At 41.5% G+C, this 263,964-nt stretch overlaps 45 protein-coding genes and 1 non-coding gene across 65 annotated transcripts in view; 25 read left to right on the top strand and 21 right to left on the bottom strand.

Annotated features, from left to right (window-relative positions):
• Positions 1 to 654: 654 nt before the first annotated feature.
• On the bottom strand, positions 655 to 8,192 carry LOC135944021 (titin-like). Its single transcript, XM_065490700.1, has 20 exons — positions 7,898 to 8,192; positions 7,026 to 7,148; positions 6,887 to 6,961; positions 6,707 to 6,829; positions 6,458 to 6,648; positions 5,880 to 6,063; positions 5,425 to 5,820; positions 5,272 to 5,367; positions 4,797 to 5,155; positions 4,660 to 4,737; positions 4,529 to 4,603; positions 4,337 to 4,473; positions 3,063 to 3,868; positions 2,192 to 2,242; positions 2,083 to 2,130; positions 1,868 to 2,026; positions 1,715 to 1,811; positions 1,501 to 1,657; positions 1,280 to 1,444; positions 655 to 1,220 (listed from the first exon to the last, which is right to left on the bottom strand). Exons 2-20 carry the CDS (start codon positions 7,143 to 7,145, stop codon positions 1,016 to 1,018), a joined length of 3,522 nt encoding a protein of 1,173 aa, XP_065346772.1. The 5' UTR covers positions 7,146 to 7,148; positions 7,898 to 8,192; the 3' UTR covers positions 655 to 1,015.
• An 874-nt stretch (positions 8,193 to 9,066) lies between these two features.
• On the bottom strand, positions 9,067 to 15,961 carry LOC135942923 (post-GPI attachment to proteins factor 2-like). 2 transcript variants are annotated; one of them, XM_065489270.1, is made up of 5 exons: positions 15,806 to 15,961; positions 14,992 to 15,292; positions 14,032 to 14,296; positions 11,699 to 11,911; positions 9,067 to 11,633 (listed from the first exon to the last, which is right to left on the bottom strand). In XM_065489270.1, the coding sequence occupies exons 2-5, from the start codon at positions 15,169 to 15,171 to the stop codon at positions 11,461 to 11,463; spliced, it is 831 nt and encodes a 276-aa protein (XP_065345342.1). In that variant the 5' UTR covers positions 15,172 to 15,292; positions 15,806 to 15,961; the 3' UTR covers positions 9,067 to 11,460. The 2 variants fall into 2 exon arrangements, with proteins under 2 accessions (XP_065345342.1, XP_065345343.1); XM_065489271.1 differs by lacking the exon at positions 15,806 to 15,961 and adding an exon at positions 15,516 to 15,538.
• A 539-nt stretch (positions 15,962 to 16,500) lies between these two features.
• LOC135944053 (F-box only protein 5-like) lies at positions 16,501 to 18,950 on the bottom strand. The gene is made up of 3 exons (XM_065490744.1): positions 18,774 to 18,950; positions 17,703 to 18,155; positions 16,501 to 17,646 (listed from the first exon to the last, which is right to left on the bottom strand). The coding sequence occupies exons 1-3, from the start codon at positions 18,786 to 18,788 to the stop codon at positions 17,230 to 17,232; spliced, it is 885 nt and encodes a 294-aa protein (XP_065346816.1). The 5' UTR covers positions 18,789 to 18,950; the 3' UTR covers positions 16,501 to 17,229.
• A 146-nt stretch (positions 18,951 to 19,096) lies between these two features.
• alphaCOP (coatomer subunit alpha) lies at positions 19,097 to 25,733 on the top strand. The gene is made up of 15 exons (XM_065491696.1): positions 19,097 to 19,195; positions 19,302 to 19,459; positions 19,519 to 19,934; positions 20,135 to 20,358; positions 20,660 to 20,899; positions 20,955 to 21,100; positions 21,233 to 21,577; positions 21,636 to 21,860; positions 21,919 to 22,081; positions 22,748 to 23,167; positions 23,230 to 23,620; positions 23,701 to 23,903; positions 23,959 to 24,153; positions 24,717 to 25,130; positions 25,376 to 25,733. The coding sequence occupies exons 2-15, from the start codon at positions 19,380 to 19,382 to the stop codon at positions 25,625 to 25,627; spliced, it is 3,714 nt and encodes a 1,237-aa protein (XP_065347768.1). The 5' UTR covers positions 19,097 to 19,195; positions 19,302 to 19,379; the 3' UTR covers positions 25,628 to 25,733.
• On the bottom strand, positions 25,299 to 26,877 carry l(2)k14505 (ATP synthase mitochondrial F1 complex assembly factor 2 homolog l(2)k14505). The gene is made up of 6 exons (XM_065491699.1): positions 26,720 to 26,877; positions 26,463 to 26,662; positions 26,300 to 26,410; positions 26,102 to 26,247; positions 25,739 to 26,049; positions 25,299 to 25,582 (listed from the first exon to the last, which is right to left on the bottom strand). Exons 1-5 carry the CDS (start codon positions 26,820 to 26,822, stop codon positions 25,752 to 25,754), a joined length of 858 nt encoding a protein of 285 aa, XP_065347771.1. The 5' UTR covers positions 26,823 to 26,877; the 3' UTR covers positions 25,299 to 25,582; positions 25,739 to 25,751.
• Positions 26,878 to 27,136: 259 nt separating this feature from the next.
• Positions 27,137 to 28,528, top strand: Fsn (F-box synaptic protein). Its single transcript, XM_065491700.1, has 5 exons — positions 27,137 to 27,531; positions 27,590 to 27,723; positions 27,788 to 27,911; positions 27,966 to 28,056; positions 28,120 to 28,528. Exons 1-5 carry the CDS (start codon positions 27,217 to 27,219, stop codon positions 28,212 to 28,214), a joined length of 759 nt encoding a protein of 252 aa, XP_065347772.1. The 5' UTR covers positions 27,137 to 27,216; the 3' UTR covers positions 28,215 to 28,528.
• Positions 28,529 to 28,720: 192 nt separating this feature from the next.
• LOC135944620 (eukaryotic initiation factor 4A-I-like) lies at positions 28,721 to 32,270 on the bottom strand. Of its 2 annotated transcripts, none has more exons than XM_065491697.1 (8): positions 32,117 to 32,270; positions 30,749 to 30,999; positions 30,008 to 30,126; positions 29,794 to 29,950; positions 29,620 to 29,732; positions 29,326 to 29,553; positions 29,048 to 29,271; positions 28,721 to 28,982 (listed from the first exon to the last, which is right to left on the bottom strand). In XM_065491697.1, the coding sequence occupies exons 1-8, from the start codon at positions 32,137 to 32,139 to the stop codon at positions 28,838 to 28,840; spliced, it is 1,260 nt and encodes a 419-aa protein (XP_065347769.1). In that variant the 5' UTR covers positions 32,140 to 32,270; the 3' UTR covers positions 28,721 to 28,837. The 2 variants fall into 2 exon arrangements, with proteins under 2 accessions (XP_065347769.1, XP_065347770.1); XM_065491698.1 differs by lacking the exon at positions 32,117 to 32,270 and adding an exon at positions 31,070 to 31,095.
• A 375-nt stretch (positions 32,271 to 32,645) lies between these two features.
• On the top strand, positions 32,646 to 33,986 carry LOC135944624 (ATPase inhibitor A, mitochondrial-like). The gene is made up of 4 exons (XM_065491701.1): positions 32,646 to 32,797; positions 33,254 to 33,395; positions 33,557 to 33,700; positions 33,761 to 33,986. The coding sequence occupies exons 1-3, from the start codon at positions 32,751 to 32,753 to the stop codon at positions 33,686 to 33,688; spliced, it is 321 nt and encodes a 106-aa protein (XP_065347773.1). The 5' UTR covers positions 32,646 to 32,750; the 3' UTR covers positions 33,689 to 33,700; positions 33,761 to 33,986.
• A 2,551-nt stretch (positions 33,987 to 36,537) lies between these two features.
• Positions 36,538 to 36,969, bottom strand: LOC135942507 (frizzled-2-like). Its single transcript, XM_065488642.1, has one exon. It carries the CDS (start codon positions 36,967 to 36,969, stop codon positions 36,538 to 36,540), a length of 432 nt encoding a protein of 143 aa, XP_065344714.1.
• Positions 36,970 to 38,192: 1,223 nt separating this feature from the next.
• LOC135942883 (sialate O-acetylesterase-like) lies at positions 38,193 to 40,889 on the top strand. The gene is made up of 10 exons (XM_065489224.1): positions 38,193 to 38,336; positions 38,386 to 38,456; positions 38,518 to 38,610; positions 38,679 to 38,820; positions 38,864 to 39,035; positions 39,360 to 39,588; positions 40,052 to 40,203; positions 40,255 to 40,354; positions 40,413 to 40,499; positions 40,562 to 40,889. The coding sequence occupies exons 1-10, from the start codon at positions 38,228 to 38,230 to the stop codon at positions 40,769 to 40,771; spliced, it is 1,365 nt and encodes a 454-aa protein (XP_065345296.1). The 5' UTR covers positions 38,193 to 38,227; the 3' UTR covers positions 40,772 to 40,889.
• Positions 40,890 to 41,959: 1,070 nt separating this feature from the next.
• On the top strand, positions 41,960 to 47,856 carry LOC135942885 (gastrula zinc finger protein XlCGF64.1-like). Its single transcript, XM_065489225.1, has 5 exons — positions 41,960 to 42,391; positions 44,551 to 45,028; positions 46,163 to 46,312; positions 46,372 to 46,493; positions 47,354 to 47,856. The coding sequence occupies exons 1-5, from the start codon at positions 42,263 to 42,265 to the stop codon at positions 47,621 to 47,623; spliced, it is 1,149 nt and encodes a 382-aa protein (XP_065345297.1). The 5' UTR covers positions 41,960 to 42,262; the 3' UTR covers positions 47,624 to 47,856.
• Positions 47,857 to 48,261: 405 nt separating this feature from the next.
• Positions 48,262 to 48,990, bottom strand: mago (mago, exon junction complex subunit). Its single transcript, XM_065489226.1, has 2 exons — positions 48,690 to 48,990; positions 48,262 to 48,632 (listed from the first exon to the last, which is right to left on the bottom strand). Exons 1-2 carry the CDS (start codon positions 48,900 to 48,902, stop codon positions 48,405 to 48,407), a joined length of 441 nt encoding a protein of 146 aa, XP_065345298.1. The 5' UTR covers positions 48,903 to 48,990; the 3' UTR covers positions 48,262 to 48,404.
• Positions 48,991 to 51,689: 2,699 nt separating this feature from the next.
• LOC135943145 (group 3 secretory phospholipase A2-like) lies at positions 51,690 to 75,300 on the top strand. Of its 2 annotated transcripts, none has more exons than XM_065489566.1 (4): positions 51,690 to 51,965; positions 64,155 to 64,514; positions 66,162 to 66,374; positions 74,501 to 75,300. In XM_065489566.1, exons 1-4 carry the CDS (start codon positions 51,793 to 51,795, stop codon positions 74,691 to 74,693), a joined length of 939 nt encoding a protein of 312 aa, XP_065345638.1. In that variant the 5' UTR covers positions 51,690 to 51,792; the 3' UTR covers positions 74,694 to 75,300. The 2 variants fall into 2 exon arrangements, with proteins under 2 accessions (XP_065345638.1, XP_065345637.1); XM_065489565.1 differs by lacking the exon at positions 66,162 to 66,374 and adding an exon at positions 67,360 to 67,584 and having other exon boundaries at positions 51,693 to 51,965.
• Positions 59,747 to 61,319, bottom strand: LOC135942940 (uncharacterized). The gene is made up of 8 exons (XM_065489299.1): positions 61,062 to 61,319; positions 60,859 to 61,002; positions 60,679 to 60,807; positions 60,523 to 60,618; positions 60,349 to 60,409; positions 60,233 to 60,291; positions 60,069 to 60,180; positions 59,747 to 60,005 (listed from the first exon to the last, which is right to left on the bottom strand). The coding sequence occupies exons 1-8, from the start codon at positions 61,164 to 61,166 to the stop codon at positions 59,770 to 59,772; spliced, it is 942 nt and encodes a 313-aa protein (XP_065345371.1). The 5' UTR covers positions 61,167 to 61,319; the 3' UTR covers positions 59,747 to 59,769.
• A 1,329-nt stretch (positions 75,301 to 76,629) lies between the features above and the next one.
• Positions 76,630 to 78,528, top strand: LOC135942682 (C-type lectin domain family 4 member M-like). Its single transcript, XM_065488942.1, has 9 exons — positions 76,630 to 76,738; positions 76,791 to 76,838; positions 76,894 to 76,971; positions 77,025 to 77,102; positions 77,157 to 77,333; positions 77,395 to 77,422; positions 77,481 to 77,536; positions 77,593 to 77,716; positions 78,217 to 78,528. The coding sequence occupies exons 1-9, from the start codon at positions 76,688 to 76,690 to the stop codon at positions 78,429 to 78,431; spliced, it is 855 nt and encodes a 284-aa protein (XP_065345014.1). The 5' UTR covers positions 76,630 to 76,687; the 3' UTR covers positions 78,432 to 78,528.
• Positions 78,529 to 80,307: 1,779 nt separating this feature from the next.
• On the top strand, positions 80,308 to 80,380 carry TRNAV-AAC (transfer RNA valine (anticodon AAC)). Its single transcript has one exon. It is a non-coding gene; the product is annotated as a tRNA-Val (tRNA).
• Positions 80,381 to 80,686: 306 nt separating this feature from the next.
• On the top strand, positions 80,687 to 84,090 carry LOC135942508 (uncharacterized). Its single transcript, XM_065488643.1, has 9 exons — positions 80,687 to 80,765; positions 81,279 to 81,329; positions 81,386 to 81,459; positions 81,528 to 81,573; positions 81,635 to 81,742; positions 82,361 to 82,391; positions 82,453 to 82,499; positions 83,310 to 83,421; positions 83,481 to 84,090. Exons 1-9 carry the CDS (start codon positions 80,703 to 80,705, stop codon positions 83,696 to 83,698), a joined length of 750 nt encoding a protein of 249 aa, XP_065344715.1. The 5' UTR covers positions 80,687 to 80,702; the 3' UTR covers positions 83,699 to 84,090.
• Positions 84,091 to 84,356: 266 nt separating this feature from the next.
• LOC135942513 (C-type lectin domain family 4 member K-like) lies at positions 84,357 to 85,600 on the top strand. Its single transcript, XM_065488656.1, has 8 exons — positions 84,357 to 84,419; positions 84,465 to 84,550; positions 84,609 to 84,654; positions 84,711 to 84,863; positions 84,915 to 84,981; positions 85,035 to 85,132; positions 85,190 to 85,298; positions 85,364 to 85,600. Exons 1-8 carry the CDS (start codon positions 84,357 to 84,359, stop codon positions 85,594 to 85,596), a joined length of 855 nt encoding a protein of 284 aa, XP_065344728.1. The 3' UTR covers positions 85,597 to 85,600.
• A 1,523-nt stretch (positions 85,601 to 87,123) lies between these two features.
• Positions 87,124 to 94,576, top strand: LOC135943459 (cytochrome P450 315a1, mitochondrial). The gene is made up of 8 exons (XM_065489994.1): positions 87,124 to 87,298; positions 87,977 to 88,285; positions 91,504 to 91,682; positions 91,740 to 91,952; positions 92,842 to 92,978; positions 93,032 to 93,223; positions 93,968 to 94,186; positions 94,248 to 94,576. The coding sequence occupies exons 1-8, from the start codon at positions 87,183 to 87,185 to the stop codon at positions 94,362 to 94,364; spliced, it is 1,482 nt and encodes a 493-aa protein (XP_065346066.1). The 5' UTR covers positions 87,124 to 87,182; the 3' UTR covers positions 94,365 to 94,576.
• Positions 94,577 to 99,818: 5,242 nt separating this feature from the next.
• LOC135942879 (uncharacterized) lies at positions 99,819 to 101,835 on the top strand. Its single transcript, XM_065489220.1, has 2 exons — positions 99,819 to 100,020; positions 100,160 to 101,835. Exons 1-2 carry the CDS (start codon positions 99,892 to 99,894, stop codon positions 101,210 to 101,212), a joined length of 1,182 nt encoding a protein of 393 aa, XP_065345292.1. The 5' UTR covers positions 99,819 to 99,891; the 3' UTR covers positions 101,213 to 101,835.
• A 975-nt stretch (positions 101,836 to 102,810) lies between these two features.
• Positions 102,811 to 106,166, top strand: LOC135943640 (uncharacterized). 2 transcript variants are annotated; one of them, XM_065490284.1, is made up of 5 exons: positions 102,811 to 102,912; positions 102,974 to 103,208; positions 104,276 to 104,409; positions 104,466 to 104,676; positions 105,003 to 106,166. In XM_065490284.1, exons 2-5 carry the CDS (start codon positions 102,993 to 102,995, stop codon positions 106,029 to 106,031), a joined length of 1,590 nt encoding a protein of 529 aa, XP_065346356.1. In that variant the 5' UTR covers positions 102,811 to 102,912; positions 102,974 to 102,992; the 3' UTR covers positions 106,032 to 106,166. The 2 variants fall into 2 exon arrangements, with proteins under 2 accessions (XP_065346356.1, XP_065346357.1); XM_065490285.1 differs by having other exon boundaries at positions 102,857 to 102,916.
• A 179-nt stretch (positions 106,167 to 106,345) lies between these two features.
• LOC135943641 (BTB/POZ domain-containing protein 2-like) lies at positions 106,346 to 110,199 on the top strand. 2 transcript variants are annotated; one of them, XM_065490287.1, is made up of 5 exons: positions 106,346 to 106,901; positions 106,969 to 107,208; positions 107,720 to 107,853; positions 107,915 to 108,125; positions 108,473 to 110,199. In XM_065490287.1, exons 2-5 carry the CDS (start codon positions 107,059 to 107,061, stop codon positions 109,493 to 109,495), a joined length of 1,518 nt encoding a protein of 505 aa, XP_065346359.1. In that variant the 5' UTR covers positions 106,346 to 106,901; positions 106,969 to 107,058; the 3' UTR covers positions 109,496 to 110,199. The 2 variants fall into 2 exon arrangements, with proteins under 2 accessions (XP_065346359.1, XP_065346358.1); XM_065490286.1 differs by having other exon boundaries at positions 106,346 to 107,208.
• A 101-nt stretch (positions 110,200 to 110,300) lies between these two features.
• Positions 110,301 to 113,296, top strand: LOC135942929 (uncharacterized). The gene is made up of 4 exons (XM_065489283.1): positions 110,301 to 110,697; positions 111,218 to 111,351; positions 111,406 to 111,616; positions 111,976 to 113,296. Exons 1-4 carry the CDS (start codon positions 110,548 to 110,550, stop codon positions 113,014 to 113,016), a joined length of 1,536 nt encoding a protein of 511 aa, XP_065345355.1. The 5' UTR covers positions 110,301 to 110,547; the 3' UTR covers positions 113,017 to 113,296.
• Positions 113,297 to 114,094: 798 nt separating this feature from the next.
• LOC135942741 (uncharacterized) lies at positions 114,095 to 116,773 on the top strand. Its single transcript, XM_065489021.1, has 5 exons — positions 114,095 to 114,125; positions 114,188 to 114,419; positions 114,943 to 115,076; positions 115,135 to 115,345; positions 115,659 to 116,773. The coding sequence occupies exons 2-5, from the start codon at positions 114,207 to 114,209 to the stop codon at positions 116,652 to 116,654; spliced, it is 1,554 nt and encodes a 517-aa protein (XP_065345093.1). The 5' UTR covers positions 114,095 to 114,125; positions 114,188 to 114,206; the 3' UTR covers positions 116,655 to 116,773.
• A 690-nt stretch (positions 116,774 to 117,463) lies between these two features.
• LOC135944722 (uncharacterized) lies at positions 117,464 to 118,860 on the top strand. Its single transcript, XM_065491865.1, has 9 exons — positions 117,464 to 117,565; positions 117,629 to 117,659; positions 117,716 to 117,867; positions 117,913 to 118,104; positions 118,276 to 118,317; positions 118,371 to 118,470; positions 118,521 to 118,612; positions 118,665 to 118,686; positions 118,740 to 118,860. Exons 1-9 carry the CDS (start codon positions 117,521 to 117,523, stop codon positions 118,796 to 118,798), a joined length of 735 nt encoding a protein of 244 aa, XP_065347937.1. The 5' UTR covers positions 117,464 to 117,520; the 3' UTR covers positions 118,799 to 118,860.
• On the top strand, positions 118,849 to 123,463 carry LOC135944718 (sodium-coupled monocarboxylate transporter 1-like). The gene is made up of 13 exons (XM_065491858.1): positions 118,849 to 118,981; positions 119,040 to 119,314; positions 120,095 to 120,188; positions 120,254 to 120,319; positions 120,373 to 120,424; positions 120,480 to 120,547; positions 120,599 to 120,753; positions 120,803 to 120,943; positions 120,999 to 121,217; positions 121,265 to 121,436; positions 122,624 to 122,710; positions 122,766 to 122,935; positions 122,997 to 123,463. The coding sequence occupies exons 1-13, from the start codon at positions 118,976 to 118,978 to the stop codon at positions 123,265 to 123,267; spliced, it is 1,776 nt and encodes a 591-aa protein (XP_065347930.1). The 5' UTR covers positions 118,849 to 118,975; the 3' UTR covers positions 123,268 to 123,463.
• A 1,054-nt stretch (positions 123,464 to 124,517) lies between these two features.
• On the top strand, positions 124,518 to 135,685 carry LOC135942514 (uncharacterized). Its single transcript, XM_065488657.1, has 6 exons — positions 124,518 to 124,633; positions 125,077 to 125,276; positions 126,004 to 127,825; positions 128,822 to 129,546; positions 129,642 to 130,206; positions 133,433 to 135,685. The coding sequence occupies exons 2-6, from the start codon at positions 125,085 to 125,087 to the stop codon at positions 135,535 to 135,537; spliced, it is 5,409 nt and encodes a 1,802-aa protein (XP_065344729.1). The 5' UTR covers positions 124,518 to 124,633; positions 125,077 to 125,084; the 3' UTR covers positions 135,538 to 135,685.
• LOC135944719 (titin-like) lies at positions 128,408 to 131,639 on the bottom strand. Of its 2 annotated transcripts, none has more exons than XM_065491860.1 (2): positions 131,436 to 131,639; positions 128,408 to 130,387 (listed from the first exon to the last, which is right to left on the bottom strand). In XM_065491860.1, exon 2 carries the CDS (start codon positions 130,380 to 130,382, stop codon positions 128,826 to 128,828), a length of 1,557 nt encoding a protein of 518 aa, XP_065347932.1. In that variant the 5' UTR covers positions 130,383 to 130,387; positions 131,436 to 131,639; the 3' UTR covers positions 128,408 to 128,825. The 2 variants fall into 2 exon arrangements, with proteins under 2 accessions (XP_065347932.1, XP_065347931.1); XM_065491859.1 differs by lacking the exon at positions 131,436 to 131,639 and adding an exon at positions 130,540 to 130,643.
• On the bottom strand, positions 135,653 to 140,152 carry RagC-D (Ras-related GTP binding C/D). 4 transcript variants are annotated; one of them, XM_065491862.1, is made up of 9 exons: positions 139,946 to 140,152; positions 139,388 to 139,530; positions 139,095 to 139,323; positions 138,859 to 139,036; positions 138,662 to 138,798; positions 137,382 to 137,524; positions 137,293 to 137,310; positions 137,088 to 137,236; positions 135,653 to 136,244 (listed from the first exon to the last, which is right to left on the bottom strand). In XM_065491862.1, exons 1-9 carry the CDS (start codon positions 139,946 to 139,948, stop codon positions 136,081 to 136,083), a joined length of 1,164 nt encoding a protein of 387 aa, XP_065347934.1. In that variant the 5' UTR covers positions 139,949 to 140,152; the 3' UTR covers positions 135,653 to 136,080. The 4 variants fall into 4 exon arrangements, with proteins under 4 accessions (XP_065347934.1, XP_065347933.1, XP_065347936.1 ...); XM_065491861.1 differs by having other exon boundaries at positions 138,662 to 138,804; XM_065491864.1 differs by lacking the exon at positions 137,293 to 137,310 and having other exon boundaries at positions 139,946 to 140,151.
• A 388-nt stretch (positions 140,153 to 140,540) lies between these two features.
• On the top strand, positions 140,541 to 152,223 carry LOC135942241 (uncharacterized). 5 transcript variants are annotated; one of them, XM_065488258.1, is made up of 6 exons: positions 140,541 to 140,738; positions 146,532 to 146,612; positions 148,795 to 149,181; positions 149,500 to 150,015; positions 150,532 to 150,755; positions 151,487 to 152,223. In XM_065488258.1, exons 2-6 carry the CDS (start codon positions 146,573 to 146,575, stop codon positions 151,595 to 151,597), a joined length of 1,278 nt encoding a protein of 425 aa, XP_065344330.1. In that variant the 5' UTR covers positions 140,541 to 140,738; positions 146,532 to 146,572; the 3' UTR covers positions 151,598 to 152,223. The 5 variants fall into 5 exon arrangements, with proteins under 5 accessions (XP_065344330.1, XP_065344329.1, XP_065344333.1 ...); XM_065488257.1 differs by having other exon boundaries at positions 146,535 to 146,612; XM_065488261.1 differs by having other exon boundaries at positions 140,542 to 140,738; positions 146,535 to 146,612; positions 150,532 to 150,644.
• A 44-nt stretch (positions 152,224 to 152,267) lies between these two features.
• On the bottom strand, positions 152,268 to 157,188 carry Nt5c (5' nucleotidase C). Of its 3 annotated transcripts, none has more exons than XM_065488253.1 (10): positions 156,905 to 157,188; positions 156,503 to 156,678; positions 156,199 to 156,426; positions 155,876 to 155,908; positions 154,946 to 155,080; positions 154,736 to 154,893; positions 154,494 to 154,680; positions 154,300 to 154,440; positions 152,706 to 152,857; positions 152,268 to 152,649 (listed from the first exon to the last, which is right to left on the bottom strand). In XM_065488253.1, exons 1-10 carry the CDS (start codon positions 157,053 to 157,055, stop codon positions 152,445 to 152,447), a joined length of 1,566 nt encoding a protein of 521 aa, XP_065344325.1. In that variant the 5' UTR covers positions 157,056 to 157,188; the 3' UTR covers positions 152,268 to 152,444. The 3 variants fall into 3 exon arrangements, with proteins under 3 accessions (XP_065344325.1, XP_065344327.1, XP_065344328.1); XM_065488255.1 differs by lacking the exon at positions 155,876 to 155,908 and adding an exon at positions 156,070 to 156,084 and having other exon boundaries at positions 156,905 to 157,187; XM_065488256.1 differs by lacking the exon at positions 155,876 to 155,908 and having other exon boundaries at positions 156,905 to 157,187.
• Positions 157,189 to 169,586: 12,398 nt separating this feature from the next.
• Positions 169,587 to 171,336, bottom strand: LOC135942519 (uncharacterized). Its single transcript, XM_065488661.1, has 3 exons — positions 171,017 to 171,336; positions 169,935 to 170,468; positions 169,587 to 169,876 (listed from the first exon to the last, which is right to left on the bottom strand). The coding sequence occupies exons 1-3, from the start codon at positions 171,334 to 171,336 to the stop codon at positions 169,588 to 169,590; spliced, it is 1,143 nt and encodes a 380-aa protein (XP_065344733.1). The 3' UTR covers position 169,587.
• A 1,198-nt stretch (positions 171,337 to 172,534) lies between these two features.
• Positions 172,535 to 174,826, bottom strand: LOC135942522 (uncharacterized). Its single transcript, XM_065488664.1, has 5 exons — positions 174,767 to 174,826; positions 174,582 to 174,709; positions 174,145 to 174,519; positions 172,890 to 173,432; positions 172,535 to 172,829 (listed from the first exon to the last, which is right to left on the bottom strand). The coding sequence occupies exons 1-5, from the start codon at positions 174,824 to 174,826 to the stop codon at positions 172,535 to 172,537; spliced, it is 1,401 nt and encodes a 466-aa protein (XP_065344736.1).
• A 6,357-nt stretch (positions 174,827 to 181,183) lies between these two features.
• Positions 181,184 to 186,879, top strand: Cc2d2a (Coiled-coil and C2 domain containing 2A). Its single transcript, XM_065490296.1, has 19 exons — positions 181,184 to 181,408; positions 181,470 to 181,614; positions 181,671 to 181,785; positions 181,845 to 182,113; positions 182,168 to 182,420; positions 182,472 to 182,620; positions 182,677 to 182,899; positions 182,959 to 183,243; positions 183,296 to 183,484; positions 183,541 to 183,743; positions 184,185 to 184,526; positions 184,582 to 184,750; positions 184,797 to 184,979; positions 185,030 to 185,198; positions 185,675 to 185,772; positions 185,824 to 186,081; positions 186,131 to 186,372; positions 186,422 to 186,542; positions 186,591 to 186,879. The coding sequence occupies exons 1-19, from the start codon at positions 181,210 to 181,212 to the stop codon at positions 186,777 to 186,779; spliced, it is 3,801 nt and encodes a 1,266-aa protein (XP_065346368.1). The 5' UTR covers positions 181,184 to 181,209; the 3' UTR covers positions 186,780 to 186,879.
• Positions 186,880 to 193,094: 6,215 nt separating this feature from the next.
• dyl (dusky-like) lies at positions 193,095 to 204,659 on the top strand. Of its 3 annotated transcripts, none has more exons than XM_065488489.1 (3): positions 193,095 to 193,254; positions 200,448 to 200,563; positions 201,748 to 204,659. In XM_065488489.1, exons 2-3 carry the CDS (start codon positions 200,507 to 200,509, stop codon positions 203,584 to 203,586), a joined length of 1,896 nt encoding a protein of 631 aa, XP_065344561.1. In that variant the 5' UTR covers positions 193,095 to 193,254; positions 200,448 to 200,506; the 3' UTR covers positions 203,587 to 204,659. The 3 variants fall into 3 exon arrangements, with proteins under 3 accessions (XP_065344561.1, XP_065344560.1, XP_065344558.1); XM_065488488.1 differs by lacking the exon at positions 193,095 to 193,254 and adding an exon at positions 194,102 to 194,240; XM_065488486.1 differs by lacking the exon at positions 193,095 to 193,254 and adding an exon at positions 199,769 to 199,904.
• Positions 204,660 to 206,725: 2,066 nt separating this feature from the next.
• On the bottom strand, positions 206,726 to 210,381 carry LOC135943631 (apolipoprotein D-like). Its single transcript, XM_065490273.1, has 6 exons — positions 210,261 to 210,381; positions 209,044 to 209,173; positions 207,730 to 207,860; positions 207,459 to 207,547; positions 207,162 to 207,254; positions 206,726 to 207,102 (listed from the first exon to the last, which is right to left on the bottom strand). Exons 2-6 carry the CDS (start codon positions 209,167 to 209,169, stop codon positions 206,972 to 206,974), a joined length of 570 nt encoding a protein of 189 aa, XP_065346345.1. The 5' UTR covers positions 209,170 to 209,173; positions 210,261 to 210,381; the 3' UTR covers positions 206,726 to 206,971.
• A 223-nt stretch (positions 210,382 to 210,604) lies between these two features.
• Positions 210,605 to 212,191, bottom strand: LOC135943630 (insecticyanin-B-like). The gene is made up of 6 exons (XM_065490271.1): positions 212,035 to 212,191; positions 211,847 to 211,983; positions 211,278 to 211,372; positions 211,122 to 211,217; positions 210,909 to 211,064; positions 210,605 to 210,785 (listed from the first exon to the last, which is right to left on the bottom strand). Exons 1-6 carry the CDS (start codon positions 212,155 to 212,157, stop codon positions 210,679 to 210,681), a joined length of 714 nt encoding a protein of 237 aa, XP_065346343.1. The 5' UTR covers positions 212,158 to 212,191; the 3' UTR covers positions 210,605 to 210,678.
• A 1,498-nt stretch (positions 212,192 to 213,689) lies between these two features.
• LOC135942907 (apolipoprotein D-like) lies at positions 213,690 to 214,854 on the bottom strand. Of its 2 annotated transcripts, none has more exons than XM_065489247.1 (6): positions 214,692 to 214,854; positions 214,480 to 214,610; positions 214,328 to 214,440; positions 214,172 to 214,264; positions 213,962 to 214,112; positions 213,690 to 213,908 (listed from the first exon to the last, which is right to left on the bottom strand). In XM_065489247.1, the coding sequence occupies exons 1-6, from the start codon at positions 214,806 to 214,808 to the stop codon at positions 213,872 to 213,874; spliced, it is 642 nt and encodes a 213-aa protein (XP_065345319.1). In that variant the 5' UTR covers positions 214,809 to 214,854; the 3' UTR covers positions 213,690 to 213,871. The 2 variants fall into 2 exon arrangements, with proteins under 2 accessions (XP_065345319.1, XP_065345321.1); XM_065489249.1 differs by having other exon boundaries at positions 213,708 to 213,908; positions 214,328 to 214,419; positions 214,692 to 214,851.
• A 336-nt stretch (positions 214,855 to 215,190) lies between these two features.
• LOC135943646 (apolipoprotein D-like) lies at positions 215,191 to 219,475 on the bottom strand. Of its 2 annotated transcripts, none has more exons than XM_065490291.1 (6): positions 219,317 to 219,475; positions 217,106 to 217,239; positions 216,894 to 217,024; positions 216,665 to 216,756; positions 216,506 to 216,598; positions 215,191 to 215,615 (listed from the first exon to the last, which is right to left on the bottom strand). In XM_065490291.1, the coding sequence occupies exons 2-6, from the start codon at positions 217,229 to 217,231 to the stop codon at positions 215,470 to 215,472; spliced, it is 588 nt and encodes a 195-aa protein (XP_065346363.1). In that variant the 5' UTR covers positions 217,232 to 217,239; positions 219,317 to 219,475; the 3' UTR covers positions 215,191 to 215,469. The 2 variants fall into 2 exon arrangements, with proteins under 2 accessions (XP_065346363.1, XP_065346364.1); XM_065490292.1 differs by having other exon boundaries at positions 217,106 to 217,242; positions 219,317 to 219,405.
• A 2,960-nt stretch (positions 219,476 to 222,435) lies between these two features.
• LOC135943388 (insecticyanin-A-like) lies at positions 222,436 to 225,285 on the bottom strand. Its single transcript, XM_065489889.1, has 7 exons — positions 225,131 to 225,285; positions 224,922 to 225,042; positions 224,394 to 224,521; positions 223,703 to 223,794; positions 223,527 to 223,628; positions 223,128 to 223,474; positions 222,436 to 223,073 (listed from the first exon to the last, which is right to left on the bottom strand). The coding sequence occupies exons 2-7, from the start codon at positions 225,036 to 225,038 to the stop codon at positions 222,948 to 222,950; spliced, it is 912 nt and encodes a 303-aa protein (XP_065345961.1). The 5' UTR covers positions 225,039 to 225,042; positions 225,131 to 225,285; the 3' UTR covers positions 222,436 to 222,947.
• Positions 225,286 to 234,986: 9,701 nt separating this feature from the next.
• Positions 234,987 to 238,148, top strand: LOC135943210 (trans-1,2-dihydrobenzene-1,2-diol dehydrogenase-like). Its single transcript, XM_065489667.1, has 6 exons — positions 234,987 to 235,126; positions 235,871 to 236,073; positions 236,131 to 236,294; positions 236,356 to 236,483; positions 236,845 to 237,248; positions 237,933 to 238,148. Exons 2-6 carry the CDS (start codon positions 235,872 to 235,874, stop codon positions 238,037 to 238,039), a joined length of 1,005 nt encoding a protein of 334 aa, XP_065345739.1. The 5' UTR covers positions 234,987 to 235,126; position 235,871; the 3' UTR covers positions 238,040 to 238,148.
• On the bottom strand, positions 238,065 to 239,235 carry LOC135943211 (mitochondrial import inner membrane translocase subunit Tim21). The gene is made up of 5 exons (XM_065489668.1): positions 239,109 to 239,235; positions 238,848 to 239,055; positions 238,550 to 238,784; positions 238,399 to 238,498; positions 238,065 to 238,338 (listed from the first exon to the last, which is right to left on the bottom strand). The coding sequence occupies exons 2-5, from the start codon at positions 239,050 to 239,052 to the stop codon at positions 238,162 to 238,164; spliced, it is 717 nt and encodes a 238-aa protein (XP_065345740.1). The 5' UTR covers positions 239,053 to 239,055; positions 239,109 to 239,235; the 3' UTR covers positions 238,065 to 238,161.
• A 406-nt stretch (positions 239,236 to 239,641) lies between these two features.
• LOC135942890 (isochorismatase domain-containing protein 2-like) lies at positions 239,642 to 240,581 on the bottom strand. Its single transcript, XM_065489230.1, has 4 exons — positions 240,398 to 240,581; positions 240,227 to 240,348; positions 240,033 to 240,163; positions 239,642 to 239,980 (listed from the first exon to the last, which is right to left on the bottom strand). Exons 1-4 carry the CDS (start codon positions 240,579 to 240,581, stop codon positions 239,824 to 239,826), a joined length of 594 nt encoding a protein of 197 aa, XP_065345302.1. The 3' UTR covers positions 239,642 to 239,823.
• A 187-nt stretch (positions 240,582 to 240,768) lies between these two features.
• LOC135942888 (folylpolyglutamate synthase, mitochondrial-like) lies at positions 240,769 to 243,809 on the bottom strand. Its single transcript, XM_065489227.1, has 10 exons — positions 243,491 to 243,809; positions 242,983 to 243,172; positions 242,752 to 242,930; positions 242,566 to 242,702; positions 242,327 to 242,510; positions 242,114 to 242,270; positions 241,881 to 242,058; positions 241,301 to 241,437; positions 241,051 to 241,236; positions 240,769 to 240,995 (listed from the first exon to the last, which is right to left on the bottom strand). The coding sequence occupies exons 1-10, from the start codon at positions 243,611 to 243,613 to the stop codon at positions 240,925 to 240,927; spliced, it is 1,542 nt and encodes a 513-aa protein (XP_065345299.1). The 5' UTR covers positions 243,614 to 243,809; the 3' UTR covers positions 240,769 to 240,924.
• Positions 243,810 to 244,162: 353 nt separating this feature from the next.
• On the top strand, positions 244,163 to 245,438 carry Sgt1 (suppressor-of-G2-allele-of-skp1). Its single transcript, XM_065489229.1, has 4 exons — positions 244,163 to 244,416; positions 244,471 to 244,578; positions 244,640 to 244,912; positions 244,973 to 245,438. Exons 1-4 carry the CDS (start codon positions 244,282 to 244,284, stop codon positions 245,075 to 245,077), a joined length of 621 nt encoding a protein of 206 aa, XP_065345301.1. The 5' UTR covers positions 244,163 to 244,281; the 3' UTR covers positions 245,078 to 245,438.
• Positions 245,439 to 246,062: 624 nt separating this feature from the next.
• LOC135941926 (ankyrin repeat domain-containing protein 50-like) overlaps positions 246,063 to 263,964 on the top strand; it is a 21,838-nt gene continuing 3,936 nt past the window's right edge. The window contains exons 1-9 of the mRNA XM_065487725.1: positions 246,063 to 246,332; positions 258,991 to 259,295; positions 259,900 to 260,321; positions 261,580 to 261,994; positions 262,546 to 262,998; positions 263,063 to 263,295; positions 263,352 to 263,471; positions 263,527 to 263,639; positions 263,698 to 263,924. Coding sequence (XP_065343797.1) covers positions 259,053 to 259,295; positions 259,900 to 260,321; positions 261,580 to 261,994; positions 262,546 to 262,998; positions 263,063 to 263,295; positions 263,352 to 263,471; positions 263,527 to 263,639; positions 263,698 to 263,924 — 2,226 coding nt within the window. The 5' untranslated portion in view covers positions 246,063 to 246,332; positions 258,991 to 259,052. The remainder of the gene's footprint in view (positions 246,333 to 258,990; positions 259,296 to 259,899; positions 260,322 to 261,579; positions 261,995 to 262,545; positions 262,999 to 263,062; positions 263,296 to 263,351; positions 263,472 to 263,526; positions 263,640 to 263,697; positions 263,925 to 263,964) is intronic.

Genomic DNA, 263,964 nt, shown 5'->3' on the forward strand with positions numbered 1-263,964 from the left:
AATAGATTTAAGGCTGACGCTTATGTGCCCGCAAGAGAATGCAGCAACTCTTCCTAAATCTCTTGGGGACAATTTAGTGTCCACTAATAGCTTATTCAACTGTGAACAAGCCGCCGCAGCCAGTAAAACGAGCAAGATGCACTTCTCGTAAACATGGGCCAAGATTTTTGCTGACGAAGCCCGAAAGTTGAGATTTCCAAAGGGAATCCAAAGGCCCAGCGCGAAGTTGACGCCGAGAATTAGTCGCAATGCGCGATCACTCTCCAACAGCGTCATGTTTAATGAGGGCAAATCGATTTTGTTTGCCAGTCTACAAAGGAAAAGGAAGAAGTGTATTATTAAAATTGCGTTAATGGAAATTATGTTTGGATTGTAATTATTATTGTTACTTTACGCGTCACGTGGTGTTATTTTAACTGGAAACAAATACAAAAAAAAAATACACCACCGACGTTTTCCGAAGCATTAATATTATTACCCAAGCAGTAAACCAAGTTTTTTATCTTCCCCGTGTTATAAAACGCCAAAACCCGTTGAATCAACGAGGATTTCTAAAAAAATGTGACGAATGAAAGTCCTGTTTGTACTTAATGAATTTTAAAACGCATGCCGATGGAGTCCAATAAATAATGATTAAAATTCAAATCGTTTCAAAGAATATCAACATAAACATTATATTTATTCAAATCCAGTATAGCCAAATGAAAGAGATTTTAAATTTGACTTTCATGTTTCATTATTTAGAGCATTTCGATAGCAAAGAAATTACAGAACATTCAAATGCGCGCACTAAACATAAACAACCAACCATGCTCAATGTCGGTTTTAAACAAAATCTTCCAACAAAACAAATTTGTTCATTAACAATCGATTTTAGGAGAAACGAAGCTTTGACCCCACTAAAGTTACAGTACATGCAAGCTGGGTACACAAAAATCAATTAGTTTTTTGTCTTACAGCAATCGGTGCAAGAAACACAGAAAAATGGCAAGAACTGTGTTTTCTGTTTCGCTTGCTACTTCTTGGCTGTTGTGAAAACACTCTGGATTTGGGTGGCAATTTTCTGCATTTGGTTTTTGATGATCTGAGCCAATCCAGTGTTAGCCTCTTCGACGATCTTCTCCCTCTCAGCCTCAATTTTCGCCTTGTCTTCTGCCAGGGCACTCGTCGTCGCTTGCTTCAAGTCAGCACCCAATTTTTTCAGTCTGAGCACTCTGTCTCTGCGCCGCCCGCAACAAAATTAATAAAGATCCAGCTTAATTGACAATTATTTACAAACCTTCTGTCGGGTTCCTGGGAGGCTTCTTGTGCCGCCAGGAGGCTCTCCATGCCGGCTTTAATGTTTGTAGCCAGAGAAATCACGTTGTCATACTCCTCTTGCCGCTTCTTTTCCTCCTCCATGGCCTTTTTCAATTCGGCCCTCATCTCTAACACCAGCTTGACCCTGCGTGTTGGCACACAGTTTAGAGACGCATTCCACAGATTTACCCTTTGATTTACCTCAGATCTTTCGGGGTTTCCTCTCGAGTGTACGTCGCGTACAGGTTCTCCAGACGACGAACCATTTTCTTCCTGTTTTCCTCAATTTCCCGCTCCATGGCTTCTTCACTTTCAAGATTCAACATTTTGAACATGGAAGCAAACGAATCCTCAGACACTATGGAGGGTTAAAAATTGAATTCTGGAATTTGATGATCATTTTAGCAGCACAAACCTGGCTTCTTGGCCTGAGGGGTCTTGCTCTTTTTGTCAGCAGTCATTCCTCCCTCTGCCACTTCCGGAGAGTCAAGATTTGGAGCAGGAAACTCATCCTGCAAATGCTGTACGTTAACTCAACTTTCATGAATACTAATTTCACCAAATTTACCTCATCAGACGCGTCATCAGGGCGGAAGAGTCCGTCAAACCTGTAGTCGCCTGCCATGTCCAGTTTTGACTGGCGGACTCGCTTTGTGCGGACAACTTTTGCCACATCGTCCTTGACCAGCGGCTTCTCATTTCTGGGCTTAGATGGTTTTGGTGGATCCTGCAATAAATAATAGTCATTGAAAATAACTTTAATTATTACGAATTAAAGTTTACCAAAACAACCACATCATCGTCGTCGCTCTCATCCAACTCCATCTGGACCTGTTATACAATGAGTAGAATTACAATCATTTTTTTTACCGAAATGGAAATCCCTAATTACCTGCTCAGAAGACAGGAAACTTGGCTCCAATTTCTTCTTACTAGCACCTCTCTGTCGAAAATGATGAGAGCATTTTATTAAGAATTGAAATAATGCGAATATGAGTTAACCAAAAAATGGCTTGAATTAATAAAAATCATGCAGCAATAATTAAATATCGAATTAGAAATAACTCTAATACAACCATTATTCGTTACTTTTAAACTTTATCTTTGCATTTAATAATTAAAATACATTTACTTGGATTTAAAGTCAAATGATTGTGATTTTTTAATTAAATAAATGATAAATCATATTATATCCCTAACCGACTAATTTTTATTCATTTACTTGTGACCTAAATTGCAAAAAATCCAACTTTTCGAACTGTTACGAGTTACACACCCTCTTTTTTGAGCAAAGGAAATAAATTGCTTCCGGGGTGTAAAAAAATTATGATTATTTTATAGCGAAGAAAAAAATTGTACTTTCGAGAGTTGGAAGTTATTATTTAGATTTTCGAAAAACAAAATTATTTTAAAATAAAATTTACAATAAAATTGACGTTTTGAAATATTTTTTTATGTAATTTAAATATTATTGAAATCTTTTTTTAGCAATATCATGAAAAATTTTACAAAAAATTTGGCCAGTCAAGGCAGTGCCTTCTTCACTGTAAAAAGAAAAACAGAGTATACTGACAATTGAGACTGACACCTTAATAATAAAATAATTAACTATATATGTTATAAATGTTCTCCATCTCTCTGAATTTTGGATTAATTTTCCTGACAATTTTGAATTTTCCGTTCTCAGTAAAATATCCATTCAACCCACTATTACTTTTCCAAAATATCATTTTTGAGTTTAATAGTTCAAAATTCAAGCATACCTCTTGGTTAGCACACGACTCTTTCTCATTGTTTGAGACCTGCTCTTCTTCTTGATCTCCATGATGAGTCACTTGACTCGTGCGAACAGGACGTTTGGGTGCTGGATTTCTACCTTTAGTCTGCCGTTTGTTCTGGTTCGGCACGCTCAGCTTCTTCTTCTTTGCTCCGGATGTTGGCTCTGCGTTCAGACTGCTCTGTCTCACTTCAACGCCGCTGAAATCTATGTCTTCAAACAGCTGGGGTTCAGCCGGCACCTCGGCTACTTCTTCACTTTTGGGCCGCTGAGGAGTGACAAACTGGACAGGTTTGATATCAGGCGCTGAAACTGAATTGACGAGCTCGTCAAAGACAGAGTCGCGGCTGCGGAAAGAGGCGGCTGCGTTGAACTTGGGGAACACAGGCTTCCTGCTGTACGTTTTCTGCTGTTCAGCGGTAGCAACTTTAAGCCGTTTATCCATCAAGGGATCTTCTTCTTCAGCTTTAGCCTTCTGGGGGACTTTCCTCTTCACAGGAGCGTTGACATGCAGCTGCTGGTCGACGTCCATGGCGGTCTCCTGCGGAGATTTGATTTCCACGTCCAGTTTAGAATACTTGGACTCGTCTTTGGGACTCCTGTTACGCAGGGGCGGCTTCCGAGTTCTCGGCTGTGCAGCCTTCTTCGGCTTGGCTGGAGGCTTTCTTGCCCTGGGCTTGCTGGCCGCCTTCTTCTTGGCGGGCACTCGCAGTGAAAGAGGAATTTCTTCCATCTCAGAGGCAGGTTCAACGGATGGAGCATTCAAACTCTGTCGAGGAACCTTTGGCTTGCCTGAGAAAATTTAATATTAGGATTTTTATTAAATGAAAAGATTTTACTTTCAATTCTTAGCAACATTCCGCACATAATATAATATCAATTCAAGACGGTTCCGAAAAAGCAAGGATTTATTTCATTTAGCCCTGGGTTTTATTAGGGGGGTTATTTGTTTTAAGGAATATTTAAAGAAATTGAGGCAGCAAATGGCAATTAAAAAATAAAAATCTGCATAGTAGAGGAAATTTAGACCAACCCAACTGAAAATTTCTATTTTTCTCACTGTCAAAGTAATGGAAAAAATTAATTTCTTGGCGCGAGAAATTGATAAAAATTGAGTAAAACCATGCAGGTGATAAGCAAATGCAACCCTGGGAAGTACTAAGAAATTTAACATTTAAAACTGGAAATTTAAAACTTGGTCTTAATTAAACTGCTATAAAAATATCTTTTTCTGGCAAAGAAGAGCAGATTTCACTGTACCAGCAGGGGTAGCGTTCCTTCTGATCGCAGGCCTTTCATTTTCCTCCTCATCAGAGAGATCATCAGCTTTGTTTGGAGCCGGAGTTGACTGCCTCTTAGGAATAGCACCAGAGGCAGCAGGAGTTGGAATCACGGCACTAAATAAATCATGGCAATTAAGAGTTGTTATATTAAAAGAACCTTTAAAAATACCTGATGTTGGGCTTTGGCAGAGGCGCTGGAGTGGAAATCCTCCTCGCAACAACAGCAGGAGTTTCATTATCAGATCTGGATAAAATAAATCGGTTAAACTCAATATGCAGAAATGACAATAACGAAGGTACCTGGTTTCAGCCTCCTGACTCTCCGCTGGAGTGGCCATCAAATTAGAATTAACATTAGCCGGAGTATGGCCAGCAAAGCTATATGAATTAACAAATCAAAAAATCACAAGTAAACAGTTTAAACAATTATCAAATACTGGACTTTGGGCTTGGAAAGAACAGCAGGTGTCGCTGCGACTTTCTGAGCCACCTTTTCAGCGACTGGAGTGGCCTGAAGCTCTTCCACTGCGCCGCTCTCTTCCGCCTCAAGAAATTCGTTCAGAGTCTCATCAGAGTCGGCAACAGTCATGTAGTCAGCGTAGGTCGACTTTCCTGGGGAATGGTCTCGCGGCGGCAGCTTGGCATTCACCGGCGTTGCCTGCCTCTTCACAGACTTGACTTTTTCTTCAGTTGGCGCAGATGGCTCTGAAGGAACCCACCAACTGGAACTTTGAGAGTAGTTTTCGGTCCAAGTAGGGGAGTCTGCTCTGTCTTTAATCATATAGCGGGACGCATCCTGACACAAAAATAGGAAAAACATATAATTATAATTAATTTTGCGGGGATTTCAATATTATTCCTCTTTAAATAAAATAAATATACGCTCAACACGCAAAAAGTAAAAACGCTTACATGATCTTCATGTTGTGTCAACATAGGAGTCTTGGTCTGGTCCAACAGAGTCTGGCTCAACCTCATCATTTCAGCCGTGATGTCACCCTTCTTGAACTAAAAGACCGCATTCATTAAAATCTCAATTAAGACAGATTAAAAGTTGTAGCATACTTTGAGTTTGTCCCCGAAGAGGTAGATCATGGTATCGTCATCAACTTCCCGCAACATCATCAGGACATGCACTTCCTGTCCTGGGGTAGCTTCGAATTTGAAGGACAGCGCCTTGTACATTTCATACTTTGCAGTGCCTATCCACGCAACCTCCTTCACGCTGGAGACGCTGATTTCAATGCGCCTCAGGGGGTTCCGCTCCTCATCCACGGGCTCCTTCTTCAGCACGGCCAAGAAAGAAATCATCTTGGTGCCCAGACTGAAATGGATGTACAGCTTCTCCTGAAACTCGCTCTTGTACATCTTGTCGCCGTTGAAAACCAGCCTGCTGCACACGAAGGGGTGCACCTGCGTGCAAAACTTGCTGTTGATCGGGTTCAGGAATGTTTGCAGCTCCTATTAGATACATTAGTTAGTCAAAATGATGATTCTGATCGAGTTTAGATAATAATTACGACTTCAAAGTGAACTTTTCCAAAGTTGATGAACGCCTCCTTAGCTTCCTTAGGGAAGTCACCAAACCAGCGATCTACTAGTTTTTCCCTCACGTCACCAGGAGCCAAACGCGTCAGAGTTTCCGCCACCACTTCTTGCACTGAGTAGTCACCACAGTTAATCAAGTAGTTCACCAGCGATTTACTGCAAATATATATGCAAAATTTAAATGAGGTCAACCACAAGCCCCTTTTGAAAAGACTCTTTTAAGTGTTTTTTTTATCTTCTCACAATTAAATTTTCATAATTTTTCTCACTCCGAAAGCAAGGTAAAATTCAAAACATTGGATTTTGGGGCACTTTTCTCAGCGATATAAATATGACAAAAATTGGTCGGGAAGGGATATTATTTCATGTATAAACCAAAAAAATCGCCATAAGCCCATCATTTAACATTCATAGTTATAATTTTCTGGAGCTCCTCAAAATTCAAAGGAATTTTATTAAAAATAATCATAATGGTCTCACAACAATCCAAATCACTAATTTAATAGTGGTTAAAAAAATCCTGCAATACTTGCAGAGACGGTAAACTTACGTTTCCTTTGGAAATCGCTCTCTGAGCGTGCTCCTCAGCTCACGGGTGGCACCTTGAAGAAGCATGTTGAGTACGTCGAGGGCCTCTTTCGCCTTCTCGCACTCGTGCTTGATGGAGCCATAGGACAGCAGCGACTTGATGCTCACTTCCAGCAGATAAGTGCGCGTTCTCATGTGTTTTTCATTGCACTCCTAAAACAGTTTAATCGTTTAATAACTCGGCAAATTCAAACAGAATCAATAAACATGCCCTGAAGATGTTCATTAAATTGGTGATGCTCAGAACTGGAATTTCAGAGTGACGCCTCACACTGTCCCATAAAAGTTTCACCAGTCGGTCTCTATCATTGCGAAGTTCCTTAACCCTACTGGACTAAAATCAGAGTTTTCAGGTTAACATAAAATAAACAACTAAGTAAAATTATATTACTTTTGCGATTAATCGCAGCAGTTTTACAGTCAAGTCGGGGACTATCTCCAGGGCGGTGCTCTTATTCATAGTAGCCTGATAAAAGAAGGGATTTCATAGGTGATTATGGCTATAATTAAAAGGTTTAAAAGATAAAAACCTCAGGAAATAACCAATCGGCCGCTTCCTCCAGTCTGCGCAGCAGAAGTACGTCATAGCTCTTGGCTCTGTCCACGTCAACTGCCAGTTTATGCAGATCTTCCAGAGTGGGAAACGCCATCCTCTGCAATTTATCAAAATTATTTAGGGTCTCACTAGAAAATATGACTAAAACAAGAAAAAACGCAATTTTTTGAATGCATCTCATAAAAAGAAGACAATAATTTGTATAATATTTTAACATTTTGCAATGCAAGAATGCCCTTTCATACACTCCGCATAATTGTTCAGGTACATACATTATTATACCTCGAAAAGAGAAAATTCGTGAGGTGAAAAATCACTCAAAGAAGGATTCGCTGGATGTGTAATGTATATACATAGCCATGAAAAAGTAACTAAAATTGCAGTTTGGGATATAAACACATAGCAATGTCCGATTTTCATTACACTTACTTAATTGTGCATGAAAATTCATAAATACGTAAGTAGTAAGTAGCATGCTACACATTATGTATGTATTAGCGATTATCCGTCTCCTAAATTATGTAACCAAGAATTTTTCGAATTTTCTTATGTTGATTTGGTGCAAAAAAGAGAAAAGTTTATGTACATAATATAACATGTGCATAAACTGTTGGTTACATATTACGCATACATATTATGTACATGATTATTTTGGTTAATTCGTTCGTGCCGCGGCATTTTAGCGAAAACAATATGACGAGATTATCTATTTTTATGATATTATACATCAATGTGACACTATGTAGTTACATTATTTATGTACTTACATTCACATTAAATTATGAGAATTTTATGTAGGAAATCTCTACAACACAATTTTAGCAATTTTAAGGCTCATACACGCACCAGCAGCCGAGATGAACTTCAATTCGGGTTTTCCGAAGATCCGAAGAATTTCGAATCCGAAGTATGTACGCAAAACGCAGACGCAGAGCATCCACGTCCGTACGACAGTTAAAAAAATGAATCTTCTAAATTTCAAATTATGTAGATGCCGTCTGGGCGGCCAACGAGTCACCGATCTGACCGATTGATGACGGCGTTTTTCGTTTGCTGCGTGCCGCGTTTTCCGTTTAGCAGGTCTATGGTGTGAGTGGTGCCGCCGCCGCCGTGGGGCATGCTGTGGGCTGTCACCAAGTAGTGTCTTTAGTTCACCTCTGTCCTCTGTCACTTTTAGTTTTCCATGGTCTGTCAAGTTGGTGTGAGAAATCCGAACAACTAACACATTCTTTTTCGTTTTGCTGGGGACGTAAAAGCGATGGAGCTTTTAGGTAAAAAAATCTTTAAAGAAAAATTAATAAATTAGAATGCTAAAAATCCTAAAAATAGTTTGACCGGATTTGCGGTCGAATTGGGATTTTAAAGAAAATCTACCGCAGGCCGTTGATGTTTATTAAAGGCCAAAAATAGTGGGTTTGGGGTGTTTTTTTAACCCATTTTGGTTTCCACCAGCAATATCTCCGGTTTAGGACAAAATATATTAAAAAAATTTCAACAAAAATAATTTAACCCCGCGACTTTTGACACCAAATTCGACTATTCTTATTTTTCTCGAAAATTGAGCGACTATAGATCTAGTCAAAACCTATCAATAGGTTTTGGAGCTCGAAAAACGTGGTTGTAAGAATAACACGGGTCATTTTTCCCGCCCGGCAGGGTTAACTGTTCCATCGAACAAGTAGGCCAGATGCCGGTCTGGACAACGATTTTAAGTTTATTCGCGCCCGTAAATCAGATTTTTTGTTTTTCGCCTTCACCAAATGCGAAAATGGTTTTCTTTTAGTTAAAATTCGACGCGTTGATGGATTCCAAGTCAAGAGGTCTCAAATGAATCGTCTCGAACAGCCCTACCACCTTATTCAATTTTTTTCAGGGTACCCCACCCTGAGATCGGTCCAGAAGCAACCTTTTTGCGGTTTTTCCAGCGCCGCGCGCCGCCGCCCTTTTGGCATATTTTTTCCTCTAAATTCAAACAGCAACACACACGTGTGAGATGTATAATAAAACTGAATCGATGCGATTTTAACAATATCAAGTTTATTTCAAAATCAGCTGCGAACATACATAACCTACAAACAAAAAGGTGTGTAAATGACTACCGGGTTTTTGGTGGAGACATTTCGGTCGGAGCGCGTATTGAATTCGTAATTATTCTTCAGTATATAGTACATTAAGGGCAGGTGTCATTAAAGAAACTTGTTGTAAAAATAGCTATCGCGGCTACGTTTAACACAATCGTAAATCCAAATAATGACGAACGCGTACGCTGCTCGTGTTTCAGTTCCACAACACTATAGTTTCAGCCTTTAGCGCGCAAACCAAAAAGCCATAAACGCGTTTGCTTTATTAATTCTTTCTGATTTTTGTAAGTATAACAATCCAGGAAATGACTATTGTTTGCCCTGATATGCACCGAGTGTTACACACGAGCGTCCGTCGTGTGTATTGAGCACTTCACTCTCACGGGTTCCACCTTTTACGAAAGAAAATAAAAAAATCAATCTAATTGGACCAGAAATATATATATATAATATAGTGTAAGTTCGTGCCGGAAAAGCAAACAACAGTAATAATTGCATGCCTATTTGCCTAAAAGAGAAAACGGTCTCGTAACATTCAGTTTTTGGTTAGATATGTTTTTAGCCAATAGAGAGATCATGAAAATGACTAAAGCGCAGAGAGTATTATTTTTTATAGTTAGTTGTGTAGAAAAGAGGGCGGTTCACTTTAGTCCCGTGTACGGCTTCATCAAACAGTTGGACTGAATTGAAAAAGTGCCCTCGCCAGGGCGGAAATTCGGATGCAGCAGCGTTTTAACGACACCTACAAAACGGATTTAGAGGCAGCAAGGGTCCAGCGAAGGAAATAATAATAATATCAGAAAGGTTTAGCCAAGGCAGAAATGATTATACAGTATATCGACTACAGCTACCGAGAGTTTTCATAAAGCATAGGAAAAAATGCGCGGTTCAATTGACTACAGATCCGAGTTAGAGCGTCCGTCGGGATTATTTTTTTGTCCCGAGTTTACGGCCTAGTCTCAGGAAAATGTCCGGATAAAATAACTTCCATGCAAATGTCTAAAAAATGTAAATACGGAGGAAAAGGTGCCAAATTTTATTTTTTAATTAAAAATAATCGTATTTTTCCCTGCGATGCATGTTATCTAATTTTACCATCAGGGAAGTTTCAGGCGAATTTGGAAATTTGAAGTTCGATTAGGCATTGCACGGGATTTTTAGCGATTAAAATTTTTGCTTTTGTTAGTAAAAATGGTGAAATTTCAGGTTTGAAACTCAGGAAAGGGAGCGTTCCCTATTTATATAAAAAATCCCCGAAAATTCTTCGGGTGAATAATTTCAAACCTGGAATTTAACAAGTTCTTTAACTGTCACCTAAAAAATCCCGTCCAATCGGCCTCCACAATTTGGAGGTCGAATTCGCGTGGAACTGCTCATTGGGTTTTTCCTGTCCTGAAAAAATAAACTTCTGCCCAGGATCCAAATTTTCCCGGTTATTTCCCGATCCCGATGGACGCTCTAATCCGAGTCGAGTGTGGAATTTGACCTACAAGCCGCAGTAGCAATGATTTTCGTAAATGCAAATTAAAAATAATATCAAGATAGAGAGAAATGCCAACGAGAAGCACTGCTTCATAAGAGAGTATTCAGGAAAACAATCCCGAAATTATGTGAGAGACTCTCCTTCCAGGGAGACAAAAACTGATTTGCAGATTCAATAGCTGCTGGTGGCTGAAGGAAATTCTTCAAAACTACAATATTCAGCTAGTTAAAAATAACGCTGCAGGTTACAGTTTGTTCAGCATGTCATTATAGTGTAGAGTAAGTAAGCAAACATTTTTCTGACATTGGAACATGCGAGATTAAGGGACTTTGTAAATTCCTTACTCTTCATAAAGGGGGCGGGGGGGAAATCTGCTCCTTTTGATCGAGAAAATTAACATTCCTTCTATACAAATGTACATCTGCGAGATAAACTATTCATTAAATTCCTGCTAAAACTAAAAAGAAACTGGAAGTTATTGCAGATCGTGTCCAGTTTTGCTTTTTATGAGACAATCGTCGCTTGAGAGACATGACCAGTTCAAATTTTATACAGATAACTCTTGACGCACACAAAAAAATTAAGTCTGCAATCGCCGATATAATTATTTAAGATTTTTCCTCCCAGTGATTAACTAAATTGAGGCTTCTCGCACTCAGGAATTTTGCAATTTGTTGCGAAAGTCAAGATCTAGCCATAAAAATAGAATATCCTCAAGTCTCCATGCCCGTTAGAGTCCATATATATCAGGCTGACGAATCAAAGTAGCCGACTAGAGTTGATGACTTATTTATGCAAGTCAAAACAAAATAGGAGCTGATAGGAGCAGGAGAGGGCTATGCTTTTTACGCAACTTTCTTGCTATTTGAGTCTCTCCTAAGTTCACAATTTGGTAATCTGCCTGGCAGTCCGTTGACCACCATCATTTCCTCGGTCGGGAAGTCAAGGACAACGGTGAAGTGGAACGCCATGTTGGCACAGGCGATGATGTACTCACAAAACGAAAACCAGCTGAATGCTGAAAATACAAAAATAAAATTTCATTATTACAATTTAGTGTTGGTTTGAAGTGGAAGTGTTTACCCATCACGTGACACATGAAGCGGTGCTTCACAAAGAAAATTAAAAGCCCTAGCGTGCTGACCAGAGATGTGACAAATAGGAAGCGTTTTAGGTCGTAGGACCGCTGCTCATTTTCGGTGAGTTGAGGCTTCAGGATGTTCAATGTCCGCAGCACAACCAGCATGTGGCTCAGCGAGCATATCATAAAGCATATGAACATCTTCTCATGGAGAGCTGCAAGTGCATTGAAAGATAATAAATAATTATTTACAGTTTAAAATCAAATGTAAGTAAATAGCAAGAGGTGGTTAATTTAATGACTCGCCATTTTAACTCGTGGACTCTAAGCGGCTTTAAGGACAAATGTCTGCTATTTCAATGAAATACCTCGGTGCGAGGAGGCGAAAAGATGGCCAAGATTGGGCCCAAGCTCTTCTTTGGCCACTCAGGCACCGTGTTATCCACTTTGTGAACGGAATTTCGTGCTAAGCAGTGGTTAAAAAAAACCCTGCTGCCATTTTCCAGTGTCACAATTATTTGTAATAATTAGGGCTGCTATTTTTAGACCATCGAATATTTTTATCAGAGCTTCTAATCGTCGCGAGAGTACAAAATACAAATAAGCACGAAGCATACGTTTTTAGCTATTTTAACAGTACATAATATAATTTAAAACTGTCAAATCCATCTAATGGCGTCTAAATATCTAAAATTGGCAAAGCACCAAAGAAAAATAAATATTTTCCTTTTAGCGCACTTATGGAATTTTTTTAATTCCGATCGATTTTAATTTTTTCAGTCTAAACGGTTTTTCACACACGAAATTATGTTTAACCTATTAAAAAGCAGCCAGAACTGGCCTAATGTTGGTTCTAACATTTTAATAAAGCTTTCATTTCCATTTCACGACAAGAAAAATTGTTTTGACATTTTGAAATCAGTCTCTGCAATGTGGAACAAAATCCCGTCTCGCTCTTCTTACATGTTAATTTGAGACGCTTAAATAAGTCCAAATAAGTTTCAGGTATGGTTAAAAAAGGGTTCAAATTAGTCTAAAAATTGAGTCAAAATCACTCTATGATTCCGTTATTAATATCTTTCAGTGTAGACGTGTAGCTCTTGCATTTGGTAAAGTTCTTTTTAACAATATGTTACAACCGTTGTTGTAAATTGCGATAAGGAAAATATTAGCGATTAAATATAAAATAAAAAAATATTTTTTCAATTTTTTTTAACAAACTTTGGTCGCTGTTTTAAACTATAAGCGATAAATTGATAATTTTAGTACAGCTGTGTAAAGATAAAAATCATGTGGTTTCGTCTGAGCTGGAAATCTCCAGGGGAGTTTCAAAAACTTGCTTTTAATTATTTATTTTTTTGCGGTTTTTACCAGTTTCGTGCGGTTTATTGCACTTAATATAAAGAACACGAAATTGAACCGTTTTACCCTTAAAACATAAGTTAAATAGTATCTGAAAAATTGGGATTCACTGGCGTTTAATATTTTTAATGATTTTTTCCATAAAAAAATTATTTGAAGAAAATTTTATTAAAATTTTGCCATGAAAAGTTGCTAGCTGCAAAATTTGCTCCCAAAAAACCTGCAAATAAGCGCAAAAAGTCGAATCTGCATAAAACAAAATTATTCCCATGCCGAGCCCTTTTAAAAATGAAAAAATCATCCTTTTTAAATTTTACATGTGTTTGCTATTTTTCTTATCGTAATCTGCAACTAGTTGTTACAAAGAGATGAATATTTTGACATAAAACACGTGATAATTGTGTTGAAATAATGTCTAGAAAAAACGTCAATAGCTGCAAAAAATAGTCAACTAATTTGGCGGAAAAGCCGTCTTAAAATACCAGTTTTTACTAATTTAATTATGTTTCTAATTTTGATTTCTAATATTTATTCTGAACGGTTGGTTATACAAAAATCATCAGAATTAGCCAAAATATTATTCCCTGATCGTATTAAAAAATAAAGATCTTAAATTTAAATGTATCAATTAGTCCAAACTGGAAAATCTTGCTGCTCAGCTTGCGCAAACTTGTCACGACATCGATTTTGTGAAAGTAGAACAGGCTTGTTTACACAGAAGATCTTCTACATCTTAATTAAATTTTCAGGAAAGGGCGAGTGCTAATTCGTCTACATTGTTTGCAAATGGATTTCATGCACGCTATAAGCTAAAATTTTTCCCTGATGGTGTTCGGAGCAGAGGTCTCAGCCACAAGATTTAAGGCGGCGAATTTTTTGGCATTTTTTCTCCTGCACTTTTTAATTTTTTACTCTTTTTCTCCGGCGGCTGGCTGAAACCTCTAAAATTGATATATTTTAAAGAGAAACTTACGATAATTTTCCCTGTTGGAGACATAAGTAACTCCGAGCAAAGAGGCTATCTCTATAAGATTGAGCCACAAGCAGATGCTGAGGAGGCGCTTGTATTTGGCCTGGTCCTCCGTCGAGATGCTCGGCAAGCGTGATAAGTAGTATGTGTTGTACACAATGGCGATCACAATCCTCGGCCCGATATGAAGGGCGACACAAATACGCCACAGGTAGCGCTGTGGGCTGATTCCAGTTATGGCACTGATGGAAGGTATGATGTTGTACACCTGAAATTCGAGCAAACGCGGCGTCAGTCTCTTGCGTGTGTGCGTGCGTGCGCGCCGCCGGCCTTGGCCACTTGGTCCAAAATTATTGCAATTACAAGCCACTTTTTAGATTTGACCGCGTGCCAAGAGCATTAAAGTAGAGCTTTACAGGCCGACAATTAAGAAAATTTAGTGTGGAAGTAGTGCATTGAGTTAGTAAAATAAGAAATTTAGGGCCGAGGATCAGTTTAATTTCAGATTTTTTTCCGAATTTCTAGTAAAAATTTCTTAAATCGTGATATTACAGTAGAGAGACAGTGCTTGAGGCAAATAAGATTTTTCTCAATTTTTCCGTTAAGCTTTTCTTTAATTTGAAACGCTGGAAATGATATTTTGTCCTTTAAAATTTACGGAATAATTAAGAAAATTTGATATTTATGCATTTTAAAGTGGCACAAACAATGAAGAAACCTTTCAATACATCTTTTATATGGAGGGAGGAGGGGAAAATATTATCTTGTACATTACAGTGGTATAAAATACTACTCCAGTTTCACGGCAACATTATTTATGGAATTTCTAGGCCGCGTAGGAGATAGAATAATCGAAATATTTTTTCAGTTTGTTATTCAAGACAAAAATTTCTTCAAATTCCTGTAGTTTTTGTATTTTTTAATCAAACCATCGGTCCTTTTTGAAAAAATTAAAGAACTTACTTTGCAGTGTGTTTCATGTATTTGATCCTGTTGAAAAATGTAGGCAGAGACAAAACAGATGAAGAGTCCAAAAATTGGAAGAGACACGGTGAGGACACAAAGCTGCTTAAAACTGACAGAGAAGTAGACAACTGCGTTTCCAGTCGAGGGTTTGCTCTGCTCCATCTCGCCCTTAAGCATTTTCAGAGTGGGTAGGATTAAAGCGACACTCACAGGGTCCAGAACCAGCGGAATAAGAAGAGTTGGTGCTGCTCCATGTCCACACTGCTCAAATAATCGAGTTGAATGCGACAAGAGCACACTGAAAGGAAGACAAAACAAGAGATATGCATCAGACTGGACACCAGAAAACACAAACAAAGCTGATCAAAACATTATACGAAAGTTCTCTCGATACAAACAGAACAGACCGAATCAATAATTTCATTTCGTGACTTAGCAATCAGCTTATTATATGGTCGGATTGTTCCCTTTCCGCTGGAATTGATAATGCACCCTTATAAACAAATACGCGGAATTCTCACGGTACGTCATAACCTGGCGCCGCATTATTTCCCGTTTTCCCAAGCAAGAATTAAAATTATACACTGTGTTTACGATTCTCTGTAAATAGAACTCTTTGCTAATCGGCGAAGAAAAATCGCATCTGCAAAGTGAATGTCCAAATCAGTGCAAATAATAAAAGAGGGTTGTTCGCGACGAGAGCCCATTAACACGGAAGGACGGAAGGATTGCGCGGCAGGTCCGTTTCCGGGCCAAGCAGCGCAGGGTACGCGTTTGCAACGTGTCAATATTAGGTTGGACACGAACGTACCTGTCGAAAGCGATCCCTTAGTGTTCTGGGAAAGACGATGGCCACAGCGGATCGGTCGAATTTCCGAGAGGAAATTTCACGATCGGCGGCGGATCATATGGGCCCTATGCCTGTGACGACCATGAACTTAGCCGCTCGCGTGTGCCGACTGCGAGAAGTTGGGCGCTTTTAAAACAATGCTGCCAACCGAACATTTCTAGCGTGGTTGCATGGTTGAGGGTTTGATCAACTCGTTATAAGGGATGGGGTGGTTCTGTGGTACAGAATTTTCTGTTGGCAGCTTTGCTTAAAAATTGGCTAACTTCTCCCGGTCGACAAACGCGAGCGGCCAAGTTCACATTCGTGATCCGATCCTGTTTGACCACGCCCCTTTTATCTTGTCGAAATTGTGTCAAATAGAGAGATCTTAAACAGAGTTAAACGCTCTCAGAAAAGTTATCGTGTAATTAGAACCCGTGTTAAATGGCTTTGTTCTGCTTCTGATGCACGTGCAACCGATTATTTGGCCTCTGTTTGTGTTTCTGCGATTGTAAATCGATAAACCAACTCTTTTTAGCTGCAAAAATACACCAAGCAATCGGTTGCATGGGCATTGGTAGCAGTACAAAAAGGCATTTTAACATTAGGCGACTTTTTCTGAGTGCACTCATCTCTGTTTAAATTATATTAAAATGTCAAAACGTTTGTTTATGTTTTTTTATTAGTTCATTTTCTTAACTGAACATTTTAATCCTAGTTTGAATATATTTACAAAATTTACAAGAATACAATTATTTACAGTCTTTTAATTTGATCTCATGGAAAGGCTTATAAAACTACTAAATTATTAATAAAGTATTGTAACGCACTCTTGTCGAGCTGATACTGACCAGTTTTCTTGAATCATTACTTATATAATAAGACACGTATGCCAGACAAAGAATTTGACTGATTGTACTGATTTAAAATATGCCAATTCAAGTACTGGTCTCATTTCATGCACGCATTCAATTTACTAATTAATTTAAGCACAATTCAGATCCTAATACTGATGAAACAAACTTAATACTAAACTAATTCTACTTAAAAATCAGAGATAGTGTTAGTTATTATATATTCACACCAATAAATGCACATCTGGTGAAAAATGAGATTCACAGGGCATTTCATAAATGCATCGTTTCGTATATATATAGAGAGAGAGTAAATGTAGGTAGGAAAAGCAACAAGAAGTCTGTTCCTGTGGCTCCACATTAAATGCTGAATGGAGGGCCGTATATATTCATTTGTGATGCACGGTTTTAAAAGCTATACAACAATACTTGTCATGGGACAGTTCAGAGAGCATCCTGATAAAAATGTTAATACAAAACAGAGGTACTCCTCGTCATTAAAAGTACATCAATTGGCAAGTGGAATTCGATTCAACAAGAGGCAAGTGGACGCTAACTCCAGTTCAGTCTCTTCATGTTCTTAACGTAGTGTTTTCTGGATGCGTGCCGAGCTCCTATCAGCTTCTCCGGAGTAAGCAGCAGGCGGCATTTCGACATCCTGTGCTCCGCGCCTCGGCAGTTTTGGCAGAAGCGAAACCGGCACTGGCAGTTGGTGCACACTCCCACGTTTTCGTTGCCTTCTTTCCTGGCCGGCAGGTCGCACAGTGGACACGCAAGTTGCGCCTCTCCACTGAGCAGACCGTTTCCCATCAGTCGAAAAGCCTCGAAACGGTCGATCCGGGTTATTATGGAGGGCGAGACCGGCAAGGGCGACGGCGAGGAGAAGTCGGGCTGCCTGAACGGAGCTCGGGAGTTCAGAGGGGTGCCAAAATGTCTGTGTTGACGTTTGATTTCTGCCACTTCCGAAGGCTGAAATTATAAATTATTAGATGATTTTATTTATGATTTTTTTTTTTATAATTTACCACCAATAAATTTTCGCTTCCGCGGGGAGTTGTTAGTTTCATTTTCTCCACTGCAATCCTGTTGTTCTTCAGAATGCGGTTCCAGCGCCATGAAACCCTCAAGCACTGAATGAGATCCACCGGTAACAGGTACTTGAGCAAATAATTGTCGAGCAAGCCTTCGCAGTTCAGCAGCTCCAAAGGGTCCGAATGTTTGTTGTTAGTAGCTTTGCAAGAAGGAAAAATGATTGATTCATGCGTGTTCCTGTTCCTTGCGCAACATGTCGAAGGTCGCTCTTCTGATGAAGAGGTATAGCTAAATGAGAGTCTGTAGCAGCAGCCTCCAAAGCTGGATGATGGAGTACACGATGAAGAGTAGCCGCTTTCATCTGCCGACCTGCAGCTATCTGATTTCGGCGTTTTACAAGAGTCGGTCAGATTTGCCATTTTCAGATTTTCAACTAACCGTGAGACCTGCAATTCAATATAAAAATTAAAAGCAGAATAACACTGATTTCTTTAAAATTATTATGGTATAACGATATGTGGTAAATTAAATAATGATTGTGATTCCCATATCCCCTGTCCCTATATTTTTTTTTAATAAATCGCGCCGCGCGTACGAGTGTAAAACAGTGCGTGCAGAAGTTTGCTAGAGTTTGTGAAAACATGAATCAAACAATAACATTAAAATTCTGTGAGTCTTGCGCAACAATCTGGTTTCTCGCGATCCTCAAGATACGGGGGAAAATAAACAAACCTGAGAGCGCGAGAAGCAATAAGAAAGAGGCCGATCTGGTCAGATCTTGGTACATTTAAAAGCGATTCTAGTGGCTACGGTACGTTTAAGCACGTGAATATTCGCCCGTGGTTCCAGTTTAAAGAGAAATGAGGCTAATTTAGCCAATTTGAATGAGAGAATCGAGAATCGCGCGTAGCAGTCATCCAGAAAAACTTTCCCCAATGCACACAATACAAGCATCGCTTAGAAATGGTGGCTCATGATTTGGTAAATTCTCTGAATTTATGACAGAAATACCCAACCAATTTGCTACGCATGCTTACAGAAATGTATAAGTAAGCGTTACATACCATCAAGGAATCCATACACTGGACGGGAATTCGCCCATAAAGGCTAAATAAATACCTCCCCGCTACACTAAAGCATGGCGGCTAGCTTGTAGCTGACATGACATGTGAGCTGGCTTTTGGCTTGGCTTGTTTGAGGGAAGCAGGCACGCAGGCAGCGGCAGGCAGGAAGAATTCGTTGACGTTTCAAATGCTTCGATCTTTCGGAACGAAAAATTCGAATTGTTGCACATGTGTTTTTGTGTACCAACTACAGCAACGTATTTCAAAATGACGCATGCGCACAGTTAAAATATAAAATTCATTTTTGCAGTTGGCAACACTGCAGCTCTTGACAGCAAGACGAACAAGCACGAATTCGGGCAACGCCTCCTTATTCGGTGATGATGTGTACTTTGCCAACACTAGGCTGTCACTAGATTTAGGTAAAATTTAAATAATTAAGATTCTATTATCACACGTATTGTTTTCGAAAAGAACATTGCTTTAAATAAAAAGATCGTACTAACTTCAACGTCTTTACATTCCCAGAGTTGGCACGAAAGGATAGCAAGAACCAGGAAGCTTTAAAATCTCAAGTCGCCGGCTCAGCTGTGACTGAAAATCAAAATGCTGACAAAGTTTGAGACGAAATCAGCCAGGGTAAAGGGTCTATCCTTCCACCCCAAGAGACCGTGGGTCCTTTCAAGGTTCGTAAAAGGTTAACAATATTTTACGAGTCTCATTTATTCAATTTGATTTTTATCAGTCTGCACAACGGTGTCATCCAGTTATGGGACTATCGTATGTGCACCCTGCTGGAGAAATTCGACGAGCACGACGGCCCGGTGCGAGGCATCTGCTTCCACAACCAGCAGCCGTTGTTTGTGTCCGGCGGCGACGACTACAAGATCAAGGTGTGGAACTACAAGCAGAAGCGGTGCATCTTCACCCTGCTGGGCCACCTCGACTACATCCGCACCACCTTCTTCCACCACGAGTACCCGTGGATTCTCAGCGCCTCCGACGACCAGACCATCAGGATCTGGAACTGGCAGAGCAGACAGTGCATCTGCGTCCTCACTGGACACAACCACTACGTCATGTGCGCCCAATTCCACCCTACTGAGGATATCGTCGTGTCTGCGTCCCTCGATCAGACTGTCCGCGTTTGGGACATCTCAGGTGATTAAAACAGGAGTCTTTCGTACTGTGATGTCAGAATCAAAAGAAAATCATGTTTGCGAAATGAATGTTGCTTTTTTACATTTTTAAACGCAGCAAACCAGCTGAAAATATTTTTTATCACATTTAATATTTTGTTTGTAGTCAACAGACACGTCAGTAGTAATTATAAAATAAACTAAATTAAATTACGGTTACAGGACTGAGGAAAAAGAATGTTGCGCCCGGCCCTGGTGGGCTTGAAGATCACCTGAAAAACCCTGGATCGACCGAAATTTTCGGTCAGGCTGATGCGGTCGTAAAGCACGTGTTAGAAGGCCACGATCGCGGCGTAAACTGGGCCAGTTTCCACCCGACGATGCCGCTGATTGTGTCTGGTGCTGACGACCGGCAAGTCAAATTGTGGAGAATGAATGAGGCCAAGGTATTTTTATTTTTAATTTATTGTTAATCTCGTCAGCCACTGCAAGAAGCATACTCTCAGTTATGATATGTTTAATTTCGTTAATTATTGTTTTGTTTCTCGGTTTGCTTCACTTGCCTGTTTAGCCGGAGGTAAATGATTGATATTCCCCTTTGAGTGAAAATTTACAAAACAAAAATTGTATTAAATTGACACTCCAATAACCAAATCCTGTATGAACTTTTGAGTGCACATAACCCATTTTCATTCTGCGTTCAAAGCCAATTTCTCCCGAAATGTGTTAACTTAAATATTTTTTCAGGCGTGGGAAGTGGACACGTGTCGCGGGCACTACAACAACGTGTCCTGCGTGCTGTTCCATCCGCGTCAAGAGCTGATCATCTCGAACGCCGAGGACAAGAGTATCCGAGTGTGGGACATGACAAAACGCACCTGCCTCAACACCTTCCGCCGGGAGAACGAGCGCTTCTGGATGCTGGTCGCTCACCCCACCCTGAACCTGTTTGCCGCCGGCCATGACTGCGGCATGGTCATTTTCAAGGTATATTTTTTAACGTTTGATTCGGTGAGCCAGGGATTTAAAGCGAATTTTGCAGCTGGAAAGAGAAAGACCAGCATATGCTGTGCACGGAAATTTGCTCTATTACATTAAGGAGCGCTACTTGCGGAGACTCGACTTTACCACTTCCAAAGACATTCCTCTCATGATGATTAGAGGAGGTGGCAAGACCCTGGTGCACAGGTAGGCTTCTAAAACTATGTTTATAAATTTATGAATTTTTTTAGTGCAATTTGAGTCTTTCAGGGTGCTCAGAAATTAACGTGCCCATAATCTTGTTCTTAAAAGTAGTTTTTTAAATTTAATTAATTTCAGCATGTCGTACAATCCTGCTGAAAACTCGGTGCTGCTGATAACAAGGACAGAGAACATCGAGAACAGCGTTTACGATTTATACATGGTGCCGAAGGACGTGGATTCAAACTCGCCACCTGACAACGTGGAGAACAAGCGCTCCTCGGGCATCACCGCCATCTGGGTTGCTCGCAACAGATTCGCCGTGCTCGACCGCACTCATTCGGTCATAATTAAAAATTTGAAGAATGAAGTGACAAAGAAGGTGACCACGCCAAACTGCGAAGAAATTTTCTACGCCGGCACCGGCATGCTGTTGCTGAGAGACCCTGACGGCGTCACTCTCTTCGACGTCCAGCAAAAGAGGTTTTAGATTCGTGTCTATCAAACTGATTTGCAAATAATTATTTTTGTTTCCCCCCAGGAGCCTCGCCTCTGTAAAGATGGCGCAGTGCAGATACGTCGTGTGGTCGTCGGACATGTCGCACGTCGCCCTGCTGGCCAAACACACCGTCACCATTTGCAACAAGCGCCTGGAAACGCTTTGCACGGTCAGGGAAAACACGCGCGTCAAGTCAGGAGCTTGGGACGACTGCGGCGTCTTTGTCTACACCACCAGCAACCACATAAAGTACTGCATCACCAACGGGTAAGATTTAATTTGTTATGATTGGAAAATTTGATCAATAATTGATTCATTCAATCAGGGACTACGGGATTATCCGCACTTTGGACCTTCCGATCTACATCACCAAGATCAGAGGCAACCAAGTGTTCTGCCTCGACAGGGAGTGCAGACCTCGCATCCTCAACATTGATCCTACTGAATATAAGTTCAAGCTTGCCTTGATCAACCGCAAATATGAAGAGGTATTATTTTAATTTGAAAATTTTCCCTACTCTGTTAGGACCTGATAGTTTTTTTTTTAAGGTGAAATGATATTGATTTTTTTATTACATGCAAAGTTAACCCTAACTGAACAATTTTTTTCATATTCTTCTGACCAAAAGTGCCCCTAAATACGATTTTTCGAAATTTACCAGCCAATCTTTTTTGAGCTAAGGAAATTTATTACTTCCGGTGTGACACAAATTATGAAAATGTAATAGTGAGGAGATAACTTACTTCTGAATCTTGAAAGGAATTTTTATATTTCCAAAAATTAAGATTGTTAAGGGGGTCTGTGTGTGGCCTCAATAAAACTCAGCAGTTGATAGTGGCGTAAAAATCTGCATATATTCAGAAAGCTGATTAAATTTCCAGTGTTTTCCTATTGAGTAATTTTTCCTCAAATTTACTTTTTTCGCACATAGCTTGTAGAAAATTTCACTGGCCGTTAGGGAACCTTTAAATTTGTTTCGGGGAAAAATCAAAATACCCAAAATTAAGTTAATTTATTTGAGAATTCTATAAGAAAAATTATTTTCTCATTTTAATAATTTCTATGATTTTCAGAAGAAAACCCAGACCCTTATTTAATGCCCTCTCAAAAACAAGTAATAATGCTAAATTTAACTGACAATAATTCAATTTAGGTGCTGCACATGGTGCGAAACGCCCGGCTGGTCGGCCAGAGCATCATCGCCTACCTGCAGCAGAAGGGCTACCCTGAGGTGGCCCTGCACTTCGTCAAGGACGAGAAGACCCGCTTTGGTTTGGCCCTCGAGTGCGGCAACATCGAAGTGGCTCTGGAAGCCGCTCGTGCGCTGGACGACAAGGCGTGCTGGGAGCAGTTGGGACAGGCGGCCCTGATGCAGGGCAACCACCAGGTCGTGGAGATGTGCTACCAGAGGACCAAGAGCTTCGACAAGCTTTCCTTCCTCTACCTCATCACGGGCAATCTGGAAAAGCTGAGGAAGATGAACAACATTGCTGAAATCCGCAAGGACACCTCTGGACAGTTCCAGGGATCGTTGATGCTCGGGGACGTCCAGGAAAGGGTCAAAATTCTCAAGGTAGGCAAATCTGAAAAAATTCTGGCCACGGAGAGACAAATAAATAAATTTATCAATTTTAGAACTGCGGCCAGTTGTCGCTGGCCTACCTGACCGCGAGGACCCACAACCTGAACGAGGAGGCTGACGCCATCAAGCAGATGGTCGATCCTGAGAAGGTGCAGCTGCCTGAGCCAAATGCGAATGCGACCTGCTTCCGACCACCGATTCCCGTGATGCAGGCTGAAACCAACTGGCCACTGCTCACTGTGTCCAAGAGCTTCTTCGAAGGTGCCATGGCCAGCAGGAACAAGCGCAACGTCCACATGGCTTTGGCTGCAGTTGAGGAGCCTGGCGATGCGGCTATTGAAGTTGACGCGGGTGGTTGGGGAGACGACGCTGATCTGCGGCTCGACGACGATGGAGAAGTCAAAGATGACTTTGGTGATGACGAAATTATCGGCTCTGACGGAGGTGAGATAGGACATTTTTCTCTCATTTAAAATTATTTTGTTAAGATCTGACTGGATTGAATTTAATTTTTTCCTTTTTAGATGGTGGATGGGATCTGGGCGGCGACGACTTGGAACTGCCCCCTGAAGAGCCAAGCGCACACGCAGCAGGAGAAGCAGACTACTTTTCCCCTCCAACAAAGGGAATGGCGCCAACCATGGCCTGGGTCAACTCCTCGCCTTTGGTCGTGGATCATGTTGTTGCTGGATCTTTCGCCACTGCATTTAAATTGCTTCAAGCACAGGTACAGCTTTTTCTTTAAAAAAAAATGTATTTCGATTTGATGTTTTCAATCTCAGCTTGGAGTGGTCAACTTTGAACCGTACAGACAGCTTTTCATGAGCACCTACAGCCGGAGCAAGACTTCATTCGCCGCTCTGCCTTTGCTACCTGCCCTGTTGGCGTATCCCCAAAGAAGTTACAAAGGTCCCAATCCTAATGGGCGACTACCGGCTGTTGGATTGAAACTCTCAGTCTTGGTCCAAAGGCTACAGGTAACTTTTTTATAAATTCCTGTTTGCCCTTTCAAAAACTCAAGGGATGAAATTATGGGCAATTGCTGTTTGAGTAATGAGCAGCCCAAAAACCAGTCAGCTCACCAGGAGATTTCATGACAAGTCAAACGTTGTGCAGTTTTGACATTTCTGACGCTTTGAACCCAAAATTTTGCGCTCAAATTATTTTCTAAAATAGAAATAAAATCTTTAAAAATTAATTTATTCATTAAAAAGCCAAACAACACCTTGAAATTTTCATAAAAGTTCACTTGTACCCTGAGACCACTTTTGAGGGGTGTCTACGATTCCTATTTCCAAAAATTACCCGAAAATTTTTAAAATAACCTTTAGTGACCTTTGACCTCAAATTTGGTGTTCATTTGATTAGGCTGTACGAATGTCTCAACGCACACATTGACTTTTAAATTGCATCAACCCAAAATAAGCTATAATAAAAATTTTGATGATGGGAATCACGTCAGATTACCTTGTTGACACTGCCAAAACCATGCGGCGGCTCATGTTATTGCAACAATTAATATAAATATTTCTCCTGCCAGAACTGCTACCAGTTGACAACAAATGCAAAGTTCCAAGAGGCGGTTAAAAACCTGCGTGCACTTCTGCTCAGTATTCCCCTGCTCGTGGTGGAGAACAGACAGGAAATCAGCGAGGCGAATCAGCTGCTGAAGATTTGCCGCGACTACATCCTCGGCCTCAATCTGGAGCTGATCAGGAAGGAATTGCCGGCCTGGAGCACTGCAACACCCGAGGATAAGAGGAGGAGCTGCGAAATGGCCGCCTACTTCACGCACTGCAACCTGCAGCAGGTGCATTTGAAACTGACCCTGAGGACGGCGCTCAACCTGTTCTACAAGCTTGGAAATTTCAAGACTGCCGCCTCGTTCGCGCACCGCCTGCTCGAGCTCGGCCCCGCGCCAGATGTGGCGGCCACAGTCAGGAAAATTCTTCAAGTAAGTAGATATTTCATTTGCGCCGCGGAAAAAAGGCTGACGGACTTTTTCGCCAGTGGTAAAATTGTCTGAATTCACTATTTTTCATCATGGGCTGATCAGAATCGATAAGTTTGGACAATTTTACCGCTGGCGAAAAACTTTTCCGCGTAGCGGAGGATTAAGAGGTTCTGATAAAACAAAAAATGTTTATTTTTTAGACGGGATCTTAACACTGTTTAACTTTATTGAGTTTCTGCTTGCAGGTGTGTGACAAGACGCCAACAGACGAGCATGAGCTGGAGTACGACCAGCACAATCCATTCCAGCTTTGTGGCTACTCACACAAGCCCATCTACCAAGGCACGCCAGAGGTCGTCTGTCCACTCTGCCACGCTAGTTACTTCCCCCAGTTTGCTGGCCGTGTTTGCACGGTGTGCATGGTGGCCGAGATCGGCAGAGACGCCTCTGGCCTGAAAATCAGCATGTTGCAGACCGGTCCGTCGGCATTCAAATAATATTTTTAATGCGTTTTTAGCATTTAAGGAGATTGTGAAGCATCGTTTGTAATTAAATATTATTCCTACTGTTTCTGTTTAATAAATATACGAGATAAAATCTAAACTCACAGCTGAATTTTATTTACTGTCCTCCTAGATTATGCTTTTTTTGCGTTGCAATCGGACTAGGCATGGATAACTGAATCAAAATAGAAGCAGCCGCCAACCTAGCCTGCGCATCCTCTTGGGAGATGTCGTGACTCCATTCCACACGGCCCCAATGATCGCACTGGAAATCCTCCTCAAGACGCGACAGCAGCACCGCCTCGGGCACAGTCAAGTGTCTCCTAGCAACTGCTGCTCCGAGGACAATAGACTTCAGGACGTCTGTCGCGTAACTCAGTCCGTGAAGCGCCAAAAATGAATGGGACAAAAGATATCTGCAAAAGTCATGGTCAAAATTTTAGACCGTAATTTCTGGTTAAATATAACCTCTGCACAGCCTGCTTGTCATTGACAGTGACTTCAGGAGGTTCAATAGAGGTCGTGTATCGCAAGGAAGTGTTCATGACGTCGTTGAACCAAGCAAGCACAGGATTCCATCTCTCTGCTTGCAGAGTTTTTAAGTCTTCCGGCTCCTGAAATTAATACCACATTAATAATATTATTTAGCAAACACGGTACACATACTTCAGAATGGAAAAGAACTGTGTCAGTCTCAATATACTGAATTATGCTGTTGGCCAAGTCCATTTTGGTCAGCTTGTTTGGGTTGTCTAACGCAGTGGTGACAAGTCCGTGCTGTGGATCAATTTTAAACTTGGATACAAAAAATATGAATATTAAAAATTACCAAATGCATAGCGCTGAGGTTAATCGTGTCTTTCTGAGAGTCCCATTCATGACACAAAGCTAGCGCAAGAGACTCGTTATCCACCCTAAGCACCTGTCCCGCAGGGGTGCGCACCCTTCTCTGATCCAAGGTCACCTCCCACAGACCGCCACCTGCGTCCAGGACACTGGTCTTCCGGTAAAACCTTTTCCTACTGGTCACTGCAAACACGAAATTTGTAATAAAATGAACAAGAAACGAAAAATTTTCGTTCTTACAGGCGCTCCCCGCGTTACTACATCGGGCTGGGGCTCGAAGCACCTCGACAGGGCGCAAGAAGGGTCGCAATAAGAGCCGAAATCCTCTGGAGCACACTGCCATGGTCGTCGGATTCTGAATTCTTTTTTCTTCAGTGCTTCTCCCTGAGAATCCTGAACAAGAATTTCTTTGTTTACTCACTAGTGGCTCGTCGAGAATGTATTCAGCCAATCAGAGGCCGCGAAGGCAAAAACTTGCAACATTCTCCCCCCACTTCCTTTTATTCTCATGATAGAACGCAGAGAAAAACTGAAGAAGCGCTTGACCTGCAGTCTGTGAGCGACCGCAGAACTTCTTTGCCTACTCACACACAGGAACCAGAGGAGTACTAAAAGTGGGCGTGGTCCGTGTTTAAGGGTCTTCTCTCTCGGTCTTCTGCTTTGCAGCTTTGCGAAAGCCGGGACCCGTGTGACTGGCAGGCGGGGCGGGGCGGTTGGTACGAGTGGCGTGCGGCAAAATGTCCATCAACAGTGTGACGGACCACGTCCTGGAGTTAATTTTTTCGTACCTCGAGCTGCCGGACTTGCGGAACTGCTCACTCGTGTGCCGGTGGTGGTACAAAATCCTCTGTGATGAGAACAACGACGTGTGGCGGCTGCACTGCGTGCGGCGGCTGGCCGAGGAGGCCCTCAAGTCCGACCTTTTGGCGTCGCTGCCCTCCTACAAGAGCAAGCTAAGGGCATTCTACCACGCGTGGAACCCCAATGACACCTCCCGGAATATCTACGTCAAGCCCAACGGCTTCACCATACACCGCAACCCAGTGGCTCAGGTTGCCGCCTTTTTAATTGAAATGTGCGTTTTTTAATTAATTAAAATATTTCCAACAGAGCACAGACGCGTCGAGAGGGAAAATCGGATTTCGAAGTGGTCGGCACGCCTGGGAAGTCATTTGGGAAGGCCCGCTAGGAACGGTAGCTGTTGTTGGGATTACAACTCGAGACGCTCAGCTTCAGTGCCATGGGTAATTTATTGCCGCGAATATCAGAATTTATAAATATCTCAATATTAATTTGAATTAATTGCAGTTATGTGGCTCTTTTGGGCTCCGACGACCAAAGCTGGGGGTGGAATTTAGTGGACAACCATTTACTTCACAATGGTGATGCGCACGGGAATTATCCTCTTTTAAATAACGCTCCAAAGTACCAGGTGAAAATCAGTTATATAATTTCTATAATTTGAGTTGCAGTAATTATATTTTAGGTTGGAGAGCGGATCAGGGTCATCCTCGACTGTGAAGACAACACTCTTTCTTTTGAGAAGAACTACGAGTTCCTTGGGGTTGCATTCAGGGGTAATTAATTTCTTCATTCAAGAAAGTATGAAGTTCATTGATTAAAAATATTTATCTCCACAGGTTTGCCTTCAAAGAGACTGTTTCCGTCGGTGTCCGCTGTGTACGGCAATACAGAGGTGTCCATGGTGTACCTGGGGCCCCCGCTGGACGGCTAGCCCCTGCTTGAACCCCCACCTCGAGAAATCCCACGTCACTTTTTGTTAGTTTGAGCCAAAGACGTTTTATCTCACCCTTCGGCTGCCATACAAACTTATATGATTAATTTTCGTTCTGTGATACTGTTGATTTTCGTGTGAAAGTGTTGAGGACTATGCAATAGGTAGCTCACTACGATAGGGACACGACTGATAGTGTGCGTGCGTGCGTGTGAATATTATTGTAAAATTGCATGTGTGCAGACGATGACTGACTGCGCTGCATTGTTGACCACTAAAGAATAAAGTTGATGAGAACACACCCTCACCGTAAACCTTCAGGTTTTTCACTTCACTAGATCGCACAACGTTAATGAGAAATGGACACGCGAGAGTTTATTTTTTTTGTTTTTTTATTATTAATAGCTCCTAGCTGTTATTCAAATGAATTTTACCAAGTGACGCAAGCTTTTAGAACAACGTCCCAATTATAAATAGAAAAAAAATTAAATGAGAGACAGAGGGAATACAATTATGGAGGCGCGTATGACCCTTTAATGTGGTTCACAGATGCGCGTTTCTGTTGGAATTATGCTCTCTCCGCATTCAATCATTCACTCTGACTGTTCATCCCTCGATTCCGCTTAGATGAGGTCTGCCACGTTCTTCGGCATTTCCTCAATCACCGTGTTGTAAAACTGCTCAATGTCTTTCAGCGTACGCTTGTCCTCAGCGGTCACAAAATTGATGGCCACACCCTTACGACCGAAACGTCCACCTCGACCGATCCTGCGACACAAATTAACACAAACATGAGCATTTTGCAATGGGACGCCTTTCCAAAATCAACTCACCTATGTATATAGTTTTCCCGGTTTGAAGGAAGGTCGTAGTTAATGACGAGAGACACCTGCTGAACGTCAATGCCGCGAGCCAGCAGATCAGTGGTGATGAGGACGCGCGAGGATCCGGTACGGAATTGCCTCATGATCACGTCACGTTCCTTCTGGTCCATGTCGCCGTGCATGGCGGACACCGTGAAGTCACGGTGGTGCATGTTCTCAGTCAGCCAGTCCACCTGACAGCCAAAATTATTAAATTTGTTTAAATTAAATTATTAAAATTATGTTACCTTGCGACGGGTGTTGCAGAAAATAACCGCTTGCGTGATTGAGAGCGTATCGTACAGATCGCAAAGAGTGTCGAGCTTCCAATCTTCACGTTCGACGTTCACGAAGAACTGCTTGATACCCTCCAGGGTCAACTCCTCCTTCTTAACCAAGATGCGCACAGGGTTGCGCATGAAGCACTTGCTCACGTTGAGCACATCATCGGGCATCGTCGCAGACAGCAGGATGACCTGCGATCGGAAAAAAATTATTCATCAATATTTAAGCTAGACAACAAGGGAAACAACGATTCACACCTGAACGTCGGCGCAACGGAGAGTCTTGAAGACGTCGTGAATCTGCTCGGTGAATCCCCTGGACAACATCTCGTCAGCCTCATCCAGAACGAAAATTTTGATGAAGTTCGTCCCTGGAAGAGTACAGAATGGTCAATTTCAAAGAGGCTTTTACCAAATGGCCGCTAGACTCACTGAGGGCGCCCCTGCTGATCATGTCGTAGACTCGGCCGGGAGTGCCGACGACAACATGAGCACCGGCTTCCAGACGGCGGATGTCCTCTCGGACGTTGGTGCCACCAATGCAAGCATGGCAGTTAGCCTTCATGAAGTCGCCCAGAGCGATCACCACCTGAGTCGCACAGCCAAATAATTAGAAAATTGTTGTTTTCAATCAAAATGCGCAAACCTTCTGGATCTGCTGGGCAAGTTCTCTCGTCGGAGCGAGAATAAGAGCCTGGCACTCCATCAGAGTGGTGTCGATCTGCTGCAGGATTGATATCGAGAAAGTAGCAGTCTTACCAGTACCTGAAAAGGGCAGATTAAATTAATTCAAGACTATTCAGTGTTCGGCTGGGTTGAACCAGTTTGGCCCAAGACTGTTTTTTGGTTTTAAGAGGTTTTTTAAATTTGCTTTTCACTGTATTTTTTAAAGAAACGATGAAACTCGTTCCCTGAACCCCTGGGCTTGCCAATTTTTCAATGCGCAAAAATGCAGCAATATTTTTTAGCGTTAAAAAACCTTTTTTGTACTGAAAATATTGGAGCCTGGAGTAAAATGGTGGGTTTTATTCGGTTTTTCGGCCTGGAAAAAACCGATTCGGTAAAAATCAAATCGGAACCCTGTTAAATGTTGAAAACATTTTCAGCTCAACAATTTCCATCGAATTGTTGACTTTATTACTTCAGAAAATTTGTTGTCCAGTCTATCGAAAAAAGAAAAACACGAAAACAAGTTAAGTTCCTCTGGAATGGACCACCCACGCAGGAATTCGAGCCCCCTCCCCCAACCCTCTCGCTTCACGCTTCCAGGTAGCGAGCGAGCAGCGACAATTTACACAATACTGACAATAATTGTTATTTCTTCACCACCACGAAAGGGGATTCCACACGGCTGCTCCCCTTTAACACAAAAAAGTGAAGGACGTACCTGACTGAGCCTGAGCGATAACGTCATGGCCCTGGATGCAGGGCAGGATGGCGCGCTGCTGGATAGCAGACGGCTTCTCGAAACCGTAGGCATAAATGCCACGCAGAAGTTCCTCCTTCAACTTCATGTTGTCGAAGTTGTCGACCACCTCATTCCAGTTGGACTCGATGACGCCGTCGGGGTTCATGCCGGCCGGGCCGTCGTACACCTCGGGCCCGTTCTTCCCTGGGCCTCCCTCGTACTCATCATTCCTGTGAACAAATAAAAAAAATGAAACCAACGTGGTTAAATTAACAGAGAGAGAAAGGGTTATTTCATTACGCTCGCTGCATTGTCAGTGACTAAGCGTTAACTGAGTGACAAATTGCCATAACGCGTCCTTTTATTCCAAACAGGAAGCGTAAATATTGTTGAATAATTAGCTGTTTTTCACGATAAATTGTTTAAAATCATTAGCGAAACAAATACACCACACAAAATAATTATAATCAAAAAGCACACTGCCCGAAACTTTCTCTTCATAAAAAAATTAATTTTGGTGTGTTTTCTACACTACATATTATTAACCAATATAGTTTCAAAACCCGTGACCTAACTATCACAGGAGTCTTAATAAACATGACGTTATATTAGTTATGCCTAGTCATCCAGATCAATCATTTCTGTGTTCTATTCTAGAAATTAAAACGATAAAAAATCAAAATGGCCAGAAATATTCGAAGTACATATAAACCAATAATTACGAACAAAACAGGCCTAGAAAAATTTAGTTGAAGTCTATGTACGGGTCCATGAGGTAAATCGTGCCAAAGGATGAATGTTTGTTGATAACACTCACGTGGGCACGCAGCGAACGCACCCCGCAGACCGGAAAATTTGGGGGAAAACCCACACAGAAAGGACTAAAGTGCAATGATTTCGCTAATTATTCACGGACGGCAGAGATTAGGAAAATATTTCAATGGCATTGAGTCGAAAGGGCCTCGGTCACACACACACGCGCGCGCGTGTTCAGGGTCTCTTTCATATTATCTTGAATCGACCCAGTGAAACGGTTAAATTCAGGTTCAAATGGTGCCGAATTCGCCGCGAATGCATAAGCAAATTTTGGCCGAGAATGCGTCGCGGCGGGCAGCAACGCCTGGGAGCGGGCATGGGCCCGCAAGGCCCACAGAGGCCCCTCCCCGCCATGTTGGCAGAAGCAACTCGCGTGCTTCTAGCCTTAGCGCCAACGCAAAATTTTCTGAAAGTACGGCGTCCCGAGGCGTCTCGACCGTACAAATTCAAAGCAGACAAACTAAGCTATCTACCAAACACACGTTGGGCCCAATTGGGTCCCTAAATCTACTGAATTTGAATGAAACTTACCGTCTGTCACCACTGAACGACATTTTCACTACGTGTGTTACTTGTAGAAGAAATCACGTTTGGTCGATCCTCCGCTTGCTTTACGAACTACTTTCAACGACTCAAACGTGACTCATTAAGGCTGGCTTAAATTGAAGCAACACCGCAGATTTAAATCCATGTATTTTTTATTATCAAAAAAATGACTCGGTTTTGGCAAATCAATGTATATTCAACGATAAAACAAAGAATTTCAGGCAGATCTATTTTTCCTACGCGAGTGACAAAATGGAAGGCGGAAAAGTAGATTCGAAAACAAAATCCTATCGTTCCGAACAAGGGCGCTGTACATTTTTAAATATATTTGGCGGCAACAGCACGTGAATATTCTGGTTGTGAAATAGCTTGCTGCTTAAATGATTCGACTTTTAAGTCCGTTTCATTTAGCTCGATTGAAATGATTAATGCTTTAAGTGTTTATTCACTCCAAGAATTTTTTAACGACCAGCGGCATGAGGAATGAGAATAACAATTTTACCAATTTTATTAAGTTTGCAGGTGTAAGCCACAGAATTAAGAGGCGCTGCTTGCTGCTTGCTAGCTATCTGGTTCACCACGCCCCCTTCATGAGTCCGACTTCTGGCTTGTTCCAAAAATGTCTCTGCTGCGAAATGTGCTTGCCGTCCAACTGTCCCGCGTCCCGTAAGTTGACTTGTGATGAATCGAAACGCACACATCAGAAATGTGTTTCCTCACTCTGAATCTAACGCAATAATGTTTGTAGCTGAAATGCATTTCTCGTCAGCTGTTGCTTGACAAATACATAAATAAACTCTTTGACCGCGCAGTTGTAAATATTTTAACTTTTTTTCTATACTAAATTATTCGTGTCAGCAAAACAAAGAAAATCGCCTTATTTTAATTAAATTTGTTTTCTTTTCTGCAGTCATGTGAAAATTCTTGTGCTCACAAAAATGAGTTAGCAGATATTTTCATGACCTTGATTCGACTGTAGAATGTGTTAGAAGGTTCTATTGACGCGCAAAATTCTTGTGAGTCTGCGCCACTCGAATTTGTACACCTCAACTGCGTCTCTTGTTTATATAACGTACACGTTCAATTTGCCAAATCGACTTCACTGGTGGCGTTTAATTGCAGGGTGCGCCTGATGTCAGGCCAGCTGGGTGACCTTGGCAGTGGAGCCGGCAAAGGAGGCGGCGGCGGCGGTTCCATCAGGTCTGCTGGAGGTAGTTTTGGAAAATTGGAGGCTGCCAACGAAGAGGAGTACTTCTACAAGCAGGTATCTCACCTGACTGTTTATTATTTTCAAATTCGAAATTTATAAACAGAGAATTATTTCTTAAAAATATTTTTCCACATCAACAAATTTAACATTAGTAAAGACAAACAAGAGGCTTGTGTACGAACAGATAAGATCTTTAATCATGACGAATTTTTCAGCAAAGGGAGCAGCTGAAACAGCTGAAGGGCGAGTTGCACGGTGAAATTATCTTTCACGAGGAGCAAATCCAACGCCACCAGGAGGCAATCGAGCGCCACAAGAAGCGAGTTAGTGATATTGAACACAAATAAACAATGGCCGTGGTAAATAATTTCATTTTGAGCTCGAAGTGCTTTATTTGACAGTCGAATTCGTTCTTGCAGAGCATTTGGAGAGACTGGCAGGCGAAAGGGTCAAAGGGTTCCGTCTACAGAAGCCTGCTCATGTGAAAGAGTAGAAAGAAATCGAGTATTAGTCAATTAGTTATCATTTCATACGTTTAACGTTGTTACAAATCTTTTTATATGGATTGAACCCTGGAGTTTCTGCGCTGAGAAAATTAATAAAAATGAAAATACTATTCTTCTGAAGTTAACAACAAACAAACAATATTGTTTAGCTTGATATTCTAACCTTTTGAAAAATAGGTCTTGATTAGAGTTTAGATATTAATGCTCAATAGAAAAATAATCTTTTTCACAAATATTTTTGTCGAAACAGCAATCCATAAACAATTTATGTCGAAATGTTACGAAGCGGAGGACAAAATCACATAAACTCTACGAAATTTACGCCAGATATCAGTCCTTGCGAGGAGACTATTATGTCTAATGTAAATATTTTATTAATTTTTATTTAATTAAGATTTTTGAAACTTTTGGGACCTCATTTTCTCATCTCCCCGTGGTCCAGTTTGTAAAATAGGGTGTGTTTTGGATTCCTCTCGTTAAGCCCAGTCGAATTAACATGAAATTTGATGCCCTATGTCAAAGGTCTATTATGTTGATTCTGATTTTGGAAATTTGAAAATGAGCTTGACAGTTTTGTACGGGAAAATTTCCTTGTTTACTTGAAAAACACAAATTTTTCGACTATTTCGTGTTTTCCTTTCATTGCCATTTCCAACTCTCGGGTTCTGCAAAAACTATCCTCCGTTAGACTCGTCTCGACCTCCCCTTACCAGCTGAACGGTTTGGGGGTGCTCACCCTTCACCCTAAAATTTCTGTGTTTCTTCCCCGTTGAAAATGTGTTAGCTGTTTTAATTTACGCTCGAATTTTTATACTATTTTGCATTTGGTTATAATATTATTTATTGTTTTTAATTTTTAATGCAATTTAGTTATGGTTTGCCTTCTGAGGAAGCATGCTTTTCAGTATTACATTTAAAGAGGTGGAAGGAGGAAATAGAAAATGATAATTAGGTCTGGGAGGGAAAGTGGGAAACCGATGAAAAACTCGAATTAGAATTCTGCGTCGCCGAAAAGGCACACCGTTTAGAATGAATCACAATATTTAATTCGAAAAGAATAATAATGTAAAATTTACTTGATAAAATGCAGATTTTTGGAATTTTTTCTAAAACTTGTTGGTTTTCCGCAGACCACAACGCGCTGCAATGAAAAATTATTTTTAGATGAGCTCAACTGAATTCAATGCGGCGTTTGCACTGTTTTTAACACACAATAAATCACACAGTTTCTTTTAATTTTTTATTGTTTTTTTGTTGCTACAGGGATTTTTTATTATAATTTCAGTTGTTGACTTTGCTATTTTAAGATTTAAAAAATATTAATTTTATTTTCTGCTGAGCTGCTTTTCCAGATGAAATTTAAACAACAAAATTGTAACTAAACTATTTTTAAAAATTTATCATGCTACACACGCTACACTAAATTGACTATACAAAAAATATTTATAAATAAAATTAGCTAAGTGTGAATTTCACGTAATTTAAGCGCTTATGACGAAGTATACACTCTGACGATATTGCAGAAAAAAAATAGAAAGATGAGCTGCTGGGTTGTGAAAAACGTCATTGCAGGCAGCGATTTCACCCACCCACACACATACACAGCGTCACCTGTAAAATCGATTCCTTTTTCCCCTTTTTTCGCGTAAATCGGCACGTGCTGCGTGAGATCTTCTCTTTTGTAAACAAGTTGTTGACCCGAGCCCTGTGAATGAAAGAAAGAAATGATGTTATCAGCGCGCGCGTGGGAGAGGAAATATATATAATGTCGCGCGCCTTTTACCCCGACCTGATTGCGGGTATCCAAAGAGCCTTTTAAAATTATAAAGCTTTTAATTTCTTTTGAATATGTTTTTTAGAAAATATGATTACACAAGGAAAAACACGTTATTTATGCAAACTGAAGAGAAGCTGATTAGGCAGTGTTTGTTTTAAAAAGCATCGCATATAATAATAAATAATTATCTACTTCTTTTGAGCTTCTATTTTCGTCCTTGTTCCTATGCAATTTGCATTTATTTTTTGACAGAAATGTTTTGAAACACGAATAGAAGGCGTGATTATTTGTTTTAACTCTTTTGGCTCTTTTTCTTTCTATATATAGATTTTTATATTGCACCTAAAGATTTTAAACTGGAAAAGGTTGAAATAAAATTAAAACTAAATTATAGAGGAACGTCAGCAACGTGAAGATTTATTAATTTAAAGTGGAATGATACAGGGCAACAATTAAAAATTATTTGAATTGTTGGATGCCATTAACAATTTGTTCAACAATTTGCAATAATAAAAAAGGACCTTCCCACAGTAAAAATTCAAATTTTGCCAATTTTCTCCGAAATTTAAAGTGCTTGAACATATTTCCTTGGCATATTTCGATTCCTCTCGTCGAGATCTGTCCAACGGTGTACGCCACTTATTGGGGAAACTCTTGGTTTTGAAATAAAATCGGATTTCAAGTAAGGAGACAGCCCTTATCATTTGAAAAGCACAATAACTTTCCAGCTAATTTTCTAAAAAAATTACAGTGCTTCTTAGGTCAATTTAGGCTTTAACTGGATGAGTTTAAGGGATGAGTTTATGCATTGGCAACAAGCATTTTCCAGGCTTTGGCACTATCATTCCTCTTTTTAATGTTAAATAAATTCCAACCTTGCTAAAACAATAAATGGAGCAGCTGCTATAATAGGTCACTGCTCTGCAGACGAATCGTCAACGTCAATGCAAGGTTTGCCGTCGTCAGGGAACTTTTCGCAGTCGAGCTCGTGAGGCCAGGCGATTCCAGAGCGGCTCATCGGCGCCTCGCAAGCGGATTTTGCGGCGACGCACGCCGACCTGCACGGAGGGATGGGATGCGGAAGGACGGTGCAGACTGGAGCGAAGACGTTGCACAACAAGGCCTGAAAATTCGAGCTGCAGTTTTTGACGGGCAGGAACACGTCTAGTCCGGCGTCCTGCTGTTTCTTCTGGCTCAGCGCGTTGGTCTTGTACGTCAGGTTGTACGGCATGTCCGGCACATCCTGGCAGAAGGGCACGGTCAGGGTCTCGCACCAGTCGAACGTCACCTGGCCAGCAGCCAGCCCGACCATTAAGAGCACAACAACCTGAATTTTGCCAGTCATTTTCCTACAGCTTCTGGATGCTTACTGAAGAGAAAATATATAACTTCTTGCGTGTTTATAGCCTCGATAGAAAACAGAAAACGCCTGTTGCTGCAATTTATGTTCTGATAAAATGTAAAAGTGATGAGAGTAAATAAAGATCTAATTAATTAGATATACTGATATTGTGACACACTCAGCTGTTGGAAACGCAGAGAGGATTCGCCAATTTTGCAATGCGCAAAAATGCACCGCTGGCTTTTCCGCATTTACCCTCAAAAAGGTCACATTTTGCGCCAAAAAAATAAACTTTTGAAAATTGCGACGGTGAGAGTTGAAAATTTTGGTCTTTTTGTGTCTCTTTTGTACTGATTTTGTAAAATGGACCCCAATCGGGTTGAGTTACACACCGTTTGACGCGGAATTTAATAGGCATAAATTTAATTCTTTGTTTAGCCAAATCAAAACCAAACAGCCCGAGTTATTAATTTTTAAAGTCCCAAAAACGTGGTTTTTTATAATTTTCGAGTCGGGGCGTGCGATCGTATTTAATAAAAAAGCATTGAGGGTCTCTGAAAGAACTCGACGAGCCACATCTTAACGAAAATCTTGAGGAAAATCGAAGTAGGATAACTAGGGCCCGAGATATTGGCTCCTAAAGGTCAAAATTTGCTCCCTGAGAGCCTTAACATTGAAAGCGGCACGGTTTTAATTTTCTAATAATTCAACAGGTTGATGGATTTCCAGTCTAAAGGTCTTAAACGAAAGGTCTCGCCGAGCCCTACCAACTGACTTACCCTGAAGACCTTTTTCAGGGTACCCCACCCTGAAATCGGTCCCGGAGCCACTATTCGCGAATATTCCGATGCCGCCGTCCCTTTTACCACTCTCAGGCCAAATTTTAATCGCCAAAAAATCGGCCGGCACCAAACGTAAAGTGCGAAGCGCATGTTTCAAAAATCAGAAACTATAAAATAAAAATTCAGCTAAATTGACGACTGATAGCTTATATCATTGATGCATATCAAATTATAAAATGCCTGCTTTATCTAAAATTATCAAAAGCTGTAATCAAACTCGACACTTTAGTGTTACATCAGCATTATTCGAATTAAGATGGGCATCTCAACAGTGTTGGGTCTCTGCTTTTTATTTTTCTTTGCGTCCTTCGCGGAAGGTATTAATATATGGCTTCAATTATTTCCAACGCCTGCTTGTATATAGTTAATCTCTCTTTTAAGGGGAAAACTTTCGACTGTTGAATATTTTCCAAGATGATATGGTCTTGCAAATGGCACCAAAGAGTGCTGTTTTGAGTGGATTTGGCGAGCCGAGCGCTGAGGTTGTCGCACAATTTGAGGATAATTTTTTAACGACTTCTGTTTCTGGTATTATAATCTCTTTTCAATACGCGAAAAAACTTAAATTCTTAAATAGACGATGGAGCTTGGCAAATCATCCTGCCACCGCACTCTCCAGGGGGTCCTGTCAATTTCCAAATTACGCAGGTAATCGAAAAAATAGTTAAAAGGTCATCTGGGGAGTGAATTAATTTTTAAATTTAATCAGGGAGGAGGCAATGAGACGTTTTCTTTCAATGCTTGGTTTGGAGATGTGTGGTTTTGCAGCGGGCAAAGCAACATGGAAATGCGAGTCGAGGAGGTTATTTTTGTTTTAATCTCAAATTAATAGCGGAGGTCGAATTATTAAGATTTATCTAAAATAAAAAGGTATTCAACTCGACCGAGGAAATCACGAAAGCGCTTTCTTATCAGAACCTGCGACTGTTGCAAATTAAAAATAACTACTCGCTGTCGACCGAGCTGGACGAGGTCGAGGGCTTTTCCATCCCTTGGACAGCGCCCCAGCCAGGTAATTAAATAAATAAAAGAATAAAAAAATTGATTTCGTATAGATTCTGTCCCAAAATTTTCTGCGATGTGTCTTTTCTTCGGCGAGCGTCTTTCGGACCATTTCAACAATTCCCGCCCCATTGGCCTGATCGATTCTTCATGGAGTGGGACCAGAATTGAAGCTTGGTCATCGGCGAGAGTGGCCGCGGAATGTAACACTCCTGCTAATGACGGGTAAGATTTTTTTATTTAGCAAAAAGTGAGTTTTTTTTCAATTTTAACTAGTTTCTTGTAGGTAATGTTTGCACATCTGTTTTCAATAATTTTCTAATTATTTACTGATGGACCTTGAGTTATAAAATTGTCAGAGTGACATTTTTAGAGAAATCAAGGCGGCAAAAAATGGCAATTTAAACAAATCTGCACAGTAGAGGAAATTTTGACCACTCCAACCGTAAATTCTAGATTTTCACAGGGGAAATATGGAATAAATTCATTTCTTGCGCAAGAAATTGGTAAAAATTACACTGGTAAAAACGATAATATATTTATTTACAGGCAGAACGAAAACTCGCAGTCTGCTCTTTGGAACGGAATGGTGGCGCCGTTGACGAAAACAGCAATCCGAGGGGCGATTTGGTACCAGGGCTCGACCAATGTTGAGTGGAACGCCGACTTTTACGCGTGCCACATCACCGCTCTTGTCAACGACTGGCGAAACTCGTTCCAGCAGGGAAACGTTCCGGCCGACGCGAACAGTATTGCTTTTCCATTCGGCATTTTCCAGGTTAGAAATTAAAAATGACTAGTTGCATAAACCCTTAGTGTTCAAAGCCGGCAACAGATGGCGCAACCACAGACTTTCTTAAAAAAATTTGTTTTAAGGCATTTCCGCTGCGATTTCAGACTCAATCTAGCTTATTTGCTTTTTTTTAATTAATTTGCTAATTTTTGACGTTCTGAAAACCAAAATCGGTTCAGCCATTCGCCGTAGAAACGTTGGAAAATATTTTTTTATTTCAAAAAATAGTTTTTCACGATTCTACGGCGATTGGCTAAACCGATTTTGGTTTTCAGCACGTCAAAAAAAGCATATATTAATTGAATAATGCACAGTAGCTAGATTGAGTCTGAAATCGCAGCGGAAATGCCTTAAAATCGAAAGTCTACGGTGGCGCCATCTGTTGGCGGCTTCGAACACTTAGGGTTTATGCAACTGGTGAATTGCACACTTTTTAAAATTAATTTAGAACGGACCGGCCGAGCGGGGAGAGAGTTACGAGTGGGGATATTTGCGTTGGCACCAAACAGTCGATCAAGGGGTGCTGCCGAATTCGAACATCCCCGAGGCTTTTTTGGGCACCACCTACGACCTGACCGACCATGATTCGCCCACCGGAGAGTGAGTTTCCGTTCAAATTAATTTAAATAATTTATTTCTTGAGAAATTTAGCATTCATTTTCGAGACAAACAGACGGCTTGCACGAGATTGGCGGACGCGGCTAAGAATTTGATTTACGGACAAGTCGACCGAAAGAAATACGGCCCTGTTGTAGGTGTTTTATTTAAATTAAATGCTATTTTCGATAAAATTAAAATTCTCCATGCAGCCGGTCAATATCGACTTGTCTTCTGCTGACTCCCTGCTGATCACTTATGATACGGCCCTTTCAATAGGAGGTCCGGATGGATTTGCCGTGAGTCAACGTGGGAATTAAATTTTAATTAAATTATATTCAATCAAGGTCGTTTTCTGCAGTTTGAACTCGCGGATGGATCTTGGAGTGCAGCCTCGTTTGCGCTAGAAAACGCCACTTCAGTCCGCGTTCAGGTCCAACCTGATGCACGTCTTTTGACTTACGCGTTCAGGTCAAGCGTTTGCGAGTACAAGCAGTGCGCCCTGTACTCTGATGACGAGGATAGATTGCCGGCGCAGCCGTGGATTTGGGATATACGAGCTCAAAATTAAATTTTAAACCGGGGTTTTGTGAATAAATACATGGAATAAATCAGTTATAAATTGGAAATTAAGTTTTAAACTATTTTGAGAAAAAAATATTTACTGTTTAAACGCTGAATTAGTTTCTTTTAATTGCTTCCATCAACGAAAAATGCATTTTTTTACACTTTTAATGGGGTTTCAAGGGGTTGACGCCCTTTTTGACTGCTTCAGCTAACTAGGGGAGCTCATGATGAATTGAATGGTGTGCAGTTTATGCAAATTTGATGTTTAGAAGCCGAGATTTGGTAAACAAAAATATTTAGCGAAGCTGTTGTCATCGAAAATCAGTGTTTCGACCAAATAACCGGTTCTAAAAGGGTCAAATTTACGAAAATTACATATAATTTTTCACGTCTTCACGTCCCATGATGCACTGAGGTAGTTTGAGGCTGATAAAGACTAAATTCCGTTGCGTAGAGAGGTGCAAACAACAAAAAAGTGTAAAATTGTGCGTTTTTCAGGGTGCAAAAAAGGGGTTGGAGTGTTAGCACCCTTAAACTATATTGGCTATCAAGAGGAAGTTGAGATGAGTCGATCGGTGTACGGGTTTTGAAAATCTGACAGTTAGAAGCTGAGATTTGGGCGTGTAAAAATTAATTTAAAACACAAAAAATCGCTATTTTTCTAGATTTTATTTTTTAATAAATAGTAAATGTGAAACACCGCTCCAGATTTTGACTTATCTAACCTAATATTTTGCGCTCTACAAGATGGCTATATCAAAAATACAAATTTTAAATGCATTTATTTTCAAATTTGAGTTTTAATTCAGAAATTGAATTTTAGTGACCTTAACCTTCGACCTACGGCTTTAAGGTCAACAGGAAAGTTGTTCCACATGACGAGACGAGTTCAACGGTGTCTAAATTTTTGTTCTACGACCAGTTTGGAGCGATAATTTGGACAAAAACTAAAATAAAAATTGAAATTCAGGTGCCTATAAACATAAATCGTGCAAATATGTAATGTGAAAAAGTCGTCATTTTTTGTTACATATGATAGGGCATTTTAATAGTTAGAATTAGAACATAATCAAATTAAAAAAAATCGTCATCACACGGAAGGGCGAATTTCCCCTCGCGCGTTTTCCCAGAGAAAAGAGCCGCCGCGTTGTGCCACCGGCACGTGTAGGAGCGCTGGCGTCGGCGTGTCAGTTGGTTGTCAGACGAAAACAAACAACAAGGTAGGGTGCGGGAGTGCGGGAGCCGGGAGAGTGCGTTGAACGCGCTGCGTAGGGGGTTGGGGTGCGACTAGACACCCCTTCGTGTGTCTGACCTCGGAGAAGGGCCAGCCAGCATCAGCATCAGTCGGCGGTTGCCAAGCGGCGGACTCGCCCTGCTCTTGCACGGCCCTCGACGCCGTCCGGGCCGCAAAGTCCGGCGATTAAAATCCGCGCCAGATGCGTCCTCGTGCGCCGAGTTTCCGCTGAAGGGCCAGGGTTGAGGGGCGGGATTTCCGATGGGGCCCAAGGATGGGGGCGCTGCCCCGCGCCTCTGCCGCCTCTGCGGCAAGAAGAAGCCCAAACACGACGACGTTTCCAGCAAAGAGGGCCTCATCAACCTCATCGAGGACTGCTTGAAAATTAAGGTACATATTCGCACCCGCTCACGCACTTTTTTGTTTTCGCCCCGGATTTGCACGGTTGGCGGTGATTCATCGATTTTGACCGCTCCAACCCTTCACTGCAGTGCTGCAGTTTTGCTCTGCGTCACAAAAATCGATTTTATGTATCTATCTACAAACCAAGGAGGCAAGAGGCGACTCGCAGAAAAGTGCGTGTCCTTACGCACAAATTACGAATATTTAAGCTGGAATTTTCGCTCTTGCAGGATTTTTGTCTTTTTTTAGCTAAATTTATTGAGGATCTATCAAATGAAATAGAATGTACTTTTTTGGATCGATAGGAGAAGAAAAATCGAGGTTAAAATTGGTTTACAGCTAAATTTGGTTAATTTTTGCAAGGAATCCACTTTTGATTTATGTCTCCTCTGCTGATTTATGAATTATGGAAAGTTTTTTTCAACTGTATGAAAAAATTTGACCAGATTTTTGTTCTAAATTAAAAAAAAAATCAATTTGTCTGAATAAAATTTCAAAAGACTTCTTTAATTTGCTCAGAAAATTCGTCCGACGATTTCGAAAGTCGAAAAAAGGGGGAAAATAATTTCCTAGCCTGCTGAATAAGAAAAAATCCTCTTGGTTCCAGAGTTAAAAAACGTTTTTTTTTTAATTTTGACCAGTTTCTCGCAGGCATTGTTTGCACCTGTTTTCAATAATTTTTTTTTAATTATTAGCTCACGACCTCAACTTGAAAAATTGTCAGAGAGATATTTTTGGAGAAATTGAGACAGCAAAAAATGGCAATTTAAAAAAATCAACACATTAGATGAAATTTGGACCACTCCAAACGCAAATTTTAGATTTTCGCATAGGAAAAATGGAATAAATTTATTTCTTGGTAAAAATTGAGTGGAAAAAACCAGTGGTGTAAAAAAAACTGGGTGGTTAAGCAAATACAACCCTGTTTCTTCGATAGAAATGTCAATATTTACCGTAATACTGATCTAATTCTAAAAATCAAATATATTTTGGATGTTTTGAACAATTAATGTTGTTGTTCAGGTGTGATTTTTTACATAATTATACCAATTTTTGAACCTTTGGCCGTTAATATCTTGAGAACTGCAGGTTTCTCCAACTCAAAATAAATAATTAAAAAATTTACACGCACCTGGAGCATCATTTTGTCATTTGCTTCGAAAAAATCCAAAATTTCCTTCTCAAGTTTTAATCGATTTTAAAAATTAAAAAAAACGCTCGTAAAATAATTATTTTTTTGAATGTTTATTTATTTTAGTTGTTGCCCGTCAGGGTTCGCCAATTTTGCAATGTGCAAAAATGCACCACTGGTTTTTTGCGCAAAAAACAGCTGGAAAAACTCACCAGTTTTTGGTTTTTCCGAATTTAACCCAAAAAAAAGTCATATTTCACGCTATAAAAGCCAGATATTTTGGAAAATTACGATGAGAGTTGAAATTCTCGGTGAAACCAGTAGCCTAATTTTGTTCATCCTATATGGGAATTTTTGATCTTCCTAGAGAATGCATGTTGTTCGGAAAAATTCGAAAAATTGCATAAAAAACGATAAAAAAACAGTTTTTGCTATGCATTTTTCCGGAAAAATCAGGGTTGCATTTGCTTACCACCAGGTTTTTTCACCACTGGTTTTTTAACGAATTTTCCAACTCAATTTTTATGAATTTCTTGCGCAAGAATTGCAAGAAATTAATTTATTCCATTTTTCTTCTCAGAAAATCTCAAATTTCGGTCGGAGTGCTCAAAATTTCCTCCACTGTGCAGATATTTTCTTTTCAATTGCTATTTTGCTGCTTCAATTTCCCAAAAAATTATCTCTGACAATTTTTAAGTCGAGGTTATAGGCTAATAATTAGAAAATTATTGAAAACTGAGGTGATAATGTTGCCTGCAAGAAACTGGTAAAAATTGAAAAAAAAAACGTTTTTACAGCTGCACGGCATTTTTCTTTCAAAAAATGCGGGTGTTTTGAGAACCCTGCTGCCCGTCTAATAAGGCATAGTTTGCGGTTCTTGCTTCATTACATGATTTCGAAAACCCGTTTTTCCCGATTGCGCCCTGCTTTTCCAAACCCATTCTCAAACAATCAACTCCCAGCTGGAAACCCCCAAAAATAGATGACAACTAACGTAAGAAAAAATTGGTTTCAGATTGATCTCAAGGACGGGCTGCCGCAAAACGTGTGCAACGAGTGCGGGCGGAAGCTGCGTTCGTGGCGCAAATTCTTCGACACGGCGCAAGAGACGCAGGTGAACTTGGTGGAGATGATGCCCGAGTGCGTGGAGCGACCTGAGCGGCACAAGTGCGCGCTGTGCGGGCAGCAGTTCAGCAAGAGCCGCGCCTTCGCGCAGCACCTGGCCGAGCACTCGGGCCGCAAGTTCTGCTGTCCGGTGTGCAAGCGCAACCTGGCCAGCGAGGAGGGCCTGGTGCGCCACCAGGAGGTGCACTCGGACACGCGCAACCACTGCTGCCACCACTGCGGACGCCTCTTCCAGACGCTCACCTGCCTCAGCCAACACGTCCGCTACCAACACCGACCCGCCGAAAACCCAGCCTTCACCTGCCAGTTCTGCAACAAGAACTTTGTCCAGCGCACCCACTTTGAAATCCACGTCCGAACGCATACAGGTCAGCATAAATCTATTATAGAGGAATGATACTGGAAAAGCCTGGAAAATGTTTGTTGCCAATGCATGAAGTCATTCCTTAGGATTCAGTTAAAGCCTAAATTGACCTAAGAAGCGCTGTAATTTTTTTGAGAAAATTGGCTGGAAAGTTAGCGTGCTTTTCAAATGGCAATGGCTGTCTCCTTACTTGAAATCCGATTTAATTTCAAAACCAAGAGTTTCCCCAATAAGTGGCATACACCGTTGGACAGATCTCGACGAGAGGAATCGGAATATGCCAAGAAAATATGTTCAAGCACTGTAAATTTTGGAGAAATTGGCAAAATTTGATTTTTTACTGTAGGAAGGTCATTTTTTTATTATTGCAAATTGTTTATCGGTCAATTGTTTATGAGTTTATGGCATCCAACAATTTAAATAATTTTCAATTGTTGCCCAGTATCATTCCACTTTAAGGAAAGGTCAACTTTGGCGATTTTTTTCAAGGTGATAGCCCCCTTTGACAGGGTTTGCAAAAAACCAGCTGGAAAAACCACTAGTTTTGGATTTTCCGTATTTTTACAAATTTAACCCCAAAAAGGTCACATTTCGCTCCAAATAAGTAATCATTTTTGGAAAATCATGATTTAGGTTCGAATTTTCTGTCTTTTGGTGGAACCAGTGGCATTTGTACTCAATTTTAAAAATTCTAGTAGAAATTTTCAAACGGATTTTGTACGAAAATTTGAGAAAAATGTGCTCTATAGGAAAAAAACTGGAAATTTAATCAGCTTTCTGAATATAGACAGTTTTTGACGCTACTACCAACTGCTGAATTTCAATAAAGCCCTTTTAAAAAAACTGCAATTTTTGAAAAAATTAAAAAATAACTTACAAGACTCAAAAGTACCATTTTTTGTCTTCTCATTATTAAATTTTCATAATTTTTCTCGCCCCCGAAGCAATTAATTTCCTTTGCTCAAAAAAGGTGCCCTGGTTAAATTCAAAAAATTAGATTTTGGGGCAGTTTTGGTCTGAACTATATTATGAAAAAATGTAATATCATTTTTTAAAATTAAAAAATCACTATAATAATTCCACTTTAAGTACATCCTGAACACTTCTTCTAATCAACTGCTAATTCTGTTTGTTTCAGGGATAAAACCATACTGCTGTGAGACTTGTGGTAGTCGATTTCCGAGCAGTGCTCTCTTGCAACGCCACGTTTACGGAGTGCACGAAAAGAAGAAGCGATACAAATGCCCGCAATGCCCCAAGGAGTTTCTCTACAAGCACAATTACACAGGTAAATTACTGAATTAAATTCAGGAGAGGCGAGAATTCATGCTAATCTTGATGTTGCAGCGCATCTAGCCCGCCACGAAGGAACCAAAGAAGTCAAATGTGACCAGTGTGACAAGTCTTTCTTCACCAGAAATGCGCTTTTCAGGCACATGAGAGTACATTCCAAGGACAAGCCCTTTGCTGTAAGGATAATTAATTTTTTTTTAAATATCACGAAAACTAAAACTTTCACCGTCCTGAAACTTTATATAAGCATGCCACATGGTACATACACCTGGGGCAACATTTTATCTCATGTTTAAAAATGTTAAATTGACTGTTAAAAATATTTCAAAATTTATTTTAACTAAAAAATTAACTAGAATTAGAGAATTTCGTTTTTTGCAAATTAAACAGTTGGTGGCTGTCAAAATAGGCATTTTTTGATGTTCTAGCTTAACTGTAACTTGAGATAATCTCAATTTCACCCTGATTTTCCGGAGCAGCCGTCAAATTTGGTTAAAGTGGAATGATAGTGATTTTTTTATTTAAAAAATGACATTACATCAAAAGTTAACCCTAACCGAGCAATATTTTTTCATATACTTCTGACCAAAAGTGCCCAAAATCCAATTTTTCTAATTTAACTTTTTGCAATTTTGAGCTAAGAAAGTTAATTGCTTCCAGGGTGAGAAAAAATATGAAAATTTAACAGTGAAAAGATAAAAATAGTACTTTTGAGTCTTGAAAGTTTTTTTTTATTTTTCAAAAATTGCAGATTTCTGAAAGGGGTCTGTGCGTGGCCTCATTAAAATTCACCAGTTGATTTTAGCGTCAAAAATTGCCTATATCCAGAAAGCTGATTAAATTTCCAGTTTTTTCTATTGAGCAGATTTTTAATTTTTCTCAAATTTACTATTTTCGCAAAAATTTTGTCTGAAAACCTCTACTGGCCGTTAGAAAAACTTTAATTTTTTGGGGGGAACATAATAAAATATTTGAGGAATTACAGAACCCTCGTGGAAAAACCCAATAATTGATTCTTTTTTTTAATCCATTTTAGTGCGACATTTGCGGCAAGAAGTTTGCAGACTGCAGCAACCGGAAGCGGCACATGCAGCAGCAGCACGGCACGTCTGAAATTCCACGCGCGCAGCCGAAAGAGCCAGAAATGATGTTGGTGGCGCTGAGCGCGACCGACGAAGATCTGGACCTGAACACCCTGTCGAGCGCGCCGCTCTCACCTTCGCTGACGCTTCCTCTCGAGCTTCTGCCGGCCAGCCCCTTGCAGCTGCCCGCCTCGGAATTCCTCATCCCCCTCAACAATTACTGATTGATCTCAAGCTTTTTTGTGCTTTATTTGTGTAGCGTAGATCTAGTTTTTTGTGTGATATTTTTGGTAGGTAGCACCCTAGAGAATACATAGTGAAATTCATATTTTGTAAACTTGTAGTGATGTGATCAGAATCAATTATTGCATTCCATGAGAAACCAAGTCGATTTTTATGATGTGTATATTTACGCAGATCCAAATAAATGGCATACAAATATTAAATAAACGTTCATAGATTTTGTTTCCATGCCAAGCTAAATTTTTAGAAAACTGCCAGCAAAGTTAACACTATTTTGAGTGGGGAGAATCTCCTTTTAAATTAAATCCAGACGATTTACGTTGAAATTCCGCATCTTCTTCAGTAAAAAATTATGCTTCTCAGTATTAATTGGTCTTCCAGAGGATTTAAAATCACATTAAAAATAGCCAAATAAATTCTTTGATAAAAATAATTATTCATCTGTTGATGCCTGTGAAAATAATTAACTGAAAATATATTCAGCTTTGTAGAAAATTATAAGATACTCATTTAAAAATAACTTTGTTGTCTCTAGAAAAGGGGCGTAACCAGCAAAATAAGGAATATATCAGATTTAATAACATTTCGAGACTTGAATAATAAAACCAGTGCACAAGAATTGAGTTCGACTTCTTGTTTTATTGCAGAAATTACGAGAATCATTATGACTGTATTACATAAATGAATGCACTGTAGAGTCCAACCGAAACAAAAATACATAAACAGTTTGTGGTGGTGATGGAGATGTAATAACCGACACAATTAGATGGGCTTGATCTTGAAGTGGAGACCAATCAGGGAGAAAACGAGACACTTAAGGTCCTGCACCAGGTAGTAGAAGCAACGCAGACCCTCAGGGTCCTTGCTCTGGTTCACGTCCACCAGGCTGCCAGTCTTGGAGGTGGTGAACGAAATGTGCTCATCGCCGACCACGATTTCCAGCTCCTGCCGACCCACTCTGTCTGGCGTGGGCCAAAGATTGTCGTCCTCCTGCGAGTGTCAATTTTAATAAAACATCCTGAACAGGCCTGACGAAGGGTTACAAACCTGCATAATTTCCGAGTCCACGATGATTCTCTTGAGCTCGTCCATGACTGTTTGGTGGACGTAGGCTTCCTTGCGGATCATCGTGTCGTTCTTGTAGTTTGAGTTGTTTGCGTACCGCAGCTTGCCGTCCGGTCGAAACTCGAACTCGAGGAATTCGTGGCCGAATTTGCCCTTGTGGCCCACGTAGTAGCGCAGGTAAAACTCTTGCGACATGATTATTTTGGCAAAATAGAAGGAATAATGACAAAGCCTGGCCTCGACAACCGGCTTTACGTTTGCGTCTCCAATGAAAACAAATATGGCGGACAGTCGGTTATTCATTGAACCGAATACCGGTTAAAAGTTATTTATCAAAACATGAAAAACATCATCTTTATTTTATAAAATTAATACGTAGAACATTAAATTAAATATTTTAAGGTTTTATGATGTTTATTTGATTTATTATTTAAAAATAGCATAGAGATTATGTCAGTTTAAACCGGTTACGTTTTAACCGGTTAAGCAACCTTCCTTAGGGGGTTTTCATTGTTTATATCGCTGTCCTGCAGCCGATTGCGGTGAAATGACCATCAATGGATAGATTTTAACGAGTAGAATTGAAAGAACACAAGAAAACACGGTGCAATGGCTGAATTTTTCATGAAAATACGCATTAAAGCAAATACTGCGCTCTGATTGGCTAGTCTTATTGTAATTCGCGCGCTGGCCTCTAGCTGCGTGCTTTCTGGTGAGGAGTGGGGGAGAGTTTTCTGTACTTCTTGGTGCTGTTGGCGCGTGGCGGGAACGAGTGCATTCACCTGAAGGAATTTTTCGCAAATTTCTTTTAAATTCGATTTTGGACAACAAAATTTTTTAAATCGGCGGGCTGGTTGTTATTTATGCAATGGAATTTTTGATATTTATTACTAATCCATTTCGCTCCTAGACTTCACAGAACGAATTAAAATATTGCAAAGAATTTCTTCTGGGGATGTTATAAGATATTTAATTTAAATTTCTACGTCAAAAAAAATTTGAAATGACTTTACTCGTCACTTTTTTCAATTCAATAACAACAATAAACATTATTTTTCCTTTTTCAACAAACATAATTAATATAATGTTTAATAATATTATTTAGAACATTTATTGTTGATTTTGTTCAGCTAAAAAAATTGAAACAATTTACTATAAGAGAATCTTTCAGGTAAAAATTCCACGCACGTTTTGGTTTGCGTGGCAAGTGCAGACAGCTAATAATTGAGTCTAGAATCATCGTTTGTGCAGGGGTAGCTTTGCCGGGCGCAGGGATGTTGTGGCAGGGGTGCCAACGCTAACGCCGGCCGCACTAATGAACTGGAAAGAAGCAGATACCGAAAAGTGTTGGCTTTTATCGCCGTATAGCTCATGGCTGTATTATTTCCGCGCCGAGTACATAGACCGCGTAACGATTCGCCTCTCTGCTCAAAATGCAAAATGTCTGCTTTTCGATTTTGTTGAGAAACACACAGAGGTGCTGAGTGTGCGGAAAGGCGATAATACAAATTAGCTGCTTGTGCATGTGTCACATAAACACGACTGCTTTCAATAATATTGTGTCTACATCTACACTATACAGTTCGAGAGGATAATTGCATTAATTCGCATCAGTGTCGATGTGCGAATAAATACTCGTGCTTACTTCTGTTTGTAATCTAGTTAGCAAAATAAGTGCGACGAATAATGCAATTTGCGCGCGAGTGCAGCGAAAAGCTGCTCTTTTATTTTCACGGCTTCACGCCCTTTCATCGCGCCCGATCACGCCAGCGCCGCACTTTTCTTTTACTCTCGATCTGTACTTTCAAATAATGTTTTATTGATGACTTTTCTCCGCACATTCCCACATTAATTGTCTAGAAAGTAGATTTAGACAACAATTTAAAAATGATGTAGGGGCAAAAAAATTAAAAAGACAGGAAATTCTGTAATACTTGATTGCTAATTTATTAATTTTTCCATCACGTAAAAATATAAAAAATTTACTGCTCAATAATGCTTTAAAATATTTTAAATTGTCTGAAACTCACTCTAAAATACCTCTTCACACCTTATTTACAAATTAAAACAGTATATTAAATTAAATAAAAAAATCAGTGGTATAAAGGTTTTTTTTCTTTTTTTAAGGGGGTTGTTTTAATTTGGGGTGGAGAATAAGCACCTCATAAACCCTTCAGCTGGTCAGGGGAGGTTGAGATGAGTCTAACGGTGTGCGGTTTTTGTAATTCTGATGGTTAGAATCCGAGATTTGGCGATGGCAATTTTGGCGAAAATTGAAAATTTTAATTTTTTGACGAAGTTGTGATCAGCAAATCTCGGGTTCTAATCGTCAGAATTGCAAAAACTGCACACCGTTTGACTCGTCTCGACCTCCCCTAGACAGCCAAAGGGTTTCTAGGGTGATAGACCCTCATCCCCCTTCCACCCCATGCATTTTAGTAACGATAAAAGTCATAATTTCACATTTTTTTTTTAAATTTCCCATTAAGTCTAAATCTTCTTGTAAAGACTAATTTCTGATACAAATTTCGTTGGGTTTGCACGACCAAATGTCAATTTTGTCCTCTGACCCGCACATTTCGCCTCATTAAAATTTAAATAAAATTAAAATAATCAAATCCAAATAAAAAAATTTTTCTTCTTAAAAAATAGGCATGAAAATAACAAAAAATTCCCGGGATTCCAAAAGAGGGAAATTAGACAAATTAAATGCTCATTCACGTGCGGAGAGAACACGAAAAACTGGTCGTAATAATGTTGTAATTATGCACATAATAATAATAACAAGTAGAGAGAAGCGCGCGCGTGATGCTGTTAAGAGCCTGTTAAGGACCCCGTCTGTCCATCAGGCAGCCACCCTGAAGGGCCGATTCAGGTCGGGGGTGGGGCGGCGGCTCCCCCTCCCTCGGCGGGCACCGGCAGCGAGTGCGCGGGCCGCGCGAGAGCGATCCGCCGAGACAAGAAAGAATAAGGTGATTCAGTCTTCAGTCGGCGGCGTGCAGCGCGAGCGAGAAATAGAGATCGAGCAGCAGCTCCTTTTCTCCTGCGTCGCACCGCACGTGAACAAAAAAATCCAACAGCTCCTATGGTGGTCCTGGTGGCGTTCCTGCTGCTGGCGCTGGCCGCCCCCCGCGCCGCCCCCGCCGCCGCCCCCGGCTTCGTCGCGCTGGACAGGCTGTCGGACGGCGAGCTCGAGCGCCGCATCAAGTTCGAAGGCGTCTTCGCCAGGGAGACGTCCCTCGCCGACCCTGAGCACAGGTAATTGTCAAATAGCGGCGAGCGACCGACCGAGAGAGCGAGAGAGCGGGCGCAAAAAATTGTCTGCGGTGGATTGAATTTAATTATTTCACGATTTTTGCTTCCGAGTCACGTGAAGATGCGAATTGAGTCGCCTGTCGGCACCAATTTGCTCTGCTGCTCCGATTGAAATCTTCCACCGCCTGGAGATTTGCTGGAGTTGAAATTACCAGGCAAATTTGGCGAAACGCCTTCTCGTGCAAGTTCCAGAAACTCTTACATAATTGATGTTAATATTTTTAAGGCCAACGCAAAAATCGATAAGCAAAAATATTTTGCTAATTTTTATCTGAACTTTTAAGATTATAGGAAGGTCATTAAAATTTAAAATGTTATCTAATTTAAGAATTAAATCAAAATTCGCACATTCGTTTTAACAAAATTGCTAACGCCAATTCGAAATAGGGGAAGGGGGTGAATTATCATTGGTATTATGATCAAAGAATGAAATTTTGTTTTTCGAGACGAAAAATATAATGAAACGACACCAAGAACGCTCTTGACTGACCAAGAAAATGATTTTAACTCATATATTCTTCCCCCGGGTAGCAGGGGTTGGTTCTCAAACCCCGACCATGACTTTGAAAAATAAAATATGAATTTTTTAAATCATATTTTGACAAAATCCGCTCGAAATCTGCAAAAGAATGCCCTATTTAAAAATTCTAGATGTTTATAATTTTATGCAGGATTTTTTTTCAATCATTATCGACCTGATTTTTGTTACCTACAGAGTTGCGGTCACCTGAGGCAACTTGTTTGGCGATAAATTTTAAATATTTTTTACACCAATTTTAATGATCTAGCTCAAAATCCTTGCATAAGTTATTATCCTCTTCAAAAAACCGCGACCTTTGAGCTCCTGTGAAAAAGGCAATTTTTTTAAGTTTAAACCCAATAGTTTTGGATGCGATATGAAATTTCTCCAAGAAATTGCCTAAGTTTTGGTCTGACCAAAAGATAAATAAAGGTTCAAATAAATTAAATAATTGTTTGCGAGTGTATTTCAAGAAAAAGCGCAATTAAAAACGATTTACTATGCACTCATTAGTGATAACGATCAAGAAGATAACAATTGGCTAATTGAAAACTTTGCCATTTTCGCAATCTAAAAAATCCAACATTCCATTTTTAGCTACTTCACAGAATGAAATTTAGCTTATTTTAACGTATAAAAAATATGAATTAAATAATAAACTGGAGCATGGGAACAATGCGTTTTTTGCGGCTAGTTTCTCACGGGTTTTTGAAAAAAAATTGCAGCTATTAAATTTAACCTATTTAGCTCTCTTGGCAACTTTTATAAGGCAAAATTGTCATAAAATTTGTTTTAGAAAAATTTTTATTTACGAAAAAATAATTTAAAAATACTAAAAACCGTGAACCCCAGATTTTTAGACACCATTTAATTTAAGTTTTAATAGTAGAACTGGTCTGTTTCGCAATAAACCGCATGAAACTGGTAAAAACCGCAAAGAAAGTTTGGGAAACTTTAAAATTGAGAATGAATATGGAAATCAATTTAAGGATGGGCGGCTCTGCGTGAATTTCTAGACAAATTTAACAATGAAATGCCATTAAATTTTGAGCATCAGGAGTGTCACTGATAAACCGGAATTTGACATGACGAATCACGTAACAGAGATTAAAAAACGAAACTGTAAACAGTAAGAAGTGCAATGTTTGGTTGAGTCGTGCGCACCACGTGCATTTTGGTGATAGCGCGGCGAGTCAAAAAGGCAGGCGCCGCTTTTTCAGACGTTCGACGCCCGATTGCTGGTGCTGGCAGAGGTGCTAAAGCATCGCGTGATTTTTGGCCGGCCACGGTCTCTTCGGCGGCCCGCAAACGCCGCAAAGCCACACCTCTAATGTAAAAATAGAGAGCGCGTACTCCGCGAAACAAAGAGCGCAAGTGCATTATGCTAATTGAACCTGTCTCTTGGTCTTGGAAATTCGGCCAGCACACACACACACACACACAGCTGCGGCGGTCTGGTTCGGCCGGCCGGCCGGCCACTTTTTAGCTTGATCTCGCCGCAAAAGGGCAATTTGGGCTTTTTACGCGCGAAATGCTTCTTTTCCCGAGAATAATTAAAATCCGGAGACAAATAAGCAGAAAAAGCTGGACGCACGTGTTGTATACGTATTGTCGAGCGCTGATTGAACGCAACAGATTTGGCGCAGGGAAAAAGCGGCTTTGCGCGGATTTTAATTCGATTACGCGCCGGTCCAATAAATCACAGACAGATAAATTATTTATCAAACTAGTCCCGCATCCGATAAGTCCTATTTTGGCTGTCTGAATTAGTTAAAAAGTCGTGAGCGACGACCGAAATTGTGTGCCACCTGAATCGGCAATAAGAGCAGCAGCGCGACTGCTACTTGCATGCTTTTGCCTGCTTTGATTGATCGCGCGCGTCTCCCTTTTTCGCTCTGCGGTGGACCTTCAATTATTTTTGGCACCTATTCTTTCTCAGCCGAATTAGACCCGCGGCAGTAGTGTGTGTAGCGCCGCGTCTCGCTCCTATTCAAATAGCATGTCTCGTTGAGATACAAATTGAATCTCAACAGCCATCTGTATGTGTTTGCAATTTATTTTGAATACGATTAACCGGCGATCGCCATACATGGCAGGAGCAAAACAGATTATCTAGAATTAAAAGTCTGCATGTTGTGTTGAGTATAGAGAAAATCGCTTTCTTTGAATGTAATTATTATTATATTACCTTGAGTGCAAACCACAGAAATCGACCTCAAGTCAGGTGTGTGGATCGGCGCCTAGTTGACCTGATTCAGGGCCATCAAGCAGTCGATAAATTGGGGTGCTCGTTAAGGGAAAAAAATGGCAACACGTGTCAAAACTTAACTGATTTTGAGGTAATTTTACGGTAAATTCTTAGGTGCACTAAAGTCACCGGGGGCCGGATTCACGCGACGCGCAGAGTGTGGCGGGAAAGTTAGAAACGTCTTGGAAAATTATCATGAAAATATCATCAGCACAAACAATGTTTTTGTTTTTATTTCTTTAGTACCAGCTGATTAACTCGGTAATTGGCGAATCGGACATTAGATGGCATTAGAAAAATGTAACAAAATACGCGGGAATGAGATTACTAGGTCGGCACGCCCCCTTTTTGGCCGTTGGACTGTCTCCTGATTGGCCTCCATTTGATTTCCACGCCATGTTGACTTCTGACCGGCGGGAACCAACAAAGATCGCAACCTGGCCCCCGGTGCATTAATAAAATCACATGATTTGTGATTACGCATCACGTAAAAAATTACTCAATGTTATGCAAACATTATTTAGGTTTCCGCTCTCCTGGAGTTGAGATAAGCTTGCCAAAAATGACAGTAATAATTACGTCAACTCAACATATTTTTCCTCATTGCTTCAAACAGAGATTGTGGAAAAATTCGTTAAAAAACTAACGGAATTCTTGGTTGATTTATTTCAAATGTTTGCTGAGATTAGATTGTGTGTTATCAAAATTTGTGTTTCTTTCAAGAATTATAGAACCGGACTTTCATTTTTGACTTAACAACTGTTTCCTGAAGGGTCAAATTAAGGTAGGAAGCCTTAATTACTTGATCCGTCGACAATTAGACGTGCTGAAAATTGGCCACAACGATTGCGTGGCGCTGTTGTTTCGATTATAGGCAAGAGCCAATCAGAGAAGAAGAAAGCTGCTCCCTTCTTTGATTGGCCGCCGACGTTCTTGTGCCTATAGGTTCAGAATAAGTAACGGTTTTTAAGTTACCGCTGATTTTCGGCATGCCGTGTCGAATTGTCGACAGTGGGATTCGGTGGTTTAACCTAATTAAGCCCTTGGAACTGTCAAAATTGAAATTTCAGTACGGTTAAGAATTTTAAACGAAAATAATAGCTCTAAAATGACGGTTATTTTAAATTCAGACCTTTTTGAGTCATTTATTTTATATTTTGCAATTTATAACCAGTGAATTATCAGTAAACTTCAATCAAATTCAATGTTGAATAAGATTTTATTTTGCAGAAAAATTACTTTCAAGTTCCAAAAACCCATAATCTACAAGTGAATTGATTTAGGAAATTGGTTTTTGGGGACTTAAATGCTTTCAAAAATGTCGTGGTCTTGAAATAGCGTGATTTGTGCTCACTTGGTGACTAAGGGCGCTCACAAATAAAAAGGCAGCCGGCGTCTTTAAATCTCGAAACTTCTCATTACATTTTTTTCGCCGCATTCCTATTTTGGTTTTTTCAATGGTGAGACGTGACTCCCGCTTTTAAAATCGCAAACGTATGAGAAAAATAGCGTTTTTCTGACGCCGACAAGCTTTTTCTCGGGTTTTGCTTTAGTTTGCCGAAAACAAAGTCGTTATTGAAGAGTGCTAATGGCTTGTGTTCGGGCGGTGAGTAAGTCGAGGTTGAAGCCGTGCCGCGACGGGCGTTCTTCTTACGCGCATTCTTGATTATTTTAGCTGCGTGGCGAATTTGCGAGCGCGCGCGGCGTTTGTTCGATATTGGCTCGGCTTCAAAATCGGCCAACCCCACGAATCAAAGTGGCCGTTGTTGAGCTGGTCCAGGTGGTGGAAATAATGAGGGAAGCCAAATTATTTTCTCATAGCCGAGAAAGCGGCCGGGGCAAAAACGAAAAAATGGGTGCGAGAGGAATATCAAGCGGTGCGGGCGCGCGTAAAAAGTGGTCGCAGCGGCATTCAGGCGCCGTGGGAGAGAAGCGATCTGAATAAAATTCGCAAATGGGAATGCAGAAAATGCGCCCGATTGGACGCAATTACTTTGTTTGTCATTCGCGAGATTGGCGGAGAGAGAAAAAAGCCGGCAGCCGCGGTGGTGCGTGACCGAAATGGACAAAATCAGATCGTAGACAAAGGCTGCGCTTTTGCGGCGAAAATTGCCGCTGAGTAAACAGGTGTCGGGACAAAAAGCGCCTTTCATCTGGCGCCCGCGCATCTGAATTTCAAATCCGAAGATCTTAATCTATGAAATCTTGTTTGTTTGTTTGCGCATCAAGATTGATCGCGGCATTTGCATTTTATTACCCATCTGGGTGGCGTGATTCACGAAATTTTTAACTCCTCTCAATTTCTCAAACGTGTGAGTCAATGAGGAAACTCACCGTCTATCGCTTACACTATCAAAGAACTATTTTGTTGATTCATATTTGAATTACCGAATGATTCTAGTAAAACATTTGCTCTCCGCCTTTAATCTTTCACAAATTTCTGGATTTCTTTTCCAAAAAGAGCTGAAAATTTAGTTTAATTTTAGACTGCTTTGTAGGTGTGCACACATGTTTTTGCTGTAAACGGAACAAGATTTTTGGCTCTCTGGTGGATTCCAAAGGGACAAATTGCACATATTCTGAAAGCCCTTGACCTGGCCGTTCCAACGGTGTGCAGATCTTGCAGATCGAACCAATACAGAAGCCATCATGCGTCGATAAAGTGGCTAAAATGCGAATTTATCGATACCAATCGCTTGAGGGCTTCCCTGACGCCAGGGTTCAATTCCTCACCTGTTTTGATGGTATTTCCTGACCCAAAGCATGTTCTGAGGGTAAAAATAACCCTTCTCAAAATTCACCTGAACTCAAAAACACCCTTTTAAATGTTTTAATTATATAAAAAAACTAAAACCTAATTTTTGTCGGTTTTCTTTGTGATCTGAATGTCAAGCTGGGTGAATAGTGAAAGTGTGGAAATGCGCGGGGGTGCGAGGCTCGGCATTAATTCGGGGAAGGGGTGCATTAAAATTATTTTGCTTTTATTGCTGAGATGCTCTGATTAATTAATTATGCATTTCACTTTCGCGCCTCTCTTTACAACGAGAGCGAGATCAAATTTCAACGGGAGCGCGAATTATCATAATAAACGCACACGCGAGCAAATAACGTGACGCGCGCTTTCACTACTTTCACACCCCTGGCGCGCGACAAACAACCCCCGACGCGTCGTCGCCAATTAGACACGCAGATAGAGATGTTGCAAATAATTCGATTTTGCATCTTAGTTTTATAAGGCCGTGTGTGTTTGTTACAATATTGCGTGTCAGCAGCCTCCGAAATCGAATTCGCGCGCGATTTATTTTTGGCGCCTTCGACTTCACACGGAATTCGGAAGTGGCTCTCTGAGTATCACGTTTCACGTGAGCTCCCCACCCCGTGTGGTAAACGCACCCCTTGTTTTTCGGGTGATGTGTATAGGACCGACGCGCACACATGACGATGAGTTGGTCTTGTCGCTCGCCGGCTCCATGCCGATGCTGATTATATGCTATCTATCAATCTGTGCTCTTGCTGCAATCCCGGTTAGTTTTCTCTGTCTCTAACGATAACCAGCCATCCGATTCTGGATAGTATTAATTTTTCACGCTTCTGAAATTTCATCCACGTTCATTAGGGGTTAACGAACAAACTTTTTTCAAAATTTGTTAAGAATTAAAATGTTTTAAAGAAAAAGGGAGTCATTTAAGACAGTTTCTGAGCTCACCAATCGATTCCTGAGGGTCGAATTAGGTAAATTAGATATTTTTCCTGACCAGAAAGTCCAGCGCGACGTGCGAACTTTTTTCCCGCCAAAAAATGTGAACCTATTTGCGAGAACTGCGCATGCGTGAGAGCTGGTTTGAGCACTTGCAGAGAGACCGCCTGTACGAATGACTTCTTTGTCATATCCAGCCAGCTCTGACGCATGCGCAGTTCTCACAATCATATTGTTTTGGCGGGAAAAAAGAAGTTCGCACGCAAAAAATATCCTCTCTACCTCAGAAACTTCGTCAAAGACGTTCTTTAAATGGATTTAAAAATCATCAAAGGTTAGAGGAATAAAAATATTATTTATTCCATTGCAGAGGCTATAAAAAACAAAACAATAGGCGATTGCTAGGTTAGGACGCAACCGCAATTTAATTAATTCTGACAAAAGGCCAATTTACTATCCGCAAATAAGCATGTACATGGCCATTGATTCATTTGCTGGTGAAACTCGATGCAGCAGACACAAATTGAGCCGTCGTTATTAAGCAACTCTCTAATTAAAAAAAGGTTCGCGTGACACGCTCTGCGGTGGGGCAAAATTAATATTTGCCCGAGTGTCGATTAAGTTTAAGCCTTTTCAAACGCCCTCTCTCTCCGCTTATAGGGCAATATAATTGCAGTCGATCTCCAGACGGCGGGATGAGCCAGCCTCTTTTATTTACGACCGTGGCGAATAATTAATAGCCGATTCAATTTCCGAGGCGCACTTTTTTTCCTGGAAGGATCGTTGCAATTAAATTGGGAGAAACACAGAGAAAACAAATAATAATGTATGCGTCGCGCCTTGTTCAAATGTGGCTTTGAGGCCTGCAATAAAGTAAAAAAGAACAGGAATTTCTGCCTCAGGTTCGTTTCTAGCTTCGACATTTTTACAATTGGTCCGAGAATAAAAGCTGGAAGGCCTTCTTGTGATCTGCGCCAGGGGAAGTCCCATTAAAGCGATTTTGCATTTCCTCCCGCCTCGCCTTTGAGCGGCGGAAACGCGGCAGTCAAGGAAAGTCCAAAGGGGCTGCAAATTGGCACACCCTCCGGCGCTGCGTGATTTCTTGCCTTTTAGTTAGACCACTAGCTGCTTCTGCTCGTTTGGGGCCAATTATCTTGCCATTTTAATCAGCTCATGAAAGTAAATGAACGCGCGGCGGTAATTTAAGATGCGGGCCACACAACGCGTTTCAAAAAGAAGCAGGAAAACAGTGCGCCGGATGAATATTAAAATGTTTATTTATTTATTTATTTTTGTAGCATTGCGGCGGCAATTGGCAAATAAAATTATAATTCGCCAAGCAGTTGTAGGCGTGCAGCTTCGATTTGTAGAGAAGAACGCAACTTTGCTGATTTTGCTGGTAGTAAACTGCTTGGCCGCGGTACCACATCGGCCCTCTTCTGCTCAGCGGCGTCCCGTCTAACCACGCGAACTGTCCTCGAGGGCGTCCTACGTCCGAGGCCGACAGCCAAAATACAACTTCCAAGAAAATAATCATTTAAATCGAGGCTAATTGTATTTAAAGATTTTTCAATGTTTTACCGTCTTTGTTGCCGACTGCATCGTTTAGAGCGGAAAAGTCCTGATTTGATTTTATCGTCACCAAAGTCAAGCCGCGTTGCTCGCAAAATAATTTAGCAGAAAACCACGAGAGCTAAAATTTAAATTTAACAGTTGGATTCTCTTTATTTTTGTATTAATCAAACCGCAAAGTCGCTGAAAGCATATTTTTTGCCGTTTCTCAGAGTGACCAGATTCGTTCCAGCTATAATGTTTGCGTCTTTAAACAAAGTTTCAAAAAGATAAATGGATTTATACTAACTAGAAAGATTGCAGTTTTCTTCATCCACCGAAGTTTGCTCTCCTTCAGAAATATTCGTTTGCTTTTGAATAAAATAACAGAATTAGGACAACGAAAGAAACAAAAAAATATATTGCGTCGTTTAATTGTTTTATTAGATGGATTTTACACGTCGCTTTTCTTCTTTTTACCTACATTCTGGCATGTGCTCTTGACTGAATCGAGTTTGATGGCAATGTCCTTAAAACCACTCGTCAAGCTATCCATAAAACTCGACTCCAGCTGGGCAAACTTGAAAAAACAAATAAATTCACGTCAAATGCGAATAATGCCTTAAACAGTGAGACTCACTTTAGCTGTTAGAGATGCAACCTCGGATTTCATTGAGTCTATGAAGTTCACCAAGTTTTTCAACTCTTCCCCAATCGCTAAATTGCTATCTTCGAGTTTATTCATGAGATTCTGCTGCAAGTCGTCGAACTATAGATAATAATATATTAACTTCTCACCGATTGAATTTATTTACTATACTTTAACGGAATTAGCAGATTGAACTGATTTTTCTTCGTCTCTACTCAACGCAAAAGTCCCTTCCAAGCTCTCGACTTTTGCCAAAACTTGACGCATTTCTGCAGCCAGATTCAGCTCAGCATCGTCCATTCTCTTCAGCAGAGTCTGGAATAAAATTAAAATTAAACGTCAAGAAATAGAAAAGCCTTCTCTGATGCACTCACTGAATTAACCTGGGCAAGCAATTCCGTGTTTGAGGAGCAGATGAATTGTCCATCGGAACCACCGATCGCGGCGAGGCAAAAGAGCAGAACCACAGGGGGCAGCATACTTTTCGACACTGACAATCAAACGACTATCGACCCTTTTATGCTTTTATGAGCAAGACTTATCGAGAGCTCATTTTGGCACTTGCACTTCCGCCGCGCACGCACAGATAAGCTGATAAATAAATCAACGCAATTATATATACACGCTTCCTTGTCGCCAAACGATAATAATTTTGTTTTAATAGCTCATTTGTTATATTAAATGGGAGTTTCTTTTTTGTTTCAACAAATCCCGCCCTCGTCCCGACCTTTTTTCTCTCTCTCACTCTTTCGGAGCGTCTGTCGAGTTGAAATTTATGAGCCGGCTTCGAGATCTCTTCTCTCGTGGTCAGTTTGTTGTTCCCCTCGCCCGAGGCTAATTTGTGGCAGACTCTGTTCCAATTAGGACTTAATTAATCGAGTCGGAATGTAAATAAACGAATAAATTTAAGCAATCGCCGCGTGACTTTTTATCCGGCGCTTTGCATTTCAAATAGACATCGAACGCGCTTTATCAGATGCATTTCAATAGCCAGCAAGCATTATTTAACGGCCCGTCTGGCGATGAGCGAGACAGATAATTTTTTTTGTATTTATTTCACTACTTCGTGCCGTATGATTTAAAATTATTTGGCTCGATGAGAAACATTGAAATTAGATGCAGAGAAAATCGAGATTGGAAAGTGATACGGGGAGCGAAGCGCAAGGGTTGACTTCGAGCACCCGCTCTCGAGTCATCTGCAACAAGGGCGCGCCTGCTCCTTGAAGCCGTCGTGTGTCTCTTTTTTCCTTTCATAAAATGCACCCGCTATGCTTTTGACGGACGCACCCCAGCAGCTCCCCTAAAAATTTGTACCCGCGACGCGCCGCACCGCATTTCTTTCTTTCTCCGTTCAGCTTTTCCCCGCATTTTTTGTCTGCCTAAAAAGGTGGCGAATTCGCGGAAAACCTCTCGAGGATCCTATCGTGAGAGCTCTTGGGTTTGCGTGCGAAAATTGAGTTGTTATAAGAGTGTGCAACACGACAAGATTCGCATCTTGCGCTGACCTTTGCGCCAAATCAATTTCACGCAGTCGAGAAAATTTGAAATTACAGCCGGAGCAGCGCATTTTGTGAAAGGAGTGCCGTGCCGCCCAGCCGAATTGGCGCTTCGTGGCAATCGCAATTAGTACCAAATCATCGGTTTTACTTTTGCCCTCGGGCGATTCGACCCTGAGACGCACGGATCAAATATCATGCAAAATATTTCATGTGAAGAGAATACCGAAAATATTTTAGAAAAAAAGGATTTTTGATTGTGTTACCGAGGAAAGTCAGGATGAGTTTAGTTTGCAGTTTAAAAAACCTGAGATGCTTCCAACGGCGGTGTTTTATAGCTTTCAATGGGATTTTTAACGGATATTTGCTGTCATAATTTAACAGACTACGTCAACATCTTGAGTCGTAAGTGTCGTGTTTACAAAATATGCATCTCTCTTCATACAGCTCGTCTTCTCGCAAGCTAAGTAAATAAAGTATGGTCTGAGGGTGATTCAACCTCCCCTAGAAAGTCCATGATTTTTTGGGGTGGTCGCAAACAAACCTCAATTTTTGCCTTTTTCTGATTAGCCAAAATTAAGATGAAATTTCAGGTTCTAATAAATAAAAATTTAATTATTAAAATTTTAAATCTCAATTTTGTCTAAAAGGGGGTAGTTTTTGGGGTAGATTTGTATTAATTTAAGAGAGTTATCACTGAATAAATTTCTGAAAGCGATTTTTATCGTTATTGCAATCTAAGGGGTGGAAGGGGATGAGGGTTGATCACCCTCGAAACCTTTCGGCTATCTAGGGGAGGTTGAGACGTGTTAAACGGTGCGTAGTTTTCACAATTGTGACAATTAGATCCCAAGATTTGGCGGTTGCAATATTAGCAAATATTTAAAACTTTCGATTTTTGCCAATATTGTCATCGCTAAATCTCGGGTTCTAAAAGTGATAATTGCAAAATTTGCACACCGTTAAACTCGTTTTAACCTCCCTTAAAAAGCCAATTTAATTTGGGAGCATTTTTAATCATTTAAGAGGGTTTTTATCGGTGAATAAGTTTGTGAGAGAGCAAAGGGACGCGATTTTTATCGTTACTGAAATTCACAGGGAGGAACGGGGATGAGGGTTTGTCACCCTCAAAAACCTTTGGCTATCTAGGGGAGGTTGAGACGATTCGAATGGTGTGCAATTTTTGCAATTCTGACCGATAGAACTCGAGATTTGGCGTTTACAATATTGGCAAAAATGGAGCAATTTGATTCTTATTAGAAAAAAGCCAATAATGGTAAAAAATGTGGTTCTGGGAAATATTTTGTAGGTTGGCGGGGTTCACCAATTATTTAATGCGCAAAAAAACACCAGTATTGGGTTTCCCGCAATTTACCGAATTTATTACTCCTAAAAAACACACGTCGCACCACAAAAAAATGGAAAATTAAGATTAGTATTAAAATTTTCGGTCTTTTGGTATAACTGTTGGCTTTTATACTGATTTTGTGAAGATCCTAATCACAATGAGAGTTTTTGACCTTCACTAAAAATGCGCAAAATTGCAGAAAAACTGTTTTTTGCAATAAATTGGGGGGTTTTTACGGAAAAATGTGGGTTTTTGCGACCACTGTGCAGATTGGGGAGATTCGTTGATGCTGCAGCGAAATTCTCACACACTCTAGGTTTATAAATTATTTGTTTTTAAAGAGAAAATCATGCTTTGAAACAAGTTTCATACCAAACTGAAAAATTTAGACGGTTTAGAGCGTGCTTTTAGGCTTTAAATTTAAATTGGCTCTTTTAATAACCTCATGAAGAGTTGAAGCTGAAAAAATGGTAGATCTTCTAAAATTAACCAAGCTAACATTAGAATCTGTGTAATCTGGTTCCGATATTGGCAAGTTTTAAAGTTTGCAACTAATGCGTTAAATAAAATCCTTGATCTAAAATAAACCGAAGCATAATATTGACATGTTAATTGTGTTTCAGTGAGGGTCTGGTGCTGCGCGAGGTGAGCGACGGCCGCCGCTTGGTGCAGCTCATCTACAGCGACGGTGGCGACACTCTAGTCGATTGCGACATATTGCGCAAGCGCAACGCAACGCGCCAGTTCCTGCGTCGCTTCCACGCCGACGAGCAGCGCGCCCGATTGGCCGACGACCGCGCCTTGAAGGTTCCGCCGAACGCGACGTTCACGGCCCTGTCGCCGGTGGCGCCGCCGCCGGAGACGTGGCTCCACTTTCCCACCCTGGTGGCGGCCTGCAAGAAGAGCCATCGCAGGATCAACGCCTTGCTGCACAGCCGGAAAAACGGCGACGCTGACAATAATGCGGAAGAGCAGCTGGCCAGGTGAATGAATTATTGGAATTAATCAGGCGCTTTATTTAAGTGTTGCTCTATTTACAAAATTTGTGTGTTGCAATTTTTCATCGTCTGCCACTGCTAATTGATGAGTTTGATTAGTGTGCTTGACGCAATTAACGATTAATTGATGAATTATAAGCATCTTCCTTGAGTTGGATTGCGCAAAAGCACAATTTTCTTGCAATATTCAATTAAAAAATAATAATTTTTTACGTCTGTGCTTTATCATGTGTGTTTTTAAATGTTTTCTTCAGTCAAATCATTGCACCCGCTTCATTGTAAATTATGACAGACCGGTAGTTGGCATTGAGTTAGAGTCAACGACCGTTCTCCATAATAATTATTTCTATTGTCGCCTAAAGTCATCTATCAAGATTTTCCCGGCATTTCGCTTTGACCGATTTGCATATATAATATACGGTCAGAGCTAGATTCCTAGACAATCATCTCATAATAAATGTTGTGATGCATCCTCTGTCACTCGTCGGCATAAAGCGAAAACTCTCACCTCGCAAACATTATTCGTGGGCAAATATTAACTTCGCACCGAATAAATCGACCCGCATCTCATTCTCGTAAATGAAAAGATCGAAACCTGCTACCCGTTCCGTGGCCATAAAAGCAAACAGGTGGCGGTGAGCGAAAAACGCCGCGCTTAAACCGCTTTTCTTTGCTACAACAAAAATATAAGTGTCTCACTTGTCAGCAGACACGTCGGACCAGTTTTCCTCTCTTAAAATAAGCACGCTCAAATCAGTCATGTGCAATCTTTTACAATTTATTTGCTTCGACATTTTGTTGCTGATAGTGGGTGTATGGGGTAGTTTCGGTAAATTCTATTAGCCTGCATTGAAATTTAATTATTATTAATTCATATTTATTTTTTGTCTTATTTATTAGCATAGTAATTAAAGTTTAAATTAATTAGCACTTGGAATTTGATTTTTGATAGTGCCAAACTATTTCTGAGGGTTGAATCATGTGTGACCGCCGAAAATTCGACTCGAAGTGCCGAAAAACAGACGTAACGTATAAAAACCGTTACTCTGGCTGTTTTTGGTCTGAACAAAACAAAAAGAATTCCAGCAACCAATCAGATAAGGGATGAGGTGTTCTCTGATTGGATTCTTGACGTAAGATCGAGACAGCAGCGTCACAGCTTGTGCTGGTTGTCACTGTGTCGCTGTCGTCGTTAGGTCAAGAGCCAATCAGAGAGGCGTTTCCTTCTCTAAACGGTCGCTGGAGTTCTTGTGGCACTTTTTGATAGGTTCAGACCAAAAGCTGCTAAAGTAACGGTTTTTGGTTCTAAATTTCCAGCTGCCTTGACTTAATTTGACCCTCAGAAATGGTTAGGAACTGCCTAAAATGAAAGAATAATTGCTTTACTCGAGCATTATTAAATCTCTTACTTCCTTATTCCTTCATATTAGGGCTAAAATTCCATTTTTTGTGAAATGATTGCAGTTTGTTGACTGGCATTAGTTCACTCTCATAATCGCAAATTTTATTGTTCTGGGCTTTGGTCTCTTTCTTGTGGTACGTTTGGCGGTATTGGTGCTTTGTGTCCGTTGTCCATTCTTCCTCGTTGTTGCGTCGGAAGAAAAGCAAGCGAACTGACCGCCAAAAATGCAGGGTGAAGCGAAGCTGGGGCATCGCACCTGGCACTGCGTGGTGCGGACACGGCGACTCCGCCAACAAGCTGCGCAACCTGGGCGTGTTTGCCAGGACTGACAAATGCTGTCGGCGCCACGACCACTGTCCCTTGCTCATCGGCGGATTCGAGAGCCGCTTTGGCTACTTCAACTTCCGCCCGTTCACACTCAGCCACTGCGCCTGCGACGAGAGGTATACACAAAGACCAAAAAATAGCCAAAATAACACAAAAGGTGAAGGGGGTTTTCTTCAAAAGTGGCAAATTCTTTTTATGCAAATATGCAGAGTGTGGATCATCGATACAGGACAACAATTATTGAAATTAATTTGAGTAATTCTCTCTACAGTGTGTCCGCACTGGCAATGAGTAATCGTTAAACTCCACATTTTATTAAATTTAATGGTAATTATGTCGATGAATTTTTGCTTGATTTCGATCTATCTCGTCCCGAGATCTATCCAACGGTGTGAGAATTTTAAGACTAAATTTCCTAAATTGTGATGAAATGACAAAATTTAAGATTTTTTTTTAGCTTTTTCCTGATTTTCAGGGAATATTATTTAAAGACCGTATTTGACGAAGTTTCTGAGCACACCAATCGATTCTTGAGGGTCAAATTAGGTAGAGTGGATATTTTTTCCGTCAAAAAAGGACAGCGCGACGTGCGAACTTTTTTCCCGCCAAAACTAATGAACGTTCCTGCGAGAACTGCGCATGCGTCAGAGCTGGTTTGAGCACTTGCAGAGAGACCGCCTGTACGAATGACTTCTTTGTCTGATCCAGCCAGCTATGATGCATGCGCAGATCGCGTATTCATATTGTTTTGGAGGGAAAAAAGGTTCGCACGTCGCGCTGGACTTTTTGGTTGGAAAAAATATCTACTTTACCTTAATCAACCCTTAAGAATCGATTGGTGTTCTCAGAAGCTTCGTCAAAGACGGTTTTTAAGGTAAATAAACTAATTGATGTAATTTATTAATCATAACCTTGTGCCTTTTGAAGGAAATCCCTTTCTGCTTAACAAATAGGCCCTCGATAATATACATTTTGAAAATACGCGAGATTGAGAGTCGATTTCTGTGTTGCTGCTGAGAGTTTTCGTTGGTTGCGACGAGTGGGTGGGCGATGCGCGCGAATGCAAAACTGACGTTTGGGTTGGTCGGGGGTGCTGTCCAGGAGGAGACGCGAGCTGATGGACATTATGAGGCTGCCCGGCACCAATTGGTGCGGCAGGGGCAACACCGCACGCCGCTTCAGCCACCTGGGCGGCTTCAGCGGCGCCGACAAGTGCTGTCGGGTGCACGACACCGCTTGCCCCTTTTACATCGACGCCTTCGAGGAAAAGTACGGACTTCTCAACTGGCGCGTCTCCACCATCATGCACTGCGCCTGCGACGAGAGGTATCGTAATCGTACTTCCCAGGCATGACAAAATATAAATATATATGTAAAATTTGTCTTTCGCCAAAAGACAACGAAATTTGTACCATAAAAACGTTTGCAACAAAATATTAATTTTTACGGGACAATTTTGGAAAACTTTGAGAACTCAGTATCGCATCTCCACGTGATACAATTTAAAAAATAGGGGTTGCTTTGGATTCCTTTCGCCGAGCCCGAGCGAATTAGCACCAAATTTAATTCCCCAGATCAAGGACAAAGGCCATTTCTGTTAATTTTTGTTTCTAATTAAAATTTTGGGAATGAGCTTGGAATTTTAGAATTTTCTAAATGTGCTTAAAAGTTGTCTCATGATTTGTGTGAACTTTGGGGAAAATTTCAGAAGGGTTTCTGTTTTTGAAAAATTTAAATTAAAAATTAGAAAAACGCGATTTTTTCAGTATTTTTTTGCAAACTTTGCAACTCAAAATCTCAGGTTCTAACCATCAGAATTGCATAAACTACCCCCCGTTAGACTCGTCTCAACCTCCCCTAACCAGCTGAAGGGTTTTTGGGGTGCTTACCCTTGCCCCTTGCAACCCCCTGCTAAAATATTATTAGAAAAAAATGTCCCCAATGAGAATTTTCCCATCAAATTTTTTTATTTCTACATAAAATTTCAGCTCCATTTTTATTTATGGCCTGTTCTAATTTTTAAAACTCCAATGTCTTTTTTAATCGTAATAATTTTTGGTTATTAGACCCCTTGACGAGAGCGTTACATAAAAAAACCTTGAAATATTCTCTTTTTTTTGGAGTGATTTTAATATTTGACTGATTGCTTATTCGATCAGGTGAGTGAATAATCTTGATCACGCGGCCTTAGGAAATTCCCTGCTTGCGAAATTAGTCCTCTCTTAGTCAGCGAGGTGACGTAACGTGATAGGGTTGTTATGCTCGCTGCTGGGGTGGGAATGGAATATAGCGAGCGAGAGGGATGTTTTTTCAGATGTCGAGACGGTGTTTGATCTGCCGCTTTCGCAGTCAGTCAGCGAGCAACTTCCTGTTCTCTGGTGCCGGGACAAGTCACAGGCCGATGCTCGGATTAATCTCATTCCATTTATCTAAATTGCCCTTTTTCGGAAAGTGTCGCGTCCGTGATAAAGTAATTGGTCCAGCGCGCGGAGAATTAAAAGAGCATGGTGTGTGAGTGTGTGTGTTGTGACGTTTCTCCCGCGTGCGGCTAGAGGAATTCTCTCTCGGTGATAAAGGAGAGGTGCGCTTATCGCGCCGTGGAATCGCTTAATTTTTTCCAAGGAAAAAGGCTTCAATTTGTCGCCTAACCGGACGTTAAGTGCCACCTCAAACTGACTGGCTTTCCCCGAAAACGCCATGCACAAAACGGGGCTTTTGATATCTTCAAATGCGTGCAGTGCTGTGCTTTACTCCATTCACAGCTCCTTTTATCTTTGAATTTTGATAATGACCTTAGCGAAGCAGATAGTGACGCCACTACTTGTCTGACAGCTTCATTGCAATTTGTACTAAATCATTTAAAAAAATTCCAGTGGACACTGCAGTCTAGTTTTTGACGTCTATAAAGATTAATTAATTCATTAATTCCACTACTACCTTTCTCTAAAAGTTGATCAAAACAGTTTTATCTAGGAATAAAGATTAAAACTTGATTGATGGTTCTGCATATTTAATTACGCTTTCAAAAATATAAATCTGTCTCCACTTCTGCGCGAAAGGCAAAACCTGAAAATGCATCTCGATATGCTAATTTCAAGACACGTTAGATGAGTTCTAAATTATATAGAGTTGCTTTCCAATAAAAAGGCCGTTCCTCTGTCTGTTTGGCTACTAAAAATTCGGGGTAATGCACCGCAAGGCTTTAAAATTCATTGCTGCTGACTGAGGAGTTGTTTGCACTTCCTTTATGGTTTTATTGATTACAGGATGTTATTTCAGAGTTTCCTTCCCGCATAGAAAGGACATATATACCGTTTGCGGGCTGCTCTAAAAATAATTTTAATTTTTGAAATTGATATTTATTCACCACAGGTTTTTAATACTCAATTTTTACCAATTTCTTGCGCAAGAAATGAAATTATTCCATATTTTCCCTGTAAAAATCTAAAATTTGCGGTCGGTGTGGTCAAAATTTCCTCTACTGTGCAGATTTTTTATGTTTAAATTCGAATCTGCTGCCTCAACTTCTCCAAAAAAATATCTGACAATTTTTCAAGTCGGAGTCATCAGCAAATAATTGGAAAATTAATAAAAACAGGTGCAAACAAGCCTGTAAGAAGCTGGTTAAAATTGAAAACCCCCTCTTTTTCCACATTTGGTTTTTTGCAACCCCGCCTCTCACCCTCTTTGTGAGAAAAATAATTTTTTATTCAAATAAAGCTCATTCAAGCAAAGAGAATAAATTTAAAGCCATTATATTATATTGAGATTTATATCCAGCACGGCGAAGGCTTTATTTATTATTTCTTATTTATTTCTGCTGGGAACAGGGTGGTGATCTGCAGACAAAAAGCTACCCTTGACAGCCTGTCAAATTAAGTGGGCGCCGATTGGATCTTTTGTTTCACGTGCGCGCTAGTGCGGCTCTGCGCGTTTGTGTGTGCAATTACCGGCCAGAGATGACGGATTGGATGCTGCATGGCTGCGCACGGTGTCAATTAAAATTCCAGCCGCACCGTCCGCTTACTGTTTCTCGGTTTGCCGAGCTTTCTCTGCCCTGCCGCGCGCGCGGCTCTCGGCTTACCTGATGGTGCGACTTTTCAGGCGGCCAATCAGCTGCAAGCGCAATTGTCACGCCACTTTTCGCCCTGCTGCCTCATTTTTTTGTCAGCGCCACTTGATCGGCCGGTGAAAATAAAACTGATTGCACTTGCTTTTTATTGTCATCTCGGGTTTCTCGCGTTGTGACTTTTATTTCGGGCGTTGCACACTAGATTCAGGTTTCCTCTCAAAAATGTGGAGATCGAAGAGGCTTCAAACTTCCCTAAAATTCGAGAGTGAGAAGAAATCCATTAATTTCAATTTTGATTAAAATCTCTTTTTGGGAGGAATTAAAATTTATCAGTGAACACGCCGGCCGTGAGGAATGCGCAGCACACGTGGTGCCACTCAAGCCCGTCGGCATAAACTTTTTGCACCGGCTATAAGAAATTATTTACAAGACGCGGCTAATAACCCGGCCTCGCGTGTGCAAGCAAATAAAATTCCGATTTTCGGCCTCACGAAAATTCCTTGACTTACTTGGAGCGTGTCGCAATTCAATTGATTAGCTCCGGAAGCACTTGTGAGCATCGGGAGCAACTGTTTCGATGCAAAAATAATTCAAAGCAGGCCACGTCGCGGCTGACAATCATCCCGTCGCCGCAGCATTTCTTTATTTACCCTGTTGGTATTTTATTTCATGAATGCATATGACATTTCGTCATTTATCTCATTTACCGTCGGAAACTCGATAGTTTGGAATTTACGTCACGATATGTACAGTTACAGTTATATTTCTATTCCAAATTTGATTTAATTTAACAAACAGAAACTTCCCGACGACAATTTTGGAGAGTGAAATGCATCTTTTAATTTTCCCTGTTCGCGTTTCCCGTTTTACGTTTTACGAGAGTAATCAAAGCGCGACGCGACCCCTGCGGCGAGTCGGCGGTCGCTTGATGGGCCATTTCGGCTTGTACGCGTCATTCGGGGCGACACTCCACACGAAAATAACATACAATTCCAAGCAGTGATTAAATGCCGTAATGTTATATTAGAGGCGATGCCGCTGTTCACTCGGAGACATGACTAAATTATTAATTACAGGCGATTCGTCAACAGGGGAGATTTTTTTAATTTTGGAAAGACTGTGGCGGGGGTTTTAAAGGGAGAAATCACCCCCGCAACCCTTCAGCTGGTCAGGGGAGAACGAGAGGAGTCTAATGGTGGTTAGTTTTTGCATTTCTGATGGATAGAACCTGAGATTTGGAGTTGCAAATATTTGAAAAACACAAAAACGTCGGAAAATGTATCGTTTTTAGAGCGTTAATTCTAGGAATAAAAAGAAACACTACTCTGAAATCTTCTCACAAGTCACGGGACAAATTTTAAGTACATTTTCAACATTCTAAAATCCTAATCTCATTTCCAAAATTTAAATTAGAAACTGAAATTTACAGAATTAATCTTTGACCTTGATCTAGAACATTAAATTTGGTGTCAATTCGATCGGGCTTGATGAGAGGAACCCAAAGCACACTTTATTTTTGAAATTGCACCACAGTAGGAGAAAAATTGTTATTATTCATTGCGCCAAAAAGATAATTTTTCTTACAAAAACTACGCACATAACAAAAATATCTACAAAAAGTGAAATTTAAGTCGAGACACAGAAAAATTTATCTATTTTAATTATTTTAAATCTAAATTTAAGATTTCACAAGTCTAGTTTTTGCTAGGAACGACCACTTGCCAAGATTTAGTTAATTTCTCTTCTCCTTGAGAGTCGGAAAAAAAATTCCTGCGTGTAATCGTACAATTTATTTTTCCGAGGCAAAAGCACTCAACAGAAACAGAAGAAAATAAAGTGTCTGCATTCAGACACGTAGCTGCAGTGGCGGGAAAATTGTTTACTTTGCCGGAAGAGCTAGAGCGCGATTACGGCAACATTAGCAAAAGAGGAAAAGGCTTGCGGAGAAAACTAACAGTGTTCGTATGTACGTACGTACGTGTGCGATTTCTCTTGGAAAATTTATTTTTTTTTCGGTCAAAAATAATGAAATAATTGGCTCGGCGAACGAGCCGGATATGAAAGAGAAGAAAGGCGAAAGGCAATTTCCTTTGTCGCACTTGCGCTTCTTTCGCGCGCGCTTTTGGCAAGGGGCTGCAATTAGACATGCACCGCGAGGGGTGGCTCTCGCTCTCTTGCTGGGGGTGGGTGGCTTTTTCATATCAGCGCTCACGCTCGACCGACCACAAAATCACTTTTCTTCTTTTTCTCTCACCCTCTTTTCCCAATATAATAAAACGGAGCAGCGCAGATACGCGCTTCGGCGACGGCGACGACGGCAAAGAGAAACGACGATCTTCCGACCAACTTTGCCAATTCATCACAATTAGATTTGTTGAAACAACGCGCAATCGCGTCTCCAGCAGGGTCATTTTAATTGCAGAAACTTAAACTGCGGCAATAATATACGTAGAAGGAAAGGGGCAATAAAAAAACGGCGGCTCAATGGAGCGGAAGCGAAAAATAAAATCGCTGAGCGCGCACATTATTATTGGAATATCAAATGCTTATGTGTAATAATTTCTCGAGCAAAAAGATGGGAAACGAGCGATCAAAAGTGCGGTGCCAATAAAATGTGAAGTGAAATGTTTTAGTGCGCGCCGTTTCTTCTCTCGTTTTATAATGCGACTCGGCCGTTCGTGTGCCAAACGGCAGAAAAAAAAACACTGAACCGAACCGACGCCCTCTTCCTTTCATGCCAACCGTGCCAGCGGGGTGCATTCCAGCCCGGGCCGATTGTTCTCAAAATCGATAACCAAATTGATTTCATCTTGTTCCAATAATATTTTCCAATTAAGACAGTCATCTGAGCGAAAATTACGGAAAATGGCATTTAAGTTGGTTCAATTTTAAGGTTAAGGTGTGCATTAAACTCCTCTCGCCAACCCCGATCGAATAAACATTAAATTGGAATTCATCGGATAAGGTCAAAGGTCAACAAGGGTTGTTTTCGAAAATTTCCGGGTGTTTTTCGGGTTTTTAAACACTTTAAAAATCAGAAATTCCCCTTAAAAGTGGTTTCAGGGTGCGTGTTAACTTTGGTAAAAATTTCAAGGCGGTTTTAAGCTTCGTTTCCAAGAAATTAAATTTTGAATTTTAAAAAACACGAATTTTTCGAATTTTTGCAAGTGTTGTGAGCGCCAAATCTTAGGTTCTAAGGGTCAGAAATTCAAAAACTGCACACCGTTCGACTTGGCTTGACTTCCCCTCGTGAGCTGAATTGTTTTTAGAGCGCTCATCCTTCCACCCTCTACACCCTAATGGCTAAAATTTCATTCCCCGAGTTGAAAAGTGAATATTTTAAATTTTTGGAATTTTTTGTTCTTTTAAATCTGGAATTTGTAACATTTTCAAAAGCCACATAATTAGCTTTTTTCAAAAACCTGAAAATACATGAACATTAAATTTGAGGTCGTCGGTTAAGGTCAAAGGTCACCAAGGGTTGTTTTTTTTAACCTTTTTGGGTGTTTTTCAGGATTTTTAAAGCCAGCGACACTCTTTAAAAATCATAATTGCCCCTAAAAATTTGTCTTGGGGTACGTGTTAACTTGGGTAAAATTTCAAGGCGGCTTTAGGCTTCGTTTCCGAGAAATTAAATTTAGAATTTTAAAAAACACGAATTTTTCGAATTTTTGCAAGTGTCGTGAGCGCCAAAACCCAGGTTCTATGGGTCAGAAATGCACAAACTGCACACCGTTCGACTTGGCTTGACTTCCCCTGGTGATCTGAATAGTTTTTGGCGCACTCATCCTTCAACCCTCTACCCCCTAATGGCTATAATTTCATCCCCCGAGTCAAAAAGTGAATATTTTAAATTTTCGGAGTTTCTTGTTCTTTGAAATCTGGAACTTGTAACATTTTCAAAAGTCACATAATTAGCTTTTTCCAAAAACCTGTAAAATGTTTTATCAAAATCCGCGATCCTTGCCAACGAAGTGCTAACTTTATTATTTTTTTTTTACAAAAGCGATAAAAAAAAGGAAACTTTGAGCTTATGCAGTTTTTGTTTTGCACTATTTTATTCTTTTAAACAGCAACAGAAATCGACTCTGAGTTAGAAACTGTTGTTTAATTTAAAACAGATATGATGGTAACTAACTAACAAAGTGTTTGTATGTGTTAATTTTGCAGGTTTCGGACGTGTCTCAAGTTGACGGGCACCGGCGCCGCCAACATGGTGGGCAAATTGTTCTTCAACGTGGTGCAGACAAAGTGCTTTGTGCTCAAGATCGAGAAGGTGTGCAAAAAGTACTCCTGGTGGGGCAAATGCTTGAGGTACAAGCGTCAGAAGCAGGCCTACCTCAGGGACAACCTTTCCTACTGAGCGAGCTAAGAGTGCACGCGAGGGAGGTTTATTTATTTTCTGATTCCATCTGTGATCATTTTTTCTCCTGCATCTGCCGATTTTTTCTTGTCTCTCTTTCGGTCACATTTCAGTTTTAGACCCTCTTCGGAAATTATTATGTATAGAGATAAATGTGTTTAGATGACAGTTTCAAGTTCTGCACGTGTAGATGTTATACTAACGAGACGCAAATATTGATTGTTATTTCCATTGAGAACTGAAATTTGGGACTTGAAGTTAGTTGCATTCCACGAACAAGCCCGTAAAAAATCCCTATAAATAGACCTCAAGTTTGAAATTTCAAATCGAATTGAAATGAATTATTAACGAATACTCTGGCAATCATCCAAGTGAAATATTTAAATACGTGTGTGTAATATATTTCAGATTCAGATATTTGAAATTATAAATATCTATATTGAATGTTGATAATTAAGTTATGATGCGCGCGCGGTGAGTGTTTGGAGAATTATACGCATGTGATTTTGCTGAAGAAACGATCTGTTCCAGTCAGAAAAACTGTAAAACAAAAGAGACGATCGACGACTTAGGAAGTGAAAATAAAAATGATGATATTCGTCCAAGATTTGCGTCTTTGATTTCTCAATCCGATTATTTTTGTGCAATTAATGCAAAAGTTTCAGTCTTAGAGAGATAGAAACTTCCTCGTCATTTAAAAGCCGAATAAGTGGCTTCTTTTCCGGCGCATCCGGCCAAGCAGAAGTCTCGTGACGCGATTTTTGATCCCCTGGCGCGAGATTGATAGGATTAATCCCGCCAGCGCGAATAAGAAAGAATTATATATTCTTATCGAACTCTCTAAGTACGAATTTCCTTCGCACGCACAACCCCTTGCAGCCCATCTGCTCCTATTCACATTCCGATTTTCATAACTCTCGAGAAGGATCGAGAGTTATTATTGCGGAAATGAAACAAGTTTGTCGGACTGATTGAAGCATAATATAAAAAACCAGCCATTATATTAAATATTATAATTAATTAATTGGCTCTCTCAAATGAACAGATATATGTAGAATTAAAGGCATCCCAGAGAACAGTGAGGTGAATATTATATTCCATTCATTGCATCGCCATCTCGTGAAAGGGAGAAGAAACTAATCAATCACGCGCTGAAGACGCAGCTTCCTTGGAGCCGAACGTTGCACCGCGTGAGCTGAGAGATATAATGATTTCATGCCATTAGCTCTATACAACCTCGTTTATAGATAAAGAAAGCGTCAATGGATGGTCATGAATGGTTCATGGACGTGAGAAAAACAAAACATTTAGTAATTCTGACAATAAATGATAGTTGTTAGCGCAATGAATGTCATCCCAACACGCAGCTCTGCGATCGATTGAATTTTATTATAATTTTCTGTTGCTACCCTTCACTGTCAGTCGATAATTTTTTAGAATTGTAAAATTCCCTGTAAGTCTAAGGTTTATTAAAAAAAATAGGAGCTAATTGGTTCTTCTAAAACCACGTGTGTTTATATTTATTTTCGCACGCAGTATTTTTGAATAGACAAAAATGACTATGCACATTTTTTTGTTAAATATATATAGCTGCTACGACGCACTAGACAACAATTCGTCCTGAATTGACTGGAATTGTAATGTTTTTTCCAAATAAATAAAAATAAAGTGTATTTTCCATAAATTTTAAGAAATAAAACCCCTCGTGAAGCAAACTATTCAACCCGCACAGCTTCCACGTCACTCAGGTTGCTATATATGTTATTTCACCTATATTTAAAATTAAAATTTTCATTCAAAACTTCTTGTGGTTTAAAAAAATTATTGATTTTCGTTCCGTGAAAGTGTTTGATTCGCCATCTCGCGATTTTTGTTGAAGCTAAGAGACAATTTCTCACCTCCAGCATCTGCATAACATTTAAAGGTGGGAGTTAAAAAAGGTCACAAGAAGGGGAAGAGCTTGCATATAAACAAAAATCTGGCAAAAGATCGAAATGAAGATTGCACTGCTACTCATCTTCCTAATTTATTTCAAGAGCGTGCAGGTAAACCCACGTTTTGAACACGAAAAATCCTTTTAAATTGTCTGTAAAATAGGGGATTGACGGAGAAGATGATGACGATACGTGCACCTTATCATTTTCGGTATGATTTTGAGGAAATAGAAAGAAACAAATCGTAATTAGATTCAATAATTTAGCTCTGCAGCAAACTCGATAAAAATTTGAAAGACCTGGGCGTCGAGGCAGCCAGAGGACATCAAGAAATTTTGGCAAAGGTTGCTTTTCATCTATATATTTTCTTAACTGACAGAGATCATTCTTAAATCAGTTGGATGGCGTTCAATTGCACGACAATCAACCCTCGAATGTGCAGTGTGACAGTGCAGCCATTAAAAGCGAAATATCCGTGAGTGCTGAGATAAAATATTGTGACTAAATATAACCATCAAGGAATTTTCAGAGGTTTCTACAAAGCAGTTTCGAAAGGTTTGAGCGGAATGTTTTGAGCGAGTTGCGAAGGGAAGTGGAAGAAGCCGCAGCGTCGCAGGTGCAAAGTGTGTCGCGGCGTTTGGCGGATTTGGAGAGGACCGTCAGGGAAATCAAATCGAATAAACCCGTGCAGATAGCAAAAGAGCCTGTATATTTATAGTCAATTGGCTGAAATAATATTTATTGTTAAATTACCCGTATATTTTCAGGCAGTAGACGAATACTGCGTTAAAGCGGGTATTGAGTGTTATTTTGCAATAATAAATGGGAATTTTATTTAAATCATTTTTTTCAGGAAAAATTGGTCTGTTGAATGTGAATGGGAAGAAAACCTATATAAGCCAAAATCCCGTATTTATAAATAATTAATTTATTTAAACTGTTTTAATTGTGCCTATTTTCATTAGGAAACCTGGCAAGACGCGAAAACCAAGTGTGAGTCAAGCGGAATGACTTTAGCGGTGACCACAACCCTAGCCCAAATGGAAGCATTGTGGAAGGCTTTTCAAGCATCTTCCAAGCCAGAAGGATGTGAGCAGTTTTGGAATTTATCTTAAAGGCCACTGAGAGTTGAATGATCTGTAACAATTATTTATTTTTAAACAATCAAGCCAACAGAGTTATTTGATTAATTTAAAATGACGTTTGTCGTTCAGTCCAAGTGGAGTGATACTGAAAAATCCTGAAAATGCTTGTTGCCAATGCATGAAATCATTCTTTAGGATTCGGTTGAAGCCAAAATTTACCTAAGTTTCAGTGTATTTTTTTTAGAAAAGTGGCTGCAAATGGTGAGGACTGTCTCCTTACTTGAAATCTGATTTTATTTCACACCAAAGTGTTTCCCTAAAATGTTTCATACGCTGTTGGACAGATCTCGATGAGAGGAATCCAAATCTGCCAAGAAAATGTGGTCAAGCGCTTCAAATTTTGAAGAAAATATGAAAAAAATCCTTTTTTAATTGTTGCAAATTGTTTATCGATCAACTGCTTTTATTGCATCCAACAATTAAAATAATAATGTGTTCTCGTAGTTGGAATCTGGGTGGCGGCGTCGAATTTGGGCAAGACAGACCAGAATGCTTATTACTGGCCCGACGGCCGGTCTGTGGGCGCCAATTTGTGGGGCAGCGGCCAGCCAAACAACGGACTGAACGCGTGCGGCAACTTGTACGGGCCCCGACTCTATGACCTGCCCTGCAACAGCAAAGTTTATTACGCTTGCCACCTTCTCAAGGACTGCAACTAAAAACTGAGATCAAATTTGTCGGTGATCAAGACATTGCACAATTTTCAAGAAAAATTATTATAAATATTTTCAATAAACATGATAGATTGAAATAAAATTTAATTTAAATCCTCTTTCCTTTGCAGCCTTGTGGTTATATGCATTTATTTATTTGATGCACGAGTGGTTTGCTTATCTGTTGGAAAAATACATGATATTCTGGTTGTTATAAAGCTTTGCTTGTCGCGTCAACGAACACACATGCAACCCGCGTGTCACACCTGTTGCAGCAGTTGCATAACCGACAGTAAAAAGAGGCGAAATTTTTAGGAAACGACGTTCTCGCTGGGGGTCGATTTTTAGTAAATAATAAAGAGGGATGATACTGGAAAAGCCTGGAAAATGCTTGTTGCCAATGCATAAACTCATCCCTTAGGATTCAGTTAAAGCCTAAATTGACCTAAGAAGCGCTGTAATTTTTTGAGAAAATTGGCTGAGTAGTTAGCGTGCTTTTCAAATGGTAACGGCTGTCTCCTTACTTGAAATCCGATTTAATTTCAAAACCAAGAGTTTCCCCAATAAGTGGCATACACCGTTGGACAGATCTCGACGAGAGGAATCGGAATATGCCAAGAAAATATGTTCAAGCACTGTAAATTTTGGAGAAAATTGGCAAAATTTGAATTTTTACTCTAGGAAGGTTCGTTTTTTATTATTGCAAATTGTAGAACAAATTGTTTATGGCATCCAACGATTCAAATAATTTTCAATTGTTGCCCAGTATCATTCCACTATAATTTAATTTAAGAATTATTAATTTGATTGAGATCAATTATTTACAGGGGCGGCTCTTGATATATGTGTCAGAATTTTACATATTTAACCAATAATTAATGCAAGTCATAAAAGTTTTACGGAGAAAAATATTTTTTACTATTAATACCCTGTTGTTTTCAATCGCTCTTACAATTAGTTCTCGCGGCAAGTAGTAATTATTATTAATTAAATTTTTTTAGGTATAATTACCATAATTACTGCAAACCCAACAAACAGGGTAAATAAAGAGCCTGCTACTTTTGTCGAATCCTCATCTCTGTACTGTCCTAATAACTTTTAGGACTTACTTATTGTTAGTAGTTTTTAGGGTTTTTAGGTTAATCCAATTATTTGTTCTTGGACTTTTGACGTGATTTTGATTTGACGAAAAAAAATTAAAATTTCAAGTTTGTTAAAGAGGATCAATGCTGCGAATTAAGCCGGGAAAATCATTGTTACCAATGAATGCATTATGTCATCCCTGATATCCCTTAGAATTTAGTTTAAGCTAAAATTGACCTAAGCAGCACTGAATGTTTTTGAGAAAAGTGGCTGCAAAGTTAGCATGCTTTTCAAACGGCGAGGACTGTCTCCTTACTTGAAATCTGGTTTTATTTCACAACAAAGAGTTTCCCCAAAAAGTTTCATACACTGTTGAATAAATCTCGACGAGAGGAATCGAAATCGGCCATAAAAAAGTCAAGCGCTGTAAATTTAGAGGAAAATTGCAATTTTTACTGTAGCAAGATCCTTTTTTGATTGTAGCAAATTGTAGAGCAAAATGTTTATTTATCAACTATAGCTGATTTTTGCATTCAACAATTCAAATAACAACATAATTTTCAATTGTCGGCCTGCATCAATCCATTTTAAGCGTCCGACAAAAATAAACTGTACAAAAACACGCATGAGGATTTTTTTATTGCATAGCCCCTGCTCTCGTATGTATTGTGATGCTTTCTGTTGCAGGCAGCAGGCAGCATTCACTGGGATCAAATTAACAAGCTGGGCGGGGTCTCCTTAGCTCGAATGACCCACTTTAAGTTGATCAAAATACTGGTTAGTTTCTCCTCTTTAATAAGTACCTATGGTGTAGCGGTTATCACATCTGCCTAACACGCAGATGGTCCCAGGTTCGATCCCTGGTAGGTACAACTTTTTGAATGATTTTATTAGTAATAATATTACGTCCTTTTAGATAAAGTATTTTATTTTTTTAATTTTAAATATGAATGAAAATTAATCAGAAATCAATGCAGGAGTTTTTAGTGCATCAATTAAATTATATATTTATTTAATCGAGATCACTGAAGCAATCAATAATTTACGCTTTGAAGATTATACGCAGTAAATAGGGCAAATCTGGCGGAAATTAAAAATTGTGACGCAGCTAGTAAATAAAATATAATGAGTTCGATAATATACCGAGTGCATCTTCCTCGAGCAATTAATTATATAGTCGCAGCCAGCCAGAGAATGCGGAGCAACGTCTTAATTTGGATATTTCTTGCCGTCGGTGTCGCACCAACAGTTGCAAAGGTAAAACTGCCCAAAACTCTTTATTATTATTTTTAAATTTAATTAAAAACCAGCATGGCAAAAAAATGTTTTGCTGCAATTTTGTGCATTTTTCTGAAAGAAAAAAAAATCTCATGATGGATGAACAAATAAAGGGGTAAAAAAATCGGCAAAAAAGCCACAAAAGATCGACAATTTTAACACCCATCGTAATTTTCCGAAATATCATACTTTTTTGGCGCGAAATGTGATCTTTTGCTCAAAAATCCAGTGGTGCAATTTTGCGCATTACAAAATTGGAAAGTGGGCGAACCTTGAAATTTATTTATAGTATTTCGTCCTGGTCCCACAAAATTGTGCAACTTTCAACAACCAAACGCGAATTTCCTTGTTGCAAGAAAAGGTCAACAATCTATTCGACAGTGAAAATTTGGGTGTTTGTTGAACGTTGCGCAATTTTGCCGGGACCAGGACGATTTTGGACTTTCACTCTATTAATTTTGTTCTTTTACTAATGGTGAGCTGCTGAATGAGGACAAACAAGGCTCGCCAGAATGCGCCCAATCACTGGAGGCATTGCAAAATGTGCGTAAAACGTGTTGAATCTCGAAACATGAATAAAATCTTTACCCAATGCGCAGATTGTCAAATCGGAGAATGACATCATTCACGATCTTCTCACCACCATGGTGTCGGAGGAACGCGATAGTTTCAGGTGAAAAAAAGACCCTCAAAGGCCCCTGCCTGCTTAATATATATAAGCAAATTGATGTTTTATTTCAGAGTGAGCCACGTGATGCTGCACGCTATCGACACAAAGTTGACTCAGGTGTATTCTCCGATGCGATCCGCGACCTTGAGGAATATAACACCCAATTGTCTTATTCCAGCATCAGAAAGCACTGAGCGCCGTTTTGCACAACATTTTGGATCGGATGCGGCTGAGCGAGGGCGCCACCACTTTCGTCGGCACGTCGATCAAATTGGAAAATGTAAACGTGCAAAAAATTAATGAATTCACCAGTTGCATAAACCCTAAGTGTTCGAAGCCGCCAACAGATGGCGCCACCGTAGACTTTCGATTTTAAGGCACTTCCGCTGCGATTTCAGACTCAATCTAGCTACTGTGCATTCTTCAATTAATTTGCTAATTTTTGACGTGCTGATAACCAAACTCGGTTCAGCCAATCGCCGTAGAATCGTGAAAAACTATTTTTTTAAATAAAAAAATCTTTCCCAACGTTTCTACGGCGAATGGCTGAACCGATTTTGGTTTTCAGCACGTCAAAAAATAGCAAATTAATTAAAAAAAAGCAAAATAGCTAGATTAAGTCTGAAATCGCAGCGGAAATGCCTTAAAACCGCTTTAAACAAAATTTTTAAAGAAAGTCTGTGGTTGCGCCATCTGTTGGCGGCTTCAATAACTAAGGGTTTATGCAACTGGTCAATTATAGACTTATTTTTGGCCGAAATCGCTAGCAAGATTAATAATAAAAAAAACTAGATTTTTTGGCACCAATTAAACCCAAATCTAGTTTTATTTTTTGTTTAATAATCTTGCAAGCGATTTCGGCCGAAAACCAGTCCATAATTGAATTTAATTAACTTGATTCCAGGCTGAGGAGGAGGACAACGCCGCCGCTGCAGGTTGCTCCATGTTAAACTTTGTGTTAACAGAGAAAGCCTAAAATTTTGTAACTTCCAGCAGGTGTCCCAACTGCGATTGATGAGAAATACTACATTAGCTCATCGGACGTAAGTTATTAATCTGTTGACATACTTTTTGACTCGTGTGGATGATGCGATCTATTCAGAATTAAAATTAATTCCTAAAATTGGGGTCACTTCTTATTATTTAACTTGGTCAAAAGCTTGACTAACACTCTCGATAATTTTATTTAATTATGAGTCCTGGTTAAAACCATTTCAGATTAAATTATTTTTGTTATTCTGGCTGATGTAGAACCTTAATACGTACTATTAAAGTGGTTCGTTACAGGGTCACAATTGAAAAATACTTGAATTGTTGGATCGATTAATAAAAAAAGGACCTTGCTACAGTCAAAATTTTCAAATTTTCTCCCAAATTTCCAGCGCTTGACCACATTTTCTTGGCAGATTTCGGTTCCTCTCGTCGAGATCTGTCCAACAGCGCATGAAACCTTTAAGGGAAACTCTTTGTTATGAAATAAAATCAGAAATTCAAGTAAGGAGCCACTTTTCTCAAAAATTTACAATGCTTCTTAGGTAAATTTTGGCTTCAACTCGATCCTAAGGGATGAGTTCATGCATTAAAAATAAACAAGACCTTGATTTAAATACTCAATGAAAAATTGAACCGTTTAAAATAATTAATTTGGATTTTTTACACAGTTAGCAGTTTAATTCCGGACCGAGTGACAGTTAAATATAAGATTTTTCCAAATTTTTCGCTTTATTTCGATCCCCCGTCGCGATCTCCAACGGTGTGCGAGTTTTTTTTAAAGAAAAATTCCCTAAATAGGTAAATATTACAGCTCAGAAATTCAGGAAAATTTAAGTTCTTTCCCAATTTTAATTTTAAAGGGTTTCAAGTGGTCGGCGGCTCTGGAATTCTGCTCGTCGCACAACTGGAGTTTGGCCAGTCCTCGCACCATCGAAGAACTGTCTCTAATCTGGAGTATGGTCCCAAACAAAGGTAAATAAAATTTTCTGTGCCTTTTTTTATCTAAAACCGTTGCTGAAATCGCGGTACAGATGGTTGGTACTGGACGTCAGCGTGCGCCGACGCTGGACAGTCTGCCGGTCGCTTTTTCTGGCACGGCACTTTGAGCGAAGTTGCGTGCGATTTGTGGGCCAAAGGACAGCCCAACGAGCTCATCAGGGACTCGAACGCCTGCGCTGCCCTCAACAACGGACACCTTTTCGACCAGGAATGCTCCTTCTCCAACCACTTCATTTGCCAAAAGTTTTAGCTTTTCAAATTATTATTGAATTTGTGATGTAAAAAAATTTTTAATTGGCAGGGTTGCATTACCACTCGATTTTTACCGAGTTCTTTTGTGCAAGAAATGAATTTTACCCATTTTTCCCCGGGAAAAACTAAAATTTGCGGTTGGAGTGGTCAAAATTTCCCTCTACTGAGCAGATTTTTTTCTTTTAAATTGCCACTTGCTGCCTCAATTTCTCAAAAAATTTATATCTGGCAATTTTTCAAGTTGAGGTCATGAGCAAATAATTAGAAAACTGCAAGAAACTGGGAAAAATTGAAAATAAAGCATTTTTTAAAAGCGCATTTATTGCAACCCTGTTAATTGGAAGCCTCTAAAACGCTCACATTAATTAAAATATTGAATTCTTTAAAAAATCGCTTTTAAACTATTTAATTAGTAAGGCAATCCTCGAAAAAATTCCATCAAATTTGTGACAATATTTTATTTTTTATTCTCCTTCCTGTTGTTTACATCTCTGTTTCATTCACTTCATTTCCTCACAATCAGAGTTCAATGGTAGAAGAGTTTTTTTGAATGAAAGTCATGAGTCAAGGGAGAAAAATAGGATATATATGCATCGTGGGATGGCATTCGCAGCTCATTATCAGTCGTAGATCCCTTATTGTTAGCTCTAGTCAGAATGCGTAGGACTGTCTTTGCATTCATCCTTCTGGCTTTTATATCTCTTACTTCTTCATCAACGGTGAGTTTTTCAATATTATTTTTCAGTGTTTTTTACACTCTTTAACAGCAGCACGCGCCTAGTTGCAGCGACAATGTGGCGACGCAGAAGTATTTCGCGAAAACCCACGCTCAGCTCGCAGACTATTTCAGGTTTATAATTTTTATTCCTCTTCTTAAATTCTTTCACAATCGTATTTTTTTAATGCAGAACCATCGAGACGTATTTTATCTCAGTCCTGACCGTTGGCAACCAGGTAAAGATTTAATTCTAGATTTTTATATTTAATTTTGTAACACGTTTTGCTCTCAGAGGCTGAATAAGGTCGACGAGAATCTGGAAAAGGTTTTACAGCTTTTAAATCAACTCAGAAGCAATCAGGGGGTGATTTCAACAGAAAAAGAGGCGCCAGGAGCAGGAGAACCCACGAACTTAGTCCTGACTGATGATCAGGAGATTATTAAGGTTAAAAAAATGAAAACGGTTTGATATTCTAATAAAAAAAATATTTTTCAGCCTCCGAAGTTGGTGTCCGTCGAGGAAGATGCTGAAATACCAGATTACGAGTCACCACTTGGAAATGGTGAGGCTTAATATTTACTTTTTACACGGAATAAAAATTAAAAAAATTATTAGAAACCATGGAAGCACCAACAAACCAGACCGAGGAAGAAACCGAGCTTGTTCTGGAAGAAAAGCAAGTCAACCACAACTACTATTTCAGCGAGGAAGTGGTATTACTATTAATTTAGGTTATAATTATTTGAAAACACTTCCAATTTTGCCTACAGAATACCTGGTACGCTGCCGAAGAATTCTGCGAATCGCTGAATCTGACCCTTGCCTCCATCAAAAGCGAGGCGGAAATCAGATTACTCTGGGATTTGCTCCCTCATAAAGGTAACAAATTTAATATTCGTTGCGACAAACTGAATTTTAATTAATTAATTTTCTTCTTCATTAAGGTGAGTGCTACTGGACGGGAGGAAGTGATTTCGGGCGTGTGCCCGGACAGTTCCATTGGCGAGACCGAGACGGCAGTCCGGGAGAACGGGTTGAGCAGCGATTCTGGGGAGTCGGTCAGCCGAGCAACTACGACAAACACTCGTCGACGTGCATTGTTATTTGCGGCAAGAAACTGTTCGATTTCTCCTGCCTCGACTCGGTCAACTATTTCATCTGTAAAAATATCGACTGAATAAAAGAAAGAAATAAATCGATGGGCTATTTTTACATTATTCATTTAAACTTGAGACAAAAAAAATGAAAGTGCGATGTCATAGTCCCCTTAGCGACAAATAATAATATTCTTAGAGGTCGTTTCGTGCGTAAATTATTTACATACTTTGTATAATAGTGTCGCTCAGCAATTAAAATAGAGATCTATGCCGCATCTTCAATTCAAATTCTGCTGCTTGACTGTGGCGGACAGCATTGAATTGATTATTGCTCTGGTCGGGAGCGGTTTCTCTTCTTGAAATTCATTCCGTCGACAATATACACGAGATCGACGTCTTTAAAAGCAGCAGGGGCGAAAATTGCACTTACTTGACGGCCACTTTTACGACGAACGGTATTAGACTGATGTCCGTGCCGTGATTCAACAACTCCATTGTTCACAATAATTGCCGTTTGATTGACCGCATTAAATTTATTTAATTGAAGATTGCAACGGCTGCAATGCTGAGATTTTTGAACCGAACATTTGTAAAATTTTAGAATAATAAATATTTGATTCCATGAGTGGAAGTGGTGGAAGAAGGAACTCTGTCCATTTTTTGATTTGCGGCTGCGTGTATCAGCGCTGAGTTCCTTATGCAAAGCGGAGAGGAATTTTCTGAATTTCATTGCTGTGACATAATATATTTTGTCGCCAGTGTCTGCTCTTGCCTGCCTCAAAATGCGTGTCATCTCATCAAATTGGTTCAAACCTCGACGGTTTTCGATGGATTTCCCAAGGAACGCCAAGTTGTGAGTAGCCGAAATCAAAGAGCAGCGAAATAGTCGTGGCGAATTCCTTCTGAATGCCGCAAAATCCTGGAAAATCTTTGTTGCCGATGCATAAATTCAACCGTTAGGAATCAGTCGAAGCCAAAATTGACCTAAATAGCGCTGTACCTTTTTAAACCTGATTTTATTTCAAAACAACAAAGAGTTTATTGACGAGAATAATCGAAATCTGCCAAGAAAATGTGGTCAAGCGCTGGAAATTTCGGAGAAAACTTGAACAATTTAAATTTTTACTGTAAAGCACGTTCCTTTTTTTATTATTGAAATTTTTTATCGATCAACTACTTATTGCATTCATAAAAATAATTATTAATTAACTTGTACACTTGCTCTAGTAAGATAAAAATTATTATTATTGTTTATTCCTCCTCTACAAAGTAATACAAGCATAATAATAAAAATCCAATTACGTCAATTTGATCACAAAATTTTAAAGTAAATATTTGTAATATAGCCTCTTTAGAATTGCGTTGAGCCAATAAACAATTATTAAATATTTACACAATAAACCATGCAACCGTCTCTGTTTATATTTAACAAATTGTGTGGTCATGAAAAAGAATTATTTTGTGGCGTTTTCGGGTGCGGAGGCGCACACGTACGTGGGGCGCGAGGGAACCTTTAAAGGCTGCGAGGCGCCGCCCCCGCACTGGAGGGGCTCGAGCGCCGTACGTGCATGCACACTGCTTGCTTTTTGACCATCAGTCGTGCTCGCTCCACACCACAGCTAAACGCGCCGCCGTGCTGCTTTTTCACCGACTCGCGCCGCGCAGCATGCTGAACAAGGTGCTACCCAAGACCTGTCCCCGCTGCACCGCCTCCGGGGGTAGCAGCAGCTTCATCCCTCGCCGCCTCCGGGCTACCATCTCGCACGCCGCCGATATTACACGGTAAAAAAATAATATAATACAGGGCTTGATGAGGACACTGTGGAAAAATACGTCCATTAAGCGAGTAGTGAGGTTTCTTTTTTAATTTTTTTTATTTTTTACTTGCACTGGTTCAACCAAAATGAGTTTTTAAAAGTACAAGAGTCGACAGATTAGATAGGCTTGCATGTTGACATTGAATTTCAAAGTTAAATTCGGAGCACCTTGATTTTATCTTAATTTTTAACAATTTCTGCGTATTTATTCATTGTTATCAGCATGGAAAATTTTAATCGTTGAAAGGAAAAACACGCCAGGTTTAGCGTTTGGACAGATCTGGCGGCAAAATACACAAAAGGTGATTTGTGCGTCGGCAGTCAATGGAGCCGGCGGAGCCAAGGGGAGGGTGAGACGGTCAATTGCAATAAAGCACAAAAGATTTCGGCGCTGGGTATAAAAAAATTCAGTCTCGACCAATTCATCTTTGCATCATTAACCAATTTTACGGTGCATCTCTCGGCGAGGAATTGAAATCACGCATGCCGCGCGCGTTTGCTGCTCTCTCTGCGCAATAAACGTGCACCGTTACTCGCTCCAACTGAAATAAGCGCTTCGGTATTCCAAACAATTCTCTTGTAACACCTCCTGATATAATAATTATTATGACATGTCTGTTATTTTATTTTAAATTAATTTCAGCGATGCAGTGGGCGTGGAGGTGGTGCGCGAGCCTCCTGCCCCCCGCGGCCTGCCCTTGGTGGGCACCACCCTGTCGCTGCTGCTGCGAGGGTCGACCGCCCAGCTGCACCGGTACGCCGACTTCAGGCACAAGCAGCTCGGCCCCGTCTACCGAGAATCCATCGGACCCGTGGATGCCTACTTCGTGGCCGAGCCGCTCGAGATGCGACGCGTTTTCCAGCTTGAAGGCAAACACCCTCGCAACACCTTGCCCGAAGCCTGGATGCTCTACAACGAACTTTACGGATGCAAACGCGGACTGCTCTTCATGTGAGTCGCGAATTTATTGTAGAAATTTTTTGCTGACCGTCAGGCCGACCTTTGCGTAATTATAAATTAATGAATCATCGCCGAGATAAAATAAAAAGCTGCAGCGGATGCAAAAATATTTATTTAAGTTTGAATATTACGTCTGCCAGGCCAGGGGTAAATTATTATTACTCGTTATCTCTGCAGCAGACAGCCTATTCATACTGGCATGGCGAAAAAGAGCTGTGTTTTAGCGAAGGCGCGCAATTGTCTCGTTAAATGTGACCCGGCGGAGGTCGGCGCAAGGACTTTTCCAATCAGCTGTAAACAAACTTGTAATCAGCAACTGCGGCAGCTCCACACAGCACTCTCTCAAAGTCCCCGATGACTCGGCGGCTTCGAATTTTTCGAATTTGTTGGCACATCAGGATTAAAGATCTCTTCCACGTGTCATAATTGCGTGGCACGTGCGTTTCTAAAAGAGTTGAATGAAAGTGACCTTGACCTGTGACCGAGAACCCGTGGTTGCCAAGGGCACGGACGCCGGCCGGCCGATATTATTATTATTTAGTGATGTCACCGCAGCCGACGCGACACCAGACCGCACGCGCCTAAATTTTCACTCTCATATTTACATAAAAAAGATATCGAGACGCGCGTTTCAATCTCGGCGGTCGGCGCGTCTCTGCATCACTGAATATCAAAAATTGCGCTGACAAATTCCGTCTGTCCATTTGCAAGTGAGAAGAAGAATATAAATAAAAAAAAGAGTTGTTTGTATCTGAAGGAAGGCGGATCCGCAGCAGCGCGCGCGGTAGCGGTTGCTCGCGAACGTTCACCTCGCTCATTTCGCGCGGCCGGCAGGGTTCATTCATCGTGTTTCAGCCAAATATTTGTTTCTTGTCACCTGCAGTGCTTTCAAATTAAAAGGGAAAATACGAGCCGCGAGAAAGCGATTGAATTCTCTCACTAAATTTCTCTCCGTGTTGCATTATTCGATGCACAGGAATGTCTATTTTTACCTGGATCCAGGGTTGCGGTGGACGGGGGCAATTCTCGGGAGAAAAAATAAGCGGCAGCACGTGTCCTGTCATTGGTATACTGGCCGGCAGCTGCCGCGCGGCAAATAAATCGAATTATTGAGCATAGCCTTGGTAAATCTCACCTTTTCAAAGGCGCGCGCGAGCTGATTTTTCAAACCAAGTGACCTCTCCGATCGCGAACGCGAGTCTATTATCAGTGTAAAAAACGACACGATATGCCTGCCTGCCTGCGTGTGGGAAGCACAACAATGAGCTAAGGATTTGGCTCTTGTATAAGCGCCGAGATCCTGCTCCTTCGCGGCCTCGCTTTGTGCTATTAGAAAAGTCAATCTAAAAATTATTGTTCGTCTGATACGCGGCTTCCTAGATCATTCATAACTGTCCAGTAAATGGCTATTTTTATTTTCGTACATACATGTAATGAATTGGAATTTTTGAAGCGTCGAAAAAGGGAAAAAACATGCTCGTTTAACAGGGTTTTATGGGCCGTGAAAATGTAGCGTAATAAAATGAGCACCTGAACAAAAATTTTGTGGGGTCGACGCACCTATTAGGGGATGAGCAAATAGGGGTGGAAGCTTTTTTTTGTTAGCCTTGCCTCGAGTCAAAGAGTTAAAATGGATCACATTAAGTGTGCACCGTGATAAAGCATAAAAAAACAATGAAAGTGTTACAACACTTCAGCCAGTTTTGTTTGTTTATTTATTTTTACTTGGAGCGTGGAAAGATAATTTGTTATATAAATTTATCTTTGTGTACGAGAAATTCCGCTCAAAACAAAATTTTAAAATACCCAAAGAGTGCAGTTTTAAGGCACCAAAGCGACCCTTTCCAACCCCCACCCCCTCGGATTTGTTTAAATTCTTCGCTCCAGGTAAAGCTACACAATTCCATTTAATTTAGACGATTGACTATTTTTCTGAGCAAATGAGCACGAATCGTGAATTTTAAGCCATTTGAACCATACTTTAAATCGACTAAAACCGTGTAGAGCGTCTCAAATCGTCTAAATTGAAACTAGTTGTTGCTTTTATCCTGATTGGAAATGGAGCCAAAAGAAATAGTTTACAGAGATTTCCAATGAGAGAAAAATTACCGCGTGGTGTTTATCGGCGTGGTAATGCAAGAACGAGTATTAAAAAATTAATTATCAGATATTTTATGATTGTTCATAGCTTAAAAATAGATTTAGCGCTTTTTTTGTTACAATTTCGCAAACGAAGAGAATAACTTTTAAAAATGTGCTTTTATTTGATGCATTTCTCACTAGGAAATTGACGTTCATTGAAAAAAATGCAAAAATCGTTACATTTTTTGTAAATATTGCAAATTTGAGCCGGTAATTTCTAAAAAAACGTCTATTTTGCACTAAATAACAGTGTTGTGCACTCTTTGACCCTAGAGGCGCCATGACCAGGCGCCCGTATCAAGAACCATTTTAATCGGCTGCTTTGTTGTGTGCGGCAAGGCGGGTCACAGAGTACAAGAAACTGCCGCAACAAACAGTCTAAAAATAGTAGACCATTTCCAGAAAAACACCGTGTTATTATTTTCACAGCCCTACACAATCATTTCATATATTTTATTATAGATCATCCCCGAGGTCACTTTCGGTGACCCCCCAAGGACATTCAAATTTGACAAAGAAGGTCCCCTATTTTTTGCTCAAAAAGTAGGCCAACTAAGTGGGCAAAACATAAAAAATTGCATTGGTATTTTTAAAATTTTTTTTTTGCTCTTTTTATCCGAGAACCGGAGGACCGGGAAGGGCGCGCACTGCACTGGCACGAATGCTGAAACCCGGGTCCCAATAACACCGCGAACGGATAACATGGGCTCACCAGGCCGCACAGGGACCCAGCCCACTCAAGGGCCACTTGCCTCCGCACCGAGGACTTTTTTTTTAAAGACGTGAATTTTGCAACTCGACAAAATAATTGTTTTTTTTTTTTTAAAAAAACTAATTTTTACGCGGGTTTAGTTATAAAATTAACAAAAAATAAATCAAATTCACGAGTTAATTTCCCCCCGTACCTCGTGGGGTGCGATTTCATGAAAACATACTGGTTTAATTTTTACAGGAAAGCGCGAACTTTGAATTTGATAGTAATTTCACGCTTTCAAAATTGCCAATTTGGATAGAATAAAATGAATTGTGAACAAATTGAAATGTTTATTTTGCCTGGTGTGTTGCAGGAATGGCGAAGAGTGGCTGCACTTCCGTCGAATCATGAATCCCATAATGCTGCGAGACGACAATGCGTTTGAAGAGCCGTGCCGCCTGGTTGCCGCCGACCTGGTGTCCAGCTGGCGTCAACACGCCAACAAACAGGTCCCCCGGCTCGAGCAGTCCCTGTACCAGTGGTCCACAGAAGGTTAGTGTTTCGTTTGCTACCCTCAAATGCAGGCTTTTCTTACAAAAATAATTCCAGTGTTGGTCGCCAGCTTGGTCGGCGGAAGCAAATACAAAGAGAACGTGGCGGCCATACGACAACTGCCGGGCATGCAAAGGCTCAGCGAGCAGGTGCGCCAGGTCTTCTGCGAGTCGGCCAAATTGTCGCTGCTGCCCGCCAGACTGGCCAGGGCGATCAAACTACCCGCCTGGTCCAGATTCGAGCTGGCTGTCGGTCACGCCGTGCACGGAGGTAAAAAATCATCAACGTCACTGCTTGGTGTCTATTTGTATCACACTACTGGTTGAAGACGCACAACTATTTGTTGAGCCTATCTTTTGTGATTAAAATATTACAAAAAATATGTGAAAGTGAATTGATATCGCACTAGTCACGAAAATATTTCAAAATGTAGGTCACTTTACTCAGATTTTGGTGTTTATTTATCAATATATAACGGATTATAAACAATTTTCAGGTGATTAGTATTAATATGTTTGGTTTAATCTCTTCACAAAGCCTTTTTATGTAAGAAAAATTCCACTAAAATAATACACCAGTTGTATAGGCCGCCAACAGATGGCGCCACCGTATACTTTATTAATAAATTTAATTTTAATTAACTTCCGCTGTGATTTCAGACTCACTCTTGCCACTGTGCATTCTCCAATTAAAATGCTTTCTTTTGACGTGCTGAAAACCAAAATCGGTCAAGCCAATCGCCGGAGAGTCGAGAAAAACTATTTTTTGAAATATAAAATCTTTTTCAACGTTTCTACGACGCATGGCTGGACTGATTTTGGGTTTCAGCACGTCAAAAGAAAAAATATTAAGTGAAGAATGCAGAGTAGCAGGATTGAGTCTGAAATCTCAGCGGAATTGCTTTAAATTAAATTTATTACGAAAGTATACGGTGGCGCCATCTGTTGGTGGCTTCGAGCACTTAATTTTGAGAAAACCAGCTCACAAGCTTGCATACTAATCTCCCTACTGTAAAATCGAGATTTATTACAAAATTAAGATATTTTTTCTTCAAATTTCGCACACCAACGAAATCAATAAAAACTCTTTAATTTCGCAAATTCTAAAACTTAACCATCCATGAATGAAAGTTAATTCTGTTGCCTTTCCGCCACGACAGCCTCGGCTATGGTGCTGGATCTGCTTCCTTTTTCACGCGGCGGCGACGGAATGCTCGATAGAATGCTGGCCGCGGGTGTTGAACTCAAAGACGCCGTGCGAATCATCGCCGACCTAATCTTGGCGGCCGGAGATACAGTAAGCCAGGACTTGCACGAATTTTCGCGCTCGTAACTCTGGTTATTTTGCAGAGCGCGGTCACAATGCAATGGACGTTATACCTGCTGGCCAAAAATCCTGAAGCGCAAGAACGCGCCTTCAAGGACCCGAGTTTGCTGCGCGGCGTGCTGAAGGAGTCGATGCGCCTCTACCCCGTGGCGCCGTTCCTCACGCGAATTTTGCCGGAAGAATCTAGGATCTCGGGATACAGAATTCCAGCTATGGTACGTTTGAAAAATAAAAAAGATGAAATAAAAATTGGGGTGTGGGTTTAAAAAGGAATTAAAAGGGTTTTTGTAAAAAATGAATAGGAAAAGTCATCCAACTATTTTAAAAACATTTTTCAATAATAAAAAGGATTTTTTTGAAATGAAACTATGCTCCGGGGAGAAATCCCCAATTTTTACAAATTTGCGAGATTTTTAGTTTTTCCCTAAATTGGTTCAAATTGGTCGTAGACCAAAAATTCTGACACCAAAAAACTCGTCTCATTAATTTGAATAACTTTCCTGTTGACCTTAAAGTCGCAGGCCAAAGGTCAAGGTCACTAAAATCAAATTTTCAAAATAAAACTCAAATTTTAAAATGAAAAAATTAAAATATTTTAATTTCGATATTGCCATTTTGTAGAGCACGAAAAATTAGTTAAGATGGGTAGAAATTTGGAACAGAGTTTTACCTGATTTATTTATTAAAAAATTAAAAATGAAAAAATTGTGCTTTTTCGGGTTTTTAAAAATTGTTTGCATTCCCAAATCTTAGCTTCTAATGATCAGATTTTCAAAAACAGCACACCGCTAGACTATTCTCGCCCTCCACTAGACAGTCAACCCCTTGAACCCCATTTTTGCACCCCTAAAATCGTAATTTTTTCACGATATTTTGATGTGGAAAGGGTTTTCTTCCTGATTGGCATATTCAGACAACAAAAAATGGACAAATGCTGACTGATAACCTTTTTATTTCAGAGTTTAGTGCTACTGTCGTTATTCACGAGCGGCCGTGATGCAAACAATTTCCGAGACCCGCTGCGGTTTTGGCCTGAAAGGTGGTCGCGCAAAACAGCCCAGCAGAATGGCCTTTTGGGGGTGACGCAGGCGAGTGGCGCCATTCCTTTCGGTCTGGGCGCCCGCTCGTGTATCGGACGCAAACTTGCCGAAACACAAATCTTTGAACTTCTAACACAGGCAAGAGTTTATAATTTAATTTTAATAAATTATAATTTAAACGTATTTTTGGTGATTGCAGTTGATGAGTGAGTTCAAAATTGAGTTGGTCAACCCGAAGAAGGAGGTGGACATTGTTTTGAAGATGGTCAGCGTGCCGAACCAGCCCCTGGCGATCCGGTTGGTGCCCAGGAAGTGAAGTGGACAAAAAAATATTAGACGACCAAAATTTCCTTTCTATGGCAAAGGAGTTTTAATGATTGAACTACCAAGTTTATGAGTACAAAGCAAAAAGTATCACTTTGAAATCTCGTCCTTTTAAGATTAGATACGTAATAAATTAAGCGGTGAAACGACTTTAAGCTGATATAAGTCTGCGAGGAATTAAAAGCAGTGCTGAATCACACAAAACGACTTTTATTATTCCACACCTGTATATTTATATTTTTTCTGTTATTATTACAACCAAAGAGGCACGCTCTTCAAGTTATCATTACACTGAATTGCATGTATTTTTATTCTGGCCTTGAACAAAGCATGAAATATATTTTTGCTGCTCCGATTAAGTGACCTTTTTCTCTCTTCATTCGAATATAAACGAGTGAGCATTTTTGTCTGCTTAATGCGGTTGACTCTGCATGATGTCGCGGTTTTCCATTGCAGACGAAGATTATGTTACGCAGCTCTAGGTTTCATTTTATTAAATAAGCTTCGAATTTTGCTGTCGGACTTTTTACTGAAAAATAAAATTATCTCAGCCCTCTTAAAGAACGTCTTTGACGAAGTTTCTGAGCACACCAATCGATTCCTGAGGGTCGAATTAGGTTAGGTGGGTACTTTCCGACCAAAAAGTCCAGCAACATTTTTCCCGCCAAAACATTATGAATGTGAGAACTGCGCATGCGTCACAGCTGGCTGAATCTGAAAAAGGAGACATTCATACAGGCTCAAACCAGCTCTGACGCATGCGCACTTTTCGCATTTACGTTCATATTGTTTTGGCGGGAAAAAAGGTTCGCACGTTGCGCGGGACTTTTTGGTCGGAAAAAATATCCATTTTACTTAATTCGACCCTCGAAAATCGATTAGTGTGCTCAGAAACTTTGTCAAAGACGGTCTTTAAAAATGAGAGAGAATGAAATAGAAAATTAATTCATAAAATATCGCACCTGGGCGACCAGAGGTAAATTTTGGCGCTGAGAGTTTATTAGTTTGGAAGAGTATCTTCAGATGACGCGTGTTAACCGCATTTTTCCATTTGGACCGAGTCTATAAAGGTCTAAGGAGAGTAGAGGCTCGCAATTTATATTCTCTCCTTATCTGACTGAGTACAGACGTTTCGCGTGGTTCATCGCAGTTCGAGTTGCACCTGAAAACTAATTTGTATTCGTCGTTCTTTTAACGTGCTTAACACGCAGTTTTATTTTTTCCTTGATTTTTTTCTGTAAGAAAATCTGAAAATGTCAGGTGATAACGAAGTAGTCGACTGGCGCAGTAAAAAAACCTTCACCGAACAGCTTTGGGGCATGTACGAAGCTCAACACGGGACTGATCTCAACATTGTTATCTCGGGTGACGGAGAAAAGGTTATTATTTAACTTATTTATTTTAATTTTGATTGATTTAAATGCATTCAACGTCTTTTTATTTTTAGTAGCTCGCGTGTATGTAATTCAACTCGGGTCTGGTATTTAATTAAATTTATCTGATTTCAGGTTTTTCGTTGCCACAGCTTGATTTATCAAAGGCTTGTAACCGAAGAAATTGACGTACAGCCTCAGCCAACTATTTTTGAGGATATCGGTGAAATTGATCCTGAAGTTTTCGAAGTCATTTTGAGGTGAGTCCTTTGTTTTAATCATATTCACATGGGCTCACGAAAGCTCATTGGGAGAAGCTTTTACCTCTAATTTCTTGCGCGGATTTTTTCCGTTTCCGTGAAAATCTAAAATTTCCTGCTGTGCAGATTTATTTCTTTAAAATTGCTTTTTTCTGCCTAATTTCCTCAAAAATGTCTCTATGAGAAATTTTCGAGTCGAGTTCATGAGCCATAATTAAAAAATTATTAAAAACCAAGGTCAGCAAGAAACTGGTAAAAATATTTTCTGAAATAAATGCGTGTTTGTTGCAATCCTGGGAGAAAAGGACCATCGCCGCATTGAGGGATTTTGATGAAATGCAAGGAATTATAAAATTCTGGATTCGAAATGCTCAGAATTGCTTCCGCAGAGCATTCCGAACATCGCTCGGATTTTGAAAATTGACAAATATGCGCTCAACAATTTCCCCTGTGAGTAACACATTTTTTGATGGCATTCAGGTTTGGATACACGGACGAACTTAAGGCTAAAGACCTGCAAGAGCTCATCGCAGTCAGCAGAGTGGCCAAGATATTCAACATGAACAGGGTCAGTAAGGAATGCGACTGGTTGATCGAATTGGAAGTTAGCGCAGACAACATTTGGTACCTCATTGATTGCATGAACGACGACGAGCCAAAATTGCAGGATTTAGCAAGAAGAGTGAGCAAATCCGCATTTTCCTTTCTAAATTTGTATGCTGATATTTATTTGTTTTGTTCAGGTTTTAGCCGAAAACATTGACGTTTGTTTGAAGTCTCCAAAATTCAAGGACTGCAGCCTAAAAGCGCTCGAATTCGTTCTGGACCAAGAGGAGCTGTCTGTCCCCGAAATGACTTTGATCCAGTCTGTGGTCCTGTGGGCCAAAAACAGGGAGCCTAATCTGAATGCGGAAAAATCGAAACAACTTTTGGGCCCGTGCTTGGGAAAAATTCGCTTTTTGTCTTTGACATCGGGTCAGTTCAACGAAATAACCCAGAAGCACGAGTTGCTCCCGCCAGGAGATTGCCTTTCTATTTTAGTTTCAATCATAACTAAACAAGTCTCGCATCTTCCCGATTACATTTGTAAACTGGACACTCCCAGGACAGTCGTGAATCGAGGACATAGACCGAACTTCCGCTGGTGGCTCTTAAAATAGAATTAACTGCGATCGCGAATTCAATTTAAATATGTACTCCAGGAGAGATTTTGTGATGTTTAAATCGTAATTTATATATATAAAAAAACAGTATGAAAATCGTTTTGTATACAAAGAGTGAGACCAGGAAACATTAATGTGGGCATGATTGTTTATCTGCTGTAAGTTGACAGCAAGAAAATCCACTTTTCATGCTCTTCTGGAACTCCCTCAATGATCCAATTCGATTTAGCCTAATTTTTTTCGTTTTTTTTTTTACAAAACAGACGAAGCACAAAACATATTTATTTAAATAGGATATATTAATTTAAATAAATTTTAAAATTATGGCTCTTTGATCATATTGTCAAAAAGCACTGCTATATATCAAATAAAATTTCAAATCTTGCTTGAATTTCAGTCTATTATTTTTCCCCGCTATTATTGAAGCCGCCAACAGATGGCGCATCCAAAGACTTTCTTCAAAAATATTGTTTTAAGCAATTTTAAGGCATTACCGCTGCGATTTCAGATTCAATCTAGCTATTTTGCTTTTTTCAATTAATTTGCTTTTTTTGACGTGCTGAAAACCAAAATCGGTTCTGCCATTCGCCGTAGAAACGTTGGAAAAGATTTTTTATTTCAAAAAATAGTTTTTCACGATTCTACGGCGATTGGCTGAACCGATTTTGGTTTTCAGCACGTCAAAAAATAGCAAATTAATTGAAGAATGCACAGTAGCTAGATTGAGTCTGAAATCGCAGCGGAAGTGCCTTAAAATCGAAAGTCTACGGTGGCGCCATCTGTTGGCGGCTTCGAACACTTAGGGTTTATGCAACTGGTGAATTAAGTAATATTAATTTAAATTTTATATCGAGGATTCATTAATGTTTAAAAAAGGCATTTAATGGCTCACTTTAAAACAATTTTAGCTACTTAAGTTGCAACAGGGGATTGAAAGGGGTGGAAAATATACACCCATAAACGTTGCAAAAATTTGTGTACTGAGTGCAACTTCCAATAAACAAAAAAGAAAAACCACAAAAAATTTACACGTCATTCAACAGCTTTTAAGCACATTTTCTTAATTCCAAAATCATTAGGAGCTAATTTTTCCCAAAATTGTAATTGAAAACAAAAATAGACACCATTGCCCTTTGACATATTTCAATGCCGAAAATATTTTGTAAATTTTGCTGAGTTTGCTTGAACCATGCCAATTTTCAGTCAGAATGGGAAGAATCAATGCTCTTATAATAAAATATATTAATTATCCCTTTTCTGATTGAGGAGTGCGAGACCTCCCCGCCAAGAGCGAGAGATCTGCACGCTACCCATTTCTCCACCATGCGTTTTTATTTTCCTACCCCGCCGCCCACGCACAGTCACAGTCGCTCATTGTCAGTCTCACACCGCGCACACTACTCACTGGCTGCATTTTGCGATTCTGGTGCTCAACCCATTGTTGCAGGAGAAGTTACCTTACTTAAATTCAGCTTCGTCAGCTTCAGACAGCAATGCGCGTATGATTGTTCACATTATCTCGCTTTTAAAACCCTCTAACCTTTTTGATTTGCATGTTGCAGAGTCGGATTAGTGCCCTGCATGTTATTCTCAGCTATTAGTATTGAGGCTCTACTTGACAAATTCCACAAATTCTTCACTGCCGGCAAGATGTCTAGCGAGGAGGAATTCGAAACCGTCGAACTATCCGACTGCGACTGGCGCAGCGGAAAGACTCTGACAGAACAGCTGTTGTTCATGTTCGAAAACAAGCTGGGGGTCGATTTCGGAATCACTGTTGTCAGTGGCGACAAAAAGCATATTAAGGTATTATTTTTTTGGTGCAGATTTAGACGAAATTTGCTGAAAGGTTGCCGCATATTATTCCTGAATTCCAAGAATTTTCTATTTTATAAAGAGCGGGCCTTTGATTTTTGGGATTTTTACAAAAATTAAATTTAACCTGGTCAACAATGCAACTTTTATTCTGATTGAGGCAAAATTAAATATTTTTGTTGTCTAAAATATTATTTTTCCCGTCAAACAATTGTAGGTCATAAAAGAGAGGTAAAAAAATGTAGCAAATCAATTTTGAGCATTTTAAATAGCCATAACGTTCCCCATTTAATTGGGAATGACATAAAAAATGTTTAAACCTCATTTTAAAATTAAATTGTGGTTTTTGCACCCTGAATATCAAGATTTTTTTAATTGTGCGGATTTTATCATTGTTTATCGTTCAATTCACATAATCAAAAGGGGCTTTGACCCTATTTTGATTGAAAATAATTATTTTCAATATTCAAGGCAGTGGTTGGAGCACTGTTAAATTAACTGAATGTTTTTGGTGTCGTTTCATGATTTTTTCAGTTCTGACTTGATCTTATATTTGTCTCACTTCCGTTAAGTAATAATTTTCTAAAAAATGGAATTTTAACAATAAAATACCTCTATATGTTGTGATTTACAGACGTTTCTATGCCACAAATTGATCGTTCGGAGGCTCTCCCCAAATTTCGACGCGAATCTCGATGAACCTGACGGTGGTTCCCTTTCTTTGTCCATTGACAACCTGGATCCTGACATTTTCGCTGAAATTTTGAAGTATATATGACTCACTTTTCAATCAAAAAATGCTTTATTTTAATTTGATTGAAATTTTAAGGTTTGCATACACGGAAAAGCTAAATGTTGAGGAGCTACAGGACGTTTTTGCAGTCTACGAGTTTGCCAATTTGTACAACATGGACGTCGTCAAGAGGCAATGCAACAAGCTGTTTATGGTCAAGATGAACAATGACAATGTTTGGGATTTGCTAACTTTCATGGAGAAGCAGCCGCCGGATGTGGATTTGGAGCGCTGTTTGAGCTTGGTGAGTGTCACGAATAAATTTTCACAGCAGGGGAAAAATGTAAAAAATTCATTTCTTGAATTTCTTGCGCAAGAAATTAGTAAAAATAAAGCAAATTTAATGCCACACTGCTCTTCATTGTCCTAATTTCTGTTTCCAGTGTCTTTCCACGAGCGACATTGGTTTTCTGAATACGCCCAAGTTCCTCGACTGCAGCCTCAAAGTGCTGGAATTCATCTTGGGCCAGGAGGAGCTGCCTGTCGCTGAAGTGCATTTGGCTGAATCCGTGATTCGTTGGGCCAAACACAAGGAGCCGGAACTGACTCCGGAAAAGTCGATAGAGCTTCTTGGCCCGTGCTTGGGGAAAATCCGCTTTTTGTGCCTGACTCCGGCCGAGTTCACCGAAGTCGTCGCCCTCAGCGGATTGCTGCTCCAAGAGGACTGTTTCTCCATTCTGATCAACATCATTTCTTCTGGAAACAAAGCGATGCCTCTACCAGATTACATTTGCAAATTGGCCACTCCCAGGATGAGCCTGGAATATATGGAACTTGAGACAGATTCGTCCACGCCTTCCTCGGAGGAACAGCGAGAAAGTTCAACGTCTCCTCCAAAAAAAGTGGAGCCCAGTGCAGCAGCTGCTGTGGAGACAAATCCAACAAAAACAAATGAGGTCGAGAATAAGAAGGCTCCTTCGACGTCTACGAAGCCTGATTTTTTGCTTGTTTGCCGTGATGCTGATCCCAATCATGAACCCAAAATGTTATCAATTAGTAAAGATCCAGGAGAGATTAAAGTCAACATCGAAGTGTCAAAAGCAGTAGGTATCAAAGGAGTTAGGATCACGTCCCAATCGACTCCAGATAAGTGCGAGCCTGGCAATTACCAGGAGGCCATGTTTGTCAGACTGCTGAAAGTCACCGACAAAAAGAAGTCGCAGTGTGCCTATATGGCCTACACTCAAAATGCTCCAAATGGACAAAACAAACATTTTGATGTGATGTTCAAGAAACCCTTTTGGTTGGAAGCAAGAAAGGTGTACATATTGGAGGTGGTTTTGCGCAAGTCAGGAAATTACATGCTTTACACTCGACCGAGTTCGGTTTCTGTCGACGATTGCCACGTCAAGTTTAAGGTGAATGAATCTAAAAAAAGCACACATGGCGCTGACCCAATTGAAGCCATATTTTTCAAAATCAAGGAGCGCACATAGACTGAAAAAAAAACTAAAATTTCGTGTTTGTTTCTCATCGCTTTTGTTTAACAAAGCAATTATTTTTTTCCATCATGTCAAAGAGAGGATGTGATAAATTAAGAGGACCGTATTCTAAAATTAATAATTAGATCACCCAACTAACTCTTGGCTCGTGTCATCTGATTTCAATGAAATTTGTTACTTGTGTTGCCCTATTAGTGATCCTTTGTTGAAACCTAAATTTAAGGGCAAAATCTCCGAAATCGCCTATTTTATAGGGGCTCAAAGTTTGAGTTTTTTTTTCGTGTGATTAATGACAGCTGTGAAACTTTTGGTACAAATTAAAACTTGAAAGGTCTGGGTTTGGAACTCACCTCCAGCCTTCAGAAAGAGCTTTTGAGCCTAATTTAAACGCTCGCCTTCTGTAGTTCCACCAGAAACCCAAATCTGAACTCGTTGCCGATGTATCTTTTGCGCCATTTGTTCGTTTTTCAAATATTTTACACTATTTCTGAAATTTCTGTGATCGCTGGAAACGTTCAATATTAATGCTCAAAGAAATACATGTTTTTGATTTGTTGTATGGTAGCAAATTTGTAACATTCTTGTCATGAAGAAAATGCTGAATAAAATTAAATCGATTACTAAAAATATTTATTCTTCCTACAAGCCATATTCACTTTGAAATAAATTAAAATATTATTTTGTGTCTTTAAAACACGACTTCTGTTGCCATTTCTTGCATGATTTGAATTTGAATTTTATGTATTTAAGAATAAACAAGTGGCAATAGCGCCGCTTGGCTCTCCGGGCGGCCGATGGGCGCTTCCTGCCTGCCCTTTGGGCACTTCTGGTCCGTCGACCGGCAAAACCACAAAACGGATCTCAGGTCACGTGACCTGAGGAAGTTCGCAGAAGGGCAAGGATGAAAAGCCGCGGCCAATTATCGACAACTTTGCTCGAAATTAATTAAAAAAAGCAATAAAAACCGCCCTCGGAACGGATCTCAGGTCGTGGAACCCTGAAAAAGGTCGTTTGGGCATATCAGGTAAGAGTCGGAAAAATTGCCAGCCAGATGAGGCGTCGTGGTCGACGATGCGATGAACGGTCGAATTTAAATAGAAAGAAAACCATTTTCGGGTGTGCACTTCACGTGTGGCGAAGGCGAAAAAATCGTAAAAAATGAAATTTAATTTTTCTATGGGCGCGAAAAATCTGAAAATCGGTTTCCAGACCGGCGTTGGACATACACGTGCGATGGAACAGATTAAAACCTATAGTAAGTCCTCTTGCGTAAAAAATGGCGAATTTTGGGATTTCCCATGTTATTCTTATGGAGAAAGTGCAAAAATCACGTTTTTCAAAGTTAAAAAACATAATCCTCGTAGGATTTTGAACGGATCGTCTCGTATTTGGTTTCAAAATGTTCCCAGATAAATTTCGCGTTTTTTCCCCGATCACGATCATGAGAAAAATTTATAATGCCTCTTCTCCCCGCATAATTAAACTTTGAAACTGTGCTCAGTGTTCAGTCTCGCGCCAACAGCGAATGTGTAGTGGAGCGAACGATCTGAAGAGGACGCACGCTACCAGCACCATGCGTGTTTATTGTCCAACTAACCGCACCCACTGCCACTGGTTGCTCCTTTAGATTCTGGTACTCAACCAAAGTTTCGAGTTGTTACCTTTAAAATTCGCAGCTTCAGATAACAATGCGCGTATGTATGATTCACATTATCACTTTTTTTACACGCCTTACCTTTTTGATTTGCATTGCAGTGTCAGACAAGGACCCTGCATGTTGTTGTTGTCAGCGATTAGGGAGGCTCTAGACAAATTCTCCACTGTCGGCATCGGCAATATGTCGAGCGCGGAGGAAATCGAAATCGCCGAAACAACGGACTGCAACTGGCGCAGCGGAAAGACTTTGATGGATCAGCTGTGGTTCATGTACGAAAAGCAGTTGGGCGTCGATCTCAAAATCGCTGTTGCCAGTGACGACAAGCGAATTAAGGTAAATTATTACATATTCTTTAGAATTTTTGTTTTGGTGCATGGGTCCTGGGTTTTAGACCAAAATTGCTGGAGGGGTTGCCACATTTAGTCCTGTGTCGCTCCTTAAAATGTCCGGCCAAAATTCCAAGAATTGTCGTTTTTACAGGGGTTTAAAATTTGCCACTAACTAAAATAATTGTGTTTTTTAAGTTTTTTCTAGGCAAATGATGCAACTTTTGTTCTGATTAAAAAATGCAGTTTTAAATCTTCTTTATTTTAAGCCCAACATTATGGCCATTTTTGTAGGTCAAAGGTCATGGCCATAAAAAAGTGAGGTCAAACGTTTAAAAAAATTAGCATAATCCATTTTGAGCATTTGAAAGAGCTAAAATGTTCCTCATTCAATGAGGAATGATATATTAAAAAATTATGTTACGTTTTAACCCCATTTTTGAGCTAATAGCGTTAAAAAACGGGAAATTTTAACCGCCCTGACAATCAGGGTGCCTTGCAATGCGAGTAGTTTTGCCCCAATTTCGGTAAAATTCGATCCAACCGTGGTCTATCATGGATATTTAATACTTCTGAGGTGTAAGAAACCCATTCCTTCCAGCTGGGTTCCGCAGGGGTGGTTTTTGGGGGTAAATTAAACGAGATTGATGTTTTTATAATTATTATCAGAAACTCATATCTACCGTTGATGTTTGTGCAAATGGCTCCCTTCATTCTATGCATTAAAAATAAATTTTTGCACCCTGATTTTTTTTAATTATTCCATTTTTGTGTGTGGATTTCGTTGTTTGTTCATTTCCCGTAAATACAAGTTAATAAGCGGCTTTGACCCAAACTTGATTGAAAATAATTTATATTGTCTTTTTTAAGGGTGTGTTTGGAATTTGGAAGGCTGTTAAATTACCTGAGTATTTTTGGCCTCGTTTCATATATTTTTTGCCACGAAAAATTCAATTCTGGACTGGATTTTATTGTAAATCACCTCCTCCCCCACTTCATCCTTAAGTCATTAATTGAGTTGTGGGTTAAATCGGAAGATAAACAGTAAAATACCTCTTCCGTTGTGATTTACAGACGTATCAATGCCACAAAATGATTGTGCGGAGGCTCACCGCAGCGTTCGACCTGACTCTGAATGAATCTGGCGATGGCTTCCTTTCTTTGGACATTGGCAACCTGGACCCGAACATTTTCGCTGTGATTTTGACGTATGGTTTTCTTTTCATTCCAACTAAATGGCATTTTATTTTATTCAACATTTTAGGTATGCATACACCGACAAGCTAGATTTTGAGAACATGGACATGAAGGACGTTATTGCAGTCCACAAGGTTGCAAGTTTGTACCAAATGGACGCCATCAGGCAGCAATGCAACAAGACGTTTTTGATCAAGATGAACAAAAACAATGTTTGGGATCTCTTAACTTTCTTGGAGGAGCAGTCAGACGTGGATTTGGAGCGCTGTTTGAGCTCGGTGAGTATCAGGATTACTAATAATGTACTTTTTTACCAAATGCAGGGCAGTTTTTTTCAATTTTTATCAGTTTCTTGCAGTCAATGTTTGAACCGTTGTATTCAATTACTTGCTCATGAACTCTGCTTGAAAATTTGAAGGAGAAAATAAGAATTTTCAAGACAAAATTTTGCATATTAGAGGAAATTTTGGCCAGTCTGACTCAAATTCTAGATTTGCACAAGGGAAAAATGGAAAAAAATTAATTCCTTGCGGAAGAAATAAAAATTGAGTGGTGAAAAAACGGGTGGTAAGCAAATGCAACCCTAATTATTGCTGTTTTATAGTTTCTTTCCATGAGCGTCACTGGTTGTCTGGATTCGCCCAATTTCCTCGACTGTGGCCTAAAAGTTCTGGAATTCATCGTGGGCCAGGAGGAGCTGCCTGTCGCTGAAGTGAATTTGATCGAATCCGTGATCCGTTGGGCCAAACACAAGGAGCCGGAACTGACTCCGGAAAAGTCAAAAGATCTTCTTGGCCCGTGCTTGGGGAAACTCCGCTTTTTGTGCCTGACTCCGGCCGAGTTTTCAGAGGTAGTCGCCCCGAGCGGATTGCTGCCACAAGACGACTGTCTCTCCATTTTGGTCAACATCATTTCTGGAAACAAAGCGATGCCTCTGCCTGACCACATTTGCAAACTGGACACTCCCAGGATCAAACTGCAAGATGAGCCACTGGAGCCAAATTCGCCCACCCCTTCCTCGGAGGAGCAGCTAGAAAATCCGACATTTCCTGCAAAAGTGGAGCCCAGTGCAGCTCCTGTGGAGACATACCCAACAAGTGAGGCTTCTTCGACGTCTGAGGAAATCGACTGTTTGCTGGTTCGCCGTCCTGCCGATCCCAAGTTCCAGCTGACAATGTTTTCGCTTGAAGCACCTGGAGAGATTGGTGTTAACATCGAAGTGTCGAAATCAGCAATTTTGACCGGAGTTAGGATCACATCTCAAGTGACTCCAGTTGGGTGCGAGCCTGGCAATTACCAGGAGGACATGTACGTAAGTGTGATGGCAATCTCCAACGGAAAGCAGTCGCAGTGTGCCTTTCAGTCCTACGGTCTAAAAGCTCAGAATGGACAAAACAAGTATTTTGATGTGATGTTCAAACATCCATGTATGTTGCAAGAAAAAAAGGTGTACTTACTGAAAGTGGTTTTGCGCAAGCCAGGAATGTACATGTTTAACAAACGGCTAAAATCAGTTTCTGTTGATGGTTACCAGGTCAAGTTTAGTGTGGTTGGATGTAAAAAAGACACAAATGATGCTGACCCAATTCAAGCAATATTTTTAGTGGATTTTGATAAGGCATTGTGTGCTTAAGAACAATGGATAATTAAAATTAAATATATACTTAGTGCACTTACACTAAAAAAATGCTCAAAAATCATTTATTTTTTATCTCATTTTTCCATCATGTCAAAGAGGTACAATAATGGTAATGTGAGTGGCGAGGAGCCGTGCTTATTTGTTTCAGTTTTCGTCTGATTTACTACTTGTAGCATTTGAAGTATCAGTAAATTAAGATCAATTTTAAGACCGAAATAACACTATAAAATTATTGCGGGGATGTCGTTCAGCGGAATCAAATAATGTGAATTCCTTTTGGTAGTTGGTTTATTGAACTTTATAATTTAGACTTGGACTGAAATTTAATTTTACAGCAATTATAATTATGCAAACAGCTTTTCAATAATATAACAATAGGCGGCTCCTGGAATGTATGTAGATTTAAGAAAAAACCAGTGCGGGCGGCCGATGGGCTGTTCGCGCCTGCCCTTTGGCCACTGGTCCGTTGAGGCGGCGGAGGAATGGAGCAATAGACTTTATGAACGACGGCGCCGGCAAAACCGCAAAGAAACAGAATCAATGCCCTAAATCCTTATGAGATTTTTTTCTCTCTGTATAATTCTCCTTTGAAATGTGCTCAGTGTTAGAATTGCGCCAAGAACAAATGTACGAATTACGAATGTAGTGGAGCGAGGCATCTGAAGAGGACGCACGCTACCATAAATGCATGTGCGTTTATTTTCCTACAGGAGAGTAGTTCGTTATTGTTAGTCCTACCCTACCGCACGCGCACAGGTCGGGTCGCACGGTCGCACGCACTACTCACTTCTTGCTTTTCAACCTCTACTTTCAAGGCACAAGTTACCTTACTGAAACTCATCTTCGTCAGCTTCAGACAGCAATGTGCGTATGATTGTTCACATTATCTATCTTTTAAAACCCTCTAACCTTTTTGATTTGCATTTTGCAGAGTCGGAATTGAGCCCTGCAGGTTTTAGTCAGCTATTTGCATTGAGGCACTCTACTCGAAAAATTCCACAAATTGTTCGCTGCCGGCAAGATGTCTGTCGAGGAGGAATTCGAAACCGTCAAAATATCTGACTGCGACTGGCGCAGCGGAAAGACTTTGATGGATCAGTTGTGGTTCATGTACGAAAAGCAGCTAGGCGTCGATCTCAAAATCGCTGTTATTAGTGACGGCAATAAAAAGGTATTCTTTATTAAATTTTTGCAAAAAGATATTAGGTGCATGGGTTTTTGGATTTAGATGAAATTTGCTGCAAGGTTGGCTTTTGTTGATATGAATTTGCGAATATTATTCCCTTCATTCATTACATTAAAATTTTAATAAACTTAATATTGCGATTTTTCCACCCTGAACTTCGAGATTTTTTAAATTGCGCCATTTTGTGCAATATTCTTTCATCATTGTTTATCGTTCATTTTACATACAAATTAAAAGCGGATTTACCCATTTTCGATTGAAAATAGTTAATTTAGACTTCTTTAAGCCCAGTGGTTGGAGGGCTGTTGAATTAACTTGGTTAGAACTGACAATGAGGTTTTTTTTTGGTGTCGTTTTTCATAAATTTTTCGCCACAAGAAATTCTATTCTGCTGGACTTTATTTTATCTCACTTCCTCATAAGTCATGATTTTCAAATTATTGTTGAAAAATTCAAACTTTCACGAAATAAAACACCTTTTTGTTGTGATTTACAGACGTTTCAATGCCACAAAATGATCATTCGGAGGCTTACCCCAGTATTCGACAGGACTCTCAATGATCCTGGCGATGTTTTCCTTCCTTTGGACATTGGCAACCTAGACCCTGACATTTTCGCTGAGATTTTGAAGTATGATTCACTTTTTAGTCCAATACATGGCTATTTATTTTCATTTGATTCAATTTTTTAGGTATGCATACACCGACAAGCTAGATTTTAAGAACATGGACATGAAGGACGTTATTGCCGTCTACAAGGTGGCAAGTGCGTACCAAATGGACGCCATCAGGCAGCAATGCAACAAGGCGTTTTTGGTCAAGATGAACGAAAAAAATGTTTGGTATCTGCTATCTTTCATGGAGGAGCAGTCAGACGTGGATTTGGAGCGCTGTTTGAGCTTGGTGAGTATGAGGATCGCAAAAAATGCACTTTTATTACAAAATGCAGTGCAGTTCTTTTCAATTTTTATCAGTTTCTTACAGTCAATGTTTGAACCGTTATTTTCAATAACTTGCTCATGAACTCTGCTTGAAAAATTATTAGAGAAATTGAAGAAGAAAATGACAATTTTAAAGACAAATTTTTGCATATTAGAGGAAATTTTGGCCAGTCTGACTCAAATTCTAGATTTGCACAAGGGAATAATGGAAAAAAAATTCATTTCTTGCGCAAGAAATTGGTAAAATTTTAGTGGTGGAAAAAAACGGGAGCTTATAAGCAACTGAACCCTAATTATTGCTGTTTATAGTTTCTTTCCGTGAGCTTCAATGATTGTCTGAAATCGCCCAAGTTCCGCAACTGCAGCCTCAAAGTTCTGGAATTCATCGTGGGCCAGGAGGAGCTGCCTGTCGCTGAAGTGAATTTGATCGAATCCGTGATCCGTTGGGCCAAACACAAGGATCCTGAACTGACTCCAGAAAAGTCGATAGAGCTTCTTGGCCTGTGCTTGGGGAAAATCCGCTTTTTGTGCTTGACTCCTGCCGAGTTTACCGAGGTCGTCGCCCTGAGCGGATTGCTGCTCCAAGAGGACTGTTTCTCCATTTTGGTCAACTTGGTTTCTGGAAACAAAGCGATGCCTCTGCCTGACCACATTTGCAAACTGGACACTCCCAGGATCAAACTGCAAGATGAGCCACTAGAGCCAAATTCGCCCACCCCTTTCTCGGAGGAGCAGCTAGAAAATCCGACATTTCCTGCAAAAGTGGAGCCCAGTGCAGCTCTTGTGGAGACAAACCCAACAAGTGAGGATGAGAATAAGAAGGCTGCTTCGACGTCTGGGGAAATTGATTATTTGCTAGTTCACCGTCCTGCCGATCCCAAGTTTCACCTGACAATGTTCTCGCTTGAAGCACCGGGAGCGATTAATGTTAATATCGAAGTGTCAAAATCAGCAATTTTGACCGGTGTTAGGATCACATCTCAAGTGACTCCAGTTGGGTGCGAGCCAGGCAATTACCAGGAGGACATGTACATAAGTGTGATGGCAATCTCCAACGGATTGATGTCGCACTATGTCTATCAGAAGTACGCTCGAACCGCTCAGAATGGACAAAACAAGTATTTTGATGTGATGTTCAAACATCCATGTATGTTGCAAGAAAAAAAGGTGTACTTACTGAAAGTGGTTTTGCGCAAGCCAGGAATGTACATGTTTAACAAACGGCTGAATTCGGTTTCTGTTGACGGTTACCTAGTCAAGTTTAATGTGGGGGGATCTAACAAAAGCACACATGGCGCTGACCCGATTCAAGCAATATTTTTTAGACGATAATGATAAAAAGGAATTGTGTGCTTAAGATCAATTAATCATTAAAATGAAATATACATTTAGTGCACGTACAATAAAAAATGCTCAAAAATCATTTATTTTTTATCTCATTTTTCCATCATGTCAAAGAGGTCCAATAATGGTGATGTGAGTGGCGAGGAGCCGTGCTTATTTGTTTCAGTTTTCGTCTAATTTACTACTTACTCGTGGCATTTGAAGAATCAGTAAATTAAGATCAATTTAAGACTCAAATAACACAATACAATTGTATTGCAGGGGTGTCGTTCAGCGGAATCAAATAATGTGAATTCCTTTTGGTGGTTGGTTTATTGAACTCCATAATTTTGAATTGGACTGAAATTTAATTTAACAACAATTATAAATATGCAAACAGCTTCTCAATAATAGTATAACAATAGACGGCTACTGGAATTTATGTAGATTTAAGAATAAACAAGTACGGGCGGCCGATGTGCGGTTCGCGCCTGCCCTTTGGCCACTGGTCCGTTGAGGCGGCGGAGGAATGGACCAAAAGACTTAATGAACGACGGCGCCGGCAAAACCGCAAAGAAACAGAATCAATGCCCTAAATCCTTATGAGATTGTTCTTTCTGTATAATTCTCTTTTGAAATGTGCTCAAGTGTCAGAATCGCGCCAAGAACGAATGTACGAATTACGAATGTAGTGGAGCGAGGGATCTCAAGAGGACGCACGCTACCATAAATGCATGCGCGTTTATTTTCCTACAGGAGAGTAGTTCCTTATTGTTAGTCCTACCCTACCGCACGCGCACAGGTCGGGTCACTGGTTGCTTTTCTCGACTCAGGTGCTCAACCTCTAGTTTCAAGGCACAAGTTACCTTACTGAAACTCATCTTCGTCAGCTTCAGACAGCAATGTGCGTATGATTGTTCACATTATCTCTCTTTTAAAACCCTCTAACCTTTTTGATTTGCATTTTGCAGAGTCGGAATTGTGCCCTGCAGGTTTTTGTCAGCTATTTGCATTGAGGCACTCTACTCGAAAAATTCCACAAATTGTTCGCTGCCGGCGAGATGTCTGTCGATGAGGAATTCGAAACCGTCAAAATATCTGACTGCGACTGGCGCTGCGGAAAGACTTTGATGGATCAGTTGTGGTTCATGTACGAAAAGCAGCTAGGCGTCGATCTCAAAATCGCTGTTATTAGTGACGGCAATAAAAAGGTATTATTTATTGGATTTTTTAAAAAAAATATTTATGCGCATGGGTTTTTTGATTTAGATGAAATTTGCTGCAAGGTTTGCTTTTGTTGATATTTATTTGTGTATATTACCCCCTTCATTCATTACATTAAATTTACATTAAACTTAATAATGCGATTTTCCACCCTGAACTTCGAGATTTTTTAAATTACGCCATTTTGTGCAATATTTCTTTCATCATTGTTTATCAGGTTTATCATTAATTTTGCATATACAAAATAAAGAGCGGATTTGACCCAATTTTCATTGAAAAGTTAATTTAGACTTTTTTAAGCCCAGCGGTTGGAGGGCTGTTGAATTAACTTGGTTAGAACTGAGACAATGAGGGTTTTTTGGTGTCGTTTTCGCATATTTTTCACCACGAGTAATTCAATTCAGGACTTTATTTTATCTCACTTCCTCAAGTCATAATTTTCAGTTGAATTGTGGGTAAAATTGGAATTTTAACAATGAAATACCTCATCTTTGTTGTGATTTACAGACGTATCAATGCCACAAAATGATCGTGCGGAGGCTCACCGCAGTGTTCGACCTGACTCTGAATGAATCTGGCGATGGCTTCCTTTCTTTGGACATTGGCAACCTGGACCCGAACATTTTCGCTGTGATTTTGACGTATGATTCACTTTTCAGTCCAATACATGGCATTTTATTTGATTCCATTTTTAGGTATGCATACACCGACAAGCTAGATTTTGAAAACATGGACATGGAGGACGTTATTGCAGTCCACAAGGTGGCAAGTTTGTACCAAATGGACGCCATCAGGCAGCAATGCAACAAGATGTTTTTGGTCAAAATGAACAAAAGCAATGTTTGGGATTTGCTCACTTTCATTGAGGAGCAGCCGAATGTGGATTTGGAGCGCTGTTTGAGCTCGGTGAGTACTTAATTTTCATCCTTTATCAGTGCTGAAAAAAACCACATTAAAAAAATTCAATAATTTTCACCAGTTTCTTGCAGGCAAAATGTTTTGTTCTTTATTTAACAATAATTATTTCAAAATTTGCTAATGGTCGCGAGTTGAAAAATTGTCGGAGATAAATTTTTGGAGAAATTGAGGCAGAAAATAGAAAAAAAATTGCACAGTAGATGAAATGAAACTCAATCAGCAAATTTAGGTTTTTCACAGAGATAAAGTGAAAAAAATTCATTTCTTTGTCTTGCACAAGAAATTGGTAAAATCAGGTGGTAATCATATGCAAATCTGCTCTTCATTATCCTAATTGCTGTTAAAAGTTTCTTTCCATGAGCGTCACTGGTTGTCTGGATTCGCGCAACTTCCTCAACTGCAGCCTCAAAGTGCTGGAATTCGTCTTGGGCCAGGAGGAGCTGCCTGTCGCTGAAGTGAATTTGATCGAATCCGTGATTCGATGGGCCAAACACAAGGAGCCGGAACTGACTCCGGAAAAATCGAAAGAGCTTCTTGGCCCGTGCTTGGGGAAAATCCGCTTTTTGTGCCTGACTCCTGCCGAGTTTTCAGAGGTAGTCGCTCCGAGCGGATTGCTGCCCCAAGACGACTGTCTCTCCATTTTGGTCAACTTGGTTTCTGGAAACCACCCGATGCCTCTGCCTGACCACATTTGCAAACTGGAAACTCCCAGGACCAAACTGCCAGATGAGCCACTTGAGCCAAATTCGCCCACCCCTTCCTCGGAGGAGCAGCTAGAAAATCCGACATTTCCTGCAAAAGTGGAGCCCAGTGCAGCTCCTGTGGTGACAAACCCAACAAGTGAGGATGAGAATAAGAATGCTGCTTCATCAACGTCTGGGGAAATTGATTATTTGCTAGTTCGCCGTCCTGCTGATCCCAAGTTCCAGCTGAAACTTTTTTCGCTGCAAGCCCCAGCAACGATTAGTGTTTACATCAAAGTGTCAAAATCAGCAAGATTCGGAGGTGTAAGGATTGCGTCTCAAGAGACCCCTGCTGGGTGCGAGCCTGGCACTTACAAGGAGGACATGTTTGTACATGCGTTCTCAATCGCCAGCAATGATGAAATCACGAATACCCCAATTAAATTACGAGCTGCGTTTATAACCTTTGCTCGAGAGGTAGAAAATGGACCAAATAAATATTTTGATGTGATGTTCAAGACACCATGTATCTTGGAAGCAAACCAGGAGTACACTTTGCAGTTAACTTTCCGCAAACCAGGACAGTACCTGTTCAGTAAAAGGCTTGATGCTGTTACTATTAATGGCTACACATTCAACTTTAGTCTGGTTAAACCCAGCGCACATGGTGCAGACCCAATTGAAGCTATTTTCCTTGCGGTTTGATCACAAGAATACCTATGAGATGTAAGTTGAAAAACTTTCTTAATGACTGAATTTTGTTCAAATAATATACAGACTGAACAAATGAAAATATACAACAATTCTATATTTTATTAGAATTTTTTAAAGAATATTTTAAGTAAACTCAGTGAACCAATAAAAAATATTGCAGCTCAATCCTACAGTATTATTTATATCCGTTTTAATATAAAAATTGATAAAATTGATTGCAACAATATGTTACTCCTGAGGGCAATCATAAAAAATGGAAGGAATGCTGGGCAAATAAGGAAAAATGAAAATTAATATAAATCACACAACACTCTATACACATTTTATTTAATTTAAATTGCATGCGAAAGCTGTGTACTTATATCGAGGACTCACACTTCTCGCTCTCTGATGGGAAGAATCAATGTAATGACCTATCCTAGCGAGAAGTGTGAGTCTGCCATAATATTATTTTTCTTTTTAAATTCATAATATAGGCCTTATATTCCTTGCAAATTTACTTTTAATAAGTTTCTTGAAAACATAAGTCCTAAATATTTCTTAAATATATTTTTCATAAGTTTATTGATTAGCCAAATATTTTCGATTGAAAAAAATGTAAGAACGGAGAAAAAGCATTTTTAGGTTTTGTGCAAAAAATGCTATCCAATTAAATTGATCAAAATTTGGACCGACGAGAATTCATCACTATCTTCCGAATGGGTGCATGGTTCGCGCCGCCTGCCTTTATTTAGGGCACTGGTCCGTCGAGGTGGCAGCGGCGGAACTGACCTAAAGGCTCTCGTTTTAAGTGACGGCGCCGGCATTCGGCAAAACCACACAGAAACAGAATCAATAATGCCCCACATATTCTAAAAATACTGTTCTTCCTGCATAATTCCTAACTTTGATAATTATGTGCTCCGCGCCGTGTTGTACTCGCGCCAAGAGCGAATAGCGAATGTTGGAATTTAGTGGAGCGAGTGATCTGAAGAGGACGCACGCTACCAGCTCCATGCGCGTTTATCGTCCACCGCACTCATTGGTTTCTTCTTTAGATTCTGGTACTCGACCAAAAAATCGAGTTACCTTACAACTCGCAGCTTCAGATAACAATGCGCGTATGATTATTCTCATTTTATCACTCTTTTAAAACCTCTCACAGATTTGCTTTGCATTGCAGAGTCAGAAAAGGACCCTGCATGTTGTTGTTGTCAGCAATTAGGGAGGCTCTAGACAAATTCTCCACTGTCGGCATCGGCAATATGTCGAGCGCGGAGGAAATCGAAATCGCCGAAACAACGGACTGCAACTGGCGCAGCGGAAAGACTTTGATGGATCAGCTGTGGTTCATGTACGAAAAGGAGCTGGGCGTCGATCTCAAAATCGCTGTTGTCAGTGACGACAAGCAAAAGGTATTATTTATTGAAGTTTTGCAAAAAAATATTTTTGCGCATGGGTTTTCGGATTTAGATGAAATTTGGGAAATTTGCTGCAAGGTTGGCTTTTGTTGATATGAATTTGCGTATATTATTCCCTTCATTCATTACATTAAAATTACAATAAACTTAATAATGCGATTTTTCCACCCTGAAATTCGAGATTTTTTAAATTGCGCCATTTTGTGCAATATTCTTTCATCATTGTTTAACGTTCATTTTACATACAAATTAAAGAGCGGATTTACCCAATTTCGATTGAAAATAGTTAATTTAGACTTTTTTAAGCCCAGCGGTTGGAGGACTGTTGAATTAACTTGGTTAGAACTGACAATAAGGGGTTTTTTGGTGTCGTTTTCATATATTTTTCGCCACGAGAAATTCAATCTGGACTTTATTTTATCTCACTTCCTTAAGTCATAATTTTCAAATGATTGTGGGTAAAATTGGTAAAATTTGAATTTTAATAAAATAAAACTCCTCTTTGTTGTGATTTCAGACGTTTCAATGCCACAAAACGATCATTCGGAGGCTTACCCCAAAATTCGACGCGACTCTCAATGAATCTGGCGATGGCTTCCTTTCTTTGGACATTTGCAACCTGGACCCGGACATTTTTGCTATGATTTTGAAGTATGATTCACTTTCCAGTCCAATAAATAGCTTTATTTTAATTTGATTCAATTTTTAGGTATGCATATACCGACAAGCTAGATTTTGAGTACATGGACATGAAGGACGTTATTGCAGTCCACAAGGTGGCAAGTTTGTACCAAATGGACGCCATCAGGCAGCAATGCAACAAGACGTTTTTGGTCAAAATTAACAAAAACAATGTTTGGGATCTGCTAACTCTCTTGGAGGAGCAGCCGGATGTGGATTTGGAGCGCTGTTTGAACTCTGTGAGTATTTTTGCTCTTCATCAGAGTTAAAAAAACACATTAAAAATAGTAATTTTTTAACATTTACCAGTTTCTTGCAGCAGGCAATATTTTGCACTTTCAATTTTCTATCTGCTTGCTAATGACGGCGACTTAAAAAATTGTCACACAGAGAAATTGAGACAATAAAAATTAGCAATTTTAGAGGCCAAAATTTTAGGATTTTCGCGTGGAGGGAAAAATTAATTTCTTGCGCAAGAAATTGGTAAAATTTTAGTGGTGAAAAAAACGGGAGATTATAAGGGAACTGAACCCTAATTTTTGCTGTTTTTAGTTTATTTCCGTGAGCGTTAATGGTTTACTGAATTCGCCCAAGTTCCTCGACTGCAGCCTCAAAGTGCTGGAATTCATTTTGGGCCAGAAGGAGCTGCCTGTCGCTGAGGTAAAATTGGTCAAATCAGTGATTCGATGGGCCAAACACAAGGAGCCGGAACTAACTCCTGAAAAATCGAAAGAGCTTCTTGGCCCGTGCTTGGGGAAACTCCGCTTTTTGTGCCTGACTCCGGCCGAGTTTTCCGAGTTAGTCGCCTCGAGCGGATTGCTGCCCCAAGACGACTGTCTCTCCATTTTGGTCAACATCATTTCTTCTGGAAACAAAGCGATGCCTCTGCCTGACCACATTTGCAAACTGGACACTCCCAGGATCAAACTTCCAGATGAGCCACTTGAGCCAAATTCGCCCACCCCTTCCTCGGAGGAGCAGCTAGAAAATCCGACATTTCCTGCAAAAGTGGAGCCCAATGCAGCTCCTGTGGACACAAACCCAACAAGTGAGGATGAGAATAAGAAGGCTGCATCGACGTCTGGGGAAATTGATTATTTGCTAGTTCGCCGTCCTGCTGATCCCAGGTTCCAGCTGACGATGTTTTTGCTGCAAGCGCCAGCAATGATTGGTGTTAACATCGAAGTGTCAAAAACGGCATTCATCAAAGGTGTTAGGATTGCGTCCCAAAACACTGGCACTTACAAGGAGGAAATGTTCATTGAAATCAAGTGTGCCCCAAATGGAAAACGAGTTGTGTATCATTTCTTGTCTCATGAGGTAGGAAACGCATCAAATAACTATTTTGATGTGATGTTTAGGAAACCATGCATGTTGGAAGCAAACCAGAAGTACTTAATGACTGTTTGTTTCCGCAAATCTGGACAGTACCTGTTCAGTAAAAGGTTTGATTCTGTTATTATTAAGGGTTACACATTTAAGTTTAGCGTGGTTGACCCCAGCGCACATGGTGCAGACCCAATTCAAGCCATTTTCCTTGCCTTTTGATCACAAGAATGCTCGTCAGATTTAATTTTAAAAATTATTTTATAAACTGAATTTTGTTCGAATGGACTGATCAAATGAGCTCACAATCAATAAAAATCATTGCAATAATTTAATAAAGGCAATCTAATCCTAAATTACAATATAATACCTGTATATATTAGTGGATTTAAAAAAATATCACACGCATGGAACTCATCGAACGAATAAAATAAAATAATATTAATTTAAATTGCATGCGAAAGCCGTGTACTTATAACATTATTTTTCTTTTAAAATTCAACTGCCTTCCAATCCTTGCAAAATCAATTTTAATGTTTCTTGAAAAAAATATAAAAGTTATGTATGTATTATGTCGATATGTGTTTTTTTTAAATATTATATTTTTCATAAATTGATCGTCCGCCGATGTAAATATTTTCGATTCAAAAATATTTGAAACGGAGAAAAAGCATCTTTAAGGTTGCGCAAAATGCTATCCGAAATTTGTCAAAATTTTAACTGACGCGAATTCGTCATTATCTTTTGAATACATCCAAAATCACATTCGTATGGGATAAATGTGTTCTAAAGGGCAATCCGATCATTTTTCAGCTTGTGGGGTTGAAGGGAATAAAAATGTAGGTCATCAGGAAACTAAAATTAATCATATACCTTTTTAGATCCGTGGATATCTGATTTCTTGGCGTGTGTGGTAAAATACATTTAATTTAAAATGAAATTCAGCTTTTCTCTAACGTCCAATATTTTCCAACACTCAAAAACGAATGTTCGTTATATTGTGCGAGCGCACCATTTTCCACCAGCTTCCTGCCGAACGGGAAGCGACTTTCCGCACAATTCAAATAGAGTCGCAGTTTGGTGCAGAGATGTCTCCCTATAAGCTACTCCTGCTGGTTCTCTCAGCATCACTGGTAATTTTAAAATATTTCACATTACGGCCACAAATTCTCTAATAATAACAATAATCTTTTAAGTTCTCCCTGCTGCAAGCTCAGTCAACCACCGGTATTTATCACAAATATAAAAATTCGCATGGATAGAATTAAAACATTACTGCGTAGATGACACGAAATTGAAGATCCAGGAAAAGAAACTGTCGATCAAAAGCCTGATTGCCAAAATCAGAGCGAGAATCGATAAAAAATCCTCATCTAAAGGCAAAGCAGCAAAATTGATTCAGGCCGGCATCGATTGCGCCGATTCCAATATTCAGGTTTGATATATACAAGAGAATAAACCGCACTGAAAATGTATGTAGGGCGTCGATTCCTGCTGTCCGGGCATCGACAAAGCGCTGAAAGTTGCGCTGAACAGCAAGAACTGCGCTGCTTTGGGGTCAAAAACGATTCAGGCGAGCACTTACACCAAATACTCGCTCAACTTGCTTCAAGACTTGGCCTCCAACAAACTGAACTTGGAAAAATTTAACGACACTCTCAAGGAGCAAGTGGTATGATATTATTGATTTAAAATTAAATAATGTCAATCTCGCAAATTTCGGCAAGCATAATCCTTTGGTACATATTTTTCTAAAAAACAAAAGGACAATGTATCATACGAGTTTTTATCAACCTCTTTATTTTTGCGTCTCGCTTGAAAATCATGCAAATAATATTTTCAGTGCGCCAGCGAATGTCTTATCAGAGGAATTCGAGCAAATTCGGTGCATTTTTCAAAATGTTTGTTATAATGCAATATTTGATAATAAATAATTAGCGCCAAATGGATATTCTTCCCACTGGGAAAAAAGGAAAATCTTACAGCCAAGACAAATTTTTCAAGGCAGCGTTTGACGAATGCAAAACTCCTGCAAAGGGTTCGTGCGACTATAATTTATAAAAACTAATTTGCTGATCACCTTTCCAGATTTTCTAAAAAAGACCGTGGATTTTAAAACTAAAAAATGCAGCGTGGCAGCATACGTGCAACTTCAGTGCGCAATCAGGAAATCACTGCTGGTATAATTACAAATTTTTAGATAAATTTTAATAAAAAAAATATCTAAAATAGGAATGCAACTCTTATTCTACTGGTAAATTAATTAAAATTAAATTTTGAAAATCATGCTGATAATTTTTTCCATAGAGGACCTGTGCATGGCTCAAAAGGAACAACTCCTCTTCTGCGATCCATTCAAGTTCTGAGTGTATCATGCTATCAAATAAAAGTTTGGTTATTTTAAAAACTGGAAATCAACCGCGCAGTATTTGCTTGTTTTTGTGTCCCAATAAATTTTCCTCTTGTCAGAGAGATAAAGTGGCGGAGTCTTTAAAGTGTTGCAGCGTCCTCAGCCGAGTTTCACACTACTGTCGGCAGCGAGCATGGAGGTAACAAAACACAAAAACAAAAAGTGCGACGCGGAAGAAAAAATTTGAAATTTTGCAGGGCAACTTTTCCAGCGTGACCTTTTCGTCGGTGAGCCGGCGGATGGGCGGCGTCGACCTGGCCGTCTTTTCCACCATGCTGGCCTCGTCGGCCGTGATCGGCTGCTACTTTGGCCTGTGCGGCGGCCGCCCCAAAGACAGCGCCCAGGAGTACCTGATGGGCGGCCGCAAAATGGGAATGCTGCCCATTGCGCTCAGCTTGGTCGCCAGCTTCATTTCCGGCATCACCGTGCAGGGAGAGCCGGCAGAAATCTACACTCACGGCACCCAATACTGGTTACAATTAATTCTAGCATTTTTAAAATGATCATTTTGTTTTTTCAAATTAGTTTTATTGAAATTTTATTTAAATTAAGTCGAGCCTGTTTGAATTAATTCCTTCAAAAATTTAAAAGAGCTGCTGATCGATATTTTCTATTTTATCTCGTAGTTAAATTATTTTTTTCTCCTCGATTTTAGCGTTTTTTGCAGCCTATCAGTCTACAGGGTTCGCAGAAACCCGCATTTTTTCCGTTTTTTCTGCAGTTTTGCACATTTTTCGAAACACGTGAATTTTTATTGAAGATCAAAAATTCTCGTGACAGACGACCAAAAATAGGGATTTTTACAAAATCAGGATAAAAGCTACAGGTTTTTACCATAAGACCAAAGATTTTAACACTTCGACCATCGTAATTTAACAAAAATTTGACCATTTTGGCGCAAAATGTGATCTTTTTGGGGTTAAATTCAGAAAAATGCGGACTGGTGTTTTTTCCAGCTGGGTTTTGCGCAAAAAACAGCGGGGAATTTTTGCGCATTGTAAAAGAGGTCATTTTTAAAAGTAAAGGAATGAAATTTGATCGCTTTTCAAATTTGAAAAATATTCTTTATTAATTTTTGAGTGCAATTTTAATTTTTCTCCACTAAAGTTCACGGCCCCCAGTTATGAAATAATTAAAAAATTGCGCAAAAAGTGATTAAAAAGTTTGAGATCTAGCACAGGTTCAGTTTTTTTCATTTTTTCCCCTTTTCATTATATACTTTTTACAGTTTAAATCCATTTTTCCTTTAAAGGTGTGTCCTGCTCGTGAGCTACTTGGCCAGTTTCGTCGCCGCGATGTTCTACATCCCAGTTTTCGTGAATTTGCAACTCACTTCTTGCTACGAGGTGCGTTTTTAAAATTGACAAACACTACACTGTTACTGTTTTCCGGATGAACGTGTCTGTTTCAGTATCTTGAGCTGCGATTTGATACCAAAGTGCGAAAAATGGCATCTATTTGTTTCGTTATCGGGCAGGTCTGTCCAAAACAAATATAAAACAGCAGCGAAATGACGAAATATTTTTCCAGATTGTTTACATCCCCGTGGTGATTTACATCCCGTCACTTGCCTTCAGCCAAGGTTACGTAACATTTTTTTATATTTTTAAAATGCCAACCTTAATTAAAACACGCAGTTACCGGAATCGACGTGAACTTTGTGGTGCCGGTTGCTTCCGCGATTTGCATCTTTTACACCACAATTGTGAGTTTATTTAAAAGAAAACACTGGTTGAAAATTCAAATTTAAAATTAGGGCGGCTTGAAAGCAGTGGTGTGGACGGACACGCTGCAGTCTGTGCTGATGATGGCCGCGATGATCACCGTGTTCGCCATTGGCCTCGGAAACATCGGCGGCTGGGACAAGGTTTGGGCAGCCGGCGAACGCGGCCAGAGGCTCGAGTTTTTCAAGTATTAACAAAAATCTATCAAGGAACGTTCTAATTTTATTCTCAAACAGCTTCGACCCGAATCCGATGGAGCGCCACACCTTTTGGACCCTGCTGGTCGGCGGCTTCTTCAATTACCTGTCACCTTTCACGACCAATCAGGGCATGGTGCAGAGATATTTGGCGGTGCCAGACCTCAAAACCGTTTACAAGTACGAGAAACGCGAGAAAATTTAAAATTATAATTTAATTAAAATAAAATAAAAGGTGCATGGCTTGCTTCGCCACGGGACTCGTTCTGTTCAAGTCGCTGAGCATCGCGACAGGTCTGCTCCTGTACGCCACCTACGAAGGGTGCGACCCTGTGGCGGCCAACCGAATCCAGCGCCACGACCAGTTGATCCCGTTCTTCGTCCTCGACGTCGCTGGACACATTCCAGGGCTCGGAGGACTCTTTGTTGCTGGCGTTTTCAGCGCCGCTTTGAGGTAAATAAATAAATTTTTGGTAATGTTCATTGGGGAAAAAATTGCAGCTCCATGTCGACCGGCCTGAATGCCCTTTCTGGAGTGCTGGTGGAGGACCTCTTCGAACCCTGGCTCCGCGGCGGGAATAAGATACTCTGGCTGAGAACCGCGGCGGCCGTTTGTGGATTCATTTGCCTCATGCTCGTCTTCGTGGTGCAACACTTGGGCGGAGTGCTGCAGGTACATTTCGACATACAAGCAACACTTGCAGGGCTGTGAAAACAAATAGTCGTCTTTAATTAGATGGTTTTTACGAACAATTTAATTTTTTTAGTTTGGTATAAATGGCTTAAAATTGTACAATTTGTGCTCTCAATAATTTCAAGCTCAGAAAAAAATAGTCAACCGTCTAAATTTCACAGCCATGCATGTGATAATTGTAGCGTTTTTGCCTTTTGTTTATCCATTTTTAAAATAGTTGAGCTAAAGAACTTAAGTTCCATTGTACAGAGAATGCGCCGTCAAATTATTTTACTACTTGCCTTCCGATGGATTGAATTTACGGAAGAGTTTTGATGATGAGCCACGATGACTAACAATAGATGTCTCTAAATTACTTAAAGTGGATCGAGACAGTGCAATAATTGAAAATTGTTTGAATTGTTGACTGCAATAAGCAGTTGATCGATAAAAAATTTGTTCTACAATTTGCAATAATCAAAAAAGGACCTTGCCATGCGCTAAAAATCAAATTTTTCCAATTTTCTTCAAAATTTCCAGCGCCTGCTGACCACATTTTCTTGGTAGATTTCGGTTCCTCTCGTCAAAATCTGTCCAATAGAGTATGAAACCTTTTAGGGAGACTCTTTGTTGTGAAATAAAATAGGATTTCAAATAAGGAGACAGTCCTTAACTTTGCAGCCACTTTTCTAAAGAATTTGCAATGCTATTTAGGTCAATTTAGGCTTTAATTAAATCCTAAGGGATGAATTTATGCATTGGCAACAGTCATTTTCCATGATTTTGCAGTATCAGTCCTCTTTAAGAGAAATAAACCGTCGTGATAGCGCTGAAATTGCGCATCGCACAACAAACAACCAAATTTTCACTGTTGAATTCATTGTTGCCCTTTCCTTGCAACAAGGAAATTCGTGTTAGGTTGTTGAGCAATGCACAATTTTTCCACTACGTACATAGACGAAATGTTTTTTAATTTACCACTGTTAAATGTAAATGATTAAAATGAGCTGCTAAATTTTCATGTATTTACGCTTTCCATGCAAGGGAAATATTTGAGATTTAAACGTTTTAGACCATTTTTAGTTTAGTTTAAGTGGCTTAAAATTGCATTATTCGTGCTCATTTGATGATTTTAAACTCAGAAAAAAATAGTCGATCGTCTATGTGTAAATATCATAAAATTCCAGGCGGCTCTGAGTTTGTGTGGAGTCACGATTGGCACTTTGCTCGGCGTTTTCACGCTGGGAATGTTCTTCCCGAGAGCTTCCAGCAAAGTGAGTTAGATCTCGTCCTCTCTCTTTTCCACATTTAAAAAATGCATGTTCTCAGGGAGCCTTCGTCGGTTCGATCGTGTCTCTGCTGATAACAGGTTTCATCGCGTTCGGGGCTCAAATCGCGATTTTCGCCGGGAAGCTGCGCCACCCCATTCTGCCCATTTCGATCAGTTCCTGCGCCGACAACAGCACCATTCTCACGGACTTCCACAAATTGCACAATCCGTAAGTCGCGCGTTAAAATTAAAAAAAAATGTAATAATTAATTACTACCCGTTTTGAAAAGGCACGACAACAGCGGCGTTTGGCCCATTTTCCGCATTTCCTACTGGTACTACACGGTGGTCGGCACCATGGTCGTCATCATCGTCGGCTACCTGGTGAGCGTCCTCGACGAGGACGACTCGCGCCCCAGGCGGCCGGTCAAAAGGAACCTCTTCTCGCCCGCTGTCCAGTACTTTTTGCCTCCGGATCAAGACGTCCAACCTGTCCCGGAATCGGATTTGCTGGTGTCGGATCCCCTGCCAGACACGATTGGAATCACGCTTGTAAAATAGCCGCCATTGGAAATAAAAATTTTGGTTTTGGAAATTGTCTGAACCAGTCTGACCAGTGCGCTTTGGGGATTTGAAAGTTGGGGTGATATTCGTTGTAATATTGTTCAACTTAGAGGGCGTTATTTAACATCTGTTTGGTCGCGGTGCATTTTTAGGACAATAAATATAAATCATGATGACGATTTTGCATTAAAGATCTGGTCTGTCTTTATATTTATACCCTGAAAATGATTCAACATTGATTCGCCGAATTTTCAGTCTCCGCACGCTGACTAATGCGTATTCCCCCTTAATATAATACGCGTGCCGGACAATAACTCATGTTTCCTTCCACGGTAGCTCTCTTAAAGACGAATCGAAGCGGTCCAATTACGGTCCATTTGGGCCCGCAAAAAAATTAGTCCGAAGGAAAACGACAAATTTTTATTTTTGTGTGGCCAACGGGGCCCGAAATAAAATTCGACAAACCCCCGTTGTAAAAAAGTTTTGAAATTTATCTGGGAATCTTTTAAGACCAATCACGACCCGATCCGATAAAAATCCTAGAAATCATTTCTTTTTAAAGTTAAAAAAAAACGTTTTTATGCACTTTTCCCATAAGATAACATGGAAAATAGAAAATTCGCCATTATTTTTTCCACAAATCGACCCAGATTGCTATCTTTGCTGTTCTAGGAGGCCCAACGCCGGTTTGGGAACCAATTTTGAGATTCCTCGCGCCCATAAAAAAAATTAAATTTCGTTTTTTACGGTTTCCCGCTTGCCGACTCGAAAAAAAATGGTTTTATTTTTGTTAAAATTCAACAGGTTGACGGATTTCAAGTCACAAAATCTTAAACGAAAGGTCTCACCAAGCTCTACAAACTGATTTACCCTGATGACCTTTTTCAGGGTATCCCACCCTGAGATCGGTCCTGGAGCCACTTTTCTCGATTATTCCGACGCCAATCGGCTGAACCAAACGTCAAGTGCGAAGCGCTTGTTGAATCGCAATAAAAGACCAAAATAAAACAACACCGCGCAATCAATTATTCATATCTAGATATATCCCAATATTTAATCTGCATTTCTGAAGGATATGAATCACTGCGAGTGCATAGAGGCAGCTTGAATAGAAGCCCAAAAGAGAGCACCAGCTTGGCGGTTTTGCGATAACAAAGTCAGAGCCTGGCACGCAGATTATGAGAGTTTCCCTTTAGAGGAGTTCACCGCGAGAACGCCCTAGCACCCATCCTCGTCATTTCGCCGCTAGATGAGTAATCATGCAGTGCTGCACTAAACAGTACCTCAATTAAAATGGTACTCTCCGAAAACAGCATGATTTTAGCGGATTAGGCCCAAACACCAACCTCCGGCGACACGTTAGGTAACTATATATAAATTTGTTTTAATTTAATATACTTGCGGTTGTAATTAAATTATTTTTTAAGTCGACACATCACGTTAAATTGTTTCAATCAACTCATCGTCTCGATAAGCATTCTTAATTATAGAGATGAAAATAGGAATAATCCAATAGCGGCAGGCCCATATTTGCTTATTGAGTCAGATAACCGCGCGCACAAGCTAGAGGTAAAGCTGACACACACTCACACACTCACACACACCGCTCGCAGCTTTCTTTATCTTTGGAGCAGGCACAGCGAGAATGATGAGATAAAATAATTGCTGCTCTAAAACTCGCACGGCGGCGGGCGGAAGATGTGTGGGCGCCTCCTCTCTCACGCATTAATTTGTTTGTTTGTTTGTTCGTCTGGCAATCGACTGATTTTGAGTGTGACTGGACCCTTGCTTATTATTTTGTCGCAGCGGCGAGGATGCAGGGGAGCAGCGTGCTGCTGATGCAGCTCCTCATCGCGAGTGCGGCCGCGGCCAGCGCGTCGATGCCCGCCATTCACGCCCCTTGTCCGGTCGACTGCGTTTGCGAGTTGAGCGGCATGCCTCGCAGGGTGGACTGCGCAGGACGGCATTTGCAGAATTTCCCTACTGATCTGCACCCCTCCACGCAGGTACTGTAATAAATAATTTTCTTAAAATAATTACATAGCAGATAAATGAAAATGAAAAATAAATTAATCATATAGATAAATAAAAATATTAAACAAGCGAAAATACACAAGTTGTATAAGCCCTTAGTGTTCCAAGCCGCCAACAGATGGCGCCACCGCATACTTTCGTAATTAATTTATTTTTAAGGATTTATCGCTGTGATTTCAGATTCAATCTTGCCACTGTGCATTCTTCACTTAATTTTCTTTCTTTTGACGTGCTGAAAACCAAAATCAGTCCAGCCATTCGCCGTAGAAACATTGAAACAGATTTAATATTTCAAAAAATAGTTTTTTCCAGATTCTATGGGGATTGGCTTAACCGATTTTGGTTTTCCGCACGTCAAAAGAAATCATATTAAGTGAAGAATGCACAGTGGCACGATTGAATCTGAAAGTGCCTTAAAATTAAATTTATTACGAAATTATACAGTGGCGCCATCAGTTGGAGGCTTCGAACACTAAGTAGTGCTTAAACAACTGGCGAATTTATCAAAATTCTGGGTGTCTGAAATTAGGTCAGATCTGATTTCCTTATTTATATTTCAGATTACAGTTAAAATCATTCTTTCCCTATAGTACACTTTTTTAATTTTTTTACGCGCACAAAAAAAAACATTTGTATTGAATTTAAATGCTATAATTATGAATGTAACATTTGAGTTAATTTGTTGTTTATCTGTGCCAGCACTTGGACTTGTCAAACAACCAAATATCCGCTTTGCCACCGCGGCTGAGTCATCTCGCACCGCAGCTGGAGACGATTATACTGAAGAACAACTCGATTTCCACCATTCCCGACGACCTGTTTCGCGGGCTGACGGACCTGCGCTCCGTCGACCTCTCGTTCAACCGACTAGGCGCGCCGTTTTCCGGCAAAATCTTCTCGTCAAACTCGCGCATCTTCGATTTCTCGCTGAGCGGCAACTGGAATTTGACGCAATTGCCAAGCTTAATCAGCTCCGATTTGGAGATTCTCGACTTGAGTTTGTGCGGCTTATCTTTCGTGGCCGGAGACGCGTTTTCCGGCCTGACGGCGCTCAGGTCGCTCAACCTGTCCTTCAACCCCCTGGAGGCGTTCCCCGAAGGACTGGCGGTGAAGACGCTGCGCCAGCTGGACGTCAGTTCGTGCAACCTGACGACCCTGGCGGCGAACAGCCTGGCGCGCCTGCCCAACATCCAGCAGCTGCAGATCTCGCGGAACAAGAGGCTGGAGCTACCTGCCGAGGCGCCGCTGCGGTCCAAGTCGCTGCTCGAGCTGACCGCCGACCACTGCGACCTGAAGGGTCTGGCCCTGTCGCAGCTGCCGGCGCTCACGCACGGCTACTTCAGCTGCAACAAAATCACCGGCGTCCACACGGGCAACTTCGCGAGGAATTCGGCCCTGCTGGAGATCGACCTGAGCCAGAACCTGATCCGCGAGCTGCAGCACGACCTGTTCATGAACGCCAAGCAGCTCGTGTCGGTCGACCTGTCGAGCAACAGGATCGAGTCGGTGGGCAACGACCTGTTCGAATGCTGCGGCGCCCTGCAGTTCCTGAACCTGTCGCGCAACGACATCGCCAGTCTGCCCGACGTCCTCACCATGCCCTCGCTGGTGATTTTCGACCTGAGCCGCTGCCGCCTGCAGAAACTGCCCACGGGGCCCGACTTCCTCAGCCGCATGAGCAACCTGAACACCCTCCACCTGGGCCACAACGAACTCAAGTCGATTCCCAAACTCAAGTCGGCCTCCCTGAAGAGCCTGGACCTGAGCTACTGCCACCTGAAGCAGGTGGGCCACGAAAACTTTCGCAACCTGAGCAAGCTGCACAAAATCAACCTCTCGGGCAACCGGCTGACCAACCTGAACGCCAGCACGTTCCGGGACAACAAAAACCTGGGCAGCCTGTTGCTGGACGACAACCCCTGGTTCTGCAACTGCACCGACCCTGAGTTCGTGCGGCTCTGGGAGCTGACGGAGCGGCTCTCCGAGGGCAGCAGGAACACGCTGCGCTGCCAGGACCCTGACGAGAAGAGCGGCCTGCTGTGGGAGGAGGCGTGCGGCCAGTCGCTGCCGGCCACCTCGCCCAGGGACAACACCGTCCTGCTGACCGTCATCCTGGTGGCGTGCGTGGCCACCATCGTGGCCGCCGTCATGTGCTCCAAGCGGGCCCTGCACTCGGGCAGCAAGCCCGGCGGCAGCGGCGGCCGCCGCCTCCGCCGCAACCAGCCCGCCGTCCCCGCGGCGACGGCCTCCTCGGACGACGACTCGGACGACGCCGTGTCGGTGCGCGTGCCGCGCGCCAGGGTGCGCAGCGAGGATACGCGTCAGTGCACGCCCTGCGCCGACAGGCAGCAGGCGGCCGCCGCCGAGCAGCCGCCCACCTACGAGGAGGCGGTTCTGCTCGCGGCCTCCTCGGTCAGTGTCGCCATAATTGACCCTGTTCTCAGTGCGGCCGACGCCTCGGACACGGAAAGCGGCGCCAGTGAGAGTGAAAGTAATGTTGTTGCCACAGAGTCTCGAGTCAGTGAACTCTAATTCGCGATTTTTTAGCTACCAATTTTGAAAGACGACTGATTTTTACCCTTTTTTCCTACAGCCACATATGTAAATCAGATAGAAACCAAATTGTCTTAATTCCCAATGCTAATAAATATAAATACATGAAAAGTTAACCCTAATTTCTTATACTTCAGACCAAAAGTGCCCCAATTATTCGAATTTTACCGGTTTCGCTCTCTTTTTTTGAGCAAAGGAAATTAATTGCTTCTGGGGGGAGAAAAATTATGAAAATTTAATAGTGAGAAGAAAAAAATAGTCATTTTTAGTGTTGAATTTTTTTAAATTGCAGATTTTTGAAAGGGTTCTGTGTCATTAAAATTCACCAGTTGATATTAGCGGCGAAAACTGCCTAAATTCAGAAAGCTGATTTAATTTCCAATTTTTTTCTAAAGAGCAAATTTATCTCAAATTTGATATTTTCGCACGAAATTCGTCTGAAAATTTCAACTGGCCTTTGGAGAATTATCTGGGAAAAACCAAAATTAAGTTAATTTATTCGAGAATCATCGCAGAATTTTTTTGCATTGATGACATACAGAGAAAAAACTTCTGAATTTTAAAACTTGTCCATTTTATTTACACGACGACCTGCAAAATACATATCGGTGCATTCACACAAAGAAGCAAAAAGAAATGAACGCGTGCAAACAATAAATCCTCTATCATATACATTTTATTAATAGCATAATAAAATAGCACTAACTGTAAATGTATGCAACCTGCGCGACATGACTGATGGGCGCGGTTGCCTACGCCGAACAAAACTTGGAGCGCGCGCGCAGTGCTGTGACGATTGATAAAATAATGTTAAGTAAATAAAAGACTGCGTCTACACTCGGACTTTAATCATTTGGGACAAACACGCGTATTTCTCCATTATTTTTTTTGTTATCTGCTAATTTGATGCTTCACGTCTCACTTCTTGTACACTTAAAAAAACCTAATCAAGGCTATAATATAGCACTTTACTCCTCCTCTCCGAACGGGTTTGACGAATTTCCGTTGCTGATAACGCGCGGCACCTGCGGCGACATGTCGACCATTTTCGCGTGCACCAGGGTGGGCGAGTTGGGGCTGGAACGCTCCGGCTCGTCCGACGACGGCACGTGGATGAACTTGCGCGGCGGCTTCTCGACGGCGTTGTTGACCGGGCGGGGCGACTCCTGCGGCTCCACCACCACCTGCTCCAGGATCTCGTCCATCTCCTTGGGCACGAAGCGCTTCAGCTGCTCGTCGTCGCAGTCCTCGTCGATGAAGCGCGACACGCGACTCTCGAGCGGCGAACTCGGCGTGCTGAGCAGCGCCCTGGACATTTCCTTCATCTCGGTGCCCTCCTCGCCGCCGCTCGGCGGTGGCTTCCGGTTCTTGGCCACCTCGACCGTGCTGATTGTGGCCACCTTGGCCACGCCGTCGGGTCTGTCCTCCACCTTGCCCTTGATGGCCGCGTACAGCAGCACCCCGACGAACATGGCCAGGATGATTCCGAGGATGACCCACGACGTGGCCGACTGTTGCGGACTGCTGTCCGCGTCCTCCTCCGGCGCCTCGTCCACCTGCATCTTGCCGCTCATCTCGGGCGCCATCATCACCAGGTTGTTGGTCTCCACGTTGTCCACCTTCTTGTTCACGATCGTGACCGGAGCGTCTTCTTCGTCCTGCTCGGGCACGGGCGACGCCACGTCCTCGGTGCTGCCAGAATCCTCCACGGAATCGTTGAACACCAACGGCACGTCGGGAATTTCCGACTCTTCGGAGGAAGGATAATCCGGTTTATTCGCCAGAGGGCTCAGACTGGCGGTGACCTCGGCCACGGTGGGTTCCGGCTCTTCCTCCTTGTCCACGGGCAAACGGAATTCGTCCTCCTTGGCGGCGGGGGTGGCCTCGAGGTCCTGGACACTGGCCGCAACGGCTTTTTCCTCCGGCACGGCCTTTTCGGTCGGCTTCTCGGACGGCACGGCGTCCAGGTTTTGGTCGACCTCTTCGGCAATCTCCGGGTTTTCCTCATCTTTGTAATCTACCACCTTGTGCTCAATAAATTCGTGCTCCGTGACGTTTTCGTCCTCGTCCACGCCGTCGACGGGCTGGTCACTCAGCATCAGGTCTTCGTCCTGGGGCAGCATGAAGTCTTCCTCCTTCTCCGTGACGACGGCCGGCGTGACAGCCTTGAACTCTTCCTCCACGTCGTCTTCCGGAAACTGCAAGGGAATGTCCTTTTCTTGGGAAATCTTCTCGGGCGGAGGAGCGACGTCCAGGTGGGCGTCAGACGCGTCGCCGAGCAACTCGACCTCTTCGCTAGGGTCGACGTCTTTCGGCGGAGAGTCGTCTATCCTGTCGATGGTCTCCTCGGTGGGACAAACGACCTCGATCTTGTCCTCCAACGGCGTGCAAAAGCATTGTTCCGGGCACGTCTCGTTTTTCTCGATGTATTTCACTGGGGCCGCCGTGGGATAGCCGGAGGCTGCCGCCAGGGTGCAGGCTGCACCCAAAATCAGGGTCAACAGCGCGACGCTGCAGGGCTTCATCGCAACTAAAACAAACACAAAGAAAATAAATTTTGAGGGATAGATATTGACATTATCCAATTTAAACACGTCACTCGGTCGATAGCTGTGTTTATACTGTCCGCGCGGCCGGCGTGAATCGACACTTTCAGCTCAATTCACTTTCAAATTTGCTTACAGCGCTCGCTTAATGCAATTTTTCTTGCGGCCCGGCCTTCAACGTGAATCATCTTTCTTGAACCACCGTTAAATGGCGTGTCTCGCATCAGCGCCGCTCAGGGGAAAAAATAATCAGGTGAGATGAGAAGAACAATAAATTTCAAAACGCAAATTACGAGTGCGCGGCGATTATGGCGCGTTGATAAAACGGCTACGTGCTACAATAAAAAAAAAACGGCGTGTTGAGCAATGCGTGGTCGTCGCGCGAACGGTCAATTGGCAAGCGCGTCCCCGACTAATCACAATTATTGTATTATGCACAGATGCTTCAAGACTCACATGATCGCGGACCCTGCCTCGGCGGAGAGCGGCGTCAAAAGGTGTCCTGCGGGCGGTCCTCACATGTAAAGTGCTCTCCCAAAGACAAACGCAGATAAAATATTGTACTTTCCAGCGACGCGTGTGTGTGTGTGTGACGCGGCGGCAAACGAAAAAAGCTGCTGTGCGGAGGATAATCCGCGGCGCGACGCAGAGAGCGAGATGTGCAGTGCAAGAAGTCTCCTTGCCCACTAACCAACGAAAGCCATTATAACACACACACACACACACATGCACACACTCTCTCGCCTAGGCTAATCTGCCGCGGGGATAAATTTTAATACACTGCATGCACAGCCCGCGGCCGGTGGAATGTGTGCAGCGCAAATAGCCGTCGCCAGCAGTTGACAAAACCGTACAACGTCCACCCTTGAAAACAAACACTGCTTATTCACTTTCTTTATCACCCGGCGGCCCAGATCAAAATGGCAACCCACTTTTTCCGCTGTAATTTTGTTTAAAAATGGAGCGATTTTCGGCGAGAAAGTAATTAATTAATTGTAAGAAAACTGAAAAGAGCGCGAGTGGAGGACAAACCTGTTTCAAGTCGTGCCGCTGAGGAGAATTAACTGACCAAAGTGTAAGGCGAATGAAGGCAGGGGGAGCCGCGCCGAACCTCGCTATACTTGGAACTCTTTGCTCGGAATCAATCATGGCTGCAGTCAACATATTATCACCGTCACGTCGCGATCACTTTATTGAGCATCACCATAGCAACTACTCCTTATCTCGCACGCAGATAAAAAATAACAAAATTACCTGCGCTGATACCGCACGCAGCGTCGCGTCGCCGACTGTCCATTCCGGGCCGATTGTTCCAGAGGAAATTACGCACGCCCTGACCAAATACACGCCGCGCGCACCGTTGTTGCTTCATCCTCATTGAATATCAAATCGCCGATACGCGGCCGGCGTCTGGAATAATTCTGTCACCTTCCTTTTTGACATTCAGCAATAAGTAGTGCTCATTGTCGCAAGAGGAATTCATTTAAATATCGCTCTCTCTCGCGCACAAACGCTCACGTCATTTTTCGACTGAATTAAAACACTCTAAAGTCTCAAATTCAAAAGAGACACGTGGCAGTTTGGACGAAATTCACTTTCCTCGTGATTTAATTTAATTTAAACCATGAATTCAAATTGGTTTATTTATTCGCAAATCCACAGTTTATAAATTCGAGTCCTGGACTTTTTTTGAAAAAAATAAATCAAACTTGTCAAGATTAAATTTTATTCATAAATACAATGTTTCAGTGAGACGCTTTTTAATTTAAATAAATACGTCTAAATATATCTTGAACTGTGTAGTCGTTTTAAAAATAATACAAATCCATCAGATTATAATTTTTTTAAAATAATTATCGTCCGACATTTTTCTTTCGAGAATTAAATTCCAAAACCTTTGCTGCATCACTCGACGTTCCAGAAAATACATAGTTGACAAAGCCTGCATTACAGCACAAATCTTGGGTCAGGTTGCGAGCGAGGGCTCAGGTAGTGAAGTAATAGAGATACTTCACGGAGATAAGAAAAGTGTATTATGACATGTTCTGACACGAGAAACTAATCGAAAATGAGGTGCACGATCCCATTGAAGCGTCCATTAATTCCAAGAGGAAAGCCGTTTTTTTATTTAAAAAAAATTGATAAACTGAATTGATGAAACGAGCTAGGCCGAGAGATTATGTATGTATTTGGTGTGTGCCAATTTCAACAAAATTGAGAAATCAAACAGGAAAGAGAGTGTCATCGTCGTCTGTGCAAACAGCGATCGGCGCAGGAGGAAAAGGTGCGAATAAAGAGTGAGATGCTGTATCGTCATCAGCGGCAAGAGAGTCGCGCGCTGCTCTGCTCTGTTCGCTTATCGTGTGTGTGTGCGAGCGAGTGAGTGTGTAATCAGCGGCCGCCTCGCCCTGAAAACGCACCAACTAACCGATAGCGCGAGAAGCAAAAGAGTGAACGAACAGACGGCCGGCCGTTCATCTAATGTAGATCTCCGTCAGTATTATTCGCAGTCGCGCAATATCTGCTGGAGCAACGATAATAGCCGTACAACAGCTCATCACCCACCGCGGGCATACATTTATCTGTCATTGAGCGGCGCAGAAGAAGCACTTCATTTTCTTTTCAAGGTAACCTCGAACAATGCACGCGGCAGGCACATATATATGTGTATGTATTTGTCGTTAAAAAATCTGAGGCTGCGACGACAACACCTCTCGCGCCGCTGCTGGTGCTAATTTTTGCAATACAGTTAATATGCACCTGGCATAAGAAAAAAAATAGAATTTAGCTCCCTATCCGTTCTATACACATAAATTGTCAGTTGTGCCTCAGTCAGTGATAAGGCGCGATAAGTAGAGGCTGACGCGGATATTCGTTTATTTTTTTTTATACAATACAGGGAGAGGTGCAATGAAAGGCGGTTGTTTATTAATCTTTATCTGATAGTTGGAGCAAATATGCTCGAATGAAATAATGGTTGACTTCTCAAATGAAACGTGTGGTCATGTGTGTGGTCTGGTTTGTTTCAGCAATTAGAAAATTAGCGATGAGGTGCCAGCCTGCGCTCGTCCTGATTCTTCTCACCTTCGGACTTGGGTGTCAAGCGCAGGATGAAGAATTCGACGTCCCGCCCAAAGAAGAATTCGACGTCCCCAACAATGACTGCCCTGTCCATTGTGTTTGCAGCCAAAATACCGACCTGGAAGTCAGTGTCAGGTGCGAGGATCTGCAGGACGGCAATGGGCACAAACACCTGGTGGCCGACCTGACCGGCCAGATGCAGGCCATGGTCACCTCGCTGGAGGTGTACAACTCGAGCATCCATACCCTGAGGGAGAGCTTTTTGGTCGGTTCCAGGAACTTCAGCCTCCTGCGCTACCTGAGACTCAGCTTTTGCGAAATCGAGAAAATCGACCTGAAGGCGTTCAAGACCGCGTACTCCCTGGAGGAGGTTGATCTTTCCAACAACATCCTCAAAGGCGTCCTCCACGCGGAGACGTTCAACCTGCACTGCCCCAACCTGGTGCTGTTGAAGCTGAAAAACAATCCGAAACTCGACCTGCCGGTCAACAAGCCGTTCCTCAAGTCGCAGACCCTTCAGGAAATCGACCTTTCCGACTGCGGCGTCACCCACGTCTACCAGCAGTCCTTCGCGAAATTGCAGCGGTTGACTTACCTCAACCTGGAGAACAACGCCATCGAGTACGTCCACCCTGACGCGTTCGCAAAATTGCCGCACCTGGAGGAGCTCAACCTGGCCTTCAACAGGATCGTCAACGTTCCGCAAACCTTGCCGCTGAGTCTGCAAATCCTGAGTTTGCGCGGCAACCGCGTCTTCAACGTCTCGTCCCTGACCGAGCTGAATCCGGAAATCGGCATCAGCGACCTGGACGTCAGTCAGTGCGACCTGGACTTCCTCCCGGTCGACCTCTTCTACTACCTGCCTGAGTTGGTCAACCTGAACATCAGCCATAACCAGCTGACCACCTTGAACGCGCCGTTCGTTCTGCGCCAGCTGCAGTACCTGGACGTCTCGTACAACGCCCTGACAGGCACCCTGGACAAAAATCTGTTCACGCACACGTCCAGACTGGAAACCCTGAGGGTGAGTCACAACCAAGGCCTGGAACTCCCCGAATACGGCTTCCTGGGCGACCTGACGTCCCTGTTCTACCTCGACATCTCAGGGTGCGGCCTGCGGCAGATCAGGACGGCCTCGATCGACACCCTCACCGGTTTGGCCCACCTGAACGTGAGCCACAACGCCCTGACCACCATTCCCGCCCACATCTTCCGATCTTTGTCGCACCTGAGCATCGTCGACCTGTCCTTCAACAGCCTCAAGCTCATCCCTGCCACCCTTTTCGAGGACAACGCGAAACTGAGGCACCTGATCCTGAGCCACAACGAGGACCTGGACGGCGTCTTGCAGAACGACCTGCTGGCGAACAACGCTGGGCTGAAACTGCTGGACATCTCCTACTGCAGCTTCGACGACCTTCCCGAGAGCCTTCCCCAGAGCCTGACCAACCTGAACATCGCCGGAAACCCCATCGAGCAGCCGAACCAACTGCTCAAACTGGTGCAAGCGCTGCCCGAGCTGGAGAACCTGCAGGTCGGGCAGGTCGAGTGGAAATGCTCCTTCTCCGTCACATTCCTGAGGAACGCCCTGCAGACCAAGGGGGTGCGCGGCGAGCGGGGCGTCAGCTGGAGCAACTGGCACGACGGCATCTGCCCTGACGACGCGGCGCACCAACAGATGGCCAGCTTCCCGATTTTCACGACCGACAGAAACCTGATGGGCACGCACTTCTGGTCCATCGTGACCTTCTTCCTCACCCTGTCGATGTGCGTGGTGATCGCCGTCGGCAGCACCGTCGCCTACAGGAGCTGCAGGAACAGGGTGCGCGCCAAGGCCGCGAGCCGCAAGTACCACACCCTGAGCGAGTCTCCGTCGGCGTCGCCGGCGCCGCACCGCATTTACAAGGAGACCACCGTGCCCATCAGCAAGGCGGACGTGCAGCCGGTCACCTTCAGCAGGAGCTTCATCTTCCCCCGATTCCCTGTGACTCAGTCCGATCTGCCGGTGTCGTACGTCGAAGGAAAATTCCACCACGACGAGCTCGTGCCGTGATACGTTTGTGAATATTAGAATTGAAATAATTATTGTGAATTGCTACTAGTCCCTTAAAACTATTTTAGAAGGTGATATATATCGTGATTGTACTTAAGAATGAAATCAATAAACGTGATGATAAACATTTCATTTATTAAAGAAAATAGACGTCTGCGTATAATTTACACCAACATCAAATTAAACTGTTTTTCCTTTATTTTCTTAACAAAATTTTAGATAAACGTAAATAATGGCACTAGAGCAATAATTAAGAGGATTAAAATTAATTTACAAATAAGAGAGTGAGTAGCACACAATATCCTAGTTATTGCATGTAAGGTAAAAAAGCTAAACGATTTCTAAGATAAATAAGAATTTATTTTCCAAGGATGTGAGACAAGCCTGGCAAGCTCGCTTGTTGATTTCCACATTTAAGAATAGCGAAAATACATTCGACAGATTCGAGGCAAGAGGAGAGAAATCAAAGTCGTACCTTTCATTTAGAAAAATAACAGCTGACACATCCTACGAGAGGGCTAAAAGATCACATTATTCGGCGGCTCAGCTGTGTTGCTGGCCGTTGACGAGCTCGCCGCCCGCCTCTTCAGAGCCGACGTGCTCGGCCAAGTGGTTGCTGTTGCCCGCAAACGAGAGCTGCTTGTTGCGCACCTCAAACACCTCCTGGATGGCTTGTTTGAAGCACAGAAAGTTGTAGTCGATCGTGCCTGAGGGACAGACGATTCAATTTTTAGAAAATAAATTTGGTGTCCTGTTTCGATCCCTTTGTTTGGCTAGGTGTCAGGTTTCCATTCATTAGAGCTGTCAAAAAGTCCTTGGTTCCCACACCAAGAGATGAAATTAATAGATCGAATTTCTTCAGCTTTCAATGATTGGTTTTTTGCTCTATGATTAGAGGAATGATAGTGAATTTTGTAGACAAATTTGCTCAATAGAAAAAAATGGAAATTTGATCAGCTTTCTGAATATAGGCAGTTTTAGACGCTAAAATTAACTGGTGAATTTTAATGCGGCTAAACACAGACCCCTTTCAAAAATCTGCAATTTTTGAAATAAGAAAAAATATCTTTCAAGACTCAAGAGAAATATCTTTTATCTTCTCACTATTAAATTTTTATAATTTTTCTCCCCCCAGAAGCAATTAATTTCCTTTGCTAAAAAAGGGGAATGTAACCGGAAAAATTCGATTTTTCATTTTGGGGCACTTTTGGTCAGAAGAATATGAAAAAATTGATCAGTATTTTAAAATAAAAATCACTATCATTTTACATTAATCATAAGCCACAAACTAACTCTTTGTGGGGAATTATTAACTTTTTAAATGCCAAAAACGAAATAATTTTAAATTAATCATGAAATTTTGGGCAATATTTTCTGAAACTCTTCAAAAATAGCAAAATATTCCTATAAAAATATTACCACCCCTTTTTTAAATTATATTAATAACCTTAACCTTTTTAAAGTGGTTCACAGAAATTGCTCTGAGTTATTTGAATGATTAAAACGCAAAACATGGATGTTTTGTCAGCAAAAGGAGAAAAAATGCAAACCTTTTCTGTCAAAGTTGTCTTCCCGGAGGATGCAGACAAGGGCAAGAAATTTGTTGACCTCCCGCAAGTAGAGGATAGTGCCGTTGTTGAGCTTGATGATGCTGGAACTCTCATTGTCGAAAGCTGCGGTGTCCGTGTCCTCCTTCAGGCTGTCAGGAAAAACAAAAATTAATGCCGAGTCGAGCGGAAATAAATTTGAACCTACGCAAAAGGGCAATAAACTCTGTTGCGATAGTTACAAAAGAAGCGCATAATTAACGTTGTTTATTGTTGCGAATGAAAGCGATTGCTCACCCGTAGATGCAGGACACGTCTATAACCACGTCGATCATGTCGCAGCACAGCTCGTAGCTCTGCATGTCCACCGGAGAAGAGTCCGTCGCGATGTAGATCTTCGACACCACGTCGTACAAAAATGCTTTCTCAATCGCAGAGTTCTGAAAATGCAGTTTTTTTATTTAAAAAAAATGATGTTACGTGAAAAGTTAACCCTAATTTCATATACTTTAGACCAAAAGTGCCCCAAAATCCAATTTTTCGAATTTTACTTGTTGCTTTTTTGAGCAAAGGAAATTAATTGCTTCCAGGGCAAGAGAAAAATTATGATAATTTAATAGTGAGGAGGAAAAAATAGTTCTTTTGAGTCTTGAAAGTTATTTTTTTATTTTTTTAAAGGGGTTTGTGTTTGGCCTTGTTAAAAATTCACCAGTTCATAGTAGCGTCAAAAACTGACTAAATTCAGAAAGCTGATTAAATTTCCAGTTTTTTCCTACAGAGCAAATTTATCTCAAATTTACTATTTTCGTCTGAAAATTTCAACTGGCCGTTGGAGAACCTATTATTTTTTTATTGGAAAAAACAAAATACCCTAAATTAAGTTGATTTATTCGAGAATCATCTCAGAAAAATTATTTTTCCATTTTAATAATTTCTAGATGATGCTTTAAATTTGACAAAAGTCTGAGAATGTTTAGACTTTATATCCCTCCAAAATTTCGCTTCCTAAATACGCGTCCCACTTAAATCGACCTTGTGAGAGGGCGTAACTCGCGGAATATCTTAAAGGTGCCTGCGGTTCCCCAAAAATCCTGAAAAGGAGGAGTGAAAGATGCCAAAAATCTCGGGAAATTCAATTTTTTCTGATTTTTTTTGTATAACCTAGAAAATATTTAGGATTAAACGGTTTGTAACAAATAATTGGTTTTGAAATTGTGTCGAAATACTTAAAAACTCAAGGATTGTGCTCATTTGACAGCCCAAACAATGAAAAATAATTTATTGCACATCCCTATGTTAGGAAACACCACATTAATTTAGAATTTTGTTTTTTCATCCAACACAGGAGTGGAAATAAAAATTATATAAGCTCTAGGTGAAAAATTGACCGTTTTTGTTGATTACAGAGAAATTTTTTAGTGCATGATGGCTATCCTTAAGGAAAAAAATCGAAGTGTTAATTTTAATAATTTAAATTAGTATTTGAAAAAGAAAAAATTTAGCTTAATTTTTTTCAGCATGCAAAAGATAATCAAGATTTTAATTAAAATTTGAAATTCCGCGTTGCAAATACTCACAGAGATCAAAATGTTGAGCAAGTTTTCTAGGATAGGAAGTTGGGGAATGAGTTTCTGCACGACTTTGCTGAAGGCTTCGAATATGCTGTGGTCGTAGATGGAAGTCTGGTGGAAGCTCAGGTGGATTTGGTCGTAGCCTGAATCTAAATCGTTTTACAAGGTTTCACCCGGAAATTAGAAAGAAGATTGATTCGAACCTAATTCTGCGAGGTTCTCGGAGGCTCTTTGGTGGATGTCGCGCTGAGTTTCCATCTTGAAGTCGTCCGACAGGCCGTCTACTTTGTGGATGAACACTTCAAACTTAATGCTAGGGTTCACTTTGTAGCCTTTGGTCACGGTCTGGTGCAGCTTGGCCAGCGCCTCGATGTAATCGTCCTGAATAATCAAGAAAATTGGTTTCAATTATGCAAAAAGGGGCAGACCCTGAGCTTACCTGCGCGTCGATCACAAAGACGAGGGCGCCGCAGCCGCCGAAAATCATGTCAGAGTCAAAGTTGGGATCGAAAAAGTCGATCTGACCGGGAAAGTCCCAAATTTGAAACTGGACAAACGACGAGTTGGAGATGTCGTCTTTGATTATCTTATTCGTGCTCTCGAGGAACAGGGTCTCGTTCGGAGACATTTTGTGAAACACCACTTTTTGAATCGATGATTTGCCACTCCTTAAAGTACATACAAAAATTATTAAAATATTTTTATTTTAATTAGAGGCAAAAGGGGATTAACCTCCTGAGCCCCATGAGAAGGATTCTAGGCTTCTGCTCGCCGGAGAGAGCGCCTCCAGCTTCTCCATCCTGGTCGTAACCACCGTAACCAAAGTCCTTAGGAAACGATCCCACGTACTGATCCTCGTCGTCTTGCTCAAATGACTGCGTGAAAAAGAGAAATAAGAGCTTTTTAATTCTGTTATTTCGTTACACCAACGATAGTTAAATCGGATTTAATTTGTTTGAAAAATATTTGTAACAAAAATCTTCAAAAGAATTTCATTAAAATGTTAAATTTATTGCTCAATAGTGTCACATGCAGTTCTTTCGATTAATATTGCTGGCATACCATTAATTATGGATTTGTCGCTCATTAAAAATTGACAAACACAGTAATTTATTTAATTGTTATATAATATCTCATTTAATTTCGCTTGTGTTTAAACAGTGTTGACATTAAATCTAGAATTATCTGTAATTATCTTAGTCATTAAATCGGCTTAGTAAGAATAATGCATTTATGTAGAGCAAACAAAGGCCGCTTTACATTGTGTCTCCTTTTTCAGCGAACACTCACCATTTTGCTGCAACGACGTGAACCCGTTAAAGGCGAACTCTTTTGCTTAAGAATTCCCGATGCAGCTGAATCAAAATCTAACCAACACTACCAAATCTACGACGGAGAAGCAAAGCGAGACGAAATTATTCCGATTCCGGCTTCACAACACTTTACTTGTTTCGGATCCACCCCTATGTAATGTTTGTAGTCGATCATATGATTCGGCCGGATGTTCTTGACTCAAATCAGTCTCCTTGAACGAATTTTGTCCATTATTCAATTAAGAAAAGTCAACATTTTGGATTTAAAATGTAATTTGTTATTTATTAAGTTCAAAATTGTTTTATTTCGAGGGTAAATACGACGGCGAGGTGCGAATTTGACTCAAATAACAAAAAGGGGGCGAACGCAAACGGCGCGCGCATACTCAGCTCTGCTTCGAACCGGTTTTATGCATACACAAAAACCTGCAATACCGGTTAGTACCGAAGCATTAAAACCAAACCGGTTGTACCAGTGGCTTCAGTTTCTCCACCGGTTCCGGTATTTAAGAGCATACAAAATACCGGTTATGCCCATCTAAAGTACTCGGTGATGTTTAGAAACTTTAAAACAATCTCCGTTCATCACTGTGTATCGAAGGCCGAGCGAGTCGAGCTCGACTCGAGCGAGCGAGGGAGCCAAGGCGAGCAAAAAGCAGTGAGAGTGTCGCGCGAGAACACACTTTCACGCGAATTTCTGCATAGCAGCCCTCCGCGGACGCGTCCAGACGCGTCCCCGTCCGAAGACGCCGGCCCACGCCATCTGAGCCGTAAGTACAGTTTTATTGTTGATGGGTCGCGGAGTTTACCTTATATGACTCACCTGCCGCTGCTGCGAGCGAGCCACCCACACCTTGCTCAGGGCCGGTCCGCCCTAATTAGACGGGAGCAGTGATATGGAAAAGGCTGGGCCTTTATTCCACCGAGTGAGCGCGGAAGTGAACCGCTCGGTTTAGTTTTTGTTCGTTCGGCTATGTACCTGCTACTGTGACTGACGACGTTAAAGATTTTTCGTAACATATATTTTATCTCGCGAATTGTTTCACTGCCTCTGGTGATGGTCTGCAGTTAGCAGGTGATACAGACCGACGAGACGAGTTATTTTGGTGAGCAGCTTTGTTTTTGTTAATTTAAAAAAAATTAAATGGGATTTTTAATTTTCTCTCATTGTCAGTAAGTGTTCTCAATTTATTTCCCTCTTAAAGTGGATTGATTATGCGCAGGACAATAATTAAAAATTATTTGAATTTTTTTATGCTCGATAAACAATTTGTTCTACAAAAAATGGACCTTGCTGCATTAAAAATTCAATTTTTCTCGAAAATTTCCAGCGTTTGACCACATTTTCTTGGCAAATTTCCATTCCTCCCGTTGAGATCTGTCCAACAGCGTATGGAATCTTTCAGGGACACTCTTTGTTTTGAAATAAAATCAGATTTCAAGTACGGAGACAGTCCTCAATGTTGCAACCACGGCTACTTAGGTCAATTTTGGCTTCAACTAAACCTTAAAAGATCAATTCATGCATTGGCAACAAGGATTTTCCAGGATTTTGCGGTATCAATCCTCTAGAAGCTGCCGAAAACGAGTCATAACATTATTTTTAATCAGAGATGATTGTTAAACTGTGCTGTCAATGTGTCAATGTCCTTATTGCGTCGGTTGAATTTCTGAATTTCAATTCGGTCACAGCATGACACATTATTTGATAGCATTATCTCGAGCAGCGGTTTTTTCTGCGATAACCTGGACGTGGGCAGCGTACTACGTGTTGTTTCCTCGCATAATTTCAAAACAGCCAGGTTGTCGCGTTAATCGAGCCCAGAAACAGAAACGCGATGCAATGAGAGAAAAAGCCTTGAGATTGTTCTCACGATTAAATTGCAGCAGCTGCCGCCGCCGCGTTTGACGCTGGATTAGCGCGCGCCGAATTATGATACAATCTGCTGCAGATTTGCGCAAACCATAATAATAATAATACAAAAGAAGTAGTCTGCTTTAATTGCGAGCCGTTTGACGCGTTCCACATTTTCGTACGTTTCAGCCTTGGTCGGCAAAACACTTTAATTGTAATCATGCTGATCCTTGAATTCGTTCTCACGATTTTGAAACTTGAGCTAGCACACATAGAAAGTGGTTTTAATTAAATATTAAATCCGGAAGGCGGCTTAATCAAGTCTGCAATTTGCTGCTTTGCTGATTGTGTGTGAGTCGTGGTTTGCAGTTGTAAAAAAATAATTAGCGGTGCAGTAATTATTGACTCGAAATTATTATTAAAATACTAGAATTCCTTTTACTTTTTTTTCGTCCGGCCAATTTCCTGGTCGTTATCGATGTACTATTTTTAGAGCTCTCCGATTAGGTTTTGGAGTGACGTGTCCAATCGATTTGACGGACAGAAAGGAAAGAAACCGCTTTTGTTTATTCAGATTTACACAAAAGACAACTTTCGTTGGCTTTTACGAAAGCGCATTTTATTCCTCTCTCTCATTGACACCGCGCGTTATAGCTGGCTGCACGCTGGCTGTTTGTTTCAGCTCAGGACGAAATCACTCTTTAATTAGCTCGAATGTGCTTTGTAAAGGCTCGTCGCCGCCATTATTCCGACTCAGCAGAGCAGCAACAAAAAATTACTTTGTAATCGGCAGGCTCTCTTTTGTTTCAAATAATCAAGAGTCTGAAGAGTCAGTCGGCCCTTTCTAAATCCAAACGCGAGCCACCACATCTCCATCTGTTCAGCGTCTTTTCGCTTTTTTCAAACTGTGTCATTCATTGCAGTTTCAATGCATAATTCATTTCCTCGATCGTGGTGAAATCTCGACTGCATGACTAACAGGGAAGGAAATAAATTTAGAATCGCGTTTAAGTGATCATCGAAGAAGCCGAAGAAGCATGAAATCTCTCCTCGAGCAGTTTCGCAAGGCACGCGTTTATTTATTTATTGTTTTCGAACTGTACGGTTTTGATTTACAAACATAAACAAAAACAATCAGTAAAGCAGACGGAACAAATGAGCTAATTCGCGAACACTTCATTCTCCGTCTTACCAGCTGGTTTTTTTACAATTTTACCTCTCAATTTTTACCAATTTCTTGCTCAAGAAATGCAAGAAATTAATTGATTCCATTTTCCTCCTGTGAAAATCTAAAATTTGCGGTCGGAGTGGTCACAATTTCCTCTTCTGTGCAGATTGTTTCTTTTAAATTGCCATTTTGCTGCCTCAATTTCTCCAAAAATTTATCTCTGACAATTTTTCAAGGTAGAAAATTATTGAAAACTGAGAAGCAAACATTGCCTGTAAGAAACTGGTTAGTAAAATTAAAAAAAAACGCTTTTTACCTTGCACTGCATTTTAAATTTTTTTAATGCGGTGTTTTTTGCAACCCTGCTGCCGTGCTTTGGCCAACAGCCGAAATCAGCCGGCAATTTTTATTTCTCAGTCAAGTTTAGAAGGAAAGAATAATATTTTCGAGTTCGACCCTGCTGGACCAGTTGAGACGCGATGCTGCGGCTTCCCGCGGCAGAAACCGCACGTGCTTATCGAATATCAACCTCGCGAGCGAGCGAGCTGCACTGGGAAACAGACAAACAGGAGCTTTCATCGTTTCGCGTGCAATTAAACGCGCTGGGAAAACGACGTGAGAAAGAAAGAAAGGAAGATTTTATATTATCACTTTCCTTGCGACTCGCGCGCGCACACAAAAGTGCTCCCGTGACCTGCATTTGCGTTTGCCTTTGCCAGACCAAATCAATGCGCATCATGATCTGTACAAGCCGCTTTTAGAAAGGACCAAACGAGAAACTCGCGCCCCGCAACTCGACTCGACACGTAGTCTGGAGATGTTTGTCGTAATCTCTTTAGCGAATCAAAACTCGCGGCGGCCGACAGACTGCCAGGAATTTGGTCGGAATAAACTTTCCTCATTGCACTTCTTATTGTTCCTATTTTGATTGCAGTTGAGTTGATAACAAAAAGAGTTTAAAGTGGAATGATACTGGGCAACAATTGAAAATTATTTGAATTGTTGGATGTCATAAACAATTTGTTCAACAATTTGCAATAGTTAAAAAGGACCTTCCTGCAGTAAAAAATTCAAATTTTGCCAATTTTCTCCAAAATTTGCAGCGCTTGAACATATTTTCTTGGCATATTACGATTCCTCTCGTCGAGATCTGTTCAACGGTGTATGCCACTTACTGGGGAAACTCTTGGTTTTGAAATTAAATCGGATTTCCAGTAAAGAGACAGCCCTTACCATTTGAAAAGCACGGTAACTTTCCAGCCAATTTCTCAAAAAATTACAGTGCTTCTTAGGTCAATTTAGGCTTTAACTGAATCCTAACGGATGAGTTTATGCATTGGCAACAAGCATTTTCCAGGCTTTTGCAGTATCATTCCTCTTTAACAGAGAAATCTTTCCTTCACTCAACAATGACAAGTGCGGGAGACGTAATTTCTGAAAGCGGCGCAGAGCAGGTGGATCTCCCGAGGGCGTAAAAGTGCGAACCCGTATATATCGAAATAGATTTTTAATTCACTGCTCTGGCTGTTGAGTAATTTCGCTCTTGATTTCTCGTTTGGGCGTTGCTGCAAAACTAGATAAATTGGGGAACTGACAAACTGACAGGCGAAGGAGCACGTTCCCGCCTTCTCACGCATTTTTTTGTATCTTTTTAATTCAGAGCTTCAGAAAGTTTCCATAATGAAATGACACTGTTCTGGACGTGCTTGGTCATTGCTTTTGTTTACTCTCCTTGCGTGACGTGGAAATCAAGGCGCCGCGTTTGTGCGTTTCAATGAAATAAAAACGCCGGCCGTCAGTGTGTGTGTGAGAGAAAAGAGCCAAAGTTGTTTGATGCGTATAAGGGAGCGCAATTGTTATTCCCAGCAGCAGTAGAAGCGGCGACGGCCGTTGCTCAGGGCTGAATAATCGATTGCAAAATCAGGCCAACGACAAGTGCGTTTCAAACTCGATCGAAAGCAAATAAAAATAGACAACGCATTTTACTGACTGAGAAAGTTTGGCTCAAAAGTAAGTTAGTTGTCGGTTGAGCAGACTAGAAACAGAGACGGCTAATTGCCACGCATGGTTTACGAGCGACATTTTGCCAAGGTCGCGCCGCAGCCTGCCATCCACACCTGCATTTAATTTTGCACTCGAATAAACTTGCCTTCATGTTTATTCGTTGGGGCCCTGCTGTGACGTGAGAACAACGCCACATTACTCCGTCCAAATCGCCAAAATTCTAGGCCACACCACGATTTTAGGCTTATTGTTCATTTTGGTGGAACAATAATCTATTCACACCGGCGGCAGGAAGACAATTCATGCAGAGAGTCTGACATCCTTATCGTATATATGTAAATTAATCGGAGGCGGAAGCAAGAGTGGCCCGGTGATTGACGAAAAAGGTGCTTGAACCTCATTCAACTCTTTCGTAAAAGGCGCAACCTTGCCTTGTCTCTTTCGTCAAGTGCAAGCACGCCAATTGGAAATTGGCGCGCTCGCTCTATAAATATACAAAACAACAGCAAAGGGCTTGAGGGGGTTGACGCCACCGCACCGCACGCAGCCACCGACGGATAAATTATTAATAATGCGACAGTTTCGCCACGAGCTGACGTCACCGATTGCCACTGCTCCGGCTTCGATTCTTACATAACGAGAATCCGCATAACTTTTCCGACGGACATTCGAGCCAAGCAATGAAATAATACATATTATAATCAGGCTGGCCGAGTGGCCGGTCTTGGGCTGGCACACACCGTGCGAATCGAAAACTGGACGCTGCAAGGAGAATGAATAAAAAACTTTCAGCACAATTCATCCGTGCCTTTTTTGAATTGTGTGGTTTCACACATCAATCAGAGTGGCACCGGCCGGAAATGGAGCGAATGATTTTTGCCAAGCGATTCCGGGAATTGCGTCATTTTGTCTCGACTCGTGCCAGCGTTTTACCACAAGATTAATCAGCAGCAAACAAAGCGAGAAGAGCGACGGTGAAATCTGCAATTTGCGTCACTGGGTGCTTGTCACTCTCGGGGAATTCTGGCTAATTTAAAATATTATGCGCTTCTTTACTCGAAGGTTTTCCTTATCTCCGCAAATGGAGTGAACCAAAACAATTATTTGGAATCCTCGAGCGTAATCGAGGTGAAGGCGAGCGACAACATTATTTATCAAAGGAAATCAACCGCAGAGGATCTTCAAACAACCCCAGTGGTTTCCCACTTTTGTTTATTTTACAAAGAAGAAGTGAATGTGCTTGGAAGAGCTTTAAAAGTTAATTAAATCCTAGAAAAAAAGTGAAATATCCGCGACCATAAAACAGTAAAACCATCTCGTGATGTACGAAATAACAAGAACGCGGCGGCGGCGTGATCAGTTTCCGCCGGGTCTCTCTGATGCAATTCAAATAACATGCAAAACAGCAAGCTGCTCGTCCAATTTCTTTTCCACAGTTCCCGGTTTTTATTTTCAAGCACTCTCCCTTTTACACGAGTGTGCCTTTTGAAATGATTTCCACCTACATGAGAGCTGACCGCAAAACTTGTGTTTCAGCAGATCTTCACGAGTAACCTGACCGTGTGGAGTATGAGAACATGACACAACACTGGTGGATGCACTGGTTTTGGGTGACGGGTGAGTACTTTCCATTCATTTATTTATTTCTCCTTCCATTAAAAGATTGACTGAAGAAATCATTACACAAGACAGCATCCTCATGAATTAAAATAAGCCCGAATTTTTAAAAAATAAATCAGTGCAGTGGTAAAAAAGCATTTTTTTATTTTAATTGAAATTTATTGCTCATGACCTCGTCTTGAAAAATTGTCAGAGATAATTTTTGGAGAAATTGAGGCAGAAAAAATCTGCACAGTAGAATTTTGACCCTTTCCGACCTCAAGTTTTAGATTTTCATTTGGGAAAAACGGAATAAATTAATTTCTTGCGCAAGAAATTGGTGTAAATTGAGTGGTAAAATCCGGAGGGTAAGCAAATGCAACCCTGATTATAAAGTTTCATTGGAATATAATTTTTGGCAGTGCCAATCGATTCGGCTGCCAATTTTAAATTGACCTTCCGGAAGCAATAAAATTGGCACAGTCAAGTAGTTAATAATACAGTTAATTTCATTAAGAACGCGGTCTTCATTTAATTTTATTTATAATTATATAGAAATGGAGCATGGTGCGCATTCGAAATGAATTGACTAAATTAAAAGTGTATCACAGCAACAAAGAGTGAAAGCGTGCTCTTGTTTAGCGGTGACGATGATGAGCTCATCGCCCGCCCCGTTAATTGACGCCACACGCACGCTAATTGCTCTTTTTTTCCGCTGGCGTAACTGCCATGTTGCGAGCGCTGCGTATTTTGTACTGCTTCCCGCAGCGAATCAGTGTGAATATATATACGCAAATAAGAATATTTCTAACAAGCTCGCGTTCTCGGCGGCCGCACACATGCGTGTACCCCCTGCGAACGCCCTTCAACCGCGAAATCTCTTCTGGAAAAATACATAAATCTGATTTATTTTTATATTCACGCAAAGGAATATGGGATTATTTTAAAAATACCACTTCTTATTTTCGCTGTTATCGATTTGATTGAAAATGTTTTGAATTTTTAGTTTAAAAAAGGCTTTATTTTCGGTGGACTGGTCTTGTTTGCGAGTGTCCATTGCTGAGTGACAGAAATAGAGGGCGAATCGAGCGTGATTGAAGGGCTTCCTTCAGTGGTGGCGTGGGCAGCCACAGAACAGGTTGTCGTAGTAGTAGTCGCCGGAACGGTGAATCGAGAACATGGGGCTTCAGACCTGGGGTGAGTGCTATAGCAATTCCGCAAATTAATATTTCATACCAGCCAATCGTCTAGAGGCTTTTTTAACTTATCAATTCGTGGAAGTTTCATTTTTTTCTACAGTCCAGGAAGGCTGGTTTGGTTTTTTTTAGCTTTTAATCGTTTGTGGTTGAGAATTCCAGACTGAAAGCCATGACTCAATTTCGTTTATCGGTTTCGTAATTTCATTAAAATTTAAAATTATGAACAAAATCTGTTTGCCAGCCGTAAAATAAAAATAAATTAGTGGAGATTAATGTGTATAAAATTTGTTTTGATTTTTAGCATTTCTAAATATGTTTGAAAATTAATATATTTTGGAATTTTAATTATTATTATGTATGTTTTTCTCTTACGTGTTAAAAAACAGTTTGTCAAAAATAAAAAAGCACATAGTGAGAAAAGGCACCATTCCTGGTAAACATCTCGCTAAAACTCTACCCGGGAGGGCAGAGCCGAAATGGGCCTGGTCAAAATTTCTACTCTACGAAATTTCCAGTACAAAAAGAAGGGAAGAAATAATCCATTTCTTTTTTAGCAAAAACGAGCAGTGAACGGTTAAGGGTTGTAAAAACCCGCATTTTTAATAAAATGCAGCCAGTGCAGTGGTAAAACCGTTTTTTTCATTTCACCAGTTTCTTGCAAGCAATGTTTTCACCGTTTTCACCTTAGTTTTCATTAATTTCCTTATTAATTGCTCATGACCTCGACTTGAAAAATTGTCAGAGAGACATTTTTGGAGAAATTGAGGCAGAAAATTGCAATTTTAAAGAAAAAAAAATCTGTACATTAGAGGAATTGACCAAATTTTAAATTTTCACAGCGGAAATAAGGAATAAATTCATTTCTTGCATTTCTTGCCCAAGAAATTGGTAAAAAAATGGGGTGGAAAGCAAATGCAACCCTGAAACGGTGATTAATTCTTTATTTTGGATAAAATAGAGCATTTTTTTAAATTTAAATCTGTGTTGATTTTGTTGAACAGTTGTGGTTGCCGTGCTGGCGAGCGGGGCCGGTTGCGCGCCGCAGTCGACGCACCCTGTTTACGCGGCCGTGCACTCACAATCCGGCGGCGGCCCCACCGGCGAGTACATGGCACTGCTGTCCGACCTGGAGCACCCGGCGGCCACCAACGGCCACGACTACAACGACGAGGTGGACACGTACGGCAGCGCCAACCTGTTTCCGGTGCACCGGGTGGTGATCGCCACCGCCGCCGCCGCCGCCGCCTCCGACTTGCCGACCACCTACGTGCCGCTCGTGCTCGCCCCCCAGGAGCCCCATCCGCCGCCCACTCCGCGCCAACACCTGGTCCTCGTCACCGACCACTCGAATCCACCCTCGACTACCAGACTGGCCAAGTCTTTTGAAGGTGAGATACAAAAAATAAAAAATAATACAGTCGAAAATTTTAAAAATCTGATTTTTATTAAATCCTCTCTTTCAGAATAATTTTATTGAGGTCCCTTTATTAATTAAAAATTTTGTTTTGTAATAATTAACGTTTTTTTAATTTAAAAATAATTTAAAAACATCAATTTTATGCACAAATATAAGATTTTAATTCCTTGATGTCTTTGTGTCTTCCAGGATAGCATTTATTTCCATTCAGATATTTAAAATCAATTGAATCGGCTCGTCGAAAGGCTTCTTTGAAATGCAATTGATCACGTCTTTACGGTGTTGTCAGAAATGAGTGGTGGCGCGACCCCGATTCTGCCGGCGATGCCCGTGCAGTACAAGAACCGAAACCCGTTCATCAACGAGGAGATGCAGAGCGGCCGCAGCATGGCCGCGGCCGACAGCTCGACGACGGAGGCCCTTCCGTCGGCCAGCTCGACGACCGAGGCGCCGCCCATGCTGGAGGAAAAAATGGCGGTGGAGGAAGAAACGAGCAAGTCGACGGAGGAAACGAACGAGTCGACGCCGAGCGTGGTGGCACCGACCGAGCTGGCCGACGTGGTCGAAGGGGGCACGCACCCCATCCCCCCGTGGATCCCCGACGAGAAGCAAGAAGAACTGGACAGCGAGGAGCAGGAGAGAGAACACGAGCAAATTGACCGGATCACCAACGCCCTTGTCGAGGAGGAAAGCGTCGACGAGGGCGAGGCCATCACTAGAGGACGCATGCAGCCGAACGAAGGCCTTGGAACTCCATCCATCATTGCCATTGTCGTGGCATTTGTCGGCGTCATCGGCATGGCAGGTGAGAGCAAAATTCGTCCTTCGTCCCGTAGCATTTCAATTTCCGTCTGGACTTTTACCAGCTGGTGGTTGAAACCTGACAATTTTTTTCGGCATTAATTGGCATTTTTAAAATTGGTCCGAATTTATGGCTGAAATAGTTTGTTCACTACTGAGACACTGTTAAGATTTTATTATTTTTGTTGAATTTATAATTTTAAAATTATTTAAAGGTCTTAAAATTTAATTATCAAGTTGGTGAGATGCGATTTATGCTTTTGTTAACTTCCATAATTTTAATTTCACCTAATTATCATTTAATTGCGTTTTAATTATCAGAAAAATTTGAAATTTTAGCACTTTTGGTTAGAAATATATAAAAAATCTGTCGGTTAGGGTTAACTTTTGACGTAATATCTTTTTTTAAATAAAAATCACCATCATTCCTCTTTAAAACCGGCTTGGTCGAAATTATTTTAAAAAAAGCCGGCGTTTTTTTAACACTGCTTAATTCGAGCTGAATTTGAAATTATTACAGGTGCTGCTGCTGGGTTCATTTTGTACAAGCGGAGTTTGGTGAACAAGCCGCAGACGCTGAACGACAAGATGAGCAACCCGGACTACAGCAGCTACATTGACGACACGTTACGGGTGAGTGCAGGCAAAAGCAGGTCGAACGAGGCAGGCAAAGGAGGCAGCAGATGCAGGCAGAGCGCCGGCGGCATGGTCAACAGAGGCTTTGTCTCGCCCCCTTACCTCAAGGTACCTCTTGTCAGCCGCGTTGCTTTTCTCGTCCGGCAAATCACCACAAAATCTCACACGGACTCTGATCTGACATCTCGCATTTGCTGCTTCCACACCGCCTCTCGACACACTCATAAATAAAAAAAATAAATGCTCGCTAGACCTAATTTAAAGCAATAATTTGTATGTATATTCCGTAAATTCATTAATCATGGTGTTGGTAAGGTATTTATGCCAGTGTACATATATAATTATTACAATATACACCAGTTGGGTAAGCCCTTTTAGTGTTCGAAGCCGCCAACAGATGGCGCCACCGTATACTTTCTTAAATAATTTAATTTTAAGGCACTTGCGCTGCGATTTCGGACTCGAACCTGCCACTGTGCATTCTTTACTAAATATGTTTTCTTTTGACGCGCTGAAAAACCAAAATTGATTGATCCAATCGCCATAGAATCGTGAAAATCTATTTTCTTAAATTAAAAATATTCTCCGACAATTCTACGGCGAATGGCTGGACTGATTTTGGTTTCCAGCACGTCAAAATAAAATAAATTAAGTGAAGAATTCACAGTGGCAGGATTGAGTCTAAAATTGCAGTGGAAATGCCTTAAAATTAAATTTATTACGAAAGTAAATGGTGGCGCCATCTGTTGGTGGCTTTTAACACTTAGGACTTACGATTGATGGCCTATTTTGAATCAATTTTATGGAAACTAATTGCCTTTTCCTATTTTCTGTTTCAGGACAATTCCGAAGAGATGTATAGTCTGGACAATGACTCATTTTTAAATAGTTTAGAAGCTATGACAATTCAAAACTTCTGGACAGAGAACGTGAAGCATACAAAGTTGTAGCGAAATAAATGTTAACTCTTTTCCTTTTTTTATGTTTCTTCCACGTTTGTTGGATTGTTTAAGCGGTTTTAAAAGTCTCTCACATCAAAATTTCCATTTTTTAAACTTGTTTGTGATAGTTGGTGAATACGTTGTTGAGTGCGAGTTTTTATTTGTGATATAATCCCATGATCAATCGCCTAAATTAAAACGTATATCGTAATTTATGTTAAAAACCCTGGGTAGGAACAAGATCCTTTTATTGCGTTCGTGCGTGTGATATAATTGTTAAAATTGGTATTCCTGAAAAGAAGACAGACTGAGACGAAAAAGGACAACAGTACTTAATTATCATTTCGATGTCGCTATAATTAAGCATTATTCCAAGAATTTTGAAGAAAGAGTACACTCCGTTCGAACTTAACTTGTAAGCAATTTAATAATGAATGTACCGAAATCAAAGTCCTATGATATATATGAAACTGTTTTAGTAGAATTACCAGAGTATTTTATTTGCTCGAGACGAAGAATTGTATTTTTATTAATCCGAATTTGATTGGGAACAGGAATTGTAATAGAGCCAAAGGAAAGCAATAATAATTGGTGTATTTTGATGCAGCTCCAGAATAAATGTGCATGTACCATAACTACCAGAAAGGTTTCATTCCAAAAGCAAATAAAAAAGCGAGGCTTCAACATTCAGTCGGGTTTATTTACCCTTCCTTGAAGGAAAAAATCACAAAATGTTACGATTTGAACACAACACTAGCAATTTTTGATTATTTAAAAGAAATCACTAGAAGCAGAAGTTTGATTAATCCAATCACGGCCTTTCATTATTCTGATTGAATCACAAAAACCCATGAATCTAAACAAAGTAAGATGTGTACTCGTGAGGCATGACTCCCCGGCGGGGGTAGAAAGTGTGAGAGGCAGAGTAATGCATCAGATTGCTGATGCTGGAGGTGTAGATGTCTGCGAAGCGGAAGAGCCGCCTCGAAAAGTAGCTCGGATTTTGATAAGTGCGGAAGACGCTTCCGAACTGCTTGTTGAACACCGTCTTTGTCTTCTGGCTGCGAATTGGTTAAAAATCAGTCGCTTTTTCGGCGAGATCAAAATGTTTGCCTACCTGAGCATGTCCCTCTCTTGCATCCACTGCTGCAGGGTTGCCTCCGCCTCCTTGCCCTCGCGGTCCTGGCAGTCCTCGATCAGCTGCGTCAGCATTTGCAACCAGTTCACGTCTTTTTTGAATTTCTCGTTGTTCAGAGTTTTGATTTCATGCTGCAACCAAAGTAGATACTCAAATTATTTTAAGGCGGAAACGAGCAAGCTGTCAAATTCTAATGATAAAAGATTTTTAAATGTGATTCTGGGAAATTCCATGTAATAGCTAATTAACAAGTGGCGGTGAAATTGACCAATAAACTCAAATATAAGCGACGGCGCCGGAAAAACCGCTAAAAAAAGTCTGGGGCCGGATCTCAGGTCGTGCGACAGGCAAAGGTAAAAAATATCGTCGCCGGGTATCGCCAAATATGCTCGATATTACTTAAAAACCAGCCTGTGAGCGGATCTCAGGTCGGGGTACCCTGAAAAAGGTCGTTTGAGTACCGCAGGTCAATGCCCTTCCCGAGACCTATCCGATGAGGGGTCGTGGTCGACGATCGGACGAGCGGCCGAATTTTAATAGAAAGAAAACCATTTTCGCCTGTAAACATCTTGAGTCACGTGAGGAGTAAAAACGAAAAAAATTAATTTTAATTTTTCTATGGGCGTGTAAAATTTCAAAATCGGTTTCCAGTCCAGCGTTGGAACTACGCGTGCAATGGAGTTGGTGGGAACCCATTACAAGCCCAAGTTCAGAAAATATCGCGAATTTTCAATTTCCCATGTTATCCTGGGAATTGTCGTAAAAAACGAAAATTTCCACTACTGAGAGTAAGAAGTTGATAAAACTTTCACAAAAGTTGCTCCATGTAATACCTAGTTCAGATGGCTAGGCGGCATACCCGAGAAAACTCCAAGTCATGGTAAAAAATTTGAAAATTTCGATTTTTCGAAACATTTGCCGAAAAAATTCGTAGTAATTTGAAATTTGGTTCGATTTTGAAAAACCACATATGGGCGGACGCGCCATACCGAGGGGCGTCGATTGGTACCAAAATCGGCGCCGTCTGGTCCATATAGGGCCCCAACAACCACAGTTGGCAAGTGTCACAAATCCCGTTTTTTCGACTTTTAAAAATTAATAACTCCGTTCCAATGGGTCGTAGAGTAAAAAACCAAAGTTGGTTAGACTCGCCGTAAAACTTAGTGTCGAATGCACCTGAATGCTGCCCCCGCCCGCCCCCGCTGCCACCAACGGCCACAAAATCTGCGCGATTTTTTGAAATTATGGTTTTATTATTTTTTTAGTTTACATTTGGGCCTGAAGGCAATTCTGACTTGCAGTAACACCTCCCAGTGACGAAACGCGTCCCCCAAAATGTGCAACTTTGCCAAGTTTTTGCATGGGAATATAGGAATAGGGTTTGGTCAAGGGGCCAAGCCATGAAGCTCCATTTTCGTTAAAAATATTTATCCATTTTTTTTTTTAAATAGTAAAGAAAACTGGTCAACATGTACCACAGACAAAATTTAATTTGAATTGAGCAAGAACTGTATTTTAAAATTAATTTTTAGATAAAATTCTTTGTTAATAATTCTTTTTTCAATAATCTTACATCAAGTTCGCTGATGATGGCTCCGGTGCGCCAGCCGTGCTGCAGAGTGACGTCAGCCAGGTCACTGTAAGGGTGGTCTCCGAAGTAGAGGACCTGGTGGCCTTTCCAACCAGTCATGTCCTGCAGCTGGTTGATTGTGCCCTGAACAAATAAAAATAATTAACAAATGACCCGTTTTATCAACGCTGGCAGACCTCAAAGTAGATTTTTCCTTTTTCCAGTCTTGTTACTCTGTCCCACAGCTGCGTGCGACTGACGGTGTCGTAAAGCCGAATGGGCCTTGACTCATCGGTGAAAAACTTTGGTTTCCTAGCTTGCACGATGGTCACGTCAAAGAAGTTTTTCCAGTCGTTGCCAACAATGTAGCGCATTCCTTTGTCTCTGAAATTTTATTTTCAGTCATGCTATAAAAATTAAAATTTATTCAGAGGCTCACACAAAATGGAAGGGGCTGTTGGTGACGAGGAAGAGCTTCTTGCCGTTCGCGGCCAGGTGCTGGAAGTATCGGCGAATGTTGGGATTGCACTCCAAATACTCGGTCACGTTTTCCGCGACGATCTTGTGCATTATGGGATGAGCTCCTTGCACCGCAGTCTGTTTAATCTCTCAGTTCAACGTGTGAAAATTTTATAAATTTATTTACTACCTTAACATCGTGAAACAGGATCTCGGGGTGGTAGTCTAAACTGTGCGCTCTAAAGAACTCGGCCACTTGGCACAAAAGCAACATTTCAGGCACTGAGAACAGGTCTGCCAGCTGCACCATTTTGGTCTTCACGCCCTGCAATAAAAAGCTCAAATTAAAATTTGGAGAGAAGGAAATTCAACTCTATTTAGTTTACACACAAAAAACTTGATTTTAGTTCTTTTAAATAATAAAAATTTGAATGAATTTGGCCACCACCAGTTTGTTTGCCATATTTTCTTTTAAAAGGCGTCAAAACAGGTTTGGGGGCTTCTTTAGAAATTAAATTCTTCAAAATTAGTCCCAAAAAAAAGATAAGCCTTCTCAAAAAACGTCACCAAACGCATAATTCCTCTGTTAAAATCGCAGAAACACATCAAAAATTAATTTAAACTGATTTTAGTTACAGTAGAAAAGACGAAAATCGGAGACTCAGCATAAATCCTACGTGAGCTGCTGACATGCGCATTGCGTCAGCCAATCAGCGTCGAGGATTCAACGAGCAAGGAATATGGATGTTTCCTTCGACCGGGTTTTTGGCATTTAAAATACTAGATTTTTTTGTACGCGAAACCGAAATCTTCGGCGTCGAAACAGCCGAAATCGGCCGCCGAAAAGGGGGCGTAACCGAGGGAATACAATATGGCGGCGCGGACAGGCAAGAGTGCACTGCTCCCTACTCATAGGGGGCGTGGTGCGCCGCCATATTGTATTCCCTCGGTTACGCCCCCCACTTCGGCGGCCGATTTCGTGAAAGGAAATCAGGCGTTTGGTGACCTTCTTGAGTAACAACCAATTAGTTTTTTATTTTAATTTCAGCCACTATATATAGATTTAAGTTCTGGATTATTAAAACATGCAAAAAGAATTGGGTAAAGAATTGTTACATACCAGAGGACCGAAAACGTAGTCGAGGGTGTCAACCTGATGGAACACGACACACCATGCAACATGCAATCAGCCTAGTATGCAAATCAAATCTCCTACTTCTAGCATTAGCCGCAAAAATTAAAAACCAAATAATAATGTTAGTCGGACCAAAAGGAAAGCAGATTTATTGAAGCAGAAATCCTGAAGTTGCTCACCGGGTTCTGAACTTTCTGCCATTCCGAGATTCATTCCAACGAGGGGGAAAAAGGGTCAGTGTGATTATCGGGGAAGTCGAGTGTCGAAAATTTGAAAACGCAACGCAAGGGCGGCGAAAAGTGTCTCACCTGGGCGCTGTTCTTGGTCCCTTCGACGTAGGCGATCGGGATGATCCGGTTTTTGTACAGCTCGAGCACCTCTTCGTCCGACACCGGCGACAGCCCGCGGTACACCGAGCCCAACTGGATTTGCAGGAACGAATCGAGCTTGAGCAGAAGACCCTTTTCGATGTCGTAGTGCAGACCGCGCACCGCGAAATTCGGGATGTACTTCAAATCGGCGATCTCTTTCGGGTACTGAAATTTGCACAATTTAAATAAAAAAATATTTTTAAATTAATTTGACGCTAGGAAATTATATTCAGGAGTATGCCTTAAATTTGTTGATCAGATTTGTTCTTCCGAGTTCGTAGAGAAGGTCGTCCAGGGATGGCTTGTAGCACGCCAGGGTGTAGTCGTAGTCAAAGCCGTAGACATTCACCTCCCCCAGGTCGAGTTCGTTGCAGGCAAACACAGCTTCTGGCTTCACATCTCGCGGCAGTTTTTTGGCTGCGAATTTTCATCAAATCGAAATTAATTTAAAGAAATAAAATCGAGTTCAAGAATTCACACGGAATGCAAAAAAGGTATGCAAGGAATTTTCCTGTTGCAGTTTCTCATCCAATTCTGCCAAAAATTCCAGAGAATATGTCTCCGAATTTTTCATGGAGAGCAGAATTTTTTAAAATAACGTCGTCATCATATCATGAAACCCGTACAATACAAAAATTCTTACAAAGACACAGTTCTTTAGTCCTCTGGTAGGCTTCCTCGAGGGTGCCCGTGGTGGTGGTGAGGCTTCGTCTGCCGAATCGAGCAGACGACCTGAGGAGGCTGTCCGCGAGGCGCAGCGGCCGCGACAGCAGACCGCGGCACGTCATCGCCATCGGGACTCAAGTGTCGGACGCGGTGACCTCTGCGGCCGACGCGAGCATTGGCTCCAAACAAATATACGTCCTTCTTCTTTTCGCAATTGAAAAACGAATCAAATTTTGTTCAGCTGCTCGCACCTGTTTTGATCGTGATGGCCGACACGCCCCCTTTTCGTTCTGTCAACAAACAACGGAGTGAACGGAGAAGACTTCTTTATACAAATAGTTCGTCGAATGGTCTCGAGAGGCCGCGTCCTTCATTGATTCTTCGATTTTATATCATTTTTTCCCTTTAATATTAAATTTTTCTCTTTATATTAGTATGAGGAAACTGAATTTTCATAAATAAAATGCGTATATAATTATTTAAAAGTTCCCTACTTCTCTAGGATTAAATTTGCAGTTAAAGTAAAAATTTTCTGTTTTACACGTGAACAAAAGTGACATGCGTGACATACACACATCATTGTAAAGCCTATTCTATATAATGTGTGTATTTATTTTATTAAATTATTCTCCAGAGAAATGGTACAAGTTCTGGCATAATTAGCACGGGTCTGACGACGAGTACCTTGACGATTTTTACTATGTCCTATTTGACCGAAAACGCCACTGAGGAAATCCCGGACACCTTTTTTAATTTCGAAATTTTTGAGTTTTTTTCTAATTCAGTTTAAATTGATTGATCGTAAAGCACAAAAATTGGCCTTAAAGTCGTTGTTCAAATGTCAAGGGCACTTAAATTGAATTTTCAAAAAAACTAATTTTAAAATATTAAAAAATAATTTCAATCTTACAAGGCGCCTAAAATTAGGTTGAAAATGTCAAAAACAGGAATAGTATTTAATCTTTATTTTTTTAAATTAAAAAACAACAAAAATCGGTGCTTTTCAGGTTTTTGAAAAATGTTTGCACGCCCAAATCTCAGCTTCTAATCATCAGATTTTCAAAAACCGCACACCGTTAGACTCGTCTTAACCTCCCCTAAAAAGCCAAAGTAGTCTAAGGGTGCCAGCCCTTCAACCCCCTTTATCCACCATGAAAAATGCAAAAAATTTCATTTTTTGTGGTTTGCTCCTCACTTGGAGTTCAAATTTATGGGGTTAAAAAGGGGTTGACACTCTTTAAAAAATTTCAGCTATCTAAGGGAGATTACAAAGAGTCAAACGGTGTGCAGTTTTTGTAAATCTGATGATTAGAATCCAAGATTTGGTAAAAAAAATACATCTCGGAACTGGCATAATAAAAGAAAAGTGTGCTTACTACTAAATCTCAGGTTTTAAGAGTCGCAGATTCAAAAATCTACTAAAATTTTTACTGGTCTTCATGTCTCATGAAGTATTGAAGTGGTTTAAGGGTGATAAATAATTAATTCCGTTACGCAGTGAGGTGCAAAAAATTAAAAAATGTAAAATTTTAAGTTTTTTTAGTGTAAAAACTGGGGTTGAAGGGTTGACACCCTTAAACTACTTCGAATATCTAGAAGAGGTTGAGACTAATCTAGCAGTGTGAAGGTTTTGAAAATCTGATGGTTAAAAGCTGTAACTTGGGCGTGCAAAAATCACCAATTTTTCACCTTCTGCTCTGCAAAAGGTCACAGGCTTTAACCAAAAATAAAATATAGTACACGCGCATAATAACAAAGTGCGGTATTTATATTTATAGTTGTATACAGGTGTCATTTCAAATAGCCCGGCTAGTCTAGATTCGGAGAATGAGTTTTAGGAAAATGTATTCATGTGTGTGAGTGTGTGTGTTTTGGTGCATGGCCTACATCTCAATCCGTGTGTCCAGTCGCTGCTGCTGATGCCGCAAACTGGTCCTTTGCGCGATACAAATCGGCAAACGCACACACTGACCGCCGGCGCGCGTTATGGTGGAGAAAGGCAGAAAAAAAATATATATCAAGAACACACACATCGCGCCGCGCGGATGATTTCCCTTTTTGAAAGCAGATCACGCACGCACGTCGATGATCCTCGCACAATTAATAAAATGCAGACGGCGAATGCAATGAACGATTGCTGCGAATTGTCAATTGACTTGTGCAACAAAATGTGGGGGGTGTGTAGAAAGTTTCTGCGATTAGGCAACGCGAGAATGATTATTATTTGTGTTCATTCAATCGGCGCAAGCCGACGACCTCATGAGGGTCCCCGATGATAATTATTATTAGAGATGCAACAACAGGAAGTGAATTATGTATGCGTTTCGATTGTTGGCATAAATGATACAGGGCAACAATTGTAAATTATTTGAATTGTTGGGTACCATACACAATTGATCGATAGAAAATTTGTTTAACAATTTGCAATAATAAAAAGGACCTTCCTACAGTAAAAATTCAAAATTTGCCAATTTTCTCCAAAATTTGCAGTGCTTGAACATATTTTCTTGGCATATTCCGATTCCTCTCGTCGAGATCTGTCCAACGGTGTATGCCACTTATTGGGGAAACTCTTGGTTTTGAAATTAAATCGGATTTCAAGTAAAGAGACAGCCATTACCATTTGTAACTTTCCAGCCAATTTTCTCAAAAAATTACAGCGCTCCTTAGGTCAATTTAGGCTTTAACTGAATCCTAAGGGATGAGTTCATGCATTAGCAAGAAACATTTTCCAGCAATTGTTAAAATAAAAATCATCCAGTCATAAAAAAATCCATTATTAGCCACGTTAGTTGTTGTTTTGTTTCAATCACAAGTGTGTGAGATGTATGCGTTTAGGATTGAGTGAGCCAGATGCGCAAAAGAGGAAGTGTTCCTTTTGGCACGTACCATATTAAATTACGCTGCTGTTCACAATCGAATGCACGCAACCCGTTATTGCCGACTGTTCGTGCAAGCATGAAAAGTAAGTGAACAAGTACATATACGTGTTACATACGCGCTTAATTACTGAAAAACTCGCTCCTCGATATAATTATTTCAGTTGATACGAGAGAGAGAAAGAGAAAAAAATAAGAAAAAGGAGACGCTAATTGAGAGGCATGCAGCCACACACGTAAATTGAATACGCTGATAAAATACATTTTTATTCGTCCTGCCAAGCGGAGAGGAGGCCGACAGCAGTAACAGCAGCCAGAGAGAGATGCAAATAGTTTTAAGTAGACCGCACCGGCTTCGGGCGAGGAATAAATAAAAGTACACGCACAAAGAGCAGCGGATTATGAATTTTATGAGTCTGATATATGTGGTCCATTACTGCTCAAGTGGAAGCTTCTCATCGCTTCAAGGCAGGTGCGCCTTCGATAAACGGAAAATGAAACCTCTTCATGCTGCACAACGCGCCTTCATCAAATAAATACGACACACAGGATCGATACAAAAACTGAATTTCCATAAGAAGACAATTTTTAAAATGCACGGCAAAATTCTTAAAAAATTAAGAAATAATATAATTTTAATTTTTCTAGAAATATGGCAAATTCTGGAATGATACTGGAAAAGCCTGGAAAATGCTTGTTGCCAATGCATGAAACTCGTCCCTTAGGATTCAGTTAAAGCCTAAATTGACCAAAGAAGCAATGTAATTTTTTGAGAAAATTGGCTGGAAAGTTGCCGTGCTTTTCAAATGGCAATGGCTGTCTCCTTACTTGAAATCCGATTTAATTTCAAAAATCAAGAGTTTCCCCAATAAGTGGCATACACCGTTGGACAGATCTCGACGAGAGGAATCGAAATATGCCAAGAAAATATATTCAAACACTGTAAATTTTGGAGAAAATTGGCAAAATTTGAATTTTTACTGTAGGAAGGTCCCTTTCTTCATTATTGCAAATTGTTTATCAATAAACTGATTACTGCATCCAACAACTAAAAAAATGTTCAATTTTTCAGTGAAATAATGAGTCTACATTTTCAGCAGGTAGACCATTGCACTAATTTCCTCGGAAAATCCCTATCAAATTAAATAAATAAAATTGATTGGTCAAAAAGTAGTTCGTCCTCAGGTGCGTGCGCATCGCTTAATTAATCAAACTGCATATTTTCGGTTCACATATTTTGTCTCTCTATCAAACACTCGATTAAAATTCAAGCTGTGATGAATATTGCGTGCGTCCATTGTAAAATTTTCTTTTAAATATATGCCTTGAGAGAAAGAGAGAGAGAGAGAGAGAACACAAATGAGATACAGTTATACAATTGGGACAGTGCATCTCTGGGCCGCGGGCGGTTTGCTCTTTAAATACATAGATGCAACTCATCCGCAGCAGCTGCACTTGACCGTCACATTTAATCGGATTGTAGCTTCAAATGAATATTATTTCAGAGGAACAAATGATAAAATTAATGCAGCTTATTGAGATTCACCGTCTGGTCGAATCAATAATTAAAAACAAATAAATTAAACAATACGTGATCTTTAATTTCGTAGCAAAATGTTTCCTTAAAAGGTTTCATACGCTGTTGGACAGATCTCGACGAGATGAGGAATGGAAATCTGCCAAGAAAATGTGGTCAAGCGCTGGAAATTTAAGAGAAAATTGGCAAAATTTGAATTTTCACTGTAGCAAGGTTTTCTTTTCATTAATTACTAATTTTAAATCGATCAACTGCTTCTTGCATCCAACAATTCAATTTAAAATAATGATACGCGTGCATAATTCATTATTTTTAGAAACAAAATTAAATTTACAGAATTATTCTCGCTCTCTCACAAGTATTACTGGCCGAATGGCTGATTTAGACGTAGATTTCGGTCTAGTCACGGCGCAAAATTTGATTAAGTGCATATCTGCAGAGTGCGCGCTCCAGTTGCTGCGGAATTTTCTCCGCTAACTCGAGGGATAATGCATGGAACATTCACTTCGCTCTCGATATTATCACGTCGGCGGCGGAATGAATGGGTGCATCTCTCGCATTAGTGCACTTTCACGCCCGCTTTTTGCACATTTTTCACTTGTCGCGCGCGACGACACACGCGGGAATTAGAGAACGTGACTCTATTTCGGCTTGAAGACGAATTTCTCAGCCATTGTAAAATAAGACGAAAGCGCACCTATTGTCCATTTTCTGCTTTTCACAGGCGCGCGCGCGATTGAGACGGCAAAATGATTAAATGATCTTTGAAGCACACTGCTCTAATTTACCGAAAATACGGCAACAAAATAATGCTGTGAAAATTATAATTAAATATATTTCCAAATTTAGAGTTTCACTGTCTCGTTTTTAATTATTCCTTTCATGGAGAACAGTTATGGCGTTGAATTAACGAGTCTTATGTCCGTTTAAAAGCACCTCGAGAGCTGAAGCTAATTTGCGGAGCCATAGGTTATCTTCTTTCTGACGCAAAACAAGACCCATTAAGAAATTAATTGGGGCACTTTGACGTGCGGAACCAAACTAAAGAAATCTCACTACTCTGCGCATCGGACACGAAAACTCTTCATTTCCCAGCTGATTAATGGAGTGGGTAGCGAATAATTAGAATATTGTATCACGTTTTGTTTCGCCTGTCGAATCGCTCATTTAAATTCCGATGATGGATGCATTAGTTTTTTTTTCTCTCCCTTCAATTTCCATCTCGCTCTGCGGCTTCCACAAATTGGAATAGAGAGCAGCACAGGTGAATTCTTTTTTCGGTAACTGTTTCTCGCGACTCCGCGGGCACTTTGGAAAAAAAAATCATTTCTCATCATCGCAGCTCATGCCTCACTAACGAGCCTCTTCCAATCGAATTTGGATCCGATTTTGGTCGATTTAAACAAGTATAACCAAAAAATTATTTTAGATTGTTACTAGCCGATATTTTGGCAGTTTCAAAGGACGAGAATTGAATATTGTTTGAATTGTTGGATGTAATAAGCAATTAATTGATAAAAAATTTGTTGTTTTAACAGTAAAAATTCCAATTTTTCAAAATTTCTTCAAAATTTCCAGCGCTTGACCACATTTTCTTGGCAGATTTCGATTCCTCTCGTCGAGATCTGTCCAACAGCGTATGAAATATTTTAGGGAAACTGTTTGCTGTGAAATCAAATAAGATTTCAAGTAACGAGACAGTCCTTACTATTTGTCAGCCACATTTCTCAAAAATTTACAGTGCTTCTTAGGTAAATTTTGGCTTTATTTTAATCCTAAAGGATGACTTCATGCATTGGCAACAACAATTTTCCAGGATTTTTTGTATAACGATTAATTGTTGGGTAAAAATTCCCTGCGTTGCACAGTAACAAGCGAAAGTGAATATTTCTCTGAATAAAATTTCGAAAAAATCTGAAAAGTATGTACAGCATTGTCTTGGCTGGAACAATGCGTGTGTATGTTGAAAGCGCATCTTCTGTCAAGATCAATGCGATGTTTGTTTGTTTGTTTGTTTGTTTGCAAACCCTCGGTGAAATTTGCTCGGTGATAATCTTTGGCGAACAATGACAGGAACACGGTGATCTGCACCGTTTAGAAGCTTTGTTAGCCAACGTGTCGTACACGCGAAATCAAAACGAAAAATGCACAACGTAGAACACAGCCAGCACGTGACTCGATTGGCAAAATCACACTTTTGTTTCTGTTGAGCAGGACAATTATTACATATTTCTCGTATAAACAAAAGAGAATAAAATTGTACGTTGACTTGGTCGGAATATTCTTATTGCGAGAGATAAATTCTTTGAAAGCTTGCGAATATTTGGCTCACAGTTTCGCGGTAAGTAATTGTCACGAGTTCCAGTTTTGCGCAAAAAGCACGAGAGGAGCGCGCACGCTGGCGAAAATCACTTTCATAATCGCGAGAATTGTGCTGTTCGTGCAGTCAGCGCCGCGTCTAGTTTCATATTATACACGGTTTCTGCAGCAATATTTGCGGTCACGTCCGACTTTTATTTTTATATAATTTTTCACGCGGCGTGCGCGCGCTCCACTGCGATTGTATCAAAAAGCGCGCCGCCGTCTGCCAAACTCACGCAATTATAAATATGCACCGTGTCCGTCCCGTGGAAGACTTTTAATTGGGTGTGAATTTTCTATTAATTTTTAAATTAAATTAGAAAGGAGCAGAGGATAAACTGGCTCTGCCTGATGAATATTTTAAATTACAAAAAAAAAATACGATTTCGAAATTGCAAACAACAATTAACGTCAATGCATTGAGAATTTAGAGCCTTTTTTAAGGCTGAAAAACAGTTGAATTTTTTAAACAATTTCAGTAAGGGGGATTTTAAATTAACAAACGCGAGGATTTGATTTAAATTTAAAAAAATTAAAAGGTTAAAATAGTACTTGCAAAAGGAAAATTTCAGAAAATAAAAAATCCAATCGTTTGATTCTTCCCATCAAAAAGAATTCTTGTCGATTTCATTGAAATTTTGCTGACCAAAATTCTCTTCGTGAAAAAGGGCCACGGAGGCGCGAAATGTGCGCGCAGCATCCGCGAGGCGAGAGTTAGTGGCCGGCGGTATAGAGGAATAATAAAATTGGCGGTCATCGCGGCCAAAACACAGACCGGTGTCCGCCAAGGGTGTGTTCGTTCGCAGCATCTTTAATCTTCTGTGAGCCGTGTGTGTCGGCCGCTTGCGCGATCGCCGCACCTGACCTACTGCCTTACATCTTTTTCTGATTCATTTTACCGCTCAGTCCGTCCTCTCTTTATTGCCACTCTCGCGCACTCAGGCCTACACATACGCACACGCACCATTTGCTTTCTCATTCCTTCCTGTGACTGGAAAATATGTGTGTAGTGCAAACAGCAAACAGCATCCACCCCGACAATGAGACGATCTCTTTGCACACCTGGTGCTTCAAACGCGATCTATTTACTTGCTAATTATAGCCTCTACTTGACTTCAATGTTGTTAATTAGTTTATCAAGTCGTTCAGTATAAGTGCAGCTCATTTTTATTGCATAGCGTTATAAAATCATCAGTTAGTTCATTTTCTCTAAGATACAATTTTTCATGTATTTATTTTATTTCTCCGTGCAGTTTTTTAAGACCGTCTTTGACGAAGTTTCTGATCACACCAATCGATTCCTGAGGGTCGAATTAGGTAAAATCGACTTTTTTCCGGCCAAAAAGTCCAGCGCGACGTTTCGAACTTTTTTCCCGCCAAAACAATATGAACCTATTTGCGAGCACTGCGCATGCGTGAGAGCTGGTTTGAGCACTTTCAGAGAGACCACCTGTACGGTTAACTTCTTGGTCAGATCCAGCCAGCTCTGACGCATGCGCACTTCTCACATTCATATTGTTTTGGCGGGAAAAAAAGTTCGCACGTCGCGCTGGACTTTTTGGTCGGAAAAATATCAATTTTATCTAATTCGACCCTCAGGAATCGATTGGTGAGCTCAGAAACTTCGTCAAAGATTGTCTTCAATTAAAAAAATAATAAAAATCCCGATTGAACGATTTTTAAGATTTTCAAAACGTCCAAAAATACATTCAAGTGCATTAAACAAGTATTTTAAATTTTAAAAGTCAGTGACCTTGAGCAATCGCATTCGCGTTAGAGATAAATCGATCCTCTACCTCTAGTCGCGGTCAAGAGAAAAATTACAGAAGGCCAAGTAGCAATAAATCAAACAATAATGTAAACAGTAATTAAGGAAAAAGAGCCGCGCGAAATTCTAGCTGTTGGTGGCCGGCCGGCTGGCCCGACGATTTCCGCATAATTGCGGTTTTTAACCTTTTTCTTCCACACTCGCGCGCATAATTGGCAATTAGTTCATCATCCGCTAGACCGCAATTTGCGAAAAAAAAAGAAAAATAATAATAATAATCACGTCGGCGGTGCACCGCGCGCCGGGTCACAGCCATTGGAAAGCAATTTCACGTGAAAACAGGTCCAGCCTCTCGCGTTCTCGCGTGACATTCACCTTGCTCTCGCGCTCACACACACACTCACATACTAAAATAAGCCACGTTCAATGTCAAGGTCAACGCTCACCAGCCACTGCTGCACAGAAAAAATTATTAAATCACCTAAAAAATCGTCTCCACGTTAGTATGAGAAGCGGGTTAAACTGCTTAAACCCTTTGATGGTTAAAATATAAAGCGCATATCTCTATTGTTCATGGTGCGTGGGAATTCCTGAAATGGCCATTTTTGTTAGAAGCAAGTGAGAATTGTATTTAATTAAAAGCGCAAAGTGACATTTCGGGTAGAAATAGTTTCGATTTGGTGCGATGCCCTGCTAACATGATTCTCCAGATATTTCCGAATAATTGCTCAAATTTTCGGAAGCTAATTACAGAGCAACGGCGCGGAAGAGAGCTGCTGACGAAATTAAAATAAACGGCTGTAGGGCTTGGCTCTCTGACAGCCGTAGAGAAGACCTCAAAACTCCAGCATCCGCAATTTGCACACTTTTTTACGACCTCTCGGAATACTAGGCTTTTCTAGCGCGGCGGCGGCAGCGATTAAAAAATATGTAGCGTTCCTATATCAATACACACATGGTCGTAAAACAGTATCTCATTTCTGTATCTGTGCATTTATTTATTTGCGTGCTTCCTCCTGGAGCAGGTAGAACATCAAAAGCACTCGTTTATTAATTTATTTCGATTTTCCTTTCACTTGGCGCTACAAATTCCCTCGTTGGTATGTGGGGCAGTAGACCGATTAATATGGACCGGCGCAAAGCAAAGCAGAGGAGACGCGATCGAGCATCCGCGTATATCAGGCTCATATTATTTTCAATTTAAATAAACACCAAACTCCCATATGTCCCTTTGATTTAATTTAATACAATTCCTCTCTAATTGTTTTAATCAGAACACAATTTTCAATTATTTGTGAATATCAGAGCATCACAAGCGAGCGAAATATAATGGAAGTAATCTCTCGCTTCGACGCTTCTCCTAAAATTTGATGTGAAAAATTGAGGTTGAAGTGAACGCGAGCGAGCGAGCTGTCTTTCATGTCAGAAAAGTATGGATAGTTTGATTTCGTGTGTTCTTTCGTTCGCTCTCACCGCAAGGACGAGAAGGTTTATTGTGAGCCCGAATATAATACACTCGTCGCGTCTGCTTTCTTCGTAATTGCCTTCACACATTCTAGTAAATATACAAATGCACACGAACCACACTTAATAACCAACCACTCTATAAAACTTTTGAATGCATTTCAAGGCCGCCCGCCGGACGATAGATGATTTTCAAAATGACGTAACCAAATTAGGTTTTAACTTAAAGAGGAATGATACTGCAAAAGCCTGGAAAATGCATAAACTCATCCCTTAGGATTCAGTTAAAGCCTAAATTGACCTAAGAAGCAGTGCAATTTTTTGAGAAAATTTGCTGGAAAGTTAGCGTGCTTTTCAAATGGTAATGGCTGTCTCCTTACTTGAAATCCGATTTAATTTCTAAACCAAGAGTTTCCCCAATAAGTGGCATACACAATTGGACAGATCTCGACGAGAGGAATCGGAATATGCCAAGAAAATATGTTCAAGCACTGTAAATTTTGGAGAAAATTGGCAAAATTTGAATTTTTATTGTAGGAAGGTCCGTTTTTATTTATTGCAAATTGTTAAACAAATTGTTTATCGATCAATTGTTTATGGCATCCAACAATTCAAATAATTTTTAATTGTTGCCCTGTATTATTCCACTTTAAAACATTTCAAGAGTAGACAAAATGCTACTAAAACAGTTTTTAATTATTCCTTTACTAGAAATTTATCTATAGCTCGTTTTGATTCACCGCACTGCTTCATATTGTTTGAAAAATCCGGCTTGTTTGGTAGGGTGTGCAGCAGAGCAAATAAAAGCAAGGTCGCCGCGCCGCTGAACGCATAAAGAATAATTTACTCGGACCGCAGGCAAGTGAAAAAAGGTTTTTTCATTTACAAGGAGAGCATTACCGTTTCTGGAGAAATGTTGAAAAATAAAAAACAGCTCGCTATGTACGCCGAGAAAGCTGCGTTTTAGCTCTGACAGATCCCAAATATTTGTTCAAGAAATTTGTTAAAATTGTGACTTAAGCAATTCCTTTGGAAAATCTTCATCTTAAATCAAACACCAATCAGGGCTGGGCATGAGTATTATTCAGGTAGTTTCTCCCACATTTTTAGTGCTCATGAAAAATTATATTTAAAATGTTTAAAAACTAAAAAATTCCACGAGTCAACAAAAACCCATTGCCTCTCAATAATATGACCGCAAAAAACCACAGCACTGCAAGTTTGGGAAACTCCCCGGGAGATACCCAGCCCTTTGCTTTTAAAAAATTGGAAATTTCCTGCTCTCGATCATTAGAGGATATAATCTTCAACTTATTTTGTTATTCAAGCGAAATCACGAGTAGAGAACAAACAAAAGACGAATCCGACCCAAAAATTGAGAAAATCGTGACATAACCGGTGCGCGCGTTGTCGATCGAGTGGCGCGGTAATTGATTGTAATGCGCTGCTTTCTCCTGATGCAATCTGGAATTCGGATCCACCTGTGGCACACAGCAAGCAAGGCTTTCCATCCCTTCCCACGCAGTTCCGGCTGCCTCTCTCGCTCGCTCGCTCTTCGAGTCGGCGAGAAGCGAGAAACGGCTGCTGATGCATGGCGGATCCACCGGCGCGCTGACCCACTTTGGGGGCTGCCTCAGTTATGGCTCGCCTGCTAATTATTCACTATCCTCTCACCTCGCCGCGCGCACATCTCTCTCGAGCTCGGCGCAAAGCGACCACTTTTCCATTCCTATTCTTCATCCTCGCCCATTGTTTCCTCACGTGCTGCGCTGAAATTTGCCTACAATGCCGCTTAAAAGGCGCATAAACGCATTTCGGACCATTGTGTGTCGAGTTTGAATTCGAACAGGAATAATTGTGACGGAATTCACTCATCTGAGCTCGAGAAAAAAAAATGAGCAAATAATTCCCGTGAAATCCCAATAAAATAAAATTTACTCCGGCATATTAAGCGTCTTGTTTGTTTATCTAGCTGATTAGCTTATGTTAGTTAGTATAATCGATAGAGCGGCTGCGTGTGTTGCATCACGACTTGAACGGTACGGCGTCATTGAGGTCAAAGAGGAGCGCTGGGTGCCGACGCCGACCGCGACGCCACTTGCCCAATGTCAAGGATGCTGCTCAATTTCTCACGTTTATGCAATCGACACAAATACAATTATCAAAGGTGATTGAACTCTGAATTTTTAATTTCATTTATTGGTAAAAAGAAACCAAAAGTCTGAACGCGTGGTGAAAAAGGATATGCAAAAAAGTAGTCCAAGAGTGGCAGGCCCACCGGTCGATTAGTCTAGAAATTAGCGAAATGCATGGGTGCGTGATAGAGGCAGGTGCCCGGCCGGCCATAAATTAAGTTTTGCACCTGACCCACCGTAGCGAGGGGCCCACGGACGGGGCTAACTGCCGCCCATTCATCACAGCGAGACGCGAACACTTCACATTTATTGCCACAGCGGCATCATTACACTAATCGCAGTTAAATACGCGAAAAGAGAAACAAAATCGAAGAAGTTCATACATAGGAATTTTATTTTAGGCCAATCGTCATTCAACAAAATTAATTTATAGTTGGAAAAAAGGACCGTCGTCATCGAATAAAATTTAAATAAATATATATAATTTTATGCATAGCTAATGGTACCAAATCAATTTTAATTTAACTTGTAGCGAAGGCCCTTGAAGACAGTGAAGGCCTCGTTGGTGACAGTCTTGAACTCATTTGTTGTTGGCCCGTCCTCCTTGTGAAAATGCTCCAGGTTGATATTGTCGAAGATTTTCTTAGTTTCGGCGCCGCTGCTCTCAAAAATTCTATATGGCTCGGCCACCACGTGGCGCATGAACTGCTCTTCGCGCAGAACTACTTCTAAAGAAATGCGCGAGTTCTTCGGCACGAAAAGGTTCGTTGTGAACGTAATCCACTTGTTCAACCGCAGTGAATGCCTGGAAATTTTATAAATACGTACAGATTTAAAAAAAAAGGTTAATAAATTAATATAACCTTTGATTTGCGAGGAAGACCCTGTCTTTGGAAGGACCATAGTCACTGATCAACCTCAATTTCCACTTGTTACGGATGATGTTGCGATGCTGGTGTTCCTTCCTTTCCAGGTGGCGCATGACATCCTTGGCGGCGAAGTCCTCCACTTCCAGGTCCAACGGCGAGAAGATATACACGTCCTTGATTGTGATGTTCTCGTTGGCCACGAACGAGAAGACGAACTTGTTCTCGCCTGGGTCCATGGCGATGAACTCGCCCTCGCGGACGACCTCTCTCAGGTCGAGGATTTCTTCGTCTCTGACGACTCTCAGGTAGCGATACAGGGCACGCTTCCTCTTAGATTCCTTGCAGTGCTTAAAAAGAGCGTGATTTATGGGCAGATCATTGAAGGTGAGCAGAGGAACGTTGTCGCGCAGCTGGCTCAGCAGGAACAGCGTTTCTTCCGGCAGCAGGATGTGGTAAAGACGAGCCAAGTCTCCCGGCCTCAAGGTCAGAAGACGCAAAAAGGGCAGAAAGTACGTGCGGTAGTATGTCCTGCAAAAGGGTTTGAAAAACGCTAAAATTCTGTAACACTGTTGAAGGTTTCACACACTTTTTTCAAAAATCTCAATTTGACATGCTTAAAGACTGTCTTTGACGAAGTTTCTGAGCGCCCGAATCGATTCTTGAAGGTCGAATTAGGTAAAAGTGGATATTTTTGTGACCAAAAAGTCCAGCGCGACGTGCGAACGATTTTTCCCGCCAAAACTATGCGAGAAGTGCGCATGGCTGGATCTGACAAAGAAGGCGGTCTCTCTGCAAGTGCTCTAACCAACTCTGACGCATGCGCAGTTCATATTGTTTTGGCGGGAAAAAAGTTCGCACGTCGCGCTGCACTTTTCTGGTCGGAAAAATATCCACTACACCTAATTCGACCCTCAAGAATCGATTGGTGTGCTCAGAAACTTCGTCAAAGACGGTCTTTAAGGCTTGTTGAGCGACAGTGCTTGACTCTATGTATTATGTTCGCCAAAAATAAAAAAGGATTTATTTGAATTCCAAGAAAAGAGTCATTAATATAATATTAATGATTTAAAAGTCACCTGTATTCTTCAAGATTTTGTATCCCACCACGCAATTCATTCAGGAATTTGAAGCCGGCGATAATCAGTGTTTCTTCCGAGTCAACGCTGAGCATGTCTAGAGTCAAGAACTCTCCCATAACAACCTGCTTGCTCAAAGCAATGTTGGCCGTGAGGAGGTTGAACAGTTGTTGCTCTGGGTCGTCGCACACAATCTTCTCGCACACAGTGGCCACAGTTTTTGGCAATTTATTTCTTTCTAGAAAATGCAGCCACACGTCCTTTTTGATAATCTCGGGAAGCGATTCTCTTAATAATTTGCAGAGGTCGTCGTGCACCATTAACGATTCGGCCACTCTTGCTACATTAATAATGTCAGAAATTGACATTTCTGGCAGTCGGAATTCCTTGGGATTCTGAGCATAACTGTAAGCAGGAAATTAATTAATGAAAACGGTGCCCGATATAAAAGCATTTTCATTTAAATACTTACTGCAGAATGAGTCGCACAGGCCTGGAATCTGTGATGGTGAATTTATAATGAGGGGCAACCCCCGCCCAAGAAGAGAACTTGACGCTGCAGGACGACAGGTTGTGCCTTGAAACAAAAATTATCTGCTCTCACGGAAAAGGTTAACACTTTGAAAATCCAGCTTTTCAGGAATCATACCTCGCGTTTGTCTTCTGGGCCGAAATAAATGGGAATCGTCTCATCTACGTCAGTGGAAGCCATTGAGAGGATTTCGTCTCCTGTTCACAGAAGCACGCTCACAAATGATTCTTTATTTTGCTAGTCTAAATCAACAGCAAAAAATCATAGATCTGCCAGTGTGTGGTGAAAAAATCATGCGTTCTCAGCGAGTTTGGCATTTCTGCGCTGCGAGAATTTCAACTATTTTCCATCAATTCAAACGGCCATAGTGTTCATGCAACAATAATTATTAAATTTCAGGCACTGCATTATTATAATTAATTTGATATTGTTTGAATTATATATATTTTGCTAATAAGACGAGTTGCGTAAGCCCTTATTGTTAGTGTTCATCGTAATAAATTTAATTTTAAGGCACTTCCGCTGCAATTTCAGACTCTGCTACTTGTGCGTTCTTCACTTTCTTCGTGAAAAACTCTTTTTTGAAATAGAAAATCTTTTCCAACGTTTCTGCGGCGAATAGCTAGACTAATTTCAGGTTTCAGCACGTCAAAAGAAAGCGTAATTATTAAGTGAAGAATTCCCAGTGGCAGGATTGAGTCTGAAATCGCAGCGGAATAATGCCTTAAAATTAAATTTATTAAGAAAGTATATGCGGTGGCGCCAACGAACAACTGGTGTATTTATAAAACTAAAATAAATATAGGCTTTTTCTAAAGCGCCTGCAAATAAATTCAAGCTACGCAAAACTCGTCCTAATACAGTTTTAAAATTTTTCTTTTCACCCCGAGTCAGTTGCATAAACAAAGAAAATATATCTCTACATTTTATGAAGCAATTTAATTTTATTGCTCAAAAGCAAAACAAATTCAGCAAAAACAAAATAATCATTCATTGATCTTGTAGGAGATGCCCTTGAAGATAGTGAAAGCCCCATCGACGTTACGAGTGAATGAATCGCCGCCGTTTTCTTTATGGTAGTGCTCCATGGTGATTTTGTCGAAGACTTCCTTGGCGGGGGAATCATGATTGTTGGCCAAAATGCTGGCTTGTTCAGTCTTCAAGTGGCGCATGAACCGCTCTCCCCCGCGCAGGACCACTTGAAGGGTAACGCGAGAATTCATCGGCGCCAAAAACGGTTTCGTGAACTGCACCCATTTGTTCATGCGATGTTTGCGCTTCCTGGAACAGACAAAAATTAAATTAAGTGAATATACAATTTTATGATAATTTTGTTCTTACTCTTTGTCAAGCGTAATTTCGCTGAAATCAGCTTGATTGTGTTTGTTATCCGCCTTGACCTTCAGTTCCATATTGCAGGCGTCAAAGAAGCAGTGATGGCTTTCCTTGCACTGCAGGTATCTCACGAAATCCTCCGCAACGAGGTCATCCCTGGACAGGTCCAAAGGCGTGAAGACGAAGATTTCCTTGATCACGATGCTCTTCAAGGTCGTTAACGAGAAGACGAACTTGTACTCGCCAGGGTTCAAGAGGTTGAACTTGCCCTCGACGACGACCCCTTTCAGATCGAGGATATCTGCATCATTGATGATTTTGAGGTAGTGAATCTTTTCAAACCTCCTCTTCTTCTCGATCAGACACAGAGCGTGATCTATGGGCAGGTCAGCAGGGGTGAGCAGAGAATTTTTCTTGTCGCGAATCTTGCTGAGCAGGAACAGCGCTTCTTCCGGTGACAAGAAGTCGTACAGTTCTTTCAGGTCTGCCAACATCAGGGTCTGCAGTCGCAAGTTTGGCAGGAGGTACTTGCGGAACGCGTGTCTGCAACTAGAAAAAAATATTATTACTAATTTTAAAGAGACAATAAAATTTTACGAGTTAAATGTAGTACGTGTAAATTAATATTATTCTGCAAATGATTTGAGGCAGATCAAAGAGATATTTTCCCAGTTGTATAGTGTTCGAAGCCGCCAACAGATGGCGCCACCGTATACTTTCGCAATAAATTTAATTTTAAGGCACTTCCGCTGCAAATTTCAAACTCAATCCTGCCACTGTGCATTCTTTAGTTAATATATTTTCTTTTGTCGTGTTGAAAACCTAAATCAGTCAAAGAATTTATAGTGGCAGGATTGAGTCTGAAATCGCAGCGGAAATTAATTAAAATTAAATTTATTACGAAAGTATACGGTGGCGCCATCTGTTAGTGGCTTCAAACACCATAGGGCTTATATACAATATAGCGGATTCCAAGACAGGAAATAGGAATTCCTGCCCTTGCCTGGAATTCCGGCATGACGAGAAAATATTTTTCAGAACAGGACAAGACAGAAATTTTGTTTCAACACTTGGTCGCTATAGTATCAGAAATACCATTTTGTAAGATATAATTATGGAATTTAATTAAAATCAAATTGGCTTCTTAAATATATACTGGATTTTTTTAAGTACCAAAACCCCGGTGCCAAAAGTCGAAGGAAAAATCCCTATTGTGTTGGGTTATAGTTAAATTTTGGTAATTTTTGAGGAAAAACATCACCTTTTTCTGTCACTAGCAGCCAGGTTTTTGAAGCAAGCCTTGATCAGCACTTCCTCCGAGTGGACGTTGAGGTTGTCCAAGAGGAGGAATTTGGCCAGAGTCTCGGGCTCAACCTTGTTTTTGTAGAGGTTGTCCAGATAAAACTCGGTGTCACTGCACAGCATCGCCTCGCACGCTTTGGCCAGAGTTTCGCTCTCGCGCCCATCGTTGTACACTCGCCACACATCCGTCTTTTCGATGGTGTCCGAGAGGTTCTTGCCGATGTAAGAGCAGAGGTCAATCACCTCGTACTTCTCAGCCATCAGAGTCAGACTGATCAGTTCATCGACTTTGTTAAAACTGGGCATCTTGAACTCCTTGGGGTTCTGAATAAATCTGCGGGCACACAATTTGCGCTTGAAAATCATCAAACCAAACAAAATAAGGCAAAAACTCACGCCAGGATGTGCCGGAACAGCTTTGGATCCGCATCCGGGATCTTGAGCGGCTCGTTCGAATCTTTGTCATTCACTTTGTGGAAGAACGTACTGCTGGAAAACAGGTCGAATTTCGAAACAGGAAATTCCTGCGTGCACGACGCGAATTAAAATTGAGAACAGCTGGAAAAATAAACGGCGGCTACCTGCATCTTGTCTTCCGGGCCTACAAGAACGGTGAATGGCTTCTGGTCATTGGGAGCCATCGTGAGCTGGTGGTCTGTCTGCACTCTAATGAGAGAAGTTTGGCTTTCGTTGCTCGCTGCAAAGGTGGAAAACTCGCGTTCCAAGCGTTCCGTCTGTAAATATGTTGACGTCCGCCAGTCCTCCTTTTACATTTACAGCGTTGCGACAGTGAAACTGACGTGCATATAGTAGAGGGTAGTAGCCCTGATACCGAATGTCGCCTCCTTACTCTCCTTACAGTGAGTGAAATATTCTGTCTATCCCAGAAATTCGAGCGCAGAGCCAAATCCCTCACATTTTTGGTCTTTCCAAATTCCATTTGTGACACACGGAAATGATAAGAATGAGATTTCCATCGTGAATTGTTGCGTTTTTGTGAAATAAAGTGTTAATAAATTTAAATTCGTCCTGGTCCCGGCAAAATTGCGCAACTTTCAACAACCAAACGCGAATTTCCTTGTTGCAAGAAAAGGTCAACAATCAATTCTACAGTGAAAATTTGGGTGTTTGTTGAACCGGGACCAGGACGAATTATGAAAAGATTAATTTGTTATTTAGTTTATTTAGTTTAAACCAGCAGAGGCGGGGAATCTAATGTTGTTATTTACAACTCTGAAACAATAATTTATTTATTTCTGTTGAGCATTGAAAGAATGAAAGTAAAATGCGCCGCGTGTCGCCAGTAAAAAGTGCCAATTTTGCATTCAACGAAGCGTTGCGAGCGCCACACGATTGCTTTCTTTGCATGTTCGCTCGCGCTGATTTAGATAAAGTGTCGGTTGTGTTCGTTGTGGATTGGTCACGGTTCATTGAGGCGAGCGAGGAAAGTCCCTAGCTTTTTGCCATATGCACACAATAGACGACGCCTGGGCACTGCAGAAAGCCGGATATTGTGCGCGGGGAGAAAGTAAAACGCCCTGACTCACTGGGTGTGCCCCCTGACCATTGTCACGGCCAGACGCCGACCTCCAATAAAAATGATTTAAAAATTTAGAGCAAGAAAAATTGTCTTTGTAACTCTCTCACGTGCGTTTGGTGCAAATTATAGAGAAATTAACGCGTTTCTTGTTGATTAAATCGCAAAAGCGTTGTGAGAAAAGCTGGAGCGGAAGTGTTACACGGCCGCTCTTTATTATACAATTTATATATTAAGCGCGCGCGGAGATGACGATAGTGCTTTTGGCGCTCTTATCACGCATTAATTACATAAGGCGAAGGCGCGGCGCCAAATTATCCTCATTTAAAAAGGAGCACACGGAGAAAAGCACCCGCCGGACTCACCGCCGAGCACCGCCGATGCATTTTAATAATGTGCTCTTTTTTTTATCTCGACCAAACTTGGACATTTCGCTCGACCCTGCCGTTTTTGGCAAAGCAGATTTAAAACGAAGCTGTCAATTTTTTTTAATTTTAGTATGCCTTAAAAAATTATTTTATAACCTTATTCAGTGTATCAATATCATCCTTTCACATGCTAATTCCTATTTTATCAAGATTGAGATTGAAATCTCGTCTTGTTCCCGTCGTGACGGACCAGTCTGTTTTCCGTTCTACCCGGTGAAATGCTTTGTTAACGCTTTTTTTTGTCCAACAAACGCAGTCGAGACTTATATTCATTCGTTGTTGGTTTTTTCGTGACTGCTTTTCGGTCGTGACCCGCCTGCTGACCTTCACTTGACGTGACCTAGCTCACCCAGCGCGGCTTCAGCGGCGGCGGCGGCAGTGGGTTCCACTTTTTTTCTTTATTCCTGTCTGTCTATCGCGGCCGGCATGGGCACACTTTTAATTGAATTGTTGTGTGTTGTGTGTGCCTCTCTCGCTGCACGCGTGAATATTTTACCAGCGAACAAATTCCCAGCCCGCCCGCCCGCCGTGTGCGTTTCTTCCTCATAAACGCGGCACCTCGTGAATGTTCACATTTTAAACGACGTCCATCGCGCCTTTGTGCGGTGCCGCGGAAACGTGCAAAAAAATGTTTCCCAAGCATAGCGAAAATGGTGCCAAACTGAAAACAAACAACAAACAAACACAAAAGGCTTTATTGACTGCCAATCATGCCAATTAGGGATTTTTTTGCTGATAACGAGAGGCCTTTTCTAACTAAGAAAGTGACATTTTCAACTATTTAAAAAAAAATCCTTTAAAGAGACAGATTTATCTTGAAGCCAGTTCTTTTTATAGCTCTTTTCAAGATAAAAGCTGTCAAATACTAATGTGAAAACGAGTTTAATTACTTCAAGTGTATATGCGGAGAGCGCATGCCAGTAAATAATCTTCTCGAGGCGATTTCACAGCCTTTCCCAACAATTGTGCTCTGCTCTGATCCACATCGGCCTGCTTTCTCGCTGTGTCATTATGCAAATTCCGGGCCGGCGATGAACAATATTGACGCAGGAGAGATCAACGCGTGAATCACTAAACACTTTCAGAAAAGGAATCGCATTCCAATTATGAATAGAAAAAACTCTCCTCCGCGCGCCAACGCAGCCAATTACGGAGTTCCGAATCAATGGAGCGGCACACTTATTTAATAAGGTGCAATGTCGGAAAAAATAATCGGAAATTTAAGCCGTTTGTGTACCGTTCGAGATAGAGCGATGATTAATTTGGCGAGGGTGCGGCCGCGTCGTCCGGTGACCCACTCCGCCCCTGACCTTTCTTCTCGCGCCTTTTCTTATTCAAATTGGCAAAAGCCTCGTAGGTATGCGAATGATTCATCTCTTTTCCGCGCCCACCGCCGGATTGGGATCGCATCTCCGCACGCGGTTTAATTTATGGATCCACTTTGCCGCGAGACCTATCTTATATTGAAACGTCTCTGTCAGATGCAAATCGATATATTTATTCGATCCGAATTCACACAAATACTTCTTGACAGCCGTAAATTTTGTGTTGAGTATCTGTAGAGGCGAGTTCCACACCAGGCACTCGTGAAAAGAATTCGATAAATTGATTGCTGAATATTTTCGATGTCGGACTGCAAGGGAGTCTGATCGAAAAGAACATTTCAGAAAAAAAGCATTGGTTTTAACCACTCAATTTTTACCAATTTCTTGCGCAAGACATGCAAGAAATTAATTTGTTCCATTTTTCCCCGGTGGAAATCTAAAATTTGCGGACGGAGTGGTCAAAATTTCCTCTACTGTGCAGATTTTTTCTTTTAAATTGTTATTTGCTGCCTCAATCTTTCCAAAATTTTATCTCTGACAGTTTTTCAAGTCGAGGTCATGAGCTAATAATTAGAAAATTATTAAAAACTGAGGTGCAAAAATTGCCTTGCAAGAAACTGGTTTTTTAACTGCATTTTTTAAACCCTGGGAAGCAGCATTTCTGATAAATTACAAATGGATATCAAGCTATCAATTGATGATGCCAACGCATCACTATTTTGAATTCATTCCGTGGCAAAGATTTGATTGTTGTTTCGACAGCAGCTCCAAGACAAATTATGCTGCTGCATTGTCTTTATTTTGATTTATTCAACGAACTGACGGGCAAAAGAATTTCAGAGATTTATTAATCGAAACAATGTACGTACATTCCTTTTCTAAAAATCAAAATAAAATAAATTTCCACAGATAGAAAAATGTTTTTCCCTTGTAAAGCCGAAAGAAACGATTTGTTTACGAGAAAAGAGAGTTGTTAAGTGATTTTCTTTGTCGAATATTAATTTTTTCCTTTCTAACACGGAGCTGGATCCTGTTTTAAATAGACGACACGTGTGTCTGCGTGGCTGCGAGTCAATGAATCACGCACCGGGCCATAAAATTCACCTCACAAATCGTGCATGCTCAAAAAAAGAAGTACATTTGGATTATTTGCATATATCAGTGGCAGACAGCGCGGTGAGAACGAGCACCTTTGGCCAATTCTGCGCCGCATCGCACGATTCGTCCGACCTCTTCTCTCTCTCCTACGCCACACATGTACCTTCGAATTCGGAATAAAAGACAATTGCATGAGAGTAGTGCGCCGGGAAGAATGTGTTCGGCAAACGCACGAAAACTGGGGTGTTAGGATTCCCACCAGAGTTCATTAGGTCGATAATTATTTCAAGGCACAATGCGCTATTACTGCGTCGTTACATAAAAATATTCCTGCGGAGTGCGCGCGTTATCTTTGTGCAGATGCATCAGCAGACATTCATCACGCGGCTCTCGCAGTTTGATTGCAATTAGGATACGAGAGCGGCACTCGAACCAAATTTACGCCTTTGCAACAGCGAATCTGGTTCATTTGCAATGCGAAAAAAGCATGACTGATTTTTAGCGCAAAAAACTGCGGGAAAAAATCTCCAGTTTTGAGTTTTTCTTCAATTTTGCTCCTAAAAAATACAGAATACTTGGAAATTACTGAAATAGTCTTTAAAGACCGACTTCGACGAAGTTTCCGAGCACACCAATCGATTCCTGAGGGTCGATTTAGGTAAAGTGGATGTTTTTTCCGACCAAAAAGTCCAGCGCGACGTGCGAACTTTTTTCCCGCCAAAACATTATGAATGCGAGAACTGCGCATGCGTCAGAGCTGGTTTTAGCACTTGCAGAGAGACCACCTGTACGAATGACTTCTTTGTCAGATCCAGCCAGCTGTGACGCATGCGCAGTTCTCACATTCATATTGTTTTGGCGGGGAAAAAAGTTCGCACGTTTTGCTTGACTTTATTTGGTCGGAAAAATGTCCACTTTACCTAATTCGACCCTCAGGAATCGATTGGTGTGCACAGAAACTTCGTCAAAGACGGTCTTATCCTTATTTTAGGTCATCCCACCATGAGCGTTTTTATCTTCAATAAAAAATTATTTATTTCGCGCAAAATTGCGGAAAAAACACAAACAACAGAATTTGTTTGTCAAACCCTCTTAGAAATTAATTTATTTGACATTAATAATATTTCATGCCCGACTTAGAATTTGATTGCATCATCACGCGACGCACAAAGCCATCATAAATGGCTCTTTCCGACAAATTTACGCCGGCTGCGCTGCGGCGCGTACATAATAAAGTATTACTCACTTAGTTAGAGAGATACGTGAGACGGATAAGAGGCTCGTCGTTCTTTAGAGGTATATTATTAACCCGGCATCGGTGCATTTGTGAGCTGCATCTTTTCCCCGATTACGCGCCTAATCGAAAATAAACACAGCCGGGAAAGATGATAATAAAACTAACAGTTAACTTAATCGCCGACAGGTTGTTAAACAAAGGAGAATTTATTTCAGAAAAACACTGATTAATTAAGGGGACATGCGATTGCCGGATGTATAGTAACAAATAAATTATTTTTGGAATGACTGCATGACGGGAATGTGAATCTCTCCGAAAATTTCGAATTTGAACGATTTCTCCTGCATGCATTTATAATTCAGAACGCGCTCCTCTTTTGCATTTGCATTTGTATCGCCCGGTATTTTTTGGCCTGCCTGTGTGTCACTTTTGATTTGTGTTTAGTATGCTGACGCCGTTTATCGGCAGGAATCCAAAATTATTATTTGGTACAGCAGATTTTAAATTGAATTCAGTGCGTGTAAAATTAGATTTGGGTATGTAAATTCGTTTGATTGGCTCGCTGCGGGGTTTTGTATCGAGAGCTGTCATCGCGGTCAATCTTAACAACACCTCCATCGGAAATATCTGGCCCATATTTTGGGAGGGAGCTAGCATTCACGATTTCGACAGCGGCAGATGAGAGTGACCTGGCGATTTTTGCTTCTGATAAATACACGCCTTCGTCAATTGAAATTATCTCTTTACAGTTTTTAAAACACGGCGCAATACCGTAAATATTTTAAAATGATTAAAAGCATCATAAATGTGCGGCCTCTCTGAGATCTGATTTTAATAACACGCAACCTACGACGAGATGAACAAAATGAATGAATATTCATCTCTGCTGCAACTTTCTAATATGTATTTTTCGAGTCGAAATACCAGAGCTGGATTCCGTGATATAATTAAGTGCCGCGTGCGAGTGAGCGAGCGAGCGAGCGCGGTGATGGTCAAGAAGTTTATATTGCATTAGGCTAGGAAGTAGGACTCTCGCAGCAAACCGAGATGATGAGAGAAGAGGAGCCTTATTATTGCTGCTTCACTGGGCAAAAAATCCAACGACGCGGTGGCATCTCTAACTTTTCAGAACGATTTGCCGCTGCTCATAAGTCGTAACTGTACATGCGCGCGCGAAATTTCGGCAAAAAGAGCAGCTCTCGTTACCAATAAATTTAGTGCCAAATGGTTCTACGTTTAATTTACGACACGCCGCGCTCGAAAATCGTGATTCGCCACGAGTTGGATTGTTTTGGAACAAAATAGAGACAACTGTTCACCCCTTCCACCCTCCACTGCCATGGCAACAGCCGGCAAAATAAACACCCCACGTTGCAATAAACGCAGTCAGTCGGAAAACATGAGCGAACAGACGCAGGAAATTAATCCGCGACGCTCTTCAAACGATGAAGAACGGCCTCAGGGCGAATCTCCTGCGACGGTTACGAACCTTCAGGAGCTGCTCGGCGCCGCGGGGGCGGTGGCTCAGTTCAAAGAGGCCAGCCCCGAAAAGCTGGCGGATTTGTCGCAGATCATTTTCTATCCGTCGTCGAAGCCAGGTGATAAAAGTGAAATTACTGTAAACTCGTAAATTTATATATTATTTTTTTTAAAAAAAAGTTGTTGCGGAGGAAAAATTAGGGTCAGGTGGCCGGGCTAGGTTTCTGGAGGAGGAGGGAATTTATGTGCCAACTTTGCCGAACGTGAGGTGGAATATGAGGAGCAAAATGGAGAGACGTTTGGTGACAAACGCCATCCGCAATAAGTATGCCGTTTGATTTGTGCGCCGTAATCCTATACACGAACACGATGCATTCGCAGAAAATGGTTTCAAGAAGACGGCGAGTTGAAGAGTTGCGAGGAGGAACTGCTGGAAAATCCAGTCAGGCCCAATTTGGACGAGGAAAACTCGAATATCGCGACGATTTTCAGAGATGTAATAAAAATATAATAATAAATTCCGCAAAATTAAATTATAAATTATTTTTATTAAAGTGCAGCAACGACGTGGAGAGGTTCATTCCGTCGAGCGAGACGATGATTTTGCTCGAGCTGCAGCTAAACAGTTTGCATTTCACGCAGCATCCGCTTTTCACCGTCGAGCACACTTTGGCGCAGAGATTGACCGAGACGTTTTACTGCTACCAAAAAAAGTTGGCAGCCAGGTCGTTCGAACGAATGTCAAAAAGGTTAACAGCGCTCAGGCACGCTCACGACTTGCTGAAAAACAAATCAGGCGAAGGGGTGGAAGAGAAACTGCAGCGGTATTTATATTTACGGTCTAATGATTTTTTTATTAATTAAATAAAAAAAAACAGGTACGAGCTGGAGATAAAAGATTTGCGGACGACGACCCTTTTGCAAGGCGCGGCGGAAAGGTCGGTTTTGGCCGCCGTCCTGGCCGTTTGGGAGGAGCTGAAGGACTTGCGTGAGCGGCAAGGGTTCGTCGGCTGCCCCACAAAGTTGACGGTGAGCCAGGCTGTCGTCTCGGAAGGACGCCGCAAGAAGGAGGAAAGGTTGTGGAAGGATGCTGTGAAGCAGGTTGTCAAAGAGATGCGCAGAGAGCAAAAGGTGCGGAATAATTTACGAATTTTATAAAAATATTATTGGCCTTACAATTAGCCTCAGGAGGAAGAGGAAAAGGAAAACTCGGACTGGGTGCAACTGGCTGGAAAATTATTAAAAGAGTCGCTCAAACCACCAGGAGAGCCGGAAATGATTATCAATTTGAGCCAGGATCTGGAAACAAGTATCGACTCAAAGAGTTTAAAGTAATTTTTTTTTTAAGTCGTGTTCTAATTTTTAATGAATATTAAAAATTATGTAGGGCGCAGAATCGACTGCAGAGTCACCTGCATCGGCAAAAAGTGTGTCTGAAGATTTTGTACAATGGCAGCGAAGTTTGCCAAAGCATGCCGTACGTGCTGGACAGCCAAACTTTCAGCGCCGACATGAGCATTATGCTGCCGCTCTCCGCTGTTCACTGGCCGCAAAATTTCAGCCTGCAAATTTTGCAGCACTCGACAATAAAGAAAGCACTAATCGCCGAGGTGGCTCATTAAATTAAATTTTTATTTAATACTCAATTAGGTCAACCATTTTTGTCCAGGTCAGCCTGCCCTTGCCCGAGAAAGGGTGCACGCGGGAAGAGGTGCCGGTGCAGAAGGTGTTTTTCGGAAACGAGACGCATTCAGGGTACATTATGTGCAAAACGGGCTGGGGAAAAGACGCCGACGGCAATCTGCGCCAGCCGAGCGGCCGGTATTGGGAAACCGCGGTGTCTAGCGTCACGAAAAAGGTGCCGAAAACGCCTGAGGAGCTGCAAATGTGGATAGACAGGTCGCGGATCGACCCAAACAACCCGGCCAACAGCGAAATTATCAGCAAGGCGAAGGTAATTGAGGGGAGAAACGTTTTTTTAGTCAGGTGAATTTGAATTTTTTTAGAATCGCGCGCTGGGCGACTTGAATTCGGATCCTCTGGCGTCTGATCTCGATTTCTGCACCGATTTGGAGTTCAGGGAAGGAGACGCGAGACTAAAAATACTGGAGCTGCGGGAAAAGGGCCACCCCGCTTTTTGCAACATGAAAATGGTGCCGATCAACGCGAGGGAGCTGCCAGAAGGATTGTTGAAGGTATTTCTTCGTTTATTAAAACCATAATCTCAATTTAAAAAACGTGAAAAATGAAGGAATTCAGAGACAGACACTGGCAGCAGTCGAGTCAGGTAAATTTCATCGAGGAAGAGGCTGACGACTCGCTCGCGAATCATAGAACGTGGGCATTGAACTCAATTAGGGAAATCAAAGAGAAAATTCAGCGACAGGGCAGGCTCTCCAGCAGGAAGAAGACCATGAGGGAGCTCGTCACCGAGGACCTCGTCCCCGACATTGGGTGCCTATATATCTTAAAGACCGTCTTTGACGAAGTTTCTGAGCACACCAATCGATTCCTGAGGGTCGAATTAGGTAAAGTGGATATTTTTTCCGACCAAAAAGTCCAGCGCGACGTGCGAACTTTTTTTCCCGCCAAAACAATATGAACGTATTTGCGAGATCTGCGCATGCGTGAGAGCTGGTTTGAGCACTTTGCAGAGAGACTGCCTGTACGAATGAGTTCTTTGTCATATTCAGCCAGCTCTGATGCATGCGCAGTTCAGTTCTCGCATAAACGTTCATATTGTTTTGGCGGGAAAAAAGTTCACACGTCGTGCTGGACTTTTTGGTCGAAAAAATATCCATTTTACCTAATTCGACCCTCAAGAATCGATTGGTGTGCCCAGAAACTTCGTCAAATACACGGTCTTTAAATAAAAAAATAATAATTCAAATTTAGGACGCTCGGACTGACGTTGATGGCCTGGTTCCAACCGTCGCGTCCGCTGCGTCCAATGCGCAAACCGCGGCCTCAGGTGGCAATTCAGGGTAGCACGACGCACAGCAGCACCCTGATCGTGAACGTGGTGAGCGCCCTGCAGGTGCCGACGCGCAAGGACCTCGACCTGGAGCCTTCGAACGTCAACTCTTTTTTCGAAGGGAGTCCGACGAACGCGGCGGCGTTCAACACGGTGGCCGTGCGACCTTTCGTCGAGGTCAGTTTCAAGGGTGCATCGGCCAGGACGAGGGCTGCCGAGGGCGCCAACCCCACGTGGAACTGCGAGCTCCAAATTCCAATTCAGTGCGGGATCGACTTTTAATTTTATTAATATTGGTTTAATTTAAATTAAATTTAGAGAGGAAGTTTTTGATCACGATTTGATCAACATTCGGCTCTTTGACGAAATCGTCGTCGACGTTTTGAACGACGAGAGGCTGCGCGACATCGACGTGCACACGAGGCACGAAAAAGCATGGCTTGGCGCGATTAATATTCCGTTTTCGGCCGTCCAGCGAACCGCAAAGGTAAAACTAATTAAAACAAGTTTCACTCACTCACACTTGGCATTAGATCGACGGCACGTTTCCTCTGAACGCGCAACAACTTTTGCTGGGCTACGAGCAGGAGGAGCAGAGCAGACAGTTTGGGCCCCTTTTGGGTCCGCTCGAATCGCCCAGGGGCTCGGCCAACTGCACGTTTCTCAACTTTTTCATCACTCTGCAGCCGCCGATGGTTCTCGCCGAGTCGGAAACGGTATAATTAAACATTTTCTAGATTAATTAACTTCTATTCTCATTTCAAAGACTGAGAGGTTGGAGTGCATGGAGAGCGGTTCAGTTGAAAGGCACCTCGAGGATTGGAGTTCGCAGGTTACCGCTTTGTTTCCTGACAGGAAAGTGCCCGCGTTGGTGGCCACCGCGAACGGCAAGACGGCTTGCTTGACGAGATTTTTCCGCCCCATCAAACCCCCAGGTTCGAGAATAAATAAATATTCAACCTTGCATCAACGTTGATTTACAAAAATCCTTGAAAAATGAGTTCATTATTGAAAGAGAAAATACAGATAATGCTTATTAAGTTTGAAAACTAATAAAATTTTTAAAAGAAATACAATTTTTATGAAACACTTTGATCTTCAACGTTGACTGACAAAAATTCTTAAATTTACAAAGCTCAGCCAATCTGATTGCATGACTAAAGTTGGGAACAGTGAAAAAAGGTTCACCTAAAAATAAATTTTTCATTTTCCAAATTAAAAATTCTAAACATTTAGTGAAAGTCATGATCGTAGACGTTCAACAAAAAATCAACGATGTTAAAAATGTTACTTTCTGACAAATATTGAAATTGAAAATGGTGCAAACAGTTGATCAATAAAATAGTCATCAATTTCCAATTAAAATTTAGTTCATTTTTCCCCATTGTTGAAATTTAAAACCATGTTGCAGAGGTCAAGGACACGCACAGTCGCACCCTGGCGGAGGTGACCTCGAGATTCGTTTCCCTCATTCCGCGAACGCAGTCCAACGTTTGTCTAACCGCCGAGGTTGAGTAATAATTTTTCAACAATATATTTAAATGACAATTTTCTTTGCAGGAGATAATGAAGTTGTGCTACGGCGATCAGATGTCCAGCGCAATTTTGCTCACGTGCTTCCTGCAGACGTTCGACCTGGACGCGTGGCTGCTGATCGGCTGGGGCGTGATGAGGGGCGCGTCCTACTTCGCGCTCACCAGGGAAAAGCAGTCCCCAAACGAAATGGCCATCTGGGACGTTTTCACGGGCTTAAAGTCCAAACTGGACGACCCTTTCTGCCCGGCGACGCTGGTGTGGGCAGTCGCCAACAAGGATAATGTCAGTTTCAGGTTATAAAGTTTATTTAAATAATGTTTTTGGGAATTAGATTTGGGCGAACGTGCAGAAGGAAAGTGCCCCGAGGCGGATGCGGTTCGATTTTTCCCGTCTGGCCGATTGGTCGCCGGCGTTTGTTCCTGCGGGAGCCGTCGCAGCTCCAGGAAGAGAAACTGTTCTCCAACCAGAATCCATTCAGTTCACAAAAACGCCATCGGAATCGTGCAAGGAGCTAGTTTCCCGACTTGAAAGCATCCTCAAAGAAAATTTCATGACCTGGCGAACAAACCTGAGGTACGAAAATATTAAAAATTTAATTTCAATTTAAAATATAAATATTTAGAACTCGTTGGAACCGGCATTGCTGCTCTGTGCTGAGAAAGGTTTTATCGACCTTAGAAAATCAAATAAACTGCAAAAAGGAAGCGATGCGAGAGCTGCAGCCGCTAATCGCAGCACACAAGGTGATAAATTAATTAATTTCTATTTATAATTATTTCGAGCTTTGTCAGATGATCGGTTTCCCGCTGCACATGAGTTACGCCGACGACAAAGAGGTGATCCGCACGTTGTACTCGACACAACTGCACAGCCTGCGGGACGCCGAGGCCGAGTTCGGGATCGCGGTGGCCGCCTTCCCTTACGCCAACAACGCCGTCTCTTTGTGGGTCTTCGTCGCCGCCCTCTCGCAGCGCAGGTGATCTCGAGGCGCAGCAAGCAGGTCGACTTTCGCTATTATGCCAAACTGGAATTACCGCTATATTTTCGCCATCTCAACGAACACGCCCCGAATCGACGGAGCCTCGCAAATAAATATCAAAAATAAATAAATACAAATAAAATTCGAGTGAGTGTTTTTTTTTAAATCAAATCAAATCGCGATCCGAATTTAAATTCGAGAGGGCAGGACGAGGGTCATCTCCCGTTACCTTGCACCTCTGGGATGACCGGAGCGAACGCGAGAGATGTGTGATCCTCCTCCTTCTTGTACACCTAGTAGCCCAGATTCCTCCGCTTCCATCTCACAGCCTCGAGCGGCGCGCGGGCACCGAAATTTCTACTATGGGTCAAGGACATGATGCGCGCGGCAGCGGCCAACTAACAAAAGCGATCGTTTGTTTGCTTTCGTGTTGCCCTTTGCTTGCACAGCCGCCGTTTGAGTGCAGCAGCTCGGTTTAATCAGAAAAAAAACCAAAGTCGAGAACTGCTGAAAACCGAGAGGAAATATAAATAAGTTAGGATGTAAGTTTCGCTTGCTTCTCTGCAGAATGCCTCTTCTTTGATGACTTACAAAGGATTGATTACTGCAAAAGCCTGGAAAATCCTTGTTGCCAATGCATAAATTCATTATTTAGGATTAATTTGAAGCCAAAATTGACCTAAGAAGCACTGTAATTTTTTTTAGAAAAGTGGCTGCAAAGTTAGCATGCTTTTCAAATGGCGAGGACTGTTTCCTTACTTGAAATCCGATTTAATTTCAAAACCAAGAGCTTCCCCAATAAGTGGCATACACAATTGGACAGATCTCGACGAGAGGAATCGGAATTCGCCAAGAAAATATGTTCAAGCGCTGGAAATTTTGGAGAAAATTCGAAAAATTTGAATTTTTACTGTAGTAAATTGTAGAACAAATTGTTTATCGATCAACTGCCTTATTGCATCCAACAATTCAAATATTATTCCGACCTGAGATTTTAAATTTGCATAATATCTACAAAAAAATCAAGTGAACGTCTTTAAATTTGTATCCTCTGGCCAGACACGTTTGCTCAGCTTGTACGATGTCAAGAATCAAGAAAGACGGTTAAAAAAGTATAGAAAAACTATCTGCAGAATCTAAACAGCGTTTGCAAAGTTCAAGAGGATGCCCAATTCAGGTCAATTGAGCGCCGCTGAAATAAAGTGTGTATAAAATGAGCAGCATGACTTACTCTGCAGCCTCTAAATATGTATGCGCGTTCTTGAAACATTCACTTGTGCTCCGAAGATCAAGTTCACGCAGCAAAAGCTCTCTTTCTCTTCAAGTTATTCGTATATGCGAGGCTAATAATGTTGTGCGGTTAGCCGATTCTGCTTTATTTTCTTTTAATTTGAATCGCAGTTCGTCACGAAACTGACCGAAGAGAAAATATTAATCAAACTCGCTCGACCGTGAAACCACTCGCTCTTCTATCGCTATGTAGAGGAATGAAAAATTTGAAAATATACGCGTCCGTGTTAACGTTAACACAGATTAGTTTCGAGTAATTAGGTTTCACTTTCCAAATAATTATAAAAACGCACCTTGCTTGGAAATGAATCTGGAGCGCTTTTTGGTCAAATTATGAGAGGCAAAAGAAACGTGCGCTCGAAATCACCACAAAAAGTGAAAGAATTTTCCTTCTTTTAAATATGAAATGTTTGTCCCTGTTTAAAAAGTATTAATTAGCCACGGCCAATATTTCACGGTCGTTAGTCCTTTGACAAGCGGACTACTTTCTCGGCTCTGTTGACGAGAAGAATTAATTGCGAAAAAACAGGTGAAAAACATGTAAACAAAAATAACACACAGCACGGTTTGCATATATTAAAGGCAAAGAGAGAGAAAGAGAGGCGCGTTGCGGGCGCTGGAGACCTCGATTCGCCAAATCTTCTGCTCGTTAATTTGCATACAAATGCGCATAATGAATTGCTTCTTAATAGACCAGTTGGCCAATCGGCACAGCGTGCGAGCAAGCTACATCCGGAAATTAGAATATGAATGAAAATAAACGACCGCGCTCTTTACTAAAATTCAACCGACCTGTGCGTGTCAGGCCGAAAGAAAAAAATAAATATATTTAACCGCCGTTTGGCCTAAATGTCAGGCGAAAAATAATTTGTAAAGAAAAATCACAAGTTCTATTATGCAAGGAAATAATCACGGAATGCGAGAAAACCGCACGAGAGTCTAATCTCAAGCGCATCTCGGATGTTTGCATTAGAAAAAAGGTTCTCAGCCTTCATTCTCTCTCTCTCTCACCGCAATGCGGAATCTGCAGCGTGTGTGAGTGTGTGAGTGTGTGTACCATTTCATTATGTCTGCTGCTCAATCGGCGCAGTCGAAATTACATAGAGTGGCCGTTCGTTGCCGCGCGCGCATTATTATATTTACACAACAACAACTGCCGTTATTGTTTTAGCCTAGATTTTTTTTCCTGTGATTTCAATCAAACGGACAGAGAGATGGATTTCGCTCGCAGAGGGCAATTTGTGGCCAAACGAGATCATCCATTGCCGCAAACAATGCGCAATTTGCTGTAACTAGATCAGTTTTTGCTCAAAACAACACACAATGCGTCACTTTTCGGGCCAAATTGCAATTGTCGAATAAAATTTCTTGAGTGCTTTCTTTCTAATGTCTCGGAGATAAATTTATCTCGTGAATGCATTAGTGCATTGTTGTTCTGCTGCTTTCCCTCTTTTCTGGAGGAGCAGTGTATATATAGTAATGGACACTATTAAAATTTACTATCAAATAAATTTGATCGGGCGGAACGGAAAACAAGAATCAACGCGAGAGTCGTTCTTTTTCGAGATAGGAGACCCGAGCGAGCGAAGAAACGAGATGTTTGACACACATTCCCGGTTATGACATCTAAAACTGGCTGCTAACCAGCAATTAAATCCTCTTCACGTCAATTCCAACGTTATTCAATTTCACCGCCGGGTATTTCCCATATATTCAGGCAAAATCATTTCCAAAATCGACTCTCGCGTTCGTTTTAGCATTTTTGCTCCTTTCTTGCTTTGAAATCTTTAAATTTAAAGTGTTTAAACAATATTTTGATCCACCCTCACATTAATTCCAAGCAGAGGAAACAACAATTAGAGAAGTGGGCCGGCCGGCCACGGCCCGCGCTGATAAATTCAAAAGCGTTTTCGCAATCGCCTCGAGCTCATGATACTATTTTTTCCTTTCATCTCTCGTCGACTCCTCTCTCTCTCTCTCTCTCTCTCTCTCTCTCTCTCTCTCTCTCTCTCTCTCTCTCTCTCTCTCTCTCTCCCCGGCTGACACGATACATACTAAAACGGACAGGACCTGACGATAATTTAATAACAGGATGACACAAAAGCTTCTCCGGCCGCGCTGCTCCCAATTCTGCCGACAGCGCTACTTAATCCTCAATCTGCAAACAAGATTATAGCATTTGATTCGCATTAACCATTTTATCTAATCGTAGTAAAATGGATATATATTAGTGTGCTACTTAAAATAGAGATAAACGTGGCTGTTTTGATGTGTCACATTCCAGTGAAAAATTATTTAATTTTAACCAAAATAGAATTTCTTATTTCTCGAGAATTTGTAATGTGTTTTTCGTGTGCTAGTTTGAGATCCCGCATTTTGTGAGTGCCGAGAGTTTGCATACTGTGCTGTAATGTAGTTTGCGGGCGAAGAACGGCTGACCTCAAACCATCAAGGACGTCAACGGTTTTTTTTGCCAATTTCACGCTTCAATTCCTCTTTTCAGGTGTGATCCAGCACTTTCTTCGCTTCATACTAAATACGTCAAGGGAGTTAATTAAAACTAGCCAATTTTTAAGCATTGATACAGACCGAAAATTGAAAATCAATCGATAAACAATTTGCAATAATAAAAAAGGCCTTGCTAATTCAATTTTTTCAAATTTTCTCCAAAAATTCCAGCGCTTTACAACATTTTCTAAGCAGATTTCGATTCCTCTGGTCGAGATCTGTGCAACGGCGTATGAAACCTTTTAAGGAAACTCTTAATTGTAAAATAAAATCAAATTTCAAGTAGGGAGACAGTCCTCACGATTTGCAGCCACTTTTCTAAAAATTTGACGCAGCTACTTAGGTAAATTTTGGCTCCAACTGAATTTTACGGGATGAGTTTATGCATTGGCAACAAGAATTTTCATCAATCCTCTTTAAATAATTCGGCAAAAGTTTACCGTTTCAGAGCAAACCAGAAAATCGCATCCATTTTACTTTTTCTTGATAGCTAAAACGTATATAACGAGCATCTGACAGATGGTCTTCACTTTATCAAACTAAATTACAGGTTCTTTCCGGACCATCTCTGCTCACGAGCATGAAATCCAAAAGCAATTCTTATATATGCATTTAGGGTGTAAACCTCATTACTAAAACATTCTTATCGTGTTGTTGGAACAGCGCAATTATTAATTAACCAGTTTTGTCGGATGAAATTGATCAGTTCAGTCTAATCGATTTAATCAATTAGAAAAACAACTTTCTTATTGATAAATTTCCATATTCTAATGCACTGGGAGCAGTCAATTTGAATGACGTCCGAGTCCGAGAGCGGCGCAGAGTCTAGTCCACTCACGTCATAGGAAAAGAAAAGGAAAGTGGCGGCGAGTGCAGCCAGCGCTGGTAATTCCGAGCACAATCGCGGAGAAAAGTGCAAGTGAGCACAGGAGACAAATAATAACGCGGCGCCGCAAGTAAATCCGGTCCACGCATGAGTCACCGCGTGCGCACGCGGCGCACAATGGCCAAATATTGTGCGAGAGCCGCCGCTTTCCACTCGCGCGGGCGCGATATTGGCACCGGGCCGGAGAAATGCGCCGCTTTGCATTCTGCATGCGTGATTATCACCTTCTATGTGTTTATGACGGAATACGGGTATTATTCAACTCGCCTGGCGACGCACACGGAACGGAACAGGATTCACGCCACTCTCTCCGCCCGCACCTCAATTTCGTCTTGTCACCTTTTTCGCACTTGTTACTTAAACTTTTGAAACAGTTATGGTTTCAGACTTGAGACAGATAAATTATAACTGACAAATGTTACACTGACATATTATTTTCATCACCTCCATAATTTTTTTAAACAAAAATCTGGGGTTTCCAGCTTTATTAGGAAGTCACCGGGAACCATGATCTAAAACATTTTTATTTAATGAAAAAGTTAACGTCAAAAATATGTATAAGGCGTTGTTCTGCGCTCCTCAGTTGCAGCTCTGCCATTCTGAAATTTTTTTTAAATTTCCTTGCTCAATTTTTACCAATTTCTTGCACAAGAAATGAATTTATTCCATTTTTCCCATGTGAAAAACTCAAATTTGCGGTCGGAGTGGTCACAATTTCCTCTACACTGCAGATTTTTCTTTCAAATTGCCAATTTCTGCCTCAATTTCTCCAAAAATGTATCTATACCAATTTTTCAAGTCCAGTTTATGAGCAAATAATTAGAAAATTATAGAAAACTGAGGAGCAAACATTGCCTGCATTTTTAAAAAATTATTTGCGGGTTTTTTCAACCCTGCCTTGCCTAGGGTAGCTAGTCTGTGAATTTTTCCTGATTTTTCCTATCTTTCGGCTCGGCCCGAGTCCTCCCCTAGAATAAAATCCGTAAATTTCGCATCACATTTCGAAACAAACCTAAAAAAAGGAGTGCGCTGCGCATCACTTGTCTATTTGATGACCGGATTATTATTATTATTGGATCCTGGAGAGAGCAATAAAAGACTTTTGACGAATTACTCCAAATACAAGCGCAATTAAAAAATGTAGGTCTGCGAGGACTTTGTGAGGAGCCGCGCGGCGTACCCGATTGCTCAGTGTGATGTCACTCACTCATGCTTTATTTTGCAGGCATCAAAGTCACTCTCGTTGAAATCAAAGTCGCGCCTCACTTGAAACTTTCTTTCTTTCTTTCTTCTTTGTCGCATTCCAGCGTGCATAATATACAGTTATGATCGCGGCCTACGTGAATTCGCCTCGTTGCAGAAAACTCTCTCCGCGCGCGCGGCGATAGATCCGCTGCCTCCGCCGCCGCCGCCGCGAGAGAGGATGACGTCAGGTGGATCGAGGAACCAACCTGGCTGCATCCGCGCCGCGCACTTTACTCTCTCCCTCCACGCAGACCTACATTCTGCGGTCTCTCTCTCTCTCTCTCTCTGGCTCGTGTTTTTCCCGGCTCTCACCCCTCTCACTCACTCACTCTCGGTGGGCAGGATTTCCCTCTCTGTGGAAATATTCATCGGCAGACTCAACCCTGATTCTGAGTCTATATAGCATCCCGCCGCCGAGCAGAGAGCAGTCATTTGCACTGCAGCTCCGCTTGTGAACAATATTAGCGCCGAGACAGCTAGTCAGTCCGCAGGGATACTCTTTCTTACTTGGATAATACCCTTTGCTCCTCGCCGCGCCAACAGCAATGTGAGTACCGAATTTATTTATCTAAATTTCTATCCAACACCGACATTCACCTCACTGTCAGCGATTTGCGTGTGTGATTACAACCCAGAAAGAAATATTCACTCTCTGGGCACATTTTTTTTGTTTAGATTTTACTTAAAGTGGAATGATACAGGGAAACAATTGAAAATTATTTGAATTGTTGGATGCCATAAGCAATTGATCGATAAACAATTTGTTCAACAATTTGCAATAATAAAAAAGGACCTTTCTACAGTAAAAATTCAAATTTTGCCAATTTTCTCCAAAATTTACAGTGCTCGAACATATTTTCTTGGCATATTCCGATTCCTCTCGTCGAGATCTGTCCAACGGTGTATGCCACTTATTGGGGAAACTCTTGGTTTTGAAATTGAATAGGATTTCAAGTAAGGAGACAGCCATCACCATTTGAAAAGCACGGTAACTTTCCAGCCAATTTTCTAAAAAAATTACAGCGCTCCTTAGGTCAATTTAGGCTTTAACTGAATCCTAAGGGACGAGTTTATGCATTCGCAACAAGCATTATCCAGTATCATTCTTCATTAAAATTCAGTAATTCTTTAAATAATAAATTTCAAAGGCAGCAATCCAAACACACATTTGATTTTTTTATTAAATAAATTCCGAGAAGATCGGTTGCGTGTGCGCTCTTGGGGTCTTACAATTAGGGGTGCGTTAAATTTTCCCTTTTGACTCTCGTAGTTGGGCCGAAGGGGGGCGGTGAGCTGCGTAAAGACAGTCGGTGTTCGTTCGCCTCGGAGCGCTCGCTGACACCCATTTAGTTTCTAGTTCGGCACTGCCTCTTGGTGTCCGCGTTTAATTCTTCGCCGCGCTGCTTCCGCGACCGTCGAGCAAAGCAAAGCGGAATAGAAAGCTCTCTCTCTCTCGCGCTCACGTTAGTTGCTCGCGCACAACCGCTCGGATAGCAGCTGTTTTCGCGCTTTCCACCAAAAACGAGCAGACCGGTGAGTGCGAATTTTATTTTTTATGTTTGCAATTTAGTATTGTTGATTTTAAGTCGAGGAGGAAGTATTTTAGCATTTTTTTAGTCGGATTTGGACAAAAACCAGATTTAATTCCGTATAAAAATGATTCTTTTTTTAAATTTGAATGTTTGAAATTTAATTTGAGCGTTTTTAATATGTTTTATTTCGTCCTGGTCCCGGTAAAATTGCGCAACGTTCAACAAACATCGAGACATTTTCATTTTTAAATTGATTGTTGACCGTTTCTTGCAACAAGGAAATTCACGTTCGGTTGTTGAAAGTTGCGAAATTTTACCGGGACGGTATTTATTCGAATTATTAAATTCATTGATTCGGCATACTTGAATTGCATCTTTAGAAACGTGAGTGTATTATCTCTAGCCTGATTCAAAATCAATAGATGTGCTCATTCACGGTATTATTGGCATTCTCCGCATCTTTTGTGCAGACGCAATTAGGGCTCTCCGCCATTGAGAGAGTGCAAGTCATGCGATGCTCTTGTGTCAATCAGAGTCAATTTTGCATTTTGCTGCAATTCTTTTCGCCGTCATCGAAAGTGTGTCAACCGCGCGCGAGCGATCGACCTCGTGTGTTACATTAGAGCAGCACTCTGTGAATGAACCGAACGCACCTTGGCCGTCACACAAGGTTAATTGGCGCCATTCAAACATTTCCGGATGCAGAAATAGATTTGTAAAATTAATATTGAAAATTGCAGTCTACAAGGAAAGTCTGGCTGGCGGGCGAAATGAGCGCAATGCGAGATTTCTGGCAGCTTGGTCGCACAACAAGGCCGCATGTCTGGCGCACTATTAACGATTATTGTCGGCGCGGCGCTAATTGAGGCTTACTCGTCATCGCGTATCGCACACACGTACACGCAGCATCTGGGCCGCATTTCATTTTTACTCGTTTCGTGCGAGCATTGTGTGCGCACGGAGAAACCGCAGAAATAAATCTCGCGGCTGCGCGTGCAATTATTTAACTGCTGCAATCCGATTTATTTTAATCTATAAGATAAATGGACCAGCCTCCATTAGCGTCCGAGATGTTGAGCAACGCATTCGCAGAAACAGTTGCGTACGATATGAGTTCAAATAATATTGTTCTCGCGGACACAATGAGCAGAAAAGTGGAGCTCTTTCTTGTGTCATCCCTTGCAGACAATGCACAAATTGAGTCGCGCTTATTCATTTCTTGCTAACAATGTTACATGCGACTGCCGAGAGTACAAAGGGTTATGGTTTCGTCCGTGCAAGCGCCACATTTGAAAAGAGAGCGGCAGTAAAAGTTTAGCGTGACTGCCTACCTCCACCCGGATGCACCAAACAATCTCTTAAAATTCAATTTACCTCTAGTGAGCATGAAAAATTGCTTTTATAAATGATAATTGTTTCAATTTAAAAACAAGATTCAATGAAGAAACAATTTTTTTAAAATTAATTTTGATTTTTTAAAAAAAATCTAAACGCTCAGTCAGCTGTACTAATTAAGCGCATAATTTAAATGAACTCATCGGTCTGACAGGATAATTAGGTGCCCCTGCACGCTAATTATACGAGTGCGTGTGAGCAGCAAATTGAGAAACTGCATCTCGGCGAGGAAGCAGGAAGCGCGAGCGACTTTTTGATTCCAATTAAACGGCAATGATATTCGTGTCGATTCGTCCGTCTGCTGCGCCGCCGCGTTTTCGGGGCAAAAACACACACACACACACACACACGTGTGCACGTCTCGCGGGAGATAATATCTCTATCTGCCTCTTATTGAATACGCGTATTCGATCGGAAAGTAGGCTACGGATGCTCGCGGAATTGGGTGGTCGTGCCGCGCGAAACACGCGTCGGCAGGCATCAATTTTGCGCGCGGATTAAAAGCGCCACCTCCTCTTCTTTGTTTTGCGCCTCCGACAGACCAAATTGGCCAAACAAAGGGGATCAGGGGACATGGAAACATGTGTTCGCAATGCCGATCGATTGGTTTCGAGAGATTCCAACGAACGGTTCCTGCGCCGCTGTTAAAATCCATCAATTAAAATTAAAGTAAAGCGCGCGCGCGCTCGCGCTCGTCGTTGAAATTATGTATAACTTTCTCGGTCAGCAAGGCAGTATGTCAAATAACATCATCGCCCGGCAGCATAAATTATCCGTCATCTCGCTGGCAGAATCCATGCAACGCGCGCGCGCGAAACCGGTTCTTATTCAAACTCACTATTATCTGCACCCAGAGCCAGAGCGCCGCGACTTTCAGGAATTTCACGAGCCTCCCCGCGGCTCCTGCAGGCAGCAGGCGACGCCGTTAATTTTCGTTCTGTGAAAAACCGAAAATCACGGATTCCGTATTTGAGAAAACAATTATTATTATTATATTTCCTCTCTGGTCGGCCGCGAGATGATGTGTGGGAAACCGCGGCGGCGAGAAGCGAGAAGCAGAGAGGTTCATAAATTATCACCGCTGCCAGACACACCCCCGCAAACACAATAGAATACACGAGGCGAGATAAGCGATCATCAATCACAAAGTAAACGGGACATTAAAAGTGTTTCTAATTCTAAAACGAATAAAAATTTATGTTAAATTGCTTTCTTTAAAATAGATGGAACTTGAAATCATCTTGCTTATTAGTTAAGACTGTCTTTGACGAAGTTTCTGAGCTCACCAATCGATTCCTGAGGGTCGAATTAGTTTAAATGGATATTTTTTCCGACCAAAAGGTCCAGCGTGTTGTGCGAACTTTTTTCCCGCCAAAACAATATGAATTCGAGAACTGCGCATGCGTTAGAGCTGGTTTAAGCACTTGCGCCTGTACGAATGACTTATTTGTCAGTTCTAGTCAGCTCTGACGCATGCGCAGTTCTCGCATTCATATTGTTTTGGCGGGAAAAAAGGTTCGCACGTCGCGCTGGTCTTTTTGCCTGTAAAAATATCAACGTTACCTAATTCGACCCTCAGGAATCGATTAGTATGCTCAGAAACTCCGTCAAAAGACGATCTTTAATTCGACCTGCACTTGAGAAAAATTCACACGCTCGATTTGCATCGCGTTTCAATTTCGGAGGCACGAAAACCAAAGCTCGCGAGCGATATAATCATCAGAGGCTCAATATTTATCATTCGTTATCCGCTGCGGCTGCTGTTTTGGCCGCGGGAAAATACCAAAACAAAGGCTCTGCTATGCTAACGGAAATAATACGAAAAATGCACGCGGAGAACAATCGTGAGTGTGTGTATTTTTGTCGGCGGCGTGTGCATGATGCAGCAGGTGATGAGATGCATGCGGAGAAAAATCAATCACGCGGCGAGAAGTTGCATAATTAAAATTACCAGAGAGAAAATTCCAGCTGCTTTTTTTCCTTTCCGGCCATAAATTGCTGCAATTTGTGCGGTTTGGTCGTCTGCCAAAATGTAATAGGCGCCGATTGCCTCACAAACATACGGTTTCTGTCACTGTGGGGCAATAAGAAAAAAATTAGCAGCACCCACGGCTACGAGCGCTAAATGGTTTTATTGACGGTCGGGGCCCAATCTGGGATCTGGGCCTGTCACACATTCCTCTGCGTCGGACGTGATGACTGCCGGGCCTGCTGGAAAGAAAGGCAAACAAAGGGCGCGGGAGATATGTCATCGTGCAAAGACACGGCGCAATTACTTTTGTGAGAGTGCTCACTCACATGCGCGCGGATCAGGTGTTGGCGTGACCTAGAACTGCCCCTACGCGAGTTAAATTTTGCACAAAAAGCATATCTGTGAAAAGTGATCTGCTCTCACGCGAGATTAAGTGCATTTTGTTTATTCTGCAGAAAGCCGTGGGAGACGCACACAGTATATGAGAGAAAAGCGCGGTTAATTTCTCCTTTTCTAACCCAGTGACTGATATATTTACAAATATTAAGAAAAAAAAATGACTGCAACAAGTGCTCAGAGCCGACTTTCCAGCGCAACATTTTTACTGCCCCGGGAGCGAGTTTCCAGCCGCGTGATTTATGTTCGGCGGACATTGAGAAAGGCCGGATCTGGAATAATGAAGAGCGGCGGCGGCGGCAACGGCGACTCGAGTCAATGGTGTCAGGACATACGCTACATTCGCTCAGAACTATATCAAACGCGCACTCCGGTTTAGCCGCTGGACCTTTTCTCTTCGCGGCACAAACTGGTCCTTCTCTCTCTCTCTGCTTGCACCGAGAGAAAACAGACGTGCTTTACATTTCAATCGAATCGGAGGAATATCAGCAAGTTGGAGAGAGATTCGACCGCAATGCATCTCCGTTTCCCTCGTCGCAGACGCATCGCCGAGCCGACCGCTTAAAAATCAGTCATGCATTCCGAAAAAAAAGAAGTGCAAAAATATTTTATATACAGTAAACAGCAAGTGACCGCGCACATTTACAGATTTTCGCACCGTCTGTCATTTTCCAGTTTTAAAAAAATCTTGAATGGCGCCCGGAAGAGAAACTCTTTTCTCCGTTTTGAGGGGGTTCGTTCGAGTGAGCGCCGCCGCCGAGAGATACAATTACAATTTGAGAGCTAACGGTACAAGTTGCAAGGACAGGAAATTTAATAAATCGGGTAGCATATGTGCGAGGCAGCTGACGCCTGCCTTTCCCTCGGCGCGGCCACTCGAGACGAAAATCCCTCAGGTGTGTCGTCGCAGGGTGCATCACATTCTCCGCTTTCCATCTAGTTTCACAGAGTGCGCGGCGTAACCCGAGCAGCCCAGCCCGTTCTCTCGACGCCGGAAGAAAACAAAAGATAAAAATTCTGAGGGCTGGTGGTGTTGGTGTTTGAAATTAAAATAAGGTGCACAATTGGGCCCGACGCTTCGGAAACCAACCACCGACAATTTGTTCTCACCCCTCGCGGCCGCGGCTTTTTGACGCTGCATCAATCCTCATTATAAAGCAGCCTAGAGTGATCGAGACTATAAAATATTACCCTCCGCGTGCGTGCGTGCGTGCGTGTCGGGCCTAGGGATGATTTTATTTTATATATATTATGTATCGTGATGGATTCGGCCGCAGAAGGAGAAAAGGGTTGTTGTATCGCATTCCGGAGTCAGTATAAAAAAGATAGATCATCCGCCCAGCATTTTATTGCTTAAATTCTACTTAGCAACGAAGAAAAATGCCATCAGGCAATCCATCACAGGGAATATACATTTTTTTTCAAACTTTCTTGCGAGTGTCCTTGCGCGTGCGGTCTACTTTTTTTCTCACGAAAAATCGAAAGGCAGGTGCGAAAGGGGTGCGAGAATCCGAAACGCGCCAACATAACGGTATCGCGTCATGACGTCACTTTTCGAGACGCGCTCGGACTTGGTTAATTTGGTTCCTTCCTTTTTATTTAGCGGCATTTATTATGAAAGCGGCCGCACTCGCGGCGGCTCTTGTTTTCTCATACTCACTCACATGTTCGGCTGCTCGGCACCGGCGGCGTGTGGAGTGTGATGAGGATGCGAGGCAGAGAAAAGTGGGAGGAGGAGCCAGGTAAAAAGTCGGTCAACTGAGGTAGAGGGAAGAAGGTAATGGTGACGGGCAGGTGGGTTTGTTAGTTGCGTGCCGACTGCCTCGCGGATCTGTCTTATGGTGGTGAATCAAGCGCGCGGTGCAGTGATTTTTCGTTCTTAAGGATTATTCTTGTGACTTTGTAAGTGCAGAGATCTGTGCGCGCCTTACGTGTGTGTTCGCCGCGTGCTGCCCGTCCGAGCTGATTTTTGTCGCTTCTTCCTGTCTCTTGGGCAACTTTCCTCTTTCTTCATTATTTTTTCTCTGATCTATCCCGACATTCGCTTGATTTAAAAGAATTTCAAGCGGCTTCTTGCTTTTCTTCCGGTGTTAATTGCGTTGATTAATTAGCGAGCGCCGGCGAAAAAGTAGCGTACTTTGTGTATAAAGAGCGGTCGGTCGGTCGGCCTCGATATTTGCCGCCGACAAACAAATAGGGACTAACAAACAAACACGCACAAATTGAACATACTAACGCACGGAGTACCGTTCGCCGCGATCATCTCTCTCTGCGCGGCGGAAGAGTACGTGCACTCAATGTTGCAATTACGCAATTTTTCCCCTTGCAAATTGCCTTTTAAGGACGATGAAATAGAATCAATCAACACACACATTATTTTCCTCTGCATGCGACTCCGCGAAACGCTTCTCTCTTCTAATACTGTGCTCTGTCTTTTGCTTTCAGATCAGCTGCTTAAAGTTAGATAGAAGAAATCCACACACACACACAAACAAAATTAAGCAATGAAGAGGTGTAAATTGTTCGTGGCCACGTGCCTGCTAGGAGTGCTGTTAATTAAGGTAAGAACGACTCCTCAATTTGCTAATGTGTCGGCCGACGAGTTCAAGTTTCTAAAAAGACCACATTCCGAAACGCGCGTCAGCCGTAAAAATCGTGTCGGCGCAAGAGTGCATCTCAATTAGAAGCTCTCTTTGTGTCACTCTCTCTGTGTTGTCGTTTGTTGCCGCTAAATTAACCTTGATAATTAAAATATGTTTTTGGAGAAGCAAGTGCACCAGGATAAAAAGAAAGAAAGTAAGCAAGCGTGGCGCCGAAAGTAGAACAATAATTAAAAATGTTTGGCTCGGCGTGGCAGCGGCGGCTGCGGAGCGTAATTAGAAAATGTTTCAAGCGCCACTGCCTGCCTCACAATTGCCGCATTTGTCACACTTTTGGTCCGTCATTCACTTTCCAGCGACCGCCGAGTGCGGCGAATTAGAATGCGGGGAAAAGCTCTTTCTCTCTCTCCCGCACACCATTCTCCGATTATCCAACAATGTGAGTCAGACGCTGAATAAAATAAAAATAAAATAAGGCTCGACGGCGCCCGCGGCTCTTCCTTCTTTCTTTCCTCGGCATTTCTCCGCGCCCGCATGACTCGAGTGACCCACTCTCGAGCGCCCGGCCACTTAGGCTGTCCCGCAGCGCGCGCGTCTCGTTTCGCGCAAAGTGTGTTTACACGTATGTACGTACTTTCGGCCGACTTTGTTAGTTTGTTGGCAGCCGCGGATAAAATAATATAACTTTGCGTGAAAACGAAACCGTTTCGGCTAATAACTGTCTGAATTCCGGTAGTTGCGCAATCGGTCGAGAAAAATCGCTGCGATCATTAGGCAACAATTATTATTATATTTCTTTTTGATTAACTGTAAAGCCGAATGTTGTGAACCGGCGGCGCGCGCGGACCATTTTATTGCATCGGTTTTCTACTGATGGAAGGAGTTGCGTGCGGTGGCAAACGGGACCAATGAGATGTGTGATTAAACCGGCGAACACAATGATTATCTCTCTCTGTCTCACCGATTCGGCATTCCTCTAATTAAATCCTGCATCCGCCGTTTCCTAAAGCGATCCGCGAGAGCATGGGAAAGTGTAACAATGAACTCGTCGCCCGGCCGGCGATAGCGCCCCTATTTTATTTTATTTTTTTCCACTCGATCGTATTGCGAAATTTGTTACTTACTAACAATTTCTCTTTTTGCAGGGAAGCGCCCTGGCCGACGCACCGCACGATTCCGCCTCGCTGCCCCTGGAGCACCGCGCCGTGTACGGCCCGCCGCCCCCGGGCAGCTACGGCCCGCCACCCCCGGGACTGGGCTCGCTGAATACCGTCGGCGACGACCCGTGGCCCCTGTCGGCGCCCGACATGCCCCAGATCAAGCACCTGCAGGTGCAGTGCGAGAAGACGCACATGCGGGTCAACATCGAGTTCGACCGGCCGTTCTACGGCATGATCTTCTCCAAGGGCTTCTACAGCGACCCGCACTGCGTGCACCTCAAGCCCGGCACCGGCCACCTCAGCGCCACCTTCGAGATCTTCCTCAACAGCTGCGGCATGACGTCGTCGGCCAACGCCGGCGGCGGCGGCAACGGCGTCGTCCCGCACGGAGCCTACGGCGCGCCACCCACCCCCAGCGGCAGCTACGTCGAGAACACCATCATCATCCAGTACGACCCCTACGTGCAGGAGGTTTGGGACCAGGCCAGGAAGCTGCGATGCACCTGGTACGACTTCTACGAGAAGGCCGTCACCTTCAGGCCCTTCCAGGTGGACATGCTGCACGCCGTCACGGCCAACTTCCTCGGCGACAACCTGCAGTGCTGGATGCAGATCCAGGTGGGCAAGGGCCCGTGGGCCTCCGAGGTGTCCGGCATCGTCAAGATCGGCCAGACGATGACCATGGTGCTGGCCATCAAGGACGACGAGAACAAGTTCGACATGCTGGTGCGTAACTGCGTGGCGCACGACGGCAAGCGCGCCCCCATCCAGCTGGTGGACCAGTACGGCTGCGTCGTCCGGCCCAAGATCATGTCGCGCTTCCAGAAGATCAAGAACTTCGGCCCGTCCGCCTCCGTGGTCTCGTTCGCCTACTTCCAGGCCTTCAAGTTCCCCGACTCGATGAACGTGCACTTCCAGTGCGTCATCCAGGTGTGCAGGTACAACTGTCCCGAGCCCAAGTGCGCCGGCGGCCTGCCCGGCGGCGACTTCCCCGCCCTCGGAGGCCCCGGCCCCGCCGAGTACGGCGTGCCCGCCGGCGGCCCCGGCCTCGGCGGCGACTACGGCGTGCCCGTGGCCGCCGTCGGGCCCGAGTACGGCCTGGCCAACTTCGGTCTGGACCCCCGCCACCCCGCCGGCCCCAGCGGCGCCTACTCGGAGCCCAAGCCGGAGGTGGTGCCCGCCCCTCAAGCGCAGATCGACAACAAGAACTCGACCGAGGCCACCGCCGAGACGCAGCAGCCCCAGCAGGACGGCAACACCGACGCCGAGCAGCCCAACAACGTCAACCAAAACAACGTCAACAACCACCACGACGACAGCCTGCGTCCCCCTCCCCCTCCGTCCTCCGGGCGGCCCGTGTACAGCACGATCCGTCGCAAGGGCGACGTCGAGTCTTCGCACATCAGCGGCGGCAAGCCCAGGGCCATCCTGCCCGCCGAGCTGCACGGCGTGCGTCGCCGCCGCGACACCGTCGACGTGGTGATCAAGCCGAGGATCTACAAACGCGAGGCCCAGGAGATGACCGACATCGACACCGAGCGCATCATCCAGGTGGTGGCCCCCGGCGACGTCAACTTCAACCTGAACGCGGCCGCGGCCAACAACGAGACGGTGGTGATCCAGTCGGCGCCGTCGACCGACCAGGAGCACATCTGCCTGTCGATCGCCAGCTTCGTGGCCGGCCTCTCGATGCTGCTGATGGTGCTGGTGGTGGCCTGCCTGGTGGCCGCCTTCCTCTTCGTGCGGGTGCGCGCCGTGGACCGCAAGAACGCCACCACCACCTACTTCGACGGCCCGGCCGAGTTCGTCAAGCACGCAAACTAATTTTTTTTTATTTTAAAGAAAGCGCATGCGAAATACAGCAGTCAGACGTGCGTGCGCGCGTGTGTGCAGCAAACGCCATTTCATCAAAAAACAAACAATCGCGAGCATCCTGAGGCTCGGGCCGAGCAAGCCCTGAGATTGCTCGTCCGCCACCGAGTCAGCCCGAAACTGCCGAGGATTGCGTCAGGGTGCAGCTCCCATAAGACTTGTAGTGCATGTAGCCACGAGAGACTGACGACCGAGTGCGTGGACGTGCGACTGTGCCACCCGATGCGATGACCGTCTAATTTATTTCAAAATCGATATTTTTCTAAAGCAAAAACAAAACAAAAAATCAGAGCAACGGTCAAATCGGAGATTTTCTGCGAGAGTGAATGTATGCATTAGATATGTACGTATAATATACAATATATTCTGTTGAAAAAATGCTCATTTTGTGTGTGTTTATGTACACGCTTATATCCAAGTACGCCCCTTCTGCGGCACGATGAAACAAACAAGAAAAATAAATTTTTTCAGCACGGCCCGCAGGCGGATTTCCGACTTTGCGGCCACAAAGTTGGTCACCTGCGCCCGCGGGCCCTGAATTCGAAGGATCAATTGTGAAATAACTCGGCTTGCAATCTTCTCCCCGATAATTTTGGCGAGCATTGAGTAATCCGAGCTATTGTACTCACGCTAAATGAAAATATATGTATGTGTAATAATTTATGATAATCCAACGTCACGAGCATGCTATTTAAAACGAACAGAATCCAAAGGGATGTCAGCTTTTCTTCTTTAATTTATTGCAACAGTGAAAAAAAACAACAACTCGAGGCATACACTCCTCCACTAACCACGAAATTTACTAATGTAATTTATTCTATATCATTACTCTGCTAATCTAATTTGTTATTAAATTATTTTTAAAAAATGAGACGCGGGTATAATGTCAAAATTTCGCCTCTGTTTCGGCCTGCCGCTCGTGCCAACGCAACGAGCGCCAAATCCATGTTTATTATTTCTTGTTGTGACTATATTTTACGAAATAATAAAGTGCACAAAAAGTATATTCCAAGTAAAAGGACAAAGCGGACGCGTTTGATTTTCGCTCTTCCCGTGAACACGCAGATCCGATTGAGATCGCAGCAGGTTTGCTGGTCAGTAGGACTAATTTAATGGCCGACAAGCAGGAAATAGCCAGCGCTGCAAGTGGAACACGCAGCATCTCTCTCTCTCTCTTCACTGCCTCGAGCGGCGGCACGACCAAGAAGAAAAGAAAAAGAGGTGAAATGAATTATAAATTCAAAAGTAGTTCAGCAGCAGCGGCAGCAGCCGCACCGCCTAATGAATTCAGGCGTCGTAAAATTTTAATGATGAGGAGCCAATCGGCATTCTTAACCTAAATAATCGAGCAGCCAAGCAGAGTAATCGATCGCATCTCGCCGCACCACCACCGACTGGTTATTCTTTTTATTGCATCTCTTTCTCTCTTATATAAAACGCAGCCATATCGCCACACACTTAATTACCGTACATTTTTATTTACTCACAATCAGAGCTGCAATAAAACTGCTCGAGACGGATTAAAGACTTTTGTTCGGCACCGTTGCAAATAAATATATAATAAATGCTGCTTGATTGGCACACATATTGCATTTTTATGTGTATGAAAATAGAAACAATAAAGCGTATATGCATGTGTGTGCGCGAGAGGCGTCTTCGGCGGATGGACCTTCTCGTCTGCGCGCAAGCCGGTTCCCGTTACAGACCCAGAATCAGAAGCACACACACACCTCGAGCCCACCACTGGGTCAGTAGACCAGAGACGAACGCCCAGCTCGCTAGGCCACCTGTGAGGCACCTCTATCGTGCGCGTTGCATCATTCCTCACAATCAGAACAAAAATCTAGAATTTATTTGGTGCTGAAAATAATAATCATAAATAGGGCTGTGAAGTTTACACGATTGACTATTTTTCTTTGAGCTTTCACACAATTTTTAACCATTTAAACCATAATTAAAATCGTCTAAATCTGCAAAACCGTCTAAATTGACTCAAAATCTGTTGAAATTTTCGCCAGTTTCAATTTTTAAGTAAATTTGCTCGTGCAAAGAGCATAAAAAATAATCTTTTTTGTCACCGTTTTCAGTACGAGTCCCAATTCAGACGTCCCAACCTTCAACCGTCCCTCTAACCACCCCTTCAACAGTATTCCAGCTTAAGGGTGGAGGTTAAGGACCCCCCTAAACCCTTCAGTTGGTCAGCGAAGGTCAATACGAGTCAAACGGTGTCTAATTTTTGCAATTCTGACGGTTAGAACCCGATATTTGAAGCTGCAAAAATAACGAAATCTGAAAAATTCCCATTTTTCGAGTTTAAAGTGGAATTTCTTGAAAAATAAATAAATTCAACAGCTAAGTTTAGACTTTTCATGAGACCACTTTCGAACACAATTTCAAACTGATATTAAATAATTAGTTTGGATTTTTTATTTTTGATCATTTCAAACCTCCCTTTTGATTTATTTTCAAATTTTGGAATTTGCTAATTTATCTAATTCCCCTTTATAAACTAAAAGACGCACCTCCACAAACTTTAAAATGGAAAGAATTAAGAATTTATATTTAAGAGCAATGCGTAACGTGCGCTAAATTGCGAAAAAAAACGCAATAAAAGTATTTTTGCGATGCAGTAGGTTTGTCCAGAAAAATGCGGGTTTTTGCGAAACCCGATCCCAAGACCAGAGACTGAAACTGGTAACTAGAATCCGGTTGAATTCTTGCTCGTAAAGAAAATGATGTTAATAATAACAAATAGGCAAAAACATCGGAAAAATGCAAAAATATAACTGAAAAATGCTAAAATTAAGACTTAAAAAACGTCTAAAACCGTCTATTTTAAACCAAACCGCAAAAATAGTTTAATTTTCACAGCCCTAATAATAATAATACCACACCTGCATCCACAAAATTAATATTAAATATTTCCTTAACATGAAATTGGGCTTTTTAAAAATTAAATATTTAAATAAGTATTTTCATTGATCTCTGTTTAGATAAAATTTGCACAAAAATCAAGATTTTTATACAATACTGCAATTTAAAATAATTTTGGCCATCTTCCAGCAAAAAGAATGAAAATTAAACAGCGGTCTTAAAAATATATGATATATTTATGCAAAAATTATGATGTTGCAAACAGGACAAGTACAATGGAACAAAGGAAGTGATTTCGCTGCTACGCCTCTCGACATTTATTTTTTATTTTTATTTTTTAGCAGCTGTGAGAGTAATAATATTTATGCCGACACCGCCCGTCTCATTGTGGAAGGAGCGCGGCAGCGAGCGATGTGCGAAATGATGAACGAGTGTGCTGCGCTGCGCTGCTCGCGTCGCGCTCTCAAGGGCAGTTTTTGTGGCTGGTCTTGCTGAAGGGCTCCAAACTGACGCCGTTCGCCTTCAACACGTAGTCGGCCGCCCGAATCGTGCCGTCCGACGGGAACGGCTCCCTCGTCAGCACCCACGCGAATTCTATACAATAATTATTTATCATAAATAAATCCATTGAGTAATAATTGTGTTCATCTTACGGTAGTTGAAGAGGCCGAAGTCGTTGCACGTGAAGATGACGGCGTAGCTGACATAGTCGGTGTCGAGAATCCAGTAGGGAGACTCAATGTTTCCTGCGGAAGGAAAAATTATGATGTCACGAGAAGCTATCAAGAGTGACAGGCCATATTAGATTTGCGGTTCGCTCAATTGAGCAGAAAAAAAACAACAATGCGCGCCGACCTTCTGCAACCTTGTTATTAATTTCCGGGAGGCAGAATCTGCGCGGTCGAACAAATATTTTCACCCCGCATTCCGATTTTCTTATCTTATATTACCTGCAGACGGGAATTTGACTCCGAGTTTCGCCTCGCCGTGCTCGCCTTTCAGGGTGGCCGTGCCGACAATTGTGTTGTATCGAGAAAGTCTGTAAAAATTTGGTGTTTAGTTATCTTAAATAAATCCTCTCGAAAGATAAATGCTTTTTCGTGTATTTGAAATTAGTATAACAAAGATAAAATGCTTGGAAATGCTGAATCATGGCTGGAGTGAAGGTCAGACCGAAAATATGTACATAATATTGTATAATATGCACTCAAGATAACTCACAGTGGATTGTACTGTTTGTTGACGACCCCGATGACTCCGTGGCCGTTGTCTACGTAATTCGCGACCGTGCACGTTCCGCCCAGTTGGAAGATGGCGAAATATTTCTTGTACTCGTACCAGTTTCCCAAATACTAGAAAAAAATTAATGTTTATTTAAAAGGTATGTGTTCATAGATAAAAAAACAATTATATTATTTATTGAATTTATTTACAAAAGGAAACTCTTTAATTGGAGCATTCGTTTATAAAATATGACTTCAAAATTTTTATATTAAAGCAATAAATGGAAAAGTTACAGTTTTCGCCACCCCTACATTAACATGGGATTCTCATAAGAACTGGCGAGATGTGTAACCCGGCAGAAATTGTAACTTTACATTGGTACCCTTTAAGATTTTATTTATTTATCGCTTTTAAATTTTTCAACGCAGTTGAGATTGAATTAAAGAGGGATGATACTGCAAAATCCTGGAAAACGCTTCTTGCCAATACATAAACTCGTCCCTTAGGATTCAGTTAAAGCCTAAATTGACCTAAGAAGCACTGTAATTTTTTGAGAAAATTGGCCGGAAAGTTACCGTGCTTTTCAAATGGTAATGGCTGTCTTCTTACTTGAAATCCGATTTAATTTCAAAACCAAGAGTTTCCCCAATCAGTGGTATACACCGTTGGACAGATCTCGACGAGAGGAATCGAAATATGCCAAGAAAATATGTTCACGCACTGTACATTTTGGAGAAAATTGGCAAAATTTGAATTTTTACTGTAGGAAAATCCTTTTTTGCTATTGCAAATTGTTGAACAAATTGTTTATCGATCAATTGCATATGGCATCCAACAATTCAAATAAACAGTTGATTGATTAACAATTTGTTCTACAATTTCCAACAATAAAAAAGGACCTTACAGTAAAAGTTCAAATTTTCCCTAAAATTTCAAGCGCTTGACCACATTTTCTTGGCAGATTTCGATTCCTCTCGTCGAGATCTGTCCAACAGCGTATGAAACCTTTTAGGGAGACTCTTTGTTGTGAAATAAAATCAGATTTCAAGTAAGGAGACAGTCCTCGCCATTTGAAAGGCACGCAAACTGTGCAGCCACTTTTCTAAAAAAATTACATTGCTGCTTAGGTCAGTTTTGGCTTGAAATGAATCCTAAATTGGCAATAAATGTTTCCAGACTTTTTCAGTATCAATCCTCTTAAAAAATACAATAATTATTACTCCATTTTGAGTCGCGTCTCGATTAAGCGTCAACACTCACTGACAGACTTTCAATTTTTTTCTATTAGAAATTATAAGAAAAGAAACTCACCAATTGCGGCTGGAAATTCGGCATGATTTTGACTTTGGGACAGCGTCCGAAGGAGAGCCGCTGTCCACTGGCCTGAGAGGCGACGGTGGCCAGCACGACGAGGATGAAAAGCGCGCTGCTCCTCATGGTTCTGCGGGCGGATCGAGAGTGAATCTGTCAGCGTTTGAAAAGCAGGAGCGGCCCGCACCCTCTCTCTTGCACTTTATCGTCCGGAGCGGAGCTTGGATGCAGTGTGGCGCGCGTTGCACCACCGAAATTGAAACTGCTCGCCCGGCCATCCTTGGCACTACTTGCACGCTTTAGTTCATTTAATTGCACGCGCCTACTTCGCGCTCCCAGCGTGAAGGTTCACTTGGGAAACACCGGGCGCGCAGCAGCAAAATTAAATAGTGCACGCGCTCTCGAGATTTAATTCCCAACATTTTGCAATGGATTCGCAAGATTTAAATTCAACGAACCAACGAGTATAATTATTATTGAAAAATATACTTTTACTCTGGTAAGGAAGAGAAAGGTAAAATACGCGAGTTTCTTTATAAATCGTATAATTTTACGCATGAGAAAATGCAATCAACAAAATGTATAGCAATAAATAATTATTTTTGGGTTATGCAAAATTATAAAAAAAAGGAAGCTTAACTTAGCAACCACTTTTTTAGATGTTATTTAATCCTTGGTAATTTCAGGTAGTAAAAGTAAAACCGCCAATTTATGATTGCACAAAGATAATCAATCAGATATGGAATTTTAAACATTTATTTGATGTTTTTCTGGGTTGTTTTTCTAAAGAAAGGTTTAGAACGAATTTATATCCATGGTTTCTCTTGTGAATTGGAACTATTTTCGTAAAACTAGGAATTTTTCTTTCTCCCAGAGCAATGGCAAAATTCCCAAACACGTAATTGTGTAAAATAATTTTTTTATTTAAAATTTTTTATAAAATCAACGCAAATACAGTAGCAATTTGTTAATCAATTGCATGCAATCCACTGATTTTCTCGCCTAGATTTTGAACAAAAATAAAAATTAAAAAAATGTTTTACCATTGCTTCAAATTAAAATTGATTTTAACAGCCTGCCTTTTTACAAATCAGCTTACGTAATTCATGCTCGTTTAATTTAAATTTAAAATACCTATCAAACAGAAATTCCCAATCCTAACATAAAATTTCGAAATTTTGATTGCAACGATAATAAATCTCGAGACTTTTACTTACCAAGAAAATGCGTGTGTGGTTGACTCGGCGGTCTGAATGGTATTAAGGACCTTGGTGCTATCAGTGCCTCTTTTCCGCCGATTCCTCCTCCGTCATAGTTGCGCGAGCACCAAAAAAAAACACGGAGACCACCTTGTGTGCGTTATATAACACACACATTACGTCATTTTGTCGCTCTCGTGTCACTCTGTTTAATTGCTGACACTTGTGCAATAATTTTTAAAAGTATCTCATTATTGCTTTCATCGAGATAAAAGGGTGTTTGGCGCAATTTGCAATTTGAATTCCTCCGCACGCGCGCCGCGTGCATTTGCATAATGAAACGCGAGGCAATAACAATAACATTTCATGGACGCGCAGTAAAAATTTATTTGTTTCAGCCGGACATGTAAGGAACAAACAAACAAACAAACAGTGATCAGCGGCTCTTGGGATGCTTGGTGGTGGCCGCGTCTTGCTGGGCCGCGTTCGGCAAAGACACGATTCCTCCGAGGCTGGTGCCGTGGCCGAGAGTGCTCGCTTGCTCTGCAAATTAGAGTCATTGTGTGAAAAGCGCGCAGCAGAGCGTGTATCATGTTGTATGTGTGTTTACAGAGCGTTGCCCCCGTTGAATTTAATAAAACTAATATAAAATTAAATATTATTTACGCTCGGTCTTGGATGAGAGGTCGTAGCTGTGGCATTTGCTGTGCGACGTCAGGCTCATGGTGCGCCTCGCGATTTTGTTGTTGTCCAGCACCTTGAAGGCCGCGTTCTTCAGCTTTGTGCTCGGCTCGTGCTCGCGGGTCAACACCAACGCTTTGGCTGGAGCAGACAAAAAAAAATTATAAAAAATCGAATCATTTGATTGTGTGTTCTTACGAAAGGAAGTGCCGTTTCCAAGTTGGTGGCAGACGGCAAGAACAGCGAAGGTCTTGTAGTCGGTCGAAAGCACTTTCATCTCGACTTTTTCGATGTCTAAATATTTTCAAGGCTATAGTGTTGGAGATTTTTTGTTTAATTTAGATTTTTTCTTACTCAGGCTTGGAATCGTCACGGCGATCGTACCGTCTGGAACGTTTTTCTTGGTCGGCGAGCAGATTTTGCCGGCAACCGAAACCACACTCTTGGTGCTAAAGGGAAAAATTATATAATTAGTGTTAGAAGCCACCAACAGATGGCAACACCGTATACTTTCGTAAATAATTTAATTTTACGGCACTTCCGCTGCTATTTCTGACTCAATCCTGTTGCTGTTCATTCTGCCTCTAGAATTATTTCTTTTATGACAATCTGGAAACCAAAATTGGTCGAATCATTCGCCGTACAGACGTTGGAAAATATTTTTTTATTTAAAAAAATAGTGTTTCATGACTATACGGCGAATGGCTGGACCGATGTTGGGTTTCAAAACATCAAAAGAAAGCTTTTTAAGTGGAAAATGGAGAGTAGCAGGATTGCGTCTGAAATCGCAGTGGAAGTTAATTAAAATTAAATTTATTACTAAAGTATACGGTGGCGCCATCTGTTGGCGGCTTCGAACACCAAGGGCTTTTACAACTAGTGTAGATTTTTCCTGCATTTCTAAAGCAAAAAATGAAACTTACGCGGAGCTGTAGGAGAAGCTGTTGAATTCGAGTTTTGAGGGATCGGTCAGGTCCGGACTGAATTTAATCAGGTCGCACTTGAGCTTCAACCCGGTTCTCCTGTTGGTGTGTGCAATGTCGTACCAGACTCCGACCATCTGCATGATTCCTTGAATATCAACAAGACAAAATTAAGAACTGAGACTCACCTCCGAGGCGTTGAAGTTGGTCATCGGCTGGAGGGAGGGGCAGTTATTGGAGTCCTGCTTGGGCGCCGCGGCGGCCAAAGCAAGGGCCGCGACGGCCACAAAGGCGAACGTCAGATTCTGCATGTCTGTGAGAGGTTGGGTCTCGTTTGTCCTGCGTTTCGCACCTCGTCTGCCTTTTATCCCTTCGCCCGCGGAGACGTGGCACATCATGAAAAGCAGTGCGAAAACGCGCCAACGTGCTAATCGCAAAGTACCGCACTGATCTTAATTAGACCTTCTGCGTCTCTGCGCGGACTGTTTTCCTGATGGGGTCGCGGCCGGGTTCATTTTCAAGTTAGTGCAAATAATGCATTTCACCAATACGGATATTTTGCTATGGCGGCTTGAGATAGGATTGAATAATTGTTTTTGTCACAGTCAAGGAAACGATACAGGTTTATTGGTCTATCACAGAATTTGCATTTTCAGTCCTCACTCCCGCAGGAGTAAAAAATGTGTCCATGCGTGAATGTAGGATATGTGTATAATTTAGAACAGAAAAGGTTCAACTCAATGGAATAAAATTAATATCAATTCAATCCAGCATTTGAGAAATTAAATTATTTTCCTCTAACGCCGCAACTCTGTTAATTTTAATATTTAATTTTCCAAAAATGGAGTTACTGTCAATTGAGTCGCAAAAGCTTTTAGAACGTCCAAGAAAGGTGCATACAAAGGCTTGTTACGCACGTACACGTTTAACTTTATTTCTTTCCTCCATTAAAGAGGGGTGTGCTACTGCAAAGTCCTAGAAAATCCTGGTTGCCAATGCATGAACTGATCCCTGAAGCCAAAATTAACCTAAGAAACACTACATACATTTTTGAGAAAAGTGGCTGCAAAGTTAACATGCCTTTTTTCAAACAATTGAGGACTGTCTCCTTACTTGAAATACTATTTTATTTCACGACAAAGAGTTTCCCTTAAAGATTTCATACGCTGTTGGACAGATCTCGACGAGAGGAGTCGAAATCTGCCAAGAAAATGTGATCAAACGCTGTAAATTATGAAGAAAATTTGAATTTTGACTGTCTACAAGATCCTTTTTTACTGTTGCAAATTGCAGAGCAAGTTTTTTATCGATCAACTGATTATTGCATGCAACAATTCAAATCATTTTTAATTGTCGCCTTGTATCAATACACATTAACAAAGCTATAGACTAATTTGCAAAGATGGACCAATTCGTCCTGGTCGCGGTAAATTTGCGCATCATTCAACAAAATACCCAAATTTTCATTGTCGAATGGATTGTAGCCCTTTTCTTGCAACAAAGAAATTCGCGTTTGATTGTTGAAAGTTGCGCAATTTTGCCGCTACCAGGACGAATTGTAAGAGGGGATTATTTAGAAAAGAAATTTATTTATGTATTAAATTGAGATTAAACATATAAAGTCATTGATCATTTCACATTTACTGTAAATTTCATCGATATTCTATACAAGTAAAGCCACCAGCGATCGAATATTGCTCTCTTATTCATGTTATTAATAAATTCAATGCACAATCTCAATTAAATAATCCCAGATTGCTTCAGATGATGAATTTAATAACCACAATCGGCAAGTCTCAATCGCCTGGAATTAAAATGGAATTACACGAAAATGATTCATTTTTAATTTTTGCCAAGAAGAATATTTTCATGTTTAGTTTAATGATTTGTAAACTTCTGAAATTTATTCTTTAATGTTGGTACAAATAATGCACATTAAAGTGGCTGCTCATCAAGCTTAATTCTTTCCAAAATTCGAGTGTCATATTTTTCAGGTCTGCCAGCCGTTCTTTTGAATCCTGCAGGTCAATCATCCGCAAGTGCATCTCCAGTCAAATTGAATCTGTGAAATTAATTGATAAAATTCCCACAAAAATGTATTATTTGACCAAATACTTTGCTAACTGTTTCTCGTAGCTTGGACAGTTGGTTTGGGCTGCGTAGCTCAGGTTTGTCTTCGCAATTTTCTTCTTTGGCAGGACATTCAGGGCGTTCAGCAAAACCTTATTTTTCGCATATTTCTCTCTTGTTATAATCTCAACGTTTTCTGTAAAATTAAATAAGGATTTTTTTGCGTGAATGTAGAGCAAAGCGTAATATACTGACCCATGTAATTTGCTCCCTGCATGTCAACGCAGTTCCAAAGGACGGCAAAGTTCTTGTAATCCGTCTCCAAAATCCAAACGTCACTCGTCACATCTGGATTGTGAATTTATTTAATTATAATAGACAGTTAAAATTAATTTTCTATAACAGTCATACTCATTTTGGGAATGGTGACTCTCAGTATTCCTGAGTTATTGGCACTTTGTTTCACTTCCCCTATCCCTCGAATGTGGTACGTAATGTTTTCTCTATGAAATTCAGATTCAGACCTTTTTCGGATTATGAATTTAAAAACTTTTTCAAATTACTTTTCGCTATGGAAAAAGCTGTTGAGGGAAAAGTTCTTCGGTCCTGCCTGCGTAAAGTGCTCGACGTTGCAGCGAATGTTGAGCCCTGAAAAGCGCCTCGTGTACACCTGCTCGTACCAAAGCCCTGAAAACTGAACACGCAAATTTTATAATTGCATTTATGTCATGAATTTTGAGCTGTTTAAAATACGCTATGAGAATCAAAAGGTTACCTTTTCGACGCTGAAATTTTGCTGTGCTGTGATCATCAAAGGACATTTTCCTTGCCTCAAAATTTGACTTTCTGCTATTGAAACTAAAATGGCAGCTGCAAAAATAAATTTTTGCATCGTACACGAAGCGCTCCTGGAGGTGGTAGAGAATGGAGTGCGTATAACTTGTGTTTTGTGCCATTTATCTAGAGTTATGAAACGTTCTGCTTGTTTTTCCACCTGCTGTGCAGCGCGCAGGTGATAATAGTCTTTTTTGGTCACGCAGAGACGCTCTATAGGCGCGGATAAATATTTCCAAACCTCATTTAGACACGACCTTAAATTATTTTTCGTAAATTTTCGTAAAAAAGTAATTAGTCCTCAGAATATTTATATATAGAATTATAATTTGGATATGGTTAAATAAATAAACTATTCCGCAACTGTTTCAACTTGGAAGCAGCGCCGGTTGCATAATTATGAATTAAACAAAAGGAAGATAAAATCATGATGTCGCGAGTGTATTTATTTATTTATTTATTTATTTAATATATATTTACATCTTTGCTAATATCATGATCGCATAGAGAGAGATTCGGTACGTAATAAATATTATAAATAAAGGTCCTAGGGTGTATATTTCTTATTGCATCAGACTCTTTTTCGCTCCAATTAACGACTCGAGAGGAAAATAATTTACACGAAATGCGTCGAGTCAACTTGCTTGCTTCATATGCAGATTATTGACGAATAACTTAGTAAAATTAGAAAGGTGGGATCGACGGCCGGGGTCGGGAGATCAGTGACGCGAACTCTCGCCGCAGTTTCTCTGGTCCGTCCTGATGAAGTAGGCCCTGCTGATGCCGTTGCGGTCCACGACGCTGTACGCGTTCTGCATCACCTCCAAAGAAGCGTTCGGCGCGCGGGTCAGGATCCAAGCGTTGCCTGAAATTCAGTCTGCATTAGTCCCAACACAATCGAATTTGTCACAAATTTCGTCTTTTAAAGTGGAATGATAGGATTTTTTATTACATAAAAAGTGCCCCAAAATCCAATTTTTCGAATTTAATTGATTATATAAGCAATCTTTTTTTAGCAAAGGAAATTAATTGCTTCCGGGATAAGAAAAGTTATGAAAATTTAATAGCGCGGGAAGACAAAAAAGTTACGTTTTTATTTTTTTCAAAAATTGTAAATTTTCGAAAGGGGTGTGTGTTTGGCCTCATTAAAATTCAGCAGTTGATAGTAGCGTCAAAAACTGCCTATATTCGGAAAGCTGATTAAATTTCGAGTTTTTTTCCTACTGGGTAAATTTGTCTCAAATTAACTATTTTTGTACAAATCCGTCTGAAAATTTAACTGGCCGTTAAAGAACCTTTAAAATTTTGTTGGAAAAAATTAAAATGCTCTTAATTAAGTTAATTTATTCTAGAATCATCTCAGAAAAATTATTAGAAGAGCGCAACAGTCGGAAAATTGCGTGAAACGCCCCCTCTATTGACCAATCAGATGGTTTTTGCCAGTTTTCTCCGGAATTTCCAGCGCTTGACCATGTTTTTTCACATGATTTGGAATCCTCTGATTGATATCTATCTGACAGTGTGAGTCTTTCTTTGGGGAAATGCGGAAATTCAGTGAAAATCGTGACTGACTGGAAAATTCCTTTGAGAATTATCCACTTAAAAGAATGCTAACTTTCAGGCCGATTTTCTCGAAAATTTTCAGGTTTTTTTAATGTACATGATCCTTAGGACCTAATCTATGTGTGTTAAAGGATTTGGCGGTGCAATTCACTATCATTCCTCTTGAAAGAATTTTTTAATTTAAATTCTTACGGGTGCTGAAGAGTCCAAAGTTGGAGCAAGACCAGACAACGGCGTAGTTATCGTAGTCGGTGCCCAGCACCCAGTAGGGCAAGTCCATGGGCACTGAAATCAGCAAGCCGTTAGCCTTCCATTCATTTCTCGGCATAGTGTTTGATTAGATAAACTCACCAGGAACTGAGGTAAAGCTGATGGTCATTTTGCTTTCGTCTTGGCGACCCATAACGTGCAAATCGCCTTGGATGACTGACTTAAGACCACTCCTGCGAAAAGATTAATGTAAAATTCACAATTTCCTCCATTTTTCCAATTAAATTCGAGATTTTTTTTGCCTCACAATCAGTAGCAATAATATTTTGCTGAATTTTTAAATTTAGAATTATTAAACCAATAAACTTACAAGGCATTGACATGCTTGTTGACGACCAAGTACCTTCCGTCGCCAGAGTCGGTGTAGTTAGAAATAACGCACTTGGCCGCAAACTCGAAGAGCGAGAAGTACCTTTCTGCTTGGAACCAGCGGCCCAGGTACTATATTTATGCAGCGCGTGTCAAAGAGCAAACAGAATTAGTAATGCGTTAATTGAATCGTCAAATCGAAAATAATTATACCTTGTTGACGTTGAACTCGTCCATTGTCTTCATTTCAGGGCAAGGACCGAGCGACGGCACCTGCGCGGCCACCGCGGCCACCACCGCGGCCAGCGTCAACAGCACTAATTGTTGGCGGCACCTCATTCTTCCCGCTGCTGACACACAATTAATATATAGCAATAATTGATTTGTATGCTAAGGCTTCGACTTTGCATCCTGCATTTGTCCATATTCCTGGTACGCGCGAATTGCGAAAGCGGAACAATGCCCTGTCCCAAAAATCACGCGCTTTTGAATATTTATCAGTGTGTGCGTGTAAGAAGAAATTCCAATGGGCAACACGTAAACAAACAATGCTAAAATGTTTATTTTATGCGTTGTACGCAGAACCGCCCGGACGTCCTTTTAGGTCGCCTCAAACACGGTTAATTAAAGGCGGAGAAAAAAATTCGTGAAGGAGACTCTTGGAAAAATAGTTTAAGACCGTCTTTGACGAAGTTTCTGAGCGCACCAATCGATTCCTGAGGGTCGAATTAGGTAAAGTGGATGTTTTTTTCGACCAAAATGCCCTGCGCAACGTGCGAACTTTTTTCCCGCCAAAACAATATGAACACGTTTATGCGAGAACTGCGCATGCGTGAGAGCTGGTTTGAGCACTTTGCAGAGAGACCGCCTGTACGAATCAGATCCAGCCAGCTCTGACGCATGCGCAGTTCTCGCATTCATATTGTTTTGGCGGGAAAAAAAGTTCGCACGTCGCGCTGGACGTTTTGGTCCGAAAAATATCCACTTTACCTCTAATTCGACCCTCAAGAATCGATTGGTGTGCTCAGAAACTTTGTTAAAGTCGGTCTTTAATTTATTTTCATTCAAAAGGATGGAACAAACTATTTTATTTAATATTAAATACTGCACAATCAAATCGAGATAAAAACGATAGTGAATCTTCTGCCTATGAAAATTGTGAAAAAGAAACTAGGGAAATTTTGGCTTTATTAAGAAATTTTACCCATATTACTGACAGCGCCCAGTTTAACTGGCGAAATTCGTTGCTCGACTGACCCATTTTCAGTTCACTATATAAATCATATCTAATTCCCGTGAGTACATCTCTTCTGAATTTCGTCTGCCGCTCGCGTGCGCATGAATGTATAATATATATCAAATTGTGCATCTGTGCGTTTTCTCCTTATTGCTGCCGGCTGATTGTGAGCGAGATCGCTCGCCCGCACGCCCATTATTTTATAACGGGAACGAGCGCACGTTCAGCGGGGCTTAGGTGACACACTCGACGGCCGGGACAGGAAAACGCACACAAACTCGACCTGTTGATCTGGTTCAAAGGAGAAGACCGACCGCGGATATATAAATAGATCTAATGATGATGTGTCTATTTACACATATATAATGGGTTTATTGCCGTTTCAACGAGAGAAAAATGAGCTATTAATATTGCTAGTTTTTAATCTTCACGAGGGAGAACAGGTTTTCGTATTTAAATTAATGTAGGAAATTATTTGATAAAAAATACGTGTTTGTTTTTTTTTTAAATCCTCTTATCGGCCTAAATTAACCTGCTTCATTATAATGGCGAGAGTTTGTTTCAGCGAAGGTCAAAGAAAGCTGATGAGTTTCAAATTCGTGCATGTCCGCGCTGAAAGTGGGAAATGATCATCATCCCGGCAGTACTATACATATATAAAAAAAAAGAAATAAAGATTGGGTTTTTCCTCAGCACGCACCTGAGACCTACTTGCGATGCTTCTTGTTTGATCGTTGCGCTCGCGAACCTGTTTAGAGATACAAACACACACACACACACACCAAAGGGACGTATGACCTGAATCAGGGCCCGCTGAATCATCGCCAGGGCATAATTCAACATGCACGAGATTTGACCTTAATGTTCAATTTTTAAAATAATATATGTACGGTTAGAGGCGTGTTTAAATCGTGCCGTTTCCTCTTTCCTAGCTGTTAAAAATTTTTCTAAATAAATTTGGACACTTTCGAATAATTTTTTTAAATTTAAAATTCAGAAAAAGAAGCGCAACTTGGCGTTTTGTGCGTTCTTTGGGAGCAAATTTTTCTTTTGCCGGAATTTCCCGTTGGCTCTATGAAATATTTTTCCCGATTTCTCCCATTTCCATCATCTTATTTCTCCCACAAAACAATAAATATTAAAAGTAGACAATGGATGTAAGGTAAATATGATTGAAATAAAATTACCTGCAATTTGGAGTGACGAGAACGGAGTGAATGAACGCGCGGCGAAACGTTGCGGTCTGAAGGTGGTGTTGCAGTGCGCCGATCGCGACCAACTCGAGAGAGGCTGTCGGTGAAGGCTTTCCAAGGTTGGGGTCACCCCTCCTTCGACAATACACCGTACCTTACAGTACTCTCATGCAGTCAGCAGCCAGCCAGGCCGGCGGCAAATGCACTCGGCTACGATTTCGATTTTTTTTCGTTCTGTCCACCACCGAGCAAGAGGTGTGACTTGGAAACAGTCTAAAAACGTTCGTGACCAGCCCATCAAGGTTAAATCTTGAGCCTTTAATGGACTCGACAGACAGACGAATTCGGGGATGACAATGACAACACACGCATCCGAATATTATCCGATGCTAATCAGCAGGTTTATAAATTCATCCGGATATGGCTTTGAATATTATGTTTTTTTCTGCGCTTATTCCAATCGTTGCGGAATTATCCAATGAGTACGAATGATGCAATTTCAAGCTAATTAAAATAAACTTAAAACCGTCTAAATTGACTTAAAATCTGTAGAAGTGCATGATTTGCATCGCAAGTAGAAATTTCACCAAATTGTTTTTCGCGCAAATGGTGAATAAAAATCATATTATGTTTGTCATCATTTTTAGTGGGTAGGGAGAGTCCACGGTTGCAAAAAAGAAATGCAGTGCTGTGTTAAAAAGCGTTTTTTACCATTTTAACGAGTTTCTTGCAGGTTATATCTGCACCTCAGTTTTATATAATTTTCATGATCTCAACTAGAAAAATTGTCAGAGAGAAATTTTTGCAGAAATTTAGGCAACAAATGGTATTTTAAAAGAAAAGTCTGCACAGTAGATGAAATTTTGACCACTCCGACCGCAAATTTTAGATTTTCCCAGGGGAAGAATGTGAAAAATTCACTTTTTGCGCAAGAAATTGGTAAAAATTGAGTAGTAAAAACTGTTAAAAACCAGTGGTGGAGAAAAACGGGTGGTAAACAAATGCAACCCTGGGTGTGTCCTAATTCAGACGTCCCTTCAACCATCCCCTTTACCACCCCTTCAACAGCATTCCCAACTTTAACCGAAAAAAGTTAAATATTGCATTTTAAAATATTCGCTTATCCTGAATTTTTCATCTTTTTTTCACAATCTTCTGGACTTTGATTTTTTTCATTTTTTATTTATAGGAATTGCTGAAGGATTGCTTGAGGGAGCAATTGGAATAACTTTTGACTTGAGTGCCTCCCAATAAAGGATAAATGACACTGTATAATTTAGCTCAATAATGTGTCTATTTCAAATCGTGGAATTTTTAAATTCTTTTCTATCTATTGGAGTATTCCTGCTCGTCATGAAAATGACATTTATAATAACTTTTAAGCAAGAACGTCTGAAAAATGCAAAATTGTAGCCGAAACCCCTGTTAATTGTGCTAATAAACCGTTTAAAACAGTTTAAATTGGCTCAGAAACAGTATATTTTGCATCAAAGAACAGTCTAAAAATATTAGAATATTTCCCGAAAAAATTAATGCGGGGGTTTTCTGTAATTTTGCGCAATTTTCTAAAACGCATGCATTTTTATTGAAAATAAAAAATTCTCATGATGGATAACTAAAAATAGGGACATTTACAAACCAGTAAAAATGCTACTGGTTTCACAGAAAGACAAAAAATCCTAACACTAACTGTTTTTTCCAAACATTTATGGCACGAAATGTGGCCTTTTCAGGGTTTAATTCGGAAAAACCAAAAACTGATGGTCATTTCAGCGGTTTTTTATTGGGCAAAAAAAACCAGTGGTGCATTTTTGCTTATTGCAAAATTGGTGAACCCTGGAAAAAACGCCGTCTTATTTTCACAACCCTTGTTTAGATATTTAAATCAGACTCGAGCGAAATCTCGTCATGAAGAGAATGAAGAAATGCCAGTCCGGCAGCTTTCGCGCAAAGGTGTCGCCAGAGGGTCAAGAACCTGAGTGTGTTTGTTGCTTTGTGTTTGTTTGCCGATTTCCTTTCCTCGATTTCTCGACTCACACCTGCAAATGAGTTTTTCAAAGAGCGCGCGCGAGCGCGGTGAGCAGCAGGATAATCGCGTCTCGTTATAAAGATGCATTTCTTCCTTTTCTCTCATCCTGCGACCGTGAACTTGAGAGATGCTGAACCAACTCGAGTGTAACTCCACACATTTGACCTACTCCACCTTCCGCAGCCAGCTCTCGAATATATACTTATTATGCTTGTGTGTTCAAACAAAGGTGCAACGAAATTCGCGGGACGCTCAAAGCACATTTTTTTGTGTTTAACCTCGAATCTCGAGAGTCGAGAGCCGAAAACGAGAACACGGAAATTCCTGCTCACTCCTCTATTGTTGTATTTCGTTTCTCCAGCAAGAATATTTACAATTTGCACCAAAACCTATGGCTCTATGTATTTTGCCACTTAAAAATAATTTTTTAAAAGAGCTAAAAGTCGCACCTGTCTGTTTTTAAGACTTAAAATTTTATTTTTCATTTCTGATGTTTGCAGAGTTAAGCTTTTTGATATCCACCAAGGAAATGCATGAAATATGCTTCATTTTTTAATTATTTTAAATTTTGGTGACTACCACTGCTCGTTAAAAACGGAAAATTTCACGATAAATTTGGAAAACTTTGGATTCTACCTGTTTTGATTTTCCTTTTTTAATATTTCCTTATCAGAAATTAAAAAAAAAGAATGATTTTTCAGAAAACTTGGTTAGCATTTTGCTTTCTTTTGTCCCTATTCTGGCAAATGTCTCCTTCGAGTGGATTTTTTGTGCTTCAAAATTTCTGTTAATTACTCGGTTCTCAGCACGAAGGGTCAGTGTCCTGTGCCTCAGGACGCAGGGACAGAATCAGGTTTTCTTTATAGCCGTGCTGCTGAGCTGGCGGCGGTTATAGAGTGGCATTAAAGAAAGACGCGCCGCCGCCGGTCAGTTTTTATTTTCAGCATTCCTACGCGCTGGCCTGGCCGCTTGTTAAATTAATTTCCACCGGCGCGGCTTCTTTCCAGAAATCCCTCCGCGTGTTACATTAATAATTATTATTATGGTTCCCTTTCGGTTTTGATGAAAGGAAACGCAGGTCGGCTCTTTTTGGGAAAACAACGATTTATTTTTTGTTTGTTTTGTTTTGTTTTGGGGGAAAATAAATAACGTGGCACTCTGACACGACAACGCGGACGACACATCAGATAATAAATATATAGTTGAGCCCATCAAAAATGTTAGTATAAAAATAAAAATATACGCAAGACAAAGGAGATCTCGGGCGACAAAATACATATGCATAAAAGCAGTGCGCTGACTAAGTCGACAGACACCTCAGGGGCAGATATCATTTTGGTGACTGGAAGTGCAGGGGTTAGTACAGGAGCCGACTCTTTGGAGCCAGTTTTTCTTTTTTCAACATTTCAATGGGGAGGTACGCACGTACTATAACTAAGAGCAAAGGTCGATGTGGCGTGCGTTGTCACTGTTAGAGTCCAACTTCAACAAGAGGCGCTTGTTTTTGCCTTTCATTTCATTTTTTTTTATGCATTTTACGTTTTCTTTGATTTTTGTTATGTAACAATTACTTCTCCGTCTTTTTGCGCTTTTCTTTTACTCCTTCACGGGCTTGGCCTCTTCCACGACAGTCTTGACCTCGTCGACCTTATCAGTGACGGCCACGGGTTCGGGTTCAGGGACAACGGCGGGCTCCTCCACCTTCACGGGCTCGGCTTCAGTCTAGAATTTTTTGAGTTAGAATCTTTCCAGAGATTAAATTCGAGGGAAATTCACCTCAGCCTTGACGGCGTCGACGACGGGAGCGGTTTCGGCGACCACCGAGTCGACGACGGGCTTCTTCTGCTCCACCTGGTTCAGGTTCTGCTCGGCGTCGGCGGGCACGCTCTTGACGTGCACCTGCTGGTCGTGCACGGCGTGGCGCACGGCCGCATTCGCAGCCACAGTGGTGACGACAGGGGCCGCAGTGGTGGCCGCCGCGGCCGCGGATGCCTCGTTGCAGCTCGTCTGGTCCACCTTGCTGATGAAGCGGGTGCTGATGCCCAGCTTCTGGAACTCGGCGTCGGCGATCTTCAGCACGGCCGAGTCGGGCACCGCCTCGCGGGTCATCAGCCAAGCGTTTTCTGCCAGACAAAAAATTTAATTTAATTTTTTCACTTGCAAAATGTTACTTACGGGCTGTGAGGAGGTAAGGCACGGGGTTGCTGCACGACCAGAGAATGGCGTAGCTGTCGTAGTCGGTGGCGACCACATTGTACTCGGTGTTGTAGCCGACCACTGCGCAAATAGGGAGAAAGAAATGAATTAATTAATTAAAAATCGGCTCATTCAGGGGAGCAGGGGAAACGCACCTGGCACCTGGTCGTAGCGGATGGCGAGACGGCCTTCCTTCGAGTCAGAGGCTACCCTGAGCTCGCCTTTCAGGACGCGAGACACGCCGGTGCTGTGAATAAATTGAATGAATAATTAATTACACGTGCAACACTAAGCCTACGAACATTTAAACATATGATTGACAAAGAATAAATCGAGAAAGTAAAAATTTGGTCCACTCCAGTCTGATAGAATTCACCAGTTGCATAACGCCTTGGAGTTTGAAGTCGCCAACAGATGGCGCCATCGTATACTTTCATAATAAATTTAATTGTAAGACCCTTCCACTGCGTTTTCAGACTCAATCCTGCCACTGTGCATTCTTCACTTAATTTTCTTTCTTTTGACGTGCTGAAACCCAAAATCAGTCCAGCCATTCGCCGTAGAAACGTCGGAAAAGATTTTCTATTTCAAAAAATAGTTTTTCACGATTCTACGGCGATTGTCTTAACCGATTTTGGTTTTCAGCACGTCAAAAGAAAGACAATTAAGTGAAAAATGCACAGAAGTAATAATTAGTCTGAAATCGCAGCGGAAGTGCCTTGAAATTAAATTTATTACTAAAGAACACGGTGGCGCCATCTGTTGGCGGCTTTTGCAACTGGTGAAATTCATCACAAACCAAAATTCTATCGTAAATAAATTAAAATAATTGAATTTTAGACTTACATGCTGCTGGTGACAGTGTTGGCGGCGACGAATTTGTCTCCGGACTTCATGTACTCGATCTTTCCGCACCGGGTGGCGACTTCGGCCAGGGAGAAGTAGCGCTGGTTCTCGTACCAGGTGCCGAGGAACTGCCGAGCCAAACGACAATTTGATTTTTAAAAAAATAAATAAAATTGATAGAGACGCGACTCGTGGCTCGAGGGGCGGCACCGCGCGCGCGGAAACTCGAGCCAGAGCTAGGAGTCAGGTTCATTGTGCTCTGGGTTGCGCTCGGCCGTTCAAGTCTCTCGCTCGCTTGCTCTCTTTCTTTTTTATTCAGCGAGCGAGCAAAGAGAGAGAGAGTCGGATTATGCTGTTCATTGTGGCAGTTTTGTATTTGTAAACGTCTCGTGCACCGGTTCGGAAAAGTGCGGCTTTTTGTCGCGTGCTCGTTCGATCGGAAGGTCAGCCGCACGCACACGCCGCGTGTGTGTGCTCTGCTCTCAAGGATTTTCACAAATAAATATCTATAACTCTGATAATACTCACGCGGTCGATGTCAAATTCGGCAACAGGTTTCGTCTCCGGGCAGGAGCCGATTCCAGGGATCTGCGCGTTGACCGCCGCCACGGCCACGCTGACCAAAAAGATCACCTTCAGCGCCATTTCCCTGACAAATGAAATGAATTTTCAATAATTTGTCCGTTTGGTGCGCTGCAGAAAGTTGAGGATCGTGCGGAGCGGCGTCGGAGACTCACCTATTCTTTGCGAGAGGCGGCGCGAAAATCACGCCTGCCTGCTCGCCGCTGACTATTTATGCCGGCGAGCTAACGGTGCCTGCTGGAGCCTTTAGTGGCTCTGCAGCCAGCTCCTCAGCTTCCACGGGGGTCAACAAACTGGCTGGCTAGAGCCTCGACCCTGCCTGCCTGCCTGCCTCTTCGTCTTCTTATTCTCGCTCCTTCTCCTTGCCTGCTCTGCTCGCTCCGATGCCCATTTAATAACGACGACGCGAGCGCGTGATGAAATTATATACCTATTTCGTTCGTTCGGCCGCCGAGCGCTGCACTGATCTTCAGAAGTCATTTCCCTTTCGTTCGCCGGCCGCGTGCATGCCGCCAGATGTGCACACCCGACGTAATTGCACTCTCGGCAATTTTTCGCGTCAAAGCCAGCTGATTTTTACCAATGTATGAACACTAGCAATCACGGAAAGCGCCTGCAGCAACCGTCATTGCCAATTACCACTAGCTTTCCACTGCCAGGCAGCTATAAAACTATTATAATGAGAGTAGCATAAAATTTAGTAACATTGTAATTATTTAACGTGTCATTCCTAAATAAAATAATACGCAAATCTCCATTTTATGTCTAATTGAATTAAAATTGAGAAAAAACATAATATGCAAAAGTCGTAAAAATATTTATCTGGACTTTGTTTTGCAGATTAATTTCCAGTGAGCAAATTTTTTAGTTTCACTACTATAGCCACTTTATTTATAGACAGAAAAACCATTTCCGCGGCAGCGCGCTAGTTAATTTAACTTAATTATCATTTAAACTAAATTTTCATGATCAGAAAATTTTTAAATTTGAGTCTGTGAACTCTGTGATAGTTGTAAGGTTCCAAGTTTACCTCTGAAAATCACAGAGATATTATTAAAATGAATGAAATAATTTTTCTGAGACGATTCTCAAATAAAATAACTTAATTTTGGGTATTTTTATTTTTCCCAAAAAAATTAAAGGTTCTCTAACGGCCAGTTAAAATTTTCAGACGAATTTTGTGTTTGAGAAAAATGTGATCAATAGGAAAAAAACTGTAAATTTAATCAGCTTTCTGAATTTAGGCAGTTTTTGACGCTTCTAAGAACTCGTAAATTTTAATGAGGACAAACACAGACCCCTTTCGATAATCTGCAATTTTTCAACACAGTAAAAAATTTATTTCAAGACTCAAAAGTACAATTTTTTATCTTCTCAGTATTAAATTTTCCTAATTTTTCTCCCCGCGGAAGCAAAAATTAATTTCCTTAGCTAAAAAAAGAGGGCGTACCCGGTTAATTTCGAAAAATTAGATTTTGGGGCATTTTTAGTCAGAAAAGTATATAAAAAAGGGTCAACGTTTTATGTAATATCGTTTTTTTTAAATAAAAAATCGCTATTACATATATCATTCCACTTTAATTAAATAAAATTTTCTCTCTTTGCCACGTGGAATTGGCTCATCTGAGCGGCAAGCCCTGCTGACGCACACATAATTTGCAAATAATTGATTCACTTGTGCATGCAGGTAAGAATCGACTGGCTACACATTTTGGCAGCGCCGCTGCGGTGAAATGGTCCCGCGTTGCGGTGAGTAATTGCAAACGACGCACGGCGGACGAGACGCAATGTGCCGAACTGACCTGTGCCAAATTGCCGCAGCAGCCTAGTTTATTGTTCGGCCGAGACGACGGCGCAGACAAAGCAAAGAAAAAAAAATAATTCCGTCCGTGTGGGAAACAATGACGGCCAACTCATGCGCCACGTGCGTCGTTTTTGACCTCCCGCATGTATGTATGGAATTTGGCAAATAGTTGCAGAAAGAATTAGTATTAAAATGAGCCTGCCGAGCTCAATGGCCTGAAAAACTGTACAATTCCCTCAGCATGACGCGCTTTTCGAAAGCATACCACTGAGTTTTAATTCAAATCAAAGCCAACACGTCATAAAAGGGGAAAATTGTGCTTTAGAAAATAAAGTATCATAAGAAAATGCAAAAATATTCGAATTTAGAGGCGTTTGAATTTGAATCACGTAAATTTTTGTCTATTTTTCATTCCAATTTATTTGATTTAATTAAAAAAAATCAAATCTGATCAGATATAAATTTTTGGCGGCCGCACAGGATGATAAACGCTTATTATTCCAATTACGAAAGATGCGAGCGTCTTGATTCCTTGATTGATATACACCTGTTAGCTATGCGATTTGTAACTTTTAATCTCCTGCCTCATCGGCAAACGAGCTGCAGAGAAGAAGAAACACGTAGAAAAGAAGAAGCAGTGGCTATTAAAGAAAAACACATTCTATCAGCGCACGCAGCCTTGAACTCGGCGCGTTTTCAGAAGACGCAGTTCAACAGCTAGTGTGTGTGTGTGTGTAGAAATTAAGCATACATATTATTTTATGCCGCAGCATCTCGCTCCTCTTAGAGAGAGAAGGCAGGAGCAGCGCAGAGGAGGATATAGTTTTGCCGCTTCGTTATTCGCTGTGTCCGCGCGCGGCAACAGAGTCAATCTCTCTCTCTCTCTCTCAGGCTCAGCGACCAGGTCGATAAGCTTTGCTGCCCTCGGGCGCTTTCCGAGCTTTAGAACAAACCACCGCCGCCGGGACAGTGAGATAAACAGACTTTCCGTTGAATGAAATTGCCTCGCAATTAAAAACACCAGGTTAATTAGCAAATAAATAATCATCTACAGCCCTTAGGGATAACTTTTTAATTTAAACAATAAATTTGAAGATTTAATAGAGTTTGTCGTGTATTTATTCTTAGGAGAAAATTGTCTAATCGATTTTTTTTGCCAAAAGGAGAAATTCTCTGAAAAGCAACAAACGAAATTGACCAAAATCTCTGCTAATAAGCGTAAATTTCCTTTAAATGCGATTTAAAGAGGTCGATACTGCAAAATCCTGGAAAATCCTTGTTGTCAGTACATGATCTCATTCTTTAGGATTCAGTTGAAGCCAAAATTGGCCTAAATAGCAGTTTAACATTTTTTGAAACGTGACTGCAAATGGTGAGGACTGTCTCCCTACTTGAAATCTGATTTTATTTCACAGCAAAGAGTTTCCCTGAAAGGTTTCATACGCTGTTGGACAAATCTCGACGAGAGGAATCGAAATCTGCCAAGAAAATGTGGTCAAGCGCAGGGAATTTGGGAGAAAATTTGAAATTTTACTGAAGCAAATTGTTGCGAATTGTAGAACAAATTGCAATAATAAAAAAGGACCTTCCTACAGTAAAAATTCAAATTTTGCCAATTTTTTCCAAAATTTGGAGTGCTTGAACATATTTTCTTGGCATATTCCGATTCCTCTCGTCGAGATCTGTCCAACGGTGTATGCCACTTATTGGGGAAACTCTCGGTTTTGAAATTAAATCGGATTTCAAGTAAGGAGACAGCCATTACCATTTGAAAAGCAGCCAGTTTTCTCAAAAAATTACAGCGCTCCTTAGGTCAATTTAGGCTTTAACTGAATCCTAAGGGACGAGTTTATGCATTGGCAACAAGCACTTTCCAGGCTTTTACAGTATCATTCCTCTTTAACACTGTCCCAGCAAGACTCGAGCACAATTATACAGCACAAGCATTCAAACATACATATTTCTACTTTCAGTTTCTTTCCAGCCCAGGTTATCGACCACTATATGCGCATTTATTTCCCCATTCCGCCGCTCTGCCACTTCTGTCTGCTTTTTATTTTTCGAGTGGAACAAAAAAAAGTAAAATATCTCGTGCGTGTGTGTGTGTGTGCGTGCTGTTAAAGTCACTGAGAGGTTTCAAAGCGTAGAGTATAATCGCAACCGCAACTCGATGGGAAATCTCAGCAGGTGGATTTGCTGTTAAGATATATACCCACGTTAAAATGTGGCCATTATTGCCGTCGTTGCGGTTTTGCAGTTTGTTTTTGCTCGTTAAAATTTGCGAGCTTCTTCCTTTTTTCGTAGCAAGTGCAATTACTTTTTATATTTCACGGCGTGAAAGGATGTGTTTTACATCGCCGTTGCGGCTCCTTGCACTTTATCTCACTCAGTAAATTATTATTTACATTTGTTAGACAACTTTTATACAAATACGTCGGAATTTAATTGGGAAAAAAGAGGAATGATACTGCAAAATCCTGGAAAATGCTTGTTGGCAATGCATAAACTCGTCCCTTAGGATTCAGTTAAAGCCTAAATTGACCTTAGAAGCACTGTAATTTTTTTAGAAAATTGGCTGGAAAGTTTCCGTGCTTTTCTAATGGTATTGGCTGTCTCCTTACTTGAAATCCGATTTAATTTCAAAACCAAGAGTTTCCCCAATCAGTGGCATACACCGTTGGACAGATCTCGACGAGAGGAATCGGAATATGCCGAGAAAATATGTTCAAGCACTGTAAATTTTGGAGAAAATCGGCAAAATTTGAATTTTTACGGTAGGAAGGTCCTTTTTTATGTTTGCAAATTGTTGAACAAATTGTTTATCAATCAATTGTTTATGGCATCCAACAATTCAAATAATTTTCAATTGTTGCCCTGTGTCATTCCACTTTAAAGTTCTTATTCAAGATTTGCGGTAGTGCACCATAAGTTCATTACAAAAATTATTCCCGGCATTTTAATTGATTTTTTCTATTTATTTTTCCAAAGGAAATAAATCTTGCGTTGTTCTGTATCATGCTACGGCAGTTTATAGCGGTTTCTTTCTATTTTGGTGCGTCGGTGTTTGTTGTGTTTCACATTCTGCGTTGTACATATAATATCGGAGCTGATAAATGCGGCGAAATATATGGCCACAATACAGTTACCCGAGAGATCACGACTCAGCCTCTCTTTCTCATGCTGGTCCATCGCCAATTAGGAGAGCGAAAAATGTAAAGCACGCGCTATAACAGATTCACCAGACGTTCTCTTATGCATTCAAAATAAACTGTTACAAAAACGCATTTCATTTGAACCGTTATTACGCATTTATAATTAAAAATTGACTCTTTATGCCATTCAAAGAAATTAATTCAATTATTACGATTGATTGTGATCACATGACAAATTCGAGTTGGCATTTTGCCGTCCATTCAGAGTATTCGAAGGTCTCTCTGTTCGCTTCTACGTGCCATCACCGTCGCAGCTCGATCTGATTTCTGCGAACGATGCGCTTATAAATTTACTGAATTCCCTCTCGATCGTCGATAATAGAGCCTTATTTTTTCTCGTCAGTGCGCACCAACAGGGTAACGGGATTGGACAGCACACGTCGGGCTATTATACATATTATTATTACACTCTATTCTCTCTCCTTTCTCTCCCCGGCACTGCAGGGCAGACCAGGAAAATAGTGCGCATTATTTGCAGTTTTATTTCTCCCGGCCGGCTGGCAGATCGCGTCTCTTGGCGCAAATATACAGCCTCCGACCACGATAAAAACCGATAAAACGAACGGAGGCGCCAGTTGTGTGCCTCTTAATGTTTCGCGCAATGAAGAAATAAAACGGGACAAACTCATTTTTTTATTTTTGTGATATTATTTATTTATTTTCCATTCAAAATACTTAAAATGTTGTCACATACGTACAATAATTTCAAATTTAAAGTGGAATGATACTGGGCAACAATTGAAAATTATTTGAATTGTTGGATGCCATAAACAATTTGTTCAACAATTTGCAATAGTAAAAAAGGACCTTTCTACAGTAAAAATTCAATTTTGTTCAAAATTTACAGTGCTCGAACATATTTTCTTGGCATATTCCGATTATTCTCGTCGAGATCTGTCCAACGGTGTATGCCACTTACTGGGGAAACTCTTGGTTTTGAAATTAAATCGGATTTCAAGTAAGGAGACAGCCATTAACATTTGAAAAGCACAATAACTTTCCAGCCAATTTTCTCAAAAAATTACAGTGCTTCTTAGGTCAATTTAGGCTTTAACTGAATCCTAAGGGACGAGTTAATGCATTGGCAACAAGCATTTTCCTGGCTCATTCCTCTTTAAGAATCACATATTAAATTCTGCGACATTAAGATAAAAAAAATTGGACAAATTCTAATAAATCTTTATATAGGGCAATGAATAAATAATATTTGCAAGTAGAATTGTACCTTGCAATGGAGAATAAATAATTAAAGATGCAAAATGCACCATGGTAAATATTTTGTAGGTCATTGGCCTGTTGGCAATTAATTTTAAATGAATAGAACAAAACCATACGGTTAAATTGTTCATTCTCACACTCAAGTCGATATACAGTCATGAGTTGAACTGTAAACATTTTGTCGAATTGGGAAAAAAATATTTTATAGGCTATAGCAATGTGTAAGGCCGGAATGGGCCCAAACTAAGACACTTAAATTTTAGAACATAATTCCTAATACGCATCGATGGAAACTGCACAGCCGAAACAGAGTCAATGATCGGAAATAGTTCATGATGTGGCTCTTTCTCAGAGTACTCGGTTATAAACTAACTCGCTGTGGTAGCGACTATTGACTCTAATTACGCTTGGTAGCGAGCGCAGAATGACTGGTAATTACAATACCTCCGCAATTTTTACCTCTAATTGCACTTCGCTACCAAAGACATTTTCGCGCGAATTTTGAATTTTTGATCCATTATACACAACATAGCAAAATTTTACATCGTTTTGATGATGGGAAGCAAGATTTTTATGCCATCTAGTGTAATCGTTGCAATTATTTCTACCCAATCTGCCCTATAGTGTAGTAGTATAGAGAAATGTCACGACCAATTAATTTCTTGGACTAAAAAGGCAATACTTCATCCAGAATCATTACTTTTGTTTACAATTAGATAAAAAATCATCTATTTCGTTCCCGACGTTCATGCACACTCTGTGCTGAGTTGCAAAATATATAATTATTGAGCCAAAATCTCTTGAACACAGCAAATTGTTGTCGATGGATTTTAATGAAAATTTTGTTGCGTGAACTTTGCCCTAATTGAACTACAAAACAGTTGAGAAAACTCTGACTTTCCAATTTTTGCGGGTTTTGCGGGCGTTCAAATGTAAAAAAATCTGGGAATTTTGACTACTTCATAACTTTGCTCAGGGTAGTCATAGAACGAAAATTAAAAAACCGTATAACTCGACTCAACAAGGCAAACAACTTTATGTTGACCTCAAAGTGGTAGGTCAAAGGTCAAGGACATAAAATTTGATTTTTTTTATTTAAACTCAAATTTGAAAATGAATATATTGAAATTTTTTATTTTTTTTCGTAGCCATTATGTAGAACACAAAAAATTAAGTTTGGAATGTTAAAATTTGGAATGGCACTTTGCCTCATTTTTTAATAAAAAATGAAAACTTCGAAAAACCTTGTTTTTCGAGGCTGGTAAAAAACGATGATCAACTAAATCTCGACTTGTAATCATCCGATTTTGAAAAACCACATACCGTTAGACTCGTCTCGACGTCCCCAAGTGCACTAAAGGGGTATGGAATCTACCAACCCCAACCCCTTTTTTAACCCCCTTAATAACGTGAAATTTAGAATTTTTCGTCCGTTTCAACACCTTAGCACGATGTTGACGAGTAATTGTCTTCTTCAAACCAATTCAGTTACTTAGTTCACTCAAAGACGAGTCAAATGGAACTTATTTTTTGTAAATAGGACCACCACAACCTGAGATTCGGGTGCACAAAGTTTTTTTAATCGAGGCGGATGCAATAGAATGCTTGATGAGCACGAAATCTCGAATTCTGCACTAAATGGGTTGATGGTTCTGGGAAGCTAGAAGCCAAATATGGATATTTGGGGTCTCCATTTCTGTTGTCAGTGTCTCGGAAGTGGTTAAGTTACAATTTTCCGAACAAAAATGGATACAAAAATAAACGCGCTTGGGATGGGGTGTGTATTAGGGGTTGAATGGGATAGCACCCTTTAATCCCGAAAGGGATGTCAGGGCATGTTGAGTGGTGTGCTGTTTATTTTATAATTGCGACGAGATTTTTATTGCAGAATTCGAGATTTGGTGCTCATCAAGCATTTTATTGCATCCATCTCGATAAAAAAAACTTTGTGCACCTGATTCTCAGGTTGTGGTGGTTCTATTTACAAAAAATAAGTTTCGTTTGACTCGTCTTTGATGTAACTAAGTAACTGAATTGGTTTGAAGAAGACAATTACTCGTCAACGTCGTGCTAAGGTGTTGAAACGGACAAAAAATGCTAAATTTCCCGTTATTGAGGGGATTAAAAGGGGGTAGGGGGTTGGTGGGTCCCATACCCCTTTAGTGCACTTGGGGATGTCAAGACGAGTCTAACGGTATGCGGTTTTTCAAAATCGGATGATTACAAGTCGAGATTTAGTCGATCAACGATTTTTAGCAACCTCAAAAAACAAGATTTTTCGAAGTTTTCATTTTTTATTAAAAAATGAGGCAAATTGCCATTCCAAATTTTAATGTTTCTAGTCTATTTTTTGTGCTCTAAAAAATGGCTATGAAGGAAGTAAAAAACTTGATATTTTTCATTTTCAAATTAGAGTTCAAAATAAAAAAAATAAATTTTTATGACCTTGACCTTTGACCTACCACTTTGAGGTCAATATAAAAGTTGTTTGCCTTGTTGAGATGAGCTTACGGGTTTTTAAATTTTTGTTCTAGAACCACCCTGAGCAAAGTTATGAAGTGCTCAAAATTCCCATATTTTGACATTTGAAGGCCCGTAAAACCCGCAAATTTTGGAAAGCCATTTTGTCGATCATACTGAGTCCTCCATAATTGAAAATTTTTGAATGAAACAATTAGAAAAATATGAAAGAATGGAAAATAATTTTAACGCACTAATTAGGAACATATATAATATATAAAATCGAAAAAATACTTCCTTGGAATGTTTTGAAAACTGAAATATTTTTTTCTGAGCATAAATACATATAGTGTGGACTCAGTTAAGTGTTCAGGTATTTTTTTGTGACTCAAGAAGAGCTGTTTTGGTAAGTCTTTTAATGAACGAAATTTTGGCAAATGCGTCGTCACTTATCGAACCTGAGGGCTTGATAATTCACCATCACAGTAGGTCCTTTATCCCTCAAATAATATTCCACGACATTATTGTTCATTACAACTAAAATTCGTGCGTGGAAGTCTACATTATTACGCGGTAACGAATTAAAAAATAAAGCTGCCACAGATGTTGCCATGTTTGAGTGAGAATAGGCAACAGAAACGGGCCAATAGATAATCGGTAAGACACATGAAAATAACCGGATGATAATGTAGATTCATAATACCAAATATTATTTGTCCAACTTAAAGAGGATATTAATAAACCGGTTTTTTGTTGCTCCTGTAAAATCGATTTCTGTGCAGTTAGAGGTAAAAATTGCGGAGGTATTGTAATTACCAGTCATTCTGCGCTCGCTACCAAGCGTAATTAGAGTCAATAGTCGCTACCACAACGAACTGGTGAATGACGAGAGTGCAGGGAATGAATGCAACATGCACTGCACTAATGTCGCGCTGGTTGCATAGACTTTCAAGGCGCCTGCAATTTAATTGAAAGTGCGCTGCATTACAATTTTTGCTAATTTATTTTTTAAATGGAAATGAAATGCAACTAAATCAAGTCAGGATCAAATTTGGTTATTTTAAATGGCAACAGTTGTGCGTAGAGCAAAATTAGAAATTTGTGGTGGTTAGACAGGAAAAACATATTTGACATCAAGTGAAATTAACCTATTAACAAAAGTCGCATTTTTTTAAATGGTTTTATCTAAACAGACAAACAAAAATGAATTTCGGCGGACGATCAAAGGGCTCGCGAGCGCAACCTTGTACTTCTCTCTGCCCAAAAGAGATGTCTCTGGTGTTGCTCTTGCTGAAATACTCGAAAACCGTCCTTTTGTTGACTTGTACTTCTCGTCGAGAGCAGTCGGTGCGGTAATTTGACATTCACGTGCTCTCCATCTGTTTACCTTTTAATTGGTCATCGTGACGCTATTTCAACTGTAGGCTAAAACACGTGCTACAAAAACTGTGCTCAAGGTAACAACAATTGCTTCAAATTCACGAAAGTCTTGTGGCTTTGCAAATAACTGGAGCAAAATAGTAATTTCGGAATTTTTTTTAGTTTGATCGTGTATTTTCTTTTTAATTTTAACAGCTCGTAATTTTTTTTATATGAAATCAAATTTATTTAAATTTTTTGTATTCAATTCTAATTTTGATTCTATCGATCAGGTTAAAAATTAATGCAAAAGATAACCTTTTGGGTGAATTAAAAATAAAAAGCCTTAAAAATGATCTATATAACCTTTTTTTTGCCTTTCTACAAGTCCGCCAAAGAGTTGTTTTAATTTTTATTTTCGAGGAAGAAACTTAAAAGTCGCATTTAAATAAAAAAAATATAAAAATCACAGTCGTATAAATGACTCTAAAGAAAATAAATTTTAAATTTGAGATTAGAAGCCAAAAATAATATTGAAAATATTTAATCTATTTTATGGTTTAAAATTTAGATGAAATTTAAACTGACACGCTTTCAAAATTTATATAACTTCGCCCTTTTCCCTACTAAAATTAAATAATGCTGTTTGCATATTAGATGACGTAATAATATTTTTTTGACAAAGTGGGATATTATGTAACTGTCTGCGAGATTTTCTATCTTATCTGGGGTGATCCACTTAAAAAAATGCTTAATAATGTTGCAGGCGTCTGTAGATTGAAACATTTATATAAAAGCACTGCGCGTCTCCTTATTGTGTCTTTTTCTTTTTAACTTGCAAGGATGGCAACTCGTTGGGGAATCGTGTCCGCCGGCCGCATCTGCAACGACTTTGTGACCGCCCTGTCGGTCTTGTCTCAGGACGAGCACCAGGTGAAGGCGATCGCCGCCAGGGACCTGGCCAGGGCTCAGGAGTTTGCAAAGTTGCACAACATTCCGAAAGCCTACGGCAGCTACGAGGAACTCGCCAAAGACAAGGACATTGGTAACATAATAAGCCAACAGCTGTATTAATTTCTTATTAAATTGTGTCTGTGCCTAGATGTGATTTACATCGGCAACGTCAATTGTGATCATTTCCCGATCGGCAAGTTGATGATCGCACACGGCAAGCACGTGCTCGTCGAGAAGCCGCTGTGCCTCAACAAAGCCCAGTCCACCGAGCTGATCAACGCTGCCAAGGCCAAAAATGTGTTTCTCATGGAGGTTGGATCGAAAATAATTAAATTATTATTGTGGTAGAAATAAAAATTGGCGTGGATTTCAGGCTGTTTGGTCGAGGTTCACGCCGGCCTACAACAAAATCCGGGAGGACATTGCGAATGGCGCCATCGGGGAGCCATCCAACATCAACGTCACCTTCGGCGTGCCCATCATGGGCAAGGACCGCATCAAGTAAATCGCTAATTTTTAAAAAATAATTAATTTTCAGGGTTTAGAATTTTCCCCACGGGTTTTTCCAGGCTAAAAAAACCAATCAAACCCACGGTTTTACCTAAGGCTCCAATATTTTCATTAAAAAATGTGGAAAAACCCAAAAATTGTGATTTTTGCTGTTTTTCAACGCATAAAATAATTCGCATTGCATAATTGGCAAGCTCTGGGGTATGGGGAATGAGTTTCTTCGCTTCTTAAAAAAATGCAGTGATTAGCAAGTCTGAAAAACCCCCTTAAAATCCAAATTACCCCCAAATAAAACCCATTTTGGATTTTTTATAACCCTGGAATTTGTATTAAAACACGATTTTTTGTTCAGGCTGAGGGAGCTCGGAGGCGGCTGCATTTTGGACATCGGCATTTACTGCCTGCAGCTGATCACGATGGTGTTCGGGACGGGCGCGCCTCTGAAGGTGGCCGCGACCGGCACGGTGAGCGTCAGCGAGGGCGTCGACGAGACCTGCGGCGCCGTGCTGCTCTACGAGGGCGGCAAGATGGCCACGCTGGCCATCAGCGGCAAGATGCTGCTGCAGAACGACGCCTTTATTTCCGGGGAGAAGGGCACCATCAAGGTGTGCAACCCGTTCTGGACGCCCACCAGGGTCGAGTCGCCGTCCGGGGTGCTGGACGTGGAGCTGCCCACCGCCACCAACAAGTTCAACTTCACCAACAGTGTTCAACTGCGCCACCAGGCACAGGAAGTCAGGCGTTGCATTTTGGCCGGTCAGATATTTTATTATTTTAACCATTTCATTTTAGATGAGAAAATTAGCTAACAAAAATTCCGACTGATCTGTTTTTGTTTTGTTTCGTTTATCAGCATTTGGCTTACCACCCCGTTTTTTTTATATAAATTTCTTTATCAAAGAAATGAATTTTTCCATTTTTTCCCTTGTGAAAATCTTAAATTCGTGGTCAGAGTGGTCAAAATTTCCTCTACTGTGCAGATTTTTTCTTATAAATTGCCATTTGCTGCCTCAATTTCTCTCTGACAATTTTTCAAATCGAGGTCATGAGCAAAAAATTAGAAAAATTGAAAACTGAGGTGCAAACTTTGGCTGCAAAACACTGTAAAAAAACTTTTTTGCCCCTGCAGTATTTTTTTAATCGCGGATTATTTTTTGTTTTTGCAACCCTGAGAAAATATGATTCAACAAAATATTTGACAAACTTTCCAAATTTGAAAAATTAGAAGCCAAATCATTGAGTCAAACTTGTGTGTTGTTTTTTAATTAGACAAATTTTTTCACCAAATTTGAAATTTGTGCGGTTTTATTTGGAAAAAACCGCAAATAACGGAAAGCATACATTTTAATCATACTTTACAATCTTTTAAGCAGATGGTTACAATTTTTTTTGTGTTCTACTTGTTTTTCAAGCAGCTGGTAATTTTAATAAATGTTACAGGCGAGCTGGAGAGCAAAGTGATGAGCCACCAGGACTCGCTGGCGATCGCTGCGCTGGAAGACCAACTGCGGCGCATTCTGGGCGTCCAGTACGCCGCCGATTTGTAATTTTCACGCCCGAGCAAACAGTCAATTTAGTACAAAAGAATTTATTTACAAGGAAATGCTATGAAATAGCGCGTGTCACGAAATAAACATTTTTTTTGTCGATCGGAGAGCGTTATTGTGTTTTACTTGAGACCTTCGAGGGGGAAGAGGGGGGCTGGCAGGGAGCCAAGCTCCGTGGGCGATGGCGAGCTCGTGTAATCCGTCTTCCCTCGGTTGTCTTCCAGGATGACCACTCTTCTCGCCATGTCCTCCGTTTGGACAAATAAGTACCTGTATTCAAAATGACCGGTTTGTTTGTTCTGCAAAGAAAATAATGCCGTTTTAGTCCATTGAGGATTTTTTTTAAATAAGACACTCACTTCGACCATCTCCAGATTCACGGTGGCCTGGTTTCTCGAGCCTTTCAGGTAGAATTTCATTCTAAGATAATTCGCGCCGTCCTTCTCGTACAAGAGGTGACTAAAAGGACAATTTTTTATATTTTTTGAGGGTTTAGTTAAAGAAAATTACCTAACGTGCGTCCGCCTGCCTCTCCTCGTCTCCTCCCCGAAACCTTTGATGGGCTCACCGAGCAGGTCAGCCACCTTGGGGTCCCTGAGGCACCTGTCCAGGGCGGCGGTGTACACGCTGTTCGGGCTGTCGCTGGAGAACAGCTCTCGGAAGACGTAGTACAAAATGATCGAGGTCACTCCGAGGCCTGCGAGCACGATTCCGGAATAACCCACAGTTTTTGTCGTTTCCTTCACTGCAATTCGGGGCCGATTCTTCATTTATTTATATAAAAATAAAATGAGAATATTCGCAGCACCTTTTTCCTTGACTGTCATCGAAGGCACGTTGTTGTCCCCGCCATCGACATGCTCGGACAGCGCTTTCTGCTTCTGTCTAAGCGGGGTTTTGCTGCCGGTGTGCAAGTGACTCACGCAGGGTGAGTACCTTGTCAGGTACACCCTGAGAATAGTCTCGCTCCGCAACAATACGCCGAGCCTGGCGCAATTCGCAATGCCAGACATGCTCTGTTTACAAATATTTTTTAGTTTAAATTTCAGGAATATAATTTTACACTTACCAGCTGGTTGTAAAGAGTAAAAATATTTCTATTTTTCAATGTTTAATAGGTTTTTAATGCATCTGAGTGAGAGCAGGTTGAAGGATTGTTGTTTATCTAACTCCGTAACTCGCACCGCACAGCTGACAGCTGGAACCGGCAGAGGCAGAAGATGCCCCGCCCACTCGCCAAACTTGAGATCACAACCACTGGAGGTGGAATTAATTTAATTCTTTTACTATTATTATGAGTTAATTCATTTTTACCTATTTTAATTAAATTCGAAATTTTAACAGTTCTCTAATGAAACCGGAATGTTTTAGATTATTTTCGATTATTTTATTTTAATAAAATATATTATTGAAAAATAATCAAATTTTTATCCTGTTTTTTGGGATTATTTAATAATCGGTCGTTAATTTTAAATCAGAATTCAATCAGACTTAAGCACTAATAATTATTATAAAATCATAATCAATAGAAATTAAATTAATTATTAAAATAATAACCAAACAACTTTCAAGGGGAACCTAATTATAAATAACCATCCAATATTTCTCTAACGTAGATTATTTATTTTGTTTATATTCCCATTCTATAATTTTGAGCCTTCACGTTCACGATTTGCATGAAATAGAGCCTATATAATATATAAAGCATTTTTATCAATTGACAAAGTAGTTGCCTCCATTATTCCATTATTTGATTCTTTTTGTTTTAAAGAGATTGCAGGTTTTCAGTGCAGGAGTCCGGTGTCCGGTCCAACCTCCCAAATCAGTTTCTGAAGCTCTCGGAACTTAGGGTGCTTGGAATCTTTGGCGAGGGACAGCACGACGCCTTCGCACGTGTTCAGGGTGACTCCAGCGGCCTTCAGACGCTTGAAAGCGTATTTCCTGCAGACCATTATGTTAATTGACGGTATTTTTGACATTATCTTAGTTTTACCTGTCAAGCATGCTTCTCGAGGAGCACGCGTCGACAACGACGTGAACGCCGAAGCCCTTTTCCATAAGGTCAAGCGCGGTTTCGTGGATGCAGGCGTGAGTCTCGATTCCACACAGAATAATTGTGTTTACCTTTGAACACATTTTAATATTTTATTTTCATCTGCAGATAAATCTCCATTCATTAAATCTCACTTGTTCGTGGTTTTTCTGGAGGTTGTCTGTGATTTGCGGAAGCACCATTGAGAACTGCGTTTTTTCAACAGGAACGATTCCATATTCTTGGATGCCCAGTTCAGGTACGGTCGGCCCGAGCCCTGTAATTTGATTTTAAATCAATAAAATCGAGATTATAACAATATTCACCCTTGGGATACTGTTCCGTGCAGACGACGGGCATGTCCAGCAGCTTGGCTACCTTCAGCAGCCGGCTTGAGTTGAAAACGACCTCGTTGAAGTACTGGATGTTGGTGCGGAATTTCTCCTGCATGTCGCACAAGAAAAGCGAGCAGCGAGCGCTGCTCAGACGAGTGACCAGTCTTCCACTCATCGTTGGTGTAAATGCAAAAATAAATCGGAAGTACTGGACACTTTCTCACTGTTTTCGCCGCTCCACAAATCCTAAATAACTATCCATTTACAAAAGGGGGAGTGGCACCTTGTTTTTCTTGATAGCATTTGAGCACATTTGGCGCAATCAGGCCGTGTTATTCTATTTTTCCAGTCAATAAAAAATATTATTCATTTTTAAACAAAAACTATGCTTGTATTTTTAGCGAAAATATTGAACAATATTTATAAAAATAATATCTCTGCTATTTTGATATGGCAGCTGAGTCTGTTTTGAACATTGAATGTAATCTACCTAAATGAGAAACTAAAATTTCTGCTTCTTAAGAGTCTTCGGCGTCTTCTTCGCTTATATCTAAAAGCCCCAAAACACATCCGACAAGATGAAGTGAACCTGAAACAAATAAGTATTTAAAAACTAAAATAAAATTCAAGACTTTATTATTCACCTGTCACTAATACTTGCATTTCTTCCACGGCTGACAGTTCTTTGACAAAATTCAAAGCGTCAGACACGTAGGGGAATGTGTGAACACTACAAGACGTTGGCTCATTTTCAATGGCCTTCCACGCTGCCAGGTGGGCCGCGGTCCTCTTCAGCTGCTGATCAGCCGTGACCATGAAGTTGCTCTGGTCTGTAAACGACAATAATAATTGCTTTCCTTCAATTGGCGCAACAGAGAGTTGACGAGCAAGTACCTGCGGTGCAGCTGGACGCTATGTTTGGGCAAAAAATTACTTTGGAGAACAGCTGAGCGTCATAGAGTGGCCTCAGAAGATTCGTCGGGTCGCGCTCCCCTGTTGAGTTGAAGAGCAGCACCCGTTTTGTGCTCCCCCTAAAATGGAATGAAAGTGATTAATTTTAGAAATTATAGTACATGAAAAATAAATTCTAATTGTCCAATATTTTATACACTCTGACCAAAAGTGTCCCAAAATCTAATATTTAGAATTTTACTGGTACACCTTTTTTGAGCAAAGGAAATAAATTGCTTCTGGGGTGAGATTAATTATGACAATTTAATAGTGATGAGATAAAAAATAGTACTTTTGAGACTTTTAAGTTATTTTTTATTTTTTCAAAAATTGCAGAGTTTTTAAAGGGGTCTGTGTTTGGCCTTATAAAAATTCACCAGTTTGTAGTAGCGTCAAAAACTGCTTATATTCAGAAAGCTGGTTAAATTTACATTTTTAATCCTAATCTCTATGTGCCTTAAATGATTTTGTGGAAAAATTCACTTTTATTCCCCTTTAAAGGCATTATTTGACTATTACAAACCTATTGGAGGCCTGCTTGAACCAGGAGAGACAGTTTTTGATGCTGTCAGTTGTGTGTGCGCCGTCCATGAAAATCTTGAGCTGCGGAGAGAAATTTATGATCTGAGCTCTGCCTGGCCACTTGACTTGCTCCAACCCTTTCACCGTCGACTGCGGAATCTCGTGCGTCACGCTCTTTTCTAAACAATTTGCGTCATTAAATAATTAATTAACGCCAGAGGAATATGTTGCAACCTGAGGTCTGGTTGTTGTTGGCGTTCATCCAAGCGTGCGCCAGTTGAATGGCAATGGACGCGTTCAGCGTCTGCACCTGCGAGTCGAGCCCCAGGATTGGCTTCTTCCCATCAGGCCATTTGTACTCTTCAAAATTTGGGGCCATCAGAAGAGGACACTGCAGAATTGAGTGTTATAAACATTATATATTTTTGTTAAAAGAGTTAACCCTACTCCAATGGCCTCGGCTCTCTGCCTGATCACGTTGAGCGAGTCTCCTGGCTGGTTTTCGACTGTAAAAGCTGGCACTTTGGGCTTGAGGATGCCTGCCTTCTGCCAAGCAATCAGTTCGACCGTGTTGCCCAGCAAGGAGGTGTGGTCCAAGCCCAGCGAGGTTATGCCAACCACCACTGGATTCCTGTTGCGGACAAGGCATTTTAATCTGGCCAGAGCGGCTTTTGCATTTCAAGTACCTGAGCACATTGGTGCAGTCCAGCTCCCCTCCGATTCCAACCTCAATCACGGCGACGTCCACCTTTTCCTTGATGAACACGTTCAACGCCATCACAGTCATAAATTTAAAGTAAGGAGGCATGTCGTGCTCGTGTTCCTGCAAAATTAGACTGATTTATAGAATTTCTCTCTTTATAAAAATTAACCTTTTGGGCAGCCAAACTGTTGTACACTTCCCAGAAGTACTGAGTGAATTTTTGCATGCTGAGCGGCTTGCCATCGATCCTGATTCTCTCTCGGACGGCGATCAAGTGCGGCGACGAGTAGAATCCGGTTCGGTGGCCGTGCTTGCGCAGAATACTCTCAGTGAAGGCGCACGTCGATCCTAAATAAACTGAATTAATAAAAAATGTACGAATTTTAATTCAAGATCGCACCCTTTCCCTTGGTGCCAGCGACGTGGATGGCGGACAGAGATGAATCCAACATTTGCTGGCTGATTCCTGTCCTGAGCAAATATTTTCGCGTGTCTTCGACATTCGTGTTGAGCTGCCCGACCCTTATTTTCTTAGCTTGCTGCAGCACCGACGCGTTGGTCTGCAAAGTGTTTAGAGTGCCAACAGCTTCCTGAAAACAAAAACAAAAATGAAATACATTTCAAAAAATTTTAAAAATACGCAGACAACACACTAAAAAGCCGTTTTTCCCTCCAGGCTCCATGAGGAAAACTAGAAGCCTCTGGAGATGGAAAAATGTTTTCATCGACTGACAGAGATTAACGAATCTGCATAATAAATGCAATCAAATGAAATTCAGTCAGCTGTGGAAAAAAAGAGCGTATCCGGTCTCGCGGGTCAATATTACGAGAGATCAGAGGCATTAAAAATCAGAACTAAAAATTAAAAATTTAATGAGATTGAATGAGAATTATGTATGTAAACAAACCTCATAGCGCTGCTTGTTCGCACTGTCCATCGTGAGGAACCTGACCATAGTGAGCACCTTTCTGCACAGGCACGAGTTGCAAACAAGTAAACTCAAGGTTCTCATGCGATTTCCAAATAACATTATATGTATTTTAATGAGGTTGACCTTGCGTCCGATCCGTCGTGTCGTGTGACTCGTTCTTTAGGCTGGTCAAAGTTTATTACAACACGCTTGTCCAGACCCAGACCCACCACATGACGTTACTTTCATGGTCATTCGGTCAGTATGTACTGTGACTACAAACGAAACGACTGCCGCTGAACCTTGAACCTTGCTCCTTGCTGCGTTTGTTTTGATTAAACATCAGCTGAGCAATCGCACTGCATGCTGCATGGCAATTCAAATTTACGCGCTAGTCGAGAAAGGAGCGTGGCCCCAACCAAAGTGAAGAGGACCAATCACTGATGACGAATTCTGTTGTGAGTGTGAGATTGAAGGACGCAAAGAACTAGAAAGTTCGCCATCTTTAAAACTTTAATCTCAACCAGATTCGAGCTATTTTGTTGGCGGTGAATTTTAAAACATGGCGCCAGTGCTAGTCTTTTAAAGTGATGTCTCCTCCCTCTCCCACGTGACCCACGTTGAAGGAGAAAACAAGTGCATGGGAATCGAGAATGTTCTATGCGCATTATTCCGATCCATTCTTGCAGCATTACCAGCATTTGCAGTCAACACGACACGCGCTCTAGGACCGCACAAAACGACAGCGGAGGATAGCTTGTGGAATTTCTAGAACCTGAGTCGAAAGGATGTCCGAAGAGAGTTCTGTTTCCGTCCCGGCGGTCCGCGTCGAATGGTATCAAACCGAAACCCACGTCACTGTCCAATTGATGGCCAAGAAAGTGGACCCTGAGAAGTCTACAATCGAAATCTCAGCGAGACTGGTAAATTCCTTCAGACCTGAAAATGCGTGGCGTGCTTGACATAATTCTTTTCAGGTCAGAGTCGATGCCAAGCTGCAAACCGGAGACGAGTACAAGAAAGACATCGATCTCTCTTTCGAAATCATTCCTGAACAAAGTTCCTTCAAAATCATGTCCACAAAGGTATGTGAATTCCGCACATTCCGGGAGACACGTGTCACAAATTTATGGTGTTGTTTCGCAGGTTGAACTGAAGCTGAAGAAGAAGGACGGAATCCGCTGGGAGAAACTGGAAGGCGCGCCTGGCATTGTGGTTCAGCATCCGATCGCACCTGTCGTGCTGCCCTCGTTGACCTCGAGCAATGGACCACCCAAGTACCCGAGCTCGAGCAAAAAGCACAAAGACTGGGACAGTATCAAAATCGAGGAGGACAAAGATGACGACATCAATCAACTCTTCCAGAAGATCTACGCCGACGGCAACGACGAGATCAAGAAGGCTATGAATAAGTCTTTCGTAATTCCGCTCCGACATTATTCAAAGCAAATTGGAGATTAACGAAAACGCCCTTTGCAGGTCGAGTCGGGTGGCACTGTCCTCAGCACAAACTGGAAGGAGATCTCTGCTAGCAAGGTGAATGTCCAACCACCTGAAGGCCAGGAATTCAGGAAATGGGACTAGCTGGCCTAGCTTAATACTTCATCTTATTGTTTTAATCACGCAACGCAAGCCCTCGTTGGCTTCATGTAAATTTTAAATGTCTGAATAATCTTAACTTAGCGATTAAGAAAACTCATTGTCATAATTGTCGCGAGGTTGCTAGTGCATCTGGTTTTGAATGCAAGTGTTTCAAATGCCTTCTTAGGTCTACTGAAATTTGAATAGCAACTCTTCGTGTGTATCGAGTAATTTTGACGGCTGGTGTAGCCTTTTACCTAATAGCTCTAGAAATTGACCGTGTGAATGATTGGGTAATTTGGATTGTGTAAATGAATTTGACAAACCGAAAATAAATTAGGAAATCCACACTTAATACTGGCAATATTTTTTGGTTTTTGTTCAAAATATTTTTCACTCTTCCTCGAATACACTGCAGGAAAATAATAATGCTGCACACTTGTGATGAAATAACTGGCAGGGGTGGAATATTTACAATATTTAGAATTCTGAAAGGAACAAATTGTTTTGTTGGACTATAAAATTGCTGGGTAAGAAACATTCTTGCTGCAGGTCAAGCAGTCTGCTTTGCATTAAATAAAAAAATCCAGGGAAATTTCAATAGATGAAAAAATACCCAAGGTAATTATGCAGTAGTTTGGCTTTTGGGCTGAGAATATTATCTGATAATTAGAAAATAACAGACGAGAAAACAAGAAATTACGGACATTTTAATATCAGGCTCTGAATTTTTGAAGGAAATGTAATCCTATTAGATTAATTCAATGAAAATGATTGTTTTATTTTGTTAAAGATTATGGTGAAAGCAATCTTGCCTCAAAATCAGCTTCGATTCATTTGATAATTTCTTAAAAAATGATGAAGAAAGGGAAGATGTTGCAAAAATTTGGGTGAGCCACCACAGATGGCTCTGCAATCGCGCTCCAGACGGAAGATTAAAGGGCCGCGAGCACGTGACCTGCGAGCGGCGCTCTGATTGGCCACAGCTGAAGTGATAGCGTTCCGAGGAGACAGGATCGGCTGCGAGCAGAAAGTTAGCAGAAAGAAGTCGGGGCTCGGATCAGAGCCAGAGGAGTATCGTATCAAGTGGTGTTCTGGTGTCGGTGTGTGCGTCCGAGACTGTCTTCTTCCGTACGCAACGTCGGACCAACCGCGGCGTCCGCGAATTTTCGCCTGGCAGTTGGCATCCCGCGCATCGGCGACGACCTCCGCTCCCGCAGGGGCCAGCTCGGCGTCGTCCAAGTCGCAGAATTTCGCGGTGAGAGTCCAACTCGAGCCTCGAGCTCTCAGCTTTCTTTCTTTCTATCGAGTTTTTTTTCTGTTTTCGGCGTAGGCGGCTCTTCCGATTGGCAGCCTCGTCGGTTCGGGTTCGGCCGGGCTGCCCGCGACTCGCGACTCGTGCAAAAAAGGTTCAGCTCGCCGCAGGGCACCGTCTTACGCTCTTTGTTTTGCACTTTGCACCTGTCCGCGAATATCCGCTAAGAGGGAGGCGACCCTTTTGCAGCCGTGCAAAAATGCATAAATTCAAAGCGAGGGGGCGGAAGAAGCAGGGGTTGGTCTGGGGGTTGAATTATAGCCACCCTAGGCAGACTTCTGGCGCCTGAGAGTAACCATGATCACGAGGCGCAATCAATGAATGGGAGCAGGCAGCCAGCACATATCTACAACCTCTTTATTGCTTCCTCTTCTCTTTACGCTGGATTTATTTTCGCCAATCGCATTCAGAGGGTTGCAAAAAAACCAGGGTAGTCGTAAAAAACGGATTTTAAAATTTGAAAAGCAGTTTCTTTGCAGGAAAGGTTTGCTCCTCATTTTTCAATAATTGTTTAGCTCATGAAATCGACTTGAAATATTGTTAGAGATAAATTTTTGGAGATATTGAGGCGAAAATTAGCAATTTTAAAGAAAAAAATCTGCACAGTAGAGGAAATTTTAGATTTTTCACTTGGAAAATATGGAATAAATAAATTTCTTGCATTTCTTGCGCAAGAAATTGGTAAAGACCGTTAAAAACCAGTGGTGAAAATGCAACCTTGCTTATTCAACTGTATTTCCTTATCCCTGCCGGGCCAGAGGCAAATTTGCATATTTAAAAAATGCTAATTGAGTCAGGTCGTTGTTTTTAAATTTAAGTAGTGGGCTTTTCGGATCGCCTGATGTTGTCAAAATATTGACAAATAAATAAGTCGTTACCGCAGGACGTAATGATGGATATATTTTAAATTGTAGCTCCCAAAATATAATTTATTAATTTATTTTTCTAAGGCTTTTAAAATGTTGAAATAAATTTTCTCGACTCGCATTAATATAAAATTAATCATCAATTGCGACTTGAGACTTGAGACGAGCTGCGATGTTTTATCGTTTCAATGCAGTTGCACGTACACGTACGTATGTACAACAAATGTGCGGGAAATTAACACCTATCGCGCGCACCTCCGGCCTGAGGAGGCCCGCGAGTGAGTCATACCTGCCGCATCGTCGCGCACCTGTCCCTGACACTAGTCACTCGCTTATTCTCGCACTTACACGCAGCAAAAATAATTTAAAAAATAAATAAATAGCAGCTGCCGGCGGTGCAATCAATGTTTGTTTACTAGAGATAATGATACACTATGCAAATGGCTCAGGTTTCATTAATTTTCGAATTATTAGATCATGGCCTCGACTTGAGAAATTTTTGGATAAATTGAGACAATTTAAATAGAAAAAATCTGCACAGTAGAGGAAATTTTGACCACTCCGACCGCAAATTATTAGTTTTTCACACTGGAAAATGCAAGAAATCGGTTAAAATTGAATGTTAAATACCAGCGGGGATAAAAACTGGGTGGTAAGCAAATGCAACCCTGCTGGAAACGTCCTAAAATTAATATGTGTAAAAGCACAATTTGGTGACGACGACGAGGGAGCAAGTTTCGGGTGCTTTTCCGTGCGCGCATACTTGCGACGGATGTGATGTCATTGCATAAATTGGCGCCAGCCGAAGTGAGGCGACTGACTCCTTTTGGCCGACTGAAACGTCGAGTGTCGTCGCCGTTGCCGTCGCACCCACTCTCGGACGGCCGTTAATTAATGAGGAAAGTGTTTCGTGCCGCGCAAAGTACCACCGAGAGAGAGAGAGACAAGTGCGCTTCTGCTCTGCTCTGCTCCCTCCTCCCCGGCGCGCGCGTCATTAAATTTTATACTGCAGTTTTCATTTTATGAATATTGTTTTATGGGTTTGCTTTCAATTTTCATGCTCTTGTCTTGACACGAATTGCTCGTTTTACCAGGTAAATAAAAACTGGTTTGTAAAAATGATTGCAGTTGGAGTCGCGCAATGCTGCAAACCGAAATTCGCGTTGGAAATGGAGATAGTGTCACCGCCAAAATTAGCCAAGTAAATAATACGAATCGTGCCTGGGGCAGTAATTGTTTAGCAAATGAATGATGTCGGCGCGGCGGCGCGCTAATTAAGTGGCCGTTGGGATTGGGAGGGAGAAAACGCCAGACGAGATTGATGCTAAATGAGATTACGCACCCCCGCAGGTGAAAATAGCAAGGGGTGGCGCTCGCTCTGTCAACGACAGAAAAATAAACTTATTTCCCAGCGCGGCAGAAAGAAATTGAATCGCAGAGCAGTGTTGGAATTGCGGAGAGATCGAAATATTCATGTTCACGCACAGGGTTGCATTTGCTTACCACTTTTTTTGCCAATTTCTTGCGCAAAAAATGAAAGAGATGAATTTATTCCATTTTTTCCTTATGAAAATCTAAAATTTGCGCTCGGAGTGGTCAAAATTTCCTCTACTGTGCAGATTTTTTTCTTTTAAATTGCCATTTTTCTGCCTCAATTTCTCAAAATATTTCTCTCTGGCAATATTTCAAGTCGGGGTCATGAGCTAAATGATTAGAAAATTATGGAAAACTGGTTAAAATTGATTTTTTTTTTAAAATTCGAATTTTTTGCAACTCGGTTTTGACGTCCAATTAATATTCCTAGCACTTAGGTCTTAAAATTCCAACATTCAAACTAATTTCGAGCCTGAAAAGCAGCATTAATTTTTCTCCTCTCGGGTTCAAGTGTAGGAATTCAAAGTCAAGGCGGTTGAATTGGCGCTTGGCCTCGGCCAGGCGGCTGGCGAGAAGTGTAGTGCAATCTTTGGCTATTTCACAGACAGATGGATATCAAAAGAGGCGTCTGCATGCTTCTTCATTCATGCCTGCCAACGCCAACGAGCGAGCGCTTCATTATATACCCTAGTTCGGCTCGGGCAGACACACCGACGACTCTTTTTCTCTCGCTGCCAGTTGAGTGACTAAATTTAGAACCAAGCCCGCGTCTTTCCCTCTTATTTTTTCCAGCAGCACGTGTGTGTTTACCCGGGCAAGGTGTGAAATTATTAGAACTACATAAACTTGCAGTCGTCAGAAATTAACTCATTGCAAAGTGTGCCTAGCCAAGAGGAAAGTTTCATTTCAGTGAGCAATAATCCGTTCCATCAGCTGTGCCAAACGGGAGCGGAGCTAATTTGCATTTAAATTAAAAGAGCGCGTGCAGAGACAGAGACAAAATTTTCTTTGCGTTGGCCAATCTCACCTGCTACTCGTTGTTCGAGGCGCGAGAGGCAAATTAATCTAATTGCTCTGCTCCCTCACGCACTTGATTAGAATAAATATCTTTCTTTAATTGTGTACGCTCGTAAAATAAACGTCTTTATCGACCGAATCGCTGCGATCCGGGGGTTTCCTTCTTATACGCCCATTGAACGAGCGCAAATTTAATAAAAGGCTGCTCTATCGAACCTTTTTCTCTGTCGACAAGTGAGTGAGTGAGTGCTGCGCTCATTCTGCTCGGGAAATTCGACGAGGCGGCGCTTTTGGCCCGGCGAGAGAGCTAGAAGCCGGCCTCGCGCCGCACGATCATCATAATTCATGAATTGCGCGCCTCGAGATTTGATCTTTATAATTGTGCTTTTGTTTGGCCACGCACTAGAATAAATCTTTGGTCTTCCGGCTCGTCCTACGTAAAGAACGAGTTTAAAGTTTGAAATTAAACTGCTTTTAATGGCTCGGAAAGAAACAACGGCCGACAAATTGTTTTGTTAATGTATGAGCAATGTTGCTGTTATTCGAATTCGTTTCCAGAACATAAAACATTCAAATGCCGGCGCGCGCGCGGCTACACAGTTAAAAATAGTCGTCATTTCGAGCTTGTGCTTTACTGCGGCCTGTTGGCGTTGGCAAGCTTGAAATTTATATATTTCCAACCACTCTTGTCGCGGGCGCACTAATAAAACGGATGTCGATTTTACAAGTTACACCAAAGCAGAGCGAGACGTTCGGTTTATTAACAATCAGCCAACGCGAGAGCCGGCACACGCATCTTGCGACACGACTAAATATTTTTAGAACACTCACCAAGCAGAAAGAAAAATCATTCCACAAAATTTTCACACATTGTTTCATCTTTGATGTCGCGGCTAGCCTTTTATTTTATTTTGTATATACATAGCGTGTTTGCTCGGCGTGTGTTTGACAAACACGAGACGAATTCATTCATTCATTAGCAAGTTCAGAGGAAGCCAGCAACAGCAACACCTCTCGCCTCTGTTCGTGTGCGGAAAAAAAATGAAAAATAATAAATGAGAAAGCGTTTCTGTCGGTGCAAAAGAAAGAAGTGGCCTTTTGTCCGCCGGATAGCATAAAGGAGCCGCGAGTGCGAGAGGCCTCCTTGAGCAAAGAAATTCATCGCAATGGGCTCCCGAGATTTAAAGGCGAGCGCGAGCGCCTCTTTACAAACTCACTCTTTCGTAGAGAGATTCTCGAAGAAACTGCAGAGGCGAGAAATCGAAATGATTTTAGTCCGATCAAAGTAGATTAGTTTTGGAAATAAAAAAAATCAAAGGAAACGAAAATTGGGTTTGCAGCCGTCTCGAAAGATTGCTTTCGCTTTCAATAACTCATTTCACGAATGCGCTCAACAATTTCGCATGCAGGCCCCATTAATTTTACGACATGGCGTGCTCACGAAATAAATCACATTTATTGGCGCTCTAAATGCCGCTGCCTTAAACAGCAATTAATCCGCACCCGGTGCGCGCTCTCACTCTCGCCGCTGCTCACATATTCAAATTTGCGGCGAGAGAGTGAGAAATTTTCGCAAGCTCATTACCATTCAAAGATGGTGAGAGTGCCGCGCGCGCGCGTGTGTGTGTTTGGATGTGTAATGAGCGCCCTTAAACCTATAAGCTCCAAAAGCGTGTTATTGCGTTTCGGTCTCAAAGGGTGTCTTCCCTTTTCTCCATTCAATTAAAAAATGGAGATGGAATAAAAAAGCTATTGCAGCATTTTTTTACCTGAGAATATAAAAGAGGATTGGCAAAATCCTTGAAAAGGGTTGTTGCCAATGCATGAACGCACCCCTAAGGATTCAGTTCAAGCCAAAATTGATTGTATATATTTTTAGAAATGGTTAGGACTGTCTCCCTACTTGAAATCCTTAATTATTTCAAAATAAAAAGTTTCCCTAAAAGGTTTTATACGCTGTTGGACAGATCTCGACGAGAGGAATCGAAATCTGCTTAGAAAATGTGGTCAAGCGCTGGAAATTTTAAAGAAAATTTGAATAATTGGAATTTTTACTGTAGCAAATTATAGAACAATTTTTTTATCAATCAACTGCTTACTGCATTCGACAATTCAAAGAATTTTCAATTGTTGCCCCGTAAAAGTCCACTTTAAACAAAACTGATTTATTAACATATTATTATTTTGGGGCCAAATAAAACCGCGAGATAAACAGTCGCTTTCGTTGTTCCGTCTCCTCCGCTAAATTCTGAATTCTGGCTCAGTGGTGGAAAATATTTTTCTGCTCAGCGTTGCCAGAAGAAAAAGACAATTTGCTTGCGACGCGTCTGGTTGGGTCGGGGAGCAAAGTTTTGCGCGATTTGTCTGTCGCATGACGCCGCGCGGTATATTGGCAGAGAAAAAGAGGGGCAATCGGCCAACTCGCAGCATAAACAGCTCTCTATTGAGTATTTGAGTGGGGTCTCTTAGTCAGTCGAAAAAGCCTTTATGATAAATGATGGTGTCACGAAACCTTTTTTCCTCCTCCTAATTCCATCTCACAAATTGAAGAGAACAAGTCCTCAAGTTACATTGGCGCCGTGTTGCAACTATTTCTGTATGCTATCTAACAACTAAATCGTTTTCCTCCTGCAATCTGCCTGATAAGAAACTCTTATCAATATTAATTTCTTGACTATTGAAATGCTTGGAAGACAGCGTTTTCTGTAAATATGAAAAGCTGGTTTTGCAGTTTGCATGATCGATATTTTTTCTCGTTCTGGTCCAAGGGCTGCGGTTGAGGCGAAAAAAGATTTCTCAGGAGACAGGCTAAAATGTGATTATTCGTGCGCACGCCACCCTTCTTTGTGGTTTCTTCCCCCGGCGAGCGGCGCCGAGCAGGTAGCCAATCCATAAATTTGCCACTGTCGCCGCCCGCAAAATTGTGAGATTCTTGGTATTTTTTAAAATTGTAGCGTATAGGGAGGGGACGCTGCTTTTGTGTAAAGCAAGAGATGCGGCTCGCGTGCCGATGTCGACCAACAATGCAGGCGATTGTGCACAACGACACCGCAACATTTTGCATTGCAAATCGCGAGAGTGCTCGAAAATGTTGTCTGCATCTCTTTTATTTTTTCTGTTCACTCCAGCTGCGCTCTGTCTGGTATTTCAATCGTCGTTATTGTATGGCGGGCAATATTTTAGACTTTTGAAGGCGAAAAAATATAAATCAGGCAGGCAATGCAGTGCTAGATATAAAATATAAACACAAATAATAATAAAAAAAAACTGTCGCAGATGTTTTATCTGCAATCAATCACTCGAGGAAACTGTGGACTCTTCTCATTAATTATAGAATAGTTAGGAATCTGCGATCTCGTCGCACTTGCCATGGTGATTAGATTTTTTGTGTCACTTTTCCCTGAGTCAGACGACGGATATGTGCTGTTGCATTAATTATGTATGCGTATGAGTGAGCAAAACAATGCAGAGGCTGTTGATTGCCATTGCACGCGAATGCATAGTATGTATGTATTTGCACAAACACACACACACACACGCAACGCCATTGTCGGGTGGGTCGCGTGGAAATAGAGTCGTGATGTCATCGGGCAACCTAATTAGACGGCTCGTTGCTTTTTGTTTGGAGGAAAGAGGAAAGAAAGGCCACCCCCGCGCGCTTCCTAACTTTTTTTTTATACTCGGCGGGGGAGAGTGAGTTATATTCTCGCTCGTGATAAAAACTTATCTTCTTTCTTTCTGTGTGCGGTGAATTTCTCAGACGGAAAGAAAACTCGTCTGAAAGGTGAACACGAATTTGCGCAATATGGATGCGCCGCCGGAAGCGTGCTTTTCCAGGAAGGGATGGATTAATATTTATGGCGGCAGCTGCCGACTTGCCGAGCCACCCGACGATTTTATTGCGGTTTCAAAAGGTGATTAAAATTCCCAACCGGCTAAAAAGGTTCTTTCCACTTCCAGAATTATATTTTTTGTGTTGATCATTTTTATTTGACAAAGTACCTGACATCTGCTTACGGATTGCTGCATCGCGTTTCTTGCGGCAAATTAAGTGCTTAAGCTGTATAAGCGATCCATTTCTCGGTGTCAAACTGCAAGAGTGGAGAAGACGCAGAGGTGGGCGTTACCGCGGTCAGCCGCCGACTTACAATGATGTCTCTCTGCCACCACCGACCGCATTTATTTGAGGCACACACACACTCTGACGAAAACGAAAAGAGGGTCGGTCCGCGGATGCAAACCGCCGAGGCCTCCTCGACTTGGGCCTAAACAAAAATTAATTTGACCTCCAGAGTGAGCGAGCGCGCTCGCACGAGACGAGACGAGACGCGCCGATCGATACGCGCGCAAGTACAATTCATCACTTTCCTCGCTCCGCACCGCGCGCGATAATTTGTATTATATGTATATGGGAACCGCCGTGTCCGCGCCGTTAAATAATGCAAAAATGTGAAACATTCCGGCGGCACGCCACACCGCCGGGTCGCTATTGATTGCGCTCGTGTTTCACCATCGGCACGACCGAATTTGCATTTTCTTTTGTTGCTCCGCAGACCTACCTTTTTCGCCAAGAAGCCAGGGAGCGAGCGCAAGACAAAAAAAAAATGCTGGCAACCCCCATTCAGGGCAATTGCGCGTGAATGCCGATTTTTCACAAAGCTTTCTGTGAATTTTGCAAGGGGGAAATGATTTTTTCCCTTTTTCCCAGGTGAAAATCTAAAAGTTGAGGTCGGAAGTGGTCAAAATTTCCTCTACTGTGCAGATTTTGTCTTTTAAATCGGCCCAATTTCTCCAAAAATTTCTCTCTGACAATTTTTCAAGTGTAGGTCATGAGAAAATTATTTAAAACTGAGGTGCAAAAATTGCCTGTAAGAAACTGGTTAAAATTTAAAAAAAAACGCTTTTTAGCTCTGCACTGAATTTTTGTATTTTCAATTTGGGACCAAAACAGCTGTTGAATAGTACGAGATGCTTATAAATAAATTCACTTGACATATTTGGGAGTCGGCGAAAGTCGCAGAAACCACTTACGCACCGGTGCGATTGACAGTTTTTTAGACCTCTGCTTTGCCGCAATTAGCGCCGCACAAACAGCATTTTGGCTCTCATCGTCTGTTTGATCAGCAGCACAAAAGCTAGAAGCCGCGCTCGGCCATGACAATAGACCGGCGATAGGCGCAGGAATCACGTGTTTACTTGGCTCGAATCAAAGCACACACGGTGCAGGCGCGCAGGTAATATAAAATGTCAAATAGCAAGGCGAAAGGTCACCGCGCGCGCGGTGTGATATCATTTTTTCATTTCGGCTGCTTTCGTTGAGTGCAATTTCCAATTTGTGCTGTGCCGCACATGCGGGCACACCGTTTTTCACCCTTTCCAATCCGCACTAATGTGCGCCAAGCTAAGCCGCGCGCCGCGCCGTCTCTGTCCTTGGCCGCTCGGAAGGAAGTACGTGATCGTGCACACTTTCCTAAAACAACAATCCAGGTGATCAGAGAAAGACAGACAGAAATCGATAAGGAAACGGCACACTTGCTGCGGAACAATGCCACTCGAATTCTCTGTCGTAAACGGACATCACGAGCGCGATAAATGTTAATTTTTAATCCCCCATACCAAACGGACTGATTTTGCAATGTGTTCTCCTCATTTTTTCCTGACCTGCCAGAGACAATGGTGGCGCCAAGCCGTGAATGTTTGATGCCAACCCTCAAGCGTTCGCGCACAGACGGAATCCCGACCCGTAGTTGTCCTCTCCAGAGATCTGGGTCAAGAATCTCAGCTTGCTCACACAGCCGACGCACGTGTAAAACAATCCCCAGCCCTACGAGTCTCGTGGGAATCCGTGCCCCTCTGCGGGTGCCTTGAAATTACACGCCGAAAACCTCAAATTAGTTTAATCGCAAAGAATTACGAAAAAAATTCTTCTTAAAATCAAAATATTACATTTTTTTCTTGCCAAGCAATTTGCAATTAAATAAATTTATAGTTATTATCCAGAAGATAAATTGCCTGCATGCATTCATGACATTTTCCGGTCTTTCAAAGCAACGCGAGTCATTTGATTCCTAAGGCGGCCCTGGATTTGCACGGGCGATCGGACATGCACTCGTGATTTCTGCCAACGGGCTTGCACGCGAGTTGGCCGAGAGGGAAGAAGCAAGCGAGCGTGTTGGTGCCGGCCGGGAAATCAATACGGCGACGGGGCTTGCCTGCCGCGCGCGTCCCTTTTCGCCAGCTGGCCCGGTGCACTCTGCCATCCAGGGATAACAAAACCGAAATGCCAAAAATGCATCACCCATTAACCACTATAAACACAACCATTTGCAAATAAAAATGTTTATGCTGTTGAAAGAAAACCAACTCTTGGAAAGCTTGGCTCTAGGAAAAGACCGAAAAGGAATTTTACCCCTTTTTTATTAGCATTTTTACATTCTGCTCTTGTCCGCAGGCGTATATATAGAATCGAGATTGCAGTCATGTCTGATTGTCAGCGAAATCCCTCAGGTCCTAGATGAACTGGCAAGATTGATTTTCTGCGCTGTTGCATGACGCGAATATTAATTTGATAGCTCTCGCCCACACGACCAGCTGCGCCATGCAAAATGTATATATGGCTCTATTAATTTAAAATGCAACGCCACAGGAAAACTAATTTTGCTTTCATTCGGCGGCTAGGCCAATTGTTTTCATGCCGCTGGATGCACTAGATATACATACAATTTCCTGTGTGAATGCGATAAAAGTCCGTTCAACTGCATTATTTCCAGTTCCTCTCTTGATAATTCCAGTGTCGTGCCCTAGTTTGATTGCTCTTGGACGTTTTCCAGAACGATCTCGCGCTTGCAACTTAAACAAAGACGATCTGGCTGCGCAAAGCACTCCACTTGACATACAAAACGGATGGGAATTGTAACACGAAAATCAATAAAATGTCGACAGACTTGAATAAAAATTTAAACTAAAGAATTTTGTTTTTTTACAGGAAATTTTATTTTGAGACACTTTTTGAAAGTTAGTAACGCTTTGATGCATTTTGCACCGAGGGAGGATAAACAAGTGTGTTGAATCAGGGCCGTGCCTGCTGGCCGGCCGGCATTTCTGCCATGCAATATTTTGGTTGGCTTCGGCTTTGAACTTGTCTATTTTCACCCTAGTGTCTTCTCTCTCTCTCTCTCTTGTTGTGAAAGGAATCGGCGCTTTGATCACAGAGCAACGATTCAGCGCCACTTTGATGGCTTCATTAGAGCCGCCGCTATTCCTATTTTCTTGCTCCTCGCTCGCGCAATTAGTCGGCAGCGATTGCCGCAATGCAGCTCATTATTTGAATTATGACACTCGTCGGGAAGACGGAAGACGCCGGCGACGGTAATTGAGAGTCGGCGGCGGTTGCATACCTCTTCCTTCTCGGATTATTGTTCCTTACACCGACACGTCTGCTGTCGGCTTTTGCTCGCCCTTTTCGTAATTCTAGTGAACTCACGACGAGATTCCAACAGAGTTGCAATAAAGAAAAAGATTGGCGCCAATTTCATGGGGAGTCTAGGATGGAATGAATTTATTGCTACATTTCGCTGGATAAATAGAAATGAGCTCGAGGATATTCTTAAACCACAACGGAAAATTTCCGCTTGTTCTCGTTTCTTGTTTATTTTCCTCGTGGAAATTTTGTGGTTGAACTGAAATTCTAGAAAAAAAGCATTTAACACCTTTTTAGTGCGCACATCTTTTTAAAACTCTTATTTATTTAAAATGTTGGTTGAAAATGTTTTTGTATGCATTCAAAATTTCTCCCACAATCAGAACACCCTCACCAATCACCAATCCGTAGGAATTAAATTGCGAGGTGTCGAGGTGTGGCAATATTTGCAATTCAAACTAAAACAACGACCTAGTTTTGTAGCTGCGGGGTGTAGCAGGACTTGTGATCCGGCCGGGATGTCTGTGGCAACAACCCTGGGTGAAAAAGGCTTTGTTGGCGTTTGTTTTGCCTTTTGGTGCCCATCCGCGTGTAAGCAAATGATTTGCCAATCAATTTTTCCCGCCCGGAAGGGTGTATAGTCCACGCTAATTGCCCATTCAACGCCGGCCCGCTCTTGTTCGTGGATTAATTGCAGTTCCACGCAGACACACTCAAATACAAAAGGCTCGGATTTCAGTGACGATGCAATTTTGCACTTTCACGTCCGGCCAGATCAGACGCGTCTCCGAAAGGGTGAAACGCAAGCTTTTTATTGATTATTACGGCGCAGGGATGATGTGCTGATCTCCCCTTACAACTTATTTTTAACAATTAGTGCCGCGTCATCGTAAATTTTGATTTTCAGCCTCAGAATCTGGTCAGGCGACAACAGCTTTTCATCGAGCCTGTTTATTTTGAAACACGAGCCGCCGGCCGGCTTCCATCTGCAAATTATCGCGTGTTAATTTGTTTATTCTGCATTGGCATAGGGAAGCAATTTGGTCTTGAAACCGAATATCTCGGGAGGAAACTTTTCGTCGGGAAAGAAGCTTCTCTGCGTATAACTGTGGACAAAAATTGCATGTTTTGCTGACGTAAAAGCTCTGCTTGTCGTACTATAGTCTTGCACTGCGGGTGAAAGGGATCAGGTTAAAGTTTGAAACCGGACACTCGGAGCCAGAGAGCGGAGAACTGAACGAAAACAAAAACACAAGGGCGCGGGAGAAGTGTAGGAAACACAACAAGTGCTCTCGGTGCGCTGTCTCATTTCCCACATGCGTGCCGTTGTTTTCCTCGTCGCTAGATTAGAATTTAACTCTTCCGATCGCAACGAGGAAATTCATTAAACGAGATAGTTTTGTTTGTTTGTGGCCGCCAGCGGAATGCAATTTAGGCCGAAAGGCTCCAATTTATCGCGATTAAAAGAAGACAATGATTCGCTGCCTGCGGAGTGCGGAGACACGATTGCAATTAAATTTATTTACAACTGCCTCGACAAAGATAATGAAATCAAGCGCAAAGAGCATTCATTCTCTTTTCCTTCGAAACGATTTATTTCGCTGCGAAGAAGATAAGGATTTAAGTGTGTTTTCGGAGCATTGGAACAATGGAAGCTAGAATTTATTTTAAATTGCTTTCGTCGACATCGTAAAACCTTAAAAAAAAGTACAAGTCTATTTATTGCACGCCACGAACCCCTTTTTTCGTTTTTCGTGTTTGGTCTCAAATGACTGTGCAAAATTAAATAATTTTCGCGGACGAAACTGGATTTAGCGAGGCACGCTCCCTTTGCCAGAGACAAACGACGGGCCTTTCTCGTTTTCGTCTGCCTTTATTATTATTAATATTATTTTTGACGGTGTGTGTGTTCGTGTTTTTGCAGAAATGAGTGGCGACTCGGCGTCGGCGGTGGCCCTCGACGGCTAGGCGTGGCCCCAGCGCAGCATGGCCGAGTCTCTGCTGCACGGCAAACGCTTCTACTGCCGAGAATGGGCCTTCATGAAGCTGTCGCACTGCCTGGAGCAGCGGCACGCGTCCAAGGCGGGCGGCGCCCTCATCCTCGGCGGCGCCGGCTGCGGCAAGACGGCGCTCTGCTGCGAGCTCGTCTGGCCCTCGGTCGGCACCGGACAGGGCGGCTACCGCCAGAGGTCGCTCCACCGCAGGCTCCTCGCCTACCACTTTTGTCAGGTGAGCTCAAATACCAATCAGAATTTTTTATTCTGATTTTGTTCGGTTAATTTTGTTTTTGTGAATTAAATTAGCAAAATGATTACTGGCACAGAAGTTAAAAAATATAATTATGCATTTTTCTTTTAAAACCTATCAATTTATTCTCAAAATTTATACCAGCTGTTTTTAACATCAATTCTGACACCAAATTTGACTTTTCCAGGTTTAGAAACATATAAAACGACATTAATCTCGCTAATTTCGGACGTATTTGAAATTTAAACGCTCAGGGTCACCTCAGGGTTGGGCCCTGGAGGTCGGGCCTGGCATTGAATTGGCCATTATAGGTTTCCTTAGTATGCCTAAGTAGTTTAAACTCACAAAAGTGGAAATCATCAACAAAAGAAAACTAAATTTTCGGTTCTAAGGTCACTCTCAGGGTTGAGAACCTGAAAAAAGGTCGTAAAAAATTATCTAGACCTTTGATCTAAGACATTTTTGAAAATTCCAACGTTTTTCAGAATCAAAAGATAGAAAAGAAACGGATAAATATTATATTTTTTCGTTTTGATGTGTGAATTTGGACAAAAACAAAGCATTTGACATTCTGTAAATATTTCAGGCGCACGATGTGTCATCGTTGTCGCCGGCGGACTTCGTGCGGCACCTGGTGCAGCAGTTGCGGGTGTCCGAGCTGCTGTCGCCGCACTTTGAAGAGAAGCTGCGCGACCCGGAGATCGTGAACGCGCTGCGGCCGGAGGTGTGCGAGCGCGACCCTGACGAGGCGTTTAAGAAGGCGGTGCTGTTCCCGCTGCTGGAGCTGGACCCTCCCAAGCAGTGCTGCTTCATCCTGGTCGACTCGATCGACGAGACCAACGTGTCCGGGCCCGGCGAGAAGCTGGAGCGCGGCGGCTCGTGCGGCAGCGCCGGCTCCTTCTCCATGGTGGCCGGACGCAGCAAGACGGTCGGCGAGCTGCTCGCCAACCACCACCAGCTGCTGCCCCAGTGGGTCCTGCTCATGTGCACCGCCAGGAGGTACAATAGGTACGCCACGAATTGGTCTTTATAATTATAAAAATACATATAAAAGTGACGGCTGAACACTTTTTGCGAGTTCCGGCGGCAGCAGGGGCCCCCCGACCAAACCCGTTCCCTATCCTCCCTTGTAAATAAAACGGCTAAGTTGAGAAATTTTACGGCGAGTCTAACAAACTTTGGTTTTTTACTCTACGACCCATAGGAGCCAGGTTATACATTTTTTAAGTTGAAAAAAACGCTATTTATTTGTGACACTTGCCAACTGTGGTTTTTGGGGCCCCTAGGCGAGGCCCTATGGGTCAGAAGGCGCCGATTCTACTACCAATCGATGCCCCTCGGTAGGGCGCGTCTGCCAGTGTGTGGTTTTAAAAAATCGGACCATTTTTTGAATTTTTATAAAAAAAATCTGCCTAATTTTTGGAAAAGTCAACATTAGTATTAGTTGGAGCAATTTTTGTGAAATCTGGGAACATTTTGAGACCAAATACGATCAAAATCCTAGGACTAGAGAGATTTTGAAGTTTGAAAAACGAGATTTTTTAACTTTATCCATAAGGATAACATGGGAAATTTTAAATTCGAGATTTTTTCCAATGGGAGGAAACTTGCAGGGTCATAACAACGCCATCGCATGCGCAGGTCCAACGCTGGTCTGGAAACCAATTTTCAAAATTTTCGAGGCCATAGAAAAATTAAAATTAATTTTTCCGTTTTTTCACTTTAAGCAACTTGTAACGTTCTTTTGCAAAAATGGTTATATTTTTGTTAAAATTCGGCCGCTCCTCCGATCATCGACCGCGACCCCTCATCGGACACGTCTTGGACAGGGCTTTGGCCTCCGGTACCCTAACGACCTTTTTCAGGGTACCCCGCGACCTGAGATCCGCTCCAAGGCCGGTTTTTGGTGCTTTTTCAATAATTTCGAGCACATTTTTCTACACTCGGCGATGATTTATGACCCTTGCCCTTCATAGACCTTCCTCAGGTCAAGTGACCTGACATCGAACTCCGGATTTTTTTGCGGTTTTGCTGGCTCAACGGACAGTTTAAAGTATTTTTTTAAAGTAATGAGAATAATTTAAATGCAAAACGCGGGGGAGGCGTGTATTTGCAACAAGTGAAGCTGATTACTCTCAAGCCACTTCCTGGGCACACGCGTAGGCCAAATAATCGGCGTTTGGCACCTGCCGCTGCGCGCTGTCAGGCTCTGCCGAGTGAGCCGCAAAACAAACAAAGCGTTGGCTAATTTTGGCGCGTCTGGCAGGGGCATGGCGCGGATGTTCGCCGGCTTCCGGAAGCTGTCACTGGACGAGGTGCGCAAGGCGAACGTGGTCAAAGACGTGCAGCAGTACATTCTGGCGCGGCTCGACTCGGAGCCGGCGCTCAGGGCGCACATGGGCCGCGACGACACCGCCGAGCTGCTCAACCAGCTGCACATCAAGAGCCACGGCTGCCTGCTGTACGCCGAGCGCATCCTCGACGCCGTCGCCGCCAACTCGATCGTGCTGCGCGAGATCAGGGAGATCCCCGGCACCCTCAACGGCCTCTACCTCTGGCTGTGCCAGAGGATCTTCACCAGGAAGCAGTTCAGCCGCGTGCAACCCCTCATCAACGCCATCCTCGCGGCCAGGTCGCCCCTCAACGAGCCTGACCTCCTCGGCTGTGTCAAGGCTTACCAGGTAATTCTATTTTTTCTGTCCTTTCCTCTTTGCTAGCTCAAATTATTGTTACAATAAATATAAAAATAAAAAAACCACCCGTTGCAAGCAGGGTTCGCCTATTTTGCTCAAAAAAACAGCTGGAAAAAACACCAGTCTATGGGTTTCCCGCATTTTTCCTAATTTAGCCTAGAAAAGATTGTATTTTGCGCCAAAAAAGTCAGAAATTATTTAAAATTGTTCAGATTTTTGGTCTTTTGGTGAAACCAGTTGGCTCTTTTTTTGGTCCTGAGAATTTTTTATCTCCAATTAAAATGCATGTAATTAAAAAAACGCGCAAAATTGCAAAAAAAAATCGGATTTTTGTGAACCCTGTTTTAATTAATAAACTAAATCTCCAAAATTTATTCTTAAGAACATAAGGGAAAACAAAACAAATTTTATTTTATTTTTAACGAGAATAAGCAGTAAATAACAGAAAAAATCGATTTAAAAATTAGTTTCCTGTCAAGAATGCGACAGAAATCACGGAAGTAAAAAAATATCTAAAATTAAGGCGTGTCAAATTGCAGGAGTCAATCTCCAGAGAGGAATTTAGCAAAAGACTGAACGTTCTGAAGCGAGTGCTGGTGGAACGGAACGGCCGGTATTTGTTGTTCCACCACAGCTTCGCCGAGTGGCTGGTGGACGTGAAGCACTGCACGCAGAAGTACCTGTGCAAGACGGTCGAGGGGCACGCGCTCATCGCCAAAAGCCTGTCGAGCCGCGGCTCGGACCTCGCGGCCGACGAGGTGCAGACCCTGGCGTCGCACCTGGTGCGCCTCGAGGGCATCCAGGACTCGAACCGGCCCGAGCACACCACCGTCGACCGGCACACGCTCGCCTTGTGGCTCGTCATGACCGACGTACCTGTCGACGACTGCCTCAGGACCACCGACGCCTCGCCCAAGGACCAGCGGGCCCTCAGGCTGCTCCTCGAGGCCGGCGCCAAGCCCCGACTCAGTGAAATGGACGACATTGTTCAGGTTCGTGTTTTTATTTTTATTTTTTTTTACTGTTTTGACTTTAAACTTGGATTTTTATTTGCAGATTGCCTCTGATGAGTGCAGTCCCGAGGGGAGTGATTTGGACCCGCTGGCAGACCTGCTCAGGGCTACTGCGTCGGGACTGGGACAAGACTGTGAAGGTGGCGGAGAAAGCCTGACTCTGAGCGGGTCCAACTCCGGAGGTTCCTTATTGCACGCCCTCTGCGCCGAGGGCAACTCAAGACTTGTGGCTCTCCTGCTAGCCAGGGGAGGCGTCGACCTCGAAGCATCAGACAGGTGACAAAGCCAACGAAGCGTTTTATTCAAAATAATATTTAATAAATAAATTGTAGGACTGGCCAGACTGCGTTGAATTTGGCAGCCAGACACGGGCACGCGGAAATAGTCACTTTGCTCCTCGAGGCGGGAGCTGAACCTGACCGTGCTGACGTCGATGGCTGGACCCCCCTCAGGTAAACTGCGATTCCTCTTAAAAAAATAACAGTTGAGAATTTAATTCTTATTCAGATCTGCGGCTTGGGGTGGTCACGTTGCCACGGTGGAAGTGCTTTTAAAGAGAGGAGCCGACGTCGAACGGGCTGACGCGGAGGGCAGAACGGCCCTGAGAGCAGCTGCGTGGGGTGAGTTTGAAGGGGATGAGGTTTTGCTGTTTCTAAATCTGGTGATTATTCAAAATAGGCGGGCACGAGGAAATCGTGCTGCAGCTCTTGCGAGCCGGCGCCAAAGTCGATGGCTGTGATGCTGAAGGGAGGACGCCCTTGATTGCCGCCGCTTACATGAGCCACGCGGAGATCGTCGAGCACCTGCTCGAGTTCGGGGCTGACCCTGACCACGAGGACTCGGACGGACGCACCGCTCTCTCGGTCGCAGCTCTCTGCGTGCCGGCCAGCGAAGGATACACCAAAGTAGATTTTTCTCTAAATCGCTGGACGTGAATTAATTATT

The sequence above is a fragment of the Cloeon dipterum genome, chromosome 4, assembly GCF_949628265.1.
Source record: "Cloeon dipterum chromosome 4, ieCloDipt1.1, whole genome shotgun sequence".
Classification (NCBI taxonomy): Eukaryota; Metazoa; Arthropoda; class Insecta; order Ephemeroptera; family Baetidae; genus Cloeon; species Cloeon dipterum.

Excerpts from the sequence above, each read along its gene's own strand:
- LOC135943641 (XM_065490286.1), top strand. The coding sequence starts at position 107,059 with ATGTCTGTCGAGGAGGAATTCGAAACCGTCAAAATATCTGACTGCGAC. Across the intron at positions 107,209-107,719 it reads TTAGTGACGGCAATAAAAAG|ACGTTTCAATGCCACAAAAT; the intron begins GTATTCTTTATT and ends TGTGATTTACAG. Across the intron at positions 107,854-107,914 it reads ATTTTCGCTGAGATTTTGAA|GTATGCATACACCGACAAGC; the intron begins GTATGATTCACT and ends TCAATTTTTTAG.
- LOC135944021 (XM_065490700.1), bottom strand. The coding sequence starts at position 7,145 with ATGGCGTTTCCCACTCTGGAAGATCTGCATAAACTGGCAGTTGACGTG. Across the intron at positions 6,962-7,025 it reads CCGATTGGTTATTTCCTGAG|GCTACTATGAATAAGAGCAC; the intron begins GTTTTTATCTTT and ends TTCTTTTATCAG. Across the intron at positions 4,604-4,659 it reads AGTCAGGAGGCTGAAACCAG|ATCTGATAATGAAACTCCTG; the intron begins GTACCTTCGTTA and ends TATTTTATCCAG.
- LOC135943646 (XM_065490291.1), bottom strand. The coding sequence starts at position 217,231 with ATGAGGTGCCGCCAACAATTAGTGCTGTTGACGCTGGCCGCGGTGGTG. Across the intron at positions 216,757-216,893 it reads AACAAGCATGTCAATGCCTT|GAGTGGTCTTAAGTCAGTCA; the intron begins GTAAGTTTATTG and ends ATCTTTTCGCAG. Across the intron at positions 215,616-216,505 it reads CTTTGGACTCTTCAGCACCC|GCAACGCTTGGATCCTGACC; the intron begins GTAAGAATTTAA and ends ACTGAATTTCAG.
- LOC135942519 (XM_065488661.1), bottom strand. The coding sequence starts at position 171,336 with ATGGTGCACGACGACCTCTGCAAATTATTAAGAGAATCGCTTCCCGAG. Across the intron at positions 170,469-171,016 it reads CAAAATCTTGAAGAATACAG|GACATACTACCGCACGTACT; the intron begins GTGACTTTTAAA and ends ACCCTTTTGCAG. Across the intron at positions 169,877-169,934 it reads GTCTTCCTCGCAAATCAAAG|GCATTCACTGCGGTTGAACA; the intron begins GTTATATTAATT and ends TAAAATTTCCAG.
- LOC135943388 (XM_065489889.1), bottom strand. The coding sequence starts at position 225,038 with ATGGCGCTGAAGGTGATCTTTTTGGTCAGCGTGGCCGTGGCGGCGGTC. Across the intron at positions 224,522-224,921 it reads CCGAATTTGACATCGACCGC|TTCCTCGGCACCTGGTACGA; the intron begins GTGAGTATTATC and ends TTGGCTCGGCAG. Across the intron at positions 223,074-223,127 it reads TCGACGCCGTCAAGGCTGAG|ACTGAAGCCGAGCCCGTGAA; the intron begins GTGAATTTCCCT and ends AAAAAATTCTAG.
- LOC135942513 (XM_065488656.1), top strand. The coding sequence starts at position 84,357 with ATGCGTAGGACTGTCTTTGCATTCATCCTTCTGGCTTTTATATCTCTT. Across the intron at positions 84,551-84,608 it reads CAGCTCGCAGACTATTTCAG|AACCATCGAGACGTATTTTA; the intron begins GTTTATAATTTT and ends TTTTTAATGCAG. Across the intron at positions 84,655-84,710 it reads TCCTGACCGTTGGCAACCAG|AGGCTGAATAAGGTCGACGA; the intron begins GTAAAGATTTAA and ends TTTTGCTCTCAG.
- LOC135943210 (XM_065489667.1), top strand. The coding sequence starts at position 235,872 with ATGGCAACTCGTTGGGGAATCGTGTCCGCCGGCCGCATCTGCAACGAC. Across the intron at positions 236,074-236,130 it reads CGCCAAAGACAAGGACATTG|ATGTGATTTACATCGGCAAC; the intron begins GTAACATAATAA and ends GTCTGTGCCTAG. Across the intron at positions 237,249-237,932 it reads CAGGCGTTGCATTTTGGCCG|GCGAGCTGGAGAGCAAAGTG; the intron begins GTCAGATATTTT and ends TAAATGTTACAG.
- RagC-D (XM_065491861.1), bottom strand. Across the intron at positions 137,525-138,661 it reads TGCTCAACATTTTGATCTCT|AACTCTGCGATTGAGAAAGC; the intron begins GTGAGTATTTGC and ends CTGCATTTTCAG. Across the intron at positions 136,245-137,087 it reads AGACAACTTTGACAGAAAAG|GCACGATCGACTACAACTTT; the intron begins GTTTGCATTTTT and ends TCTGTCCCTCAG.
- Nt5c (XM_065488253.1), bottom strand. The coding sequence starts at position 157,055 with ATGGCGATGACGTGCCGCGGTCTGCTGTCGCGGCCGCTGCGCCTCGCG. Across the intron at positions 155,081-155,875 it reads ACTACGTTTTCGGTCCTCTG|GGCGTGAAGACCAAAATGGT; the intron begins GTATGTAACAAT and ends TTTTTATTGCAG. Across the intron at positions 154,441-154,493 it reads AAGGAAAAATCTACTTTGAG|GGCACAATCAACCAGCTGCA; the intron begins GTCTGCCAGCGT and ends TTATTTGTTCAG.
- LOC135942888 (XM_065489227.1), bottom strand. The coding sequence starts at position 243,613 with ATGTTATTTGGAAATCGCATGAGAACCTTGAGTTTACTTGTTTGCAAC. Across the intron at positions 242,703-242,751 it reads ACAGTTTGGCTGCCCAAAAG|GAACACGAGCACGACATGCC; the intron begins GTTAATTTTTAT and ends CTAATTTTGCAG. Across the intron at positions 240,996-241,050 it reads AATGCAAGTATTAGTGACAG|GTTCACTTCATCTTGTCGGA; the intron begins GTGAATAATAAA and ends TATTTGTTTCAG.
- Fsn (XM_065491700.1), top strand. The coding sequence starts at position 27,217 with ATGTCCATCAACAGTGTGACGGACCACGTCCTGGAGTTAATTTTTTCG. Across the intron at positions 27,912-27,965 it reads ATAACGCTCCAAAGTACCAG|GTTGGAGAGCGGATCAGGGT; the intron begins GTGAAAATCAGT and ends ATTATATTTTAG. Across the intron at positions 28,057-28,119 it reads CCTTGGGGTTGCATTCAGGG|GTTTGCCTTCAAAGAGACTG; the intron begins GTAATTAATTTC and ends TTATCTCCACAG.
- alphaCOP (XM_065491696.1), top strand. The coding sequence starts at position 19,380 with ATGCTGACAAAGTTTGAGACGAAATCAGCCAGGGTAAAGGGTCTATCC. Across the intron at positions 21,578-21,635 it reads TTCGACGTCCAGCAAAAGAG|GAGCCTCGCCTCTGTAAAGA; the intron begins GTTTTAGATTCG and ends GTTTCCCCCCAG. Across the intron at positions 23,904-23,958 it reads TTAAATTGCTTCAAGCACAG|CTTGGAGTGGTCAACTTTGA; the intron begins GTACAGCTTTTT and ends TTTCAATCTCAG.
- mago (XM_065489226.1), bottom strand. The coding sequence starts at position 48,902 with ATGTCGCAAGAGTTTTACCTGCGCTACTACGTGGGCCACAAGGGCAAA. Across the intron at positions 48,633-48,689 it reads TGGACTCGGAAATTATGCAG|GAGGACGACAATCTTTGGCC; the intron begins GTTTGTAACCCT and ends TGACACTCGCAG.
- LOC135942883 (XM_065489224.1), top strand. The coding sequence starts at position 38,228 with ATGGTCTTGCAAATGGCACCAAAGAGTGCTGTTTTGAGTGGATTTGGC. Across the intron at positions 38,457-38,517 it reads TCAATTTCCAAATTACGCAG|GGAGGAGGCAATGAGACGTT; the intron begins GTAATCGAAAAA and ends AAATTTAATCAG. Across the intron at positions 40,355-40,412 it reads GAAAGAAATACGGCCCTGTT|CCGGTCAATATCGACTTGTC; the intron begins GTAGGTGTTTTA and ends TTCTCCATGCAG.
- LOC135943211 (XM_065489668.1), bottom strand. The coding sequence starts at position 239,052 with ATGTCTGGCATTGCGAATTGCGCCAGGCTCGGCGTATTGTTGCGGAGC. Across the intron at positions 238,785-238,847 it reads GATGACAGTCAAGGAAAAAG|TGAAGGAAACGACAAAAACT; the intron begins GTGCTGCGAATA and ends CCCGAATTGCAG. Across the intron at positions 238,499-238,549 it reads GGCAGGCGGACGCACGTTAG|TCACCTCTTGTACGAGAAGG; the intron begins GTAATTTTCTTT and ends TTGTCCTTTTAG.
- LOC135942929 (XM_065489283.1), top strand. The coding sequence starts at position 110,548 with ATGTCTGTCGATGAGGAATTCGAAACCGTCAAAATATCTGACTGCGAC. Across the intron at positions 111,352-111,405 it reads ATTTTCGCTGTGATTTTGAC|GTATGCATACACCGACAAGC; the intron begins GTATGATTCACT and ends TTCCATTTTTAG. Across the intron at positions 111,617-111,975 it reads TGGAGCGCTGTTTGAGCTCG|TTTCTTTCCATGAGCGTCAC; the intron begins GTGAGTACTTAA and ends TGCTGTTAAAAG.
- LOC135942879 (XM_065489220.1), top strand. The coding sequence starts at position 99,892 with ATGGACGTCGTCAAGAGGCAATGCAACAAGCTGTTTATGGTCAAGATG. Across the intron at positions 100,021-100,159 it reads TGGAGCGCTGTTTGAGCTTG|TGTCTTTCCACGAGCGACAT; the intron begins GTGAGTGTCACG and ends TTCTGTTTCCAG.
- Cc2d2a (XM_065490296.1), top strand. The coding sequence starts at position 181,210 with ATGAGCGAACAGACGCAGGAAATTAATCCGCGACGCTCTTCAAACGAT. Across the intron at positions 181,786-181,844 it reads TCGCGACGATTTTCAGAGAT|TGCAGCAACGACGTGGAGAG; the intron begins GTAATAAAAATA and ends TTTTTATTAAAG. Across the intron at positions 185,773-185,823 it reads ACGTTTGTCTAACCGCCGAG|GAGATAATGAAGTTGTGCTA; the intron begins GTTGAGTAATAA and ends TTTTCTTTGCAG.
- LOC135942682 (XM_065488942.1), top strand. The coding sequence starts at position 76,688 with ATGAAGATTGCACTGCTACTCATCTTCCTAATTTATTTCAAGAGCGTG. Across the intron at positions 76,839-76,893 it reads CGTGCACCTTATCATTTTCG|CTCTGCAGCAAACTCGATAA; the intron begins GTATGATTTTGA and ends TCAATAATTTAG. Across the intron at positions 76,972-77,024 it reads ATCAAGAAATTTTGGCAAAG|TTGGATGGCGTTCAATTGCA; the intron begins GTTGCTTTTCAT and ends TTCTTAAATCAG.
- LOC135942507 (XM_065488642.1), bottom strand. The coding sequence starts at position 36,969 with ATGACTGGCAAAATTCAGGTTGTTGTGCTCTTAATGGTCGGGCTGGCT.
- LOC135944053 (XM_065490744.1), bottom strand. Across the intron at positions 17,647-17,702 it reads GAAGCGAAAATTTATTGGTG|CCTTCGGAAGTGGCAGAAAT; the intron begins GTAAATTATAAA and ends TTATAATTTCAG.
- LOC135944722 (XM_065491865.1), top strand. The coding sequence starts at position 117,521 with ATGTCTCCCTATAAGCTACTCCTGCTGGTTCTCTCAGCATCACTG. Across the intron at positions 118,318-118,370 it reads GAGGAATTCGAGCAAATTCG|CGCCAAATGGATATTCTTCC; the intron begins GTGCATTTTTCA and ends ATAAATAATTAG. Across the intron at positions 118,687-118,739 it reads ATGCAACTCTTATTCTACTG|AGGACCTGTGCATGGCTCAA; the intron begins GTAAATTAATTA and ends TTTTTTCCATAG.
- LOC135942508 (XM_065488643.1), top strand. The coding sequence starts at position 80,703 with ATGCGGAGCAACGTCTTAATTTGGATATTTCTTGCCGTCGGTGTCGCA. Across the intron at positions 81,743-82,360 it reads TCAAATTGGAAAATGTAAAC|GCTGAGGAGGAGGACAACGC; the intron begins GTGCAAAAAATT and ends ACTTGATTCCAG. Across the intron at positions 83,422-83,480 it reads GAGTATGGTCCCAAACAAAG|ATGGTTGGTACTGGACGTCA; the intron begins GTAAATAAAATT and ends ATCGCGGTACAG.
- LOC135944719 (XM_065491859.1), bottom strand. The coding sequence starts at position 130,627 with ATGCGAGACACGCCATTTAACGGTGGTTCAAGAAAGATGATTCACGTT. Across the intron at positions 130,388-130,539 it reads AATTGCATTAAGCGAGCGCT|TTGCGATGAAGCCCTGCAGC; the intron begins GTAAGCAAATTT and ends TGTTTGTTTTAG.
- LOC135943640 (XM_065490284.1), top strand. The coding sequence starts at position 102,993 with ATGTTGTTGTTGTCAGCGATTAGGGAGGCTCTAGACAAATTCTCCACT. Across the intron at positions 103,209-104,275 it reads GTGACGACAAGCGAATTAAG|ACGTATCAATGCCACAAAAT; the intron begins GTAAATTATTAC and ends TGTGATTTACAG. Across the intron at positions 104,677-105,002 it reads TGGAGCGCTGTTTGAGCTCG|TTTCTTTCCATGAGCGTCAC; the intron begins GTGAGTATCAGG and ends GCTGTTTTATAG.
- LOC135944718 (XM_065491858.1), top strand. Across the intron at positions 119,315-120,094 it reads ACTCACGGCACCCAATACTG|GTGTGTCCTGCTCGTGAGCT; the intron begins GTTACAATTAAT and ends TTTCCTTTAAAG. Across the intron at positions 121,218-121,264 it reads GTTTTCAGCGCCGCTTTGAG|CTCCATGTCGACCGGCCTGA; the intron begins GTAAATAAATAA and ends AAAAAATTGCAG.
- LOC135942907 (XM_065489247.1), bottom strand. The coding sequence starts at position 214,808 with ATGCAAAAATTTATTTTTGCAGCTGCCATTTTAGTTTCAATAGCAGAA. Across the intron at positions 214,441-214,479 it reads AGCTTTTTCCATAGCGAAAA|GTCTGAATCTGAATTTCATA; the intron begins GTAATTTGAAAA and ends AATCCGAAAAAG. Across the intron at positions 213,909-213,961 it reads TACGAGAAACAGTTAGCAAA|ATTCAATTTGACTGGAGATG; the intron begins GTATTTGGTCAA and ends TTAATTTCACAG.
- Sgt1 (XM_065489229.1), top strand. The coding sequence starts at position 244,282 with ATGTCCGAAGAGAGTTCTGTTTCCGTCCCGGCGGTCCGCGTCGAATGG. Across the intron at positions 244,417-244,470 it reads TCGAAATCTCAGCGAGACTG|GTCAGAGTCGATGCCAAGCT; the intron begins GTAAATTCCTTC and ends AATTCTTTTCAG. Across the intron at positions 244,579-244,639 it reads TCAAAATCATGTCCACAAAG|GTTGAACTGAAGCTGAAGAA; the intron begins GTATGTGAATTC and ends GTTGTTTCGCAG.
- dyl (XM_065488489.1), top strand. The coding sequence starts at position 200,507 with ATGAAGAGGTGTAAATTGTTCGTGGCCACGTGCCTGCTAGGAGTGCTG. Across the intron at positions 200,564-201,747 it reads TAGGAGTGCTGTTAATTAAG|GGAAGCGCCCTGGCCGACGC; the intron begins GTAAGAACGACT and ends CTCTTTTTGCAG.
- LOC135942890 (XM_065489230.1), bottom strand. The coding sequence starts at position 240,581 with ATGAGTGGAAGACTGGTCACTCGTCTGAGCAGCGCTCGCTGCTCGCTT. Across the intron at positions 240,349-240,397 it reads CACGGAACAGTATCCCAAGG|GGCTCGGGCCGACCGTACCT; the intron begins GTGAATATTGTT and ends ATCAAATTACAG. Across the intron at positions 239,981-240,032 it reads TCGAGAAGCATGCTTGACAG|GAAATACGCTTTCAAGCGTC; the intron begins GTAAAACTAAGA and ends AATGGTCTGCAG.
- LOC135943459 (XM_065489994.1), top strand. The coding sequence starts at position 87,183 with ATGCTGAACAAGGTGCTACCCAAGACCTGTCCCCGCTGCACCGCCTCC. Across the intron at positions 91,953-92,841 it reads CGGTCACGCCGTGCACGGAG|CCTCGGCTATGGTGCTGGAT; the intron begins GTAAAAAATCAT and ends CCGCCACGACAG. Across the intron at positions 94,187-94,247 it reads TCTTTGAACTTCTAACACAG|TTGATGAGTGAGTTCAAAAT; the intron begins GCAAGAGTTTAT and ends TGGTGATTGCAG.
- LOC135942940 (XM_065489299.1), bottom strand. The coding sequence starts at position 61,166 with ATGCTGCCCCCTGTGGTTCTGCTCTTTTGCCTCGCCGCGATCGGTGGT. Across the intron at positions 60,808-60,858 it reads AATCTGCTAATTCCGTTAAA|TTCGACGACTTGCAGCAGAA; the intron begins GTATAGTAAATA and ends TATTATCTATAG. Across the intron at positions 60,292-60,348 it reads AGAAAACTGCAATCTTTCTA|CTGGAACGAATCTGGTCACT; the intron begins GTTAGTATAAAT and ends CAAACATTATAG.
- LOC135944620 (XM_065491697.1), bottom strand. The coding sequence starts at position 32,139 with ATGTCGTTCAGTGGTGACAGACG. Across the intron at positions 30,127-30,748 it reads TATCGCTCAGGCTCAGTCAG|GTACTGGTAAGACTGCTACT; the intron begins GTACGTCCTTCA and ends TGCCCTTTTCAG. Across the intron at positions 28,983-29,047 it reads CGGGAAAACTATATACATAG|GATCGGTCGAGGTGGACGTT; the intron begins GTGAGTTGATTT and ends TTTGTGTCGCAG.
- LOC135943145 (XM_065489565.1), top strand. The coding sequence starts at position 51,793 with ATGGTGGTCCTGGTGGCGTTCCTGCTGCTGGCGCTGGCCGCCCCCCGC. Across the intron at positions 51,966-64,154 it reads CTCGCCGACCCTGAGCACAG|TGAGGGTCTGGTGCTGCGCG; the intron begins GTAATTGTCAAA and ends ATTGTGTTTCAG. Across the intron at positions 64,515-67,359 it reads GCGGAAGAGCAGCTGGCCAG|GAGGAGACGCGAGCTGATGG; the intron begins GTGAATGAATTA and ends GGTGCTGTCCAG.
- LOC135942514 (XM_065488657.1), top strand. The coding sequence starts at position 125,085 with ATGCAGGGGAGCAGCGTGCTGCTGATGCAGCTCCTCATCGCGAGTGCG. Across the intron at positions 127,826-128,821 it reads TGCCACAGAGTCTCGAGTCA|CACTTTACTCCTCCTCTCCG; the intron begins GTGAACTCTAAT and ends GCTATAATATAG. Across the intron at positions 129,547-129,641 it reads CGGGCGACGCCACGTCCTCG|AGGGCTCAGACTGGCGGTGA; the intron begins GTGCTGCCAGAA and ends TTTATTCGCCAG.
- LOC135942885 (XM_065489225.1), top strand. The coding sequence starts at position 42,263 with ATGGGGCCCAAGGATGGGGGCGCTGCCCCGCGCCTCTGCCGCCTCTGC. Across the intron at positions 42,392-44,550 it reads AGGACTGCTTGAAAATTAAG|ATTGATCTCAAGGACGGGCT; the intron begins GTACATATTCGC and ends AATTGGTTTCAG. Across the intron at positions 45,029-46,162 it reads CCACGTCCGAACGCATACAG|GGATAAAACCATACTGCTGT; the intron begins GTCAGCATAAAT and ends TGTTTGTTTCAG.
- LOC135942741 (XM_065489021.1), top strand. The coding sequence starts at position 114,207 with ATGTTGTTGTTGTCAGCAATTAGGGAGGCTCTAGACAAATTCTCCACT. Across the intron at positions 114,420-114,942 it reads TCAGTGACGACAAGCAAAAG|ACGTTTCAATGCCACAAAAC; the intron begins GTATTATTTATT and ends TTGTGATTTCAG. Across the intron at positions 115,077-115,134 it reads ATTTTTGCTATGATTTTGAA|GTATGCATATACCGACAAGC; the intron begins GTATGATTCACT and ends TTCAATTTTTAG.
- LOC135942923 (XM_065489270.1), bottom strand. The coding sequence starts at position 15,171 with ATGCTTAAGGGCGAGATGGAGCAGAGCAAACCCTCGACTGGAAACGCA. Across the intron at positions 14,297-14,991 it reads TACATGAAACACACTGCAAA|GTGTACAACATCATACCTTC; the intron begins GTAAGTTCTTTA and ends CTCGAATTTCAG. Across the intron at positions 11,912-14,031 it reads CTCCAACAGGGAAAATTATC|CTCTCCATGAGAAGATGTTC; the intron begins GTAAGTTTCTCT and ends ATGCACTTGCAG.
- LOC135942522 (XM_065488664.1), bottom strand. The coding sequence starts at position 174,826 with ATGGCTCCCAATGACCAGAAGCCATTCACCGTTCTTGTAGGCCCGGAA. Across the intron at positions 173,433-174,144 it reads GCTGCTAGTGACAGAAAAAG|TTGCAGACACGCGTTCCGCA; the intron begins GTGATGTTTTTC and ends ATTTTTTTCTAG. Across the intron at positions 172,830-172,889 it reads GAAATTACGCTTGACAAAGA|GAAGCGCAAACATCGCATGA; the intron begins GTAAGAACAAAA and ends TGTCTGTTCCAG.
- LOC135944624 (XM_065491701.1), top strand. The coding sequence starts at position 32,751 with ATGTCTCTGCTGCGAAATGTGCTTGCCGTCCAACTGTCCCGCGTCCC. Across the intron at positions 32,798-33,253 it reads GTCCAACTGTCCCGCGTCCC|GGTGCGCCTGATGTCAGGCC; the intron begins GTAAGTTGACTT and ends GTTTAATTGCAG. Across the intron at positions 33,396-33,556 it reads AGGAGTACTTCTACAAGCAG|CAAAGGGAGCAGCTGAAACA; the intron begins GTATCTCACCTG and ends CGAATTTTTCAG.
- LOC135943630 (XM_065490271.1), bottom strand. The coding sequence starts at position 212,157 with ATGCAGAATCTGACGTTCGCCTTTGTGGCCGTCGCGGCCCTTGCTTTG. Across the intron at positions 211,373-211,846 it reads AGCTTCTCCTACAGCTCCGC|CACCAAGAGTGTGGTTTCGG; the intron begins GTAAGTTTCATT and ends TTTTCCCTTTAG. Across the intron at positions 210,786-210,908 it reads CCTCTCATCCAAGACCGAGC|AGCAAGCGAGCACTCTCGGC; the intron begins GTAAATAATATT and ends TCTAATTTGCAG.
- LOC135943631 (XM_065490273.1), bottom strand. The coding sequence starts at position 209,169 with ATGAGGAGCAGCGCGCTTTTCATCCTCGTCGTGCTGGCCACCGTCGCC. Across the intron at positions 207,861-209,043 it reads CGAATTTCCAGCCGCAATTG|TATTTGGGAAACTGGTACGA; the intron begins GTGAGTTTCTTT and ends ATTTTTTTCTAG. Across the intron at positions 207,548-207,729 it reads AACAAACAGTACAATCCACT|ACTTTCTCGATACAACACAA; the intron begins GTGAGTTATCTT and ends AAATTTTTACAG.
- LOC135942241 (XM_065488258.1), top strand. The coding sequence starts at position 146,573 with ATGACACAACACTGGTGGATGCACTGGTTTTGGGTGACGG. Across the intron at positions 146,613-148,794 it reads GCACTGGTTTTGGGTGACGG|TTGTGGTTGCCGTGCTGGCG; the intron begins GTGAGTACTTTC and ends TTTGTTGAACAG. Across the intron at positions 150,756-151,486 it reads TCTCGCCCCCTTACCTCAAG|GACAATTCCGAAGAGATGTA; the intron begins GTACCTCTTGTC and ends TTTCTGTTTCAG.